The sequence below is a fragment of the Theropithecus gelada genome, chromosome X (genome assembly GCF_003255815.1).
Source record: "Theropithecus gelada isolate Dixy chromosome X, Tgel_1.0, whole genome shotgun sequence".
NCBI classification, from domain to species: domain Eukaryota; kingdom Metazoa; phylum Chordata; class Mammalia; order Primates; family Cercopithecidae; genus Theropithecus; species Theropithecus gelada.
Genome location: NC_037689.1, coordinates 112,873,614 through 113,086,113, shown reverse-complemented (window position 1 = coordinate 113,086,113; position 212,500 = coordinate 112,873,614). Strand labels below are relative to the sequence as shown.

Genomic DNA, 212,500 nt, shown 5'->3' with positions numbered 1-212,500 from the left:
GGTTAGCCAAGTACATGTGGATTGAGTAAACATACATCCCACATTCACTTTGGGGCAGGGCTTTCTTTACATGAAAAGGTGAACTCTAGGACACAAAAGCAGTTTGTGTGCAGCCTCTATAAGATGGATGAAACTGGCCTAAGGTTTCCGTTAGCTTATCAGAACAAAATAGGTTTGTATGGTTGGTCTTCTGTCCAATCAGAGTTATAGCTGATAGCTCCCATTGTTTGGGAGTGTAGCTGTAGGAATTTAGAAATTTGCCATTCCAACCAGACCCTGAACTTGCGACCAATAACTTTGTTTCCTTAATCTTGGGGTTCATCCTAGTTGACAAAGGGGTGTCTATTTTGGTCTCTCAGATCACACTAGGTTCTGTAGTGCAGAGACAACTGAGATGCAGTAGTAGGGAGAGTAACAAATACAAAATCATAAAATAACAGAGAATTGTGAAAAGTCATATAATAGACTAGTGATCAATGTGCTGTAGAATCAGAGAGCAGAATAAAAATTCTCTCTTATGGTATAAAGGTGTAGAAAAACAATCACAAGCATATATGCACATAACAACAGAGCCCCAAATACGTGAAACAAAAACTAACTGAATTGAAGGAAGAAAGAGAAAATTCAACCATAATAGTTGGAGACTTTCAATAATGGTTACAGTGTCTACTTCAAGTAGGTGATCTGTACAGTATGTAAATTGTATATCAACATACCTGTTTAATTTCTATTTTTTATTTTTATTTTTTAGAGATGGGGTCTTGTTCTGTTGCCCAGGCTGGAGTGCAGTGGCATGATCATAGCTTACTGCAGCTTTCAACTCCTGGGCTCAAGTTATCCTCCCATCTAAGCCTCTTGAATAGCTGGTACTACAGACACATGCCATGACACCTGACTACATTACTGATTTTTCATTTTTTTAGAGCAGGGTGTCACATGGTGAGAGCAGGAGCAAGAGGGTGGGTAGGTTCCACACACTTTCAAACAACCAGATCTCGTGAGAACTCGTTTGCTTTTGCGAAGACAGCATCAAGCTATGAGGGATCCTCCCTCATGACCCAAACACCTCCCATCAGGCTCCACTTCCAACATTGGGCGTTACATTTCCACATGGAATTTAAAGGCAACAACAACACCCAAACTGTATCAGCCGCCATGCTTGGTTAATTTTAAAAATCTTTTCTAGTGATGAGGTCTCATTATGTTTCCCAGGCTGATCTCGAACTCCTGGGCTCAAGTAATCCTCTTGCCTCAGCCTCTCAAAGTGCCAAAACTACAGGCGTGAGCCACCCTGCCCAGTGGAGGCTGATTTTTTTATTTCATGTCTACTGGCTATTTGCTGTTTCTCCTTTTGCAAAATATATTTTACATGCTACACCTGTTTTTCAACTGGGATATTTATATTTCCTTGACTTAAGGAGCTCTCTGAATCTTATGGATATTAGTCTTTGGTCTATCATATGACTGGAAGTCCTCTCATACGCATTTGCCTATAACATGATGGAAACTACATTATATTTCCTATTCCTTATCTATGTCTTTCAGGATCCCCTTCTCACATAAATATGTATAAAGTGGCAAGAAGATTTTGATGGAAAGTCTGTGATTTTTCTGATGCACATCAGAAACTGTTTGAATTTAAACTAACCTTCACCTTTATTACATAGACTTTATACAATATCCAAATTCAAAATCAAAGCTGTCTCCCTAACAGATCACTAGATCTTTCTCAATTTTGGCTAGTTTACCTCCTAAAAGGGCAACATTACCTTCTTTGTTTCCATGTTTTCAAGGGGTTATACATACACAAAGTTAAATGTGCAATGCTTTTTTTTTCCCTAGCTAGGATAATTGTTTAAAGATTGACATAATGCCATATCCTTTGTAGAGAAAAAAATAGTATTTGAGAGATTATCCCATACTTCATTTAATACCAAGAGAACATTGTGAAAGCATTGATTGATTTAGAAATGTAACCCCCTTTATTTTTATTTATTTTAAAAATTGTGGTAAAACATATAACGTAAAACTTACCATCTTAATGTACCACCTTAACTATTTTTAAGTGTACAGTTCAGCAGTGCTGTGCATATTCACGTTGTTGTACAACAAATCTACACCCTTACAGTAACATATTAAAAATACAACAAATATTATTTCCCTACTGAGCATTACTTAATAATTTTATTTATTCTTAGGGATTTTATAAAAATATGCCTAATTTCCACATGAATATTTTCCATTATTGAAAATTTGAAACAAGGTTAGAAAAATAAAGATTCTTCTTGCAAATAAATATACAAGGCATTAAGATGTTATTGAGGAAAATAAAGTTATAAATATTAATTTACAAAAGCAAGTTTATAAAATTGCACCTTTACACAGAGGATAAATGCTTGAGGGAATGGATACCCCATTCTCTATGATATGATTATTTCACATTGCATGCCTGTATCAAAACATCACATGTATCCACAAAAATTAAAAACAAAAAAGTAAAAAAAAACCCAAAAACCCAAATGGCGTCTTTGTATATTAGTTATAACATTGAGGTTTAACACACTTGAGACTAGTACTATTTCTGAAATATAATTTTCTTGATCAATATGCATAATGTCATTTTTCGGCTCACTAAGATAATTTTCATAAATTGACATAATGGCATATCCTGTGTGCAGAATAGCAAACATAAGGCTTGAGAAGTGATGCTATATTTTCTTTTTTTTTTTTTTTTTGAGACGGAGTCTCGCTCTGTTACCCAGACTGGAGTGCAGCGGCCGGATCTCAGCTCATTGCAAGCTCCGCCTCCCAGGTTTACGCCATTCTCCTGCCTCAGCCTCCCGAGTAGCTGGGACTACAGGCGCCCGCCACCACGCCCGGTTAGTGTTTTGTATTTTTTAGTAGAGACGGGGTTTCACCGTGTTAGCCAGGATGGTCTCGATCTCCTGACCTCGTGATCCCCCCCGTCTCGGCCTCCCAAAGTGCTGGGATTACAGGCTTGAGCCACCGCGCCCGGCCTATATTTTCTTTTATGTAGTACCATTTATATTGAAAACAACAGATTTTAATATTTAATTTTTAGATAATAATACCCTCCAATGAGATACCTATGTTACTTTTGTCTATTTTTAAAAAGACAAAATTCATAAAGTCTTGAAAACAATTTAGTTTATTATTATTTTCAATAAGATGTGTTACTTTTATTATCTGAAATCTGATGTCAGAGAAAACTATTTATTAAATTTATTCCTTTTGGCATTATCCATTTTCATGATGACAAAGGAACATTTAGTTTTAAACTTGGAATTCAAGTCACAAAAAACATGTTAGATGTCATAATAACTGAGGCACTGAAAAAATACATCCTATTGTAATAACTAGATATCACAACTGAAAAGTATGAAACATCCTAGGCTTGCATAACTTTGAAAATGCTATCTTGCTAGGATCCTGGAAAAACAATTCTGCCTTCAATGGTGCTACCAATTAACATCACATTTGCTTTCTGAGTATTTTTAATGGTGTTTTGTGCTTTTAAATCTGTAGGTAAAAGATTTTAAATTAATCTTCCTCTAAATGGTGACATTCTGAATATTATTAACTGCATTACAAAATAGTACAATTGTACACTACAAAATGAAGGGAAATTTCAGAAATTGTATCTCTTAATTTGTGTACATTTGGATAATTCAAGCCTACATGTTTTTCCCCTGGCCTAAATTGGCTTTGGTTTTCTAACTCATATTCTTCCAGTGCCCTCTTTTGTTCTGTATCAAGCAGGCCCAACTTAAAAACAGGAATAATAATTCTAAAATGGTACAGAATTTCACAACGGAAAAAGAGCCTTGAGGGTGGTCCAGTCCATCCCTGTCATTTTAGGCACAAAGAAAACTTAGCTCTTGAGAAGTCTGTTATTTTCCTCATGACACTCAACTAGGAATTGGAGGAACAGGACTAAAAAACTGATTTTCTGAGTCATATTACATTGTCCATCAAGGAAATCTTAGGAGAAAAAGGTTATGGGATATTTTAATTTTTTAATTGTCAAAACATACCTAGAGCGTCTTAAAATTTAGAAAGTTTAGCTAAGAAGTTTGACTTCAGGGTGAAAATTTTGATACCATTTTGAACTACCTACCTTCAAATAAATGGGAGGTAAAAAATAAATGCATCAAAAAACATGAAGTTGGGCAAGTAATGACCTAAACTTGCTCCTTTTTTATTCCTTGTATTTTTTCCATCACATTAAAATATGCATTTCTATATTTATTAAATCAATTCATGAATCATCACGGAGTCATGGTAAGGTTTTTCAGGAGAAACATGTTTCACATATTCTCCTCTGTCTACAGCTATTGTCTTTGCTTCTTTTTCCACTACATTGGATAAGGTGACTTCACTCCTTCCCTCTACCCCCCAACCTTTTTTTTTTCTCATTAGAGTTGCCAGCTTCATGGGTTCCATTACTTAAGCTCAGACAGAGAGGAGAGATGTAATTGAGGTCCTTCCTAAAGAGTAGAGTCCAGAAAAAAAAAATGAATTTCCCTCTTTCTCTTTCCTTCTTTCCTTCTTTCCTTCCTTCCTTCCTTCCTTCCTTCCTTCCTTCCTTCCTTCCTTCCTTCCTTCCNTTTTCTCTTTCTTTCCCTCTTTCTTTCCCTTCCTTCCTCTCTTTCCTTCCTTCCTTCCTTCCTTCTTTCTTTCTTTCTTTCTTTCTTTCTTTCTTTCTTTCTCTCTCTCTCTCTCTCTTTCTCTTTCTTTCTTTCTTTCTTTCTTTCTTTCTTTCTTTCTTTCTTTCTTTCTTTCTTTCTTTCTTTCTTTCTTTCTTTCTTTCTTTCTTTCTTTTTTGGTTCCTTATCTTTCCCATTCAATGAATAGGAACAGTTTGTGGCAGATCCTCCTGTGCTTATACACTCTGATACACAGCTGGTAAATTTTTTAGCCCTCAGCATGTAGCCTGACTTGCACCAACATCCAGAGCTGCAGAGCTGGGGCCGGGCACATAGCTTCCGTTTTAGCTGTATGCAGAAAATTCACAAACCTGAATTTGGAAATTGAGGGGGAAAAAAAAAAGATTAAAATGCCTAACTGTGAAATATTCAAATTCCTTTCATTCAATTCATTTTCTTTATATGTGGGAAATCTTACAGTCCAATTATCCACTTAAATATAACTTCCAATCAGTAAATCGGGGTATTTTGCTATCTTCCATTTGGAAAAGACAGTGAAACATCACAATAAACCTGTTGTCAGAGATTTTTTTCTATTTGTTGACACCTCAAGCAATCACAAATTCTTTCACCTTCTATATTTAGACTACTGAAAAGTGGTTGTCGTTCAACATGATGATTCTAAAGTATATCACATGTTCAAACATAAAAAACGTTTTAAGTTTTGATGCAGAAACTAATTCAACAAAGGACAATATCCTTTAGAATATTTTTATTTAACAAAAATTTGCAGAAAACTGAATTTAGCTCAGCCTACATTTAATCAGAAAATCTATTTGGTCAAGACATCCTGTTACCTGAGCATTTTGTTCAAAATTCAAAATGTAGTACCTATCCCGAAAGTCATGTTCCAGACATGGTATTCAAACAATCCCATTTCTATTAAATTCAAATAAATATACATTTAAAAAATAGGAAACATATTGTTCAGTTCCACCATATTTTTCCATATTTGTTATATCAAATATCCTATGTGTATTGGGTAAAAAGATACATTCGGCAGGAGAGCTACACTCTTTATTAATGTGACTGCTTCCTTTTTTCAGCTGAATCCTGTCCATTGTACTTCTACATTCAGATATTCAGATAAATTATCTACTTTCACAAGCTTGGTGAAGAATTACCAGCTGTATATTTAGGCATACGCAGCAAATCTGAGATTTTCTTAGGAATATATGAGCTCTTTGTTAATAACCTTCTGCAAAGGATAGGAGGGAAAATTTTGTGGTTTCTCCAAAAGTATACAAAGTACCATATAATAATAATAATAATTTTCTTTTTTCTTTCCTTAAGTATCCCACTGAAAGTATTAATTCATGCTCAAGTGGTTTTGTTAAGTTTCATTCACCATTTGTTCTGATTTTTTAATACAAAAGAGTTTGCCATAATTGCAGCCTTACATACTAAACTGATGCTTTAAAAAAGATGTAGCATCTGCTGCTTTTCATATTTCAGAACACAGAAACAAGTAAAAGTAAATGAACTGAAACACCTTTAAAAGATAACAAATAAATGCCTTCACCTTTAGCTTTCGGATTTAAACTCCCTTGGATCTATTCTTTGGTTTTGCTAGGAACCAATACTTGTTTTTTAGATGTTGTTACTGCTTTAGTTTTGTGACTAATAATTCTGTTATAGCATGTACAATGCCATTTATGCACATAGTTTAAATTATACTATCTATACTAGCTAATAAACAAGTATATTGTTACTTGAGCATAGCAAACTGGTTACTAACTCCACTCACCTGGAAAGGTTTCCTATAGGCTTCCCCTTTTCCTCTAAAGACTTGTTTTTAGAGGATTGTTTACAGCTACTTTCGTTAGCTTTGGGTGAGAGAATGAGGAGTATATTTAACTCTATGTGAGTTTGACTCCTCTTTGTGAATCATATGGTCAATTTGAAATATACATTACTTAAATGTTCATTTAAACATTTTGTGTTCAAAGGAAAATATCTATCGTTTATACACAGACACAGTCATTATGTGTAGACCACGTTTTTCAGTGAAAAGTGAAAATAAAATTCAGTGGTAGAACTGCTCTCCATGAACATAAATTTGGCTCTCAGCCCTTACCACTGCTCTGCAATGCAGAAGCAATAGAGAGCAGGCTTTCTGAGTGTGTACACTTAGGAATGAGAAATAAATAACTGGCGGAATATGCTTAAGAATAATGTCTAGTGATAGAACTTTGAAAGAAGAACCTAGAGAATGTTATCTCCATATTAACACATAGTGAACTATTTAGCATACTAACATATATAGCACATGTAGAAGGAATGCTCTCAGCTGGAAGCATCATCTCATGTGCTTCACTCATTCATTCAACAAATACCTATTGAGCCAGATAGTGTCCTAGGTTGTGTGGATACAGTGGTGACCAAAGAACACAAAAATACCTGCCCTTATGGAGCAGTGATGGGAGATGGACTATAAACTCGTAAGTAACATAAATAGGATATTAGATAATGATAAGTGCTGTGGAGAAAAAAAAAACCATAAAGGAGGATAAGAAGTTGTGTGTGTGGGAAAGTTGTAATATTAAATAGCAGGGTCAGGAAAGACCTTGATGCTAAGTGTCACTTGAGCAAAGTCCTGAAGGAGATGAGGGTGTCAGCTATGGAAAAATCTGGTGGAAGAGTTTCACAGGAAAAGTAATAGCTACATGCAAAGACCCTGAGGTTGGATGAGTGGCTGGCGTGTTAGGGGGACAGGTTAAAGTAGCCTGAGTAGAGTGGGAGAGACGAGAAAGTAGAGGGACATGAGGTCAGAGTAGTAAGAGGGAAAGGAGAACATTTCTTACAGCTATGAAGGAGCCATCATACAGTTTTTGGCTTTTTATGCGATTGTGATGAGAAACTATTGTAGGGTTTTGAACAGAGGAATGAAATAATTTGACTTCTGTTGTAAACAAGTCATTCTGGCTGCTGTATTGAGAACAGACTGTAGCGGGCAAGAGTGGGAGCAGGAAATAGATCAATTGTGTGTGCTATTACAAGAGTCCAGGTGAGAGATGATGGTAGTTTGGAACAGGATAATGGCAAGTGGTTAGATTTGGAATAAATTTTGAAGGAGTACAAATAGATGTAGAATGTGAGAAAAATAGAGATATTAAGATTGTCAAATGTTCTACATATTTTCAAGTTATTTCTCACTTTAGGTACAGTATATATAAGGAACATGTGTAAAAAGTTGAAACTGATTCATATTAGAAACCTATCAGAGTAATTTCTTATTTAAGAGAAACACATAGTGAAACCATAAGAAAAGGACTTTTAAAATAAATAATTTACCCATTCTCTAATTTCTGTTTTTGGTGTCATTGTTTATATATGTTATTGAGTTTTCTAAAAGCAGGATACACCTAATTTTACATAAAACATAAGATCCTTTTGTTGATCAGGAACATTTTCGTTGAATGGAACTATACACGTCTATTCTCTATGGCAGAGGAGCAGCTCAAGTATATCCATATTTTACATAAGATAGCACAGAAAGAGCCTCGCTAACTGCTTAGGCTGTGTCTTACAGAGTGTTTATATGTGTGGGGGAGGGAGTTACAATGCATACAGTCTACCCATCAGAGACTTGTGAGGCAATGTTCACAATGAAAAACATTACTGACAGATAAAAGTCTCCTTTAGAGATAGCACGAAGAACTGAATTATCTCAATGGGCTTCTGTAATCCAACTATGATAATCAATTGCATCCATTGCCTCTATAGGGATGGTGTTGCCAAGAATGGAGTCTCCTTTCTTGCATGGTACTGGAGAAATGGACAAATTATTTTACTCTGAATCCCTTATTTTAATGTATTGCTCTGTCAATCATCAAAACTTTCTTCCCATTTCAATTCTTCCTCACGATAGACTGATTATAAGCCATTATTATGTTTAAAATCAACATTTTCTTTTAAAGGAGGTGGTTCTGACTTAAAGAACCCCTAGTCAAACTGGCAACATGCTCAGAGATCATCTCTTACATGGGCTATTTTTCTGCGAATATTTGCCCAGGTGGTTAATTTTATCCATTTGGTGTTGATTCGTTTAAATTTCCAGTTCAGACCGTAACATTTCTTGACCTCATCTAACAATTCTGGGGGTGTATTGTATTTCGAGCCTTCAGTTCTGTTGACTGATAAAATTCACATGGAGACATCTATTCTTTTAAAATGTATATAATGCATTTAAACTACTAAAGGATTAAGACTTTCATATTCTTAATTTTAGCTAAATGGATTCTGAGTTTCTGCCAGCTCTTACCCACAGTAAGGTATATTCAAAAGCTGTTCCTCTGGGATTAGTCACATCTCACTGAATTCACTCACTGATTAAAGGCCGAGTAAAGGTCAGTTGCTTTTAAGTGATCAATGAACCTATGAGGTATTTTCCTGCATTTAACCAATTTCTCAAATTATCATACAAAACCTGCCAAGGAAGGATTATAAGCAGGAACCATGACACATTTCTTTAGTTTCAACCCACTAAATTCAATCTTGTCTTACTTCAATTTAATTATCTTCTTACTGCTTAAAGGATAACCAAAAAACGTTAGCAGTTTTGCAGTTAAAAATATGACCACGTTACATTCCTTTAAAATAAAGAACAAAAAAACCAAAATGGCCATTTGAGGACATGAATAGAAATTCCCATTTTTAAAAAATTTACAATTTTATGATAACATTATATATACTGATATTTTGTGAGACCATTGCAGGTTTTTAAATGCTTTCATGTTTTTACTTTTTCTACCCCTTAACCACTAGCTATACTTTGTAATAATAGACAATTTATATTGCTGCAGATTAAAGTAAAATTTGGGCATATATATATACATATATATACACACTCACACAAAAGGCTTCATGATAATAAAGACAGCCACTATTTGTGGACCCTCACTAGTTCCATATGTTCCTCTGACAATATGTTTCTAAAGATGTACAATGGTTTAAGCTTGCTTTGGAGTTCAGAAACTGAACATTACCTAAGTACTGTGGCTGACCCACCATTATATTTCAATGTGCAAGCCTTTTAATGGTGAATCTCTAAACCACTCTATGGGCGTTACCATGGACACTAGGAGGCACTGCATTGCCAAATCAGATGGCTAGAAGAACATGGTTCTTTTAATATATTTCAGGTATCTGCAGACTTCCAGAACTGGATCTGTTACAGATAAATAGGATTTAGCTTTAATTTGTCAGAGATTTTCTGGCAGCATTTCAGCTACACATTTTTGTTTCATTCTCTTCTACACTCTGCCTCAGTTGGTATGTCATGTTTGTTAAAGACCTTATAGTGCAGACACATAGATTCCTAGATGTTAGTTAGTCTTGACAAAAAGGCCTATATTTAAGATTGAACTGGCAGATAAGGAAAAGGGAGATTTGCTTAGTTTTTCTCCTTCTCAGGAAGACATATTAAATCTTGGAGAGAAAGACTTATTTCTGCCTACACCCTTTCATTTGGTAAGTGTGATCCTTCATGCATTCCTCTTGTACTTTGTGGTCGTTACTATACATACTCTAAAACAATGAATTTAAAATCTATTTATGTTCTTGGGAGGATCTTCTTTGATAGGGATTCATTACGTAATCCAGTTGATAGACCGATGAAACTTATTCTCCTATGAAGAGGTTTGATTTACTAGGCTAATATAATTGTGCTATTATTTTTACCATAACATGTATTTTATCTTTTAAAATCTGTTTAAATTAAAGGTTATGGAATGAATTAAGTTTTAAGCAGAGGCCAAAAAGAATAAGACTAGTTCTTTACTTATTATATAATACACATAATTATATAATTAGATATTCTTATATATTATCAAATATTTCTCAAATATTTACATAAATTTATATTCAGTATTATAATTTTGCATCTGCAATAGTATTCTAAAGCTGATCTATGACGTTGAGCTAACCAATGTACTGTCAAACATTTATGTCTTTTTCTGATTCTAGTTATTTAAATTATTTTTACCTTTGGTCAAATTAACAGTTTTATTAGTATTAGGCCTGCACAAATTTAAGGCCTCTTTTCATGAACTGCTCTATGTCTCTTTTTTAGAGACTAAATCATTAAATATACATAATTCAGCAAAGTGTTATATAACATTATTCATTCTCTTCCCATATTAATTACTTTTATTTAGGCCACTTATTTAGAATTTCACCTGTATTGGCAAAACTATTATTTGTTTTCATCTCTACAGCGAATGCCCAACAGATGCATTAGGAAAATAGGCGAACAGCTGGTAAACAGACTTATTCACTGCCTCAGGGATAACAAAACAATTCACCAAATTCATCTTTCCCTCATTTACTTCACATTATCATAATTTCCAAATTCTCTGCTTTTGGTCTCTAAGGATTTGAGCATATCTAATGTATAATAGAAACTGAACCCAAACTTGTACTCCATCAGTTTTAATATTAGTTAACAGGATTTCTTTCCTTTTACTAAATTTTGTAGTATGCATTCTTGTTTTTTTTTAGTTGTTGAATTTTTAAGAAGTTTGTATAATTGATAAATAAAAGTGCAAATATTTATGGTATATAACATGATGTTTTGATATATGTATACCCTGTAGAATGGCTAAATCAAGCTCATTAGCATATCTATTACCTCATGTACTTAATATTTTCTGGTAATGAGAACACTTAAAATGCATTAAAATGTGTTCTGGTTTTTTATTGCTTCACCTTCCTTTTCTTTTTAATTACAACTTAAATTTCAAAGACTTACTATTATGAAGGTTGTGAACTATGTATTTCTTTCCTAATATCCTGAATTATACATTTTCAGTATTTAATATCAATATAATTTTAGAATTTTTATTTTTAACGACAGGATCACCCAGACCAAAGTGCAGTGGCATAATCATAGTTGGCTGCAGGCTTGAACTCCTGGGCTCAAGTGATCCTCCCACCTCAGCCTCCTGAGCAGCTAGGACTACAAGTGTGCAACACTATGCCCAGCTGTTTTTTTTTAATTTTAATTTTTGTAGAGATAGAGTCTCATGTTTCCCAGGAGGGTTTAGAGCTCCTGGGTTAAACCAATCCTCCCACCTCGGCCTCCCAAAGTACTGGGATAATAGGCATGAGCCACCATGCCTGGTCTAACTTCAGAATTTTTAAAATAATGTTATATTAATCTTCTGGGTTTGGATGAAACCAGAATCAGAGAGTTAGAAATACAAGGAATGTTGCAACCATTACCAAGCGTTGAGGCAAATGGCAATTTCATTATGCAAAGGAGGAGAAAACCCAGGGTCAGTGGTGTCCATCCAGGACTGAAAACTACATTACAGTTGAGAGATAAAGTGGTACATCAGAACCAAGAGCAACAAGACATCATGATAAGAAAGAGCCACCATTTGTGGGCCCTCATTAGTTCCAGGCCTTACACTCAGGCACTAGATAAGCAGGTAGGATTCCAGAACACTGCTGCTGAAAGTCAGAGCAAGAGATTGTTATGTGAGTGAAGAAAGTCATCAGAAAAGCAACTAGTCAAATGGGACAAAGAGTGCATTCTAATATATACCATATCATTAGAGTTCAGTAACTCACAGAAAGAGATATAACAATACAAATGAATTAGTAAAAAAAAAAAAAAAAAAAAAAAAAAACCTGAATATTCTCAGTGTTCTCTTCTTCCTTATGTGGTAGCTTAATTAATCGTTTTCAGAGAGATTTGTCCTAGACTTCCCTCTCAGTTAGTACATTTTCCCTGGGTGAACCAATCCACTCACGTGGTTCCAAAAGTTGATGACTCTAAAACTTACATCTCTGGCTCAGATCCCGCTCTTGCTTTACATACCCAGCTTTCTATTGCCTAGGAAGAATCTGGATGTCTTATAGGCTGCTCAAATTCTCCATGTTCAAAATCTAACTCATCACAACCATTTTCCCTGCATAAAACCTCCTACTCCTGGTTCACTCTCTCAGTGGTGCCACTATTCGGCCGGCTGCTCAAGCCATAAACCTGAGTCATTCTTGACTCCTGTCTCCCTTAAGCCTTTACATTCAATCTATCACCAAGTCCCATTAATAATAGCTTCTAAATATTTATCAAATAATTTGCTTCTCACCATCTCCAATACCCTTTCACTCATCTTAGCAATACTGTCTTTCTTCTGGACTACTGAAAGAAACCTTTTGTATCTGTCTTTGGCCCTCTAGTCTTTCCTCCTCTCCAATACTTTCTCCTCACTGAAGAATGGTTTTTGTATACTGAAAATTTGGTCAATTTATAATTTATTTCCTTTCTTTTCTTTTTTTTTTTTTTTTTTTTTGAGATGGAGTCTTGCTCTCTCGCCTAGGCTGGAGTGCAATGGCATGATCTCCACTCACTGCAACCTCTGTCTCTTGGGTTCAAGCGATTCTACTGCCTCAGCCTCCCAAGTAGCTGGGATTACGGGTGCCCGACACCACACCCAGCTAATTTTTGTGTTTTTAGTAGAGACGGGGTTTCACCACATTGGCCAGGCTGGTCTCGAATCCCTGACCTCAGGTGATTCGCCCGCCTCGGCCTCCCGAAGTGCTGGCATTAAAGGCATGAGTCACTGTGCCTGGCCTATTTCCTTTCTTAAAATCCTTCAGTAACTCCACATTGCCCTTGGGATAAAATCCAAGGCTCAGAGAGATTTTGACCATATGTACCATTTTGGTCTTATTTTATGTCTCCTGGCACTTCTGTTTTAAGTCATTCAAACCACTTTCATTTGTTTGAATGGGCATCCTATACCTTTCCTCCTAGCCTTTGCACAGGCTCCTCCCTCTCTTTACCTCAATAGCTCCTGGTAATCCCTTAGTTCTCAGTTTAGATATTACCTCCTCCAGAAAGCTTTTCCTGACTCCCAAGTCTGATAAGGTATCCCTTCTCTATTTTCCCTTCACATCTTTTAGTTCCTTCACCACAGCACGTAGCACTGTAACCTTGTACATTACCTGTTTCCCTCATTATGCTATAAATTTCATGAAGGCAGCAACACTGTTGCCTGCAGACCATTGTATTCCTGCAACTTAGCACAGTGTACAGTACAAAGTAGTTGCTTACAAATGTATTCTAATTAAGGGAAAGAGTGAAGAGACAAGGATTATCAACTTCAGAAGCCATGGCATAATCTGACTAATGTGAAACTTTTGGTATAAATCAATCAATCAAACGCATTAGCTTGAAGGGACTAGAGAAGTCCCTTTGTTCAATCTCCCACTCAATGCTAAAATCCCTATTACCTCATCCCTTAAACAGAGCTCTCTATCCTCTCTATGTGAATACTTTTAAGGACGCATTATTTTGCAAGGCAGTTAATCTCATTGATGGCTATATCTATTTTTTTGTCTTTCTCATACTTGAACGTTTTCCTGTTATAACTTTCATCCATTCCTCTGCCTTCTTTCTTTTATCTATGTTCTGTTTTTTTGAGCAACACAAAACGAATCTTTTCCATTTTACATGTAAGAACACGTCCAAGTATTTGAAGGGTGTTGTCATGTGCTTCCTAAACCATTAATCTTCAAGCTTTCATTTGCAATGGAATTGCCTAGGGAGCAGGTTAAATATGAAGATTTCCTGGTCCCATCTTCCAAGACTCGCATTCAATAGTTCTGGTATGAATCCTATGAAAACACTTTTTTTTTTTTTTTTTTTTTTTGAGATAGAGTCTTGCTTTGTCACCCAGGCTGGAGTGCAGTGGTGTGAACACAGCTTACTGCAGCCTCAAACTCCCGGGCTCCAGCAATCCTCTTGATAGAGACAGGAGGCAGTGAAATTCTGGGCAGAAGAGGGCAGGTCCCTAGCGAGGGCCCCACCCTCAAGCTGCAAAGCCTGATACCGCAGCCCAGAAGAGGGCAGGTCCCTAGCGAGGGCCCCACCCTCAAGCTGCAAAGCCTGATACGGCAGCCCAGAGTGAGAATATATGTCCCTGTTTTCCCTCTCGAATGTTGTCTTTTCCAAAACCATCCATGGCCCATCCTGCCCCCAATCCTGTGCCCCTAAAAACCTCAGGTTCAGCTGACAGAGAGAGGAGAAGCAGCTGGACATCAGAGACTATGGTTGGACGTTGGAGAGAAGCAGTTTGACTTCAGGGGTATAGCTTGACAGCATAGCTTTCAAGAGGAGTATGACAGGGGATAGCTGGACTTCAGGGGAGGATTGCTTTCCTGCCCCATCCCCTTTTCAACTCCCCATCCCACTGAAAGCCACTTGTATCAGCAATAAAATCTCCCCCATTTATCATATTCAGTTTGTTCGTGTGACCTCATTTTTCCTGGATGCTGGACAAGAGCTCAGAGCCACGAGTGTAGATACAAGAGGGCCCACTGAGCTATTAACACTTAAGCTGTCCACAGATGGCAGAGCTAAAAGAGCGCTGACTGTAACACTCCCTCTGGGGCTTTAGGGGTCATAGTCACCCTACTAGATGCTGCCAATAGGTCCTGCAAGCACTCACGCTGGCTCCTGCACCCACTCACCTGCATGCTCCCTCCTGCAAGTGGTGGAGTGCTGCGGGCTGAGTAAGCGAGGCACCCTGTCACGAGGCCCATGAAGGGGTCAAGGAAATATCTTGCTTCACTCCCACCTTAGCCTCCTGAGGAGCTGGGACTACAGGCGTGCATCACCAAGCACAGCTAATTTTTGTATTTTTTTTTGTAGAGATGGGGATTCGCCATGTTGTCCAGGCTGGTCTTAGATGCCTGAGCTTAAGCAAGCTGCCCACCTCAGTCTCCCAAAGTGATGGGATTACAGGCGTGAGCCATTGTGCCCAGCAAATACAAAATTTTAAAAAACACTCTAGATCATTTTTATGCAGATAGTCCACAGACTACTTGTCACAAAACACTGCTTAGGTAAAAATACTTGTAAAATTTTTCAATAAACAGTACTTATAAAATTTAATCCTCAAAGTCACTGGATATTTGTATCTATTCTCTTTAGGTGTAGTCCCCACAAGGAAACCAAATATTCAGGTGTATTTTGACTAATTAGAAGTGGACTTAGGATATGATCACATTTAACCTGATTTATGTTCTACTAAAACTATCCACAATTATCTTAACAATTTTTAGTAGACTTGGTCACATTATTTACTCTGTGATTGTGTGTTAACTGAAACCTTTTAGGGCAGGAATGAGTTTCAGGAATGGATGACCCAAAGCTCACAAATAATGTAAGCAAAACAGAAGCAAGACACTCTTCTGTGATAACTTTCATCCACTCCTCTACCTTCTTTCTTTCATCCAAGTTCTGTCTTCTTGAGCAACACAAAACTAATATTTTCATTTCTCCATATAAGAACACTTCCAAATATTTGAAGGATGTCGTCATGTACTTCCTAAATCATTAGTTCTCAAGCTTTAATGTGCAACAGAATTGAATGGGATGTGTGAATGGGATGAGATGACAGTAGATGAAAGTTTATCTGGAGAGGGGTAGCAATATGTAGTATTCCCACCAAAGGTGGCACACAGACTTCTCAGTAACTCCAGTTCCCCTTTCCCGCAGCCCATCAGATATTTTACAGCCAACCATGTGCAAGAACTACTGCTCACAGTCACCTATTTATCTTCTCTCTGCAATCAGCAGATTAAAAGTCTGCTTTGCCTCTTATTAGAAATCTAGTAGACCTGCTGTCCATCCTTTTAACCCACAAAAAGAATTAGAATTCTGTAGTCATTCTTCCTTATTCCAAACCCTGCCACACGAGGAGGAGTTGGAACCTTGGCACGCTTCTTTAAAAATGTGTTTGATCTCTGACAGATTACTGAGGGTACCTTGGCATATTTGTGGAGGATGATCTAAAACTCTAAAAATAGCTATAAACACAATTCTTTCACATGCATACAATTTGAATAGGCCTGGAAAGATGCTTTTAAGCTCATAAAAGTGTCATAGAATGTTATGAATTGGCTTTACATGCCTCAATACACCCAGTGTACAGATTAGCACTTTCTGTTACGACACCCAGGCTCTGTGCCTTCTACTCTAAACAGCAGGAAAAATTTATGAGCTAGAAAACCTCTCTTGGATTTGGCCTTAGGGAAGTAAGGAGTGGAATTTTGTTGCTCACAAGGCTAGAGTGTGAGGCTCCCAGGAATCAGGAAGTGGGGGGTGCAGTCACATTAAGTGAAAAAGCAGGATTGCAAATAACAAAACTTTGAAACACAGCAGCCTTATGTTGAATGCAAGGATAGAGAGATGATTGCAACTGTGATGTGGGGAGAGGAGAATTTAGAATGTGGTTTTGAGGAAAAAAAGATCACACTATTGCAGACATTAGGATTAAATGATTTCAATTGTCACACACATACATGTGTGCCTCAAAAAGAGTTGGCATCAGACTCTTTCCAGTGGTACCCAGAAGCCAATTATGAGGTGGTGGTTCTGAGGCTTATGTTGTAGTCACCTTTGCGTTTCTCTATTCATGGAACGAACATTTTTGAGTATCAAATGTGTGCCAGAACACAAATATGAATTTGATACAGCCTTTTAGGAGTTTTTGTCCAGGTGAGAAGAAACAAGACAATTAAAAGGATGGTCATATACTGTAATACTTTATCTGATAGAGCTAAGCACAGAATGTTTTGAGAACACAGTGAACTGGAGGGAAGCAAACTGATGAGAAGTTGAAGAAAGGCTTTTTGGAGAAGTGATGCCTGAACTGAATCCTGAAAGATGAGTAGGACTTACCTAGAGGGAAGAGTTTGGGAGGTCATTTTAGTCAGGAGGAGCTGCATGGTATGTAAGTATTTCAGCATGGTTAGACTAGATAATAAAGTGCAAAGAAAGTGAATGGTCAGAGATGAGACCACAGAAATAGGCAGGAGCCAAATTTGGAAGACCCTATATGCCTTACCAAAGCAGCTGAACTTTCTCCTACAGGCAACAGGGAAGCTGGTAAGTGACCATTTTTGATAATTCATTCTGGTAGCAGCATGGAGAATGGAAAGAACCAGAGGCAAGACCAGTGCGGAGGGACTAGTTAAGAGTGGTAATAGTCGAGGACGGAGATGACTGGGGTCTCAACAAAGATAGTAGCATAGGGGATGGCAGCAAGGAGATGGGTTTAAGACTATTGAGAAAGACTTTTGTTGCTGTCCTTGTTTTGTATTGTTTTGATTCAAGGCTTACTTTGACTTGGAAGTCAAAGTAGTTGATGTGGTAGCAGGAGAAAGAGGGCAATGGGATAGTGTGATGCAATATCACAAAAGCTTATTTCAGATAAGATATTTGTGAAAAAGAATTAATTCTGAAAATACTCTTTAAAAATTGCTTTTTTTTTTACTCAGCTTGCAAGAGTAATTATTTGCTGAAGATTGGTTGCTTAGCCTATTGAGGGTTAATAACTCATGTGGTTTAGCATGTTCTAAGAAATTGTTCAGTGGGAATAAGGCAAGTTAGGGTCACAGCGAGGGAGAAAGGCTCAGCCAGCTGTCTCTTTTTCTTCTTTACAGAAGCACAAATACCCTCTAAGCAATCCCACATAAAAGAAGCTTTCCATGCCAGAAGTCTGTTTATTTTGCAAAGGAAGAGTCCAGAAAACCATATGGAATGCAATTGATGACGATATTTAGTTCAGAACGTAAGAACAGAATAAATAATAAATTATTAAGACATGATACAGAATCACTGAGAATTAAGTTTAAAATACTTTAAAAAGTTTTTAAAATTATAGATTGATATAATCATTTTAAAATGAATCTTATATAAAACAAAAATCAGAATAGTGTAAAATTATAGATTGATATAATCATTTTAAAATGAATCTTATATAAAACAAAAATCAGAATAGTGTATCGGATTATGAAATGAAGTTATAATGGAAAACAATTATACACAGAACATTGATGAAACTAAATTCTCTATACTAAATAAATTAATCAGGAAGAATTACATGAAACGTTATGACTGAATGAGAATAGAAACTATCACAGGCTTAGACTATGTAAATGATATTACATGATTAATCTTTAATATGGATGTGAAAGGTGACATAAACATTAAATTAACACTAGATTGCAATGTTAAGGAAATAAGGGATAGAACTAACAATGTGAGAGAAATAAGTGTCTCATCTGTCTCCACGTCCTGTTGAATCCTCCCATAAAATACGTCTTAAATTTGTCTCTTAAACATTTCTAATACCACGACCTTAGTCTACCACAATAGTTAATCTCTCCCACTCCACTTTTCCTCTACTTAACCCCATTGAGCATAATGATGCCAGATCCTCTTCGAGAAACTTCATTGATGAATCTAATCTAGTTTCCTCTTTCTGACTTGAAGGTCTTCCATAACTCAGTTCCATTCTACCTGTGTAAGATATTTCCCGTTCTCCCCAAAATTCTCCCTTTGTTCTGAACAAGCCATGCTGCATATTGTCCCTAAAATACTACATGCTCATTTCTGTCTTTGTCCCTTCCTGAGGTGTCATATCCTTTCTGCTTTGCCTGCCCTATCTTCCTTCACGGCTCAGGTCAAGTTCCAATCCCTTCATAAAGATTTCCTTCACTCTCTTACTTCTCTGATTTCCCAATACTATTTTAGATGGAACCACATACTCTCTAGACAATTTAACTATTTAATATAAGCAAGTTTTACTTCTTCAACTACATTGTAAATTCACTAAGGGGATAATAATGCAATATTATCTCAATCATCCCAACTGAGTTTAGGCCATTTTTATTCTAACAGTTTGATACAGTGGATAATGTAGACTATGACATTTGGACCCTAAAGACATTTTGACTTCTCACTTATACATATAAACATTTGGTTCTGAATTACATTACATATCACTGACCCTTTTTGTTGAAGAAGTATATTAAGAGTGAACAGAGTTCACTCTTTCTTTTTTTTTTTTTTTTTTTCTTTGAGACAAGAGTCTCTCTCTGTCACCCAGGCTGGAGTGTGGTGGCATGATCTCAGCTCACTACAACCTCTACCTCCTGGGTTCAAGAGATTCTCATGCCTCAGCCTCCCAAGTAGCTGGGATTACAGGCACACATCATGACACCTGGCTAATTTTTAAATTTTTAGTAGAAATGGGGTTTCACCATGTTGTCTAGGCTGGTCTTGAATTCCTGGCCTTAAGTGATCCACCACCTTGGCCTCCCAAAGTGCTGGGATTACAGGTGTGAGTCACCGTGCCCGGCCAGTTCACTCAGTTTAACTCTTCAACCAATTTTCTATTAAGTTGTATAAAGACATTTTAATATTTCTATATTAATTGTTATTTTATGGGAATTTTAATCTTAAACAATCTCTTTCATATTAATTTTACAATGAATATTTATCAACTTTAACATTTTTTTCTGGAGGTGTAATTGACAAAATAAGCTGCACATAATGGAAGCGTACAATGTCCTAAGTTTTGGCATATGTTTACACTCATGCAGCCCACGCTAGGATTAAGATGGTGAATATACACATCACTCCCAAAAGTTTCCTCATAACTCTTTGCAATTTCTCTTCCCGTATTTCCACACCCACATTCCTTCCAGGAAACCACTAATTTGGTTTCTGTCAGTATAGATTAGTTTGCATTTTTTAGAGTTTTATGTAAATGGAATAATATATTTGGGTAGATCATATGGTAAGTGTATGTTTCACATTTTAGGAAACTGCCACACTATTTTCCAAAGTGGTCTTACTATTTTACCTTCCCAACAGCAGTATATGAGGATTCCGGTTTCTCCACATCCTTGTCAATATTTGGTAAGGCTAAGGCTAATCCTTTGAATTTTAGCCATTCTAGTAGGTGTGTAGTATTATCTCATGTGGTTTTATTTTTGATTCATTTTTTGTTTTATTTTCGTTTTTGAGACAGGGTCTTGCTCTGTCATCCAGGCTGGTCAGTCTGAAGTGCAGTGATGTGATCATAGCTCATTGTTATAGTCTTGACCGCCTGAACTCAAGATATCCTTCTGCCTCAGCCTCCTGAGTAGCTCGAACTACAGGTGTGTGCCACCATGACAGGCTAATTTTTAAAATTTTTGTAGAGATAAGGTCTTGCTATGTTGCCCAGACTGGTCTTGAACTCCTGAACTCAAGTAGTCCTCCTGCCTTAGCCTCCTAAAGCACTGGGGTTACAGGCATTAACCGCTGCTCCCAACCTATTTTTCATTTCTTAATGACTAATGATGTTGACGTCATTTTATGTGCTTATTTGTTATTCATGTACTTTCTTTGTTAAAGTGTTAAAATCATTTGCTCTTTTTTTATTGGGTAGTTTGTTTTCTTATTATTGTTTGTGACTCATTACTCTGGAGAGTTGTATGCACAGCGTAGATACAAGCCTTTATCCTACACATGATTTGCAAATATTTTTGCTCATTCTGTCATTTGTCTTTTCATTCTCTGAACAGTGTTTTTCAAAGAACAGAGGTTTATTTTTCAAAAGACCAGGACAGCCTGGGGAACATAGCACAACCTCATCTCTACAAACAAACAAACAAAACAAAACAAAACAAAAAAATTTAGCTGGACCTGGTTGTGTGGGGGCCTGTAGTTCCAGCTAGTCAGGAGGCTCAGGTGAGAGGATTGCTTGAGCCCAGGAAGTTGAGGCTGCAGTGAGCTGTGATCATGCCTCTGCACTCTAGCCTGGTGACACAGAGAGACCTTGCCTCAAAAAAAAAAAAAAAAAAAAAGGCAGAGGTTTATAATTCTGATGAAGTCCAATTTCATTTTTTTAATGACGTACTTAAGAGATCTTTGCTTAAATCAAGGCCACTAAGAGTTCTTCCTATATTTTAATTTCAGATTTAAGTCTATGATGCATTTGAGATTAGTTTTTACATATGATGTGAGATACGGATTCAAGTTAGTCTTTTTTTGCATATGGATGTCCAATTCTGCTTAGCGACATTTGTTGAAACTAGCCTTTTTCCCACTGACTTGTCTTTATACCTCTGTCAAAAGCCATTTTTCCATATGTATGAGATTATCTTTGGATTTTCTATTCTGTGCCATTGATGGATTTCTCTATCTTTACACCAGTACTACACTGTCTAGATTAGTATAACTTTTTAGTAAGCCTTAAAATCTGGTAGTCTTAGTCTTCCAACTGTGTTCTTTTTTTTCAAATTGTTTTCACTATTCTATATCCTTTGCATTTTCATATGAATTTGAAAATTAGTTTGTCTGTTTCTACAAAAATGCCTGCCAAATTTTGGGGGCGAACTGGCATCATAAAAACATTGATTCTTCTAATCCATGAAACTGATATAGCTCTTCATTTACTTATGTCTTATTTAATTTCTTTTAGCAATGGTTTGTAGCCTTCAGCATACAAGTTTTTACATTTTTGTGAGATTTATGCCCAAGTATTTTATATTTTTTGATACTATGGTGAAATATATTTATTTTCATTTGAATTTTTAATTGTCTACTGTTAGGGTATAATATGCAATTGATTTTTGTATATTGACTTTCTATGCCAAAACTTTGCTAAACTCGTTTATTTTTTTGTGTAGCTTTTTTGTAGATTCCATTGGATTTTCTGCACAAATGATCATAGAATCTGCAAATAAAGATAGTATTATGGTTTTACTTCTTTCCAATCTGGATGTCATTTTTTCCTTCCTTCTTTCTTTCCTTCCCTTCTTTTTCTTTCCTTTCATCCTCCCTGCCTTCCTTCTATCTCTTCTTCCTTTTCTTTTCCCCCTCCTTCCCTTCCCTCTCTCTTCAATTCCTTTTTTTTCCTCCTCTTTGCCTTCTTACTCTGGAAACTTCAGTACAATGTTCAATGAGTAGTGAGAGTAGACATCCTTGTCTTATTCCTGATCTTAGAAAATGTTCAATCTTTCATTACTAAGTTTATTGTTATCTGTAGGTGTTTCACAAATCCTCCTTTTTTTCTGGTTGAAGAAGGACGTTTCCTTCTATTTCTAGTTTACACAGAGTTTTTATTAAAAATAATATTAGACTTTTTTTAAAAAAAAAAGCTTTTTCTGCATTAATTGAGCTGCTCATATGGCTTTTCTTTTTAGTTTGTTTATTGGTGAATCACACTGAATTTTTTTTAATGTTAAACCCTACTGGGTCTTGATGTATTATCCTTTTAATATATTGATACAGTTTGATAAATTTTGTGTTTAGATATTTTGCATCTATATTCACAAAAGTTATCAGTCTGTTGTTTTCTTGTAATGTCTTTGTCTTTTTTTATGACAAGGTTGGCCTGGTATAATAAAGTGGTATAATCTCCCTTCTCTTAAGTATCCTGGAAGGACTTGTATAGAATTGGTATTATTTTGTCCTTAAATATTTTGTAGATTTCTCCGGTGAAGCCATCTGGGTCTGGAGTTTTCTTTATGATATGTTTTAAAACTACAAATTCAATTTTTAAAATAGACATAGGGCACCTCACTCAACCTCTATTTTCTTGAGTGACCTGTTTGTCTTCCAAGGAATTTGTTCATTTAACCTGTTATTAAATTTATTGCCAAAAAGCTATTCATAATATTCTTTTATTATCACTTTAATGTCTGTAGATTCTGTGGTGATGTTCCCTCTTCATTCTTGATATTGGTAATTTGTGTCTTCTCACTTTTTATCTTAGTCTGTTTAGAGGTTTTTCAGTTTTACTGATCTAAAAAATCCATATTTCCTTTCATTGATTTTTCTGTATCAATTCACTTTTCTTTCTTTCTTTCTTTCTTTCTTTCTTTCTTTCTTTCTTTCTTTCTTTCTTTCTTTCTTTCTTTCGACAGGGTTTCATTCTATCACCCAGGCTGAGAACAGTGGCACGATTATAACTTATTGCAGCCTTGAATCCTTCCACCTCAGTCTCCTGAGTAGCTTAGACTACAGGCCCCTGCCACTATACTCGGCTAATTTTTTATTTTTTGTAGAGATGGTGGGGGGGTCTCACTATGTTGCCCAGGATGATCTCGAACTCCTGGACACAAGTCATCCTCTAGCCTGTGTCTCAGGATATATTCCTGACAACCTGGTTGAACCTAAAGGATATCATGTGAAATAAGTAAACAAGTTGTCAATGGAATACAATTCAGTTATTGAAAAGAAAGAAATCCTGTCACTTGTTCTTTTTTTAATCACTTGGATGACAGGATTTGATTATTTTTAATAGCTGAATTGTATTCCGTTGTGTATACATACCACATTTTCTTTATCCATTCATTTGTTGTTGGACACTTAGGTTGATTCCACATCTTGGTTGTTGTGAATAGTTCTACAATAAATATAAGAGTGCAAATACATCTTTGACGTACTGATTTAATTTCCTTTAGGTACAACATACCCAGTAGTAGCAACAGACCCACTATGATCTTATTGGATCACATGGTAGTTCTATTTTTAACTTTTTGAGCAACCTCTATACGGTTTTCCAAATTAGCGGTGCTAATTTACATTCCCACCTACAGTGGTTAAGAGATCTCTTCTTTACACATCCTCACCAGCATTTGTTATCTTTTGTCTTTTTGATAATAGCCATTCTAACTGCAGTGAGGTGATATCTCATTGTGGTTTCAATTTGCATTTCTCTGATGGTTAGTGATGTTGAACATTTTTTCATATACCTGTTGGCCATTTGTATGTCTTCTTTCGAGAAATATCTATTAAGATATTTTGCCTATTTTCTCGTTGGATTATTTGTTTTTATATTTTCTTGCTATTGAGCTGTTTGTTCCTTACATATTCTGGATATTAACCCCTCGTTAGATGTATTGTATGCAAATATTTTCTATTCTGTGGGTTGCCTGTTTGCTCTGTTGAGTCTTTCCTTTGCTTCACAGAAGATTTTTAGTATGATGTAATCGTCCATTTTTGGTTTTGTTTCCTGTACTTTTGAGGTCTTATCCAAAAATATCCTTGTCCCGTCCAACGTCTTAAAGTGTTTCTCCTATGTTTTCTTCTAGTAGCTTCATAATTTCAGATCTTAATATTTAAATTTTTAATCCATTTTTAGTTTTTTTAATATGGTGAGAGATACAGGTTTGGTTTCATTCTTCTGCATATGGATATACAATTTTCCCAGCACCATTTATTGAAGAGACAGTCTTTTCCCCAGTGTGTGTTTTTGGCACCTTTGTTGAAAATCAGTTGGCTGTAAATGCACAGATTTATTTCTGGGCTGTCTATTCTGTTCCATTGTTCTATGTGTCTATTCTTATGCCATTATCATGCTATTTCAGTTATTATAGCTTGGTGATATATTTTGAAACCAGGCACGATTTATTCTTTGACCTATGACTATGTAAAGTATACTATTTAGTTTCCACATATTTGTGAATCCAAAATTTCTTTCTGTTATTGTGGTCAGAGAGTATACTTTGTATAGTTTCAGTTCTTTTGAATTTATTGAGACATGTTTTATGTCCCAGCATATGGCCTACCTTGCTAAATATATTGTGTGCCTTTGAAAAGATTGTGCACTCTGTTGTTGTATAGAATATTCTATAAATGTCAATTAGGTCAAGTTGGTTTAGTTTTGTTCAGGTATTTTATATGGTTACTGATTTTCTGTCTTCCCGTTCCATCAATTATTGTGAAAGGGTTATTGCAATCTCTGACTATAATTGTTGCTTTCTCTATTGCTCCTTATAGTCCATTGCTGCTTTCTAGATTTTGAAGTTCTGTTATTCATAAAAATATTGTTGTGTCCTCCTAATGGATTGATCATTTTACCATTGTGAAATGACTTTCTTTATTGCTAGTAATATTCTTTGCTCTGAAATATACTTAGTCTGTTACTAATGTAGCTTTCTTTTGATTAGCATCTTTTTCTATTTTTTTTACTTTTTATCTATTCATGTATTTATATTAAAATGCACTCTTTGTAAGTGGAAAGTAGTTAGGTCTTGCGTTCTTATTCAATTTGACCATTTCTGCCTTTTAAATGGGGTTTTATTTACATTTATTAACATTCACATTTAATAATTATTAGTGTGGTTTTGCTTATTCCTATCATCTTGTTATTTATTTTCTGTTTCTCCTGCCAGTCTTTTACTTGCTTTTCCCTTTTTTAATGCCTTCTTTTGAATTAAATGTGTATATTTTTACTATTCTATATTATCTTCTTTGTTGGCTTATTAGCTATAACTCATTGTTTTGTTTCTTAGTACTTGCTTTAGGGTTTATAGTATAATTTATCACAGTCTACTTGCAAGTAATATTTTTCCTGTTCACATATATTATAAAAACTTTACATTAGTGCATTTCCAATTTTCCCTTCACAGCCTTTCTGTTGGGGTCAATAAACTTTATCTGTAAGGGGTCAAATAAGTTTTTTCAGCTTTGTGAGCCATACGGTCTCTGTCACTACTCAACTCTGCAATTGTAAAACAAAAGCAATCATAGACAATACGAAGATGAATTAACACGACTATGTGCCAATAGACCTTTATTTACAAAAATGGATGCTGAGCTGGATTTAGCCCACAGACCCCATGGTTTGCTAACCTTTTCTTTTTGCTTTTGTTTTCATACCTTTTACTATCACATCTGTCAGAAACCCATGTTACTTTATCATTATTGTTTTTGAAACAGCCATTTATCTTTTAAAGAAATTTAAATAATAAACATTAAAAATATATATTTACCCATGAAGTTACCAGTTCCAGTGTTCTTCATTCTTTTATGTAGATCCATGTTTATGTTTGGTATTATTCTCCTGCTGTCTGAAGCACTTCCTTTAACATTTCTTATAGTATAAGTCTGTTGGTGATGAATACTTTCAACTTTTGTATGTGTGAAAAACATCTCCTTTTTTTATCCTTCATTTTTGAAGGGCTTTTTTAGTGGATATAGAACTCTAGGTTGACAGTTTATACCCTGGTATTTTAAAGATGTTACTCCTCTGTCTTCTTACTTGCATTACTTCTGATATACTGTAATCTTTAGCTTTTTTCTCTGTACATAATGTATCTTTTACTCTGGCTGCTTTTAAGATTTCATCTTTGTCATTGGCTTAGGGCAATTCAATTATGATATGCCTTGGTGCAGTTGTCTTTGCATTTCTTTTGCTTGGAGTTCATTGAGTTTCTTGGATGTGTTAGTTTATCATTTTCATCAAATGGGAAAAATGTTTTCCATTATTTCTTCAAAAACTTTTTTGTAACTTATCTCTCTTGCCTTTTTTTGGCAAGTCTCCAATTACATACATATTAGGCCAGTTGAATACATCTGTTTGCCCTATTTATTTATTTTTGGTCTTTTTTAAATCTCTGTGTTTCATTTTAAATAGTTTCTATAGCTACGTCTTCATTATCACTAATCTTTTATTCCACAATGTCTAATCTGCAGTTAATCTCACCTTGTTATTTTTCATCTTGGTCATTGTAATTTTTATGTCTAGACTAATCTTTTCTTCCATAGTGCCTAATCTGTAGTTAACCACATCTTGTTATTTTTCACATCTTAGTCATTGCAGTTTTCATGTCTGGATGTTCAGTTGGGTCTTTTTAAAAATCGTGCATGTCTCTACTATAGGTTTTAACATATAGAACACAGTTATAATGACTGTTTATATGTCTATGTTTGGTACTTTTAACATCTGTATCCATTTTAGGTTGTTTTCAATTGATGGATTTTCTCCTTGCCATGGGTCATATTTTTCTATTCCTTTGTGTATATGGTAATTTGTTCATTGGATGCCAGAAATTGTTAATTTTATCTTTCTGGATATTTTTGTATTGCTATAAAATTATTTAACTGTGTTCACAGTTAAGTTACTTGGAAACTGATCCTTTTAACTCTTACTTTTAAGATGTGTTAGGCCAAACCACAGCTGTGTTTAGTTTAGGGTTAATTATTCTCCACTACTGAGGCAAGATCCTTCTTGGTTCCATACTCAATACCCACGAATTATAAGGTTTTCCAGTCTTGTTTATAGGAATGTGTGCTAATCCCTGCCATGTGTGAGTTCAAAATACTATTACCTTTACTCATTTTGGAGGGCTGTTTCCTGGGCTTTCGGTAGTTTTCTCACATTCTGATGAATATTTAAGATAGACTCTCTGCATATCTCCTGAGTTTTCTGTGTGACTCTCTCCTATCCAGTGAACTATTCTGCAAATTGTAGCTGTCTTGGTGTCCATGAAATCTCAAGTTTCTCTCCTAAAATTAGGTTGTCCTCCAGGTTCTGCCTGGATTTCCCCTCCTTGCCTCATGGCCTGAAAACTCTCTTAAAGCAATAAGATTGGGCATTTGTAGATCTCACCGCCTTCGTGTTCCATAACTCAGGTGTCACTGTTCTTGTTGCTTGATGTTCGGTGTCTTGAAAACCACTGTCTCATATACTTTGTCTAAGTTTTTGGTTATTTCAAGTGGGAGGGTAAATCCAGTCCCTATTTTTCCATGTTGGCTTATAGCAGAAGAACCAACACTGTTTTTTGGGTCATATATAATATAGTAAAAGTATTAGAAAACTTAACATACCCAGCACTGACAATGTTCTTGCACATATTATTGTTGACAATATAAATTGGTACAAACCTTTTGGAAAGAAACTTGGCAATACTTACTAAAATATTATTATTATTATTTTTGACAGAGTCTGGCTCTGTTGCCCAGGCTGGAGAGCAGTGGGGCGATCTCAGGTCACTCTCTGCCTCCTGGGTTCACGCCATTCTCCTGCCTCAGCCTCCTTAGTAGCTGGGACTATAGGCATCCGCCACCATGTCCAGCTAGTTTTTTTTTTCTTTTTGTATTTTTAGTAGAGACAGGGTTTCACTATGTTAGCCAGGATGATCTCGATCTCCTGACCTCATAATCCGCCCTCCTCGGCGTCCCAAAGTGTTGGGATTACAGGCGTGAGCCACCATGCCCAGCCAATACTTACTAAAATATTTTAAAATATTTCATCCCAGCATTTTGGGAGGACAAGGTGGGAGGATCATTTGAGCCCACGTGTTTGAGACCAGCCTGGGCAACATGATGAGACCTGTCTCTACAAAAAATAAAAATTAGCCTGGGATGGTAGCATGTGCCTGTGGTGCCCGCTACTTGGGAAGCTGAGGAAGGAGGATAGTTTGAGCCTGGGAGGTCAAGGCTACAGTGAGCTGTGTTCACGTCACTGCACTCTAGCCTGAGGAACAGACCAAGACCCTGTCTCAATAAATAAATAAATAAATAAATATGTGTATGTGTGTGCATATATATATATATATATATATTTCTACTCTATGATTAACTGATCTTCTTGAAATCTAGCATCCAGAAATATAAACAAAAATGCTTTTTCATAATATCTTAATAACAAGGTTATACATAATAAAGGAATATTGGTAAGAACTCAAATAGCCAATCATAAATGCAAGTAGTATATGATTATGTAATATAGGGTAATACATATCATATAGCAGGGGTCCCAAAGCCCTGGGTGACGAACTGGTACTGGACCACATAACAGGAAGTGAGTGGCTAGTGAGAGAGCAAAGCTTCATCTGTATTTACAGCCGCACCCCATCACTTGCATTACCATCGGAGCTCTGCCTCCTATCAGATCAGCGGGGATTCTCTTAGGAGTATGAACCCTATTGAGAACTTCGTATGCAAGGGATCTAAGTCATACATTGCTTATGAGAATCTAATGTCCGATGATCTGTCACTGTCTCCCATCACCCCAGATGGGACCATCTAGTTGCAGGAAAACAAGCTCAGGGCTCCCACTGATTCTACATTATGGTAAATTGTGTATTTCATTATATATTACAATGTAATAATAATAGAAATAAAGTTTACAATAAATATAATACGCTTGAATCATCCTGAAACCACCCCCGCCCCTCCCCCGCCCTCCGCAACACCAACTGGTCTGTGGAAAAATTGTATTCCATGAAACCTGTCCCTGGTGTCAAAAAGGTTGAGGATTGCTGTTATATAGTATATGATTATAATATTTCTAAAGAGTATGTCACAATACAAATAAATGCTTATAATATGTATAAATAAAATAGATAATTAATGAAATAAGAATTTGTGCTAATAGGAAAACCTAGAACCAAATGTATAAAAATATCACCCCCAAATACAACGAAATGGTTGTATTTGGGAGCTGGGTTTATGAGTAAGTTTTCATAATGAAGAAAAAACCTTGAAAAAGGTTGTGATAATCTTAGGTTCATGATACTTTAAAAAAGAAGCCAGTCTATTTAAGTCCATATAAGAAAGTATGTTGATTTGAAGTTTAATGGAAGTTGTCAATGAGCAAACGTAGTAATTTTACTTAAGTTAACCAGGCAGCACTTAGCAATTGGCAATCACTACTACATGGGGATAGCCTGGAAGGAGTAAAGTAACTAAGTATTTTGGGGCTGAGAAAAGACACTAATGCAGATGGATAACTGCCAGGAGTTATAGTGGTTTAGAAACTGGGTTTAGGAGTCAGGCATGCTTCTATTAAAATTTTTGCTTTGCCACTTCTCAGCTGAAACCTGAGATAAATAACTTAATTTCTCTGAACAATCGTTTCCTCACTTACAAAATGGAGACAATAATGATGTCTGTGGCTGGGCGTGGTGTTTCACATCTGTAATCCCAAACTTTGGGAGACCGAGGTGAGAGGATTGCTTGATGTGGCAATCAAAATGTGGTGAATCCCTGTCTGTAAAAAAAATACAAAAATTAGCCATGTGGTGGTACAAACCTGTAGTCTCAGCTACTCAGGAGGCTGAGGTGGGAGGATCATTTGAGCCTGGGAGGTCGAGGCTGCAGTGAGCTGTAATTGTGCCGCTGCACTCCAGCCAGAGCAACAGAGCGATATCTTGTCCAAAAAAAAAAAAAAAAAAAGCCTGCTTCACAAGACTCTTGTGAAATTAAGAGAGTTAATTTACCTTTAATACTAGCTGTCATACTTTGAGTACTTACTATGTGCTAGAAGCTCTTTCAGGTGTTGTATTTATATTAACTAATTTTAATCCTCTCAATATTCCTACCAGGTAGGTAGCATTATCATCCCTATTTTTCAAATGAGGAAACAGACGCAAAGAGAAGATAAGTACTTGCCCAAAACCACATAGTTATTAAGTGGCAGAGGAGTAGAAGCAGAAAGGACTAAATTAGGAAGTTACTGTAGTAGTCCAGAGAAAATAGTGACTTGAATTGAGGTTACAGCAGTGGAGATGCTAGTAATGTGAACAGAGACTTTATTCCAGTGAACAGTTTACAAACAGGGGAGATACAGACTTTGGTGTAAAATGAAGGCGTGTTCCAGAGAACAAACAGTTTGTGTGTGTGTTTTTGAGTCAGGGCCTCACTCTGTTGCCCAGGCTGGAGTGCAATGGCACGATCACAGCTCACTGGAGCCTCAAACTCCTGAGCTCACGGGATCCTCCCACCTCAGCCTTTCCAGTAGCTGGGACTACAGGCACATTTAACCATGGCTGGTTAAATTTTTAATTTTTTTGTAGAGATGAAGAGGACCTTGCCCAGGCTGGTCTTGAATTCTTGGGCTCAAGCAATCCTCCTGCCTTGGCCTCCCAAAATGTTGGGATTGCAGGCATGTGCCACTGCACCTGGCAAGTTTGTGTTTCTTTCTTTATTTTATTATTGTTATTATTTTTAAGTCCCGGGGTACATGTGCAGGACTTGCAGGTTTGATACATAGGTAAACATGTTCCATGGCGGTTTGCTGCCCCTATCACCTAGGTATTAAGCCCAACATGCATTAGCTCTTTTCCCTAATGCTCTCTCCACCCACCCTCTCTCGACAGGCCCCAGTGAGTGTTGTTCCCCTCCCTGTGTCCATGTGTTCTCATTGTTCAACTCCCACTTATAAGTGAGAACACGCAGTGTTTGGTTTTCTGTTCCTGCATTAGTTTGCTGAGGATAACGGCTTCCAGATTCATCCGTGTACCTGCAAGTTTGTGTTATTTTTAAATAATTATTTATTTATTAATTATTATTATTACTTTTTGAGACAAAGTCTTACTCTGTGACACAGGCTGGAGAGCAGTGGCTTGATCATGGCTCACTGACACCTGAAACTCCTGGGCTCAAAGCTATCCTCCTGCCTCAGCCTCCCAAGTATCTGGGACTACAGGTTCATGCCACCATGTCTGGCTATTTTTTTTCTTTTGCAAATGCGGGGGGAGTCTCACCATGTTGATCAGGCTGGTTTCCAACTCCTGGGCTCAAGTGAACCTCCCACTTTGGTCTCCCAAAGTGCTAGGATAACAGGAAGGAACCACCATGCCTGTGAGTTTGTCTTTTATAGCAAAAATTAAAACCAAGGTTCGAATGAGGTCCATTTATGCAAATGAAGGATTCAAACTTGCTTAGTTCTGATTGGTTGACACAGCCAAGTCCTGACTGGTTGATACAACTGATCCCTGATTGTCCAGGGCAGGTGAATTCCGATTGATTGGTTTCCAAGTTCCAAACTAGAAGTCTGTCAGACTTTTCTTTCAAACAGCTTGGGGAGGGGTGATCTGCCTGCAGTTTATCTTGGCACCAACAATAGGAACTGGTTTGGCTTGACTGTAGAAAGTGAGGTCCTGTGATACCTTTACAATATCTTTCTGAGAACAGAGTAAGTGACAGCTCTCTCATGAGCCATGGCCACCTGGTTCTGTTTTAACTCACTTCAGTTAACCACAAGGAGTCCATTTTGTCTGTTGACTAAGCATACAGGGACATACTGTAACAGAGGTCAAACAGTATGGTGCATTTATGTCTGTAGTTTTGCTACCCTCTCAAAAAGCTATCGCTTACCACCAGTAAAAGCAGCCATTGGAAGCTAAGAAAATTTTAAGCTCCTCTGAAACCTAATAAAAGGTTTTAATATAAGTAGAGGTGTTTAAATAGAAGGTTTTTATTAAGGAGTGCTTAAGATATACAATATGGAAGAAGTAGATGAGTTCATCAAGAAGAACCTAGTTGTTTACGAATTAGTACCTTAGAAATATCTACTCCATTATTTAATGACTAGTGTTAGCTGTTTTAATAAAGATACTTTTAAAACCACAAAAGAGGGGGGAAGTATGTTAGTTTTCTACCTTAATTACACCTGGTAGTGTGAAACATGAGAACATAACAACCAATATATTTTTTCCTACTTTGTGGAATCATACCATAAATGTAGACAATGTACTTAAGCAGAAATAAATATCCTCTTGAAGGTTATCATTGCCAGCCTAAATCTGTAATGTAAGTGAAAGCTGGAATTTCTGACTGCCTCACCAAAACACATTTAAGATATTCTGCAATATTTGCTCACATACTCTCTACTAATATACAAACTAGGGTCATGATGTAGTCCATGGTCAAGAAGAAACAAATCTTGTCACCAAATAGAAAAATTGGATTGTAGGGTCATGTGTGACCCTGTTATGTTTAGTGTCAAGTTTACAGATTTAGACTTTAAAATAAATTTCATCATTCATCAAAACAAAACAAAAGAACCCTTGTGGCTGGGCATGGTGGCTCGCTCCTGCAATCCCAGCACTTTGGGAGTCCAATGTAGTCAGATTACTTGGGCTCAGGAGTTTGAGACCAGGCTGGGAAACATGGTGAAACCCATCTCTACAAAAATTACAAAAATTAGCCGGGTTTGGTGGCGGCTGCTTGTAGCCCCAGCTGCTTGGGAGGCTAAAGTGGGAGAATGGCTTGAGTCCTGGAGGCAGAGGTTGCAGTGAGCTGCTAGATTGCACTTCTGCACTCCAGCCTGGGTGGCAGAGCCAGATCCTGTCTCAAAAAACAAAACAAAACAAAACAAAACCCCTTGTAATTTGGGTGCATTGCCATTAGGAGATGCCTCATAGCAGTCCAACAGAAATTCATAAGTTTAATCAATTGAGGAAGATAAACTAAAAAACCTAAACTTGTAAAGCAGTCAAGTTTACTTGAAGTAAATGCTATACAGAATGGTTAAGATTGAAGCAAATTTTAAAGTAAAAAAATATGATTAGACTTTCATAGATGCCCAACTGGATTCTTCAACATTTCATTCCAATCTTCTTTTTTTTTTCCCTTCTGTTGCCCAGGCTAGAGTGCAGTGGAGCAGCTAGGGCTGACTCAGCCTGGAAGTTCCAGGCTCAAGAGATCCTCCCATCTCAGTCTCCTGAGTAGCTGGGACTACAGGTGCACATCACTGCTCTCGGCTAATTTTTTATTTTTTTATTTTATGTAGAGACAGGGTTTCACTACGTTGCCAGGGCTGGTCTTGAACTCCTGGGCTCAAAGATCTTCTCTCCTTCATCTCCCAACCTGTTAGGATTATGGACATTTTATTATGGGCACTTTATTATGCCTGCTTAGAGGTAGTATGATAATTACTTAGGTTTTATTTTTAGGAATTTGGATTTCGCTTGAAAAGACCCTATTTCATTGTTCCCTCTCCCACAGTGCAAGAAGAGGAAAATATAAAAGACACACTTGTCAAAAAGGGCATATGTCATGGTCTTAGACTGTTTTGTGTTGTTATAACAGAATATCTGAGACTGAGTAATTTTTTTTTAGAGATAGGGTCTCACTATGTTGCCCAGGCTAGTCTCGAACTCCTGGCCTCAAACAACCCTCCCACCTTGGCCTCCCAAAGCACTAGCATTTTAGGCGTGAACTATCGAGTCCAGTTGACACTGGGTAATTTATAAAGAAAAAAGGTTTATTTAGCTCATGGTTTTAGGAATTGGGAAATATGAGAAGCATGGTGCTGGTATCTGCTTGGCTTCTGGTGAGGGCCAAGTGCTAGGCCAAAACACAGCAGAGAAGGTCAAGGGGAAGTGGTCAGTGGGAAGAAGAGAACCAAACAGGAGGAGGAAAATGGCTTTATAACAATCTGCTCTCTCTGGAACTAATCCAGTCTCAAGAGATTGAAAATGCACTACCAGGAAAATAGAACCAAGACATTCATGAGAGTTCTGCCCCATGACCCAAATACCTCCCAGTAGGCCCCCTACCTCCCAACTCCATCACATTAAGTATCAAACTTCAACATGAGTTTTGGAGGGGGCAGATCATCTACAAAACAGGTGTTTTTCCATGTTTATACATCATAGCATGTTTGTTTCCATGTTTATACATGAAGAGGAGATTTTCCAATGTAATCCTAAGGAAGACTAAAAATCTTCCTCAACATTATGTTTTCTAACTGGACGTAACAGGTTTACAGTAATTTTGTGTGATGTTTTACTTACTTTCCTTTGACCAAGCCACACTAGTAAAATTTAACAATCTCTGTATTTTTACATACTACTCTAATAAGAAAACTCTTCAAAATTTGTAACAGACCAATGTTGTGTACACAAAAACATTTAGGACATATTTTAAAGAAGGATTTGGAACATATATTTTAAATAAATTTCGTGATATCAGGTTAAAATACTAGAAACACAGAGGTCAAAATCTGGGATTGCATTAGAGGCAGTAAGCAGAAACTGGAGTCAGGTTAACTGTTTATAGTGAAAACACAATGATTAGGGGAGGCAGGAACTTGGGGTGAATTGACAAGGCTATAACCTCAACAGTAACACTAAAGGAAGTGCCCATTAGTGCTGGTAGCACAATAGTATGGAAGAATTTAGGAACTGCTCTGCTGTTAACTCATGGTCCACTCAGATAGGTGTCCTATTGGCAGAATGAACTTAGAACCATTGAAAATAATCTTTAATATGCTGGTTACTTAATATAATTATCTCATATAATTCTCACTACAATCCTAAAGATAGCTAATAATGTAATGATCTCTGGTTTATAGATGAGGTATCTGAGACTTTGAGAGGTTAAGTGACTTGTCTAACATCTCACATTTTTAAAATGTCAGGGCAGAGATTCTAACCGAGATGGAAAATAATAGTGCTTGTTGACATCAACTTTGAAGACTAGGTATGTAGTAGCTTCTTTTAAGTAATAGTGATCATTCGTACATTTGTCCAAATGCTTTATGAGTTAATAAACATTAACTTTGGGATTAGTTTGTTAGGATTGGTTAAAGCAGGACAAAGGATTATCTGAAAAGGCAGAATCAAGAACAGATAGGTGAAGGAGGATCAGAGATGCTGTATATAGTATGTGGTAAATTATGCTAAAATACATTAATGTATAATCCTTTACAAGGCCCCATGAAAGAACAGGGATTTTGGAAGAGACTGAAGATCAAGTTACTAGACAGAGGAGGACCAAGTGAGTTTCCTCCTCCTCCTCATCTCTAATCATTTTGTATGCATTTATCAAGGCTTTCTGTAATTCAAGACTGTGGTGAGATTCGAGTGAGCAGAACTGCATATCTTATTCCAGCTGCAGCTAACTCCAATAGTTTAGTATGGGGTAAAGCAACATGTTTTCTCAGGTTTTTGTACATGTTTTGATTACACCCAACATTTCATTTTTTCCCCTAAAGTTAGCATTTAGTTGAGCTGATGTTTTCAAAAAACATACTACAGACATTTTCATGTTGTTTTCCTGTGTCTTGATCAAGATTTTTAAAAATTCATAATATACTTTGAGCTATTTAATCTCCAGGTTGGTTGCCTTTTTCTGGATCCTGAGCTAAAACATATCTCACATTTGATTTATTTACAGATTAGTAAGAACATCCTGTACTTTAGCCCAATAATCTTGACCTTTAATAGAATTTGTAGCTTTGGACATTTGGTTGTGCCTTTCTTTCCCCATATATTTATAAGTGTTTGTTTGGAATAGCAGTGAATATAAACTGGTCTGGAATTTCAGAAATCCTCTCTAGAGTTCTTTTGAACAGAAATTACATTTGGAGTCTGCCAGTGATTTAGCAGAGGCTGCATGTTTTGTTCAAAACTCCCCTACTTTCCCCCCGTTCTCCTTGTATATGTCATATAGTTGGTGACTTACCAACATATATTTTGTAACTTTGGCTTGGATAATTCTGACTGCTGGCTGTAATTCAACCAGTCACCAATGTGTCATTTCAGGGATTGCATTGCAGTGGTAATCAGTGTAAAATATCCTCTAGCATAGACTGAACCAAAAAATTCATGCAATATGTCAGATATGTCTTTACCCACAATTATCAGGACATTTACTAATTTTTTCCTTGGCTTCCTACATTTTGAATGTTCTTTATTATTTTAGTTTTTGAAGGAGTAGAGGTGTAGTAAAGAGATTAACACTTATTGAGTGCCCAGTGCTATAGTATTAGTGGCATGGAGAGTTTCTGGCACAGAGTAATTGCTCCTTAAATACTTATTAAATGAATGAATGAATGTCAGGTATGTGCCTGTCACTTTACATGTATGACTTTATTTATTCTTACCACAATCGTATGTGAGGTATGTACTATTTTCCCTCATCTATAAAATGGAAGAATAATAGTACCTACTTTATAAGGTTGTTATGAGGATTGATAGACAAGTATATACAAAGCAGTCTCTGGCAAGTAGCAAGCACTTTAAAAATATTGTTATTATTATTGTTATTTTCCATTGTTACATATGAAGACACTGAAGTACTGAGCTTTTAAGTCATTTTCCCAAGTATTGCACAGGGAGTTAAAAGTTCAGAACAAATTTCTAAACTTTAGGCCCTCTCTTCTAAATTTTTTGGCCTTGGTGTTCTTGTCAAAGAGCTCTACAACATGTTATTTTGTCTGATTTTAATGTATACATAGCTTACTTAATAAGCGTCCCATTTTCTTACTTAGATTATCTTTCAACCTTTTGAAAAATTATTTTCCTTCTTAAATTTGGCTGTATATGCCTTTTCTCACTGGACAGGTATCCTGATAGGACATATTTTTCCTGGAGTCCAATACATTGTTTTAAATAATTGCGAAAATTCTCATTGACTAATTATTAAAATATTTTCTTTCCTAATCTTTTCTTTAATGAACTTAGTGTCCTTTCTCATTCATCTTAATTCTGAAGTTCTCAATTAATTATGAATTATTAATTAATAATTTGATTTAAGATTAAGGAAGATGAGGTATAAGGTGCAACATGCCTTTTTGACACCGGTGTGTTTTAATAATTTATCTCACTTGCTAATTCACTATACAGAGTGTGATTCTCTGTTTTCTTTCTTCTGGGTCACGCATGTGGTGTATGTAATTTCTCATGACATAATCATTTTAGTTAACCAGTATAGCCACAAAGCATTTTAGCCAAGTTGTAATTCTTTCCTGTAACCTTTTATAAAGTAGAGCCTATGGCAGATACACTTTTTTGAAGTGGAAATTTCTCTTAAAAAATGAGACTGCTGACACATTGCTCAAATTGAAATGGGTGTAAAAGAGATACATAGGATATTCAATGATAAGTGAATATGTCCAAGCGTTCTGATAATTTTCTTCGTCAACTTTACTGAATACTAGTGAAAAAGATTTGAATGACTGTGATCGAGAGTGGAGAGGGTAGTGGGTAAAGGGATGGCAGTGGCCTAAATGGTTGGGTGATAAACCCGGCTAGATAGTCTGGGGTTAAATTACGGAGGCCTGGAATGCCAGATAAAGGACTTTGAACTTTCTTCTCTATGTCCTCTACATTAAAAATATCTTCAGGTTCTGAGAATGAACTCCTAAAATTCAGGATCGATTGGCTTCATAATACCCAGGGTTAAATCTTCAGAATTCCATCTAAAAACAAAATCTGTATTTCAGAAATAAACTTTAAGATTGTTTGATGATCAAAGAGATTTTCATCAGGCAATACTGACAGGAGGAGAAGAAACTAGAGATATTTTGGAGATCTTGGCACAACTTCAAAGAGTGATAGAACAGAATGTGGATAACTCTTCCAAGTTTTGGAAGGCAACAGTCTGACTGAGACTTACATACATTGAAACGAGAGGCTTCCTTGAAAACATTTTACAAATCTTTTCCTATTATAGAATTCTAAACTATGGAGAAATCCATATATGCCCCAAACTCAACACAGCACTAATTTCCCTCCCCAAATGATTCCCCAGGGTTTCTCTAACACTGTAAAAGATTCCTGAGGCATTTGCAGTAAGCTTCTCAATAAGCTTCCCCAAAGCCCTTCTAAGTGCTGTTTCTGTATATTCTGAAACGAATCCCTTTCATCCCTAGCTCACATATTTGTTTCTGTTTTGCAGAACGGAAACAGTGAAGCAACTTAGCGATTTGGGGACATACAGCCCAGATGACCTATAGTTCGCCTGATGTCGTTTCGGAAGATTTTGGTACCCAAAGCAGCAGAACCGGGATTTAGCATCCTTCTTCTCATCATACATTTCTTAAAGCAAGCGTTCTGCACTTTCAAACATCATCTTTTCTCTATCCAACACCTCCTCCCAGCCCGCCCCCTGGTTCCTTCCCACTCTCTACCTCGCCCCCCCTGCCCCGCCGCCCGCCCCCAGCCTGCGCATGCGTCCTAAGAACCCCTTACACTCGCGGCACAGGCTGACAGTATTGTCGGGGGCTATTCTCTCTCCCAGGAACATGGCGGCGAGTCAGGGAGGAGGTGGTAACAGTGGGGGCGGCGGTTGTGGTGGAGGTGGAAGTAGCGGTGGCGGTGGCACGGCCGGAGGGGGAGGTGGCGGGGCTGGAGGGGGAGGCGGCGGCGGCGGCGGCGGCGGCGGGACCCTGGTGGTCCCCATCCCGGTACCGACTCTTTTCGGTCAGCCGTTTCCCAACGGGCCGCCGTGGAACCCGGGTAGCCTGCAGCCTCAGCACACCGTGAGGAGCCTGGACCGGGCCCTGGAGGAGGCGGGCAACTCCGGTATCCTGAGCCTCGGTGGTCGGAAGCTCCGAGACTTCCCGGGCAGTGGCTACGACCTGACGGACACCACCCAAGCAGGTGACAGGACGGGGGGAGGGGAAGCTGGCTGTGAAGGAGGAGGTGCGGGAAGTGGGTGGCTGCGTGGCTGCGTTGTTGGACTCTGCAGGTCTGGGCGGGTGCGCGGGGGCTGCCAGACTAACAAAGTCGGGGCAGCCAGTTCTCCTGAACGTGAGGGGCAAAGCAAGCAATCGGGAAGGGGCGGAATGCTGCCTCAAGGATGTATGGAAACTGGTGGGATGTTAGGGGTGAAAGAGCATCATTGTTAAAGCGAGTTTCCCCAGTTTGGGTGGGAGGGAGGCATTGACACCTTCCTTAATGCACTTCTTTCAACTCTCCTCGATCTTCCCATCTTTCCCGGAAAACCAAACCCAACCAAACTAAACCATACACAAAAATCTTAATCTCTACATATTCCTTAAAGGCATACGTGCCTGAAAGAATGGCATATCCTTTTTCAGAGTACAGCAGCAGGATTGCCATGGCTTTTTTGTGTGGTTTAATCATCCTAGGATATTCTTGACTTCTTTCTTGTCACGTATGCCTTTAAAGACTGAGATTTTTCATTTTCCTGGTGTTGAGAAGGTAGTGGTGGTTAAATTAGTATTTGCTGCAGTGGCAAATTAAATCATCAATCACTTGCATGTCTGCTTACTAGAAGAAAGCTAACCCTTGCTTTGAGTTATCTTAGAGTCTTAATTTTTATAGTAGAAAGCCAATAATTTTAAGGGCATTTTTGAGAAAAAATTAACTCCATTCCTTAGGGAGTTGTGGATTAAAGGTTTATCATTTTGGATGAGAAATTGGCTATTGTAATGTTCTTCATATACTCTCTGGTAGTCTTTGTTGTGGCTGGCGTTTTTTGTTAGGAACACACTCTCTTATAAACCAATGCTGGATTATTTTAGATATGTCTTGATTTGATGAAAGTTTTTTTTGTGTGTTTTTTTTTTTTGCTTTTTGTAATCTTTAAATTTGTTATTTATTTCTGTTTTCATCTGCTTTGCTGAAATAAATCCTGGCCAAAATTATTTTAATAGATGTCGTGATTTTGAAACAATATAGTAAGTAAATTCACCCATAATGAGGAGTAGAAAATACCTCTTATTTTCAAAACAAGACAATTTCAGTTGTATTCAGTTTTTAGATCTTAAATCAAAGTATTTGTGTTGGAACAAGGTGGGGAGAGGAGGAAAACCTAAAATTGAAGCTTTCCATCCCGTGATTCTTTTAGGAATTATCCTAAGAACTATGAATGTGTAATCAACCACTGATTTTAGATTTTGTAAAGCATGTTTGCGTTTTTACTCCTTCACTCAGAACAGATTTCCTAAATAATGTGTTCACATATTCATGACTGTTAGCGAGATATTATGCAACTTGGTATGTTCTTCAAAGGCTTCAAGTAAAACAGTTTCAGACTGCATCATTATAGTGATTTTTTTCTTTTCTTTTTCTTCTTTTTGTTTTTGCTTATTGTTCTTTATAACCTATAAAGGATTCTTCCACCTGCAGGACAAAGTTTAAGCATCCTAGCTTGGCATTCAGGGCTTTCATTGTTAGGCTCCACTTTATTGTTGCAACCTTGTCCCTCAAAATGCTCCCACATAGAATCCTCTCTTCCAACTAGGTCCACTCTCTGTCTTTCAAATATATTTTGTGCATTTCTGCCTCATCTTTGTACAAGATCATCTGTATGCCTGGGATTTCCCTCTTTTCTCCATTTATTTAATTTTATTGAAGCCCCAGCTCTTCCAAGAAGTTGTCTGCAACTCCCTTAGTCCACAGGAATCTCCTGTTTCTTTGAATTCCCATGGTACTTATTGTCTTCACCACTTACTTGGCAGTACTGGCTTTATTTTCTTTTTATGTTTCTGTCTTGCTATCCCTGAGAAGAAATAGAGCCTCTTAAAAGGCAGGGCATACACCATATACTTGTTCAGTCTTCTCATTATATATTCCCTTTATTGTATTTGATAATATTTCTCATAAATATGAATATCATCTGATGCAGTTACAGCCTTTGGCTTTTAAACCTTCAGTTGGTTTTCTGAGGCAAGCTTCAACACAAAGCAGAGCCATATCTGTTCATGGTAAACATTCATTCATCATAAGTTTCATTTTGCTTTTTCTCTTCAGTTGAATGAGCATTTCTTGTGGGAACATTTCAAAAATCAGAGTAAACCAGATCTTGTGCTGCTCTTTTTTTTCCATTTAAATTAGATATCTTTGGGTGACTCATTTGCCATTTGTTTTTGACAAAATTTAGCCATGACATTTTTAGGGGCAGTATTTTTTAATGTAAAGAGACCACTATTCATTATGTGTAAATGAAAGCAGGTACATTGGAACTGAAGAAAAATAGAGCATGTTTGAGATTATACATACATATGTACATATACACACACATACATACAGGAACACACATACAGTATATTCTCTATTTGATGAAAATGATCTGATTGGTGATTTTGTTATACTTAAAATGACTCTTAGTGGAATAATGTTTCAGAACCAAACTGATTAGTTAGATAAGCATTCCTTATTGCATTGGGAAGAGACAAGAGAAAGGGAAAATAGCTAAGAAGCGGTTAATGTTAATCTAGGTGAGAGGTGGTGAGAATCTGGGTGAAACAATATTGAATAAGGAGAAATTAATACATTTCAAAATAAGTGGGGAGAGGTTTTTTTACGTTAAGATGAAATAGACACCTGGTTCTCCACCCTGGCTGCACATTACAATTACAAAGGAGATTTTTTGGTTTTTGTTTTTTGTTTTAACCCTGCCTGGATCCTACCCCAGACCAATTAAATCAGAATCTTAGGGGCCAAGGAACTTAAGGAAAAAAAATCTTCCCAGGTAATTCTAATATGTACTCAGGACTGTGAAACCCTAAAATTGTTTATTTTTGAAGCACTCAAGAAATATTTGTTCTTTGAGTGAGTAAGAACATTGATAAAAGTTTAGATATTAACCTTAAAGCCACTTGTCAAGAGAGTCAAAACCAAAACTAGGAACGAAGTACTCAAAAATTGTTTCAGATTGTTTGATAAATTTACATGAAGAAAATGGTGCCCCCCAAACATGCAGCAGCAGAATCTTTTCTCTGCTAACAGGCTTCCTGTGAGGGAAAATGTATTTTAGGCAGCTGTTTGCAGAGTTTATCTTTGGTGTCTTTTTACCTCTCTCTGCATTTCTAGTGTCTGTTCTTCACTTGCCCCCTCCCTTTGTCCCCATCACACTTTTCTTCAAACCTCACTCCCCTTACTTTATTGGGATAGAGCTCAGGTAAATGATTATGGCAGCCTGTCTAGGACATTAACATTTAAAAGGGGGAGTTTGCTAATTTACTTGAATCTCCAATTGGTGATTGGAGATTAATGACCTTTTTGAGTAGATCTCCCTTCCAGATACTCCTTGATTAGAATTTTCACCCACATAAGGAAAAAAAATAGCGATCAGAAAGTTGGTAACCCATTTCAGTAAAGTAGCTGACTCTTGCTGTAGTGTCTTCTCCGACATGGTCGGTAGGTCGATTTGACAAGATGAAGGGAAATTGCATAGAACTTTTTGGTCCATCTGGATACTATGATAATTTGTTGACTTGAAAGTGATTTTAATGGTTACCCAAACAAATCCTGAAACCTTGCATAGTTGACTCTGTCACCAGTGCTACAAATAAGTGGATATGTTTCAGCCTATTTGCAGCTGCTCCCTCTGCTTCTTTATACCTGTTTATATACATGAGCAGTAGGTCTGTGAAACAGATTTAGGAATTCTTACATCAGATTGTGCCATGTCCTTGATAATCACGTGTTTTCCTGTAAACCAGGAGTCAACTCTAGTATTTCCTACGTGGCTGGTTCACTTTTTCAACTGTAGGGCATGGTGCATTGTATCAGGTTGTAAAATGGAGCCAGATAAACACAGCATTTCATTTTGTGAGGTGAAGGTCCTCGCAGTGCATTTAGTGGAATGAGCTCATGATTGTGATTTTGTGGCCTTATTCAGATATCTGCTTTGCTTTATTTAATAAATGTCTTCCTGAAAAATCAAATGTGAAGCACATTTTTGACAGTTGATTCCTATTTTAATTGCTATAGGTTGAATCTGAATTACTGAACCTTGTTCTGATTTATTGAGTGATAAGTTCTACAGCATAAATAGTTATCCCTTAATTTCTTTCATTTAAAATAAAATGTTATCTTTAATTGAAGGGTACATTCATCATTAAGATAATACCATTTATACAGCTCTTTATACATTTCTAAGTCCTTTGATATATATTATCCTATTGTATCCTAATAATAACCCTGTGAGCTTGGCAGAGTACATGGTAATTGCTTGTTGTGGTTCAGAGAGGTTAAGTGATTTGTCCAAAGTTAAATGGTGAGTCTGGCTGAGTGTGTGGGTCAGAGCCTAGGTTTTTCAACTCCAGTGCTATCCTACTGTTATTTCCATTGTAACACATTATCTCTTTATAAAAATGCAGTTATTAAACACCGTGCCAATAAATAGGTTATTTATTCTGAAAATCCAATGCTTATTTAACTTCATAGGTTATATACCTTTCGTTTGTGGTATGGTGTGTTTTGTTTTGTGTGTATTTGCATAGCTATCATGCCTCTCTTTCTCATGGTTTTAGAATAGATTCATTCAGCATTTATTGAACTCCAACTTTGGAAACATGATGATGGCTAATAGAAAGAGACATGGTTTTTGTACTTAAAGGGTTTATACAATAGTCAAATGTGTACAGTAATATAACCATTAGAAAAGAATTTCATTATAATATATAACAGTATTCAAAATAATATACTTCAATATGCTGTACACATAAGAGATATGGAACTGTGGCATAAGGCTTAATTTTAGAGGGGATTAATTTAGTTTGAGAAAGCTCCTGAAAAGTTAGGTTAGGTATTTGTTGTATGACAGGTATAAGAACAGAAGTGGTTGATTGGGATGTTTTAAAATTGGAGTTAGTGGAATACTTTTGCTTAAGGTTTAAATTTGATATTTCAATTTAGATTATTTGTGATATAAATTCTGAAGCATTTATTTGGCATGAAGGTAGACAAGATCCAGAACCTCATTGAGAACATAAGAAGTAATGCTAGGGACACTTACTACAAATAAAGATAATTGAAGGCTTACAAAATTGATTTGCTGGGAGGTGCCATTAGTTTAAGTTCCTAGGCAACAGTGAAACTTTGCAAAAGAGGCGTATTGTTCTCCCAGCTCAGCCTAGCAGCCCACTCCGTGACATGCCTTAACTGCATGATACCCACCTCCCCATTCTGCAGAGGATAGTTATCGTCATGACCTAGAAAGGGAAATCTTTTAGTTTTCTTTTTTTCTCTACACTTTGAGTGTGTTTGGGTGCTTCTTAAAACATTGTAATACTGTTATAATCAGTTATCTGGAAAGTTTCAGAAAGGGTTGTCTGCTTCTCGTTTATAGAAAAAAATACCTTACACGCCAGGGAACCATTTAATGTAATTAAAGAAAGCTGTATAAGCCAGTTTAATAACAATGTAAGTTTATGTTTACTCTCACTTTCAACTAGTGCACTCAATCTGCTGAAGGTCAAACTGTAATGTTTAATCTTTACATTTCTCTTGTTTCATGTAAATCAGTAGCATTCCATTAACAGAATACCTGTCAATGGACTGTAATGGATAATTCAACAGTGGATATTTTCTAATATATTTTTATATCAAATTTTTTGAGGAAAAGTTCTTTCCAAATAGGAAAGTAAGTTCTTTCCTTTTCAGAAACACTTGATTCTGTGTAGTCTTTTATAATTTGTGACAGAGAATGTTGTCACTTTCTCTTTAAATTAATTGTCTCAGTAGAATATTAGAGATTCAAGGTGACAAGAGACAGGTGTAAGATAACTATGACATAAACTTTTCTTTGAACCATATGGAGACGAACCGATTCTAGAACATTTGTGAATTTGGATTTCACTCAGAAATGGCTTTTTGTTAATGATTATGTTCCTAAGAGAATCTAGGGTATAGAGTCTAGAGTTTTTCACTTCTTAAAAAAATAATTGCAATATGTAAATCCTTAGTATTTTGAGCTACTTGGTTGGGCATGTCTATGTCAATGGGAAATAATTACATTTAAAGTATTTGTGAATTAGAAATAGTAAATTAAACATAGATGACTGTGTCCTTAAACTACCTAGTGAGTATATAAGAATGGATTTGTCATATCCATATTTTGTAAAGGTTGTAAAGTTGCTACTTTCAGTGAGTTAATGATTTCATAATGGTTTAAAATAAGAACTCATATACCTATTATTTCCTAGATCAGTAGTTCTCATTGTGGGGAAGGGTAGGGTTAGAGAAGTTGCCTCCAGAGGATATTCGACAGTATCTGGAGACTTATTTTTATTTTTATTTTTTTAAGAGACAAGGCCTTGTTATGTTGCCCTGGCTATGTTGCCTGGGCTGGAATATAGTGGCTGTTCACAGGCTCTAACTCCAGGGCTCAAGTGATCCTCCTGTCTCAGCCTGCTGAGTAGCTTGGACTATAGTCCTACAGCACCACAGCTGGCTGAAGACATTTTTGATTATCACAGTTTGGGGGTTGCTGCTGACATCTGGTGGGTAGAGGCAAGGGATACTGCCAAGCATCCTACAATGAAAAGGACAGCCCTATACAACAAAGACTTAACTTTTCTAAAATGTCTATGGTGCCAAGGTTGAGAAACCCTGGGTTAGAGTAAGATAAATGGAAAGTGCCGCGTAAGTTCAAAGAGGGAGAGATGACATTTGATTGGGTTGTTGCAACAGCAGAGCGGGGCTTTATAAAGAAGTTGGAGGATCGGCCTTTAAAGAGGAGGCATCAGATTTTATAGTTAATTTTAGAGGGAGGAAACTACATGAATGCTGATATCTCAGAGTCTCCTCAAACTCAGTATGTCAAATAATGAACTCTCATTATTCACCCTAGGCCCCTTTGTCACCTAGATCTAAAACCTGGGAAGTATTCTCCACTCTTCCCTTTCCCTCACCCTCTATATCTAGTGAGGGACTAAGGCCTGTTGGTCATAACTCTTTGAATAGCTTTCAAATCAGTTTCCTTCCTTTGTATTCTCAGTGTCATTGTTCAGATTCTCTATTCCTCACCTTTAACTGGACCTGTCAGTAGTTTCCTAAATGATCTCTCTGCCTCAAGTTTTCTTCAACTTCAATTAGTTAGCCCTTCACACTGTAGCTAAACCATTCTTTATAATATGCAAATCTGATTGCAACATGTTACTAAAACAATGTTACTAAAACACCTTCAAGCCAGTAGCCAGTTTTCAAACCATACGTTTCAAAATCTTATTTCCTTGTTCCTTGTTTTGAACATTAAAAAAGGTGATACATATACTATGCTTTAACTGTGGTAATTTTTATATTTTATTAGTTAAAATTAAATTGCTAAGATTCATCCAAATTGTTATGTAAAACTGTGGTTCATTCTTTTGAATGGCTGTGTTATCTTGCATCATGTGAGTATACCACCTTTATTCACTTCCTCACTGATACCCATTTTCATTCACCCCCTCTTTTTCTCTTGGGAATAGCACTACTATCAACAATATTATACATGTCTCTTGTACTTGTGCAAGGATTTCTCTTATGTATATACTTGAAAATGGAATTGCTGGGTTATATGGTATGTCAGTGTTCAAACCGGTTTATAATTTCTGTTTCCATTGACATGTATAGGAGATCCTGTGAATCTATGTGCCCTCCAAAACAGTATTGTCAAATTTAAAAATTTTGGCCAAGTGTGTTTAAAATGGTATTTCGATGAAGTCTTTCTTGATTTACATTCCCCTGATCACCAATGATGTTAACCTTTCTTCACGTGTCTGTTGGTCATATGTCTTTCCTGTACCGTGAAATAACTTTTCATTTATTTTGCCCATTTTCTGTTGGTTGGTTGTCCTTTTTTTAAAAAAAAAAATAGAATTCTATGGGTTTAAAAAAATGCTCCTTATACTAATCATTTGTTTTGTATATTTTGAATATCTTCTTGTTTATAACTTGCCTTTTTGCTTTTTGAGGGTTGTTTTGATGGACAAATTTGTAAATTTTAATACAGCCAAATATATCAGTCTTGAATTTTATAGTCAATTATTTTTGTGTCCTATTTAAGAACATGTAAAATATATTCATCTACATTTTTTACTAAGAGTTTTAGTTTTGTTTTTGGTATTAAAGTTCTTAATTCATATGGAATTGATTTTTGTGTATGGTGTGAGGTGGAGTTCCGTGTTCCTGTTTTTACATATGGGTTATCTTTTTTCAGATCCATCCTTACCTATGTTGGGGCTCAGAAAACAATATCCCCAAATGAAGGCCTCAGCAGCAGCCTCAGAAGCAGAAGTTTTGCACTGACCTTGTCCTGCCCTCCTGTCTCTCGGTCCCATTCTTCTCCAAGGCTAACCATAGAAACTAGAATCCCTCTTCCCCAAGGAGGATCATAGAAGCCAGAACCCCTTTTCCTGAAAGCCAGCCATAAGACCTAAAAATAGTACTCGAATTTCCCCTCTGCCTTTCTGTGTAAAAACTGGCCACAAAGAAATGATCGGACTTAACTTGTTTGACTGTAGGTCTTAAGACCCCCATTCCAGAGAGGGCCATGCCCACAGCCAGAGAAAGAAATACAGGCTCAGAGAGGCCTAGAATAATCTATTTAATAGGTAGACAGGCCTTGCTAGGTTTCCCCACTCAGTCTGTCAGCTTTAGATCATATTATTTTTGTCCAGTCATATTTCTGCACAGCTGGGCTGTCCATACTTTGTTGAACCTAAGTGTAAAATAGGCAATTCCTCTTTTGGGTCTTAATTCTGAGGGTTCCCATATATATACTTTAAATAAACGTATATGCCTTTTCCTCATTTCAGTGATTTTTCAGTGAAATTGTGAAACTTTAGGGGACCAAGGGCCTTGGCTTCTATTCTATATCTACTTCTTTTCTCTTTACTTTTATTTTCTTTCTTTCTTTCTTTTTTTTTTTTCAGGGTCTCGCTGTATTGCCAAGGCTGGAGTACAGTGGCACAATCATGGCTCACTGCAGCTTCAACTTCCCAGGCTCAAGTGATCCTCCCACCTCAGCCCTCCTGAGTAGCTGGGACCACAGGGGTGTGCTACCATACACAGCTAATTTTTGTATTTTTTTGTAGAGACAAGGTTTCACCATGTTGCCCAGACTGGTCTTGAACTTCTGGGCTCAAGTGACCCACCTGCCTCAGCCTCCCAAAGTGCTGGGGTTACAGGGGTGAGCCACTGCACCTGGCCTACTTCTTTTCTTTTTAACACTTTATTGAGAGTTCACAGACCAAAAGTGGACACATTTAAAGTATATTGTTTATTGGTTGTTAGCTGTGCAGCCATCACTATAATTTAGTTTTGGAATATTTTCATCTCCCCTGAAAGAAATCCTGTACAAATAAATCCCTTCCCATTCTCCCTGCCTCCTCCCCAACCAATCAAACCCTACACAACCATTCATCTATTTTCTGTCTCTATAGACTTACCCCAAACATTTGATGTAAATGACTTCATTCAGGATGTGACCTTTTGTGATTGGCTTCTTTAATTTACTATGTTTTCAAAGTTCATTTATGTTGTAGCATGTATCAGTATTTCATTCGTTTTCTTTCTGAATAATATTCCATTGTGCATTTTGGTTATCCATTCATCAGTTGATGGATAATTGGATTGTTTACACTTTTTGCATATTATAAATAATGCTGCTATGAACAGTGATATACATGTTTCTTGTGTAGCCATATGTCTTCATTTCTCTTGGTTATATACATAGGAGTGAGATTGCTGGGTCATATGACGATTCTGTGTTTAACATTTTAAAGAAATGTCAGATTGTTTTCCAAAGTGGCCACACCATTTTACATTTCCATCAACAGTATGTGAGAATTCCAATTTCTTTGCATTCTCAACAACACTTGTTTTTATCTTTTTGTTTATAGCCATCCTAGTGGATGTGAGGCAGTATTTCTTTCCTTTTTTTTTTGAGACAGAGTTTTGCTCTCGTCGCCCAGGCTGGAGTGCAAGGATGCAATCTCGGCTCACTGCACCTCTGCCTCCCGGACTCAAGTGATTCTCCTGCCTCAGCCTCCTAAGTAACTATGATTACAGGTGTGCGCCACCACGCCTGGCTAATTTTTGTATTTTTTTTTTTCAGTAGAGATGGGGTTTCACCATGTTGGCCAGGCTGGTCTTGAACTCCTGATCTCAGGTGATCCACCCACCTCAGCCTCCCAGAGTGTTGGGATTACAGGCGTGAGCCACTGTGCACAGCCTGAGGCAGGATTTCATTGTGGATTTGATTTGACTTTTCCTGATGACTAATGATGTTGAATATCTTTTCATGTGCTTATTGACTATTTGTATATTTTCATAAGCAAAATGACTATTCAGACCCTTTGTCCATTTACTAATTGGGTTGTCTTCATGTCTTCATTACTGAGTTGTAAGAGGTTTTTTTTTTTTTTCTCTCTTTCTTTTAAATTTCTGTATTCAAGTCTCTTAACAGGTGGATCGTTTGCAAATATTTCTTTCCTATTCTGTTCGTTCATCTACTTTGAAACACAAAATTAAAACATACTGATATCACTCATTTTATCTATTTTCTTACGTTGCTTGTGCTTTTTGTGTCATGTCTAAGGAAGCATTGCCTAACCCAGGGTCAGAATGATTTATCCTTATGTATTTTGAGTTTATAGTTTTAGCTCTTTCATTTTTTTACATTTAGCTTCACTGCTTATTTAAGTTGATTTTTCTGTGTCATGTAAGATCAGGGTCCAACTTCATTCTTTTACATGTGGATATCTAGTTGTCCTAGCACCATTTTTTGAAAAGATCATTTTTTTTCTTCATCTAATTGTCTTGTCACCCTTGTTTAAAATCAGTTGACCATAAATGTCAAGATTTATTTCTGGGCTCTCAATTGTATTTCATTGATCTATATTTCTGTTCTTAACCCAATACCACACTGTATTGATTATTGTAGCTGTGTAGTAAATTTGGTAATTGGGAAGTGTGAGTTTTCCAACATTTTTTTTTTCAAGATTTTTAGGGCTATTCTGGGGTCCTTGCAGGAATTTCAGGATAAGCTACACAATTTCTTTGGAAAATGCAGAATGCAAGTTGGGATTTTGAAAAGGATTGTGTTGAATCATCAATTTGGGGGAATTTTGCCATCTTATCAATATTAAGTTGTCCAATCTATGAATAGGGGGTGTCTTTTCATTTATTTATATCTTCTTTAATTTCTTTTAACATTATTTTGTAGTTTCCTATTTTGTAGTCTTTGATGCTGTTGTAGTTGGAATTTTAAAAATTTAGTTTTTGGATTGTTCATTGCTAGTGTGTAGAAAATACAACTGATTTTTATAAGTGATCATTTATCCTTCAACCTTGCTGAACTTGTTTGTTCTAGTAGTCTTTTAAATGGATTCATTAGGATTTTCTATGTCATGTCATCTGCAAATAGAGATAGTTTTACTTCCTTTCAAATCTGGAGCCTTTTATTTCTGTATCTTGCCTAATTGTCCCTGTTAGAACTTCTAGTTTCAATAATGTTAAGCAGATGCTGTGAAAGTGGACATTCTTCTTTTGTTCTTGAATTTAGGGGGAATATATTCAGTCTTTCACCATTCAATATAATGTTAGCTATGTGTTTTTTTTGTTTGTTATTTTTGTTTGTTTGGTTTTTTTTTTTTTGTAAATGGTCTTTATCAGGTGGAAGAAATTCCCTTTCATACCTGGCTTTTCAAATGTTTTTATCATGAAAGGGTGTTGGATTTTGTCAAAGGCTTTTTCTGTTCTATTGAGTTAATCATATGGTTTTTGTCCTTTGTTGTGTTAACATGGTATATAATATTGTTTGGTTTTTTAATATAAGATGAACCCAGTTTGCGTTCCTGACCTACCTGCGCTTCAGTTTAGCCTCATACTGCCTCGGACCTCTATATTCCAGCCTATCAAACTATAATATGTGCTGCTCATTGAAAGTATCATGCTGTTCCATGCCTCAGGGCTTTTAAATATTTTTTTTCTGTTAATATCCTTCTGCTTTCTACCTGGTAAACTCCTATTGATTCTTTGTATCCCAGATCATGCCTTTGTCTTTTCCCTTACCCCTCATCTTCTACATACAGTGATTACTCTATACCTCTATTATAGCTGCTGTGATTTTGTATTGCAGTGAATATATTTCCTTCACCCTAGTATGCACCATCAATTTAATAACTTTTCTGACAAATAAACACCGCCTCAGTAAATGCATACATAGATTTCAAAAACGTTAGCATTAGAAGAAAATATGCATTGTTGAATTAAAGAAATATGGGTTATTTGTTTGCACTTCCCTTTTTATTGGTTTTAGAGTTATTTGAGTATAGTGACTTTGTCGCCACTCCAATAGCTAGTAGTACAATGTGTGGTACATAGTAGTTGTTCAGCATATTTTGTTCAGTTAAGCCTGCTTCTTGCCATGGGTGCCTTTTTGACCCCCTGCACAATTTGTCCCTTTGCTTTTCCTCTGTGTTTTCTACTTCTTCATAAATATATACCCTGTTCTTCAGGGTATGTATCTGAACCTCTCATTGTTTTCCTGATTTTTGTTTTTATTGTTTTGTTATTTTTAAAAATGAAAAATTAGAGAAAAGACATGCGTTGTTATTGCTTCATAAGCAGAGATATGAGTGATATGAGTATTAAGCTTTAACAGTTTGGAAATTTGCTGTAGTTTTTATATATTCTTATACTATGCCACTAGATATGTTTTTATTTTAGAGTAGCTGGCTGTTTAAAAATATTTAGGTTAGCTATTCATTAAAATTGATTTGAAAGTACTGTTTATGATGTTAAATAAGTTTGACATTGAAAATACTAAATTACAAAATGTTTTGAGGATTAATATGTTCTTTTAACAAATTTTATTTTGAAAATCATGTTTGTAGATGAAGTCCAGAAAAATTGAGAGATAAATGGACATTTCATGATTAGGTTTAGGAGTTTTCTCAGTAGTATAGCTCTGAATTATTTAAAATTGTGTTTTAGCATGTCTTGGTCGGTCTTTGTCCTCTTACTGTCTGCTCTCCACCATTTGCCATGTGCAAAGTTAAGATCCCGGAATCCGCTACCTTTCAGTTACGAAGTTTATCATCCTTAGTAGGATCAGAGCTTAAAGGCACTCACAGCAGCTCTCCATAGTCACTGCTTCTTCTCTTGCAAAAAGCCTCATGAATGACTAAACTTTCTCACATTTATCAATATAATATTGTTGCCTTAAGCATCTTTCCATTGTAGTCCACTGTATACTCTTCTTCTATGTCGTTCTTTCGGAAAGTTTTCCTTATGCCACTGTTCCACTGAAGAAAAATATATGGATGCACCATAACTTATTTAACCATTCCTCTATCATTAGGTGTTTAAGTTACTGTTTAATATTAATAAACAACCAGGTGCATTTGTGCTCCTGACTTTACATTCTTCTCCCCAGAGAAATTTAAACTTCTTTAGGACAGATAATGCATTCTCTGTATAAATTCTCAACAGTGTTTGGTTCAATGCTATGACTCTCTGCAATAGTGTATAATAGATGCTTCTCAAATTTTTAAACTTTAAATTATGGGAAAGAGTGTGATAATTTTATATACTGATTTCTTATACTATTTGTGTGTAGGAGAATGGCTCTGCCATGGCACCTTGGTGATCTTGCATTTTCCCACATAGGCCACATAGGCATGGCTCAACCACAATCTGTCTCAAGTCTTGGGGGAATACTCTGTGATCCTCCTTGGTACATGGTAAGATAGACTTGTGAGGAACTGTCACAAGACCATTTATTATCCACCTCTCTATCTTACAGGAGGCTGCCTCAAGGCAGCTTATTATTTCCCATTTTCATTTTGGTGAGGCATGGGACTTTCCTTCAGGCACAGTTGTGACTATAAAATGACATAGCTGCAGTCTAGAATTGACTCCTCAACAACAGAGCAACCCACTGTGTGTGTTGTCTTTCATTTAGTCCCTCCAGTTTGGGTTTCTCCTGTAGGACTAGGGACATGGGGAGCTGATACCATGCTGATATGCCTTCTCTGTCTGTGTTAGTAATAAACCATCTGAATCCATTTGGTCTTTCTGGCAGCTGCCACCGTGCTGATGTGTAGGGGCTGCTTGACCACTTAATGTAAACAAATGGGATGTTTTTGGACCAGTTTGTGGAATTTGTCATTACTTTTTAATTGGTCAATTTATTCTAAATTGCTTTTAATTTCAGGATTCAGTGGTTAGTGCTTTGCTATCAGATAACTCAAGTAAGGATGGTCCTTGCTCTCTAAATACAGTATTATTTTAGGGGGTACAGTATGTAGCTATAAAATTAGTCTTAATCTGAATAAATCAAAGATAAAGCAATTAGTTTTGTTTAGTACAGTGGCTTGCACTTGTTTTTTTTTTTCTCCCTCTCTTCTGAAGGACTACTTTTGTTTTGCAATCCGAAGGCTGCTGAAGTTGTCCTGGAGAGTCAGTTTGATGCAGACCTTTCTCGTATTATATTAGACTTTCCTTTCTCATGCAGTAGAAAGGTACTAACATATCTTAACATGCAAATAAAATGTATATTGTATACACAGATCTACTTGATTTTCTGTGGCTAGTTGACCTTGACTTAGGTAGAAAGATCAAACTGTTACCAGTGGAGGGTGTCCAGGTTCTTGGTGTTTTGAACAAAGAATTGGACAAAGTGCACAAAGCAAGGAAAGAATGAAGCAGCAAAAGCTGAGATTTATCGAAAAGGAAAATACACTTTACAGGGTGGGAGCAGGTTGAGCAGCCTCTCACAGACCCAATACAGAATCTTCTTGGGTCCAAATACCCTGCTAGAGGATTCCCATTGGCCACTTTGTGTTCACCTCATATAAATGAAGTGATGGCCCCAATCAATCTGATTGGTTGTGGAAAGCGACTGAACAGAGCCTAAAGTGAAGTTACAAAGCTGCACTGCTGTGTTAATGAAGACTTGGCCTGCAGTCAGTCTGATTGGTTGCGAAAAACAATCAATCAGAAGCTGAAGTGAAGTTACAAAGTTACACTCCTATGCAAAAGTCTGATTGGTTACAAAAAGCAACCAGAGATGCTTTCTATTTCCCATCTGCCATGCAGAAATAGTGGGGGTTTGCAAAGGGCCTAGTCTCTTGTTCTTTTGTTACTTAGGTGTGGAAAGTTAGGGTTTTCCTTTCAGTTTAGTTCCAGGAAGTCAGCGTGAAATGGCCCTGCCTCCAGATCCTATTCTCCTGCCTCAAAACTAATTGAACATCATCAATTTCTGATGTACTAGTGATGGTCAAGATACATGTTTTGCCATTGGTTACTTCATTAATCAGACTAATCATAACAATTCAGATATTAGGGGTTTTTTTTTTGCTTTAAAAAACAAGTTACATGAAAGCATGATTTTGTTTAATTAATTACTTTATTTATTTACTTTTTATTTTTTGAGACGGGGGTTCCCTCTGTTGCCCAGGCTGGAGTGCAGTGGTCCAATCTTGGCTCACTGCAACCCCATAAAAAACTGAGCAAAGGATATGAACAGACACTTCTCAAAAGAAGACATTTATGCAGCCAACAAACATAAGAAGAAAAGTTCATCATCACAGGTCATTAGAGAAATGCAAATCAAAACCACAGTGAGATACCATCTCATGCCAGTTAGAATGATGATCATTAAAAAGTCACGAAACAACAGATGCTGGAGAGGATGTGGAGAAATAGGAACGCTTTTACACTGTTGGTGGGAGTGTAAATTAGTTCAACCATTGTGGAAGACAGTGTGGCAATTCTTCAAGGATCTAGAACCAGAAATACCATTTGACCCAGCAATCCCATTACTGGTTATATAACCAAAGCATTATAAATGATTCTACTATAAAGACACATGCACACGTATCTTTATTCCAGCTCCGTTCACAATAGCAAAGACTTCGAATCAGTCCAAATGTCCATCAGTGATAGACTGGATAAAGAAAATGTGGCACATATATACCATGGAATAGTATATAGCCATAAAAAAGGATGAGTTCATGTCCTTTGCAGGGATATGGATGAAGCTGGAAACCATCATTCTCATCAAACTAACACAGGAACAGAAAACCAAACACCACATATTCTCACTCATAAGTGGGAGTTGAACAATGAGAACACATGGACACAGGGAGGGGAACATCACACATGGGCCTGTTGCGTAGGAGGCCAGGGGAGGGATAGCATTAGGAGAAATACCTAATGTAGATGATGGGTTGATGGGTGCAGCAAACCACCATAGCATGTGTATGCCTATGTAACAAACTTGCACATTCTGCACATGTATCCCAGAACTTAAAGTATAATAAAAAATATTTTTATAAGTTTGGGGGTACAAGTGTAGTTTTGTTACATGGATATATTACATAGTGACGAAGTCTGGACTATTAGTGTAACTATCACTCGAATAGTGTACATTGTACCCATTAGGTAATTTCTCACCCCTCAACCCCCTCCTACCCTCCTAAGTTTCTGAGTCTCCAGTGTCTCTTATTCCACTGTCTATGTCCATGTGCACACATTATTTAACTACCACTTATAAGTGAGAACATGTGGTATTTGACTTTCTGTTTATGAGTTATTTCAAATATAATGCCTCTAGTTCCATCCATGTTGCTGCAAAAGACATGATTTTGGCTTGGTACAGTGGCTCATGCCTACAACCCCAACACTCTGGGAGGCTGAGTCAAGAGGATCACTTGAGCTCTGGAGTTTAGGACCAGCCTGGGCAACATAGCAAGACCTTGTCTCTACTAAAAATAAAAAAATTAGTTGGGTGTGGTACCACACACCTGTAATCCCAGCCTTTGGGAGGCTGAGACAGGAGGATTGCTTATGGCCAGAAGATGGAGACTACAGTGGTCTATGATCATGCCACTGCACTCCAGCCTGGGTGACAGAGTGAGACCCTGTCTCAAAAAAAAGATATGATTTTATTATTTTTTATGGCTGAGTAATATTCCATGGTGTGTGTGTGCATGTGTGTGTATACACATATATGTACGTATACATATATATGCCACTTTTTTTTTTTTTTTTTGAGGTGGAGTCTCGATCTGTCACTCAGGCTGGAGTGCAGTGACACGATCTTGGCTCACTGCAACCTCCACCTCCCAGGGTCAAGCAACTCTCCTGCTTCAGCCTCCTGAGTAGCTGAAATTACAGGTGCCTGCCACCATGCCCAGCTAATTTTTGTACTTTTTTTAGTAAAGACGGGGTTTCACCATTTTGGCCAGGCCATTTTTTAACCAAGTCTTCCATTGATGGACACTTAGCTTGATTCTTTATCTTTGCTATTGTGAATAGTGCTGCGATAAACATATAAGTGCAGGTATCTTTTTAATATAATGATTTCTTTTCTTTCTTTTTTTTTTTTTTTTCAATTTGAGAGCAGGTACTGTTTATTAACTGACCAGCTTAGAAAAATAATCATGGTAGACATCTTAGCTCATTCTTCTAATTAGCCTGTTGATCTGGTCCTCCCTGTTGCCAGCATCTCCACCTTCTACAAAATGGGTGATCTTTTTCTTCATTCTGCCTCATGGAGAAGATAATTTGAAGAGCCAGAGGAAGTTATTTGCTTCTTTGAAGCATTTTTCAACAGTATAGATCTCATGAATCAGATCCTTCATGCAGATGATGCCATATTTACTAAGAGACTGAGCAATCAAAGCGTTGTCTGTCAAAGCAGTTCACTTCTTAGTGAATTTGCCATAACCACACTTGTAGATGAGTTCATTTACTGACTTCAAATTTGGGTACCCCCTATGCAATATATGGCTCTACAATCTTCAGCATGTTAATTGAAGCCTTGTTGAGCTTCACAGAGGTTCCATTGAAGATTTGATGAAGGTGAAGAAGCTGCAACACCTTTCGGACCTTTGGGCTCACACCGTTGATACCTCTGATCCTGATGACAAATGCCAATTTGGGTTCTGCAGGTACATAGAAGTTTCCAGCTTTTCTTGCCATCCTTGCCATTCGAAATTCAGTTCTGTACATCTGCCTATATTCGTTGTGACAGTGCTTCACTCTTTCATAGATAACCTTCCTCCTTGCCTTTTGAAGCATGTTTTGGTCAGACTTCTTTCTCAGGCACTTGATCTTCAGCTCTGCAAAATTCCTTTACTTTTTCTTAAGGGTTTCTGGCACACCAGGAACCTTCTTCATCTTCTCTTGTACACCCTCCATGGTTCCAGTTAGAAAAAGAGGATGATTTCTTTTCTTTTAGGTAGATACTTAGTAGTGGGATTGCTAGATGGAATGGTAGTTCTATTTTTAGTTCTTTGAGAAATCGTCATACTGTTTTCCTCAGGGGTTGTACTAATTTACATTCTCACTAACAATATATAAGTGTTCCCTTTTCTCCATATCCTCATCAACTGTTATTTTTTGACTTTTTAGTAATTGCCATTCTGACTGGTGTAGGGTGGTACATTGGCTGTCTCAAAATTTTGTCTGTTTTAATTTGTACTTCTCTGATGCTTAGTGATGTTGAGTATTTTTACATTTCATATTTTTCATTTTTTCATATTCTTTTTGGCCATTTGTATGTATATAACAAAAATGGTGCTTGCTTATTGTAGAAAATTTGGAAAATAGAAGCATAGGGAAGAAAATACAAATTGCTTCTCATTCCAGCAACCTTAAATAAACATTAATGTTTTGGTATATTTCCTTATATTCCCAACACTCATCCTCTTGCACATACCTGTAGGTCTTTATAAATTTATGTAGGATCTTTAAAGAAAACTATTGCTGCATTTGGTGTATATAGTTTTACATTTTAAATGTTCTAGTTATTATACTGTGAGCATATTTCCAAACTAAGAAATCTAGTCTATAATATGATTTTTAAAGGCTACAGGATATTCCATGTTAAGGATGTAAAAATTGTTTAGCCTTTATCTTATTGTTGGACATTTAAGTTGTTTCTAATTTTTTACTATTTTAAATAATCCTGAAATATGCATATTTTTTACATATCGCTATTAGGTTTCAATCAAAAATTGCTATTAATTGAATTATTGGATCAATGATTATGAACAGTTTTAGGGACCTTGATTCACTTTGCCAAATTGCACTCCAGAAAAGTTACCTCATTTTGTATTCCCACCAATGATGTATGGAAGTGCCTAATTCAAAATAGCCTTGCCAACACCAAGTAATATCTTTAAAAACCTTTACATTTGATTAATGAATTATTTATTTATTTATTTATTTTTTTGAGATGAAGTCTTGCTCTGTCACCCATGTCACCCAGGCTAGAGTTCAGTGGCACAATCTTGGCTCACTGCAACCTCTGCCTCCTGGGTTCAAGCGATTCTCCTGCCTTAGCCTCCTGGGTAGCTGGGACTACAGGCACACGCCACCTCACTTGGCTAATTTTTTATTTTTATTTTTTGTATTTTTAGTAGAGACGGGGTTTCATCATGTTGGCTAGGCTGGTCTTGAACTCCTGACCTCAAGTGATCCTCCGGCATTGACCACCCAAAGTGCTGAGAATACAGACGTGAGCCACCGCACCTGAACAAATTATGTTATCATAATTTTTACATTTATTTTGATTACAGTGAGGTTGAAGATATTTTCATATGCATCTTGGTCATTGATAGTTTTCGTTTTTCAAACTGTTTATGTCCTTGGCCTAGGTTTTATCTATGAGTTGTTGGTATCTTTTTGCTTTTTGATAGACTGAAGTTTTTCCTTCTTTTTATGTAACTTAACCTAGAAATCTTTCATGTGTGAATTCTTTCTTTATATTAACACTTTGAAACTCCTTCCCCATTCTAATATTAGGTGACTAGTCACTATAATGTTTTTCTTAAAGCTTGATTTTCATGTTTATCTTTTTCTTCCATCTGGATTTTATTTTAGTAAAAGTTATGTGATAAAGCAATAGTATTTGTCTTGAAAATATAGTTATTCAATAGCTATTTAATAAGTAATACTACATTGATTTGAAATGACAAACATAATAAATTTTATAATGGTCGAAGTATAGTACCATTCTTAAATATCACTTTAATGTTTGAATGCTGTTACAGTGATTCATTAGTCATTATTTCTTGATGAAACTGAAAAACTTACTAGAATTTCCTACAGATAACTCTGCATAGAGCTGCCCCCCCCCTTCTTTTAAATAAGGTCTTGTCTTTCCACGTGGCTTAATTGTTGCAAGACTCACAGTTCTTTCTTTACTGAGCATGCACGTATCTGCCCTCTGGTTAGCAGCTGTGGTTTCCCCTTGCAATATCTCAATATCTGTTTTCGTTTGCACCTTTCCTTCTCAAAGTGCCTGTGCTCAAAATAAGCCTGCCATTATTGGTTGCTTCAGGTCAGTGAGATCTGCTTGTTATTGTTTATCATAATTGTTAACTTTGAAGCATTTTTTCCCAATGTCTACAAGTTATTTTTTCTCTCTGCAGCACTTGCGGTTAAAATTTTAATTCATCATGGAGTAGCTTACAAATTCTGTAATCCATACATCTTACTCGTTCAACAAGGTCTCAGTGTTACAGACTGTTCATTATTTTGTCCTGCACAACACCCTTCTAGGGAATACTGAATCAAGAAATCACCTGTCTTTGCAAAGGGCATCTGTTGAAGCAGATGCCAGAGCCATGGGGTTGTCATTTCCCATCAGGCTCCATCCAATATCAGTCTCTAATGTTTCAAAGACACTTTCCATCCTTGCATCGATAGACAGCTGTGGTGCCTTCTGTTTTCTTGCTGCTTTTGTTTCTAGCCTTAACAGTTCTTTTAGAAAGAAAAATAGATGAGGAATTGCTAACATTTAAGAACATATTAATCAGATTTTATATACTGTAACTGCTCAACTTTGAGTAATAATATTAATAGTTACCAAAGAATAGAGAAAATTTAATTATTTCTTTTTCATGTTAGGAAATAAGTATCTGAGTTGGTTGATTTTATGCACTCTCCTGGAGACATATTTCTGCTATATATTTTTTATGTTACAAGAAATGAATATAATGGTCTAATTTCCATCATTTTATTTTCTATCTTTATGAACATTACCTATCATTATGTACAAATCGACAATTTTCCCTTCATTTCTATTGATTATTTCTTCTAGGGATTTTAGGTTGTTGCAGAATATTTAGTCATTACCAATAGCTCTGAAATAGTGAGGAATTAAGTGATTTTGGCACTATTTAATAGGTAGTAGTGGATTCAGAAATGAAGTTCAGATCCAGTCTAGTGTTCGTCTCCCCTCTTTTTTAGTCAGTGAGACTTCTGTGAACTTTGTGACATACCCCAAGGATGATGCTGTATTGGTCTAGCCACAAGAGCTTTATATTATAGAAACTACAATTTTAGTAGAACTAAATGGAGGTTTTTCTTTTTGCATTCTTTCACTGAAGTGTTACTATCTAAGCAGGAATTATTTGGTGTTGGAGTGGAGTAAGAATTGATATTACCTAGAGTTGGTGTCTGGTTGACCTTTTGATTTACCCTAACATCTCATGCTTAATTTATAGTTAATGTTTAATGGAATTTTGTCAAATGGATGATAAAGGCTATTAGTCAAGTCAGGATGCTACCTGGCAAATATGGAGAATGAGGCTTGCAAGGTGAGGATCAGAATTTGCTTGCCTCTGTCACAGACTCTGGAAATGCAGGACCACAGATAATTTGATATTAAGATATTTGAATATTTTACCTTGCATGTTTTCTGTGGTTAGGCTGCAACTTCTAAGCCCTGCTGGAAAAGGAATGGTAATGTTCAAAGACAGTTCACCATGGCTTCGTATTTCTGCACATCTTACAAGTGAGGCACTAACTGCCCTGTGTTCTGAACTGTATTTTCAATGATGTTGGTACAGTGAACAACTTTGCAAGATAAACATACTGTTTGCCTTCAGAACAAAGTGCAGACTGGATGCAGTGGCTCACACCTGTAATCCCAACACTTTAGGAGGCCAAGGCAGGAGGATTGCTTGAGCCCAGGAATTTGAGACCAGCCTGGGCAACATAGCAAGACCCTGTCCCCCTGACCCTTTTTTTTTTTTTTTTTTTTTTTTTGAGACAGTGTCTTGCTCTGTTTCCCAGGCTGGAGTGCAGTGGCACACACGGCTCACCACAGCCTCAACCTCCTCAGGCTCAGGTGATCCTCCTGCCTCAGCCTCCCAAGTAGCTGGGACTATAGGTCCATGCCACCACACCCGGCTATTTTTTTGTATTTTTTGTAGAAATGGGGTTTTGCCATGTTGCCCAGGCTGGTCTCAAGCTCCTAGACTCAAGCAATACACCCTCCTCGGCCTCCCAAAGTGTTGGGATTATAGATATGAGCCACTGCTCCCGGCCAGGACCCTGTTTCTTAAAAAAATAGCCAAGCATGGTGGTGCATGCTTGTAGTCCTAGCTACTTAGGAGGCTGAGGCAATAGGACCGCTTTAGTCTGGGAGGTCAAGGCTGCAGTGAGCTGTGATCTCACCACTGCACTCCAGCCTGGGCGACAAAGCAAGATACTTTCTTAAAAAGCAAACAAATAAAACAAAAACAAACCAAAGCAAAGGCAGGATGAATTAGATAGTATTTCTCTCCAAAAGCAAAAGACAATCATGCTTAATTAAGTCCAATAAAATAAAGATAATGTCTCCCTTAGAACAAAAGGCAGGCATGCTTACTATGATAAAAGATTTGGGTTCCCTCAGCTCAGGTTCCTTTCCTATAATGTGATAATATTGCATGTGTATGCATCCATCTGGGCCCACCAATGTTGCCCCTGTGAGATTTTGGGGAGTAAGGGGAACTGAGCCAAATATGCTGTTCATGCCACTTGCTGTGTTGTGAGCAATAAAGGGCTCTGTCTCTCACACAGGAGTCTCATATCTTCTGCTAGCATCTATACAACAGTGTTAGGCTAACATACTGGCTTACAAGTAGGGTAAAATCTGACCCTTCAGAGTTCTTGACAGGTACTCAGCACAATGATTTTGTCTATAAGATGTTATCCTCCTTTAGACAAAATTTATTTGACTAATTTTATTTAATTCTTGTTTATTGAATTGGTTAAAAATATTGAAAAAGTAATAACAGCCCATCTCTTTAAGTATCCGAGAAAGCTGTGTGTCATCTCAGATGAAACAATTTTGAATTGGTAAATTAGGAACAGCTGAGGGCTTTATAATCGTGTTCATTATTGTCTGAAACAAAAATTGAACCTAGCAGTAAGATTTACATTCTGCCTCCTATTGCAAGAAGCAATCTTGGTGGTGTGTGTGGATATTGTTAGGAGATTTAGAATTCTTCAGACCCTGGTTTGTGGTTGCAGTGGGATAGAATATTTGAGATGTGGGACAGAAGGTAGCGGTAGTGTGTTAGAGGACTGGAAAATCACACATAGAACATAGATTTTGAAGACACATGAGTTTGGAATCCCAGCGCTGTCAGTTATTACTAGTTTTTAATTTTTTTTTAGCTTTGGGAAGGCATGTCATTGAGTGTATCGTTGCTTCATATGTGTATTAGTCTGTTTTCATGCTGCTGATAAAGACATACCCGAGACTGGGCAATTTACAAAAGAAAGAAATTTGTTGGAATTACAGTTCCACGTGGCTGGGGAGGCTTCACAATCGTGGCAGAAGGTGAAAGGCACTTCTCACATGGTGGTAGACAAGAGAACAGAGCTTGTGCAGGGAACCTCCCCTTTTTAAAACCATCAGATCTCATGAAACTTACTATCATGAGAACAGCACGGGAAAGACCTGCCCCTATGATTCAATTATTTTCCATCAGTTCCCTCCCACAACACATGGGAATTCAAGATGAGAGTTGAGTGAGAACACAGCCAAACCATATAATTCTGCCCTTGACCCCTCTCAAATCTCATGTCCTCACATTTCAAAACCAATCATACCTTCCCAACAGTCACACAAAGTCTTAACTCATTTCAGTATTGACTCAAAAGTCCACAGTCCAAAGTCTCATCTGAGACAAGGCAAGACCCTTTTGGCTATGAGCCTGTAAAATCAAAAGCGAGTGAGTTACTTCCTAGATACAATGGGGATACAGGCATCTGGTAAATACAACCATTCCAAATGGGAGAATTTGGCCAAAATGAAGGGGCTACAGGCCCTGTGCAAGTTTGAAATCCAGTGGGGGAGTCAAATCTTAAAGTTCCAAAATGATCTCCTTTGACTCCATGTCTCACATCCAGGTCACGCTGATGCAAGAGGTGGGTTCCTATGGTCTTGGGCAGCTCCGCCCCTGTGGCTTAGCAGGGTACAGCCTCCCTCCTGGCTGCTTTCATAAGCTGGCACCGGGTGTCTGTGGCTTTTCCAGGTGCACGGTGCAAGCTGTCAGTGGATCTACCGTTGTGGGGTCTGGAGAACGGTGGCCCTCTTCTCATAGTTCCACTAGGCAGTGCCCCAGTGGGGACTTTGTGTGGAGGGTCTGACCCCACATTTCCTTTCTGCACTACCCTAGCAGAGGTTCTCCATGAGGTCCCCACCCCTGCAGCAACGTTCTGCCTGGACATACAGGCATTTCCATACATTCTCTGAAATCTAGGTAGAGGTTCCCAAACCTCAATTCTTGACTTCTGTGCACCCGCAGGCTCAGCACCACATGGAAGCTGCCATGACTTGGGGCTTGCACCCTCTGAAGCCACGGCCCAAGCTGTACCTTGGCCCCTTATAGTCATGCCTGGAGTGGCTGGGACACAGGGCAACAAGTCCCTAGCCTGCACACCGTACAGGGACCCTGGGCCTGGCCCACGAAGCCATTTTTTCATCCTAGGCTTTCAGACCTGTGATGGGATGGGCTGCTGTTAAGACCTCTGACATGCCCTGGAGACATCTTCCCCATTTGCTTGGGGATTAACATTCGGGTCCTGGATACTTATGCAAATTTCTGCAGCCAGCTTGAATTTCTCCTCAGAAAATGGGATTTTCTTTTCTATCACATTGTCAGGGTGCAAATTTTCCAAACTTGTATGCTGTTTCCCTTTTAAAACTGAGTGCTTTTAATGGCACCCAAGTCACCTCTTGAATGCTTTGCTGCCTAGAAATTTCTTCCACCAGATACTCTAAATCATCTCTCTCAAGTTCAAAGTTCCACAAATCTCTCGGGCAGGGGCAAAATGCCACCAGTCTCTTTGCTAAAACATAACAAGAGTGTCACCTTTGCTCCAGTTCCCAACAAGTTCCTCATCTCCATCTGAGATCACCTCAGCCTGGATTTCATTGTCCATGTCATTATTAGCATTTTGTTCAAAACCATTCAACAAGTTTCTAGGGAGTTCCAAACTTTCCCACATTTTCCTGTCTTCTTCTGAGCCCTCCAAACTGTTCCAACTTCTGCCTGTTACCCAGTTCCAGAGTCACTTCCACATTTTTGGGTATCTTTTCAGCAGTGCCCCACTCTACTGGTACCAATTTACTGTATTCATCCATTTTCATGCTGCAGATAAAGACATACCCGAGACTGGGCAATTTACAAAAGAAAGAGGTTTATTGGACTTACAGTTCCATGTGGCTGAGGAGACCTCACAATCATGGTGGAAGGTAAAAGGCACATCTCACATGGTGGCAGACAAGAGAATAGAGCTTGTGCAGGGAACCTCCCCTTTTTAAAACCATCAGATCTTGTGAGACTTACTCACTATCATAAGAACAGCATGGGTAAGACTTGCCCCTATGATTCAATTAACTCCCACCGGGTCCCTCCCACAACATGTGGGAATTCAAGATGAGATTTTGGTGGGGACATGGCCAAACCATATCAACATGTTAAATGAGAAACAGTAACTACCTTACAAAATTGTTAAAAGGATTAGAAATAATCTATGCAAAGTGCATGGTATTGTGATCTAGCATATAGGGTGTCTGTGTATAATATTTCCCTCAATTCCACTTAGGTTATTCTTGATGTGAATTTAGAGTTCTGATTTCAAGTTATTTCTCCATTAACTCCCATGTTCCTTTAAGCAGACAATTCTATGGTGATTACTGTAACGATGAAGATGTGTTCAAACAGCACACTTCATTATTAGGAATTTTATCAGAGGTAAAAATCACATGGCCCTCTCCTTAATGTGTCTGTTTAATTTCCCTCTGCTTTCCTCTTATAAGGATACATGTGATGGCATTTTTAGGGCCAGAGGTAAAAGTGTGTCAGGCTTTCAAATATTACCTAGGATTTTTTTAAAAAGGAGAGACTATGGTAATCTATATTATTAAACAGCACTTAAACTCAAGTTTAACAATTTGTGCAAAAAACTCTCTCTACCCATTTGTACACTGAATACGATAAGACTATAATTAGTACAGTATAATAGTATAATTTCTGAAAGTCATTTTGTATATTTGGCAGAAATGGTAGCCAGTGGGCCAGGAATTTCAATGGGCAGCAAGCAGATAGACCAATCTGTGGCTCTGTGGCTGCAGCTTGGGAGACAGCAAACAGATTTCTATTCCATCTGACTCCTCTCCTTCTCTAGCTTCCTTGGTCTCTCAAGCTCAAGAGTGATACAGAACATAATTTAGATTGGGTTACTTAAGATTATTGACCAAGGTCTCTAATAGACTCCCAGCAGTTTTACAAGGAATGTCTTGAAGGAAGGCGGGAAACAGTACATAGCAATCTGTCTACTGTTGATTTACTGCCAATACTGGATTTTATGATTAAAAATGAGACAAGAAAAACAGCTCAGTGGTTATAAAGGTGCTTATCCCTTTGGATACTAATTAACTGAGGTATCGATACTGCACAAGAAAAAAATACACAGCTATATAATTAAAAATATTTACAATCATTCTCTTATTAATTCCAATAAACTATCATTATGGTGTGTATTAGTTTCTTGTGCCTGCCATAACAAATTATCACAAACTTAATGATTTAAAAAACAAATTTAGTCACTCACAGGTTTGGAGACTGGAAGTTAGAAGCGAATTTAATTGAGCTAAAATCAAGGTTTTGGCAGGGCTGCACTCTCTATGAGGAGGCTCTAGGGGAGAATCCATTCCTTGCCTCTTCTAGCTTCTGATGGCTACTGGCATTGTGTGGCAGAATTATTCCAGTGGCTCCCTCCTTCTCCACGTGGCCCCCTCTTCAGTCTGTGTAGTTTACCCGCTGCTTTCCTCTTACAAGGATACATGTGATGGCATTTAGAGTCCACATGGATGATGCAGGCTAATCTCATCACAAGATTCTTAATTACATCTGTAAAAACTTTAGCATATAAGATAACACTTACAGGTTCCAGAATTAGGATCTGATATCTTCAGCCTACGATAGGAAGATAAATACACGTTTTAATGTCCTTTTCTATGTGGAAAAGGTGAAACATTTTTATAATTTTATAATTGTCTTTTCCCAAGTGCTGTTTGTTGCCTAAGAAAGTAGGCTTTGAAATTGTTGTGAAGTGAATCTTCCATGGAGGAATAAATGAGCAGTTTTCCAATTTTTATTTATTTTTATTTTTTGAAAAAGACAGGGTCTCACTCTGTCACCCAGGCATGAGTGCAGTGGCATGATCATGGCTCACTGCAGCCTCAACCTCCTGGGCTCAAACCATCCTCCCACCTTAAGAGTAGCTGGAACTACAGGCATGCACCAAGCCCAGCTACTTTTTGTATGTTTTTGTAAAGATAGGGTTTTGCCATATTGCCCAGGCTGGTCTGGAACACTTGGGCTCAAACGATCCCCCAACCTGGCCCTCCCAAAGGCCTGTAATCCCAACAGGCCACCAACTACACCCAGCTGGTTTTTTCCCCCAGTTTTTAGGTGGAATTTTTATTTATTTAATTTTTTTGCTGGAACTCAATTAAAATACCAGTTTTGCATGTATTTCTCAATTATTTGTTCATTATTAGTCATATTTTTCTAGTTGCCCTATTGTACATGTTAAGTGATTTTTAATGTTTAAAAAGCTCCTTTATTGTATATCACAAGATAAACATTTTAAATCAGTTTAAATTTTATTCATTATAGTGATATAAAAGTTAATCTTCACTTTTTTGATGGAAAATATGAGATGCTGTTAGTGTGAGATAGTTCAAGAAATTAAGATACAAATAGTTTTGTGTTATTTCCCATCTTTCTTTCCACGGTTGTATTTTTTTGGCACTGTTACTGTATTTACTCAGTACTTTAAAAAGGACGTTCATAATGATTTAAAATCTGAAACACCTAAGAATTAGATTTTGCCGAGACCAGCTCGGTTGTGCAGACCTTAAACCAGTGGCACTAGAGGAATTGAAGACACACACACAGAAATATAGAGTGTGAAATGGGAAATCAGGGGTCTCACAACCTTCAGAGCTGAGAACCTTGAACAGAGATTTACCTGTATATTTATTGACAGCAAGCCAGTGATAAGCATTGTTTCTATAGATTATAGATTAACTAAAAGTATTCCTTGCAGGAAACAAAGGGATGGACTGAAATAAAGGGATGGGTCTGACTAGTTATCTGTGGTAGGAGCATCTCCTTAAGGCACAGATCGCTCATGCTATTGTTTGTGGTTCAGGAACACCTTTAAGTGGTTCTCCACCCTGGGTGGGCCAGGTATTCCTTGCCCTCATTTCGGCAAGCCCACAACCTTCCAGCGTGGGCTTCATGGCCATCACGAACATGTCACAGTGCCGCAGAGATTTTGTTAATGGCCAGTTTTGGGGCCAGTTCATGGCCAGATTTGGGGGCCTGTTCCCAACAAGATTTATTATTCTTTATTTGATGTAACTCCATTAAATAAGAATAATAATTATAATTTTAAATGGTATTTAGTAAATAAATACATGGAATCATCCAGAAAATAGTTTATGAATGCACATTTAATTAAATTCCCTAAGGGAGCTTATAATGTTACTTTGTAATTTAACTAAATAATCTTTTATTTGAAGGGGAATGAACATCAAAGATTATGAAAAATGTAGATTAGTAATGTCTTGATATTATTTAAATCATTAAATTATTCTTGTTATTAATACTGATGATTTAGTATTTTTTTCTGTCCCTTTTTTGTAGTTTATTTGCTTTTTTCATATGTTATTTTTCAGAAGTTTTAGGTTTACAAAAAACTTGAGCAGATAGTACAGTTACCCCATACTCCTTTTCTCCAGCTCATAGTTTTCCTATTTTTAGCATCTTATATTTTTGTAATGTGTTTTTACAATTAACGAACCAATATATGGTACACTTGATGATTATGAAAATTGATGAAGCTATACTTTATTATTAAAGTCTATACATTAGGGTTCAGTCTTTGTGTTGTATAGTTGTATGTGTTTTGACAAATGCATGTGTCATGTATGCATCATCACAGTATCACATAGAAGAGTGTAACTGCCCTGAAAATTCTGTGTTCCATGTATTAATCACTCTTTGATATGGTTTAGCTCTGGGTCCCCACCCAAATCTCATATTGAATTGTAACCACCATGTGTCGGGGTAGGGACCTGGTAGGAGGTGATTGGATCATGAGAGTGGTTTCCCCAATACTGTTCTCATGATAGTGAGTTCTTATGAGATCTGATGGTTTATAAGTGTGTAGCATTCTCCTCCTGCCCTCTGCCTTGTGAAGAAGGTGCTTGCTTCTTCTTCACCTTCTGCCATGATTGTGTTTCCTAAGGCCTCCCCAGCCATGCAGAACTGTGTGTCAATTAAACCTCTTTTCTTTATAAATTACCCATTCTCAAGTGGTTTTATATCACAGTGTGAGAATGGACTAATACAGAAAATTGTTACTAAAGAAGTGGGGCATTGCTATAAAGATACTTGAAAATATGGAAGCAACTTTGGAACTGGGTAATGGGCAGAAGTTGGAACAGTTTGGAGGGCTCAGAAGAAGACAGGAATATGATGTGGGAAAGTTTGGAACTCCCTAGAGACTTGTTGAATTGTTATGACTAAAATGTGATAGTGATGTGGACAATGAAATCCAGGCTGAGGTGGTCTCAGATGGAGATGAGGAACTTACTGGGAACTGAAGTAAAGGTCACTCTTGCTGTGCTTTAACAAGGAGACTGATGGCATTTTGCTCCTGCCCTAGAGATCTGTGGAACTTTGAACTTAAGAGACATGATTTAGGGTATCTGGCAGAAGAAATTTCTAAGTAGAAAAGCATTCAAGATGTGACCTGGCTGTTTCTGAAAGTGTTCAGTCATATGCATTCACAAAGAGGTGGTCTGACATTGGAACTTAATGTTTAAAAGGGAAGAAAAGCATAAAAGTTTGGAAAATTTAAAGCCTATATGATGGAAAAGAAAAACCGATTTACTGGGAAGTAATTCAAGCCTGCTGCAGAAATTTGCATAAGTAAAAAGGAGCCAAATGTTAATTGTCAAAATCATGGGGAAAATGTCTCCAGGGCATTTCAGAGATCTTCACAACAGCCCTTCCCATCACAGGCCTGGGGGCCTAGGAGGGAAAAATGGTTTCACGAGCTGGGCCCAGGGCCCTACTGCTCTGTGCAGCCTCATGACATGGTGCTCTGTGTCCCAGCCACTCCAGCTTCAGCTGTGGTTAAAAGGGGTCAAGGCACAGCTCATAATGTTGCCTCAGAGGGTGCAAGCCTCAAGCCTTGATGGCCTCCACATGGTGTTCAGCCTGTGGGTGCTTAGAAGACAGGAACTGGGGTTTGGGAACCTCTGCCTAGATTTCAGAAGCTGTATGGTAATGTCTGAATGTCCAGGAAGAAGTCTGCTGCAGGGAGAGAGCCCTCATGGGTGACCTCTACTAGGACAGTGTAGAGGGGAAATGTGGGGTTGGAGACTCACACAGAGTCCCCATTGGGGCACTGCCTAGTGAAGCTGTGAGAAGATGGCCACTATCCTCCATACCTCCAGACTGACAGCTTGTACCAAGCACCTGGAAAAGCTGCAAGCACTCAATGCCAGCCCCTGAAACTAGCCACGGGGCTATACCCTGAAGACCCACAAGGGTAGAGCTATGCAAGGCCTTGGGAACCCACCCCTTCCATCAGTGTACCCTGGATGTGAGACATGGAGTCAAAGGAGATTATTTTGGAACTTTAAGTTTTAATGACTTCCTCATTGTATTTTGGACTTGCACGGGGCCTGAGGCCCTTTCATTTTGGCCAATTTCTCTCATTTGGAACGTGTGTATTTATACAATGCCTGTACTCCCATTGTATATAGGAAGTAACTAACTTGCTTTTGATTTTACAGACTTATAGGCAGAATGGGACTTGCCTTGTCTCAGATGAGACTTTGGAGTTGGACTTTTGACTTAATGCTGGAATTAGTTAAGACATTTGGGGACTGTTGAGGTGGAATAATTGTATTTTGCAGTGTGATAAGGAAATGAGATTTGGGAAGGGCTGTGACAGAATGATATGGTTTAGCTCTGTGTCCCCACTTGGGTCTCATATTGAATTGTAATCACCATGTGTCAGGGGAGGGAGCTGGTGAGAAGTGATTGGGTCATGGGACTGGTTTCCCTCATGCTTCTCTCATGGTAGTGAGTGAGTTCTTACAAGATCTGATGGTTTATAATTATGTAGCGGTTCCCCTGCCCTGCCCCCCATCTTGTGAAGAAGGTGCTTGCTCTTCCTTTGCCTTCTGCCGTGATTGTAAGTTTCCTGAGGCCTCCAAGCTATGTGGACTGTGAGTCAATTAAACCTCTTTTCTTTATAAATTACTCAGTTTCTGGTAGTTCTTTATAGCAGTGTGAAAATGGACTAATACTCTCTTCCTCTTCCCTTATTCCCTCTTTTCCTCCCAAATCCATGGCAACCATTAATCTTTCTACTATCACCATAGTTTTACCCTTCCCAGAATGATATTTACTAGGAATCCTAGCATATGTAGACATTTCAGACTAGCTTCTTTCAAGAAGCAATATATGTTAAGGTCTCTCCATGTCTTTTCATGGCTTGAAAGCTCATTTCCTGGAAGCGATTCCATTGTATGGATATTCCACAGTTTATTCATTCACCTATTGAAAGATGCATCTTGTTTGTTTCTAAATTTTGGCAATTATGAATAAGGCTGCTATAATTGTTAGTGTGAAGACTTCGTGTAGACATTAGTTTTGAACTGATTTGAGTAAATACTCAGGCTTGCAATTGCTGAATTAAGACCATATTTATCTTTGTAAACGCATACCAGACTGTTTTCCAGTGTGGCTGTTCTTTTATTTTTCATTAAAAATTTATTTATATAATTTATGGGGTACAAGTGCGAATTTATTACATGCATAGTAGTCCAGTTAGGGGATTCAGAGAATCTGTCACCCAAATAACATACATTGTACCCATTAGGTGATTTATTATTATATACCCCTCTCCCACTCTGTCACCCTTCTGAGTCTCCATTGTCTATCACTCTGCTCTCTTTATCTATGTATACACCATTTTTTAGCATTCACTAAAAAAAGTGAGTGAGAACATGTGATATTTGTCTTTCTGTGTCTGGTTTGTTTCACTTAAGATAATGACCTTCAGTTCTATCCATGTTGTTGCAAAAGACCAATGCTTTGGCTATTTGGACTCTTTTTTGGTTCTATATGAATTTTATGATTTTTTTTTCTAATTCTGTGAAAAAATGGTGTTGGTATTTTGGTAGGGATTGCATTGAACCTGTAGATTGCTTTGGGTAGTATAGTCATTTTAACAATATTAATTCTTCTGATCCATGAGCATGAGATATCTTTCCATTTGTTTTTGTCATCTTCAATTTCTTTCATCTGTGTTTTATAGTTTTCCTTGTAGAGATCTTTCACCTCTTTGGTTAAATTTATTCCTAGGTATTTTATTTTTTTGGTAGGTATGGTAAATAGGATTGACTTCTTGATTTCATTCTCAGTGAGATCATTATTGGTATATAGAAATGCTACTGTGTTTTATATATTAATTTTTGTATCCTGAAACTTTATCAAATCTAAGAGTTTTTTTGGTGGAGTCTTTAGGGTTTTCTAGATATAAGATCATATCGTCAGCAATCAGCGATACTTTGACTTCCTTCTTTTTGATTTGGATGTGTTTTATTTCTTTCTCTTGCCCAGTTGCTCTGGCTAGGACTTTCAGTACTATATTCAATAACGGTGGTGAAAGTGGGCATCTTTGTCTTGTTGTAGATCTTAGAGGGAAGGCCTTCAGCTTTTCTCCATTCAGTATGATACGTGGGTTTGTTGTATGGTATGTGGGTTGTAGGTATGATATGTGTGTTTGTTGTATATGGCCTTTATTTTTTTGAGGTATGTTCCTTCTATGCCTCGTTTGTTGACGGGTTTTATCATGACCGGAAGCTTAATTTTATCAAATGCTTTTTCTGCATCTATTGAGATGATCATATGTTTTTTGTCCTTAATTCTGTTTATGTGATATATCACATTTATTAATTTGCATATACTCAACCATCTTTCTATCCTTGGTGTAAAACCCACTTGATCATGGTGTATGATATGGTTTGGCTCTGTGTCCCCACCAAAATCTCATCTTATAGCTGCCATAATTCCCACGTATTGTGGAAGGAATCCGGTGGGAGATGGTTGAATCATGGGGATGGGTCATTCCCGTGCTGTTCTTGTGACAGTGAATGAGTCTCATGACATCCGATGGTTTCAAAAATGGGAGTTTCCCTACACAAGCTCTTTGTCTGCTATCATTCATGTAAGATGTGACTTGCTCCTCCTTGCCTTCCACCATGATTGTGAGGCCTCCCCAGCCATGTGGAATTGTAAGTCCAATAAACCTCTTTCTTTTGTAAATTGCCTAGTCTCAGGTATGTCTTTATCAGCAGCATGAGAATGAACTGATACAGTGCATTATCTTTTTGATGTCCTGTATTCAATTTACTAGTATTTTGTTGAGGATTCTTGCATGAATGTTCATCAGGGATGTTGGTCTGCTGTTTGCCTTTTTTGGTTGTTGTGTCCTTGTCCAGTTTTGGTATTAGGGTGATAGTGACCTCATGGAATGAATTAGGGAGAATACTCTCCTCTTCAATTTTTTGGAACAGTTTCAGGAGGAGTGGTATTACTTCTTTTTATATTTGATAGAATTTGGCTGTGAATCCCTCAGCCAAGCTCCCTCAACAATCCCTGAGCTTGTCTTTGTCGGGATTTTTTTTTTTTTTTTTTTTACTACTGATTCAATGTTGCTGTTCATTATTGGCCTGTTTAGATTTTCTATTTCTTCCTTGTTCAATCTTGGTAGGTTGTGTGTTTCCAGGAATTTATCTCTTTCCTTTAGGTTTTCTTGTTTGTGAGTATATAGTTGTTCATAATAGTTTCTGATGTTCTATTGTGTTTCTGTGGTATCAGTTGTAATGTTTCCTTTTTTATTTCTCATTGTGTTTATTTGATTCATCTCTCTTCTAGGTTAGTCTAGCTACTGGTTTATCAGTTTTATTTATCTTTTTGCAGAATCAGCTTTTTTTTTAATAATTTGTATCTTTTTTTGGTCTCTATTTCATTTAGTTCTACTGTGATCTTTGTTATTTCAAATTCTGCTAGTTTTGAGTGTGGTTTGTTCTTGATTTTCTAGTTTTTTGAGATGCACTGTTAGGTTGATAATTTATAATCTTTTTTTTAAATAATAGGCATTTAATGCTATAAATTTCCCTCTTACCACTGCTTTTGCTATGTCCCACAGGTTTTGGTTTGTTATGTTTACATTTTCATTTGTTTCAAAAAATTTTTAATCTTTTGTATTAATTTCTTCTTTGATCCAGTGATTGTTCAGGAGCTTGTGTAATATCCATGTGTTTGTATAGTTTCTGAAGTTCCTTTTTGTATTGATTTCTATCCACTGTGGTATGAGAAAATAATTGATAGGATTTCATTTTTAAACATTTGTTGATACTTGCTTTATGGCCTAACATGTGATTTATCTTGGAGAATGTTCCATGTGCTCATCGAAAGAGTGTATATTCTGCAGTTGTTGGGCAGAATATTCTGTAAATTTGTTAGGTCCGTTTGGTGTAAAGTCCAATTTACATCTAATGTTTCTTTGTTGGTTTCCTGTCTAGATGATCAGTCTGATGCTGTTAGTGGTGCATTGAAGTCTCCCACCGTTATTGTATCTATCTCTCTCTTTAGGCCTAGTGATATTTGTTTTATGGATCTGGGTGCTCCAGTGCTGGGTGCATATACATTTAAAATTGTTATAACCTCTTGCCAAATTGATCCCTTTATTATAGAATGACGTTCTTTGTCTTTTTTTAACCGTCTTTTATTTAATATCTGATTTAATTGATGCAAGTACAGCTAGTGCTGCTCACTTTTGGATTTTGTTTGTGTGGACTGTCTTTCTACTCCTTTACTTTTGGTCTATATGTGTCTTTACAAGTAATGTGAGTTTCTCATAAGCATCATATAGTTGGATTATATTTTGAAAATCTATTTTGCCAATCTGTATCTTTTAAATGGGGCATTTAATTCATTTATTTTCAAGGTTTATATTGATATGTGAGGGTTTGTTCTTGTCATATTGTTAATCATTTTCCAGTTTTATAAATTCTCTGTTTTTTTCTTGGAATGTTTGTCTTTGTGGTTTGGTGGAATTCTGTAGTGGTGCCATTTGATTTCTTTTTCTTCCTCCTTTGTGTGATTGCTTTACCAGTGAGTTTTATACTTTTGTGTGTTTTCATGATGATGAATATCACTTTTACTTCCAAGTTTAGGACTTCTTTGAGCATTTCTTGTAGGGCCAGTTTAGTGGCGATGAATTCCTCAGTATTTGCATGTTTGGGAGAGACTTCATTTCTTCTTATTTATGAAGCTTATTGCTGGATATTGAGTTCTTGGCTGGCAGTCTTGTTTTTTTTTTTTTAATATCAGCACTTTTAATATGTCATTCCCTTCTCTTCTGGCTTTTAAGGTTTCTGGTAAGAAGTCTCATGTTAGTCTCATGGAGTTTCCTTATGTAGGTGATTTTTTTTTATTTCAGCACTTTTAATATGTCATTCCCTTCTCTTCTGGCTTTTAAGGGTTCTGGTGAGAAGTCTCATGTTAGTCTCATGGAGTTTCCTTATGTAGGTGACAGGGTGCTTTTCTCTTGATGATTTTATTTTATTTTTTTCTGTCAAGCTGTTCTTTATCTCAGGAAGAGGGCAGGGCAGGGGGCTCAGTCTTTCTTAGCAGTAATTTTCCTCATGGTGGCCAGGACATTGCTCAGCTCCTCTCGTTTCCTCTTGGTGAGGATGTGTGTCCCCACCCTTTTCTTGATGAACTTGAGGGCCTGTTTGTCCTTGGAGACCTTCAGTAACTCCTTGGTTCGCCGCTCGTATGGGGTGAAGCCACACACCTCTCGGGTCATGCCCCGCACACACTTGTTATGTTTGGTCAGGCGCCCGAGGCTACGACTGTGTCTGGGCTTGCTCACATTCTTGGTCACCTTGTGGCCTTTGTTGAGGCCCACAACCATAGTGTAGCACAGAGCCATTGCTGCTGCTCTCCAGTGGTGGCTGTGGTTAAAGGCTGTCTTGCTGATTTTAGAATTCTTTTTACCTTAGACAATCTGATTATAATATGCTGTGGCAAACTCCTTTTTGCATTGTGTTTTCCCTGGGATCACTGAGTCTCCTGTGTCTGGATGTCTAAATCTTGCTATACTTGGAAAAGTTTCATTTCTTATTTTGTTAAATAGGCTTTCTAAGCCTTTTAATCTCTCATCTCCCTCAGGAATACCAATAATTTGTAAGTTTGGTCATTTTATGTAGTCTCAAATGGCACATGTATACCTATGTAGCAAACCTGCATGTTCTGCATGTGGATCCCAGAACTTAAAGTCTAATAAAAAAATAAATAAATGAAAGTAATAAGCAAGTTCAAAAAAAAAAAAAGAAAAAAGCTTTGTTTATTCTTTTTCTTTATTTCTGTCTGACTGGATTATTTCAAAAGACCTGTCTTCAAGTTCTGAAATTCTTTCTTCTGCTTGATCTAGTATTTCAAATGTATTTTGTATTTCCTTCAATGAATCTTTTAGTTTCAGAATTTGTGTGTGTGTGTGTGTGTGTATGTGTGTATGTGTGTGTGGGGTGGGGAGAGAGAGAGACTTGTTCTGTTGCCCAGGCTGGAGTGTAGTGGTGTGATCATAGCTCAGTATGACCTCAAACTTTTGGACTCAAGTGATCCTCCTGCCTCAGCTTCCTGAGTAGTTGGGATTTACAAGCATGTGCCAACATGCCTAGCTAATGTTTGTATTTTTAGTAGAGACAGGTTCTCGCTATGTTGCCGAAACTGGTCCTAAACACCTGGGTTCAAGCAGTCCTCTTACCTTGGCCTCCCAAAGTGCTGAGATTATAGGCATTAGCCACTGTACTCGGCCTTTTTATCTTTTAAAGATATTTATCTGCATGTTAAAAGGTTTTATTTGTATTCTGAATTGATTTTTTGAGTTCTTTGTATTGGTTTTTAGATTTCTCTGGCATCTCATTGAGCTTCTTTAAAATCAGTATTTTGAATTCTTTATCTGGGATTTTGAGGATTTTTTTTTTCTTTTTTGGTTAGGATCTATTGCTGGAGAATTACTGCATTCATTTGAGGCCATCATATTACCTAGCTTTTTCATGTTTTCTGTATCTTTATGTTGGTTTCTGCTCATCTGGCTTCATAGTTACATCTTCTTTTTTAAAAAATGACTTTCATGTGGATGGGGGACTTTTTTCTTGAAGATGTGACAATGATGTTAGTTGGGTAAGGCCGTCTGGCTTTGCTTTCAGGTGCATGCAGTAGTGAAGACTGTGTATAATTTATATGGCTATCTTCATTGTGGTAATGTGTGGTTCTTGGTGGGGCCTGTGGTGAAGTTGTGCTTGTGACTTGAGTGCCTGATGGGCCCATCATCAGGTTTTAATGGTAGCAGAAGTGTGCCAAGTATGTCTATCCTTGTGACCTGGGACAGCATATGCTGGCTCCTGTGTTGGCAGTTTCCAGACAGGCTAATGTTTGGGCATGTGGGTGGCTTTCTCAGATGCCAGTTTTAGTAGCAGTATACCAGGCATATAAGAAGGCTCTCGAGCTCCTGAGCAGCTGGGGTAGTGAGGGTGATAGACGTAGCAGTGGTGGTGAGATGCTCTCCTTGTTCCCTTGCACTGTGCTCTTGTGCTGGAAGTGGTTGCAACAGGCTGTGCAAACTGGCTTCTAGGTCAGAAGGTGGTGCTTGCAGGTAAGAGCCAGCTGAGACTGTAGAAGTAGGGTGTTTATGCTCAGTCTCTGTCCCCTAGAAGTGCTCATGTGCCCCAGGTGGTGGATTGGGTTGTGGAACACCCAGAACCTGGCCCCCCCCCACCAGTTTGTGTTGGCATAGGGTTAGGGGGGTGAAGCTGGGTGGATCCAGACTGGGCAAGCTTGTACTCAACACCTCCCAATGGCAAGGGCATGCATGAACTATGACGTGGGGGTAGGGCAGGCAGTGTAGTCCTCACGCCTCTGGTGAAATGCTTGGGTGAGAGGTGACTGCTGCTGTGCTGAGGTCGTGCCATAGGTGCCAGGGAGGATGAGACCACTGCTGTCCCTCCCCCATCCCAGCTGTGGCAGCCAACCTGGCTGTTCTGTTAGTATGGCAGTTTGCACCTAGCCCGTAATTCAGCCATGAGCCACAGAAGCCAGCACCCAGCTCAAGACCAAGCCTCTGCAGTAACTCATCCTGCTCAGGATTAGAGCATTGGGAGCCTGGTTCCAGTGCCAGAGACTGCAGCCCATGCCATGTCTGCTTCTTAGTTTTGGTTGTGGGATCCCCATTGATCCCCATTCCTGCTCAAGTCCCTGCTCCACAAGATGCAACCTGATCTTCCCCAATGGCCAAGACTGGTGCTGCAGATTTCCAGGACCACTCATAGTTGCTAAGAGCTAGGATTAAGAATGGCATCTTACTGTGGCTACTTAGTTCTCAGGAATTGTGTGGGACCCAGGGCATGTTGCCTCCCTGGAGCTGTTCCTTCTCATAGTCTCCTGGATGCTCCCTAAATCAGATTCAGAATTTGGGTGGGTCAGGGTGCTCTCCTGTGGCCTGAATTGTATGATTCCCCAGTGGGAAAGTGGACTGCAGAAAGATATTCACTCTCTCTTGTATTGGGGATTCATTGCCAGTTCCCAGCCGGTCTTGACCACACAGGCTGTCTGCTTTCCTTCTCATTCCCAGATTTTGGAGTTTCCTTTCACTTTTTCTGTTGAACCCTGTGTTCCTTGTTGGATAATGTATTCAAAGTGTGATTGTCTGCATACCACTTTGGTTTTTCTAAGTGGATGAGGCATGCTGGAAATGTTTTTAGTCAGCTATCTTGGAAAACAAAGGTCAGCCTCCTGTCACTTTTTGAGCTTCTTTGATCTTTTCATATGGTTACTGTGTTTTCTTATGACCATTATTTTCAGACTTCTCTGCTTGCTGTTTTTTCTCTACTCACTTTCTAACTGTTGGCCTTCCTGATAGCCCATTCTTTGTCCTCTAATTCGATACTCTGATATTAGGTGATGTCCTCCATTTCTGTGATTTAATAGAACTAACCATATTCCTACAACTTTCAAATTTTTTGTTTGTTTGTTTGTTTTTTGAGATGGAGTCTCATTCTGTCGCTCAGGCTGGAGTGCAGTGGCACAATCTCGGCTCACTGCAACCTCTGCCTCCCGGGTTCAAGCAATTCTCCTGCCTTAGCTTCCTGAGTAGCTGGAATTACAGGTGCGCACCACCATACCTGGCTAAATTTTGTATTTTTAGAAAGAGATGGGGTTTCACCATTGTTGGTCAGGCTGGTCTCGAACTCCTGACCTTGTGATCCGCCCATGTCAGCCTCCCAAAGTGCTGGGATTACAGGCGTGAGCCACTGTGCCTGGCCACAACTTTCAATTTTATATATCTATCCCAGACTTCACTTAGGAGATCAAGATTCATCTGTCTAATGCCCATTTAACAGCCCCTCTTTGAGTCTCTCTCAGATGTCTCGGTTTATACAGATATAAACTTGAACCCTTCATTGCACCTCTGTTTCAAAAAAAAAAAAACCAAAGCAAAAACCTCACCAGCAGAAGAAACTACAAAAATCCTGTTACACTCCCACTGTTTATTAGATAATATTATTTTAGCTGTCTAGGCCAGAATCCTGGGTGCCATCCTTGATTCTTTCCTCTCGTTTCTTCCACATACCTAGTTCCTTGCCACTCCCTGTGAGTACTAATTTCAAAATATATTTCAAATTGTATCCACTTTCTCTTATCCCTATTCTTGCAATCTTAATACAAGTTACTATCATCTATCTCTGAGACCACTGTATTATTTATGAGTGCCTAATACTAGGTATTATACAGAATAACAAACTGAGCATAATTTTGTTTTTAGGATTTCAAATTAATTGTAAACACTAATTTTGAACTCCCAGAATTCTGAAGTTACAAGAATAAGAGGTAAGACCCTAAATACAAAAAAAAATCCTAAACTAAAAACAGTGACTTCATTTTCCTCCCTAATAGAACTGTGTGATGCTTGGGTATCCAGAGGAGGTAAGCCAGAATATTGGGAAACATTTGTTTCTAGTTCAGATTTTGGTTTCTAGTAATTCTATTGTTTTTTAAGTTATTCAGAATTTTATGGTGGGAGGAGGAAGAATAGAAATTAATTTTTATATTATATAAACATAACTTTTTTTTTGCCAGTTATATAATTTTACATTAGGTTAAGAGTGAGAATATATATCTATCTCCTCTATATGTATCTCTATATATTACATATGTAGTAATACATATGTTAATGTTCTGAATAAGGAACTTACTATATTGCTAAGTGAATAGGTCTCATCCCTTGGAATGAAGTTGAGCATTATTGATAGGAGGTTGTTTTTATGAGAGCAGACCAGATACGAAATGAGATACATTGAACTAAACTGCATGCTCTTCCTAACAGAGGCACAAAATTTTCTTATGTTTTTAACCAATTAAGTATAATGGGCTAGTGTGAGCAAAGTAAATTTCTATGATAAGGTAACTAACTTGATATTCAGGTAGTTGTTGGGGGTTTGTACCTTTGGGGACATCATTTGTCTGCCATGAATAGAGGTTATTGCTGGCATCTAGTGGGTAGATGCCAGAGATGCTGCTAAGTATCCTACAGTGGCCAGGATAGCCCCCCACAATGGTTATCAGACGTCCACAGTGGTGAGGTTGAGCCAACTCTCTTCTAGAGTATTTGTTTTTCAACCCACTACTGCAATGTCCTAAGTATTTTTCAAAATTCATTTAACAAATAAACCCTTAATAGAGGAGTAATGGTTGTAACAATTCCATGATTTTATTTTTGTGAAAATTTAAATGAATGGAAGTATATTTGTGTGTACTTGCAATAATTTAGGAGACGAAGGAATCAAGGATGAATACCAGGTTTCTGGCTTGAGCAACTCACCAGGAGGATGTTGTTGATATTGAGATGAGAAGAAAAAAAAAAAAAATAGAAGTGTGGGAAAAGATCTTCATTTCAGATTTTATACTTGTAGAATTTGAGGTGCCTGAGAGATATCAAGGTGAAGTCCTGAAGATCAGAACATAGGCTTTTAGACATATCCTTAATTTGCAATTCATCAGTATATAAATATAATTTGGAGCTAGGATGGATGAAATCACCCAGTAGAGTGTATATCTTTTTTTTTTCCATTTACTTTTCAGATTTACTGAGTGAACATAATTTTCTTTTTATAAACATTTGATCTAAATCATTTTTGTTGTTGTTGTTGCTGGTTGTTTGGTTTTTAATACTGGGAACACTGAGATTCAGTTAGAAAGATACCCTGAAATCTGAAATACACCAATCCCTCCCACTCTCCACCCAAAATCTAGTTGGTTTAAATGAGCAGAATGATCCATTTTTCCATTTTAGGTGAGCAGATGTTTATGAAAGATCTTAGAACTGTTTGCCTCATTTATCAGGCAAATTTACAAGCAAAGAAGCCATTAATCGTATTTCAACTTGTAAATAGAAGACGACTAGGACTCAGGTTCATATCTTACACTTTTAACATGAACTGGTTGAAAGAAACATTAACAATTTCAAACTAAAGAAATTTTAAGTTTTTCCTCACAAAAGCATAAAAATGGAGATCTTAACAGGAAATTCTTAAAAGGTAAAAACAACTCTTACTTATACTAGTCCTTGGGTAGTTTAATATAGAACAGGTTGTTCTTTTTGTTTCTTTGAAAAGGAATTTTTGGTCCCAAGTCTGTTCCTGCTTAGTATCTGCTCCAGCCTTCCCCTCTCTCCAAGTGGCCTCCTTGACAGCCTCCACCCCTGGGCACCCTGCAGCTCGACCGGCTGTAAGAATCATGCAGGGGAGGGCTGCTCCTTTCCATGGGCAGAGGGAGCCCAAGATCCGGTGTGCCTACCCGATCTCGACCTCTCGAGTAGCTATCGCTCTGGCCATAACTGTTGCTGGAACTGTTGCGGCCCCCACCGTAGGCGTCGGGTGAGCTGCCCAGGTACTCCTTATAGCGGCCTCCTCCTGCGTAGCGGTCACTCAGGCCGTAGCTGTCGATGGAACTGTCGTGGCCCCCACCGTAGGCGTCAGGCGAGCGGCCTCCGTACTCCTCGTAGCGGCCTCCTCCTCCGTAGCGGTGGCTCCGGCCATGACTGTTGCTGGAACTGTCGCGGCCCCTGCTGTAGGTGTCGGGCGAGTGGCCTCGGTACTCCTCGTAGCTGCCTCCTCCTCCGTAGTGGTCGCTCCGGCCGTAACTGTTGCTGGAACTGTCGTGGCCCCTGCTGCAGGCATTGGTGGAGCGGTCCCCGCTGTGGGCGTCGGGCGAGTGGCCCCCAGTGTGAGCACTGGGATAGCGGCCACCACTGTGGGTGTCAGGCGAGCGGCCCCCGCTGTGGGTGTCCTGCGAGCAGCCTCGGTACTCCTCGTAGTGGCCTCCGCCTCCATAGCGTTGGCTCCCGCTGTAACTGTTGCTGGAACTGTGGCGGCCCCCGCTGTAGGCGGCCTCGGGCGAGCGGCCCCCGCTGTTGGCGGCCTCGGGCGAGCGGCCCCCGCTGTTGGCGGCCTCGGGCGAGCGGCCCCCGCTGTTGGCGGCCTCGGGCGAGCGACCCTGGTACTCCTCGTAGTGGCCTCCTCCTCTGTAGCGGTGGCTCCAGCTGTAGCTGTTGCTGGAACTGTCGCGGCCTCTGCTGTAGGGGATGGGCGAGCGGCCCCCGCTGTAGGTGTCAGGGGAAGGGCCTCCATACTCCTCGTAGTGGCCTCTTCCTCCATAGCGGTCGCTCCGGCCGTTGCTGGAACTGTCGTGGCCCCCGCTGTAGGCATCTGGCAAGGTGACGGGCAAGGCGTCGGGTGAGCGGCCCCGGTACCCCTCATAGCGGTATCCTCCTCCGTAAGATGGCGGTGTCCCCGGCCCAGGGGTGGCGCGGCACGGGCCTCTGTAGCTCTCGAGGGGCTCTCGGTAGGAGCCTCTGCTGGGATGATCCACGTAGTCATGGTCGCGACCCCTGTAGCTGTTTTGCTTGCCATAGCCTCTCAAGGGACAGTAGTCCCGGACACTGGAGTGGCTATAATAGCGGCGGCTGTACTCTCTGAGCGCGGCGATAAAATCCCCGGGGTCGCGGCACCGGGGCAGTGGCTCCCGGAGCAGTGGGCCTGAGTAGCCCTCTCGCCCCCACATGGCCGGCGCCTTCCCAGGCATTCCACCGCCACCAATGCGAGCCAGGCTCGACGGGGGCGCAGCCCTCTTGCGGGGTGGGCCCGCCCAGCGCTGCAGCTGCACGCTTGAGTAGCCGTCTCGCCCCCACACAGCCGGGGCCTTCCCGCGCATTCCACTGCCAACGCTGCGAGCCAGGCTCGACGGCGCGGCCCTCTTGCGGAGTGGGCTGGCCCAGCGCTGTGGCGGTGGCCCACGCTTCCTGGGCATCGGGGCCCTGTAGGGCCACTGGTCAAAATACCCCGCGTAGCCGTGGCCATCATCAGGCCCGCCCCAGGAGTGAGGTCGCTGTGGGCTGCTGCCACACCCACGGGTTCCGTGTGGGAACCTCGAGCGACTGCTGCTGCCGGGGGGCAGCGGCCCCCACCGGCTGCTCTTGAATGCTGGTTTGATGGCCCCGGCCACCTTGATGGCCTTACCATCAAGGTACTTGCCATTCAGATCTCTGGCGGCGGCCTTGGCATCTGCAGGGCTTTCGAAGGTGACGAACGCAAAGCCCCTCGATTTGTTGGTTTCTCGGTCTTTCATCAGGAGAACGTTGATGATGCGGCCATACTTGACAAACTCAGCCTTGAGGGCTTTCTCGTCGGTTTTGAGGTTGAGGCCCCCAACGAAAAGCTTCTCTGGGCGATCCGCTTCCATCATGTCTGCTTTTCGAATGGTGGGTCAGAGGCAGTGGGAGGTGATGAGGCAGCAACTCAGTCGCGGTCTTCCGGCACTCTCGTAGAGGGCGGCTCCTACCGGTTGGGGGGTGTATGTCTCAAGAAGGAAAAGAGTACCTTAGTCATAGTTCTTGGGAACAACAACGTTTATGATACAGATAGAGGAAAACCTAGGAAAAGAAAATAAGAAGTAGCCAGAGAGGTAGAAGAGATCCCAGAAGTGTAGTCTTCTAAGCCAAAGGAAAATAATCTTTCCAGACATATGGAATGGTTATTGATATGGTGGTTGTTGGTAACATTGGTGGATGTGAGAGTGGATAGAAACCAAATTGTAGTGGGTTGAGAAGTCCATGGTAAGTAATAAATTTAGTTGTGTTGTAGATTTATGTAAGTTTGGCTGTAAAAGAAGAGGCAGATGGAGGGGGATGTGGGATCGTGGGAGGTATTTTTGTGTTTGCTTTTAAAGATCAGAGATAATTCTTCATTGGTATTTTAAAAGACAAATCGCATATTTGAAATTTAGGTATACTGAAGCATATCAAATACGTTTGGTTAATAGACATGCATTCTGTGAGGTTTTTTTTTTTTTTTTTTTTTTTGAGACAGAGTCTCGCTCTGTCACCCAGGCTGGAGTGTAGCGGGGTGATCTCAGCTCCCTGCAACCTCTGAGCCTCCTGGGTTCAAGCGATTCTCCTGCCTCATCCTCCTGAGGAGCTGGGATTACAGGGGCCCACCACCACATCCGGCTAATTTTTGTGTTTTTATTAGAGACAGGGTTTCACCATGTTGGCCAGGCTGGTCTCCAACTCCTTAGCTCAAAAGATCTGCCTGCTTTGGCCTCCCAAAGTGCTGGTATTACAGGTGTGAGCCACCGCGCCCAGCCGTATGAGTGTATTTCTAAATGATGTTTTTTGCCTTCAAGGTATTGATGGATAATATTGTATATTTTAAAGTATTTTAAGTAGTTGCTTAGATTCTAAGTGATTCAGCAAGTGTGAAAATAGTTCTTTTAATTACCATAGATATTGGTATATGTTTAATACTCAGACACTATTTTTTTTTCCAGATCTTTCCAGAAATCGTTTTACAGAAATTCCTTCTGATGTCTGGTTATTTGCACCCCTTGAAACATTAAATTTATATCATAATTGCATCAAAAGCATTCCTGAAGCCATTAAAAATCTACAGATGTTAACGTACCTTAACATTAGGTAAGGAAACAATTTAAAAATAAATTTTGGTTTTTATTGTCGTTCTAATCCTTTTTTAGTGGCAAAGGAATATGTTTGATTTGGCTGTGTAGCTTAAATTTATCTCAACAGTATCTTATTTGTGTTTTTTTATGTTCACATTATTTTGTAGGCTTTTCTTGAGAGCAGAGCTTTGCAAACTTTAACACACAGGAATTACCTGGGGATCTGTTAGAATGCAGATTGTAATTTCTTAGGTCTGTTGTGGGGCCTGCATTTCTAACAAGCCCCTTGGCAATGCTCATGCCTACCTGCTGGTCCTTAGACCTCAGTTTGAGTAGCAAGGCTTTAGACCATAAATATTTTCCAGAAATTATAGCACCACAATACAGATTTTATATGCATCCTTAGATATGTGAAACAAACAGTGCTTGAGTTATTTTTTCTCACTTTTGTGACTTCTTGCTTCTACTTCAAGGATGGTTAGAGTGGGATGAGAATATTGAAAGGTTTGGAAGTGGATGACAGTTCATGTTTATACTTAGTAAGTACTTACCATGTGCTAGGCCGTGTTCCAAACACTTTACCCATATTACCTTATCTAGTTTTCATGACAGCATTTTGAGATAGGTACTGTTGTTATCCCTGCATTACAGATGAGGAAACTGGGTTAAGCTCTTTGTCCAAATTCATAGATATATTCAGCAAGTGGTAGAGCCAAGATTAAAATCAAAGCAGTCTGGCTGTAGAGCTCTCATTCATACATAGCTTTTACCCTATATATATAAAAGTGTGAACACTTACTAAGTATAAGAAAAACCTTTCCCTGCCAAATCAGTAAAATTGAATGAAAATTGATATATTGTGACTTAATTTTAGAAATTTTTTCTTTTTTTATTCAGTTGGAAGGGATAATCTCCTCATTAACCAAGTTACTTGTCTAAATTCCCATATGGAGAAGTAGTAGATATAATTAATATACATAAATGATGATGTTCCCTTCTCACTGTGATATATCAATTCTTTTATATGACTCTCCTAGTGGTGTTACCTGACAGTACAAGCTATTTTAACTGAAACCACTTTACACCTTAAAATGTGTGAGGGAGGTTTCCTTCCATAGATGTCAGTCATTTGGGTTGTCCTTTCTCTAAGTAGGTATAAATCTCCTTGGCCTGGCTTAGGAGAGGTTTGAGGAAAATGAGGTGTTTTTAAGTTTTGTCTTTGTTTCTGTTTCATTTTGTTCTTTTGCGGAAAAAGTGATTTGCCAAAAACTGAATTACATTTCTCTATTAACACATATGGTAATCTTAGTTTTACTAAAATGTTCTCTAATTCTATCCTGTCATGATCTGTAAAAGTCAACTTTGATTTTTTTTTTACAGTCACAAAAATCTTTGAGCAAACTATATTGAAATAACATTTGTTCTAGTGAGTGAATTCCTCTTTAAAGCATGTAGTAAAAAAGGGACAATTAATAATTTGTTTGCCAGTATGAAGAAACCAGATCCTGGTGAAAGATGATTGTGTTAACTCTATGAATATGCCTTTTTTTTTTTTTTTTTTTAGACGGAGTCTTGCTCTGTCTCTCAGGGTGGAGTGGCACCATCTTGGCTCACTGCAACCTCCACCTCCCAAGTTCAAATGATTCACCTGCCTCAGCCTCTCAAGTAGCTAGAACTACAGGTGCCTGCCACCAGGCCCGGCTAATTTTTAGTAGAGACAGTGTTTCACCATGTTGGCCAGGCTGGTCTCAAACCCCTGACCTCAAATGATTTGCCCGCCTCGGCCTCCCAGAAGTGCTGGAATTACAAGCATGAGCCACTGTGCTTGGCCTGAATATGCTTTTTAAGGGAAGAAAATAATTTTAAAGCTATTTTTGGCCTGAAGATGTATTAGAATGAGTTCGCCATTATTTCTTCCATGTATTTATTTATTTTGGTGAAAATATCTTAATAAACTTGTTAAATAATTTTCAACTGTTCTTTCTTCCTATATACTACCCCCCCCCCTTTTTTCAGTAGAATCCTATAGAAAGATCCTTGTGTGCCCTGGTGTGAAGGGCCCCAGGCAGACCATTTCTCCAAGGAGCCTGCTTGATCCTGAAAGTATGAAGGATTATGACAGGACCCTAGCATATTTGACGTTCTAGCAGTCTGGCCAGTATTGCTAGTTGAGGGGCATTGCCATTTGTTTGTTTGTTTGTTTGTTTGTGCTGTGTTATTAAAGCCAGTTTAGTATTTCTGGATGTCCTTTGCCACAGAAAAGATGGGGAGGACGGTGTTCAAGTCCCCACTTGAGTAATACTGGACTTTTGTTGCTGTGTATGTTACATGAAATGCTAGGTATAGGTCTATAAATGTCACTTTGAAAAATAGGAAAAATAATAGCTTATCGCTTACCAATGCTTGTTAGTATGTAAATGGAATGGAAACATATACATTTTGGTAGTGGTTCATTTGGGTCAGTCAGTCTGTTTTGGCGTATAAATTTGACCATAGTACTTTGAGGACAAAGACCCCAGAGCCAGATTGCCTGGGTTTGAATCCTGCCTCTCCCACTTCCAGCTGTGTGACTTTGAGCAGTTTATTTACACTCTTGTGACTATTTCTTCATCTGCAAAATGGGGATCACTGTGAGAGTTAATTCACATGAGCTGCTCTGAACATGGCCTGGCAATAGTAGGCACTCAGTAAATGTTAGTTATTATATTTAAATGTATCTACAAAGATAAGAATGTTTTATCAACTTTGGGCTGAGATAAAGGGCTAATAGGCTGTTAAACCTTAAAAGGGAATGGGTTAGGGTTACTACATGTTTTTGAAGATATAGTCCTATTCATTCTTTTATAAACTTGAACATAGTGCATGCACATTTATCCCTGGAGACTTTCCCTAGCATGGAAGTATTGAATATGCCAGAATTATATCAAGGAGCAAAGTTCTGACATTATTGAGCTCAGAAGAATCATTCTGTGTTTTTGAGAACTGACGGTGTGTAGAGTAGTATCATAGGTCTGCCTGCATAGGCTTTGCTATGCTATGAATCTCTGCAGTACTTGGGCAAATCACTTAAGCAGTTTTAACTTTCATTTTCTGATTTGTATAATGGAGATAATAACTACTTAATCTTGTGTCATCAACATGAGGATTAAATGAGACAGTGCTTATAAGAAAGTTACCACTGTGCCTGATACAAAGTGAGCACTCAGTAAGTAATTATTAAGTTATTACTTAGTGATAGAATATTATTTACTTAAAAAGTGATTTCTTCATTTTTAATATGTCACATTACATACATATTCTCATAAAGAAACTTTCTCATTCTTTTCAGCCGAAATCTTTTATCAACATTGCCAAAATACCTATTTGATCTTCCCCTTAAAGTTTTGGTCGTCAGTAATAATAAACTAGTATCCATTCCAGAAGAAATTGGGAAGTTAAAAGATTTAATGGAGTTGGTGAGTAAAATAGTTGTATTAATTGAATGCAATATGCATAATATATCTACATTTTGGAAGATTACTCATTTTTAATGGAATTTCATTGTAAGTTTTTTAAAAAGTACTAACTTGGTATATGTCTAAATTCGGTAAGACTTAGTAAAATCTTGAGATACTATATGTCTGAGTTTTTCCAGTCACAAAATAGCATGATTCTTCCTTAGTCCTAGTGGAGTCAGAAGGCTTGCTTACAAACTTTAAGAAATACTTTTCAAATGAATAAGCATTTGTTTACTCATTTTGTGTACAGTAAAGGTCTTAGAGAAAAGCTAAGGGAATTTTTAAAATAAAGCTTTTATAGGACTATGATATATCCTTAGAGTAAGGAGATAAAAGAAGAAAGTATCTGCAAATGGTAGAATTAGCAATGTAACTCCTCCTCACTGTTTGCTTCTGTGATGTTATAACACTTTTTAGACTGAAATAAACAATAAAAGGCTGTTATATGCAATTGATTGTAGAAATATAGAATAATTTAAATTAATTACCTTGGACATAACATTTTAGGTATTGAAGGATATTGAATTCTGAGAAAAATATGTTCAGATCCTCTTAGATGTCTTAGATATTGTTTGAAAGAGGTAGGTAGGATGTATTTTCCTAATCATCTATAGCATTGTTATAATAGCTTTCAGTTATTTTTCGTATCTTTTGGTTACCTCCACTTTATGCAGTGTACCATGCTGCATGTTTTTCTTTTATTTTGAATGATGCTTTCCTAATAAATAGGTATTTTAAAAGTTGTTTTTTTTTTTTTTTTTTTTTTTTTTTTGAGACAGAGTCTCGCTCTGTTGCCCAGACTGGTGTGCAGTGACACGATCTTGGTTCACTGCAACCTCCGCCTCACGGGTTCAGGCGATTCTCATGCTTAGCCACCCAAGTAGTTGGGATTACAGCCATGCACCACCACACACAACTAATTTTTGCATTTTTCGTAGAGATAGGGTTTCACTGCATTGCCCAAGCTGGTCTTGAACTCCTGGCCTCAAGTGATCCACTTGCCTCGGCCTCCCAAAGTGCTGGCATTACAGGTGTGAGCCACTGTGCATGGACTAAAGTCCTGAAGTATTCTTATGTATGACTTTATTATGTCCGGGGTGTCAAAAGTTTTCTTGAGGAACTTACCTACATTTTCATAATGAGAAATGAATAAATTAACAGAATGTAGTGAGCAGAAATTTCAGGAATACCTTTTATTCATTAAAGAATACCTGCATATCCAATTACAATACAAGGAAACTTCCTTGAATTTCACTTTATGCTTTAGAACCATATAATTTTGAAGTTAAAAAAGATCTTAGAAGTGATCAGATACAACCACTTTCTAATGTAGGAATCCCTGATATATCTACTGTATATTTTCAATGGTGACAACTCTGTATATGTGTGTGTGTGTGTGTGTGTGTGTGTGCATGTGTGACTGTCCTAATTCTTCTTTGCAAAACTCTATTTGTTATTAATCTTTCTTATTTTGAACCAAAATACATGCTTCTATATTTCTTCCATTGGTCCTGGGACTACCATGTGAAGAAATATAGGTAATGACAACTCCTTTTTTTTTTTTTTTTTTTTTGAGACAGAGTCTCACTCTGTCTCCCAGACTGGAGTGCAGTGGTGCGATCTTGGCTCACTACAACCTCTGCCCTCTGAGTTCAAGCAATTCTCCTGCCTCAGCCTCCTGAATAGCTGGGATTACAGGCACCTGCCACCACGCCTGCTAACTTTTTGTATTTTTAGTAGAGATAGGGCTTCACCATCTTGGCCAGGCTGATCTTGAACTCCTGACCTCATGATCCACCCGCCTCGGCCTCCTAAAGTGCTGAGATTACAGGCGTGAGCCACCGTGCCCGGCCTAACAAACTCTTAAGAAGTGTTTTTGTATACCTTAAACATCCTTATTACCTTTATTCCTTTGTATGACTTTTTTACTTTTAGGTAATTCAATTTAGAAAATGTTCCTTTTAGTTAAAGTCTCCCTTAATGTTATACTAAAAAATGAACAGAGATTCCAGATATGATCTAACAAGTTCATAATAAAAGGGACCATTATTTTCTTTGACTTAAACACTATTAATATTTTTCCAGATTTCATAAAGGTTATAATTTAAGATTTTATGTCTCTTCATTTTTTAAAATTTAATTTTTGGCCCTATGTTTTTAATTACATTACATGATGTAACTTTTAGATAAATGAAATGTAAAACATAATTAGGAGTTTTAGATTAATTCTACTACAGTTGTCCCTCTATGGGGGATTGGTTCCAGGATTCACCCCATACCACAATCCACGAATGCTAAAGTCTCTTATACACAGTGATAGTATTTACATATAACCTAAATACATTTTCCGTATACTTTAAATCATCTCTAGATTACTTATAATGCCTAATACAGTGTAAATGCTATGTGAATAGTTGTTATGTTATATTATTTAAGGAGTAATGACAAGACAAAAAAGTCAATATATGTTCAGTACAGGCACAACCGTGCTTTTTTTTTTCCTGAATATTTTTGATTTGTATTTGGTTGAATTCATGGATGAGGAACCCATAGATACAGAGGACCAACTGTTTTTTAATTCATGTAGAAAATTCTAAAATGTTAAACACTATTATTTTACTAGGTACTATAAAATTATTATGCTTTAAACTCTTGAAATCAGTAACAGTAGATGGGTAGATAGCATTAGGAGGGCTAATTGACAGTTGTACATATTGAATTGGTGGGTATTCCCTGTCTTTGGAATACTTTCCCATGATACTCTTCCACATGATGTGATAATCAACTGCAATGAAATTCTATCATTAGAAACCTAGGAAATACTCCCTGGCTTCCAATCCTCTGCAGAATATTTTGTAGAGCACCCACTGGAGTGGGTTCATTTCCTATGCCTGGGTTTATTTCTCCTGGGAAATGACAGCTATCTCTCAAATTTCTGTGGATTTTCCATATGGAAATCATAAGTATCAAATACCTTTAGAAAGAAGCAATAATGTTTAAATAACATTTTCACAAACTTCTATTATCTATCATTTGAATAATATCTATTCTGAACATAGCAGCTAAAGTGATCCTGTCAAAATATAAGTCAGATCACGTCAATCTCCTGTTCAAAAGTTTCTGGTTCCTGCCCACATCTCTCAAAATAAAAGCTAAAGTCATATCCTTCCCTCTATTCTACTCTCTCCCTTGTCCGTTTCCCTCTAGTTACACTGGATTCCTTGCTGTTCTTTGTATTTGTCAGGTGTACTCTGAGCGCCTTTACTTTTATTGTTCCTTCTGTCTGGAATATTCCTGTCTTATATATTAGTATGGTTCACTCTTTTAGCTCTGACAGTACTACTCAATATCACCTTCTCTGTGAGATGAGGTAGTATCCCTCCCCACTATTGTGAGCATAGCCATTTTCCTACCCTGTTACTTTTTCTTTTTAAATAGCACTTATCACCTTCTAGCATATTATATAATTTACTCCCCTTGCTAGCATGTAAATTCCATGAGGAGCTATGAGAGCAGGAAATTTTGTTTTGTCCCTTGATATGTCCCCAGTCCCTGGAACAGTACCTAGCAAATGTTAATAGTATTTAATAAATATTTCTTGTTGAATGAAGATGTCTTAGATATTGTTTGAAAGAGGTATGTAGGATATGTTTTCCTAATCATCTATAGCATTATTATATTATTCCCTACATGGTTTTAATATTATTTTGAAAACTGAATGTATGTACTATTCTCCTCCCTCCAGGCCATTATCGTTTTCACTACAAGTTGGAAATTGGGGGCAGTTGCATTAGAATATGAATTTCATTTGAAGTGTGTCTGGTCTGAGACCATGCTGTGTATTTCTCTTTTCTTTTTGTTGATGTTATTATAAGAAAGAGAGGAGAGAGCATAGTTAACTTAAACTGTTCTTTTTTCTGTTTCTTATTATGATAATAAATAAAAACCTCAATTTGTTATTATGGAAACTTGATATTGTTTGCCTTTAAATAGGGGCTTGGATTTTAACCACAGAGATGTCCTGAGAGATACCTTAGATAACGTGAGAGATTTCCAACTCAGATCTCTTAGAATGTCTTTGAACTATGATATGAGTCACAAGTGTTGGGGCTTGTAACTTCTCATTTTGTATCCCTTTGGAGAAATAGATTTAGTTAAATCCATCCTGATCATAGTCTGTTTCTCCAGTGCACATTTATAAATCCTTGACTTTCTTAGCTTCTGCCCAGCCAAGTATCTCAAGACAGCTGCTGTAATTGACAGATTATACAATGTTTGAGAGTTGTAAGTCTTTTACTTTACCTCCACATGAAGAGTGCTGGATCATTCTTACTTCTGGTTTTGGCTAGTATGAGTTGGCCTTTACTTGAGATTTTTGAGAGGTTGACTTATGTAGTTACTAAAATATAACCTTACATTTTTGTATGGAAAGTTTCTATTTACTGTGCTAGATTGACTTCATGATGTCATATAAATAGAAATCTGCCAGATAATCCATCTTTAGAGCAATGACATTAGAGGGTAACTTTTGCTAGCTGTTAACTGTGCTTTAATTTAAAAATTAGAATATATATATATATATGTATTTCTCAGTTAGCTTGTTATAATTCTGTTTTATTGTTTTCCTTAGGATATTAGCTGCAATGAGATTCAAGTCCTTCCCCAACAAATGGGAAAATTACATTCACTTAGAGAGCTAAATATAAGAAGAAATAATCTTCATGTTTTGCCAGATGGTAAGATGTTCACTATTTTTACTCACATGAATAAGAGAGTAACTATGTAAAATTTAATTAATTATTTTTCATTTCTGACCAGAATTAGGAGATCTTCCCTTAGTCAAGCTGGATTTCTCTTGTAATAAAGTGACCGAAATTCCAGTTTGTTACAGAAAGCTGCATCATTTACAAGTAATAATTTTGGATAACAATCCATTGCAAGTACCACCAGCACAGGTTTGTAATAAAAATATTTTACATGTTTCTTCTCATTTTTATTCATAATTTTATCTGTTTGTGACTGGTAAATCAAAAAGCACCTAAATCAAGAGCCAATTTGTTGTTCAAGCACTGTTGTCTAAAGTTTTTCTGAGCATTGCCTTTTGCACTTTGGTAGGAGTTTTAGCTTAGGCTCTAGGATAGCATTTAGAAAACCCAGATAATAACTTTCTGCTTGTGAACTGATAATTCTGCTTGTTAGTTATTTACAAAAGAGACTCTGAAGTCTTTCTACTTTATTTCCCACTCAGGTATATATCTACTTGGGATTTGTTGTGGGATTGATTGGAGCACATTCTTGGCACTGAGAAATGGAATTATAACAGAAAGAACAAAATACAAGTGGAAAATATTAATTATGACTTTTAGTTTAATGAGGATTAAATCCACGTGGAATCCTTTTAAATGATAGTTAAGGAATAAACGATGATATAATCCACTATGGACAAAATATGAAAGAGAAGAAAGAAGACAGTGGGGAAGAGATGCCAACAGAATTTCTGAAAATGGAAAATAGAATAGTAGAAACTAGTACCTTTACTTAGACTGCAGAAGATTATTTGGCTGAGGAGCAGGTAGCAGTGAAATGGTACTTTATGCTGTATGCCCTGGCAGAGGGTTTGCAGATATCCAGAAGAAAGGTAGTCTTTTTCTTCCTACAAAAGTACATTGCACTCATTCCAAAGGGGTTACCTTTTCTAATTCAAATAAAGACTGGCTAGAGTCCTGGTGGTAGCTGCCTTAGCAGAATGAAGAAAGCTGAAACTTGTGCCTGCTCTAGGAGAAGGCAATCAGATTCAAGTTGATTTACAGCCTCAAACCTGGGAATGGCTTGAGTATTGGAGGAAACATGTAACTCTGAATATAGGGATTAAGTACTGAAAACATGATGGTTTGTGGAATGTCTAAGACAGTGCTGTCCAGTAGAACTTTCTGAATGATGGAAATGTTTTATAATCGACAACGGTCCAATACTGTAACCACTTGTTTATGTGGCTGTGGAATGCTTGGAATATAGCTAGTGCAACTAATGAACCAAATTTTAAATTTTATTTTAATTTGATTTATTTAAATTTAAATTTAAATTGCTGCATGTGACTGGTAGCTCCCATATTAAACACCACAGCTCTAATATTTACACCCTCAGATTCTTGCCCTCAGCCCCACAGCCACAGTCTATGCCTTACTTGCATCAGCAGAAGCCCAGAATTTATTCTAAGGAGTAAGTAGATCCTTAGATTTTCTTCATTAGCTCAGTGGCCAGATGATGACTCACTTCTTGCCTCAGCAGAAGACTGGTGTTTACTCCTTAAAGAAGCACCATCCCATTTGTACTGGCTGTGGTGATGAGCATGTTCTATATCTGCACTGTCCAATATGGTAACCATAGTGGCTACTGAGTACTTGAAAGTGTATAGTGTGACAAAAGAACTGAAATTTTATTTTATTTAGATTTGATTAATTTACATTTAAATACACATGTAGAACAGGAAACCAAATACCACATGTTCTCACTCATAAGTGGGAGTTGAACAATGAGAACACATGGACACAGGGAGGGGAACGTCACAAACTGGGGCCTGTTGCGGTGTGGGGGGCAAGGGGAGGGGGAGAGCATTAGGACACATACCTAATACATGTGGGGTTTAAAACCTAGATGATAGGTTGATAGGTGCAGCAAATCACCATGGCACATGAATACCTGTGTAACAAACCTGCATGTTTTGCACATGTATCCCAGAACTTAAAGTTAAATAAATAGACACATGTGGCTAGTGGTACCCTATTGGACAGTGAAGCTATAAAGGGATTGAACCAGAGTCAGGGGCTCCAGGTACAGCTTGTATAGCAAGAGCGAGACCCCATACTGAAATCAGTGAATGCTTGCATACTGAATGTTGAGGCGCTCCAGTTTGGCTCCCAGAATGCTTGCAGCCTGTCTTCCATATTTCAGGCAGAATTGGTGGATTTCTTCCTTAGTAAACTGCAGCAGAAGAAGAGACCTATCTATATACTGAACTTTTGGAGTCACCTGATGAAATGGCTAGCCTGTGTCTGATTACCAGATAGATGGAAACACCATCAGGAAACTTCCCCATGTACACAGAGCTTCCAGTTTGTTTTTTATTATCCCTTTGGGAAATTAACAGACAGGTTGGATGGTAGCTCATGCCTATAATCCCAGTACTTTGGAACTTTGGTAGGCTGAGGTGGGAGGATTATTTGAACCCAGTAGGTTGAGGCTACCGTGAGCCCTGATCACACTACTGTACTACAGCCTAGACAGCAGAGTGAGACCCTGTCTTTAAAAGAAAAAAAAAAAAAAAAAAAAAAAAGACCAGGCGCGGTGGCTCACACTTGTAATCCCAGCACTTTGGGAGGCCGAGGTGGGTAGATCACCTGAGCTCAGGAGTTTGAGACCACCCTGGGCAATATGGTGAAACCCCATCTGTACTAAAATAAAAAAAATTAGCTGGGCATGGTGGCACGTGCCTGTAGTCCCAGCTGCTGGGGAGGCTGAGGCATGAGAATTGCTTGAGCCTCAGAGGTGGAGGTTGCGGTGAGCTGAGATTGTGCCACTGGACTCCAGCTTGGGCTACTGAGTGAGACTCTGTCTCAAAAAAAAAAAAAAAGGTAGAAAGAAAATGAACAGACAGCCAAGGATCATTAGATAGTGCAAGAATAATCTCTAACATGAAACACAGAGACCAAAACACCAAAGGCTTACATTGAAACAAAAGGGAGCACATTTATTTATTTTTTTGTGTGGATATCAAGAAATATTTGTAAACCATATATCTGATAAGGGGTTAATAGCCAAAATATATAAGGAATTCATATAACTCAATAGCAAAAAAAAAAAAAATTGAAAAATAGGCAAAGGACTTGAATAGACATTTTTTCAAAGAAGACATACAAATGGCCAACAGCTCTATGAAAAGATGTTCAGCATTCCTAATCATTGGGGAAATGTAAATCAAAACCACAATGAAGTATCACTTCACACTTGTTAGGATGCCTGTTATCAAAAAGAAAAGATAACCAATGCTGGCAAGGATATGGAGAAAAGGGAACCGTTGTGCACTATTGGTGGGAATGTAAAGTGGTATAGCCATTATGGAAAACAGTATAGTGCTTCCTCAAAAATTGAAAAATAGAACTACCATACAATATTGCAATCCTACCTCTGGGTATACATCTGTAAGAGATAGAAAAATTAATCAAACTTTTTTCTATTCTGACTCTCAATACAGAATACTTCACTTCTGGTCAAAAATGTGTGGAGATTTCTTCACTTCTCCAGCAGACACTGACTGGGTGTCCTGTAATTCAATTCCATTCTGACACTACCTGGAGTTAACATCAGATCCCACAGGTTAAGAGCTCAGTCCCACAGACTGCTCACCTATACTTCTGACTGACCAGCTATAAGTTAAGGTTCCCATGACCCCCTCCTCAGATTCAATTAATTTACTAGAGTGGTTCACAGAACTCAGCGAAACACTTTACTTACTATTGCTAATGTATTACAAAGGATACAAATGAATAGCCGGATGGAAGAGATGGATAGTACAAGGCATATGAGAAGGGGTGCTAACTGAAGGGGTAGAGAAGGGATGATCCCTTTCCTCCCCATCATAAGGGTCATGGCTGATACCCCTATAACAAAAAACAAGTAAACAAGATAAAAGGATAACAAATTTATTTCATCATAGTTTTACGTGATACTGGAGCCTTCAGACTAAGGACCCAAGGATATAGAGAAAGTTAGCTGACTTTATGCTTAGATTCACTTGAGACTGGGACAGCAGTGTAGAAATATGATTGGATAAAAAAAGAGTATGAGCTAATGGTAATAGATGGAGTGGGAAGACCTAGCAAGGCCTTTTCTTGGTGTCTCTGTTGTAGCGTTTGTTCCTCCTGGGTATAGGGCAATACTCCTCTAGAATGAGGGTTTTAATTTCTTTATGGCCAGTGGTTACACAGAAAGGTAGGGGAAGGTTAGATTAGGCTTCATGGCTGGCTTTGGAAAAAAGGGGTTCTAGTGCCTATGACTGGCCTTGGGGAAGAGAAATTCTTGTTTCCATGACTTGCCTGTAGTGAGAATGAGGAGGTGAGAGACAGGGGAGGGGCATCTGGAGGTCAGAGAAAAACTTTGCCTCTGAGACTGCTTCTGAGGCTTTCATTTTGGGGTATCATTTTCTGAGCCTCAGTGAAGCTTTTGTGCCCTCTTCGGACACACCACCTTCTAGGCACCTCCACGTGTTTAGCAATTTGTAAGCTTTCCGAACCCTGTCCTTTTGGTTTTTGTGGAGGCTTCATTGCGGAGGCATGATTGGTTACATCATTGGCCATTCGTGATCATCTCAACTTTCAGCCCTTCTCTGGTTCCTGGAGGTGAGGGAGGTAGGATTGAAAGTTTCAACCCTCTAATCCCATGGTTGGTTTTCCTGGCAATCAGGCCCCTATCCTGTGGCTATCCAGGAGCTCCCAGCCACCAGTCATTCATTGGCATACAAAAGGATACTTCCCACTTAAGAGATCATGTAAGATTTTTAGGAGCTGTGTATAGGACATGTGAGCAAGACTAAGTATACATTCCTTACACATTACAATATCCGAAGGAAATGAAATCAGGATCTTAAAGAAATAATCTGCACTCCCATGTTCATTGCAACATTATTCACTATAGTCAAGATATGGAAACAACCTGTATGTCCGTCAACAGATGAATGGATAAAGAAAATACAGTGTGTGTGTGTGGGGAGGGGGGGTGTTTGTGTGTAATGGAATACTATTCAGCCTTAGAAAAAGAAGGAAATCCTGTCATTTGCAACAGCATGGATGAAACTTAAGGACATTATACTAATTGAAATAAGCCCGACACAGAAAGATAAATGCTGTGTGATCTCACGTATATGTGGAATCTTAAAAAAAAAAAAAAAAAAGTTGAACTCAGTGACAGAGAGTAGAATGGTGGTTACCAGGGACTGGGGTGTGTGGATAAAAGGGAGATTTTAAATGGTATCATCCTTCAGTTATAAGATGAATTAGTACTGGGGACCTAATATATAGCATGCTGATAACAGTTAATAATATTGTATTTACTTGAAATTTGTTGAGAGTTGAACTGAAGTGTTCTCACTACACACACAAACAGGGTAATTACATGAGGTAATGGGCATGTGTTAATTAGCTTGACTGTGGTATTCATTTCACAATGTATAATACAGTTGATCCTTGAACAACATGAGGGTTAGGGGCACCGATCCCTGCATACTGTAAAAAATCTTTGTATAACTTTGGAATTGCAGAAAATTTAGCTGCTAATAGCCTACTGTTGACTAGAAGCCTTATCAACAACATAAACAGTTGACTAACACATATTTTATATGTTATATGTTATTTACTGTATTCTTACAATCAAGTAAGCTAGAGAAAAGAAAATGTTATCAAGAAAATCATAAGGAAGAGAAAATATATTTACCATTCACTAAGTGAAAGTTGATCATCATAAAGATCTTCATCCCCGTGGTCTTCACGTTGAACAGGGCTGAAGAGGAGGAAATGGAGGGGTTGGTCTAGCTGTCTGAGGAGTGGCAGAGGTGGAAGAAAATCCATGTATAATGGACCTCCACAGTTCAAACCTGTGTTGTTCAAGGGTCAACTGTATATTAAAGCATCATGTTGTACACCTTAAATGTGGGAGTTCAGTCAGGGTGGTGGGAAAAATTATAGAGGAAAAATTACGAAGATAGTTATAGGAAATAGACACAAACCTTCTTGGAAGGCTGGAGGGTTGCATAGCTTCAGTAAAAGATTTAGCTGAAGTCAACCTAATCCTCTTACCTTGAGTTAATAGCTTAAAGTAGGTACAAAGGAATGTAAGGGAGTTTATCTAAATAGCTTGTTTACTCATGTGGCCCTAAGCCCAACTTTTATCACCTGCAGGTGCATGATTGCTCTCTACTCGAGCGGTGGGCAATGTTAATTACCCTCTAGTGGTGTTTACTTGAGACCTTTGTCACTTAATCTGTACTAAATAAATGTGAACTTCACCAGCTTATCGAGGCAGATGCTGCAGACTGAGGCAGCAGAGCCCCTTAACTAGAATGACAGGCAAAATATCTGTGTCAATTTACGTCTTTCATCCGTCGTTGGGTCAGGGTCAGCGGGACGGACCTGGCACTTAAATATAAAAAAATTTTATTTGTAACTTATACTTTAATAAAGCTTGAAGAAAAAATAAAGAGGAAAAATGGAGCATATTCATAGGAGTGCTAATCAGCATGGCTTTCTAGCAGCAGTTGTGGAAACTGGCAGATGTTGGAATGATACCTTCGAGGACTAAGGGAGTATTTCTAACATTCTACACTCAAACTGTCATCAAATATGAGATAGAAAAAGGTTTCAAACATGCAGGGTCTTGGAAATTTTTACTCCCATGTACCCTTTCTTAGGATGCTAGCAGAGGGTGTACAATACCAAAGTGAGGGAGTAAACTAAAAAAGGAATTCTTCATGTCTGAGATTGACAGATATGCACAGGCCTAGTAAGCAGCCAGTCAGTAGTTTGGAGTACAGGAGTTGTCTCCAAAAAAAAAAAAAAGAAAAAAAAAAAAAAAGAAAGTAAGAGATGACTTGATAGGTTTGTCCACATGGAGAGATGTTTTATAGTTCTGTCAGAGTCAAGAAGGAATTTATAATAGGCATATAGAAAATTTTTCAAAAGAAAAAAATGGGGGCCATTAATTACTTTAGGAAAAACAAAAACTTATAGGAGAAAGGAAATACAATCATATTACTCTGTGGAGTTTATCTGTGAATATTTTCTTGGTCATAATGTAAATACTGGATTTTGATTTAGTGGAAAATTGTGACATAGCTATAATAGCAGAGATTTATATAGTAGTTACTGTGTTTTAGACACTATTGAAAATGCTTTACATATATTAACTCATTTAATTCTTACATTAACCCTGTAAAACAAGTACTGTCATTATCCTCATTTTACATATAAGGAAACAGAGGCATAGAAGTTAAATGACTTGTTCAAAGTCACATTGCTAACATGGGTTAGAGCCAGGATTCAACCTAAGGCAGTGTGACTCTGGAGTCCATGCTCTTTAACCACTATGTTATGCTTCTGAACACAGAAGTGTGTTTATGTGAATTGATAGGAAGCGGGGAGGCTGGGACGGTGGTGGTGATGTGGGTAATGTAAGAAATCCAAGCCCTCATCTTCCTTGGTGAGACTCCAATAAATCTACCGTTGAAAAATTTAAAGCAAATAGCAGTAGAAGCATGTTATTTATAAATATGAGGGCAAATAGCAGAAATTCAGCAAAAAGAGTTTAAAGTGGGAATTTGGTCTTAGAGATTGAATGAAGTAGAATGGGCCGGGCACGGTGGTTCATGCCTGTAATCCCAGCACTTTGGAAGGCCGAGGTGGGAGGATCCCTTGAACCCAGGGATTTGAGAACAGCCTGGGCAACAACATAGTGGAACCCTGCCTCTGCAAAATATAAAAAAGATTAGCCGGGTATGGTGACGCATGCCTGTAATTTCATCCCAGCTAATCTGGGAGGATCACTTGAGCCCAGGATGTCGAGGGTGCAGTGAGCCATGTTTGTGCCACTGCACTCCAGCCTGGGTGACAGAGTGAGACACTGTTTTCCAAAAAAAAAAAGGAGAAGTAAAATTGAGGATTATGTCTTGTCAGCTTTGTAATCATTTTTAAATTTAAAAACTGTGTATGTGAAGTACTATGATAAAAAGTTAAAATTTACAAAAGAGAGTGATTTACCAGCACTTTGTTTGATAATTAAGATAAATTTTTGTGGCCGGGCGCGGTGACTCAAGCCTGTAATCCCAGCACTTTGGGAGGCTGAGACGGGCAGATCACAGGGTCAGGAGATTGAGACCATCCTGGCTAACACGGTGAAACCCCGTCTCTACTAAAAAATACAAGAAACTAGCTGGGCGAGGTGGCGGGCGCCTGTAGTCCCAGCTACTCAGGAGGCTGAGGCAGGAGAATGGCGTAAACCCGGGAAGCGGAGCTTGCAGTGAGCTGAGATCCGGCCACTGCACCCCAGCCTGGGTGACAGAGCAAGACTCCGTCTCCAAAAAAAAAAAAAAAGGTAAATTTTTGTTTAGTTTGGACATAGAATACTACCTCACACATTTTAATTTTAGCACATTTTAGTTGATAATATTTAATATTAATAATTTATAATTAATAGAAAATTAATATTTAGCACGTTTAATTGGCAATTAATATATTTATATTCTAATAGCTCAAAAGTTTTAATTTTCCTTTTAAATGAAATTTTTCAGTTGTCACGTCAGACCTAGTATCTGTTAGAATTATCTAGGAAACATTCTTCCTTTTAACCTGGAATGATAATTATTTTTTAATGTTTTTGTCTTACTGTTTTCTTTGCTGATTTTTTTGCATGTGAGATAAGCTTATGTGAGCCCATAAAATGTTACATTTTTATTAGAATTTTGAGAAATATTTATTTGATGTCACTTAGTGACTGTAATTAACCTTGGTAAAGCTGACTTACAGTTTTCTTACCTCTCATTTTCTATTGTTTTTATACAGAATATCTTTGTTCACATAATATTTTATTCCTTATTTTTCATTTTCTCTATGGCCAACGAAAGTAATTTCTCAGTATATTATTCTAGTTGAATTGACCAGTGTTTTCTTTTATTATTTTAATCTCACCAGCCTAATATCGTACCTTTCAACAAATTCGTTTTTCCTATATTTATATTTTTTATGTTAGCGTTTTCCAGTGTTTATGCCAAACATCTTAGTGGTTCTGACGAGATTACTTTAAAGAATTGCATAGATTATTTGTTCTTTTCTTACCTTTCCAACGAATATATATTTTTCATTTTTTCGAATAAAGGCCACTTTTATGAGTTGTAAACCTTATATTGTTTAATAGTTTGTACATTCTGCTTTTAACAAGAAAATTCCAGTGAAATATAGAACAATTAAGTCTTTTCAATAAGAACAGAGATGGCAATAGAATTTTAGTTAGTATCAGTGTTGTCAGATTTTTCCACCTGGTGTCAGAAGTACAAATTATTTAAATATGCAAAGTATCAATCAAGATCGTGATGTCTCAGTGTAATTTGAGACTATTCAATGGTTTAAAATGATAGATGTCATTTATATTTGGAACTATATAATTAAATCTCCTTTTTTATTGACAGATATGTTTAAAGGGTAAGGTGCATATATTTAAGTACTTAAATATTCAAGCATGTTGCAGAATGGATAAGAAACCAGATTCCCTGGATCTTCCATCATTGAGTAAACGAATGCCCTCCCAGCCTCTCACAGACAGGTAATGTAACATTCTTACAGTTTCATTTGATGATTGCTGTCTTCCCTTTTTATAAAATATACTTATTAATCTTGAGTGTTCTGAATATATTTAGGCTCATTGGTCCAGCATTAAAATCAATAATTGACTGAAGCTACGTATCACCATCATAGAATGAAGTTCTAGGATACTAGAATATTTTTAACATATTCTCAATTATTAACATTTTAGTAGTAAAAATGTAAATGTTTGACATTATAGTACAGAAACACTAATTTCTCAGCATATGACAACTATTAATTTACTTTTGTAATCACTGTATTGTACATTTGCAACAACAAGTAGAATTTGACTTTGAACTAAGGTTGGTGGAAGAGCAAGACATTTGAGGAATACCTTTTCCCTTTCATCATAGTCTTTATGTCTGCATCAAAGATGATATATCATAATGACATATAATGGTATATCATATTTGATGAACATCTTTGATGTTGTTTATGATTTCAGTGTTTTGCTCCTCATGAGATTTTGAGATGGTAGATGGAACATTCTGTTTTTAATTCATCCTTTCAAGATGTAAATTGGTCTGAAAGATTTTATGAAAGTATAAATCCATGTAATAGTTTAGAAAATAACCTAGAATGGGGTGAGACTACCAAAAGCTAGACCATGCTTTTGCCTAAAATATTTAAAGATTTGTCATTGCATATATGATAAATTTTATATTGCTTTGAATGGCAATATAGTAAGTACTATTGTTAACAGCACAAGTTCGTGAATTCCCAAACGGGACTTTTTCTTGAATATTTTTATTTTGCAAGTAGAATTAAGTATCTAACATTAGATTTCGTTCTTAAAGATTATTGTGTTTAATATTGTGAACATTATTAGACCAAACAAGGCTCCAAAAATTGCAATGAAGACATTCTAATCTCTATTAATCTGCTTTATATTTATTTTAACATGAATTTACTTTTAGTAATGGCATTTACTGTTTTAGTCATTTATTTTTGCAAATATCAGTTGAATGCCTACTGGTAGATTCAGGTATGTTTTGTTGAATGTCATACATATTGGTCTTCGCACTCATGGTGCTCACAATGTAGTGGAGCAGGAGTCAGTGAATAAACAAAGCAAAGAAATACACACACATATAAAATTTCAAATTGTATTCAGTGCTATGAAGGAATGTATTTGAAATTCCAAGAATGTGGTCAGGGAATGAATAAAAGCCAGCTCTGTGAAGAGCAAAGTAAGAGCATCTTAGGCAGAAAGAATGACATTGCCATGGCCTTAAGTTAGGAAGGAACTTCGTGTGTTCAAACAGCTGAAAGGAGACCAGCGTGGTTGGAGCAGAGTAGCTGAAGGGGAACGTGGTACAAGTTGATTTTAGAGAGGTACTCAGAGCTCAAGTCATGTGGATTCTTTGTAGGATGTGGTAAGAAGTTTGAATTTTACTTAAAGTACAGTGGGAAGTCATTGGACAGTTTTAAGTGGGGGAATAACATGATTTGACTCATTTTTGTTTTAAAGAAACTATTTTGGCTTATAGGAGAATAGATTGGAAACAAGCAAAAATAGAAGCACAGGGACTAGTTGGATTGTTGTAGTACTGCCAAGAGATCAGAGGGGTCTAGAATAAAGTGATTGCAATAGAGATGAAAAGAAATGACAGAATTAAGATATATTTTGGAGAGATTCTCTAGCAGGACCATCCAAAAAAAATATAATGTGAGCCACATATATAATTTTTAATTTTTTTGTTATCCATTTTGAAAAAAGTAAAAAGAAATACATGTTATTTGAGTATATCCAAAATATTATCATTTCAGCATGTAATTAATGTGAAAACTTGGTGAGATATTTTACATGCTTATTTAATATTAAATCTTTGAAATCTAGTATGTAGTTTACGTGTATAGTGTGTCTCAATTTGGAATGGCCGTATATGGCTACTGGCTACTTACTGTATTGGACAGTGCAGGTCTATAGAGTGGGTTGTCAGTTGTGTTAATTTCTCACTCACAGCTGGTATTGAACTACTTAGAAAATTCTTGTATGTGCTTTCCACTTTCATACTTAGACACTTGGCTGTATGGTTCTTACTACCTAGAATGCCCTTCCATGCCTTGTCTGTTTTGTAAACTCTTTATTATACATAGATAGGCACTACAGTAGTTACATATAATAACTTTTGGAGTCAGACATAATATGGCTTTGAAGCCCATTTATGACTCTTAATAACTGTATGTCCTTGTGTATTAATGTCTGTGGTCCTCAGTTTTCTCATATGTAAAAAAGAAAATAATTACACAGGTGCAGTCAGGATTAAATGAAGAAATGTATGTAGAGTACTTAGTACAATGCCTTACCCATAATATTTCCTCAACAAGTAGCTTATTATCATCATTGTCATTTACTACAAATCCACGAATGTATTTTGTGCAGTGCAGTCAGATGAATTTTGGCTCTAATCGTGGTTTAACCACTTAATTTCTCTGTGGCCTTGTATAAGTTATTTGACTTCTCTGAGCCTGTTTCCTTATTTAAATGTTAACCATACCCACTTCTACAGTTGTGAGAATTAAATGTGTGCCTAACAATTAGTTCAATAAATGATAAACAGTAAATGTTGTAATTTTTCCCCTTGGGACGTTAACTTTTGTAAGCTTTATTATTTTTCTTTGTGAAAAGAAATAATAATTATAACTTCAAGACCATAAGAATTATGTCTAAAATATGAGATGCATCTAGCACAGTACATAACACAGTGTAGACACTCAATGAATGCTAACAGTTATCGCCTCTTCATCCTCAAGACTGAGCTCAAATGCCACATTCTTGAGTGACACTTTTCCTAACTTTACCGAAGAGAATTAGTTGACCTTTTTTTCTTATAGCACTTTGTATTTACCTTTGTCATAGTCTTCAAAACATTTGAACACATTCATTTTTCCTCTGGGCTGAGAGCTAGCTCTTTGGAGGCAAATTTTAAAACCATATTTTCTCTTAAACATTCAACATAGTACTTGATACTTGGTAGGTGCTTCCCTAAATGTGTTCATATACTTCTGAAAAGTATAAAAATTAGGTTTTTTGTGTGTTTTGTTTTGTTTTGTTTTGTTTTAGCATGAAACTGGTTTTAGGAGAGGAATTATAACATAGTGATTACGACCAGGGACTTTGGTGCTAGATAATTGAGGGATCAAATTTGGACTGCTGGCTGCAAGTTGCATATCCTTGGATAAATTGCTTAATCCCTTCCAGTCTAAGTTTTCTCATATATAAAATGAGAAAACACCATCAATTTGCTACAGTTTTTCACAGTAAATATGTAACGTATTGCCTTTTAAACATTTAGCACAGTTCCTCATACATAATAAGTGATCATTGTAGACTGTGTGGTAAAATTGCAAATTAAGTCAAAAATACTTTGCTTCCTGGGTGGCATATTTTGTAAATCAGAAATTTGCAAGGACAAATTGAATTTGAAAGTATTGAATTGCATATTCAATAGTTTGTAGCCTTCATTTTTGCATCCTCTCTTAAGTATTAGATGGGCATTATTTATACAAATAAAACATATTTTTAGAGCCAATGAAGAGTAAACCATATAAATTGAAGTTAAAAAATGTTTCGAAGCTCTGTGATGAAATTTGACAAACCAATGGGAAAAAACAGGTCTTTTAGCATGATAATGTTCTAACAAGGCAGCCTGATTTTCTGAATCTCTGAAGAGAAATAATAGGTTATTGTTGACAGTTGACATTGTAGAGTACACGAAGGGAACAATATTGCATGAATGGCATGAATAAAATGGTTTGTAGGAAGAGTTCTGATATTTTTCTCCTCATGTCCTAATTAAGGATCTTAGACATCAAAAGTATATATTCTGTATTATCTAGGGAAATTTTAGGTCAAGTGTGCATTATCTATTTAAGAAGAAAACCCTAACTGCTCTTAGGATTTCTATTTCCATAGTATGGAAGATTTTTATCCAAATAAAAATCATGGTCCTGACTCTGGAATTGGAAGTGATAATGGAGAGAAACGATTATCCACAACAGAAGTGAGTATTTTCTATTGCGATCTATTCTGTTTTACAATTTTGTTAGAGCATTGAAATAGAGACCCTTGTGCATACTTGAGTTTATTTTGCTTGAAAATATGATCATTATATTTTATGACTAAAACTGAAAAAAGGCATGCTGATTTTTAAAGCTGACCAGTAAACCTTATGTTAATTTTGGGTTTGAAAACTGGAGATGTAAAGCAGACATTCTGTAATTCATATGTAAAATTGAAGCAACATAATCCATATCATAAGTTTAAAATGCCTCATTTGTACTTTTTGCTTATTCCTTTTAGCCATCAGATGATGACACAGTCAGCCTTCATTCTCAAGTCTCAGAATCAAATAGAGAGCAGACATCAAGAAATGACAGTCACATAATAGGAAGTAAGACTGATTCTCAGAAAGGTAATTCATATGGTACCTGCTATTTTTGTTTCACGTACATAGCCCACATTAAAAATGGGATTTGAAAAATTATATTGTCTTTAGCCAACTCTTATATTGAGAAAATACACATTTTTCTAAGGACAACAGTGTCAAGTATACAGTTTACTATGTACATTTTCTAATAAATATTAATCTGTACCTAGACCAGGAGGTATATGATTTTGTTGACCCCAATACAGAAGATGTAGCAGTTTCTGAACAGGGAGATGCACATATTGGATCATTTGTATCTTTCTTTAAGGTAAATAAAACTTTGAACAAATATTAATAACATGTTCTCTTGATCTCATGAAAGTGGACTGTACAATTTAAAATGTAACTTTCTTTTATGTAAGGGAAAAGAAAAATGTTCTGAAAAATCTCAGAAAAATGAAGAATTAGGAGATGAAAAAAGGTAAGCACGTATGAAAATGAAATGTTACTTATAAGCACTTGAGCCATTCATTAGATATTCCTACTTGAAAGAGTACCTGAATAAAATATATTTTTTGTTCACTTACCTCTTATGTTTAGTTAATTTATAAATACTTCACATCTATCTGTATTCCTCAATTAAACACAAAATTATAGTTAAGCGTTTGAGTGTAGGATATGCACTATTTTTCCTCCTGAAGTGTAATGATGACTTCTATTATTATTATTGAGGAGGACTGTACCGTCATATACATTGCTTCATTTGAGCTATTTAACAACCCTCTGAAATAGATTGACATCACTTTACCAATTAAGACACTGAAACTAGGAGTTTTAAATGTCTGGAACTCAGATGTACTGTCTCTTGTTCTACTATACTTTCCATTTGGTCAGGCTGGTTATGACTTTTAAGGGTACTTATGTCCAGATTTTATTAAAATAATTGTGCTTTGGATCTTTTCTGAACCATTCATCTTATGAAATGATGGAATATGACCTACCACATTTTTTTCAGTTACTCCTTCAGGTTGCTTTATAGCTGCAGAAAGGAAAGAAGGAACATTTGGTGAATACCTACCATGTACCAGGATTGGTGCTATGTGCTTTCCCTTCTTTCTCATTTTATCTTCATTAAAATGCTGCAGGGTAGATATTGACCTCATTTTTTCAGGTGAGGAAGGTGAAGTTCAAAGACTCTTAAGTTTTATGCCTAAAATCACTTAACTAGTGTCTACTAGTACCTAGAGTATGAACGTAGCTCTCTTTGATTTTTAAACTTTTCTCTTTTCTCTACATTATACTTCCTCCAAATGACTTTGTCAGATTTTAAAGCAGTTATTAGTTGATCATCTCTGATGTCCTGTAAGGAGGTACATTGCTTTGTCTTGAACTCTTTAGATTTCATTCTTTTACTTTGTCACCTCATCTAATGAGGCCAGTTGCTTAAACTTGAGAGTCACCTGTAGCATGTATGATGTAAAATCACAAAGATTCATGGTTTGATACTGTTTTTAAAGTGAAATCCCTTAAGATAAAATGACTAGAGTTTGAATAACTATTTTAAATTTTTTTGTTCTCTTTTATAAAAATGACGTATTAGTATCTTCAGGCAAATTTGCCAATCTTATTTGAACCTATTTTGGATTTTCTTTATTTAGACATTTTATATACAGATTTTAAAAATCAAAATCAATAAACTGATAAAAACAGGATGGTTAGATTAAATGACAAAATTTTACAACATTTTAAATTTATGTATTAAGACAGGCCATATAGAACTTTGCAGTCCTTTTTATACTCAAGGCTGGAAAATATACATTTTTAGATTACTATGACCATTACACGTTTCAGAAATTTAAAAAATGGTTATATACTTTGCTATTATTTGTTAGTCATTAATTATAGTAATACAGCCAGTATGCTACATTTCATAATGAGTAGAGAACATAGATGTTTTCCTTATTTCTTATTTTAGTATTTTAAAAGGAGGACCTAGGATTTTAACTTTCACATGGTGTTAAAAACAAAAATGGTTTCTATTTCTGGAAGCTGGCATAAAATGTATCTGCCTTACTTTTTGGATAACCATGATTGTGTCACCTTTCAGACTTGAGAAAGAACAGTTACTGACAGAGGAAGAGGATGATGATTTGAAGGAAGTAACTGATTTGAGGAAAATAGCTGCTCAGTTATTGCAGCAAGAACAGAAGAACAGGTATTCCTTTCAGTAATGAGATTTGAAATTGCAAATTTTATAATAATTAAATCTGATTATTTAAAGATTATCAAATGAAGTATATGAAGTTTTGAGTAAACAATAGTGCCCTCTTAAAATCTATCTCAAGGGACTAACTACAGATTGAGCATCCTTCATTCAAAAATCTGAAATCTGACCCCAAGCATTTCAAATAAGGGATACTCAACCTGTACTAAAAGGCAATAGGAAATACTTAGGACAGGAATATAAAATTACATTTACAACTAACAGAATGTACTCATATATATGGTCACTATGTTTAATATTGCTTAGGTATTTCTTTTTTATTCCTGTGTGTGTGCTGAATCATAAAAACTGATTTATTTGTTGATATTAATTTTAGCTCACAGTAGCATTATTTACATTGTAAGCATTTTTTTTCTAGGTACATGTCATGTATATAATGTGCTTTTTAAAACTCAGATTCCAAATAACTTAGGATATGTCTAAACTCCTTAGAATGGAGTTGAATTTTACAGGAGTGGATTAAATCAGTATGATGATTTGAGGGTCACTGGCTCACTTTGGTCTGTTTCTTGGTCAAAGACCATTTTCCCCATCTTTTGGTTAGACTTTCTTCAAATACATGTTGTTGGCAATGAGAAGACACTGTGTGAATGAGAATAAAATCAAGACAAGTCCACTTCTAATGCAGAAAAAGTTACATATGCTGCTCAGGGTTGGCTGTTATTGCCATCTTCATGTACTGAGAGGAATACATTTATAGTTTTGAAATGAGAAAGATCTGAGTGGTTTTTTTGTTTGTTTGTTTTGAGAAAAGAGAATAATTTTGGTGCATTTAACATGGATAAGTAAAAAGCATTTTATTTCATTTATTCAAAATAATAAATGTTTATGGTTAATATGACCATGTTTTGGGAAGTTTCAAATTTAAATATACTGGCATTTGTTTAAATGTACATTGAAAAATACAACTAAAACTTATCAAATGACAAATATATGGTTTCTAGGGGCAACTTTTTAGGGGCAATCTGTATAATAGCTAATAAGCTAAATAGCCTAGGTATCTTTTTTGCACACCTGCTACATTTATAGATATACAAAATCATACTAGAAAATCACCAACCTGGGGGGCGCCCAAGATGGCCAAATAGGAACAGCTTCAGCCTCCAGCTCCCAGCGTGAGCGACACAGAAGACGGGTGATTTCTGCATTTTCAAGTGAGGTACCGGGTTCATCTCACTGGGGCGTGTCGGACAGTCGATGCTGGTCTGCGGGTGCAGCCCTACCAGTGAGAGCTGAAGCAGGGCGAGGCATCACCTCACCTGGGAAGTGCAAGGGGGAAGGGAATTCCTTTTCCTAGCCAAGGGAAATTGAGACACATGACACCTGGAAAATCGGGTAACTCCCACCCTAATGCTGCACTTTACCAAGGGTCTTAGCAAACGGCACATCAGGAAATTATATCCCACACCTGGCCCGGAGGGTCCCACACCCATGGAGCCTCCCTCATTGCTAGCACAGCAGTCTGAGATCTAACTGCAAGGAGGCAGTGAGGCTGGGGGAGGGGCACCCGCCATTGCTAAGGCTTAAGTAGCTAAACAAAGCCACTGGGAAGCTCAAATTGGGCACCGCAGCTCAAGGAGGTTTGCCTGCCTCTGCAGACTCCACATCTGGGGACAGGGCATAGTTAAACAAAAAGCAGGAGAAACCTCTGCAGATGTAAAAGTCCCTATCTGATAGCTTTGAAGAGAGCAGTGGTTATCCCAGCACGGAGGTTGAGATCTGAGAATGGACAGACTGCCTGCTCAAGTGGGTCACTGACTCCTGAGTAGCCTAACTGGGAGACATCCCCCAGTAGGGGCAGACTGACACCTCACACCTCACACGGCTGGGTACACCCCTGAGACGAAGCTTCCAGAGCAAGAATCAGACAACAACACTCACTGTTCAGCAATATTCTATCTTCTGCAGCCTCCGCTGCTGATACCCAGGCAAACAGGGTCTGGAGTGGACCTCAAGCAAACTCCAACAGACCTGCAGCTGAGGGTCCTGATTGTTAGAAGGAAAACTAACAAACAGAAAGGACACCCACACCAAAACCCCGTCAGTACGTCACCATCATCAAAGACCAAAGGCAGATAAAACCACAAAGATGGGGAAAAAGCAGGGCAGAAAAGCTGGAAATTGAAAAAATCAGAGCACATCTCCCCCTCCAAAGGAACGCAGCTCATTGCCAGCAATGGAACAAAGCTGGACTGAGAATGACTTTGATGAGTTGAGAGAAGAAGGCTTGAGTCGATCAAACTTCTCAGAGCTAAAGGAGGAACTACGTAATCAGCGCAAAGAAACTAAAAACCTTGAAAAAAGAGTGGATGAATGGATAACTAGAATAATCAATGCAGAGAAGACCTTAAAAGAGCTGATAGAGATGAAAACCATGACACGAGAACTATGGGACAAATACACAAGCTTCAGTAACCTACTCGATCAACTGGAAGAAAGAGTATCAGTGATTGAAGATCAAATGAATGAAGTGAGAAGAGAAGTGTAGAGAAAAAAGAGTAAAAAGAAATGAACAAAGCCTCCAAGACATGTGGGATTATGTGAAAAGACCAAATCTGCGTCTGATTTGAGTGCCTGAAAGTGAGGGGGAAAATGGAACCAAGTTCGAAAACACTCTGCAGAATATCATCCAGGAGAACTTCCCCAACCTAGTAAGGCAGGCCAACATTCAAATTCAGGAAATACAGAGAACACCACAAAGATACTCCTCGAGAAGAGCAACTCCAAGACACATAATTGTCAGATTCAACAAAGTTGAAATGAAGGAAAAAATGTTAAGGGCAGCCAGAGAGAAAGGTTGGGTTACCCACAAAAGGAAGCTCATCAGACTAACAGCAGATCTCTCAGCAGAAACTCTCCAAGCCAGAAGAGAGTGGGGGCCAATATTCAACATTCTTAAAGAAAAGAATTTTAAACCCAGAATTTCATATCCAGCCAAACTAAGTTTCATAAGTGAAGGAGAAATAAAATCCTTTACAGACAAGCAAATGCTTAGAGATTTTGTCACCACCAGGCCTGCCCTACAAGAGATCCTGAAGGAAGCACTAAACATGGAAAGGAACAACCGGTACCAGCCATTGCAAAAACATGCCAAAATGTAAAGTCCATCGATGCTGGGAAGAAACTGCATCAACTGACGAGCAAAATAACCAGCTAATATCATAATGACAGTATCAAGTTCACACAAAGCAATATTAACCTTAAATGTAAATGGACTAAATGGTCCAATTAAAAGACACAGACTGGCAAATTGGATAAAGAGTCAAGACTCATCAGTTTGCTGTATTCAGGAGACCCATCTCACATACAGAGACACACATAGGCTCAAAATAAAGGGATGGAGGAAGATCTACCAAGCAAATGGAGAACAAAAAAAAGCAGGGGTTGCAATCCTAGTCTCTGGTAAAACAGACTTCAAGCCATCAAAGGTCAAAAGAGACAAAGAAGGCCATTACATAATGGGAAGGGGATCAATTCATCAGGAAGAGCTAACTATCCTAAATGTATATGCACCCAATACAAGAGCACCCAGATTCATAAAGCAAGTCCTTAGAGACTTACAAAGAGACTTAAACTCCCATACAATAATAATGGGAGACTTCAACACCTCACTGTCAACATTAGACAGATCAACGAGAGAGAAAGTTAACAAGGATATCCAGGAATTGAACTCAACTCTGCACCAAGCGGACCTAATAGACATCTACAGAACTCTCCACCCCAAATCAACAGAATATACATTCTTCTCAGCACCACATCGCACTTATTCCAAAATTGACCACATAGTTGGAAGTAAAGCACTCCTCAGCAAATGTAAAAGAACAGAAATTATAACAAACTGTCTCTGAGACTGCAGTGCAATCAAATTAGAACTCAGGACTAAGAAACTCAATCAAAACCACTCAACTACATGGAAACTGAACAACCTGCTCCTGAATAACTACTGGTTACATAATGAAATGAAGGCAGAAATAAAGATGTTCTTTAAAACCAATGAGAACAAAGATACAACATACCAGAATCTATGGGACACATTTAAAGCGGTGTGTAGAAGGAAATTTATAGCACTAAATGCCCACAAGAGAAAGGAGGAAAGATCTAAAATTGACACCCTTACATCACAATTAAAAGAACTAGAGAAGCAAGAGCAACCACATTTAAAAGCTAGCAGAAGGCAAGAAATAACTAAGATCAGAGCAGAACTGAAGGAGATAGAAACACAAAAAACCCTCAAAAAAATCAATGAATCCAGGAGCTGGTTTTTTGAAAAGATCAACAAAATTGATAGACTGCTAGCAAGACTCATAAAGAAGAAAAGAGAGAAGAATCAAATAGACGCAATAAAAAATGATAAAGGGGATATCACCACTGACCCCACAGAAATACAAACTACCATCAGAGAATACTATAAACACCTCTACGCAAATAAACAAGAAAACCTAGAAGAAATGGATAATTTCCTGGACACTTACACTCTCCCAAGACTAAACCAGGAAGAAGTTGAATCCCTGAATAGACCAATAGCAGGCTCTGAAATTGAGGCAATAATTAATAGCCTACCAACCAAAAAAAGTCCAGGACCAGATGGATTCACAGCTGAATTCTACCAGAGGTACAAGGAGGAGCTGGTACCATTCCTTCTGAAACTATTCCAATCAATAGAAAAAGAGGGAATCCTCGCTAACTCATTTTATGAGGCCAACATCATCCTGATACTAAAGCCTGGCAGAGACACAACAAAAAAAGAGAATTTTAGACCAATATCCCTGATGAACATCAATGTAAAAATTCTCAATAAAATACTGGCAAACCAAATCCAGCAGCACATCAAAAAGCTTATCCACCATGATTAAGTGGGCTTCATCCCCGGAGTGCAAGGCTGGTTCAACATACGCAAATCAATAAACGTAATCCGGCATATAAGCAGAACCAAAGACAAAAACCACATGATTATCTCAATAGATGCAGAAAAGGCCTTTGACAAAATTCAACAGCCCTTCATGCTAAAAACTCTCAATAAACTAGGTATTGATGCAAGGTATCTCAAAATAATAAGAGCTATTTATGCCAAACCCCCAGCCAATATCATACTGAATGCGCAAAAACTGGAAGCATTCCCTTTGAAAACTGGCACAAGACAGGGATGCCCTCTCTCACCACTCCTATTCAACATAGTGTTGGAAGTTCTGGCTAGGGCAATCAGGCAAGAGAAAGAAATCAAGGGTATTCACTTATGAAAAGAAGAAGTCAAATTGTCCCTGTTTGCAGATGACATGATTGTATATTTAGAAAACCCCATCATCTCAGCCCAAAAATCTCCTTAAGCTGATAAACAACATCAACAAAGTCTCAGGATACAAAATCAATGTGCAAAAATCACAAGCATTCTTTTACACCAGTAACAGACAGAGAGCCAAATCATGAATGAACTCCCATTCACAATTGCTTCAAAGAGAATAAAATACCTAGGAATCCAACTTACAAGGGATGTAAAGGACCTCTTCAAGGAGAACTAAAAACCACTGCTCAGTGAAATAAAAGAGGACACAAACAAATGGAAGAACATAACCATGCTCATGGATAGGAAGAATCAATATTGTGAAAATGGCCCATACTGCCCAAGGTAATTTATAGATTCAATGCCATCCCCATCAAGCTACCAATGAGTTTCTTCACAGAATTGGAAAAAACTGCTTTAAAGTTCATATGGAACCAAAAAAGAGCCCACATTGCCAAGACAATCCTAAGCCAGAAGAAGAAAGCTGGAGGCCTCATGCTACTTCAAACTATACTACAAGGCTACAGTAACCAAAACAGCATGGTACTGGTACCATAACAGAGATATAGACCAATGGAACAGAACAGAGCCCTCAGAAATAATACCACACATCTACAGCCATCTGATCTTTGACAAACCTGACAAAAACCAGGAATGGTAAAGGATTCCCTATTTAATAATTGGTACTGGGAAAATTGGCTAGCCATAAGTAGAAAGCTGAAACTGGGTCCTTTCCTTACTCCTTATATGAAAATTAATTCAAGATGAATTGGAGACTTAAATGTTAGACCTAAAACCATAAAAACCCTAGAAGAAAACCTAGGTAATACCATTCAAGACATAGGCATGGGCAAGGACTTCATGTCTAAAACACCAAAAGCAATGGCAACAAAAGCCAAAATTGGCAAATGGGATCTAATTAAACTGAAGAGCTTCTGTACAGCAAAAGAAACTACCATCAAAGTGAACAGGCAACCTACAGAATGGGAGAAAATTTTTGCAATCTACTCATCTGACAAAGGGCTAATATCCAGAACCTACAAAAAACTCAAAGAAATTTAAAAGAAAAAAACAACCCCATCAAAAAGTGGGCAAAGGATATGAACAGACCCTTCTCAAAAGAAGACATTCATACAGCCAACAGACACATGAAAAAATGCTCATCATCACTCGCCATCAGAGAAATGCAAATCAAAACCACAATGAGATACCATCTCCCACCAGTTAGAATGGCAATCACTAAAAACTCAGGAAACAACAGGTGCTGGAGAGGATGTGGAGAAATAGGAACACTTTTACACTGTTGGTGGGACTGTAAACTAGTACAACCATTGTGGAAAACAGTGTGGTGATTCCTCAAGGATCTAGAACTAGAAATACCATTTGACCCAGCCATCCCATTACTGGGTATATACCCAAAGGATTATAAGTCATGCCGCTATAAAGACACATGCACATGTGTGTTTATTGCAGCACTCTTCACAATAGCAAAGACTTGGAATCAACCCAAATGTCCATCAGTGACAGACTGGATTAAGAAAATGTGACACATATAATATTTTTGATTGACTGCTTGAAAATTAAATCAATACATTTAAAACTAGTAGGAGCCATTAGTTAAAAAATTATGTGTTCTCCCCAAAGAAAACTCCTGCTATTCTTCAAGATGTATGTAAAAGTAATTTCTGTCTTTTTCTCTCTTCTTCATCATCCTTTTTAGATGTTAGTACATACTAATATAAGAGCTTTTTAGATTAAATATAAATATACAGTGACATTGTTGTTAGTATGTCTAATTTTTGCAGACATTAAAATATTTATAATATGATCATAAAGAGCACTATTTTTTTCGATACAGAGCCTTGCTCTGTTGCCCATGCTGGAGTGCAGTGGCACAATCTTGGCTCACTGCAGCCTCTGCCTTCTGTGTTCAAGTCGTTCTCATGCCTCGGCCTCCCAAGTAGCTGGGATTACCGGTGTGTGCCACCACACCCGGCTATTTTTTTGTATTTTAGTAGAGACGGGGTTTCACCATGTTGGCTAGGCTGGTCTCAAACTCCTGGCCTTAAGGGTTGCACCCGCCTTGGCCTTCCAAAGTGCTGGGATTACAGGCTGAGCCACCAGGCTCGGCCAAAGAGCACATTTTACTTTTAAAATTTATAATGTATAGAGAATTTTAGATTCCCTAGCCAATTCTGTTAATGCCTGAAGTTAAACTGGATCTCAGAATTTTTTAATGCTAAATCTAGTATTTTTTCTATTAAATAATCTTTCTTCCTTCTACAATACATTGCCGTTACTTAGATCTTTTTGATTTGGGGAATTAAAATTTTTTGTTTACTGTCACAATACTTGAATTTGAATGAGACCAAAAATCTAAGTGTAATCCTATATGAAGATATATCCTACAGTGGATTTGGTATAATTTATACCTTCTCTGGTTGTGGATTTTCCTTTTCATGCTTTATTATTGTGTCTTATATTCCAAATATATTAGAGAAGGATCTGAAATGCTATTTAAAATTGTAGGCCAGGAGTTGTAACATCTCTTTTTAGGTTTTAAAATAATTATTGTACATTTTGTTTGTTTTTAGTCTTGATTAAAAATAATTTAACTGGATTAAGATTTCCCTCACCTACAGGGAAATATCATCCAGGACTGCTACTTTGACTGCATATTACTTAGCTGTTCTTTAACTTGCTACTAGTAGAAGACAAATGCAGTGTTAGCTCTCAGCTAAATGAAGCCATGTATCTTCTCCCAAACTAGAGGTAATTAAAAAACAGCTTACATTGAGTTCAGCGATGATTTCCTTATGGCAGTTTTGCCACTTGCTTAGTTGATATATATTTTTTATTTTTTAATTAAAAAAAAATTTTTTTTGAGACAGAGTCTCACTCTGTTGCCCAGGCTGGAGTGCAGTGGTGTAATCTCAGCTCACCACAACCTCCACCTCCCGGGTTCAAGCAATTCTCCTGCCTCAGCCTCCCGAGTAGCTGGGACTACAGGCGTGTGCCACCATGCCTGGCTAATTTTTGTATTTTTATTAGACACAGGGTTTCACTATGTTGGCCAGGCTGGTCTCGAACTGCTGATCTCATGATCCGCCCACCTCAGCCTCCCAAAGTTCTGGGATTACAGGAGTGAGCCACCACGCCTGGCAGTTCATATTATTTTTAAAAATGTCTTTGATTCTTTAAGAAACCTTATGCCAGTACTTGGTACATGAAACTATCCTAGGGGAGCAGCAAGAGGATATTGTACAGAATTAATACTCAAAAAGGGTGAGAAAAGAGATCAGCAAATAAACCATCAAATTGATAATTCATAAGGTTTTAAAGTCTGAAGCCTAGTTATTTAGAAGACTGCCCCCACTTGGTCTGATTAAGATGTGTTGATTAAGCTACTTTATGTTTATAGTTTATTGTTGATTTTTTTTTTAATTGAAAAATAGTCTTTATCATCCCCTGTCAAAATATTGGATTATTATTTCTACTTGTGTCTGAGTGTATTGAAGTCACTCTGAATCAATGGCTTTAACTATATTTAAATAGCCATTCAGCAAGTTCTAATTTTACGTTCACTATTATTTTGGGAAATAAAAAAAAGTCTTGAAAAAAATCATTATCTTAAAAATAATGTTGTATGATGAATAAGTTCTAGGGATCTGCTGTACAACATTGTGCCTATAATTTACAATACTCTATTGTATACTTAAAAATTTGTTAAGAGAGTAGATCTCTTGTTAAATGTTCTTACCAAAATATGATAAAATTGAAAAAAAGGAGCATGTTTTTTAGAACAAGAAAAATCAAGGAAGGAACTGAGAATAAAATGATACTATTAGAATATTCTTAATATTCACTTGATAATAAAGGAAATTCTGTTGAAAAACAAAGAAGTTGATATGTATTATAAATTATTGAGCCAGTTTTACAAATTTCCATGAGTCTTACTCATTTATATTAGTGTTAGAAAGGTGGCTACTGCTCTTTTTCTTATACTGATTTTCTTAAGGGGCTTAATAAGTCGATGTTTAGCTGGCTTCTTAAATTTTGTTTAGTTATCATTCTAAAGAAAAGATTAAAATATATGTGTGATTTTGCAATAAATAGCTTCATTTAACTGGTTCCCATTGCATGTTTGTTCCTGCTAACTTACACTGTAGTATTTTCTGTTGTGTCTTTCCTTTTAGTAATTATTTTATTTGCTTTTAGGTGTGTCTTGAGAGTTTTTCGTTATTGTGGAAAGATGAGCCTCTAATTACTATGTGATATAGCTAAATAACAAAAAGCAATTATGAAAAGTTATAATTAAAATGTAATTAAGGATCATGGAAAGCAAAACTAGGTTTGGGAAGTTTATAATTTTGTTTTAGAATTATAGAAATTATGGACATTACCTCTTTTATTATGATTTTTTCCTGATCATATGAACATTTCAAGTTGAGGAGCATCATGTTAACCTCTAGCTTGTTATAACTAATTAGGTAGATCTCTGAGTCCTTGAAATCTATGCATTCTTTTGTTTCTGCTTCCTTTACAAATGACTACCCTGTGTCTCCAAAAACATCTTCCCCCATCTTTTGGTTTGGTTGATTTATGTGAAATGTGAATACAGACAGAAGCCTTTAAGTTGTAGAGCATCATTCAGTGATAAACTCTTCCAGAGGACCAGAGCAACAGGACACGCATCAAGGTATCTAGAGTTTGTGGAAGCCTTCAGGTATTATGGAGCCAGGTTGACATAGCTGAATTGTATAGTCTTTTACTTAAAATAAGTACTGGTAACTGGATTAGGGAAGTATGTTAATAGTCTAGATGTTTAATTAGAATAGATGTTTGTTTTGACTTTGGGTATCAGAGTAAAACACAAAATAATGTACATAGCAAAATTTTACGTAGGTGAATTCTCAAGTACATAAAATATATTTTATGGGTAAGTGGATCTCAACTTTTTTTTCTGTTTCAGTATAACTCATACACAACCATAATCACAACGCTAATGAATGTGTGGTGAGAAGGAATCAGAATTTACCATAGTGAAGGCCATTGTAGTTTGACTCCCCTGCCCCTGCAATAATTCTGCAATTTCCCCCAGGATGGTACTTACTGCTATCTCTTCTTTAAAAAAAAAAAATACTCTTTTAAAATATATTTTTCCTAATAGTTTTAGATATTTCATTACCTTAATTTTTCTGCATTTAAGAATTTAAGGTAATTTTAATGCATGCCTGTACAAAGAAGAATGAATGTCCTTAATTCTGAAATTGTTTGGCCCAAGCTACACTGATTGGTGTATGATACTTATCCTTTGCATCTCTATCACTTTTTCCTAGTGAGGTCCTACTAGATCCAAGCTGGTGAGGAATCCAGCATAATGGACTTTGCTTTCTTTATGCTAACCATATTTCTGTAATTACCAACTTATATTTAATTCATTATGTATTTTATTGGTCAATATATAGCTTTTATTTAAAATCCGTTTCTCTGTTCTTTTGGCAGTTGACATCTATAGATTTTATTTTGAATAAAAGGCAGAGATTTTACTTCTATGATATTAAATTTTAAAAGTGAAAATTACATTTATATATATAGTAACATTAAGAACTCAAGTATGGTTAGTTATGTTAAGGATAGTTAGTAATTCATTACTTTTGACTTTGAGATTAATACTTAGAATTATGTAACATTATGTAGAAATAGTTCTCTCATAATGGTTCATCGTTTTCTTTTGTTTTAATGGTTTTATATAGTTATTAAAAGTTTAAGAAACTTGTGGGGTTTTTTTAAAGAATTGAACTTGAGCACTGATTTTGCATTTAGAATTAGAATTTTTCATTTGGCAAAATAATTACGTATTACATCAACACATCTCATATCATTTGCTGTGCTGGAAAAAATAAATCAGTCATGATGGTACCTCTGTATCTCTTTATCTTCTGTCTCAGCCAAAAGTTAGATATGCAAAGGGCAAAAATAGCATGGCTAGAAGATAATCCAAACTTTGAGAAAGGGTTTATAAAAGAAGACGCCTGGAAAAGTTGCCGAGCTTCATTTTGTTGTAAATAGTACACTTATGGGCATCTGATCTAAATAATATTTAAATATTATTTTCTAGCAAAGATCTTCAAGGACCAGATGCAGTTTATTTTAGAGATTTTTTTACATATCTTGTGATATAATATTCTCCTTAATATATTTAGGAATTAATGTGTTGATTTACTTCTAGGATTCTTAATCATTCAACTTCTGTGATGAGAAACAAGCCAAAACAAACTGTGGAATGTGAAAAGAGGTATAAAAATATCTTAGCTTTTACTTAATATTTTATAATGAGTACTGATCCTTTGACGGTGATGTTTTTGTATATAGACTTTAGTTAAATAAGTGATAAAGATTTAATATAACTAGATAATTTAAATAGGAGTTAAATTTACTTTTGATATAAGCAAAATAAAAAATGCTGATCTTCTTTGCTCATAGATGCATTTTTGTCTTAATGATAGAATCATTTACCTATTCATTCAGCAAACATTTATTATATTGCTATTCCTGCCAGGAATAATGTGTTTCTTTAGCATTGATTGTGTTTATTCTCTATAATATTGCTTATATTTTCATTGCTTTTCAATTGGGTGTTACTAAATTCTTCTATGTGAATACATGATATAAATCCACATATATGAATTCCTGAGAACTAGAAGACCTTGAAAGTATGTATTTATTCTTTTTGATGGTTTGAATTTAGATTAGACTCAACTCCTGAGTCAATCCTCTGAGAATGTTCAGGCCCAGTCTTTTTCTGCTTGGCTTATTGCAACAGTCCCCAGACATAGCTCCTTTCTTCAGGTTTGCCTAGCTTTAAGTCTGTTTTCTGTACAGTGGAAGAGTGATAATTCTGAAACATAAATCTTACTTGTGACTCCAATGTATTATCTTCTAATGACTCTTTACAACTTTTAGAATAAACCTTAAAATATTTAACTTAACCCATAAGATTGAAGTGGGTTTCTGCTTACCCTGAGAGCTTCATCTTATACATTCCCCCACTGGCACCATTTGCATTTAGGAGCAGAACTTCTTTCTTCATTCCAGGATGATTTTATCTCTGTGTTCTACCTTCTTTTATTTTATTTATTTATTTTTAATTTTTTATCTTTTGTTTGTGTTCTACCTTCTACATCCTGGTCTCTTTACTAGGATTTCCCTTCCGTCTACCTTCTTCACTTAGTCTTTCAGAGTTCAGTTCAAGTGTGAGATTACTTTTCATATCCAAGCCTAGGAATATTCATCCATCTCACATTTCATTTAACTGGATTTAACCCACTTTTTCTCTTTTTGAATACTGATTCTGCTATCTTACATGTTTGCTTTCTTTTAAGTTTCCCATTCCTTTATTTCCTGCCTTAAGCTTCCTCCACAGGTTCCTGACATTCTCTTGAGAAGGCCTCAATTGCCCAAACCGTAAAACTGTGATATCCAATCTTGGCTTTTCTTTTATAAAACTATTACTTTTTCTTTTCTCATTTTCAAAACAATTATCCAGTTCTTTCTTGAAAGACAAAACCAAAGATTCTTTAATGTTTTCCTGATTATGAGAGTAATGTAGCTTTCTTGTTGAAAAATTGGAAAATTTAGCAAACATAAAGAAAAAATGAACAAATGAATATCACTCATTATCTCACTCCCCAGAGATGACAAGTCACATTATTTTGCTACTTTGCCTTTTAGACCTTTTTACCATATGAGTATTTGCATTTGCATATGTGTACATGTATATGTACACACACACACACTACAGGGTTATATAACCTGTTAAATACCCAACACTGCCACTTAGATGCATATTAGGCATGTCAAACATTATTTTCCAAAACCATACTATTAATGTTCCTGTTGCACCCCTAAACTTGTTCCTCCTACGTTTTTCTCAATTTCAGAAAATGTCAACTCCATCTTTCTAGTTGGTCATCTCAAAACCTGAGAATCATCCTTCACTTATCCCTTTCTCTCACATCTGATATCTAATTCATTAGCAAATCTTGTTGCTGTACTTTAGAATATATTTAGAATCCGATCATGTCTTACCACCTCCACTCCTACCATCCTAGTCCTAGCCATCTCTCACTTGAGTTATTATAGCAGCCTCTTAACAGGTCTCTTTTCTATCCTAACTTTCCTTTAGTCTGTTTCCCACAAAGCATCAGATTGATATGTTTAACCACCTCAACTCCTACCATCCTAGTCCTAGCCATCTCTTACTTGAATTATTACAGGAGCCTCTTAACAGGTCTCTTTTCTACCCTAGCTTTCCTTTAGTCTGTTTCCCGAAAAGCATCAGATTGATATTTTTGAAATGTAAGTCAGATCATATCATTCATGTTCAGAATTCTCTGCTGACTTCCCATGTTATTCAGAATAGAAACTAGAGTGCTTTAAGGCCTAGTAATGCCCTGCATTTGGTTTCAAAACCTGTCTTTTCTTTCTCTCTCTGGTTGGTTCTTTTCTATCTATACTGGCCTCCTTGTTGAATCTCAGCAGATCAGGCATTCTCCTCATCCCCCAAGGCTTTTTGTTTTTGCCTCTGCCTGGAATGATTTTCCCCCAGCCATATTTCTTAATCTTGTACATTCAGGTTTCTGTTTAAATGTTACTTCATCAGCAAAGCGTTCCCTGAACAACATATATAAGAGCATGCCTCCCCAACCCTTTTGTCTCTGTTTCCCACACCTTGCTTTACTTTTCTTTATAAAACTGAACACCATTTGGCATTCTGAATATATACTTCTATACTTGTTTATTGTTTTTCATCAGCATCCCACTACCCAGTGGGTACACTACAATGAACATTTTATGAGATCACGGACTTTATTTTCTATTCCATTTAGCACAATGCATAGCACACATAGTAGGTACTCAATAAATATTCATTGAGTGACTAAGTTGGGAGAGTAGGTTGAAATGATGAATGCCAGGAACTGTGTTGTGTGCTGGGAGATACAATAGTGATCAAGAGAGACATGGTCCCTGCCCTCATGAGATTAATGATTGATGGTTTTGTTTGTTTGTTTGAGATGGAGTCTTGTCTGTTGCCCGGGAGTGGCGTGATCTTGGCTCCCTGTAACCTCTGCCTCCCGGGTTCAAGCGATTCTCCTGCCTCAGCCTCCAAATAGCGGGAATTACAGGCATGCACCACCATGCCCAGCTAAGTTTTGTATTTTTAATAGAGGCAGGGTTTCGCCATGTTGGCCAGGCTGGTCTCGAACTCCTGGCCTCAAGTGATGTGCCCGCCTTGTCCTCCCAAAGTGCTGGGATTACAGACATGAGCCACCATGCCCGGCATGATCAATGTTTTAATATATTGCGGTTTTGGGTGTGTTCATATTTTGAAATACGGCTTTTGAATATACAAATCCACAATTAATAGGAATGGATTACCTGTTGGTGACATTAGGTAGCATGTAGATTTGTAAGAGAAAACTGGAAAAATTCTGGGTACTTAGGTTTTGGGTATGAATGATCAGTCTCCCTGAAATGCCTGGACAGCTTTGTACTGGAAGTGATCTCAGTGGTCTACTTTCCAAAGATTTCCAGCCACTTCTAGCAATCAGCATGAGCCCTGGGACATTGCAAACATACAAGAAAGTTGTGATAAACTATTGAGAAATTGGTTGGCAAAGTATCAGGGTACAGTTGAAAGAGCTTAGGTCTTGAAGTCAGGCAGATTCGGGTCAGAGTCCCACCTTTAGCACTTACTAGCTGTGAGGCTTTGGGTAAGTTTTAAAATCAGCCCTAGTGCCTGGCACCTACATGCTTAGTAAATGTTAGCTCTCTGATTATTTCTTTCTACTTACCTTTCTTCCTATAGAGAGGTAGATTATTGTAGTGGTTAAGAGTTCAGGCTAATAGAACCATGCTGTCTGCGTTTGGATCCTGGATCTGTCTCTTGGGGAAGTTATTTAGCTTACTCTGAGCCACATTTACCCCTTCTGTAAAACACGAATAATAACAGTGTCTACCTCATGGTTACTGTAAGGATGAAATGGGTTAATGTATTAAATTGCTTATGACAGTGATTAGCACACAGAAAGTGTCACATATGTCATTAATTGTTAAACTATAGTGATTACTATTACAGACTTTTTATTTTTCCTTTCTTTTGTATCTCAGTCCTTCCTTTCTCAATTCTCACCTGCTTTTTTATTCAAAAGGGAAATAACTTTGTGGGTATTCTTTTTCTAATATTAAGAAGTATTACATGACCTTAACTTTTTTTTTCTTTTTTTAAAATTATACTTTAAGTTCTGGGATACATGTGCAGAATCTGCCGGTTTGTTACTAGGTATACATCATGTGCTATGATGGTTTGCTGCACCCATCAAAACACATTAAATTATGGGAAAATAATAATTTAAATTCTGTGACTTTTTTTCAGCAGTGCGTGGGTGAGCACACCCCATCCCTTCCCCGCCTTTAGAAATAGCTCACATACTTTCTGTTAACAAAAATGAGATCATACTGAGTATACTGTTTAGTAATATGCATTTTTCATTTAATATTATAGTGATAGTTTTATATACCTACTAAATCTAAATATACATTTTGATGAACTTTATATATTCTGTACACTTGCATTCTTTTCCCTTCTTCCCTCCCCTCCCCTCCCCTCCCCTCCCCTTCCCTTCCCTTCCTTTCATCTCTCTCTCTCTCTTTTTTTTTTTTTTTTTTTTGACAGAGTCTCACTCTGTCACCCAGGCTGGAGTGCGGCGCAGAGATGAGGTTTCACCATGTTGGCCAGGCTGGTCTCGAACTCCTGACCTCAAGTGATTGACCTACCTCAACCTCCCAAAATGCTGGGATTACAGGTGTGAGCCACCATGCCTGGCCCACTTGTATTATTTTCTTAACTTAAATGCTTAAAGGTATGCTATTGATGGATTAAAACATAAATGTACATTTAAAGCTTTTGATATATTGTCTCCAGAAGCTTTATGTTTGCATTCCCACAAGTAACACATGGATAGCTTTACTTCCATACTTGTTAACATTATACATTATCAATCTATTTAATCTTTGCCAATCTAAAAAGAACAAATTATATCAGAATGTTTTATTTTTCATTTCAGTGATTAAATTAGTGATGTTGAGTATTATTTCAAGTATTTATTGCCTATCTATATTGCTGCTTTTGTAATTTGTTTGTTTGTGTCTCTTGTAGTCAGAAGTACTGTCTATTGTTGAAATAATATTGAGTTTTTCCAGAATATGGTCTATCATGGTAAAAGTTCTGTAGGAACTTGGAAAAAAATGTATTCTGTGGTTATTGGTTAGAGTCTTGTATAATTTCAACTATGTTAAGTTGGTTGATAGTATTGTTTAAATCTTCCATACCTTACCTATTTTCTGTTTTCTTGGTCTATCAGTTAGTAAGAGAAGGTTATTGAAATCTCCAACACTAATTGCAGATTTATCTTTCTCCTTGTAGTTCTATAATTTTTCCTTCATACATTCTGAAGCTCTATTATTAGATATGTAAATGTTTAGGATTGTATTGTCCACTTGGTGAATTTTTACTGCCATTCTGAAATGACTTTTCTTTATATTCTTGATAATATTCTCTGCTCTGAAGTCTACTTTTCTGATATTAATATTGTCAGTACAGCTCTCTTTTGTTTAGTATTAGCATGATGCATGTTTCTCCATCCTTTTATTTTTAACTGATTTGTGTCTTTGTAGAGAAAGTACATTTCTTGTAGTTAGCATATGGTAGTATCTTCCTGCTTTTTATTGAATCTGACAACCTACTTTTTAATTGCAGTGTTAAAAATCATTTATATTTTTGTAATTAATGATATTTTGAGGTTTGCTGTATATTTCCCTTCTGTTCTATCCTTTTTATTCATTTTTCCTCCTTCTCTGTTGTCTTTTGAATTATATTTTAAAATTTTTGTTTATTTCCTTTGTGGGCTTATTTGCTGTAACTTTTTGTTATGTTAGTGGTTGTTTTAGGGGTTAGAGTATGATATTTAGCTTATCACAGTCTGTCTTCAACAGCTATTATACCATTTCATGTATCATGTGAGAACCTTACAATAGTGCATTTATATTTCTTCCTTTTTAGCCTTGGTGTGTTGTCATACATTTTACTTTTTATATATCTGTTATGTATACTATAACACATTGTTATTTATGCTTTAAACAATTATTTCTTAAGGACATTTAGATAATCGGAATAATGTCTTTTATGTGTTCAATCCCTTAGTTACTATCTCCAGTGCCCTTTATTTTTTGTGTAGAATCGTATTTACGTGTGCATCATTTTCTTTCTGCCTAAAAGAGAGATTTTAACATAATTTTGCTATTGGTCTGCTGATTGAATGCTTTTAGCTTTTGTGTGTCTGAAAAAGTATTTTTTAAATTTTTTAATTTTTTTTTTCTTTTTTAAAGAAACAGAATCTTGCTCTGTCACCCAGGCTGGAGTGCAGTGGTGCCATCACAGCTCACTGCAGCTTCGACTTCCTGCGCTCAAGTGATCCTCTCACCTGTCAGCCTCCCAAGTAGCTGGGATCACAGGCATGTGTCATCCCACCCAGCCAACTTAAAAAAAATTATTTTTTGTAGAGACAGGGTCTCACTATGTTGCCCAGGCTGATTTTGAACTCTTGGTCTCAAGAAATCCTCCTTCCTTGGCCTCCCAATGTGTTGGGATTACAGGCATGAGCTACCATGCCTAGCTTACCTTCATTTTTGAAAGATATTTTGTCTCATACACAATTCTAGTTTGACATTTTAGTTTTCTTTGAGTACCTTGAAGAGGTTTCTCCACCATCCTCTGGATTGTATTGTTTTCTATGAGAATCTTCTTATCTTTGTTTTACTTTGCCTAATGTGTCCTTTTTTCCTCTGGGTGTCTGTAACATTTTTTATCACTCATTTTAAGTAATTTGATGGTGATATATCTTGGTGTAGTTTTCTTCATGTTACTTTTGTTTGGAGTTCATTGAGCTTCTTGAATTTGTGGGTTTATTTTCATGAAATTTGAAATTTTGGGGCCCTTATTTCTTCAAATATGTTTTCTATCATTCGACCTCTTCTATTATGGAACACCAATTAGGCCACTTGACGTTTGCCACGGAACATTAATGTTCTATTCATTCTTTAATATTTTTCTGTCTGTGTTGGGTTTTGGCAAGTCCTTCTGCTTTGTCTTTGTGTTTGCTAGTCATTTCTTGTGAAATGTCTAATCTGCAGTTAATTCCATCCAGTTTGTTTTAATTTTAGATGTTGCACTTTTTATTTCTAGAAGTTTGCTTATGTCTGTACTTACCACGTTCAGTCTTTTCCTTTAGCTTCCTGAACATTGCTTGGTTGAATTTTTGATTGAATGACAGACATTGTATACTTTACATTCTTGAATGTGGATTTTGTGGTATTATTATACATATTTTTGACTTCTGTTCTGGGATATGGTTAAATTACTTGGAAATAATTTGATATTTTGGAACTGGGTTTTATAATTTAATTATGTGGGACCAGTGCAGCATTTAGTCTAGGAATAAATTTGTCCCCTTAATGAGGCAACACCTTTCTCTACTGGATGTCCTGTGAATTATGAGGTTTTCCAATCTAGCTGGTTGGAACTGGTACCACTCCTGATCCTCTTGAGAATCTGGGAATTATTCCCTCTAATCTTTGGGGGTAATTTCATCCTTTTGCCTAGGGTAATTTCCTCACATACACGTTCAATGATCAGTACACTCAGATGAAAATTTGAAGGATTGTAGATCTCTTTCCTTTCTCTGTGCATTGCCCTTTTCGTTGTTACTGTGTGCTATGAACTCACTCTGCCCTTTTCTCCCTGGCTGCAGCTCTGTCTCCTGAATTCTGGGCCTGCTAGACTCTGCCTTAGTTTTTTTCTCCTGGGATGTGGGCTGGAAACTCTTTCCATGCACCAACTTGGCTCAGTTACGGGATTCGCCTTCTTACTCATCTCTAAAGGATAATGTCATTTTTTTGCCTAATATTCAATGTCATGGAAGGCATAGTTTTAAATATTTTGGCCATTCTTTTAGTTTTTTTCAGTAAGAATATGTATCTGGTCACTGTTAGTCTATCTTGGCCATGAGCAAAGTCAAGTTTTTACATTTTATGTGTTCAAATTTGTTAGTATTTAATTTTGATTGTTTTTCCCATAGGCTCTCTCTATTCCAATATTTAAAAAATTACTGCCTGTATTTTTTTGTGATACTTTGTGATTTCTTCTTTACATTTAAATCTTTTAATTTTTCATTTTGATATTTGGTATGAGGTAAGGAATCTAGTTTTCTTCCTCCCTCCCCCGCCTTTTTCTCACCATGTCTCCTCCCCCTTTTTTATTCTTTCTTTCTGTGTATGTTTTACAAGTGATCAATCAGTTGTCTCTCTACTACTTGTTATATAAGCCATTACTTTCACAATGATCTTAAATGTCTTTTTTTTCAGAAGTTATTATACGTGTGGTCCTATACTCCTCTTCCATTGAAAAATCTGTAGATTCTGGAGCTAGTAGAAAGGGAGGGTTGAGAAGTCCCCTTTATTATATAACTTTTCTCTTCCTGATCATCCATTCTTCCAAATTAACTTTGGAACTTCTTTGTCAAATTTTTAAAGCAAATGAAAAAATATTTCTCGAGTTAAAAAAAATTATTATTACAGTTCATTTCAGTTATTAATTAAGTTGAAAGATAAGTTATACCTGTAATACTTATCTATCCAAGAACCTTTTGGTTATTCAAGTCTCTTACTAGACATTTGTAGTTTTTTCATATAGGTACTTGTACAAATTTCTTCCTAGGTATTTTATGCTTTTCTTTCCTTTTATGAATAGTGTTTTTTCTAATATATCTTTTAACTCATTATAATTGATATGTAGGAAAGCTATTAACTTTTGTATGTTTTTCTTTAACTGGTAACCTTACCTCTTGTAATAATAGATTTTTTGTCTTTTTCTCTTGGATAATCATGTGTTCTATAAATTTTAAAAAATTGGATTCTTTATATCCAATTTTTGTGGGTTTTTTTTTTTTTTTTCATTATTGCACTATACAGAAGTTCCAGAATAGTGTTAAGGTATAGCAGCTTCAGTGGACATTTTGTTTATATATTTTTTCCAAAGGAACTCTTTGTTCAAAATTGCCATCTAATAACAGCATGCATAGTCTACCTTATCTCAACAACAAAAAATTAGATGAAAATAATTTCCTTCGTAGCCTCTGTTTTGTTAGAATGAACAGGTTGAGTCCATAATCAGTAATTCAGTAGGTAAAAATAACTACTCGCTTGAGCTCTTTTTTAGACCAAAGAAATTATTAGTATTTTTTTTTTTAGTTTTTGTTAGTTATTTTGATATAATAAATATCTTGTCTGTCCTTTGACAGTATATCTTTAGATATTTCACTTATTTTAGCTTCTGAGAATTCCTTAGAGTAGACCTATGCATAGGGCCTACATAGAATAAACCCATTTTGATGTTTCCTGTAGAGCAACAGGTATTAGAAACTTAAATAAGTTTCTGTCAACTTTAAGTTTTATGTTGTTAGGCCAAAGTGTAGACATGGGTAAATTCTTTACAATTTTTTTAGAAGATAACATAATAAGGTTCATAATATATATTTAACGATTTATTCTAAATATTTTAACATATTAAGGCATCTTTAATTTTTTAGTGTCTCAGCAGATGAAGTTAATTCACCATTATCACCCCTCACATGGCAGGTAAGAAGAAATTAAGTTACTATTATATCTATAATTTTGTTCTTTTTTATTTAGTTAAAAGAAATTGTCTCATTACAGCCCTTAGAAAATCAGAAGGATCAAATAGATGAACAACCGTGGCCAGAATCTCACCCTATAATCTGGCAGAGTGAAGAAAGGAGGAGGAGCAAACAGATTAGAAAAGAATATTTTAAGGTACTCTATATTAAGTTTTGAAATTTACTTTGTAATTATTAGTTTTTATTTTGTCAGTTTTGTTTTGAGTTAATAAGACTGTAACTCTATAGTTTAATGTAGTAAATGTGTTATTTTGATTTCTCACATATATGGGGTAATACGATCTAATTATATTCATAAGATTTCAGTAATTGAGAATAATTGAGTAGATAAATATAAATTATGATTTACCAAATACTTTACAAGATAGACGAATGTTTGCTACACTGCTAGTTGTAGCAATATGTAGTATGTTTTTAAAAAATTGTCCAGGAAAAGTCTTTCATTGGATTTGTTTCGGTAAATATTTGACACATATTTACAATTAGCATTTAACTGTTCCTATGTAAATAAGTGCTGTTTATGTAGTTCTAAAAATGCTCGAGGGCAGGTTTTTCCATTTTTTTCTTCTTGTTACCTTAGTAGATTGCTAGAGGGTCTTTTATCTTAGCTAAAAGAAAAGCTCAGATCATCCAAATTATCCCAAATTTCTAGTTAGCAGGGTTTTAGTGAAATTTTACTGTGTATACCTTTGTAAATATTGTATTATTGTCTATTTGTGGTTGGGGTCTGCTGTATTTGTAGAAGCCAATCATTAGAATTCGGAATAATTTTCAATACTAGCCAGAACTCATTTCTGGAATTTGACTCAAATGAATAGTACAAACAAGCTTCTGCTCCATGGATAGCAAATTTTGTTGTTTTTGTACATGTTTTATATTTCTCAAAGCCTAATTATTATTAGATGATAATAGTAATTTTATCTAAAAACATAGTACTAGTCTACATTGTAGGTAAGTTCAAGTTTATATCACTAATAAATCGGATTATATTCTCTGTTTTTCTCTGGTAGAAATAGATCTACATGCACATTTGTTTGTTTCTATATATGGGTGTGTAACATACATTTGGAAATAGTATCATATGACTAAAACAAAACTGTTATATGTCTTAGTGGATCTGTGATCAATTTAAGCCTTCAGCAAATAAATACTGAGTCCTTTTATGAGTCTTACATTTCCTGATCAATGTGAGAGATAACTTAGAAACAAAAGACATGAGGAAAAAGGGAAGGACATTCTAAGTAGAACCCTGGTCAATAATAGTGAAAGTTTATTTATCCCAACCCTTTATACATCTGTAATTGTGTTTATATTCCATCATTAAAGTTTCCCTTTTTAGTTCATTGGACCTTGAACAAAGGCACTGAATAAAATTTGCTTGTAGATAAAACTTAGTGAGTGACTGATGATATGGGGGAAATTTTAGTAGTATTTCAAAATAATAAAAGAAATTTGATATTTGTTTGATCTCCTTTATTGTAGTATACCAGTACAAATTCTTAGTATACTACCAATATCATAGTATAACAAAACCAGTTCTCCTTTATCATAATAACAATACCAATTCTGAGTATTTGTCAAAAAACTTACATAGCACTAAGTGCCAGGCACTGTCGTAAGACTTCACAAAGATCAACTCTAATCTTCGTAACAACCCTATGAGTTAAGTACAGTTATGATTATTTCTGTTTTACAGATGATGAAATTAAGGCACAGAGATGCAAAGTAGTATTCTTCAGGTCACTTAGTAATAAGTGGCAGAGTTGAGATTTGAACCCAAAGCCTATGCTAGGCTGCCTTTTTATCTACTGTGTATAGCCCAATATCAAATGAGCAAACACTTTCAAACAAACCTTACTGGTTTTTAATTTTTTTGTTTTTCTTTTAGAGACAGAGTCTCTCTCTGTTGCCCAGACTGCAGTACAATGGCATGATCATAGCATACAACAGCCTCAAATGCCTGGGCTCAGGCCATCCTCTGGGCTCACGTGATCCTCTTGCTTCAGCCTCCCCAATAGCTAGAACTACAGGCATGTCCCCCAGTGCCCTGCAAACTTTAAAATTTCTTGTAGAGATGAGGTCTTATTATGTTGCCCAGGCTGGTCTCAAATTCCTGGCTTCAAGAGATCCTCCCACCTAGGCCCACCAGAGTGCTGAGATTACTGCCATTTTTGGCCTACTTTTAGTGATTAAAAAAATATTTTACAGTAACTTAAGTGGACTTCTCAAGATGTCTTAATAGAGGCCACAGTGAGCGTTTTAAAAACATAATTCTTTGGTTTAATAGTATCATTCATTGGTATTTTATTTTTTATAAAATAAACATCTATAATATTAGTTATGTTATAAAGTTATTAAACGAGATCAAATGATATAATATTTGAAGTGCACATTACATAATCATCATTCAAGAAATGTTAATTTTTTCCTTAATGAAGTAGATGGAAAAGATAAGCTTCAGTCACTGGGAAATGTTTTAAGGAGATGTGTAATTCTCCTAAACTGTCAGAAGATGTCAGTATTAGGACATAGTAAAATGAGTATGTCACTAGTTTTTTCCTAAGATGTCAAGAAAATATAAATTGACATACAGTTTCCTAAATTAAATCAACACTGTTATTCAGAATTGTCAGTATTTTCATGACTAAAACATCAGCAGCTTCTATGAGGTGACTTTCTTCCAAATATGAAATTTCTCTTAATCACCTATCTCCCGATAATTGAAAGGGCTATTGGTAGGTTGTATTATTAAAAGCTAATCAGGATTTATAGTTCATTAAACAGTAAAATACACTACACTCAAGGTTTATATCAGGTTATCACTGAGCTTGTTCAAGGGTGGCTCTTTTAGGTTTGCTGTGTTATGAAATGTACAGAACTTTTGTGCAACTTTATCTTAATGCATATAAATGACTGGGGCACAGGGTTTCTTTGTTTCTGTCCCATGGTAAATTATTTGTCATGGTTATTCAGTGTATTTATTGAAAGTATATGTGTGTGTGTGTGTGCGTGTGTGTGTATGTAAGAAATCCAACTCCCCTTTCTTCTTAGTTTTGAAGGCTAATTTTGGATAGTATTTTTTTCAGGTAAGTCCCTGAAACTAGGTAAAACTGTTTCAACGTATTGGCTAGATTATGTGAGCAAGAAGATGAATTGGGTCAGGTTAAGTTAGTAAGTAAATCATGGTAGGAAAGTTACATTGACTCTTTTAGATTCCCAGGCCACTGTTGTATAGATTATTTTTCTAGTATATAAAATTTAGTGTTCTTATAGCCAAAATAAAATCACTGTATTTCAGTGAAATTCATTATGCCAGGAAGTATTTTATTAAACAACTTTTTAAATTTTAAATTTTTGTGGGTTCATATTAGGTATATATATTTGTGGGATACATGAGATATTTTGAAAGGCATACAATGTGTAATAATCACGTCATGGAGAATGGGGTATCTATTCCTTCAAATATTTATCATTTGTGTTATGATCAAATTATACTCTTTTAGTTATTTTGAGATGTACGATTAAATTATTATTGACTATTGTCACTCCATTGCGCTATCAAATACTAGGTCTTATTTATTCTATGTTTTGTGCCCATTATCCATCTTCAGCTACCCTGTACTCCCCCACTACCCTTCCCTAGCCTGTGGTAACCATCCTTCTGCTCTCTATCTTTATGAGTTCAATTGTTTTGATTTTTACATCCTACGAATAAGTGAGAACATGTGGTGTTTGTCTTTCTGTGCCTGGCTTATTTCACTTACCATAATGACCTACATTTCAATCCGTGTTGCAAATGACAGACTCTTAGTACTCCTTTGTGTATGTGTACCACATTTTCTTTATCCGTTCTTCTATTGATGGACACTTAAGTTGCTTCCAAATCTTGGCTATTGTAAATAGTTTTGCAATAAATATGGAAGTGCAGATATCTCTTTGATATACTGATTTCCTTTCTTTGGGGTATATACCCAGCAGTAGGATTGCTGGATTGTTTGGTAGTTGTATTTTTAGTTTTCTGAGGAGCCTCCAAACTGTTCTCCATATTGATCGTACTAGTTTACGTTCCCACCAACAGTGTACGAGGGTTCCCTTTTCTCCACATTCTCACCAGCATGTTATTGCCTGTCTTTTGGATATAAGTCACTTTAACTAGGGTAAGATGATATATCATTGTAGTTTTGATTTGCATTTCTCTCATGATCAGTGATGTTGAGCACCTTTTCGTATGCCAGTTTGCCATCTGTATGTCTTCTTTTCAGAAATGTCTATTCACATCTTTTGCCCATGTTTTAATCTAATTATTAGATATTTTCCTAAAGAGTCACTTGACCTCCTTAAATTCTGGTTATTAATTCCTTGTCATATGGGTAGTTTGCAGATATTCCCTCCTATTCTGTGGGTTGTCTCTTCACTTTCTTGTTTCCTTTGCCGTGCAGAAGCTTTTTAACTTGATATGATCCCATTTCTCCATGTTTGCTTTGGTTGCCTGCACTTATGGGGTAGCTCAGGAAATTTTTGCCCAGACCTGCATCCTGGAGATTTTCCCCAATGTTTTCTTACAGTAGTTTTATAGATTGAAGTCTTAAATTTAAGTCCTTAATCCATTTTGATTTGATTTTTGTATATAGCAAGAGATAAGGGCCTAGTTTCATTCTTCAACATATGGATATCCAGTTTTCCCAGCATCATTTACTGAAGAGACTGTCTTTTCCCCCATGTATGTTCTTGGCACCTTTGTCGAAAATGAGTTCACTGTAGGTGTGTGGAGTTGTTTCTGGGTTCTCTGTTCTGTTCCATTGGTCTGTGTATCTGTTTTTATGCCAGTGCCATGATGTTTTGGTTACCATAGGTCTGTAGTATAATTCGAAGTCATGTAATGTGATTCCTCTAGTTTTGTCTCTTATTCCCAGAATAGCTTTGGCCATTCTTGGTCTTTTGTGGTGTCTTCTAAATTTTAGACTTGATTTTTCTATTTCTGTGATGAATGTCATTGGTATTTTGATAGGGATTGCATTGAATCTATAGATTGCTCTGAGTAGTATGGACATTTTAACAATATTGTTTCTTCCAATCCATGAATGTGGAATATCTTTCCATATTTGTGTGTCCTCTTCAATTTCTTCCAGCAGTGTTTTATAGTTTTCGTTGTAGAGATCTTTTACTTCTTTGGTTAATTCCTAGGTATTTAATTTTGTTTGTGAGTATTGTAAATGGGATTATTTTTTAAATTTCTTTTTTAGATTGTTCATTGTTGGCATATAGAAATGCTACTGACTTTTGTATGTTGATTTTGTATCCTACAACTTTACAGAATTTATCAGTTCTATTTTTTTTTTTTTTTTTGGTGGAGTTTAGGTTTTTCCAAATACAAGATTATATCATCTACAGACAAGGATAATTTAACTTATTCTTTTCCAATTTGGATGCCCTTTATTTCTTTCTCTTGTCTGATTGCTCTAGGTGGGACTTCCAGTATTGTGTTGAATAACAGTGGTGACAATGCACATCCCTGTCATCTTTTAGATCTTAGGGGAAAGGCTATGAGTTTTGGCTTTTATTATGTTGAGATATATTTCCTCTATACCCCAATTTTTTGAGAGTGTATTAGTCTATTTTTATGCTGCTGATAAAGACATACCCAAGACTGGTCAATTTACAAAAGAAAGAGGTTTATTGGACTGACAGTTCCACATGGCTGAGGAGGCCTCACAATCATGGTGGAAAGTGAAAGGCACGTCTTACGTGGTGGCAGACAAAAGAAGAGAGCTTGTGCAGGGAAACTCCCCTTTTTAAAGTCATCAGGTCTTGAGAGACTTATTCACTATCATGAGAACAACACTGGAAAAACCCACCCCCATGATTCAATTACCTCCCACTGGTATCTCCCATGACACTTGTGAATTGGGTGAGTTACGATTCAAGATGATATTTGGGTGGGGACACAAGCAAATCATATCAAAGGGGTTTTATCATGAAGGAATGTTGGATTTTAGCAGATTCTTGTCTAGCATTGATTGGAATGGTCATATGATTTTTGTCCTTTATTCTGTTGATATGATGTATCACAACAATTGATTTGCGTATGTTGAACCGTGCTTGCATCCCTGGAATAAATCCCACTTGGTCATGATGAATGACCTTTTTAATATATTGTTGAATTCGGTTTGCTAGTATTTTGTTGAAGATTTTTGCATCCATATTTTTCAGAGATTTTGGCCTGTAGTTTTCTATTTTGCATGTATCTTTGTCTGGTTTTAGTATTAGGCTAATAGTGGCCTTGTAGAATCAGTTTGCCAGTATTCCCTCCTCTTCAATTTTTTGAATACTTTGAGTAGGATTGGTATTAGGTTTTAAGTTTTTGGTGGAATTCAGCAGTGAAGCCATCAGGTCCCAGGCGTTTCTTTACTGGGAGACTATTTATTACAGATTTAATCTCATTGCTTGTTATTGACCTGTTCACATTTTGGATTTCTTCATGATCTAATTTTGGTAGATTTTATGTGTCTAAGAATTTGTCCATCTCCTCTAGATTTTCCAATTTATTGGCACATAGCTGTTCATAGTAGCCAGTAGTGACCCTTCGAATTTCTGTGGTGTCAGTTGTAATGTCTCCTTTTTCAACTCTGATTTTATTTGGGTCTTCTCCTCCTTTTTTCTTAATCTGACTAAAGGTTTGTCAATTTTGTTTATGTTCTCAATAAACCATATTTTTGTTTCATTGATCTTTCGTATTTTGTTTTCTTCATTTCAAATTTATTTATTTCTGCTCTGATCTTTATTATTTCTTTTGTTTTTGTTTGCTTGTTTGTTTATACCAGAGTCTCACCCTTTCCCCAGGCTGAGGTGCAGTGGTGTCATGGCTCACTGCAGCCTTGACCTCCCAGGGTCAAGTCATTCTTTCACCTTTTAGCCTCCCAAGTAGCTGGGACTACAGGCACCACCACACCCAGCTAATTTTTGTACTTTTTGTAGAGATGGGGTTTTGCCATGTTACCCAGGCTGGTCTTGAGCTCCTTAGCTCAAGCAATCTGCCCACCTCACTCTCCCAAAGTGTTGGGATTACTCATGTGAGCCATGACACCTGGGCTGTTTCTTTTCTTCTACTAATTTTGGGTTTGGTCTGCTCTTCCTTTTCTGGTTCTTTAAGATGAATAATTGTTATTTGTTTGAGATTTTTCTTCTTTTTTGATGTAGCACTTATAGCTGGAAGTTTTCCTCTTAATATTGGTTTTGCTGTATCCCATTGGTTTTGCTATGTTGTATTTGTATTATCATTTGTTTCAATAAATTTTTCAATTTCCTTATTAATTTCTTCATTGACCCACTGGTCATTCAGGAGCATATTGTTTAATTTCCATTTGTTTGTATAGTTTTCAAAATTCTTCTTGTTATTGATTTCTAGTTTTATTTCATTGTGGTCAGAGAAGTTGCTTGATGTTATCTCAGCAACTTCTTTGTTGTTTGAATGTTTTAAGACTTATTTTGTGACAACGTATGGTCTATCCTTGAGAATGACCCATGTGCTAAGGAGAAGAACATATATTCTGTAGCCACTGGATGAAATGTTCAGTAAATATCTGTTAGGTCCATTTGGTCTATAGTGCAGATTAAGTCCAATTGTTCTTTGATGATTTTCTGTCTGGGACATCTGTCCAATGCTGAAAGTGGGGTGTTGAGGTCTCCAGCTATTATTGTATTGAGATCTATGTCTCTCTTGAGCTACAATAATATTTGCTTTATATATCTGAGTGCTCCAGTATTGGGTGCATATATATTTACAATCACTATATCCTCTGACTAAGTTTACCCCTTTTTCATTAGATAATGACCTTCTTTGTCTCTTGTTAATTTTATTCTTGAAATCTATTTTGTCTTTTATAAGTATAGCTACACCTGCTCTTTTTTGGTTTCCATTGGCATGGAATATCTTTCTCCATTCTTTTTTTTCTTTTTTCTTTTCTTTTCTTTTCTTTTTTTTTTTTTTTTTTTTAGGTGGAGTATTCTTCTGTCACCCAGGCTGGAGTGCAATGGCATGATCTCAGCTCACTGCAGCCTCTGCTATTGGGGAAACCCCACCCCTCATATTCAACATGTGTTCTTTTCTATTTTCCTAAGTGGCAGCTGGTCTGAGAAATAAAGGGAAAGAGTACAAAAGAGATAAATTTTAAAGCTGGGTGTCTGGGGGAGACATCACATGTCGGCAGGTTCCGTGATGCTCCCTGAGCCGTAAAACCAGCAAGTTTTTATTAGCAATTTTCAAAGGGGAGGGAGTGCATGAATACGGTATGCGTCACAGAGATCACATGCTTTAAGGGCAACAAAAGATCACAAGGCAGGTCAGGGCGAGATCACAAGGTCAGGGTGAAACTACAATCACTAACGAACTTCCGTGTCCAGCTGTGCACACATTGTCATTGATAAACAAGGTTCAAGAGCAGAGAACCGGTCTGACTGTAATTTGCCAGGCTGGAATTTCCTAATCCTAGCAAGCCTGGGGGCGCTGCAGGAGATTAGGGCATGTTTCATCCCTATTTACATCTGCATAAACGCAGACACTCCCAGGGCGGCCATTTTAGAGGCCTCACCCTGGGAATGCATTCTTTTCCCAGGGCTATTAGTTATTAATATTCCTTACTGGGGAAAGAATTCAGCGATATTTATCTTACCCATTTTCGGTAATAAGAGAAATATGGCTCTGTTCCACCCGGCCCACAGACAGTCAGACTTTAAAATTATCTCCCTTGTTCCCTGAAAATCACTGTTATCTTGTTCTTAAGATGCCCAGATTTCATGTTGTTCAAATACACATGCTCTACAAACAATTTGTGCAGTTAACACATTCATCACAGGGTCCTGAGGTGATGTACATCCTCCTCAGTTTACGAAGATGACAGGATTAAGACATTAAAGTAAAGACAGGCATAGGAAATCACAAGGGTATTGATTGGGGAAATGATAAGTGTCCATGAAATCTTCACAATTTATGTTCAGAGATTGCAGTAAAGACAGGCGTAAGAAATTATAAAAGTATTGGGGAACTAATAAATGTCCATGAAATCTTCACAATTTATGTTCTTCTGCCATGGCTTCAGCTGGTCCCTCCGTTCAGGGTCCCTGACTTTCCGTAACACTCTGCCTCTTGGGTTCAAGCGGTTTTCCTGCCTCAGCCTCCTGAGTAGCACATGCCCAGCTAGTTTTTTTATTTTTTGTATTTTTAGTAGAGATGGAGTTTCACCATGTTGGCCAGGCTGGTCTTGAAACTCCTGACTTCAAGTGATCCACCCCCTCGGCCTCACTCCAACATCACTAAGCTAAAGGGAAAGGTCAAGCTGGGAACTGCTTAGGGGAAACCTGCCTCCAATTCTATTCAAAGTCACCACTGTGCTCACTGAGATAAATGCCTATCTGATTGCCTCCTATGGAGAGGCTAATCAGAAACTTAAGAGAATGCAGCCATTTGTATCTTATCTACCCATGACCTGGAAGCCCCCTCCCCGCTTCCAGTTTTCCCGCCTTTCCGGACTGAAATAATGTTTGTCTTACATATGTTGATTGATGTCTTGTGTCTTCCTCAAATGTCTAAAACCAAGCTGTGCTCTGACCACCTTGGCCACATGTCATCAAGACTGCCTGAGGCACCCCGTCTCTACTAAAAACACAAAAAATTAGCCGGGCGAGGTGGCGGCGCCTGTGGTCCCAGCTACTCGGGAGGCTGAGGCAGGAGAATGGCGGAAACCCGGGAGGCGGAGCTTGCAGTGAGCTGAGATCCGGCCACTGCACTCCAGCCTGGGAGACAGAGCGAGACTCCATCTCAAAAAAAAAAAAAAAAAAAAAGACTGCCTGAGGCTGTGTCACAGGCACCATCCTCAACCTTGGCAAAATAAGCTTTCTAAATTAACTGAGACCTCAAGTGATCCACCCCCCTCGACCTCCCAAAGCACTGGAATTACAGGCATGAGCTACCACACCTGGCCTCAAGTGTGTTTCTTGTAGGTAGCAGGTCATTGTGTCTTATTTTTTCATCTAGTCAGCCATTCTATATCTTTTTATTTTAATAGTTTAGTTCACTGACATTTAACGTTATTATTGATGTTTTATTCTACTGCAGCTAAGATGGCACTCAAACCACAATACAAAGTCCTTCCCACTCTTCTTTCCCCTTTCCACAGATAGAGGAACCGCCTTCTGTGGCCACCACCACCACTGGCCCATGGGGGTTTCTGCTAGGCCACTGTTCATGTTCTATTAAAGCCAAAGGGCTCTTCAATCAGCTTGTGGTGAATGCTGCCAGTCCTGGGACTCACCCTGAATTCTGGCTTAGGGCAGGTCCAGAAATGCTGCCCAAGAGTGGAGGCCTAGATTCCTGAACTCCAAGAGACTGCTTGTTGCTTACCTCACTGTGAATGAGTGGGTTCCTAAGGTGCCAAATTTCCCTTTATTTTTCCCTCTACTTTTCTCAAACAGAAGTCTCTCCATGTAGCCACTACAGCTAGTTTTGTGCTAAGTCTTACTTGAAGCCAGCACATCTCAGAGTCTCTCCCAAGGCCCACAGCATACTACCTGGGCATTGCTGCTGGTTATTCAAGGCCCAAGGGCTCTTTCGTCAGCTGGTGATGACTCCTGGCAGGACTGGGTCCTTCCCTTCAAGGCAGTGGGTTCCCTTTTGGCCCAGAGTGTGTCTAGAAATGTCATCTAGGAGCTAGGGCCTGGAATGGGGGCCTCACAACTCTAGCCAGTGCCCCATCCTATTGTGGCTGAGCTGGTATCCAAGAGGTAAGACACAGTCCTCCTCAGTCTTCCCTGTCCTGTCCTCAGGTGAAAGGAAGGGGTCTCTTTCTCATTGATGCGAGGTGTACTGCCTGGGGTTGGGAGAAAAGTGGTGCAAGCACTCCCTTAGATTCCCCTGCTGGTGTCTCCTTAAGTCACATGCCACCCTAGTACACTGGCTCTAAGCCTAGCACAGCACTAGGAATTGCCTAGAAATTGCAATCCTAGGCTGCCTTTCAAGTTTACCTAGAACCCCAGAGTACTTCAGCCTGTAATTGGTGAGGTTACTGAGAAACTTAAGTTCCAGTTGCTGGCATGAGCGATTCCCATCTGACTAGGGCTGATCCAAATGCTTCCTCCATGCCTGGGTGCTGGTTGAGCGCAGCACAGCTTTGTTCCCCTCTGTGGCAGGGCAGCACTAAGTTCAATGTAAAGTCCCCCAGTCCCTGTGCTCTCCCTCCCCCAAGTGTACAGGCTTTCTCTCCCTGCACTGCTGGCTGCTGTGGGTAGCTGGCTAATTTTTGTATTTTTAGTAGAGATGGTGTTTCACCATATTGTCTAGGCTGGTCTCAAACTCCTGACCTCGTGATCTGCCTGCCCTGGCCTCCCAAAGTGTTGAGATTACAGGTGTGAGCCACTGCGCCTGGCCACAAGTGAATTTCTAAATGCATTTAATAATTGATTTCTAGACAAAACAGTTAAAAAGTATTAGAGTATCTCTAGCCAGTTAGTTTTAAATATTATTTGATTTATTTAAGTGGCATATATGTCTTCAAATGTATCTCATTACTATTGTGATAAAACATTATAACTCATAAAATACATATTGATTTCATAAATACAGTACACTATTTTTATTTAAAGGCTAACCCCCTGGAAAATATTTTGACACATTTTCTATGATCATTGTTAGTTTTATACGGGAATAAAAAAGCCACTGGGATTGTAAAATAAACTGATTTTTTCTGAGTCAGAGTTTGTGTACAAGTTATTGTCTCTCCTTTGAAATTAATGTAAGCTTCTGAGGCTAGTCCGAATTCAGTGGTGTTTACAACAAATTGCTCACAATTACACATTTCCTTGTTTATTTTACACTCCCGCTGCTTCACTTGACTAGCCTCAAAAAATATGTGTGTATATATATGTATATAAAAGCTTCTGAGATGGACTGATCTTTCTATTTTTCTGGTTTTTATACTAGGCCTTTATTGTAACATTTGAATTTAGATGTAATAAAACTTTGGTAATTCAGAATTCATACCAATACTAGTTGGGGATAGCTGAGTTGAATTAGTAAAAACTTGGAATTAGAGAGTATTTTCAAATCTCTATATATATTAGGTTTGGGTTTTCAAGACATTTAAATATGTGCAGTACTGCAAACTTAGCATCTTTCTAAGTTTTCTTGTATAATGAGTATTTTAAATTAGAATTGTAGTTGAGTAACAGTAATACATTTCCCATTTTCTAAATTCTTAAGTATATCATCTTGTATTTCTTTGCATTTCAATTATCCTCTTATTCTTCTATGTCTTTCCTGCCTCTTTACCTTTCACCTTATAAATGTGCTCAAACCTCTATTATAGAGAAGAAAAAGTAATATCTTTTCCCTACCCATTGCAAGAATCATAGCTGACACCCCATAACAAAAGATGGATTAACAAGAGAAAAGCATAAAAATTTAATCAAGCTTTTATGTGACACAAAAATGAAGACCCAAAGACCCAGGGAAACGAAGACCCAAAGACTCAGGGAAAACTGTATGTTCATGCTAAGTTTGATGAAAGAAATGAATAGTTGTGGAGACACATGATTGAACAAAAAAGGGTATGATCTAATGGTAACAAACTGGGCCTGTTTGTTGAGAATCTTTCCTGTGTCTCTCTATGACATTCCTTCTCCTTCAGTGTGCTGCACGAAACCTGTCTCATGCATCTTAAAGGGAGAAGGGAGGAGATTTGAGAGGGACCTTTCTAGATTGTATGGCTTGCTTTGTGAGATGGGGAATTCTAGTTTCTATTACCTGCCTTAGGGAGAGGAAGGGGGATTGAAGAAAGGAGGGCCTGGAGAAGGTCAGAGAGTGACCTTGAAGGTGCCGTATCTTGGGGTAGTATTTTCTGAGCCCTGACACTACCATTATCCCTGACTGCCCTTTTAGCTGTTGCCTTATCTCTTTGCTCTTTTTTAGGGCTAAACTTTCTTTTTTTTTTTTTTTTCTTTTGAGTCGGAGCCTCGCTCTGTCGCCCAGGCTGGAGTGCAGTGGCGCGATCTCAGCTCACTGCAACCTCCGCCTGCTAGGTTCAAGCGATTCTCCTGCCTCAGCCTCCCGAGTAGCTGGGATTATGGGCGCCCTCCGCCACACCCGGCTGATTTTTGTATTTTTAGTAGAGACAAGGTTTCACTTTGTTGGCTAGGCTGGTCTTGAACTGCTGACCATGGCCAGGGCCAAACTTTCTAGTTCTCCAGTTTCTGATCATTCCTTAACCCACTGCAATCTGGCTTTCGCTTCCATTTCTCCACTGAAATAGCCCCTCACTAGATTTTAACATGCACCTACTAATGGCAAAATCCAGTGTAGCATTTGACAATGATGACCACATCTTCCTTCTTGATACTCCTGTCTTGGTTTCTATCTCATTTTTCTTCCCTGTTATCATTTTGATGTCCTTGCGTAAGTTTTCTTCTGCTTGCTCTTAGGGTCTGATCCTCATTTTATTACTCTAAAAAGCGCTCTCTGGAGTGTTAATGACTCTAGATGTTTCTTATATTCTGCCGTGTCTAAATTTACATCCTATAACATTTTTTCTGTTCCCTGAATCTGTGTTTCTGATTGTTTGCATGCCCTACATATATTTCAGGTTAAGTATCTACCCCATCCCCTAATGGTATCTACCCAGTTGTCTAAGCTCTATTCCTCAGTCTTTCTTGATTCTTTTTCTTTCTCATTTCCATCACCTAGTTGGTTATCAGCCCTAATATATGCATCCTTTCTGCAATTCATGTCTGTCTCTATTGCCCTTGCCCTTTTTGGAACCCTCATACTTTCTTGCCTAGGCAGTTGTGATAACTGATTAATGGTCCTCCTTTCTCAGCTCTTGGATAATTCTCTGACTTTAAATTTCTTTATTCTAGTGTTCAGTAGCACCATAGCTTGACTGTAGTTAATAATAACTTATTATATATTTTAAAATAGCTAGAAGAAAAGATTGATAATATTCCCAGCACAAAGAAATGATAAATATCTTTGAAGTGATTACCCTAATTTGATGATTACACATTGTATGCATGTATCACAATATCACAAGTACCTGATAAATATGTACAATTACGTATCAATAAAAAATAATTATCAGACAATGTGAGAAAATGCCCTTAAATAAAACCGTAAATCTGTAAATGCTCTTTTAAATAAAACTGTAAAACTGTAAATCATCCAAAAAATTTCTTATTGGCTTCCCATTACCAATAAGATAAAGTTTGGACTTGTTAAAATCTTTGTGGACCATTCCTTGTTTCCTTCTCTATATTTCATTACCTGCCAAAATTCACTTCCTCACTAGCTTCATTGAACTGCTCTTTGTTTTCTACACAGGCTATGCTTTCTTAGTTCTTTTTGCTTTTCTTCTTCTGAGAATGCCCATTAGCCCTGTTATCTCTGGCAAATTCCTATTAATTAGAAATGGGAGTATAGTTGGCCCTCTGTATCTGCAGGTTCCACATTCATGCATTCAGCCAACCAAGATTGAAAATATGTGGGAAAAAAGGCAAAAAAATAATAATAATAATACAAATCAAAAACAATATAGTATGACAACTGTTTAGATAGCATTTACATTGTATTCAGTATTATAAGTAATCTGGAGATGATTTAAACTATACAGGAGGATGTGAGTAGGTTATATGCAAATACTATGCCATTTTATATAAGGGAAGGGACCTGAATATCTGTGAATTTTGGCATGGGTGAGGCGGGGGCAGAGTTCCTGGAACCAATCCCTTGCAGATATCAAGAGATGATTTTATGGCACAGTGCCTGGGCTTCTAGAATCAAACCACTTGGGTTCCAGTCCTTACTTGGATACCTATTAACTATGTGACTTTGTCAAGTCATGTAACCTTAATTAAGTTTGTTTATAAAAACTTTACAAATGAGTGTAACAATACAGGCATACTTAAGAGATATTGTGGGTTTGACTCCAGACAACGCCATTAAAGCAAATATCTATTCAATAAAGCAAGTCACATGAATATATATCAGTAAAGCACGTTACATGAATATTTTTGGGTTTCCCAGTGCATAAAAGTTATGTTTACATTGTTCTGTAATCAGCTAAGTGCATAATAGTATTATGTATTAAAAAATGATATACCTTGATTAAAAATACTTTATTGCTAAAAATTGCTCACAATTATCTGAGCCTTCAGCGAGTCATAATCTTTTTGCTGGTGGAGGGTCTTGTGTAGATGTTAATGGTGGTTACTGAAGGTTGGGTGGCTATGGCGATTTCTAGTTTGCCACATCAATGGACTTTCCTTTCACAACAGATTTCTCTGTAGCATGCGATGCTATTAGATAGCATTTTACTTACGGTAGAACTTCTCTCAAAATTGGAGTCAGTCCTCTAAAACCCTGCCACTGGTTTATCAAATAAGGGTATGTCACATTGTAAATCATTTGTTTTCATTTCAACAGTGTTCACAGCTTCTTCAGCAGGAGTAAATTCTACCTTAAAAATTCCCACCTTTCTTGCACATCAATTAAAAGCAACTCCTTATTTGTTAAAGTTTTATCATGAGATTGCAGTAATTCACTCACATCTTTAAGCTCTACTTCTAGGCCAGGCGTGGTAGCTCATGCCTGTAATCCTAGAACTTGGGAGGCCGAGGTAGGTGGATCCTTTGAGCTCAGGAGTTTGAGACCAGCTTGGGCCAATGACAAAACCTCGTCTCTACAAAAAATACAAAAAAATTAGCTGGTCATGGTGGCACATGCTTGTAGTCCCCTCTACTTGGTGGGGAGGGCTGAGGCAGGAGGATTGTTAGAGCCCAGGAGGTCAAGGCTGCAGTGAGCCAAGATCATGACACTGCACACCAGCCAGGGTGACAAAATGAAACCCTGTCTCAAAAAAAAAAAAAAAAAAAAAGCTGTACTTTTAGTTCTCCTGCTGTTTCTACCACATCTGCAGTTATTTCCTCCACTGATGTCTTGAGCCCTTCAAAATCATCCATGACAATCAGAATGAATTTCTTCCAAAATCTCATTAATGTTGATATTTTGACCTCCTCCCATAAATCACAAATGTTCTTAATAGCATCTAGAATGATGAATCATTTGCAGAGGTTTTCAATTTACTTTGCCCAGGCCCATCAGAAGAATCACTATCTATGACCCCAATAGCTTTATATGTTATGTTATTACTTAAATAGTAAGACTTGAAAGTTGATATTACTCCTTGATCCATGCACTGCAGAATGGATGTTATGCATGAAAACAACATTGATCTCTTTGAACATCTTCATGAGAACTGTTGGTTGACTAGACTCGTTGTAAATGAGCAGTAACATTATGAAAGGAATCTTTTTTTCTGAGCTCGATAGTAGGCTTAACATGTTCAGTAAAGCATGCTGTAAACAGATGTGCTGTCATCCAGGCTTTGCTGTTCTATTTATAAAGCACAGGCAGAAAATATTTAGCATAATTATTAAGGGACCTAGGATTTTTGGGATGGTTAAATGAACATTGGCTTCAATTTAGAGTCAGCAGCTGCATTAGCCCCTAACAAGAGTCAGCCTGTTCTTTGAAGCTTTGAAGCAGGCATTAACTTCTCTCTATCTACAACAGTCCTAGATGTCATATTCTTCCAATAGAAGGCTGTTTTGTCTACATAGAAAATTTGTTGTTTAGTGTAGTCACCTTTATCAGTTGTCTTAGCTAGCTAGATCTTCTGTATAATTTGCTTCACCTTCTATATCAGCACTTGCTACTTCACCTTACACTTTTATGTTATGCAGTCAGCTTCTCTCCTTCGATCTCATGAACGAACCAACCTCTACAGCTTCCAGCTTTTCTTCTGCAGTTTCCTCACCTTGACTTCATAGGATTGAAGAGAGTTAAGGCCTTGCTCTGGACTGGGCTTTGTCTTAAGGGGATGTTGTGGCTGGTTTGCTGTTCTATCCAGATCACTCAAACTTTGTCCATATTAGCAATAAGACTGTTTTGCTTTCTTATTTTTGGTATGTTCACTGGAATGAGTAGCACTTTTAATTTTCTTCAACACTTATTTGCATGCACAGCTTAGTTAATTGGAGCAAGAGGCCTAGCTTCATCCTATCTCTGCTTTCTACCTGTCTTCCTCACTAAGCTTAATCATTTCAAGCTTTTTATTTAAAGTGAAAGACATACGATTTCTTTTCACTTGAACACTCAGAGGCCATTGTGGGATTATTAATTGGCTTAATTACAATATTGTTGTGTGTCAGAGAATAGGAGATAGGGAACAACCTGTTAGTGGAGCAGTCAGAACACACACAACATTTATCGATTAAGTTTGTTTTCTTATATGGGCGTCATTTGAGTCATCTCTCAAAAATTGCAATAGAAACGTCAAAGATCACTATCACAGATCACCATAACAGATATGATAATAATGAAAAAGTTTGAAATATTGTTAGAATTCCCAGAATTTGACAGACATGAAGCGAGTACGTGCTATTGGAAAAATGGCACCAATAGGCTTGCTTGATACAGGGTTGCCACAAACCTTTTCTGCACATTTTGAAACTTTGTATTTGCACATTTAAAAAATTATATATCCCAATAAAATCACTGGAACAAAAAAATCGATACTGTGATTAAACTGAATTTTATAGCTTGCAGGACACCTTGGATCAGCTTGGTTTTACTATAGCTTTTACTGTCATTCCACCCTGCTTCTTCCTTCACCAACATTCAAATTCTTTCCCTTATCTGCTAGCCAGGCAGATGGGAGAGGCAAAAGCAGTCTTCATTTTCAGTAGCTCTTGATTCTTTGATGTGAGAGGAACAGCACAGTCATTTAAACTTGATCCAACCTCTTTGTATCTTGCAAAGTTCATCAGCCAAAAAAAGTAAAATATGAAGGCAATGCTTGTGCAATGTACAGTTCATTTTCATGATGTATACCTTATTATGATTTGTCTGCTTGCTTCTCTTGTTTGGTCATTTCTTTGGAAGGCAGTGAATTTTTTTCTTGCGTTTTTTGTCTTCTTCAATTGTGACTTACCAAATTTCTCAATCCCAGCCGTATCAGATTTCTTGGATGTGGTTGCCAAGGAAGTAGAGTAAGGCATTTGAGCGAGCAGAATCTGAGCTGCTCAATGGCCACCAGTGGGTGTCTACAAACATTCAATTTGTAAAAAGAAAAATATTGTATCTGTGAAGTGCAGTAAAGCAAAACTCAATAAGATGAGGTGTGCCTGTACTTTCCTTCACATGATTGTTGTAACTATTAAATTATTTAATAATAAAAGTGCTTAGAATTACACTTGCCACAGAGTAAGCACTTAATAAATATTAGCATATTCACTCAAATATCACTGTTTCATTGACATATAGATTAAAACCAAAAATAAGTGACTTCAGTGATTGTCTTGCCTGATAAATAGGATTTTTTCACACATGCCAATTTCATTCAGTGGCTCTCTGGCACACTGGGTTGAAGGCATATTGAGGTTGTGTGTGAGATCACCTGGAAAGAGCATGCTGCTAGATTTGTGATAGTTGTCATAGGAGAGACAGTGGAGGAACAATACGTCTTGTATTTATTATCTCTAATACAGCTCACCCCCCAGTTTGTGGTTAAGATATCAGGTTGGTTATCTATTTTTCCAAGGGTTGTGGAAGATAATGCTGCATATGTAAAGGGGACCATTAAATAGAACCAATGGAACAGAACAGAGGCCTCAGAAATAACACCACACATCTACAACCATCTGATCTTTGACAAACCTGACAAAAACAAGAAATGGGGAAAGGAGTCCCTATTTAATAAAAGGTGCTGGGAAAACTGGCTAGCCATATGTAGAAAGCTGAAACTGGATCCCTTCCTTACATCTTATACAAAAATTAATTCAAGATGGATTAAAGACTTAAATGTTAGACCTAAAACCATAAAAACCCTAGAAGAAAACCTAGGCAATACCATTCAGGACATAGGCATGGGCAAGGACTTCATGACTAAAACACTGAAAGCAATGCCAACAAAAGCCAAAATAGACAAATGGGATCTAATTAAAGAGCTTCTGCACAGCAAAAGAAACTACCATCAGAGTGAACAGACAACCTACAGAATGGGAGAAAATTTTAACAATCTACCCATCTGACAAAGGACTAATATCCAGAATCTACAAAGAACTTAAACAAATTTACAAGAAAAAAAATCAAACAACCCCATCAAAAAGTGGGCAAAAGATAGGAACAGACACTTCTCGAAAGAAGACATTTATGCAGCCAACAGACACATGAAAAAATGCTCATCATCACTGGCCATCAGAAATGCACATCAAAACCACAGTGAGATACCATCTCCCACCAGTTAGAATGGCAATCATTAAAAAGTCAGGAAACAACAGGTGCTGGAGAGGATGTGGAGAAATAGGAACACTTTTACACTGTTGGTGGGACCATAAACTAGTTCAACCATTGTGGAAGACAGTGTGGTGATTTCTCAAGGATTTAGAACTGGAAATACCATTTGACCTAGCCATCCCATTGCTGGTTATATACCCAAAGGATTATAAATCATGCTACTATAAAGACACATGCACACATATGTTTATTGTGGCACTATTCACAATAGCAAACACTTGGAACCAACCCAAATGTCCATCAATGACAGACTGGATTAAGAAAATGTGGCACATATACACCATGGAATACAATGCAGCCATAAAAAAGGATGAGTTCATGTCCTTTGTAGGGACATGGATGAAGCTGGAAACCATCATTCTCAGCAAACTATCACAAGGACAGGAAACCAAACACTGCATGTTCTCACTCATAGGTGGGAATTGAACAATGAGAACACTTGGACACAGGGTGGGGAACATCACACACTGGGGCCTGTCATGGGGTGGAGGGAAGCGGGAGGAATACCGTTAGGAGACATACTTAATGTAAATGATGAGTTAATGGGTGCAGCACACCAACATGACACATGTATACATATGTAACAAACCTGCACATTGTGCACATGTACCCTAGAACTTAAAGTATAATAAAAAAAATTGACCACAAATATAAGTATATACAAATGTAAAAAAAAATAAGAATAATTAAAAAAGAAAGAACCTTGAATGCCAGACAAAGAAGTTTGGACATAATCCAAAAGTTAGTAGGTGTTACAACAGGACAGTCATGAGTTGCAAACGGAAGGTTAATCTGCCACTGATATGTAGGATCATTTGCAGTGAAGAGGAGTCAGAAGTAAGAATTCCAGTGGTTGTCATACTGTATTTTCTTGACTCTAAGCATTTTTTCACATATAAGCATAGTTCTTATGTAGTAGGGTTGTTAAGAAGATTAAATGGATTAATACATGTAAGACATTTAAATCAGTGCCTGGCATATAGCAAGCAGTAGTACAAGTGTTAGCTGTCATCATTATTACAATTATTAATCAATATATACATTTAATGTAGTGTTTTTTTAACCCGAAAGCAGTAGGTTTCTTAATAATAGATGACATCTTAGAATGGTGAGATTATAGACCAGGTGTAAGATAATGAGGGCCTGGAAAAGGGTGGTAGTTGTGAGAATTCTGAAGAAGTAAGTCTGAGAGAGATTAAAAAAAGAATTGACTTGATGACGTATTAGATATAGTGAATTAAGAAAAAGGAAAACTCTAAGACAACCCTCAGATTACACACTTTAATGAATGGGAAATAGCTTGATTAAGAAAGAAATGTTACTTGATCTGTGTAAAGTACTTACAACAAGGCCTTGCACATGGAAAGCATTATATTTGTTAGTTTTAGTAGTAGGACTGTTTATACTTGTTATATACTTAAATTTGTTATCAGGTCATTTAATAAAGCTACCAAAATATGAAAGAACCTTGTACATAATTTACTAGTAGGGAATTTATATGTTCAAGGGAAAATAAATTATGTGTTTTAAATATTTTTCAGTATAAATCAATGAGGAAGAGTTCAAGTGGCAATGAAAATGATGAGGTAAGAAAAGATAATTATTTGAAATGTTTACTTATATGAAGTTGGCTCAGTGAGAGTAAAATGCAATCCATTTTTCAGATTCTTTGTTTTGATTTAATGCATGGTTTTTTTCCAACAATAAAAACATATGAGCATCATCATGCAGTTATTAATTTAATCATTTAATTTCCATATGTCCTTTAGAATGGAATTACTAATAATTCAGTTTTAGAATTTTATCATCATTCATCTTAGACCTGTAATCCATGGGTGTAAGTGTGTTTCTTTCATATCTTTTATGTTTCTAAGTCAGCCTGGTTGTCAATTGAGATTTTTTTTTAGGAACTTTGTTTAGGAACTCCTTCCACAAATTCTGCATACTATTTTAAAATTTAAAATTTGACTTCTACAGTTTGTGCATTACCATAAACCTTTCTACTGCACCAGTGTAAACTATGCAGCAACCTATCATTGTTGAAAAGATATATTCTCATTACTATAAATTTTGTGTATTTTTATTGGAGAGATTGGTATTTAATTTCATGTTGGGTACTTGGCAGGGCTTCTGAAAATGTCTTCAGTTTTAGGAAATAGAGTCACACAGGGAAGAATAATGAATAGAGCCAGATGATTGGGCATCTGCCAGATCAGATGCCGATTTCTCTCCATGGCCTCTCCAGTAGTATTTACTGGGATGAATAAAAGTCAGCTATAGCTATAACTGGTCATATTTTCACTGTTAGTATTTATGCTTAAGCCTGAATTACATGTTTGGTATGGGTATGCTTGGCAATATTTACCCGTGCATGAGCACAATCAGTTCCTGCACACCTGTCTAAGCTTTCCATTGCACCAACTCCATAAGATCCCAGCTTACCCTTTAAATATTATTCCCAGGGAATGGCCTATTGTGTGGTCTCTAGCATGTCTTCACCAGCTGTCAAAGCTTCAGTAAATAACACCTGTGTACCTGCTGAAGCCTCTCAGATTTGTCTGGGAGAGGTTCAAGCCCTTGCAATCTTTTATCTGTCTTCTTACCTGCTTAGAATTTCTGCTGGATATATCTCATAAACCCAATAGGACTAAATATGTTCAAAACTGAGTTTTTTTTAAATTTTTGCTTGTAAACCCATTTTTTCACTAATATCCAACAGTTTGTGCAGTGGCTCTCAACTTTGGCTGTACACTAAAATTACCAAGTGAGCTTTAGACAATACTGTTGCCTGGGTCACACCCCCTAGATATTATAATTTAATTGGCATGTGGTATGATATGGTATGGACTGAGCAATGAAGTTTTTAATGTTTCCCATGTAAGTTTAATGTTCAGCCAAGGTTGAGAACTACTGAGTTAATGGAATCACCTTCCATCATCTAGCTGGAGCAGGGTCTGGCAAATTATGACCCACGGGCCAAATTTGACATGCTGTATGTGATTGTAATTGAAGCTTTGTCAGAAAACAGCCATACTCATTTGCCTATGGCTACTTTTTCATTACTGTGGCAGAGTTTGAGTATAGTAGCCTTCCTTTTTCTCCATTTCACTTTCCAAGGTTTCAGTTACCTGTGGTCAGCCACAGTCTAAAAATAGGTGAGTACAGTACAATAAGACACTTAGAGACCACATTTACATAACTTTTATTAGAATACATTGTTATAATTGTTCTATTTTATTATTAGTTATTGATGTTAATCTCATACCTGATTTATAAATTAAACTTTATCATAGGTATGTATGTATAGGAAAAAACATAGCACGTATATTATAAAGGATCTGGTACTATCTGCAGTTTCAGGCATTCACTGGGGTTCTTGGAACATATTCCTCATGGATTAGGGGAACAGTTAGTTGTCACAAAGCCTAAAATATTTGTCATCTGCCTTTGACAGAAAACATTTTGTTTTCCCTGTCTCCTCATACCCGCTTTTCTCTTGCCTGCCTCAATATCTAATCAGTAGCCAAGACTTACTGTTTGTTTATGTGCACTAAAATATTTTGCATACATTACGCTTTTTTTTCTACTGTTTCTGCTCTGGTGGAGGCCCCCATCCATTTCTTGCCTGTACTACTGCAATAGCCTCCTTGCTCTTCTCCCTTTCTCTAGTCCATTCTCACTGCAGCCGGAGTGGTCGTTTCAAAGAACACAGATGCAATCAGGCTATTCCCTTGCTTGGAAACCTTCAATTTCCCCCCATAACTTAGAAGATAAATTCTAGATCCTCTTTTATCAAGCCCCTGCTTGCCACATCAGCCTTAATTCATATCTTGCTCTTCTTTCACCTTACCCTCCATTCACCTTACCCTCCAGCAAGACAAAACTGCTCAGAGGTTTTCTGCACTCATCTTTACATTTGTTGCTTCCATGCTTTGGTTCTTCTCCTCTCATCTTAGCATGTTATTCCCTTCTTTCTTCTTCTGGTAAACACTCAGTTTTTTACTGAATTTATACTTTCTCAGGATACTTGCCTTTCTCTACCATCTTTATCATCCCCCCAAGTGCCCCTTATCTGTGCCTCATAATATGCCATGCATTGTTCTGTATTATACTGAGAATGTTGTATTACCTGTATACATGAATCTGTTTCTCTCTTCGACTGAAAGGTCCTTGGATGGGTGATATTTTACTAAATTTCAGTACTCTCAGTGTCTAGCATAGTGTCTGACATATAGTAGGTAGCCAATAATCATTTGTTGAATGAATGAATACATGTTCTATGTAGTGTGCATATTCAAAGTTAAATGTCCAAATTTTCGTATTTGGTTGGCAGTAGAATAGTCATTTAAAAATCATGGACCATTTAATGTTTTATTAAATGAAATTCTTTGTAATTATCAATAAGCCTATATTAGATACATGTAAATTCTCAAATGAAAGTTATTTCGGTTGATGGAGATTTTGCATGCCTTCATTTACATGTCTCAGGTTGTTAACACATCCGTGCTATTATATGTAGATAGTATTTTTCAAACTTTAAAGTACTATATTTCAAACCACTTGAGGGTCTTATTGAAATGTAGATTCTGATTAGTTAGGTCTTGGGTGAGGCCTAAGATTCTGCATTTCTAAACTCCCAGAGGATCCCTAGGCTGCTGGTTCACAGACCACATGTAGAGTGGCAATATGCTGGATGGTATATCTTTAGTAGTTCTTCCTTTAGTAGTTGATCAAAACAATTTTTGTTTTCCTTTTATATGTTTAAATCATCATTTGTATTGTAATTTCATCTTCCATCCTTTTATTTTTATGTTTTAGCAAGACAGTGATAATGCTAATATGTCACCACAATCTCCAGTATCATCTGAGGTACAAGTTCTGTTTTTATATGTTTTAAAAATATGTTTTGTATGTTTTCTGTGTTTTACATAAGATTCTTCCTTGCCAGTTCTCTGTAACCTGATTTTTTTTTGCAATGTAATATTCACTTATATTTTAAAATCCATGGCAGAATAGTTTGTACAAACCTTCTAGCCTATAAAAAGTTCTAAGAATGCCCTTTTTTGGTAAAAATATTGATACTAGCACTTGTTTGTTTATGATTTTCTTATTGGGAAGTGTCTGTAGATCGCAGAAAAGAATTCACTTTATCAAATCTATGCTTTCTCATTCATCCATATTTTAAAATAAATGGTAGATTTTAAGAACAACTTTCCAATTTTAAATTTGAAAAAAGTACTTCAGCATTGTGCAATGGCCTTTGGTTTTTCTTGTAACCAGTTAGGTCTGAAACCAATGCAAAAGAAATTTCCTTTTTCCACGAGAAACATCCCTGCAGTGGGTTGTTCCTATCGACAGGAGGTTACACCTTTTTGGAAGAATGGGTATCAGAAAGTTAGAGTTTGTGAAATCTCGATCAAATACTCTGGTGACTTGAATGACTGATTCTTCTAATTTATTTATTCAATTCTGTTGCTTAACAGCAAGAGATAAATTTTAAAAATTCTGAACTCTATCTCTTCTACTTCAGATTACCTTAAAGTGTATTGACATTAGTAAGTAAATGATTACACATTCATTTGATGAATTCAACACTTTGCCTAAAGTGTTGGATGGCCCAAATTCACCGTGTAACTTTGGTTACATAGATGCTATTAATATTTCATTATATGTAGGTGATGTTGCTTTTTTAATAGGCTAGGATTCTCTTTGTCTGTTGTTGTGGGTGATCTGCATTACAAAACTTTTAAATGGATTTGGACATTAATTTTATAAACGTTTCTAAATTATTTATATGATAGGTAAAATGGTATACATACTTTTAGAAAACGATTTAAATTAAGATATCTTAAAATTAGTCTTTGTCAGATGCTTTTGTAATTCTTTTACTTAAGTTACAAGTATAAGCATATAAGTGACTACTGCCTATTTGCTTGATTTATGATCTTACGATCTGTGCTCACAGGATAGACTATTCATACCAAATTTCTCAAATAACTTACATTGCCATATGTGTATATATATTTTTTTTTTTTTCTTTTCTTTTCTTTTTTTTATTGACACATGATCTCACTCTGTTGCCTAGGCTGGAGTGCAGTGGCACGATCTCAGATCACTGCAACCTCCACCTCCCACATTCAAGCGATTCTTGTGCCTCAGCCTCCCGAGTAGCTGGGACTACAGGCACATGCCACCATACCTGGCAAATTTTTGTATTTTTAGTAGAGACAGGGTTTCACCATGTTGATCAGGCTGGTCTTGAACTTCTGGCCTCAAGTGATCTACCTGCCTCGGCCTCCCAAAGTGTTGAGATTACAGGTGTGAGTTTTATAATATATTTTTTATTTCATTTGGATCAGTGAAATTTTCATCTAGGAATTCATATTAATTTAACCAAAATAGTGAAGACAAACTGGGAGGCTTGTAGATTTGGATAGGGTGGTGAGTATGTATGTGTTTTGGTAACTCAACTGACGTTTAACTTGAACTGCATATCACATGTTAACAGAAGATTTAGGTAATCTACAGAATTCTGATTGCATTAATTTCATGTGTGAATGGAAAATAGTAAAACCAATTAGTGTAGTGCTTTTCTGTTAACAAAGTGCTTGCCTGTATATTTGAACCTAAAAGCAGCCCCATAAAATAGGTATGATTCTCATCATTTTACAGCTGAAGAGATGGGTAACTTTCCCAACTATCTTAGTTAATAAATGGCAGAGAAGTGACTGAAGCTGAGCCCTACTCACTTCACAGAGTTGTTGCACAGGTTAAATAAGGTGCTGCTAAGGTTACATTATTTTATCACTTTACACAATAGTTTCATTTAGTTATCTTATTTAATCTTCACAGTAACCTCATTTGAAAGATGAAGAAACAATCACAGAGAAATTATATGTTGTGCTCAAAACACAGCCTAAGCTTTCTAACTCCCCCTTCAGATTTAATGTACTACAAATCTTTCCACAGCAAACCACTGTGTGAAACATTTGAAACAATATGTATTCAAATATAAGAGATGATATTTATCATCTGTCATTCTGCAGTCCCTATACAAATATGTTTGCCTTCAGATTATCTACTGTTAGGTGTTAAGTCCATAGTAGATGCTGAGTAAATACTAAATTCACTTATCTTTTCCTTGACGCTTACTTCATTTTTTGGGAAACTTCAATCTGGTTCTTTCAAAAAGTACGATCTATTTTATACAGTTCACTAATGATTTTCATTTTCTTTCTACTATGAAAGTATTTAAAGCCTGTATAGTTAGCTCAACTAGCAAATATTAGTTGACCTCTTAAAAGTGAAATGTATCAACTTGAATTGAAATGCAAGTTACTTTTCTCTTCACTAATCGTAGGGAAAATAAGTATTTCCCCAAACTGGAATGGATATGAATAAGCACCTTGATTATTTTGAAATAAAAGAAGTTGTATTATTTATTTATTTTTAACCTTTTAACTTTTTTTTAGGAATATGACAGAACTGATGGTTTTTCACACAGTCCCTTTGGCTTGAAGCCTAGATCAGGTAAATAGATATTCTGTAAATAAAATTTATCAGTTATATTTGAAACTAGTTTCCCAGCTTAAATGGGATTGATTCCATAGTTTTAAGTACACATAGATTCTTTCCCCTCTCCTAAAAGCAATTTTCTCTTAATCTTATTTGTCTTTCCAATTCCCATTCCCATTTCTTTCTTCCTCTTTACCTTCAAGCTCCTGAAACCTCAGCTTTTTGCCTTAGATATACTGCAGTCTTATTTCTACTCTACTGTGACTGCTGTTAGAATGACCACTCTGCCAGCAGACCAAACACTGTTTGAAATTATAGCACTCCATTATATTGTGGTTTTATAAAGGGATCTTTTCGCATTTGGCAAGCCCAAAAGAAAATGGATCCATGTTACTTGGCAAGGTATTGAATTACAGTTTTTATTCCTGAATAACTGTATTGACCTTCAAGAATAATTTCCTTTTTTAAAAGATAAAAGGCTGACGTATGTTCAGTAATCATTTTTAACCTGGGCCATAAGTTTCTAATAACGTATGTTTGAATCAGAACATGTATAGGTAGTATAAATCATTAACACTTATCTTCCCTGTTGCTTTCAATTATGCATATAAATAGAGTTCAAATATATTCTTTAAAAATATTTGGAATGTATTAGTAAGTAATAATGTTTTATGTCGTTTTGTATTGATTCTTTTTATCATGCCTCTTTCCCCATCAATAGTTGCTCCTTCCCATTAACTTTGTAACAAGTTAGGAAATTTCTGTTTTTATAGCTTTTAGCCGCTCATCTCGCCAAGAATATGGGGCAGCAGATCCGGGATTTACAATGAGAAGAAAGATGGAACATTTACGGGAAGAGCGAGAGCAAATACGACAACTTCGCAACGTAAGTCAGATTGCTCTTTCAGATCTGCTTTGTGGAAATGGGTTTAACTTGGAAAATTAATAAGGCATATGGATTTTATTTTCAATGCTCCTTAAAATGTTTGGATTATACAACAATTAGTAATATAAACATATAACATGTATGTTTAGATAAAGTATCTGATTTATACCTGTTTCTCTGTAGAATCTTGAATCCAGGTTAAAAGTAATTTTGCCTGATGACATTGGAGCTGCACTGATGGATGGGGTTGTTCTTTGCCATTTAGCCAATCATATAAGGCCACGTTCTGTTGCTAGTATTCATGTACCATCACCAGCAGTGGTAAGTTTTGTTTACAGTTTGTTAGTTCTCTAAAGGAAGATATTGCTTCTTATAATTGTCTTTAAATAATATACCTCAGTGAACGTAGTTTTCAGTTTTGATTAAGTTCCATAGAAAAATGCCTAAAAGTACATTTTTTCCCTTTTTACAGCCCAAACTGAGCATGGCAAAATGTCGAAGAAATGTAGAAAATTTTCTTGATGCTTGCAAAAAGTTGGGTGTCTCACAGGTAATTGTTATTTGTCTAACAACGTGATCACTTAAATTTGAATTTATTACATGCAAACTGGGATTCTTCTTAGAGCAATGAATAATGCTTTCTGAACATGAAAATGAATGCCTTCTCTTGGTACCTTCTCCTAAGCTCCAGCTTTAACTGTAGCAGTTATCTAATGAATGTTTTTAACTGCCTTTAAAGTCATTTATAAAATAGCTACAAATCTGGAAAATCATGCACATCACTGACCAAACGTAACTCAGTGGCCATGTTTACAACTTGGTTGTGATGCCATTGTTACCATCTTTTTTTCTTTCTTTCTTTTTTTTTTTTTCCAGAGAACATTTGGACTCCTTTGTAAGTCATTGGATAGATTCTGATTGGAAGATTTGCATTCAGTGTAAACAGCCTTTCAAACTTTATTTAAAATGCAAAATTGGAAATTATAGCAGCATATTATGATAGTATCTGTATTGGGCAAACTTTGCAATTTTTAGGAATTGTCTTACATTTCATGTAATAATTGCACTACTATGCAATTAATCATTAAAGCAGTATTGTAAATGTATAAGGAACATGTGTAATCACAATATTGCTTCTTTGTAAAGTGTTATAAACCTAACCTCTACATGAATGACTATGGAGAAAAATGATATTGTTATCAGACCACAATTAAGTTGTTCTTGTTAAGCTGTCTTTTGAACAGTGTCTTAATAATCTGGTCTACAGATCCCATTTTAACCTCTTCCCTCAAGTAAGGAAACATAATTTAATGTGTAGAGAATCAGTGAATTGTTGGATAATTTGGAAATTACATGATGTTCTCTAATTACCTCTTATCTATACTTGATGTAATAGTGTTTTTTTTTGAGACGGAGTCTCACTCTGTTGCCCAGGCTGGAGTAGTGCAGTGGCATGATCTTGGCTCACTGCAACCGCTGCCTCCCAGTTCAAGCAATTTTCCTGCCTCAGCCTCCCAAGTAGCTGAGACTACAGGCACATGCCACCACACCCAGATAATTTTTTATTTTTAGTAGAGACAGGGTTTCACCATGTTGGCCAGGCTGGTCTTGAACTCCTGACCTCAAGTGATCCACCCGCCTCGGCCTCCCAAACTGCTGGGATTACAGGCGCAAGCCACTGCGCTCAGTTGATGTGATGTTTTAAATTTTTAATTCTTAAAAATATTTATTGTTTCTTTTTTCTACTCTCAATCTTCCAATGGGGAAATAGCAAACTTAGCAACGCATTCTCCAGCCATTACATTATACAGATTTTCCCATTTTGCCATTTTTTCTTTTTTAAAATTAAAAAAAACCTTGTTTTAGAGATGGAGTTTCACTGTGTTGCCCAGGCTGGACTGGAACTCCTGAGCTCTAGACTTCTATTTCACGAATAACTGGGATTGCAAGCATTTGCTACCTCACTAATGTTATGTCATTTTTGTTTTAAGGGTTTTATTTTTAGCTTGAGTGTTTTTCCTCTGACCTCAGAATTGGTAATATATAATAATTTTTAAATTAATTTTCTTTGTTTTAGGATGTTTTCTAATTTTTAACAGCCTTATTGAGTTATTAACATACAATATAGTGCATATAAATAAAGTATACAATTTGATCAGTTTTGACATATGCATACACCATGAAATCATCACCACAGTCAAGATGATGAACATATCTACTGCCCCCCAAAATTTCCTCATGTGTCTTTCCAATCCTTCCTTCTCCAGCAACCACTAATCTGCTTTCTGTCATTGTGGATTGTTTGCACTTTCTAGAGTTGTATATAAATGGAATGATACAATATGTATTATATTTTTCTATCTTCTTTCAGTCAGCATAATTATTTTATGACTCGTCAGTGTCATTGCATGTATGAATACACCATTGCTCTTCATTGCTAGATAGTATTTTATTGTATGGATATACCACAGTTTGTTGATCCCTTGACCTGCTGATGGATGTTTGGGTTGTTTCCAGTTTTAGTGGCTACTACAAATAAAGCTGCTGTGAACATTTGTATACAAGTCTTTGTATGGATTTATGCATTCTTTAATTTTTGGTAAATACCTAGCAGTGGAATAACTGGAACATATGGTAGGTGCGTGCTTAACATTTTAAGAAAATACAAAACTCTTCCAAAGTGGTTGTACCGTTTTACATTCCTGTCAGCAGTATGTGAGAGTTCCAGTTCTTCCACATCCTCACTGGCATTCAGTATGATCAGTCTTTTAGAAATTTTAGTCATTGTGATATGTATGTCCTGACTTGCCAGGGCAGTTTTAATTTGCATTTTCCTAAAGACTAATAATGCTGATCATATTTTCAAGGGCTTATTTGCCATCTGTATATCTTCTTTTTGAAGTACTTTGAAGTGTACTTCTTTTTTGAAGTACGTATTCTAATCTGAGGTCTATTTTGTATTGGGTTGTTTATTTTCCTATGTTTGAGTTTCTTTACAAATTATGGATAAAGTCCTTTACCAGATTTATAAATATTACATCCAAATCTTTGTCTTATCCTTTCATTGTCCTTAGAGTGTCTTTCAAAGAGCAGGATCTTCAGTTATTGAAATACAATTTATTTTTTAAAATGGGCTGTGCTTTTTGTGTCAAACCTAGGAAATCTTTATATAATCCAAGGCCACAAAGATTTTTTTTCCTATGTTTACTTCTAGAAATTTTATAATCTTGAGTTTTATGTTCATGTCGATGATCAATTTTGAGTTAGTTTTTGTATGTGGTTAAAAAGTATGGATTGAAGTTCTCTTTTTTTAAGCCTGGGATTAGGCATATACATTGACTTTTTAAAGAAAATATTTTTATTGAGATATAATTAAAATGCCATAGCATTCACTGATTTAAAGTGTATAAATGGTTTTTAGTATGATCACAGAGTTCAACAACAGTTACAACAATCTGTTTAAAGTATTTTTGTCACCCCAGAAACAAAGCCCTTACCCATTCGTAGTCCCTCCCCTGTTCTTTCTATGGATTTGCCTACTCTAGACATTACATATAATGAAATCATACAATATGGGGTCTTTAGTGTCTGGCTTCTTTGACTTAGTGTAATTTTTCCAAGGTTCATCCATTTGTAGCCTAAATCAGTACTTCATTTCTTTTTATGGCTGAATAGTGTTCTGTTCTAAATACATACCACATGTTGTTTATCCATTCATCAGTTGATAGACATTTGGGTTTTTTTCACTCATTGTTTATTATGAATAATGTTGCTTTGAACATCCATGAATAAGTTTTTCTTTGAACACCTGTTTTCAGTTCTCTTGGTTGTATACCTAGCAGTGAAATTTTTAGGTTATATGGTAACTCTTATGTTTATAATATTTTTTAAGAAACTACCAAAATATGTTGCAAAGTGGCTCCACTATTTTTACATTTCCACCAGCAATATGTGAGGGTTCTAATTTCTTTATATCATCACCAACAATGGTTACTGTCTACCTTTTTGGTTCTAGCTATTTTAATGTGTGTGTGATGTGATATCTTATTGAGGTTTTGATTTGCATTTTCCTAATAGTTAATGATGTTGAGCATCTTAGCTTGTGCTTATTGATTTGTATATATTCTTTAGAGTAACGTCTATTCAAACCCTGTGTCCATTTCTGAGTTGGATTATTTATCTTTTTTTTTTTTGAGTTGTAGTTATGTATTCTGGATACAAATTGCTTATGAGATATATGACTTGGAAATATTTTCTCCCATTCTGCAGGTTGTCTTTTCACTTTCTTGATGGTGTCATTTACAGCACAAAAGTTGCTAATTTGATGAAGTATAGTTTATCTCGTTTTTTCTTTTGCTGCTTATGATTTTGATATCATATCTAAGAAAACATTGTGTAATTCAAGGTCACAAAGATTTACATCTGTGTTTTCTTCTAAAAGTTTTATAGTTTTAGGGCTTACCTTTTTGTCTGTGATCCATTTTGAGATCAGTTTTGTGCATGGTATGAGGTACGGATCCAAATTCATTCTTTTACATGTGGATATCCAATTTTCCCAGCACCATTTTTTGATAAGATTCTTCTTTTCCCCATTGAATTGTCTGTCTTAGCATCTTTGTCAAAAATCAGTTGACCATAAACGTAAGGCTTTTCTTCTGGACTCTCAGTTTTTTATGACTAAATTCCTTATTCCAGTATCACACTGTCTTGCTTACTGTAGTTCTGTGATGCATTTTGAAATCAAGAAGTGTGAGTCTTCCAGCTTTGTTCTGTATCAAGGTCGTTTTGGCTATACTGGGTCCCTTGCATTTCCATATCAATTTTAGGATTGATTAGCTTGTCAACTTCTGCAAAAAAGCCAGTTGGGATTTTGCTGGGGATACCAAATCTGTAAAATGATTTGAGGAATATTGTCATCTTCACAATAATTATTCCTGTGATCCATTAACATGAGACATCTTTCCATTTATTTATATCTTTTAATTTTTATTCCAACAATGTTTTGTAGTTTTCAATGTACGAGTCTTTCATTAGATTTGTTAAATTAAATGTTTAGTATTTTATTCTCTTTGGTACTATTATAAATACCATTATTTCCTTAATTCCACTGTCAATTTTTTATTGCTACTTTATAGAAATAGAAGTGATTTTCTTTTATTGATCTTGTATTCTGCAACCTTGCAGAACTCATTTATTAGTTCTAATAGTTTTTGTGTGTGTGTGTGTTTCTGTGCCTTAGGAGTTTCTTTATACAGAATCATGTAATTATTCTTTCAAAGAATTCATCCATTTCATCTAACTTGTCAAACTATTAGTATGAAGTTGTTTATAATGTCTCCTTATTATCATTTTAGTATTTATAGAATATCTTGTGGTGTCACTTCCCTTATTTATGATATTGGTAATTTGTGTATTCTCTCTTTTTTTCCTGATTAGCCTAGCTTGAGGTTTATGAATTTTTAAAAAATCTTCTAAATGAACTAACTTTGGGTTTCATTACTTTTTTTATCTATTGTTTTTTGTTTTTTTACTTTATTGTTTTCCTCTCTCATTCTCATTATTTGCACCTTTCTTTTGCCAGTGGTTCAATTTGCTCTTCTTTTTTTAGTTTCTAGAGTAGAGGCTGAAGTCATTGATTTGAAGCCTTTCTTCTTTTCTAGTGTACACTTCAGTGGTTATTTGAATAAATAAGCAAAATATTAAGAGGGCAACAAATATAGCAGTGAAGATGGAGATAAGGCAATAATTTTGAGAACTCTTTGTGGGATACCATCAGTAGTATTTGGAGAATTGGTTATGGGGATAAGGAAGAAAGAGGAAGACTCTTATATTTCACAGGTTTGTCAATGGAAATCGAATAGTGTATTACTCACTAAGACATGGATCACAGAAGGACAAGTTAATTTGGTAAAGTAATTCTGTTGTGGACACATTGATTTTGATATGTCTGTTAGATGTCCCTTTGACTGTGTCTAGTTGGATATTTGTATTTGGAGCTCAATAGAGAGATCTTGGAAGGAAATACAGACTTGGAAGTCATCAGTATGGAAGGGGTAGTTAAAACTGGAAATAGATGAGAATACCAAAAGAGAGGATATAGCGTAAAAGAGAAGAGAGTGAAGACAGAACCCTCGGAAACATTTGGGATGTTAGAAGAGGATCAGTGAGGGCTAATGAATGAAAGCTACTGCACAATTTCTGTCAGAAAAGTTGAAGTAGAAAAAATGGTGTCACAGAAGACAGGGGAGGGGTAAGGTTTCCAGAAAGGCATTAATCAAAAGCATAATATGACTGAGCAGTCAACTAGACATGTGCAACATTTGACATTTAAGATGACATTGGTGATTTTTACTAAAATAGTTTTAGTGGGCATATGCTTTAGGGTTAGATGTGAGATAGCAGTGGCTGAGTAGTGAATGGGAAATGCAAAAGTGGTGACCAACTCTTTTATAAACATTTTCTTTGTAGAAAAAGAGGTACAAGTGTAGAATGACAGCATTTCAAACAAGGCCAACTTCTATAATCTTTTTCTTACTATAAATTAAGAATCTAAAAACATTTTAGATTGCAATATTTATAAGAGAAGACTTAGAATTATGTATTTTTTTCTTTACATTTTACAGAAATCATGTTTTTAAAATCAAATTCTGACTTAATGTTATTACACTTCTAAAAAATGAATGTTCAAATACCTTTTTTTTTTTTTTCTCCAGGAAAGACTTTGTTTGCCTCATCATATTTTGGAAGAACGAGGACTTGTGAAAGTTGGTGTCACAGTTCAGGCGCTCCTTGAATTACCAACAACCAAGGCATCTCAGCTTTCTATGGCTTGATATAACATTTAAAAATTTTAAGTGTATAGTTTCATTTATTTGCAGTGATTTCAAATATTTCAAATTCATGAATAAGAGTATTCCATCAGAAATAGTTTGCCTTAGGTCACGCCTTAGGATTTTAAAAAAATTACGTTGAAACATCAGACTTAAACATTGAATTGCCCAAAGTTCTTTTGGGGGAAAACTGGATTAATTTAATAAGAGTATTTGATAAACTCAAATTCTCTTTTTACTAAATCAGTTGATAATCTTGATTATTTTTCAGAAAGCAGACTGATACTAAATTTAAAATGTAGTTTCAATTTAATAATCACGTTAGGTTTAATTTTTTTACATCATAGCATACTAGTAAACATCTGGATAAAGGTAATTGTTTTTTAGCAATTTAGAGCAATTCTATATTTGAGTTATTTAATACACTTCTAATTCTAATTTATACACAATTTCTTCAATCTTTGGTCTTAGTTTTCTAGAAAAAAAGGCGTAGAAGAAACAATTCTGGCTTTATATTAAATTCTTTTAGTATTATAGGTTGGTGCCAAAATATTTTCAGTTGTACTGTAGATTGTTTACATGTGAAGTGCCTGTGTAATTGATGACTCTTATATAGTCTTAAGCATTTTTGCAATTTTTTAAATGTATTTAAATAGAGTCAATGGAACTTTAAAATATTTTAGTAGATTTTGTAGGGTCAGTAATATGTGAGGATTTAAATGAGCCTCACATTGTGACATTTGTGATTTTTTAGTTAGTCCATTGCAGTTTCCCTTAAATTGGTTATTTCATGTTGTCAAAAATACCAATGTTAATATGGTTAATTTATGATATTTAATTTTGTGAAACTTAATCATCTTTTAAAATGTATTATTTGAAGAGTATTTTATTTCTGTATTGAAAATGTTACACAAAGCAGTAAAGTTTTTGAGAACTAGTGGAGTACTAATTATCAAGGACATTTTGATAAAACTGCCAAAGTTTGGGTTTATATCTTGCCTTTGAGCAGCATTATATCAGTGCTGCCTTTTAGCTATATTCAGAGAGCAGCAGTTGAGGAATAGCCTTTTACTCAAAATCTGGCCATTTGTGAATCCTGTAAACCTTGTGATCTTCAATTACTTTGATGTTAAATTAAACACAGACTCTTCTATAAATATTTTCATGAGATACTATGTTACACAAAGTCCTTGTTTAACTTACATATGGGTAAATTTACATTGGTGGTATTACAGGAATTTTTCAAAAACATTACTGTAATGAATAACTGAGTTTCCTATAGAAAAATCTTAATAATTACTTTTGCAGTAACCAAGCAAGCATCATATCTTAAGTATGTGATCATTTGCACTTCTTACCTCTTAATATGGATGCAAGTTATTAAAACTGTTGGCCTGGGTATTTCAAAGGGTATATATAAAAGGTAAAAACTAGTGTGCCAAATGGTATAGGAACAAATGTACTTTTTTTGATCAGTTGGCATGAAGCCATAGAATTAAATTTTGGCTTTAGAAATCAGATGTGTTCATTACATTCCCCAAAGGTCAAATTGGAGCTTTTAAAGAATTAAAGCTTCTATGACTGTATGGTTTAAGAATTAAAGTATTAGTAATTTATTAAATATTTGAGCTTATTAGTTGTTAATTTTTTAGTTGGATTAAAAAAAAAAACTCACACATTCTCCCTAGTGAAAACTTGGGTAATATATGTAAGAAATGGCAAATAAATACCTTAGTTAATGACTTTTTATGTAGAAATTTGACAGCATTACAAATTAAGTGACCATTTAAAACACAGCAATCATTCATACTGCTTTCATAGGTGTTATGATAGTCTCTGATTAATCAATCTAGTGTTAATTATTTTACAAGTGTTGTCCTGTTTCATATCTTTGAAGTAGTAGTGAAATTGTAGGCCATTTTCTTATTGCATTTCACTTACTTGTCAGTTAATTATTCCTTTAAAAAGAAAATACAGCAGAACCTCACTGTAGCATTCTTTACTGCAAAGCAAAATTCAATTTAGGATGGGCTTATCTGAGGTCCATATCATGGCAGTTCATTTACTCTTGTGCCAAATGGCAACACCACCTCTAAAGCAGTTTCACAGCATAGTCCCCTACAACGTTATACCAAGGCTCTGATGTATTTCTTTTAGTAGTTTCTAAGTGTAAAATTTATTCTAAATGTTTTTATGGCTATTATCTATTTCATCAGTTATTGAATTAAGAATGATTTTCATTACTTGAGTGGGATTTGTGATTTTATGACAGTTAAATAATCAAAAATATTTTATTAGGCCCCCAAAATTTAATAGATAGCTATTTCTGTTACATTTTATTACTGTATGGCACAAGAAAGAAGTGACATTGGGTATGTTAGAAATGAAATAAGTAAAAATGCATTACCATTTGTTTAATAATTATCTTTACAGAATGCTAGTTTAATGACTTTTTTAACTGAATTTTTTGAATAAATCAGAAATGTTTGTATTTGTCACAGATCTATCATAATTGATTTTCTGATGCATTTAAAAATAAATGGAACACTTAAATGTATATTACCGATGCAAACTGTGGATAAAGTTGAAAGACAAAATTTTAAGTCTGGGATTTCTTTTTTCCCTCTCTACCTCCTTTCTTACCATCATATCATCCATTTTTTGTCAGCATTTGATAGATGGTGTCTGTGTTCCCTAGTATACAAAAATAGCCAGACTTAGAATATTCAAAGTAAGTGGTTTAAAGGTCCAGATTCACTTTATATTGTGAAAGGAAAATAAATCTTGGGGCCCCAACATCACTAAGCTAAAGGGAAAGGTCAAGCTGGGAACTGCTTAGGGGAAACCTGCCTCCAATTCTATTCAAAGTCACCACTGTGCTCACTGAGATAAATGCCTATCTGATTGCCTCCTATGGAGAGGCTAATCAGAAACTTAAGAGAATGCAGCCATTTGTATCTTATCTACCCATGACCTGGAAGCCCCCTCCCCGCTTCCAGTTTTCCCGCCTTTCCGGACTGAAATAATGTTTGTCTTACATATGTTGATTGATGTCTTGTGTCTCCCCAAAATGTCTAAAACCAAGCTGTGCTCTGACCACCTTGGACACATGTCCTCAGGACTGCCTTAGGCTGTGTCGCAGGCACCATCCTCAACCTTGGCAAAATAAGCTTTCTAAATTAACCGAGACCTGTCTCACATATTCAGGGTTCACATTTGGTAACCATGAAGGGATTCTGAGTGGAGGTACCCCTGACCTTTGACAAATCTCTTATTGGTACTTGGTACCAACATGAGCTAACCGTATGGCTCAAACCCATAAGGCAATTTGTTGAGGTCTGGGAGCACCCCCTCCAGAGAATCCCTGATCTCCCAAAATCTGGTCGAAATCTAAAGTTTGTTTTGCTGTATGATTCCCTTTTTTGGAGTTTTACTTGCTCCCAACAAGGAAGGCAAGATTTCCTGCTTCCAGGACAATGGAAAGCAGGTAATCCCTTATGGAGTCTGAGCTTGCTCCCAACAGGGAAGATAGGTTTGAGTTTTTTCCTCCTTTTAGGATGGTAGAGCGCATTGTTCAGCCTGAGACCCATCTCTAGGTAAGTAACTGAATTGGGGTTTTGATTTGACTAAAATTAACAACCAGCTGGTTTTAATTTCTCCTTACCATTAGAGTGCTCAGTGATCATATCGTTGGGGTTTTTTTTTTGCTGTTGGTTGTTCCTGTCTTTCCCCCATCAGATTTGACCATCTCTACCTGATTTCGTCAAATCCGAGTGAGAATTCCAAATTATGGGTAAGATAGCCTCTCTAATTTGTCCAAAATTCCTTGCAGCTGCAAAAGGGGAAAAAAAACAAAACCAAAAACCGTGCACTTGGTTTCTGTATTTGCTTCCTGTCTTGAAAAACAAACATTCCTTCATTTACTTTTCTTCCACCCTATTTTTTGCCATTTGCAGTACCAAAAAAAAAAAAAAAAAAAAATCTAGAGGAGGCTTCTAATAACTTGAACCCCTTTAAAAAATTCAGAACAAAGGTATCACTCATCCCTTTTGGGGTGTTCTGTGTTGTCAACCTTGGCAAAACAAACTGTCTAACTTAACTGAGACCTGTCTCAAGTATTCGGGGTTCACAATATGTCATTTTCAGTAGGTAATATTTTCCTTAAATAACAATAATTTTTTATGATATCCTCAACAAATAATATTGCCTTTATGTAAGATAAACTATATAGCATAAATATAAGAGACCTTTTTTGTTTTTTGTTTTTTTTAGACAGAGCCTTGCCCTGTCACCCAGGCTGGGGTGTAGTGGTGTGATTTCAGCTCACTGCAACCTCCACCTCCCCAGCTCAAGCGATTCTCATGCCTCAGCCTCTTGAGTAGCTGGGACTATAGGCACGCACCACCACACCCAGCTGATTTTTGTAGTTTTAGTTGAGATGGGGTTTTGCCATGTTGGCCAGGCTGATCTCGAACACCCGGTCTCAAGTTATGCACCCGCCTTGGCTTCTGAAAGTGCTGGGATTACAAGTGTGAGCCAACGCACCCAGCCAGTATAAGAGAACTTTATGTTAAATAAATGTGGAATAAGTAAAACTGTGAATTTTTTTTTTTTTTTTTTTTGAGACAGAGTCTTGTGCTGTTGCCCAGGCTGGAATGCAATGGAGTGATCTTGGCTCACTGCAACCTCCACCTCCTGAGTTCAAGCAATTCTTCTGCCTCAGCCTCCCTAGTAGCTCAAACCACAGGCATACACCACCACACCAGCTGGTATTTGTATTTTTAGTAGAGATGGGGTTGGCCAGGCTGGTCTCAAACTCCTGACCTCAGGTGATCTGCCCACTTTGGCCTCCCAAAGTGCTGGGATTACAGGTGTGAGCCACCACGCCCAGCCAATTGTGATTAATTTTATTGTAGTTTTAGTGAAAGGTGTATTATTGAATTGCCCTTAAGCTATATGATTAAAAATTAATCTTTCTTTTTTCAGGTAAATTTAATATTTTAAAAATCCACATATTTTATTAAAATTAATTTGTAATTGTGATTTACCCTACAAGTAGAAAGTCATCCAGGTAAATGTTATTGAAGATAATATTATTCGCTGTTTTATAGTTACTCATCCTAAACTTTCAGATTTAAACAAGTACTTAAGTAAGTAAATATTCGGTGTAAGTTTTTTGAAAACGATTCTAAGTTTATCACAGAATTTTGAATTATCTTTAGATAATCGTACTAAACTTGTTTCCTCCTTCAGTAAATCTACAGTTTTGGTACACTACATGGAATGGTCCTAGAATTCTCAGGAACCTATGTCACTATCCAGAGCACTCCAGGGTACTGATATATTACTGTATATTAGATTCATGTGGAAATGCCCAGATATATTCTGGAATTGGTAAATTGGAAAATATCAATGTCATCTATTTCTTAAGGCATAAACTTCTCTAATCCTGTATTTCAAAACATGAAAAATATCCTTATGCTTACAGTGTTTAAATAGCTTAGAATTTCCACAGTTGTGTGTGTGTGTGTGTGTTTCATGTAAGGCTCCAGTTGTTTTAGCAAAAAAGAATCTTATTGCATTTGCATTGGAAAGCCAGAGTTTAGAAGTTATGAGAATTCTTACATAAAGAGTTTAGGATGGAAGGTTGGTGACTGAATAATTTGAGTTACCAAAGTAAAAACAGAAGTTTCTTTAAAATGTGGTCATTTTAAAATTTAAGTTATTGCATAATATTTTCCTCATTTCTTGGATACTTTATTTTGAGTACCCTGCCATTTATGGTTAGAGAAAAATAAATTTATTTTTACTCTAGTCCATTGATATGTATCAATGAATTATCTACCTAAATAGGTGAGAAATGTATTGGGTATGTATATATGTAAATGATAAATAGAAATAGATTTTTCAATAGCGAATTGAATGTTAGAAAACTTCAGATATTCATTTCCAATTCAAATAAACACAAAGTGATCCTGTATAATTTATGAAGTAGTAATTAAAATAATACCTTAGGGCAGTGATTCTTAAACTTTGGATTTTAGGAAATCCATATGAATAAATATGGATCACCTAAGGATTTTGTTAACGAAGTACAGGTTGATTCAATAGGTCATGTGTGGCGTCTGAGATTCTGCGTTTCTAACAAGCTTCCAAGTGATGCTGGTCCAATAGCCAACTTGAATAATAAAGCCCTATAGTCGTTCAAGTGCTGTAGTAATATCAATTTACTGTATGATAGTATAGTAGTTTGATATTTTAAGAGATGTTTCAAGATCTTTACTTAACATTTTAAATTCTATTCTGAAATGTGTTCTACTTTATTAAGGGCTTTGGGATTTTCTTTATGGTTTAAAAAGGTATACTTTGTGTTGTGATTAGTACTATCTAAAATTTTCATTTCTGAAAAATCATTTTAAACACACACAGCTGTATAATTTTCAAGATAAATTAAACTAGTCACAGGTATGTGTGATTATAAAATGGTCATATATATCTAAACAAGTTAAATTAACAAATATTAAAGCAAAAAGATGTCATCCTTCTTTTGTGGAGCACTTAGAAAACTACATGAATTTTTTTATAGTCTTTGAGATCAGTCCATTTTCTTGCTATCCTTGCTTTTAAGTTGAACACATAATCATTTTTTCAGGATAGCATGTTAAATATAGACCATATACAAATAAACTAATATATATTTAACGTAATAGTTATGTTTTGTGATCAGAGCTTAATTTTGAGATAAAGATAAATTTCTCCCCTTCACAAAACAAATGAGAAACGCTATTTCCTTCATTTAAAACATTTGGAATCATTTTACTCATTTTAATAGCCTTACAAAAGTTGTGGATACATTGCTAGTTAGAAAACAAATCAAGATTGAAGTTAGCCTGAAATGCCAAAGGCAGTCAAATGCCTTTCATGGCAAGATATGACTCATGTACTTTGACAATAAATGGAAATATTAATAATTAAATATGAAAGGGAAGAGCACAGACATGTGCAACATTGAACTAGAACCTTTTTCTATAATTGAGTTATAAATAATAAAACATATCTTTATGTATGTCTGTCATTTATTATCTTTAACATCTAAGATTAACAACTGAGTAGAAATGAATATTATGCTGTAACTTAAATTTTAAAATCCCACATACTTGGATATAATCATGGTTAGTAGTGAATAAAATATATTTACAAATATACATTTTAACATATGGGCATAATTTTTAGGTATTTTGTACCACAGTTTTTCATTGTGAAAGATAAAGAAGAGCTTATGATACTTCTAGTATAATCGTAAAAAATTAAAACCATAAAAGAATTACAGAATTTGGGTATTGCCATATTTTCATTCTTCAGGCTAGGAAACTAAGGCCCAGAAATATGATTTGAACAATTATTTAAGGACTGAACTTTTTTGTAACCATCCCTGGATCATTTACCTACTCTACTAAAACTTACTTTGTATGTATGATTTTTGTTTTTTACAAATCTTTGAAGCTTTTATGTATGACCATTTGTTTGCAATATGTAACATTATTATACTGTGAAAAAATAATTCTGAATTAGTTAATTTGAAACACTGTTTTCAGCTCTTACTACATACCAGGTATTGGTACTGCAGGCCTTGTGGGTATGGCGATGAATAGGAAATGGTCTTTTTTTTTGAGAGCTTTATAAAGGAATTCAGTTGCTGGTTTCTGACTGTTGCATTAAAATAGATGAACATTTATAATATTAAATTTTGTTATTGAAATTTATCATTGGCCAGGCACGGTGGCTCATACCTGTAATCCCAGCACTTGGGGAGGCTGAGGCAGGCAGATCACTTGAGCCCAGGACTTCAAGGCCAGCCTGGGCAACGTGGTGAAACCCCTTCTTCACAAAAAAGACAAAAATTAGCCTGGTGTGGTGGTGCCCATCTGTGGTCTCAGCTACTTGGAAGGCTGAGGTGGGAAGATATCTTATCCCAGGGAGATTGAGGCTGTAGTGAGCTATGATTACAAAAAAGAAAAGAAGAAATTTATTATTCTTAATTCTTATGTTTTACAAGCAATTTTTAAAGTTTACTTCTCAGTAGTAAACATTGCAATTGAATATTTATTGCCGCTAGTTGGTTCTAACAGTTGTTTTTTTTGAAAAATAATTTTACATGTTTATTTTTTCCCATTTCATTTTTTCTCTAGCTTTATTGAAGTATAATTGACAAAAATTGTATATATTTAAGCTATATAACCTGATGTTTGATGTATGTGTACGTCATGAAATGATAACTCTTATCAAGCTAATGAACATGTCCTTCACCTCAAAGTATTACCTTTCTTTTTTGGTGGTGAAACATTTACGATCTACCCTCTTGGCAAATTTAAAGTATACAGTATAATATTACTAACTATAGTCACCATGCTGTTCATTAGATATCTAGAACTTATTCATGCTGCATAGCTAAAACTTTATATCCTTTGACCCATTTCCCCCAGCCCCAAACCCTGGAAACAACTGTGTCTGTTAAGGTGCTATAGCAGAATACCATATAACTTTTATAGCTTATAAATAACAGAATTTTATTTTTCACAGTTTTGGAGGTAGAGAAATCCAAGATCAAGGCACAGGCAGACTTGGTGTCTGGTAAGGGCCCACTTTTTGGTTAATAGATGGTGCTTTCTCATTGTGTCCTCACATGGCAGAAGGGGCAATCAAGCTCCCTTAGGCCTCCTAAGGGCACAAATGCCATTCATGAGGGTTCCATCATTCTTTAAAATTTAATTTAATTTAATTTTAAGTTCTGGGGTACATGTACAGGATGTTCAGGTTTGTTACATAGGTAAATGTGTGCCATGGTTGTTTGCTGCACCTATCAATCCATCACCTAGATATTAGGCCCCGCATGCAGTAGCTGTTTATCCTGATGTTCTCCCTCCCCACTCCGTACCTCCAGAGAGGCCCCAGTATATGTTATTCCCCTCCCTGTGTCCATTTGTTCTCATTGTTCAGCTTCCACTTATAAGCAAGAACATGTGGTGTTTGGTTTTCTGTTCCTGTGTTTGTTTGCTGAGGATATTGGCTTCCAGTTCCATCCATGTCCCTGCAAAGGACATGATATCGTTCTGTTTTATGGCTGCAAGGTGTTCCGTGGTGTACATGTACCACATTTTCTTTATCCAGTCTATCATTGATAGGAATTTGGGTTGATTCCATGTCTTTGGTATTGTGAATAGTGCTACAATGAACATATGCATGCATGTGTCTTTATAATAGAATGATTTATATTCCTTTGGGTATATACCCAATAATGGGACTGCTAGGTCAAATGATATTTCTGGTTCTAGGTCTTTGAGGAATCATCTCACTGTTTTCCACAATGATTGAACTAATTTGCCTTCCCACCAACAGTGTAAAAGTGTTCCTGTTTCTCCACAATCTTGCCAACAATCTGTTGTTTCTTGACTTTTTCATAATTGCCATTCTTGCTGGCACAAGAGGGTATCTTATTGTGTTTTTGATTTGTGTTTCTCTAATGATCAATGAAGTTGAACTTTTTCTTAATATGTTTCTTGGCCACATAAATGTCCTTTTGAGAAGTGTCTGTTCATATCCATTGCCCACTTTTTAATGGGGTTGTTTCTTTTTTTCTTGTAAATTTGTTTAAGTTCCTTGTAGATTCTGGATATTAGATCTTTGTCAGATGGATAGATTGCAAAAATTTTCTCCTATTCTGTAGGTTGTCTGTTCACTCTGATGATAGTTTATTTTGCTGTGCAGAAGCTCTTTAGTTTATTAGATCCCATTTGTGAATTTTTGCTTTTGTTGCAATTGCCTTTGATGTTTTCATCATGAAATCTTTGCCTGTGCCTTTGTCCTGAATACTATTGCCTAGATTTTCTTCTAGGGTTTTCCTAGTTTTGGGATGTACATTTAAGTCTTTAATTCATCTTGAGTTAATTTTTGTATAAGGTGTAAGGAAGGAGTCTAGTTGCAATTTTAGGCATATGGCTAGCCAGTTTTCCCAGCACCATTTATTAAATAGGGAATCCTTTCCCCATTGCTTGTTTATGTCAACTTTGTTGAAGATCAGATAGTTGTAGGTGTGCAGTCTTATTTCTGAAATCTCTATTCTGTTCCATTGGTCTATGTGTCTGTTTTTGTACCAGTACCATGCTGTTTTGGTTACTGTAGCCTTGTAGTATAGTTTGAAGTCAAGTAGCATGTTGCCTCCAGCTTTGTTCTTTTTCCTTAGGATTGTCTTGGCTATATGAGCTCTCTTTTGGTTCCATATTAATTTTAAAGTAGTTTTTTTTCTAATTCTTTGAAGAGTTTCAATGGCAGTTTAATGGGAATACCAATTAATCTATAAATTACTTTGGGCAGTATGGCCATTTTCACAGTATTTCTTCTTCCTATCCATGAGTATGGAATGTTTTCCCATTTGTTTGTGTTCTCTGATTTCCTTGAGCAGTGGTTTGTAGTTCTCTTTGAAGAGGTCCTTCACTTCCCTTGTTAGCTGTATTCCTAGGTATTTTATTCTCTTTGTAGCAATTGTGAATGGGAGTTCATTCATGATTTGGCTCTCTGCTTGTCTATTGTTGGTATATAGGAATATTTGTGAATTTTGCACATTGATTTTGTTTCCGGAGGCTTTGCTGAAGTTGCTTATCATCTTAAGAAGCTTTTGGGCTGAGCCAATAGGATTTTCTAAATATAGGATCATGTCATCTGCAAAAAGAGACAGTTTGACTTCCTCTCTTTCTATTTGAATACCTTTTATTTATTTTTCTTGCCTGATTTCCCTGACAGAACTTCTAATACTGTGTTGAATAGGAGTGGTGAGAGAGACCATCCTTGTTTTGTGTGGATTTTCAAGGGGAATGCTTCCAGCTTTTGCCCATTCAGTATGATATTAACTGTGGCTTTGTCATAAATGGCTCTTATTATTTTGAGGTATGTTCCATCAATACTTAGTTTATGGAGTTTTTTTATGTGAAGGGATGGTTAATTTTATCTGAGGACTTTTCTGTGTGTATTGAGATAATCATGTGGTTTTTGTCTTTAGTTCCATTTATGTGATGAATTACTTTTATTGATTTTTGTATGTTGAACCAGCCTTGCATCCTGGGGATGAAGCTGACTTGATTGTATTGATAAACTTTTTGATGTGCTGCTGGATTTGGTTTGCCAGTATTTTACTGAGGATTTTTGCATCGACATTCATCAGGGTTATTGGCTTGAAGTGTTTTGGTTTTTGTTGTTGTTGTTGTATCTCTGCCAGGTTTTGGTATCAGGATGATGCTGGTCTCATAAAATGAGTTAGGGAGGAATTCCTCCTTTTCAATCGTTTGGAATAGTTTCAGAAGAAATGGTAACAGTTCCTCTTTGTATCTCTCTGGTATAATTCAGATGTAAATCCATCTAGTCTTGGACTTTTTTTTTTTTTTTTTTGGTTGCTAGGCTATTTATTACTGCCTCAATTTCAGAACTTGTTATTGGTCTATTCATAGATTCCATCTTCCTGGTTCAGTCTTGGGAGGGTGTATATATTCAGGAATTTATCCATTTCTTCTAGATTTTCTAGTTTATTTGCATAGAGGTGTTTACAGTAATCTCTGATAGTTGTTTGTATTTCTGAGTGGTCAGTGGTGATATCCCTTTTATCATTTTTATTGTCTCTCTTAGATTCTTCTCTTTTCATTATTAGTCTACCTAGCAGTCTATCTAGTTTATTAACTTTTTCAGAAAACCAGCTCCTGAATTTGTTGATTTTTTGAGTGGCTTTTCATGCCTCTGTCTTCTTCAGTTCTGCTCCGATCTTGGTTATTTCTTGTCTTCTGCTAGCTTTGGGATTTGTTCGCTGTGTGTCCTCTAGTTGTTTTAGTTCTGATGTTCATGTGTCGATTTGAGATCTTTCTAGCTTTTTGATGTGGGCATTTAGTGTTATAAATTTCCCTCTTAACACTGCTTTAATTGTATCCCAGAGATTATGGTACGTTGTCTCTTTGTTCTCATTGGTTTCAAAGAACTTCTTGATTTCTGCCTTAATTTCATTATTTACCTAGGAGCCATTCAGGAGCAGGTTGTTCAGTGTCCATGTAGTTTTGTGGTTTTGAGTGAGTTTCTTAATCTTGAATTCTAATTTGTTCGCTCTGTGGTCTGAGAGACTGTTTTTATTTCAGTTTATTTTGCGTTTACTGAGGAGTGTTTTACTTCCAATTTTGTGATTGATTTTAGAGTAAGTGCCATGTGTCACCAAGAGGAATGTATATTCTTTTGTTTTGGGGTGGATAATTCTGTAGATATTTATCAGGTCCACTTGATCCAGAGCTGAGTTCAAGTCCTGAATATCCTTGTTAATTTTCTGTCTCGATGACCTAATATTGACAGTGGGGTGTTAAAGTCTCCCACTATTATTGTGTGGGAGTTTATATCTCTTTGTAGGTCTCTAAGAACTTGTTTTATGAATCTGGTTGCTCCTGTATTGGGTGGATATATATTTAGGATAGTTAGTTCTTCTTGTTGAATTGAACCCTTTACCATTATGTAATGCCCTTCTTTGTCGTTTTCTATGTTTGTTGGTTTAAAGTCTATTTTGTAAGAAACTAGGATTGCAACCCCTGCTTTTTTCTGTTTTGCATTTGCTTGGTAAATTTTCCTCCATCCCTTTATTTTGAGCCTATGTGTCTCTTTGTGCATGAGATGGGTCTCTTGAATACAGCACACCAATGCATCTTGACTCTTTATCCGGCTTGCTCTTCTGTGTCTTTTCATTGGGGCATTTAGCCCATTTACATTTAAGGTTAATATTGTTGCATGTGAATCTGATCCTGTCATTATGATCCTAGCTGATCATTTTGCAGACTTGTTGATGTAGTTGCTTCATAGTGTCCTTGGCCTTTGTACTTCAGTGTGTTTTTATAGCAGCTGGTAGCAGTTTTTCCTTTCCATATTTAGTGCTTCCTTCAAGGACTCTTGCCAGGCAGGCCTGGTGGTAACTGATTCCCTCAGCATTTGCTTGTCTGAAAATGATTTTATTGCTCCTTCACATATGAAGCTTAGTTTGGCCAGATACGAAATTCTGAGTTGGAAATTACTTTCTTTAAGAATGTTGAATATTGACCTACAGTCTCTTCTGATTTGTAGGGTGTCTGCTGAGAGGTCTGCTGTTAGTCTGATGGACTTCCCTTTGTAGGTGACCTGGCCTTTCTCTTTGACTGCCCTTAACATTTTTTCCTGCATTTCAGCCTTGGAGGATCTGATGATTTTGTCTTGGGGTTGATCTTCTCATGAAGTATCTTACTGGGATTTTCCGGATTTCCTTAATTTGAGTATTGGCCTGTCTTGCTAGGTTGGGGAAGTTCTCCTGGATGATATCCTGAAGTATGTTTTCCAACTTAGTTCTGTTCTCCCCATCTCTTTCAGGTACCCCAATCAGTCATAGGTTCAGTCTTTTTACATAATCCCATAGTTCTTATAGGTTTTGTTCATTCCTTTTCATTCATTTTTCTCTAATCTTGTCTTACTCTCTTATTATAAAGTTTGTTATTATCCACCTTCTGAAGCCTGTTTTCCTCAGTTCATCCATCTCAGCCTCCACCCAGTTCGGTGCCCTTGCTGGAGAAGTGTTGTGATCATTTGGAGGAGAAGAAGCACTCTGGCTTTTTGAGTTTTCATTGTTTTTTTCACCAATTCTTTCTCATCTTCGTGAATTTATCTAGCTTTGATCTTTGAGGCCACTGACCTTTGGATGGGCTTTTTGTGGGGACTTTTTTGTTGATTTTGTTGTTGTTGTTGCTTTCTGTTTGTTTTTCTTTTAATAGTCAGGCCCCTCTTCCATAGCTGCTGCGATTTCCTGGGGGTCCACTCCAGAGCCTATTCTCTTGAGTCCCTCCCACTCCTGGAAGTGTCACCAGTAGAGGCTGCAGAATGGCAAAGATGGCTGCCTGCTTCTTCCTCTGGGATCTCCATCCCTGACGGGCACTGGTGCAGCAGGAACACGCCTATATAAGGTGTCTGGTGATCTGGTGGCCCCTGTTTAAGGGTCTCACCTAGTTAGGAAGCACAGGATCCAGGAGCTGCTTAACAAAGCACTCTGGCTGCCCCTTGGCAGATGGAGTGTGCTGCACTGAGGGCAGTCCCACTCATCCAGACTGCCCAGATTCTCCAGAGCCATTAGGAGGAAAGACTAAGTCTTCTGATCCACATAGACTTTGGCCACTCCTCCCCACAGGGGCTCAGTCCTAGGGAGATCAGAGTTCTGTCCCTAAACACCTGGCTGCAGTTGCTGAAATTCCTACATGGAGGCCCTGTCCGTCAGGAGGGATGGGTCAGGGTCCGGCCTAAAGAAGCAGTCTGGCCATGATCTGCTGTAACCACTGTGCTGCACTGTGGGGAATTCCGCCTGGTTTCAAACTGTTCAGTCTCCCTGGCACCAGCAGGAGAAAAATGGCAGCCTGGAGCTACAATGATGGTGGCCACCCCTCCCTGCAGGAGCTCAGTCATAGGCAGCAGGCAGCCAGAGTGATGATGGCTGTCCCTCCCCCTGGGAACTTGGTAGCCTTAGGCAGTCTCCAGCCAAGTGGTCACTGAGAATGTGCACAGCTCTGTCCTTGGGACCTAAGACCCTATTGGCTTGGTCTCACAATGAGGATCTCCTGATTCTTGGGTTGCACAAATCTGTGGAAAAATCTGGTTTCCTTCGTGGGATAGCAGGATCACTCACTACCTCCCTTGGCTGAGGGTGGGAGCTCCTCTTGCCCTGTGTGGCTCTCATGTAGGTCATTGCACCACCCTGCTTTTCCTTGCTCTCCGTGGGTTGCATCAGTCGCCTACTCAGTCCCAATGAGAGAACCTGTATACCTCAGTTGCCTGTGCAGGATTCACTCATCATTTCTGTTCATGTGGGAGCCTCCGACTGCATTTGTTTCTAGTCGGCTATCTTGGCCTCTCCCTGAGGGCTCCATCCTTATAAACGAATCACCTTCCAGAAGCCCAGGTTCTTAGTACCGTCACTGGGAATTAGGTTTCAACATATGAATTTTGGAGGCAGACACATTCAGAACATGGCAACCACCATTCTACTGTTTAGTTATATGCCTAGTTTGACTGTTTTAGATTCTACATCTAAGTGAAATCATGCAGTATTTGTCTTTCTTCGCCTGGTTTATTTCATTTAGCATAACGTCCTTCAGGTTCATCTGTATCATTGCAAATGACAGAACTTCCTTCTTTTTTAAGGTTGAATAATATTTCATTTTGTGTATGTGTATACCACTATATGTGTGTATATAGAAAACTTTTATTTATCCATTCTTCTATCAAAGGACACTTTGGTTGATTTCATATCTTGGCTGTTGTGAATAACATTGCAATATACAGGAAAGTGCAGATATCTCTTCAAGATATTGATTTCATTTCCCTTGGATGTATATCCAGAAGTGGAATTGCTGGATTATATAGTAGTTCTATTTTTAATTTTTTGAAGAACCTCTATAGTTTCTCCATAATGACTGTGTACCATTTTACATTCCCACTAATACTGTGCAAAGGTTCCCTTTTTTCCACATCCTCACCAACAGTTGTTATCTTTTGACTTTTTGATTACAGCCATCCTAACAGGTGTGAGGTGATATGTCATTGTGGTTTTGATTTACATTTTCCTGATCATAGTGATGTTGAGTATTTTTTCATATGCCTATTGGTCATTTGTATGTCTTTTGAGAAATGTGTATTCAGGTCCTTTGACGATTTTTTAATCAGGTTATTTGTTTTCCTGCTAGTGAGTTTCTTACATATTTTGGATATTAGCCCTTTATCAGATATATAGTTTGCAAATATTTTTTTCCATACCATAGGTTGTCCCTTCACTTTGTTCATTGTTTCCTTTGCTGTGCAGAAGCTTTTTAGTTTGATGCAATCCTGTTTCTTTCTTTCTTTTGTTTTTTAATGGAGTCTCACTCTGTTGCCAGGCTGGAGTGCAGTGGCGTGATCTCGGCTCACCGCAACCTCCAACTCCCTGGTTCAAGCTATTCTTCTGCCTCAGCCTCCTGAGTACCTGGGATTACAGGCATGCGCCACCATGCCCAGCTAATTTTTGTATTTTTAGTAGAGACGGGGTTTTACCATGTTGGCCAGGATGGTATTGATCTCCTGACCTCGTGATCCACCTGCCTCGGCCTCCCAAAGTGCTGGGATTACAGGCGTGAGCCACCATGCCTGGCCTCCTGTTTGTTTCTTATTTATTTTGGATATTAGCCCCTTATTAGATATAGAGTTTGCAAATATTTTCTCCATACCATAGGTTGTCTCTTCACTTCATTGATTCTTTTCTGCACAGAAGCTTTTTAGTTTGATGCAATCCCATTTGTCTACTTTTGCTTTTGGGGTCATATTCAAAAATTCTTTGTCCAGACCAATGTTTAGATGCTTTGCCCCTATGTTTTCTTCTAGTGTTTTACAGTTTCAGGTCTTACATTTAAGTCTTTAATCCATATTGAGTTGTTTTTTATATATGGTGTGAGATTAGGATCCAGTTTCATTCTTCTACATGTTGATATCCAGTTGTCCCAACAATGTTATTGAGAAGACTGTTTTTTTCCCATTATGTGTTCTTGGGGCCTTTGTCAAAAATGAGTTGACCATAGATGTGTAGACTTATTTATTGGCTTTCTATCCTATTCTATTGGTTGATGTACCTCTTTTTATTTCAGTACTATGCTGTTTTGATTGCTATAGCTTTTGTAGTATATTTTGAAATCAGGTAATATGATGCCTCTTGCTTTGTTCTTCTTGGTAAGAGTTGTATTGGCTATTCTGGGTGTATTGTGGCTCCATATGAATTTTATGATTATTTCGTTTGATCTCTATGGAAAATGTCACTGAAATTTTGATAGGGATTGTGTTCAGTCTACAGATCACTTTGTGTAGTGTGGACATTTTAACAATATTAATTTTTCCAACTCGTGAGTACAGGATATTTTTCCATGTATTTGTGTCTTAGTCAATCAATTTTTCATAGTTTTATTGTACAGATATTTTACCTCCTTTTTAAACATTTATTCCTAAGTATTTTGTTTATTCATTTTTGATGCTATTGTAAATGGGATTGTTTTATTTCTTTTTCAATAGTTTATTGTTAGTGTATAGAAATGCAACTGATTTTTGTATGTTGATTTCGTATCCTACAACTTTACTGAATTTATTATTTCTAACAGTTTTCTGGTGGAGATTTTGGGGTTTTCTATATATAAGATTATGTCATCTGCAAAGAGACTATTTTTCTTTATCTTTTTTATTTTGGATATCTTTTTTTTTCTTGCCTCATTGCTATGGCTAGGATTTCTAGGATTATCTTGAATAGAAGTGGTGAGAGTAGATATCTTTATTTGGTTCCTGAACTTAGAGGAAAAGCTTTTGGCTTTTCACCATTGAGTATATATTAACTGTGGGATTGTCATAGGTGACTTTTATCATGTTGAGTTTCATTTTTTCTACACCTTATTTGTTGATAGTTTTTTTAATCACAAAAGGATGTTAAATTTTGTTGAATGCTTTTTCTGCATCTATTCAGATGATCATATGATTTTTGTCCTTCATTCTATTAATGTGGTTCATCACATTTATTGATTTGTGAAAGTTGAACCATCTTCATATCCCAGGGATAAATCCCACTCAATCATGATGTGTGATCTGTTAATGTGCTGTTGAATTCAGTTTACTACTATTTTATTGAGGATATTTGCATCCATATTCAACTGGGATATTGGCCTCTAATTTTCTTTTCTTGTCCTCTCTTCGTATGGCTTTGGTATCAGAGTAATGTTGGCCTTGTAAGATGAGTTTAGAAGTATTCTCGTCTCTTATTTTTTTGAAGAGTTGGAGAACGATTGGTGTTAATTCTTTAAATGTTTGGTAAAATTCACCTGTGAAGGCTTTTGTTCTTGGGCTTTTCTTCATGGAGAGCTTTTTTATTACTGATTCAGTCTTCTTATTCTTGATTAATCTGTTTCAATTTTCTATGTCTTCATGATTCTTGGTAAGTTGTGTATTTTTATGAGTTGATCCATTTCTTCAAGGTTATCCAATTTATTGCAGTATAATTATTCATAGTCTTTTATGATTCTTTGCATTTTTGTGGTATCAGTTGTAAGGTCTCCTCTTTTATTTTTAATTTTATTTATTTGAGTCTTTTGCCATTTTTTAATCTTTCTTAAGATTTGTAAATTGTTTGTCTTTTCAGTATACTAACTTGTTCATGTCACAGATCTTTTCTCTTGTTTTCCTGTTCTCTATTTGCCTTGTGTCTGCTCTTTTTATTATTTCTTTCATTTTGCCAACTTTTAGCTTAATTTATTCTTCTTTTTCTACTTTGTTGAAGTGTAAATTTAGATGTTTCATGTGAGATCTTTCTTTTTCTCAATGTAGGCATTTATCGCTATAAAATTCTCTCTTAGAACTGCTTTTGCTGCATCCAATACATTTTAGTATGTTGTGTTCCCATATTTGTTTGTCTCAATTTATTTTTTTATTTCCTTTTTATTTGTTTTTTGACCCATTGGTTGTTCAGAAGTGTGATGTTTAATTTCCATACATTTGTGAATTTTCCAGTTTCCCTCATTACTGATTTCTAGTTTCATACTACTGTGGTCAGAATTGATGCTTGATAATATTTCATACTTAAATTTTTTAAGACTCATTTTGTGGCTTAACATATGACCTATCCTGGAGAATGTTCTGTGTGCACTTGAGATGAATGTGTATTCTGCTGCTGTTGGATGGAATGTTCTGTATATGTCTGTTAGGTTTATTTGCTCTAGAGTGTTGTCCTGGTCTACTGTTTCCTTATTGATTTTTCTGTCTAGATGGTCTATCCATAGTTGAAAGTGGGGTATCAAAGTCCCCTACTATTATTGTATTGCTATCCATTTCTCCCTTCAGTTCTGTTACTATTTGCATTATGTATTTGGGTCTTCTGATGTTGTGTGCATATATATTGTTTTCTCTTTCTTCCTATGGCAAACCTGCAGCTGATAAATACAAATGGAAATGTTTTTCTGTCCGCTAGATATTTTTATAAACCAACATGTCTCTTTAATGTTGCTTCAGTCTGGTTTAATGTACTTTTCAGTCTGGTTGATCCACAGGAATAAAAGAGAAGAATGCCACAAAGTATCTTTAGTCCTACGACCCACACCTAAGTGTCTTTTAGGCAGACTTGATAGAAGTATGTTTTATTGCTAAAGGGATGAAGTGGGAGTGCTGAATAATAAAACGCAAGATTTAATGAGTTCTTATTAATACATATGTACATAGCATTGTACTGTATGCTTTAAGCATTATCTTGTGTGATCCTCAGAATAACACTATGAGAAGAGTACTCTCATTATCCTACTTTTACAGATGAGGAAACATAGGCCAGAGGTTAAGTAATCTGCTCAAGTTTACGCATGTTGTAGGTGTAAAATCTAGGATTCCAAGTCTTTGCCACATCAAAGAATGTTTGTTCTACCACATCACCTGTGAGAAATAAAGTTCCGTGTCCCTTCTAAGGAATTAATTATACCTGCTTTGTTTGTAGATTAAGTTATATTTGTTTTTGAAAAGTGTGTATATCTGTTTTCTGTTTTTATATCTTTCAGGAATTGCCACACTGTCTTCCACAATGGTTGAACTAATTTACATTCCCACTAACAGTCTATAAGTGTTTCTTGTTTGCTGAAACAACACCAGCGTCTGTTATTTTTTTACTTTTTACTAATAGCCATTCTGACTGGCATAAGATGGCATCTCATTGTGGTTTTGTTTTGCATTTTTTAATGATCCGTGATGGTGAGCTTTTTTTCATATGATTGTTGACCACATGTATATCTTATCTTGAAAAATGTCTGTTCATGTCCTTTGTGCACATTTTAATGTTTTTTTTTTCTTGTAAATTTGTTCAGATTCCTTATAGATGCTGGATATTAGACCTTTGTGACATGCATGGTTTGCAAATATTTTCTCCATTCTGTAGGTTGTCTGTTTACTCTGCTGATAGTTTCCTTTGCTGTGAAGAAGCTCCTAAGTTTAATTAGATCCCATTTGTCAAGTTTTGCTTTTGTTGCAGTTGCTTTTGGCATCTTCGTCATAAAATCTTTGTCCATTCCTATGTCCAGATTGGTATTGCCTACGTTGTCTTCTAGGGTTTTTATAGTTTTGGGTTTTATATTTAAACCTCTAATCCATCTTGAGTTAATTTTTATATACGGTGGAACGAAGGAGTCTAGTTTCAATTTTCTGCATATGGCTGGCCAGTTATCCCAACAATAGCAAAGACATGAAATAAACTTAAATGCCCATCAGTGATAGACTGAATAAAGAAAATGTGGTACATATACACCATGGAATACTATGCAGCCATAAAAAAGAATGAGATCATGTCCTTTGCAGGGACATGGATAGAGGCCATTATCCTTAGTAAACTAATGCAGAAACAGAAAATCAAATGCTGTATATTCTCATTTAAAAGTGGGAGATAAATGATGAGAAAATATGAACAAACACATAAAGGGAAATAACACACACTGGGGCCTATTGGAGGGTGGAGAATGGGAGGAGGGAGCAGATCAGGAAAAATAACTATGGGTACTAGGCTTAATACCTGAATGATGAAATAATCTGTATAAATCTCCATAATCTCCATGACACAATTTTACCTGTATAACAAACCTGCTCATGTACCCCTGAACTTAAAAGTTAAAAAAAAATGTATCTGTTTTCTGTGTATACCTCCACAGGATATATTAGACCATATACATATTTGCATTATAACAAATATTTAATATACATTTTAATATAATAAAATAATTTAATTTCAAATAAAATATGTATGTGGGCTAATGTCCTGCAGATATTAAAATGGGTATTAACATTGTTCTTATATTGAGAAATTTGGTGAAATTGCATCTTTGAAATAATAAACAGTACATTCCATGACATGTTTTAACACTTCATTTGCAAATCATTCAGGAAATACTGAGTACCTTTTTTGTGCCAAGCATTCTGTAGAAGTACCAGGTATTTACCAGTGATTAAGACAGGTATCATTATCCTCAGGAGGCTCACAGTCATTGGATTATTCTATATGGAGTGCCTTGTTCAAGAGTTGTTTCTAAGCCTTCTATGACCCTTAAAAATGTAAATTACAGAGGTTATTACTTACTGTGGTGGTTAATTTTGTGTATCACCTTGACCAAATGAGGGGATGCCCAAGTAGCTGCTAATACATTATTTCTGTGTGTGTCTGGGAGGGTGGTTCTAGAAGAGGTTAGCATTTGAATCAGTGAACTGAGTAAAGAAGATCACCTTCATCAGTGTGGGTGGGCATCATTCACTCCATTGAAGGCCCTAAGAGAACAAAAAGGTGGAAGAAAGGTGAATTTGTCCTCGCTACTTAAACTTGGACATCCATCTTCCCCTACGCTCAGACATCGGTGCTCCTTGTTCTTAGCCTTTGGACTTAGACTGTAACTTATACCATTGGCTCACCTGGTTCTCAGGCTTTGGAGTTTGCACTGGAGTCCACTGTTAGCTTTCCTGAGCAGATAGATGTTAGATCGTGGAATTTCTCAGCCTCCATAATCATGTGGGCTTCTGGGCAGATGGCAGATCATGAGACTTCTCAGCCTTCATAATCGTGTGAGCCAATTCCTCATAACAAATCTCTTTTTTATATATGTCTATATATCCTATTGGTTCTGTTTCTCTGTAGAACCCAGACTCATATGCCATTGTGCTTTGGAAGTACATAACATGTTTGATTTCACATATTCATAGTTGGAGGGGAATTTTACTCAGAATCATGTCTTGAGTCTCACCTGTATCTAATTTAGATATTTAGATGAGATGTTGTACGCTAGACTTTTGTGCTGATGCTGGAATGAGTAAAGACTTTTGGGGTTATTGGGATGGAATGAATGTATTTTGCATGTGAGAAGGACAGGAATTTGGTGGGGGTCAGTGGCAGAATACTCTTGACTGTCTGTATCTCCCCCAATTTCATATATTGAAATGCTAACCACCCCCAGTGCGATGGTATTAGAATGTGGGGCCCTTGGGAGTTGATTAGGTCATGAGGGCAGAACCTTCATGAACGTGATTAGTGCCCTCATCTTTAAGAGACCTCAGAAAGCTTCCTCACCCCTTCTGACAAGGACACAACAAGAAGACAAGTCTATGAACCAGGAAGCAGACCCTCACCAGATACCAAATCTTCTAGCACCTTGATCTTGGACTTTCTAGCCTCTAGAACTGTGAGAAATACATTCCTGTTGCTCATAAGCCATCCTGTCTATGATATTCTGTTATAGTATCCCCAACAGACTAAGACTCTTACTATTTGGTCTATACCTCACTTACTTTTAAAAATAATAAGATTGTTTGAAATAAAAGTAATCAATAACCTCTGTGTCCATCCCATATAACTAGTTGATAAAGAAGAGCCAAGTAAGGAATGGGATGAGAGAACAAATATAGCAGAATACCCAAACTAAAGTAAATTATTATGATTTTGTTTAAAATTTAGTTATGAGCCTCCTGGCAGACAAGGAATACATTAATGCACCTAGATTGTTATTTTCTCTAGGCTTTGGACATCATTCAGTACTGCATTTGCTGAACCTTAAATGTAGTAAATGCTGTTATATATTGTGCAGAGTATAGGCCTTGCAGTTGGACAAATACTTTAATGCCCATTTCTTTTACCAGCTATGAAACTTTATGTTAATTTCACCCCTCTACATGGCTACAGTACTACATAGAATAGAGTAGATGAAATGAGAATTGCACAGATTGCCTAGCATAGCATCTCATGCAAAGTAAGTTTCCTCCAGTTGGGTATTAAACACATACCTGGCCAGAGATATTTTGTTGTGAAAATTACATCCTAATTCAGATGGAGGCTTTACATTGTTCATCTGCACGATTACCTGTAGGCAGCTACCAAACTTGGTTTGTAAACAAATATCATCTATTTAAAAGTCTAGCAGTTGCCCAGTTGAAATTGCAGATTTCCCCCATAATGTAAAAAAGATGACATTAAGCCAAAAAGTACTAAGGTAACTTCCTTAGCAACAAAATAGCTTTAATATGGTTCTTATAGGACACTGGATTTTTGAGCTGGAATGCTATTTCAGTGGGCCATCCAGAAGTAATTTATACCCTTAAAAAAATTTATCCTGCATTCTCAGTTGATGAATTTGCCTTACACTTCATTGAAAAACCGTCAGTTGGGAACCTCCTAATATTCCTACTTACAAACTTAACTATGCTTATACTTATTGGATTATTCAGTATGGTTACAATGGAAGATGTGTCTTTCTTCTTATCAAAGACGCATATTCTCTAAATAAACAACTAAGTACTTCATTTTTGGAGGTGATTATTCTTCTTGAATCTTTGATTCCCCCTCTCTACCTGGATTGTTACATTCAGCATAAAAGCGCATGCTAGTATCTCCCGTTTGAAAATGACCATACAATTCCCACAATACTTCAAGCAATTGGCTTGTTTTTTTGCTGGTCTTCAAACCCAAGTCTCTTAAAGGAGTACTATATGTATGCTGTTTCCACTTCATCACCTTCCACTCATTCTTAAATGCACTCTGTTTTAGCTTCCTACATCATCTCCTTACTGAAATTGATTGATTCCTGAATCATTATGAACTCCATTTTGCCAGATATGGTCACTTCTTCATACTCACCTTTTTTGACCTCTCAGCAACTTTCATCTCAGTTGACTCCACCCTCTTTGAAAGATTCTTTTTTCTCAGCTTTTTGTGACCTTATTGTATCTCAATTTGTTTTCTTATCCCCCTGAGTACTCCTATTCTACTTCTAAATAAATCTCAAATTTTAATGTACATTAAAATCACTTGGGAAGCTTGTTAAGATGGAGATTTTGAGGGCTTATTCTCAAGAGTTTCTGGTATAATCGTTCTGGATGAAGCCTAGGAATTTTTATCTTTAACCAACACTCCAAAAGATTATGATGTAGATGGCTTATGAATCATACTTTTGAGAAACTTTGCTCCTTAGGTCTCATTTCTGTGTCTCACCTCTCTATATACTTTCTCCTTTGGAGAGCTCATCCATTTCTACTTTTGTGAATGCCTCTCAGCCCTGGCTGCGTATAGAGTCACCTACGAAGCTTTTGAAAAATGCCAATGTCCATTCCAGACCAATTAAGTCGCAAGCTCTATGGATATATTAGACTGGGGCTTTAGTAGTTTTAAAGCCTTCCTGGGTTATTCTCATTTGCAGCCAGGATTGAAAACCGCTAATCTGTAGCCATATAACCCTTATCTTTAGCTCAACCCTTTCCTCAGTGGTTCAAATCTATGTAGTCAATGGCCTGCTTGACATCACATTGCTATATCTCAGACACTTCAAATCTAAAATGGTCAATAAAGAACTGTTGATTCTGCACCCTGTCCTCAAGCACATTCTTACTCAGAAGATAGTGAGTGGCTCATGACAGGAAACAGAGAGTCATCTTTTTTTTTTTTTTTTAACTTTATTTTCTATATTCAAGTCATTAGTAAGACTTGTTAGCTTTGTTTTCAGAATTTACCTCAACACTGTCTCATTTTTCCATTTCCACTGTCACCATTCTAGTCCAAGCCACCATCCTCTGTTGTTTGGACTGCTGCAATAGCCTCCTAACTGGCCTTGCTTCTACATTTGTTTCTCCAATCTATACTCCGCATGGCAAAGTCAAGTGACCTAAAGACATACATTATCATGTCATCGCTTCCTTAAAACATCTCACTTAAAATAAACCCTGACTTACCTCTTCATCTTCAGCTCTACTGTATTTCTTCTCCCAACCAATCATGCTCCAGCTATGTGGGCCTTGTTACTGTGCACTGACCCCACGAATGTATCAGGACCTTTGTATGCCGCCTGAAATGCAATTTCACAGAGGCTGACTTCTTAACATTTATCTTAAAAGTCTCCTCTTCTCTTCAAGAGTTCTCTCCTGTTATTCTGTGACACAGTATCCTGTTTATTTCTTTCATAGTACTTATCAATGTGACAATTTATGTGTTCATAACACTTCCACACTAGATTATAAGATTCACTAGGGCTGGGATCTTAATGTGCTTTGTTTGTTACTGTATCTTTAACAGTTAACAAAGCGTCTGGTACCTAGTAGGAGCTCAATACAAATTTGAAATATGACTAACCAGATTTAATTAATATCCCCAGATAACTAAATGAAATGACTCCCTGAACCTCCCTTCCCTGCTCACTGACCTTGGCAAATTCCAATTTACCATTCAGGGACAAGGTTTCTTAGGGAACCCTTTGCCAACACCACCCTCTTCCCTGCCACATACAAGTTTGAGGTCTCTTTTAGACATTCTCATACACTTTTAAGAATTATTTTCCTAGTAAGTGTTTGTTTAATCAATTAATGGTGTATCAAAAAATCGGAAACTATAACAAATTTCTTAGAAATGTTAGAGATGGAATCATTCCCACCTAGTTCACTTTATAAATAGTGAAGAAACAGTAAACCCTGGAAACTAGAACATGATTCATAAGTGGCTCCAATCTATAAATTCAAAGGCCGGATGTTTTTCATTAAATTCTGTAAAATTCTTATGTCATTATTAACTTCTCAATTGCATTAAAATAGTTACATAATAGTCAAAAGAAGACCATTTGTGTTTTTAAAACAGGATTTTCAGGAGGAAAGAAGAGAGGCAAAAAACGGGGCAAAAGGACAAAATTTTGAGGAGATATTTAGGAAACTGTTGAATTCTAATCTTGGGGAGAGCATTTTGGAAATGGAGTGAACATTACTTTGATTCCTTCCACCTAAATTATACCTGAACATTTAGAGTAAAAGGTTTTCCAAAGATTGGAGTTTCCAGTGATTTCAATAATTTTGAACACAAAAATATTCTTTTCAGGACTTTGAAACTTTTATACAAAGTTTAAAAGGTTCCAGCTTTAAACTTCAAGCAGTTAATAAAATGAACAGTAACTGGTGGGATGATTATTTTTCTGGTAGGGAGAATTCTGCAATATGTAAAACATGGGGCTACAAAGCCAGGAGAAATATCTCCCAACCTCCAGTGTGCTTCCCTGTCTGTCACTGAATGAGATAAAGGGAAATGTGATCACAGTAGGGATAAGTAGAGAAGGGCCAGTTACTAATATTTATTGTCCTTTGATTAAAAATATGAGTGAGTTCCTTTCTTATTCCACAGGTTTTCAGTTAACAAGATTAAGTGGTAATTAGATATGATCAAGCACACATCTCCACTTTTTTTTTTTTTTTAACTTGGAAGCTTGGTGAGCCATCAAAGAAGTTGTGTTTTGTTCACACCTTCTTCATTAAAATGGTGTTGGTACATTCTACAACCAGTTGACAAAATATATTGTATTAAAAAATATTAACCAGTGGTGGTAGGACTTGCAGGCACTGAAATAAAAGTTGTAAGACTGCAAAGGGGCTGATTTACTTACCACAAAGTTGTGCCAGAGCAAAAAAGTTCTTTGACCTTGTATGTAGTTAAAATGCCATATATTTAACATTTTTTAAAATGTTGCAATTAGGGAAACATTATTTTGGTTTTTTTTAAGACAGTTTATTTAAAAAGGAAGGAATCTTGGTCAAAATGGAGTTCTCAGTCCCGCTTTTGGCAACAGGGACAGGCATTGGGGCAGAGACTTTTTAAAGTCATTTATTTTCTTCCTATGGAGAGTACGTTTTCTCAATAGTACGTACTAAATGATCCTTTATTTTCTTTTTATTTGTGCTGCTAGCTTTATCATTTATTAAATTCCATATATATGTGTCTATCTCTGAGACTTCTGTTTTGTTCTATAGGTCTATTAGATTAGTTACACCAATATCACAGTTTTTTAAAATGGAAAATATTGTTAGGGCCCTTTCCTTATCCTTATTAAGGTCGGCATAACAATTTGTGGACCCTTATCCTACTGCATACATTTTAGTACATTTATTGACTTAAAATTTTCAACTGGAATTTTGGCTGAGACTACATTAAGTTTAAATATTAATTTGGGGATAATTGATATATTTATAATGTCAACCCATTCAAGAACATTGAATGTATCTCTATTCAGATCATCTGTGTCCTCTATTAGAATTTTGTCATTTCCTCCATAGAGGTCTTGGGCCTCCCTGATTAACTTAATCCCTGGATATTATTCTAAGGCAATTGCAAATGGTATCTTATTAAAAGTATATATTTAATTTGTTATTTCTGGCATGGGAAAATGTTGATTTTGTATTTAATAATTTTGCTTAACTATTCTTAATTTTAATGATTTGCTGATTCTACTGATGCTTCTATGTGAATGACTATATAATTTTCAAGTAATAATGATTTTAAGGTCTTCTAATACACAAACCTCTTATTTGTTTGTAACATTGGCCAGGACCTGCAGTACTGTGTTAAACTATGGTGTTGACTAGCTTCAGTTTTCTCTTCTTGGTCTTAACAGGAATGTAATTAATGTTATTGCATTAAATATAATATTTTCTGTGGGTTTTTGAATATCAAGTATCCTAGTTTTCTGGATTTTTTACATAATCAAAAGGAGATGTTGAACCTATCAAATACTTTTCTGCATCAATTGTAATATAATCCAATAATCTGTTATGTGGTGATTTACATGAATATATTTTCTGATGTATTGATGAGATAAATCCCACTTGCTCATAATTTTATAGTACTTTATATTTCACTTGGCTACTCTGATATTAGCCCTATTGTCATACACATCTACTCTCATTGTAGTGCAATTATTATCTCAAAGCAATGCAGTGTAGAGGCAAAACCAAAACATAAACTTCTTTTTCCTAACCATTCTTCTCGCTGCTGCCTCCAACTAATGTCTGCACCAGGTGCAGCCCACTGTTCCACTTCACATACATACATTCATGTCTTCGTAGTGGGATTTTAAGGATATTTTATTAGTTCTCAAGGCTTATGTTTCCCTTTATAGTTTCTCTAGAGTTAAGTTTGGGGAGGGAGGCAGTATAGGTTAGTACATGGGAAAATCAAAACAAATATTGCCTGTACTAAGTGATAACAACAATGGTTAATTTGAGGAATTAAAGAAAATATAAGATGAAAATAAAATACCAGATCATATTTACATACTGTATTAGTATGTTCTCATACTGCTAATAAAGACATACCCGAGACTGGGTAATTTATGAAAAAGGTTTAATTGACTCACAGTTCCACATGGATAGAGAGGCCTCACCATCATGGCTGAAGGTGAATGAGGAACAAAGTCAAGTCTTACATGGTGGCAGGCAAGAGAGAGCATGTGCAGGGGAACTCCTTTTTATAAAACCATCAGATCTTGTGAGAGTTATTCACTATCATGAGAACAGCATGGGAAAGAACCACCCCCATGATTCAATTATCTCCCACTGGGTCCCTCTCATAATACTTGGGAATTATGGGAACTTGAATTCAAGATGAGATTTGGGTAGGGACACAGCCAAACCATACCATTCCACTCCTAGCCCCTGCCAAATCTCATGTCCTCACATTTCAAAACCAATCATGCCTTCCCAACAGTTCCCCAAAGTCGTAACTCATTTCAGCATTAACTCAAAAGTCAACAGTCCAAAGTCTCATCTGAGACAAGGCAAGCCCCTTCCACCTAGGAGCCTGTGAAATCAAAAGCAAGTTAGTTACTTCCTAGATAGAATGCAGGTACAGGCATTGGGTAAATACAACCCTTCCAAGTGGGAGAAATTGTCCAAACCAAAAGGGCTACAGGCCCCATGCAAGTTTGAAATCCAGGGGGCAGTCAAATCTTAAAGCTCCAAAATGATCTCCTTTGACTCCATGTTTCACATCCAGGTCACACTGATGCAAGAGATAGGTTCCCATGGTCTTGGGCAGCTCTTCCCCTGTGGCTTTACAGGGTAAAACCCCTCTCCTGACTTCTTTCACCAGCTGATGTTGAGTGTCTGCAGGTTTTCCAGGTGCGTGGTGCAAGCTGTCGGTAGATCAACCTTTCTTGGGTCTGGAGAATGGTAGTCCTTCTCTCACAGTTCCACTAGGCAGTGCCTTAGTGGAGACTCTGTGTGAGGGTTCCAACCCCACATTTCCCTTCCACACTGTCCTAACAGAGGTTCTTCATGAGGGCTCTGCCTCTGCAGCACACATCTGCCTGGACATCTAGGCATTTTGATACATTTTCTGAGATCTAGGCAGAGGTTTCCAAACCTCAATTCTTGACTTATGTGCATCCATAGGCCCAACACCACGTGTCAGCTGCCAAGGCTTGGGGCTTGCACCCTCTGAAGCAACAGCCTAAGCTCTGTGTTGGCCCCTTTTAGCCATGGCTGGGACACAGGGCATCCAGTCCCAAGACTGCACAAAACAGCAAGGCCCTGGGTCCAGCCCACAAAACCATTTTTTGCCTCCTAGGTATCTGGGCCTGTGATGGGAGGGGCTGCCGTGAAGACTTCCAACATGCCCTGGAGACATTTTCCCCATTGTCTTGGTAATTAACATTTGGCTTCTCTTTACTTATGCAGACTTCTGCAGCCAGCTTGAATTTCTCCTCAGAAAGTGGAGTTTTCTTTTCTATTGCATCATCAGGATGCAAATTTTCTGAACTTTTATGCTCTGCTTCCCTTCTAAACATAAGTTCCAATTCTAAACTATATTTTTGTGAATACATAAAACGAAATGCTTTTAACAGCACCCAAATCACCTCTTGAATGCTTTGCTACTTAGAAATTTCTTCCACCAGGTACCCTAAATCATTTCTCTCAAGTTCAAAGTTTGACAGATCTCTAGGCCAGGGGTAAAATGCCACCAGTCTTTTTGCTAAAGCATAGCAAGAGTCACCTTTGCTCCATTTTCTAGCAAGTTCCTCATCTCCATCTGAGACCACCTCAGCCAGGACTTTATTGTCTATGTTACTATCAGCATTTTGAGCAAAGCCATTCAACAAGTCTCTAGGAAGTTCCAAACTTTCTCACATCTTCCTGTCTTCTGAGCCCCCCAAACTGTTCCAACCTGTTACCCAGTTCCAAAATTGCTTCCACATTTTCGGTTATCTTTACAGCAGTGCTGCACTACCTGGTACCAATTTACTCTATTAGTCTGTTCTCACACTGCTAATAAAGACATACCCAAGACTGGGTAACTTATAAAGGGAAGAAGTTTAATTGACTTATAGTTCCACATGGCTGGCGAGGCCTCACAATCATGGCTGAAGGTGAATGAGGAGCAAAGTCAAGTCTTACATGGCAGCAGACAAGAGAGAGCATGTGAAGGGGAACTCCCCTTTATAAAACTATCAGATCTTGTGAGAGTTATTCACTATTGTGAGAACAGCGTGGGAAAGATCTGCCCCCATGATTCAATTACCTCCCATTGGGTCCCTCTCATGACATGGGAATTATGGGAGCTAGAATTCCAGATGAGATTTGGATGGGGACACAGCCATACCATATCATATACCTTGTGAGGGAGGTATCATCTGAGTTAATGTTCTGTGGCCCTTGTCTTCTCAAAAGAAGGTAAAATGTTTAACTTTAGACATTAAGTATGCATGAGAAAATACCAAGGGTAACCATTAAATGGTTAAAGAGAGAGTATTCTAAAGTAAGGGTAAAATGACCTAAGAGGAAAAAATGAAGGATGATGAGAGAAATGCTTCTGCATTGGTGGGGTAAGGACCTCTGAAAATTCATTCCTTCATAAAGGCAATGACAATGAGGCAGGAGAATAGAGTCATGAGACAGGGAACCTTCACATCAGCCTCTGATTGGTCACAGACCAAACCTTCAGCCTCTGATTTGTCACAAGCCAAATCTTCACTTCAGCCTTTGATTGTTCACTGGCTAAACCTTCAGCCTATGATGGGTTATGAGCCAAAACTTCATTTACATATGGTGTAACCAATGAGAAACCTCTAAAGGATACTTAAATCCCAGAAAATATTGCAACTGGGGACCTTGAGCCACTTGATTGAGCCTGTTCCCACCCTGTGGAGTGTACTTTCACTTCAATAAACCTGTGCTTTCACTGCTTCATTCTTTCGCTGCTTTGTGCATTTTGTTCAGTTCTTTGATCAACACACCAAGAATCTGGAAAACTTGTAGTCAAGACCCTCCATCAGTAACAAGAACACTAGCAAAAATTGCCAAAATTAACTTTCTCATGATTCTGGAAATCAACCAAAGGTCTCCAACAATCCAAGGAACATTTATTTAAGAAAAATGGCCGAATTTCAGTAAGAATGCTGAGAATTATGACATTTTTAGCCTGTCCTGTCCCCATACTCTCCCCTACTCTGTGATAGCCTTGAAAACCAACAGCCACAGAATCATATGTATCTGTGCATATCTGCAACCTAGCAAATACAGAAGGGGGCAGAATGGGCTGGAGCTCTCAAAAGAGTCCTAGCTCAATAATTGTCACTATTTGATCATTCTGGCAGTTCCTTGGAAAAACCTTATTCTCAGGACTGGTCTTTATTTGGTTTCATTCTTGACTTGCTCAATGAAAAAAGGCCTATCCCCAGGATACTTTCCATTAAAAAAATTAGAAGCAATTGTTTGACATCACAGTTTCTTGAGGCATCAGCAACAGTTGGGTTAAACAAACAGTAGGCCCCAAAACATAAAAATTTGGAGAATGAGATGTCCAAATGGGTCATTGAAAAGTTCTGACATATTTCTGGAGATCCAGATGGCCATACACAAGTGCAAGACTGGGTGCATACAAAAGAAAGACCTAAGAAGACCCTAGTGTCTTGCCTCTGGCTAACTTTGAAGCTCTGCATAGGCAAGCAATGAAGGATAAGGCAGATTTCCAAACTGTCAGAGCATTGAAGGCATTCTCCAACAAATAAACAGAGCCCTGAGGGCAGACTTTTTGATTGAAGGCATTTAAGATAATCTCTGTTTAATCATTTGCTGACCACTAAACTATCTGAACAGAGACATCCGTGGCTGCTCACAGTGAAGAATACAGACTCTAAAGAGTTAGTTCAGGGAAATCACTAGGCAAAGAGTGATAACAACAAACCCTGGGTGGATAGTTGGGGATGTCTGACTTCCAGAGTTGCCACATTATATAACATAGCCAGTTCTCAACAAGAAATTGAAAAACATACAAAGAAATGGAAAATATGGTGCATATAGAGGAAAAGTAGTCATTAGACCTGAGGAAGCCCACATGTTTGATATACTGTGCAAAATTCATAAACAATTATAAATGTTCACAAAACTAAAGGAAATCATGCTTCAAGAATTAAAGGAATTATGAACATGATGTTTACCAAATAGAGAAGATAAAGAGATAAAATCTATATGAGAGAATCAAATAAAAATTTTACATTTGAAATGTAGTTCATTAGGGTGCAGGGGCATAGCAGAGGGTGGAGCTCAAAAGCACGTTTGAGCTCACAAGAATAAGAAATCTTAAAAGTAGGAACACTTGAGAGGATCTATTCAGAGGAACAGAAAAAAAGAAAAAGCAGAAACCTGTGGGACACCATCAAGTGTACCAACTTACACATAATGGGACTTCCAATAAAAAAAAAAAGCAGGCCATTAAGCACATTTTGAAGAAATAATGGCTGAGAACTTTCCAAATTTTATGAAAATTTACATACTAAGAAGTTCAATAAACTGAGTAAAATAAATACATCTACACCAAGACAAATGATATTCAAACTTATCAAAAGACAAGAGAAATTTGAAAGATGCAAGAGAAAAATGACTGATCAGGTGCAAGAGATCCTCAATAAGATTACTAATTTCTCATTAGTAAAAAATAGAGGCCATATAAGGCAGTGGGATGGCATTCAATGTGCTGAAAGGAAAAGATTCAAATAAGAATTCTGTAACAAGATTATTAAAAAATGAAGGAGGAAAGAAATGACAGAATTCAACACTAGCAGACCCATCATATAAGAAACACTAACAGGTAATCAATCTTTTAACCTGAAATGAAGGAATGATGGGCAGTGACTTGAATCTACATGAAGAGATAAGGAACATCATTATAGGTAAATATAATACTCAATGTAAATGCATTTTTGTTTGTAACTCTTCTCCTATCTGACTTGAAAGACATCAGCATAAAGCAATATTGAGAAAACTGTTGACGGGTTTATAATGTACAAAGATGTAATGTGTATTGTGGGCGGAAAGCAACCCAGGTGGCAAAGCAAGAGGCTGAAGGCACAGCCTGTTCCAATATAATAAAGAAAATAGTTAGAATAAGAAAAGTTATAATAGAAATAGGATATAGAGATGATCATATATGAATATTATTAATCATTAGCTTTAGTATCAATCTCTCTTTTACTATTACAATAATCTCTGTTTTATTATTATAACTGAGGAAAAACCAGGCCATACAGACTCAGGAGCTGAAGGGACATCGTGAGAAGCAACCAGAAGACAGTGGGCAAATGACATGAATAGACTAGGACTTCTGACCCAGGAATTTTACTTTTAGGTGTCACTCAAGAGAAATAAAAATATATATCCACACACGATTTTGTTCATGGATGTTTATACCAGCATTATTTATAATAGCCCAAAGTAGAAACAACCTAGATGTCTATTAACTGATGAACAAATAAGCAAAACATGGTGTATCCACACAATGGAATATTATTAGGCAATGAAAAGGAATGATGAATTGACACATGCTACATCATGGATTAACCTTGAAAACATGCTAAGAAGTCAGTCACAAAAGACCAACATTATATGATTTCATTTATATGAAATGTCCAGAATAGGTAAATCTATAGAGACAGAACATAGATTAATGGTTGTTTAGGGCTGACAGTTTTGGGGCAGGGCATGGCCTGAACCTGCGAATGCATATGGGATTTCTTTTTGTGATGATAAAAACATTCTAAAATTGAGAGTGTTGAACGTTACACAACTCTGTATGCTAAAAACCATTGAGTTTTATACTTTAAAATTAGAGTAACTTCTATGATATGTGACTTGTATCTCAATAAAATTATTTTTAAAAGATTACAAAACAGGGAGAAAAGCAAGACAAAAGAACTATGAAAATTTTAGGCAATAAATGTAAATGGAGCTAAATTTCCAGTTGAAGACAAAGATTGACAGACTGAATTTAAAAATATAAGAGATTAAAACAACCAAGTATATGTTATTTAAAAGATACACTGAAAGGTTGAATGTAAAATCCTGGTAAAGTTAGCAGATATATTTCAACAGTAGAGAACTTATGTATTATACTATTATGGGGCAAAATAGACAAAAACTATGACACATTGCTAGAAAAAGTTACCATATAATAAAAATTTCAACTCATCATGTAGTTACTAAAAAGCCCAAATTTCTGTGCATCTAATATCTTTGCCTTAAAATACATGAAGCAAAGTTTATAGAAACAAAATGAAAAATTAACAAATCTATCACCAATGTTTTAGCATATCTTTCTCACTGTTTGAGTCATCAAGCAGATCAAAAAATCAGTAAGGATAAAGAAGATTTTAATAGCACAATTAACATGTATATTTAAGTATACTTTTAGATAAAACACTTTATCAAGCAAGTGGTAGGCCACATAACATGGGAGTTAAGGATACTGCCAAGAGAGGGTTGAAGTGATAGACCATGCAACCTAAGTTTGATAGGGAGGTAAAACAAAGACAAAGGATGGTTCATATGGGTGAAGTAAATGGGTCTGTGAGCTATGGTTGAAGAACTGACGTCTTGAGATTGATAGAGTGAGATTCTTAAAAATGTTGTCAAATTGTATAGTGGTCAGATTTATTTCAGAGGTAATTAGTCATGAGTGATTACAAGGTCCAGAGTGTCGCCATGGAAGTGGATTGCTGAAATGGGGTAGAAGTCATGGAAGATAAAGAGATTAAGATACTGAAAGTTCAGAATGCTGAGTGAGTCATTAACTTAGATTTGAAATACCCCAGGACTTCAGCACTGGGAATGGAAAAGAAGACAAATGAAACATGTGTTTAATGTTAATTGAATGGAGGAACATTAGCAGTAATTGGTAGAATCTGCAACCAAAGAAGATGGGGTTAGAGCTGACTGCATGAACTGAGGTTTTCACAAAGTAGATGTGTCAAGTTGTGGAAGCAGTAGTATAAAATTAAAAGGATACTGATCCCATCACTTGACCCAGCGCTGAATTGAATGTGGAAGAAATAGCAGCCTCCACTTGATGGCGTGGCAAGAGATGTGTTATCCAGAGATCACTCTATTTAAATTAAAGTCAGAGAAGAAAGGTAACCATCAGCGAAGGACCACAGTTTGTTAAAGTGTAATGGATGTTTTAAAAGGCACAATGGAGAGTTAAGAGATTAAGCCGTCAGTGTAAATTTAGTCAGGGAAAAAGAAATAGTAATTAATAAGGCATGACAGCTTTATACATATAACCCACATATGAGATAAATTTGTAAGAGCGATAAGAAAAGGTCTCATAAGAACATACATGAGGGAACAATTATTTCTATGTGCCTAGGGTGTGTGTGGGGGAGGGGAGTGGATTGTGGAAATGAAGGGAAAGCTGAAGAACAAAAGTGATATTTGAGAGTTGGATCTTTAAGCATGAGTTAATAATGGCTGAAGGTGGTGAGGGCATCCCAGATAGAAAAAGCATTAGGAAAAAAAAAAAAAAAAACAAGTCTGAAACTACATAGTACAGCTAGGAGAAATAAATCCTGGGTATTAGTGTATAAGATGCATGGAAATGAATGACTGCAGATGAGATTGGAAAGGTAGACTAGGTTAGGTTATGAAAAATCTTGAACTCCATGCTAAGGAATTTAGCTATAATTCTGTAAGTAATGGACATGAATGAGGGACTGTAAGCAAAGGAATACTCAGATTGGACTTTTAGAGAGATGTGTGGATGGCAGGGGGGAAGATTGGCAAAGAGAAAATCTGGGGGACTAAGAGATTTTTGTGAGAAATGATGAGAGCAAAGTCTAGGTCAGTGGCAGTGGGGTAAGAGAGGAAGGGACTGATACAAGAGATTTTTTTCAAAGTGAAATAAAGAAAACTTGATAAGTGGCTACATGTGGGCATTGGAGACGTCAAGACTATTCTAGACTTTCTGACTTGAACCATATTGATGGTGATGCCATTAGCAATGTAAGTTAGTAGAAGAAGCAGATTTGGAATAGGGAAGATAAGTTCTACATATATTGAATTTGAGTTGCCTAAAGGGTATCATTTCCTACTGTTGTTTCATTTGATTTTTTTAGTGAAGCTCCTCCCTCTCATTTTCTTTTATGTTTCTACTTGGATCACAGAGAGGAAACTGGAATAATATGAACAGCACTCACGTTTCTGGTGGACATGACAGAGAGCAAAATAGTTTAACCTAGAGATAACCAGGAATCAATCCATCATTCCCTGGGCTGCACACTGGCAGTCTGACTTTGAAATATTTGAGCAAACTTAGATTAAAACTCTAGGGAAGATCTCTTCTCAAAGGATATCTGTACCTACCTTTAAAAAATACTATAAAGCAATGCAATTTTATTTAAATGTGCTTTCCCAAATTCATATACAAAAGATGGTAATCAAAAACATCTAAAAAGGTTTGGAGATGACCCTTTACCAAAACAAGGGTCAAGCTTTGGGTCTTGCCAAGAGATGGTCTTTTTTCATGGTTTAGATAGTAATTTCTTCATTTTGAGTCATGGCTTGTTCCCTTACAGCAGGAAGAGGACCTGAGGCCAAGTTCATACTCTGCTGCACTGGTGGACTGGTGGGGGCTATAATGTTCATCTGAGAGGGCATGGCCTTCCTGGGGTCCTGCCACGTTGTCTGATCAATGTGATTTAAGAAATATCGCTCGCCAGAAGATGTCTTCGCCATCTCCCAGCTTGCTGGCAGAGGTACATCATCAGGTATCTCCAAAGAGGACTGTCGAAGATGTTGAGCTGTGGGTGTAGCAGCTAGGCCAGACTATTCCAGTGGGAGTCCCAGGAGAAACAGCTCCCAACTGCAGAGAAGCTGGAGAGGAATGAGCTGGAACATACTATGAAGTCAGGGCTCCTGTAGTGCCTTTGTCAGTACTGGCCTGTCCGGAGTGGGATTTGGGCTCCTGCGGCTTGAAGGAGTCAGGCAGCTTCCAGAGCCTCATAGGCACTGTCTGGGGTATGTTGGCCATCTTAGGGCTCATGACGGGGCTCAAAAGCGCCTCCAGGTCGGTCTCCAAGTCCTCCTGGACGTGCATGATCTGGTGCCTGGTGAAGAATGCCTATGGCGCCGTCTGGGTCGCTGGGAAGGTTGGGGTGCTGGTTGCCTGGGCCCGGAAGGCGGATCTTGCCCTGGGAGGATTGCGTAGGCGGCTGCCCTTGGCCCTGGAGGGCCGATAGAGATGGTGGCTACTGCCCACGATCCACAGCTTCTGCCTTCCGCGACATGGAACTCTGACCAGGCGAGCGAGGGCTCCGCCAGGACTCCCCGGCTCGATGGGCCAAGATGACAAAGGTGGCAAGGGCTTCGGGCCAGATGGCACTGGGTGGCTGGAGCGGCCCTCTTCTCTCTCTCAGGGCCGCTGGGTGGGTAGGGGGGTGCGCCACGGCCCCTCAACCCCCATCCTGCCCCTCCGCCCTACGCTGCTCCCTGGCTCTACTGACTGGTCTGTGTACCTACTTTTGATAAGCTTTATAAAGTCACTAGAGCCATTTAATTTCTCAAACAAGAATAACCACCCCACAGGTTTACTCTTAAGGAATTGCAAAAGTTAATTAAGATAAAACGCTTCTTTTTCCTTAGAAGCCAAGGGTTTGTCCCACAAAGATAAATCAAGTATTTTTTTTTCTTGAATTTCTTTTTCTGTCAAGCCATTTTTATTTATTATGTCCAATGCCACTGAACTCTTTAATTTCTATAGATTCTAAAAATAAATCCCCTAGAGGAGAAAAAATAATGAACAAATAGAGAAAATAAGCCAACACCATGACATGGAGCAGCATGCACAACTGGCTATGCACTAATAAACAGCATCCAAGAAGACACTGGGTTCTTAAGAACATTTCCTTAATTACCGTCATGATCTGTGCCTTTCAAGAATAACAGTATGTGCAGTATTTTATCATTGGCAGTAAGATCTCTATTTTCATTAGGGTTTTTCAAGTCATGACATGTAAACAAAGATGTCTGTCATACATTCCTAGGAAAGTGAGATAAGAAACCTTTCAGCTACAAAGTGTTTATCATTTTGAAAATGTTTTAACATAAATGATAGATTTATGAAACTTTAAATGAAACATCAAGAATTCTAGCATACTCAAAAGTTTCAAGGTATAGATGATTTTGTTTTTGTTTCCACTAACCCAGAGCAAGTTATTTCTTTTGCTTTTGGCAACTCCACCACCAATTTCCTCTTCGTTTAATTTAGTTTATTTTGTGTAATGAGCAAAGCTTGTAACTCAATCTTCCCGGATCCTTTTTGTAATTTTTTTTATTTTTTTAATGTTCTCTTCTTGAACTATCTCCCAGTTTCCTCTGTTCTAAAACTGGTGTAATGTAATTTTGATTCTGAATGTTATTTGGGGTGAGAAAACAAACTGAGATTGAAACTCTAATGGGAAAAAGAGAAAATGCCATAATACCTATTTGCCTGTACTTCGTATTTCTCTTTCTCAAGAGACATTTGCTCGACTTATAACTTGGCTTTCTACTATTGTATTCTTCCTCTGTTTGTGCCCAGAAACTTCACACTGATTCCACACCTTTCAGTCTTCTAGATCAACCCTGGATCTGATTTAGTAGATAAAAAAAAATAGAGATTAGAAAAAGAAATGTAAAATAGCATGAGGAAACTGCAGAAAAAGAAAAACAAAGAGGGAACCAGAATATCTGAACATGGACCCAATCGAATTTATAAAGCAGATAAACTCTTATCTTGGTGCCTTCTATTTCTATTCAGCCTCCTTTCCCATCCCCACCCTCCTACATTTTCACTTTCCCACTGTTCATGCCTAGCCTTCTTACAGGGCCTTGCCATTTGCTGTCTCATCAAAGTGGCCTTGCCATTTGCTGTTTCCTCTAGTAGAAATATTAGTGGGCACATCTAAAAGTATTATCCCTGCCCCAGGCTTTTGCATTTTACTAAATGTCTATTGCAGACTAGAATGCTTTTGAGGCCCAAAGAATGAATTACTGATGATTTAATGGAATTTGATTCACCATTTCTATAACGGTGTTCTTTGTGTCACTACTTCCATACCTCTCACTTTCATATATGCTTCCCCACAAAAAACTCATTCTTCTAGCTATCTCAGTATGACCAGGCCTTGTACTTGGTCAATTCCCAGAAGATGTTAGTACTCTCACCAGGAAACTATGTGGTGGATAAATGTGTGGGGGGTTGCGGGAGGGAGGACAATACCTAAATGTACACACACACACACACACTCAAGAAGGGACAGACTGCAAACTTTACTGAGAGCTATAATTCCATTCTCAGAGTGATAAAGACCCTTCCAATCCATCCAAACAACAAACAATAACATAAGAACCTCTCCCACAAGAGACATTTGCTCGACCATTGCATTCAGGGAAAGAGGATTTTTATCTGTTTTAAGAAACTCATCTTGTATCTATAATCACCTGATTGCTAGCTTATTCTTGAATTCTTTTACAGTGAAATATGATTATCATATCTGTGATGCAGGCTTAAAAACACGCTTTTTAAGAGTTATACAGAATCTAACTGTTCGGCAAGTCTCTCTCTCTCCCTCTCTTGTGTGCACATGCGTGCGCGCGTGCGTGAGGGGGTGTGTGTGTATTCTATTTGATTTAGCTTTTCTCCATTTTTGCAGGGGAATAGTATGTACTATAGGGGCAGATACTTCTGCCTTGTTGCTCTAGGAAACTCTAGGAGACAGCCAAGATAGCCTTCAGAAATATGAGAGGAGAGAAGGACTACATAGAGGCTTAACTCTATTTAAGGCCACCTTGGTCTTAAAGATGGACTGGGGAAAGAGAAGGAGAAAGAGGGAGAGAAAATACTAACCTTGCCAGACCATAAGGAAATCATATGCTTTAGTATGAAGTTCTTCTATGATCCATTTGAAAAAGAACAGTTTGAATAAATAAAACACAGATAGAGGTATAATAAATTGGATTTATTATTTTTGTCTACCAATATCTGTTCTCCCCTTTTTCCTGGGCACACAGCTTAGACTACATTTCCCAGCCTCTCTTGCCGTTAGGTTAGACCATCTGACTAAATTCGCTCCAGTGGAATAGAGCAGAAGTTACATGTGTTAATTCCAAGACTTGCCCATAGAACCTCCACACATGCACTTCGGAACTTTGACTCTCCACAGAAAGGAATGGTGAAAACCAAACCAACATTGGAAACCACATGTTGAAAGTAGAAAGGCCACCTAGTGACCTCCATATTCACCCTCGTTGCTGTACAAACAAGAATTGACCCTCTGTTGCATTTGAATCATTACATATTTGGGTTAATTTATTATAGCAGTTTAGTCTACCCTACTGTGATCCTTGAGAGTATGATATCCACTACCATATGCAGCACAATGTGCAGCATAGAATGGGTGCTCAATAAATAATTGTTGAATTAATGAGATACTACACCAGCCCCTTCATGAAAGATCTCCTAAAATGTGTAATTACTATGGAATGCTAAGTTGCAAAATTCCTTCGTTCACACATAATTTTATTCATTTTAAATGGTAATTGATATTTAAGTATTGAACACTTATTTATTACCATCTTTTACAAGAAATCCTGATAAGGTAGATGATATTATCTTCATTTAACACATGAGGAAACTGAAACTCAGAGAGTTAAGGCACTTTTCCAAGGCCACACAGCTCCTACATAGCTAAGCCAGGATTCAAATTCAAACCTGTATGACTACAAAACTCTTTCCAATACATCACGCTTCCTTAAACATATGTTTGGTTTAATGCATTACATTTTAGTTTAGATCTGTAATCTTGAGGATATAATGATTCAGAGCAAAGTGTAATCACTTGAAACCCAGTAAGTCCCTCAATAAAGTTCTTAAACATGAGCTATATAATCTTACTGAATTAATATAACTATTTTATTAATCTGGTAATCAACTTATGACCTCTGACCTCTTACACTCCTTTTTTTTTTTTTTTTTTCTGAGAACGAGTCATCTTGCTCTGTTGCCCAGACTGGAGTGCAGTGGTGTGATCTCGGCTTACTGCAAGCTCCGCCTCCTAGGTTCGTGCCATTCTGCTGCCTCAGCCTCCCAAATGGCTGGGACTACAGGCGCCCGCCAAGACGCCAAGCTAATTTTTTGTATTTTTTGTAGAGACGGGGTTTCATTGTGTTAGCCAGGATGATCTCGATCTCCTGACCTTGTGATCTACCCGCCTCGGCCTCCCAAAGTGCTGGAATTACAGGCATGAGCCACTGTGCCCGGCCAATGACCTCTTACACTCTAAGTGATATTTAAATATATAGTAAATATAGGCTCGGTCTGGTGGCTCATGCCTGTAATCCGAGTGCTTTGGGAGGCTGAGGTGGGAGGAACTCTTGAGCCCAGGAGTTCAAAACCAGCCTGGGCAACATAATAAGACCCCGTCTCTATAAAAAAACAGGCCAGGTGTAGTGGCACATGCTTGTAGTCTCAGCTACTTGGGAGGCTGAGGTAGGAGGATTGCTTGAGCCTGGGAAGTCAAGGCTGCAGTGAGCCATGATTGTGCCATTGCATTCCATCCTGAGTGACAGAGTGAGACTCTGTCTCAAAATAGATAGATATAAATATAAATAGATAGATATAGGTATAGATATACAGAGAGAGTAAATATAGTAAAAACTCAGCTAAAAGGCTAGGTGACTGAATTTGAGACAGCATGGTGAGATGATTTCCTGCTGAAGCATCAGGAAGCAATGGAAAATGATTTATATTTTAGTCCTCATGTTTTTGGGATATCTTTCAAAATTCAGGAATTCATTTTCTGATCATAGAACAAACCGATGCAATGGTGTCCAAAACTACAGAAATATACTCTGGTTTTTTTTAATTAGACATTGGAGTTGCGAATAGAAATATAAGAGTGCCTGGGGATTTCATCTCCACTGCTTTATCTTCTCTGCTGCCAGAGGTCCCAAGTGGCTCTGTCATAGACTCTGTTACCCTGTGAACTGAAGGTACTGAGGGATCCATAGATAGGACATTGAGACATACCAGAAGCTGGGAAATGGACTAAGTGGCCTTTTGAAGATGTGGCAGGAAACTCACTCAGGAGAAGTGGGCATTACTGGATCCTTCTCAGAAGAATCTCTACAGAGATGTGATGGAGAAAACCTCCAGGAACTTGGCTTCTGTAGGAAACAAATAGGAAGATCGGAACATTGGAGATGAGTTCAAAAATCCTGGGAGAAATCTAAGAAGTTATATTATGGAGAGACTGTGTGAAAGTAAAGAAGGTAATCATCATGGGGAAACCTTCAGCCAGATTCCAAATCTTAATGTGAAGAAGAAAAGTCCTACCAGAGTAAAACCATGTGAATGTAGTGTGTGTGGAAAAGTTTTCATGTCATTCATCTCTTGACAGGCACATCATACGTCACACTACACAAACCGTGAGTGTGGGGAATGTGGAGATAAGTCACATAAATGTAAACAATGTGGGAAAGCCTTAATTTCTCTCAAGACTGAATAGAGTAACACACACTTTGATTTTCTCAGTTCATTTTGTAAACATCAGAGAACACACACAGGAGAGAAAGCTTATAAATGTAAACAACGTAGTAAAACCTTCAGTTTTTTCAGTATGCATAGAATATATGAAAGAACTCACACTAGAGAGAAACCCTATGAATGTAAGCAATGTAGGAAAGCATCCCATTGTCCCAGTTTCATTTAATGATATAAAAGGGTTCACAGTGGTTTAAAAACCCCTATGCAACTAAGAAACGTGGCAAAGCATTCAGTCTTTCCAGTTCCCTTCAAAAACATAAAAGAACTCATATTGGAGAGAAACTCCACAAATGTAAGAAATGTGGTAAAGGCTTCAGTTGTTCCAGTTCCATGCAAAGACATGAAAAATATTATTCTGAAGAAAAACCTTATGAATGTGCAAAATGTGGTAAACCCATCAGATGTTCCAGTTTCCTTAGAATACATGAAAGGACTCCCAGTGGAGAAAAACTCTATGAATGTTAGAAATGTGGTAAAGTCTTCAGATGCTCTGGTTCCCTTTGAGCATATGAAAGAACTCATACTGGAGAGAAACTCTGTGAATGCAAGAAACATGGGAAAGCATGCAATTTTCCCAGTTCTCTTTAAAAACGTGGAAGAACTCGTACTGGAGAAAATCCCTATGAATGTAAGAAATGTAGTAAAGTCTTCCGTTTTTCCAGTAATGTTCAAAAACATGAAAGGACTCATACTGGAGAGAAGCTCTTTTAATATAAGAAAATGTGGTAAAAGATTCAAATTTCCCAATTGCTTTCAAAGACATGAGAGGGTTCACAATGAAGAAAACCCTTATGACTGTAAGAAAGGTGATAAAGCCTTCAGTTTTTCCAGTTCTTTTTGAAAACATAGAAAGACTCACAGGGAAGAAAACCCTTATGAATGTAAACATATGGTTAGGCCTTCAGTTCCAGTTCCATTGGCAGATATGAAAAAACTCGTTTCTGAGAAAAACTTTATGAATGTAAATCATAGTTGGAAGGCCTTCATTTCTCTCATATCCATTGAAAGACACATGATAATGCACACTGGAGAGGGATCTTACAAATAAGAAGGCACATTGGATTAAAACCCTAGTAGTTTGTAAAATATAGGAAAGTCTTCTATTTTAATAATTACTTCAAAAGTCATGTGAAAATTCCCACTGGAAACTACTCCTATAAATCTAAGTAATTTGGAATGCCTGATGCTTGAGAAAAATGCACATAAATGAAATGTTATACAAGTTATAAATATATTTATCTGCAGCTCATTCTTTTTTTTAAATAAAGATGGGATCTCACCCTGTCACCCAAGGCTGGAGTGCAGTGACATGATAATGGCTCACTGCAGCCTCAAACTCCTGGGCTCAAGGGATTCTTCCACCTTTACCTCCCAAAGCTCTGGGAGTGGAGTAGGGAACAAAGACACATTCATTTATTAGTTTATGTTCACCATATTGCAAGATATTGCAGTATACATGTTCCCAGTTAGATTTCCCAATCACATTATCTAGTTTGAAATAAACTAATCCCCAAAAAATGAATGTAAAAGACGACTGCAAAGAATATGGAAGGTATTGCTAATAACAAAAGCACAAGTGAACAACAAATTGACAGCATTCTTTGTCAGCCACATTATTAGGATAAATACAAAATAGAACAATCTGAAAATCATGATGATTTATTTAGTCATACCTGCTAAAATGTTGGCCTAAAAAATTCAAAATTAGCAAGAAGACCAACTCAAAAGCCCATCAATGATAGACTGCATAAAGAAAATGTGGTACATATACACCATGGAATACTATGCAGCCATAAAAAGGAATGAGATCATGTCCTTTGCAGGGACCTGGATGAAGCTGGAAGCCATTATCCTCAGAAAACTAACGCAAGAACAGAAAATCAAACACTGCATGTTCTCACTCACAAGTGGGAGTTGAGCAATGACAACACATGGAAACAGTGAGGGGAACAACACACACCAGGGCCTGTTGTGGGGTGGGGGGTGACGGGAGGGAACTTAGAGGATGGGTCAATAGGTGCAGCAAATCACCATGGCACTCGTATACCTATGTAGTAAACCTGCACCTTCTGCACATGTATTCTGGAATGTAAAGTAAAATTTTTTAAAAATTAGCAAGAAGACTTTGATATATAAATTTACATTTGTATAGTAACAGTAAACTTTTGCCTGAAATATGTTTTGTCTTAATATATAAGCTAATTATGACACTGCATGTATGACACTGCATGTATATAATTTATAAATACACATACTTCTACTGAGGGGGTGTGTTCAAAATAAGAAAGCACAATGGAGCATATTATCTACAAAGTTTGGAGACCTATCTTTTTTCTCTTTTATTTTCTTTTTCTTTTCTTTCTATTTACTTCAGACAGGATCTTGCTCTGTCACCCAGGCTGGAGTACAGTCACATGAACTAAGCTCACTGCAGCTTTGATTTCCTGGGCTCAAGAGATCCTCCCACCTCAGCTTTTAGAGTAGGTAGGACTACAGGGGTGAGCCACCTCATCTGGCTAAGTTTTTTTTCTTTTTGTGGAGATGAGCTCTCGTTTTGTTGCTCAGGCTAGTATTGAACTCCTGGCCTTAACTGGTCCTCCCACTTTGACCTAACAAAGTTGTGGGATTACAGTCATGAGCCACTGTGCCTGGCCTGGAGACCTGTCTATACACAACCCTTTATTTTATTGTATTGGCAATACATATCTATATGTCTCTTTTTTGTATTAGATACTAATTTCTTTGAGGGGAGCTAAATCAGCAGATATTAAGGCATTTTCGCTGATCGGTGCATTCACAATCCTTTAGCTAGACACAGAGCACTGATTGGTGCATTTTTACAGAGCACTGATTGGTGCATTTACAATCCTTTAGCTAGACACAGAGTGCTGACTGGTGCATTTACAATTCTTTAGCTAGACACAGAGTGCTGATTGGTGTGTTTTTACAGAGTGCTGATTGGTACATTTATAATCCTTTAGCTAGACACGGAGTGCTGACTGGTGTGTTTACAATCCATTAGCTAGACACAGAGCACTGATTGATGCATTTTTACAGACTGCTGATTGGTGCATTTACAATCCTTTATCTAGACACAGAGCGCTGATTGGTGCGTTTTTACAGAGTGCTGATTGGTGCCTTTGAAATCCTTTAGCTAAACACAGAGCACTGATTGGTGCATTTACAATCCTGTAGCTAGACACAGAGTGCTAATTGATGTATCTACAATCCTTTAGCTAGACACAGAGCACTGATTGGTGCGTTTTTACAAAGTGCTGATTGGTGCATTTACAATCCTTTAACTAGACACAGAGTGCTCATTGGTGCATTTACAATCCTTTAGCTAGACACAGAGCACTGATTGGTGCTTTTTTACAGAGAGCTGATTGGTGTGTTTACAATCCTCTAGCTAGACAGAAAAGTTTTCCAAGTCCCCACTAGACCCAGGAAGTCCAACTGGCTTCACCTATCAGATGGCCTTATGTAGATGTTGATGGTTGCTTAACTCATCAAGGTGGTGGTTACTGGAGGTTGGAGTGGCTGTGGCAGCTTCTTAAAATAAGACAATAATGAAGTTTGTCATGTCAATCGGCACTTCCTTCGCTACATTTCTCTGTACCATGTGATGCTGTTTGATAGCATTTTACCTACAGGAGAACTGTTTTCAAAATTGAAGTCAGTCTTCTCAAACCCTATCACTGCTTTAGCAAACAAATTTATGTAATATTTTAAATTGTTTGTTGTCATTTCAACAATGTTCACAGCATCTTTACCAGCAGTAGATTCCATCTCAATAAACCACTTTCTTTGCTCATTCATAAAAAGCAACTCCTCATCTGTTCAAGTTTTATCATGAGATTGCAACAATGCAGTCACATCTTTAGATTCCACTTCTTATTCTAGTTTACTTGGTGTTTCCACCACATCCACAGTTAATTCCTCCACTGATGTCTTGAATCCCTCAAAGTCATCCATGACAATTGGAATCAACTTATTCCAAACTTGTATTAATGTTGATGTTTTGACTTCTTCCCATGGATCGCAAATGTTCTTAACAGCATCAAGAATGATGATTTCTTTCTAGAGGTTTTCAATTTACTTTACCCAGATCCATCAGAGAAATTGCTATCTGTGGCAGCCATAGCCTTAGGAAATGTATTTCTTGAAAGTTAATATTGGCCGGGCGCGGTGGCTCAAGCCTGTAATCCCAGCACTTTGGGAGGCCGAGACGGTGGATCACGAGGTCAGGAGATCGAGACCATCCTGGCTAACACGGTGAAACCCCGTCTCTACTAAAAATTACAAAAAACTAGCCGGGCGAGGTGGCGGGCGCCTGTAGTCCCAGCTACTCGGGAGGCTGAGGCAGGAGAATGGCGTGAACCCGGGAGGCGGAGCTTGCAGTGAGCCGAGATCTGGCCACTGCACTCCAGCCTGGGTGACAGAGCGAGACTCTGCCTCAAAAAAAAAAAAAAAAAAAAAAAAAGAAAATAA

At 37.0% G+C, this 212,500-nt stretch overlaps 2 protein-coding genes, 1 non-coding gene and 3 pseudogenes across 4 annotated transcripts; 2 read left to right on the top strand and 4 right to left on the bottom strand.

The window, feature by feature from the left end:
* Positions 1-39,045: 39,045 nt before the first annotated feature.
* On the top strand, positions 39,046-167,861 carry LRCH2 (leucine rich repeats and calponin homology domain containing 2). 2 transcript variants are annotated; one of them, XM_025372319.1, is made up of 21 exons: positions 39,046-39,428; positions 84,860-85,004; positions 88,317-88,443; positions 93,116-93,221; positions 93,304-93,440; positions 102,713-102,846; positions 106,807-106,894; positions 107,194-107,305; positions 107,491-107,588; positions 107,683-107,741; positions 109,368-109,475; positions 121,055-121,120; positions 130,530-130,578; positions 130,657-130,773; positions 151,575-151,619; positions 154,852-154,902; positions 157,506-157,563; positions 158,322-158,434; positions 158,618-158,755; positions 158,907-158,984; positions 165,148-167,861. In XM_025372319.1, exons 1-21 carry the CDS (start codon positions 39,071-39,073, stop codon positions 165,265-165,267), a joined length of 2,307 nt encoding a protein of 768 aa, XP_025228104.1. In that variant the 5' UTR covers positions 39,046-39,070; the 3' UTR covers positions 165,268-167,861. The 2 variants fall into 2 exon arrangements, with proteins under 2 accessions (XP_025228104.1, XP_025228105.1); XM_025372320.1 differs by lacking the exon at positions 154,852-154,902.
* LOC112615556 lies at positions 56,972-57,719 on the bottom strand (annotated as a pseudogene).
* Positions 75,591-75,908, bottom strand: LOC112615557 (annotated as a pseudogene).
* On the bottom strand, positions 81,677-83,812 carry RBMXL3 (RBMX like 3). Its single transcript, XM_025372321.1, has 2 exons — positions 82,758-83,812; positions 81,677-81,914 (listed from the first exon to the last, which is right to left on the bottom strand). The coding sequence occupies exons 1-2, from the start codon at positions 83,774-83,776 to the stop codon at positions 81,677-81,679; spliced, it is 1,257 nt and encodes a 418-aa protein (XP_025228106.1). The 5' UTR covers positions 83,777-83,812.
* Positions 155,275-155,403, top strand: LOC112616747. The gene has a single exon (XR_003117769.1). It is a non-coding gene; the product is annotated as a small nucleolar RNA SNORA35 (small nucleolar RNA).
* Positions 167,862-201,863: 34,002 nt separating the features above from the next.
* On the bottom strand, positions 201,864-203,345 carry LOC112615241 (annotated as a pseudogene).
* Between the last annotated feature and the right edge of the window lie 9,155 nt (positions 203,346-212,500).

Coding starts and splice junctions, on each gene's coding strand:
- LRCH2 (XM_025372319.1), top strand. CDS start 39,071: ATGGCGGCGAGTCAGGGAGGAGGTGGTAACAGTGGGGGCGGCGGTTGT. Junction 109,476..121,054: donor CAGCAAGAACAGAAGAACAG/GTATTCCTTTCA, acceptor ATTTACTTCTAG/GATTCTTAATCATTCAACTT. Junction 157,564..158,321: donor TGGCTTGAAGCCTAGATCAG/GTAAATAGATAT, acceptor CTGTTTTTATAG/CTTTTAGCCGCTCATCTCGC.
- RBMXL3 (XM_025372321.1), bottom strand. CDS start 83,776: ATGATGGAAGCGGATCGCCCAGAGAAGCTTTTCGTTGGGGGCCTCAAC. Junction 81,915..82,757: donor GGCCGCTCACCCGACGCCTT/GCCCGTCACCTT, acceptor GTACCTGGGCAG/CTCACCCGACGCCTACGGTG.